This window comes from Gouania willdenowi, chromosome 1 (assembly GCF_900634775.1).
Source record: "Gouania willdenowi chromosome 1, fGouWil2.1, whole genome shotgun sequence".
Taxonomy (NCBI): domain Eukaryota; kingdom Metazoa; phylum Chordata; class Actinopteri; order Blenniiformes; family Gobiesocidae; genus Gouania; species Gouania willdenowi.
The window spans coordinates 31,953,860-32,235,287 of NC_041044.1; the positions used below are offsets into that span (position 1 = coordinate 31,953,860).

Below are 281,428 nucleotides of genomic sequence, written 5' to 3' on the forward strand. Positions count from 1 at the left end.
AGATCTGACAAACTCATAGGCTGCGTTCAGACTTTAATGCACGATTAAGATCTTTTGGAAAAATCGTGTCACATACGGGTAAAATAAAATTGGATTTGGCTCACACTTGCAGACTGAAAGTAGCCATAATCTCATCCTCTTCATCTTTTTAGAGAGCCTAAAGGACAGACATGGGATTTTAAACAGATATGAAGATTTTAATTAATTATTTGTTCATTTAATAATTGTTTTTCTCTGTACCTGCTGGAAGTGGAAGCAAATCATATGCATAGGCCTGGATCTTGAAGAAAAAAGGGGAAGAGCAAACAGGAGTATTGCAGATACAGTATTTCTTTTTTTTTTTTTTTTTTGCACGCTCATTTTTGTTGTCTTGGTTACCATACCATACACAAAAACAACTATTAGCGTTTATCGAGCAGGGTTTTCACCAAGTCTTAAGAGTTTGACAGTTATAATTTCCTGTGCTGCAGCTGCAGCAGCAGCAGCAGCAGCAGCGCTGTATGTTGCAACTTCCACGAAAGGATGTTTGTTAATTCTTAGCGAGAGAAAAGCTCTGTGATGTGACCTTATTATGGCTTCTTAAGATGTCATGTTGACTGACCTATTTTCTCATGAAGTTTGTGGTGACCGACAGGGCCAGATGAGCAGAGAGACAAATGACAATTACAGCGAGGAAAAAAGAAGATGAGAGGCTCAAGAACTCATTTCCTTTAGCTATTCAAGAAAACAAGTTTTAGATTAATGCAAATAAACTTTGTAGATGTTTTTGTGAAAAAGTACAATCCCAGAAGTCAAAGTCCAACTGCTTTGGAAGGCTTTACTGCTGTCGTGTTTATATTCAAGAAGTTTATTGCCATATGCACAGCAGTGTTGAGCAATGAAAGTCTTACTTTGTGAGAAACACTTGTAAGAATAAATAACAAAAAGTAAAATAATATAAAATAGAATAGATGAGATAAAAGTAAAGAGCTTTTGTTCTTAATGTGACAATTGTAAAACATGCTACAAACTATGAAGATTATAATATTTCAGTTATCCTCCTTGTTTTGTTTGGGGCCCGTTTATTCAATCTGTTAGATATTTCAGTTTCTTCCTACTCCTTCCTGCGTTGCATTTGAGTTCTTCTGTATAGCTGTGATAGAAGAGTCATTTGGAAATCCATGTCTTTTGTGTGCAGGTTTCGTTATGATGGGGTAAACTGGAGTGCATAAAAGAACATGCAAACTCCACTTTAAAGGTGTTCAGAACAATCAAAGGGATTGTTTGGGTTTTTAGTACTTGTGTTCTGGCCAATCCATCCTCTCATCTTCTATAGAGACATAGAAGATACATTTAACTTAATCTGACTGAATACAAAAACAGATTTGAAAGTGTCTAACCTTGTTTTCTGCAACTGTTGATGGTCTGACTCTGAGAATGAAAACCAGCAATTACTTATTCTGGATCTGTGGGAATAATGCAATCTGTCATGGGACCAACGAGTAGCTCTAATCACGAGACAACTTCAAGAGCACTTCAACGTCCCACTCGTCTGCTTCTTTCTCTGCTGACGCCGATGATCTCAGGCACCACAGGAATGATCACTGAGATAATCTGATGATAAATATCCACAAGCATTCACCTACAACAACACATGTTGCATATGCTCTACGGAACTCTAAGCCTTTTCTCATTTCCTCTTTTAAAACCTCTGTCTTAGTTTGTAATAAAACCAGGAAGTATTTGTGTGTTGAATCGATTCAACAAGCAACAATTTAACAAAATCGCATTACAGTATTGTAATATGCTGGATCAAAATGTGGGTTAGCTCTCAGTGGAGTTGACAATGTTCAGACTCTCACTGTAAAAAAAAGAAAGAATGTATTGTTTTCATGAGTAACTGTATTGCACCTAAGGTTTGAGTTTAGATTGATAAAAGAAAAACAGCTGTGGAATTAATGTATTGGGTGTGGTGACTTAATTTAGGCCAAACTGCAAGACTCTGGTTTTAAGTAAAGGCCTATAACTGAAAATAAAACTATTTTCCATATGTACCGGTAATAGAGCTTTCGGTAGACAGAGGCCTACAAAAGGCCCTTGTACCAATGGTGCGAACCGTTTCAGCCATAATAAAAGTCAGTCGCCACAGCAACTGTGTAATCAAAGCATCTGTGGTTTCCTTTTGTGGTCAGACTTCTAAAGAAAAGTGTACAAACCAATTCAGCTTTCGAGCAAAAAGTTGCCCTAGAGCCTTCATGATTCTTCTAAATATTGTCTTTTACATCACGTTTTTTCAGCAAGTCCAGAGTACCATTTGGACAGACATACAGTACAGATTTAAATGCACAAATATTGCATTGTTGACTTATTGTTAATCAGTATAAACATCCATCAATCTTCATACCTGTCTTGTCCAGGTTATGTCAGAATGAAGGTGGTACAAGGAGTCCTATCAACATTATTGCTTGCAATATATTTTAATGTGTTATTGCAAATGCAGATATACTTTTCAAATTTATGGTACCTTTTACAAAAAAGATGTCAAACTATTCTTTTCATTTCAGTGCCAATGGCCATATATTACTTATAAGAGCATAAACTGCTTAGTATCAACTGTTATCCATCCCAAATTCAAAGCAAAGAAGCAAGAGATTTTTTAATTGAAGGTAAAATAACCTGAATTTTAGCTCATGTGTTACTTTAATATATACAATAAGGCTCGCCATTCCAGAAAAATTATAGGCCTGTAGACCTAAAAAACAAATATATATATATATATATATATATATATAATATTATATATTATAGCTTTATATAGGTATACATATTTTAAAAAAGTTACTTCCTGTATTATGGCTTTGTCAACACTTTGGTGTTGTGCTTTCAGGAACAGAACAGAATGCTCCAAGGCTTCCTGGTGAGCAGGTCTAGAACAAGTCACGAACAAGATAAAAAAAATTACTACTAATACATTCTATGCCATTTCAGTGTTGCCAATCACAACATTACAAAATCTGAAAATGTACCTTTAACGCTTCAGCCTCTCAATATGTAGAAAGAAAATCATAAATCATAAAAGTACCCAGATGCATGTAGTTTTTGCATCACAGTGCTGCGGTGGAAAGTTTGGGTGCATCTGTCAGCCTTTTTTTTGTGCCAACAGATGCAGAATTGTTGCTGGTCAGGCACACAAACAACACACACACACACACACACACACACACACACAGAGGATCTTTCCATATGGAAAAAGAACATATGCATCAAAATTGTATTTACAGTTTGTGTTTTTATGCTGAGGGAAAAACTCTGCAATCATTTCATTTGATTTTCCACTATTAGGTTTGAAAACGTCTACACAGTAACCACATCACTGCTCCTCTTCCTCTCTGTCCCTTTTTTCATATCATTGAAACACTTTGTTCTTTTGAACCTCAAGCTTTTTTGTAAGCTACCTTTTTTTCTTATAAATTTTTACCTTTGGTGATTTGATGTTTTAATAGTGATACAAATGCTAAGACGTTTTTTGGCGTGACCTGAGAATACAACACTAGAGGTCTGTTTCAAAAATGAATTCATACACTTCAGTTAGAATCACTTTAGTCAAATAGCTTTTTTCAACATGCATTTACATAAGGCTCTGTTTTGGGGCCTCTCTGACCTTTCCAGCAGCTGCCTGGAAAGCCCAAAGCGAACTACTAATTCGGTCTTCCATGAGCTACATGGAGAAGCATGAGCAGAGAGAGCGGTCAGCATGACCCACTGGAACAGAAGCACAGATGTTTAAATGGCAACAATTAGAAGAGTAGAAGCTGGGGTGGAGGTGGGTTGGGAGATGTTTGCAGACAAAGCGTGCGCATGTAGGCGTGTTGCCGTTGTTTAAATGCAGCGCAGAGACCAACTCTAACCAATGGGAAGCATGGAACATTACCAGCTGGATGATTAACTGAATAGGGGATGGATGGTCAGTTATTATCAGCTACTGTCAGATGTAGGGGCTTGACTAGCTTGACTTCCGTGCCTGTCTTATTTATATATAATTTAATTTATACCACCTGTTTACAGTTTGTTTCTCTTCTATTTATATACTTTTGAATAATATTCAGTGCTTATTTATTCAAATTTTATATTTATTTGTAATTTTATGTGTGGTATTTTTATGTAACTTTTTGATTAAGTTTTTGTCTCATAAAAATTAAATAATTTGTCAAAGACAAAGCTATTTGGGCTCTTATGTATCGATAATTAAATTGGCATTGGAATTTACTGTGATGCAAAGGGGCATCAACAAAAATCTTATCAAGGGCACAGAATTGTTTACGGCTGATACTGCTTCACAAAGTCAAACCACTGAAAAAACATTTCTTCATGTATCCATTGTGGAGCAGACGATGGTACAAAAAGTCCAACTTTTGGATTCTCTTTGCATTTATTTTTTCTTCATGGAGGGTTTTTACAAATATAAACATAATATGCACATATTCGATGAGTGGAGGGACAGCTATATGGTTCGATCTGAGAGCTTCTATAACCATTGTGTGCTCGTCTATACTGAGAATTTGAGTGTACCAAGTGCTTTCCTTCACAAACCACAAACACCATGAAGCCAGGAACGAAAGTTTACACAACCACATTCATACAAACTCAACAGTTGCTAAAATAACATTAACATGTCTTTATCTATTTACAGCAAGAAACAGTGAAGTGTGAAGCCAGTCAAGTGAAAACCTCTTTGAGACCTGTTTTAGAACTATAAGTTACAGTAAGTACACACAGTAAGTACACAATACACATACAACACTGGGTTGTATGTGTACTGCATTAGTGCTTTTAGTGCTCAATGTGTTTGAATGTCAAATCTTGTACAAAAAAACATGGCTGTTATTGTTTTTACTCAACCTAAATCAGGCAGTTATTGGATTCTTGGCCGATATCGGATATTCTGATATTGTACAAATTGCTACGCCGATACCAATATTTCCACCCAAAACCTAGTTGCAGAGATCATCTGGTTTCTGTAGTAGAATTACATGCAGAATTATTATTCATACTCTGTATCATGTTGGCAAGATGGTAAACAGTCATAAAACAAAGCTGAAAATGATGAACCGTCAGTAAACATTCTTTGTGCAAATTAAAGTGGAATTTTGTTAAATTGCAACTTTTAAGTGATTACTTCAATAGAAAGTAAATACAGTCTCCTTTGTAAAATGTATCTAATTATTGTCTCATATTGTCACATACATATTGTGTGACAAAAAGCATAAAATAATCCTATTTCAATAATTTATAAGAAAATTTAGTATTTTATTGAGTGATAGTGCTTTAAATTTTTCCAAAAAAATATCCTAAAAAGGAACTAGGAAGATTTTCCAATTATTTTTGAATGAATTGTTAAATCTTTCTGAGTACCCTCTGCAATGTGCTCCTGTACCCCTCGGGGTACACGTACCCCTGTTTGGGAACCACTGCTCTAGGTTGACCAGATCTGAGGTGGATAAGTACGTGTTGGATTCTAGAAAGCAGGGTGGAGTATGATTTACCTGCTCCTAATATATGTTCAAGCTAAGCTATGTTTCCTCACTATGAGCCCCAATGATTTTGTCAATGAAAAAGCACAATATTGGTTCAGGTTTATACAGCACATGCATGGACAGATACCTTTATCCATCACGCCACAATTCTACTGGTGGAGTTAAATGCTTTGTGTTGCCAGTTACTACAATTAATGCCTCTCCCATTGAAATGTCATTATAACTAAAATGTTGTCACCAAAAACACTTGAGAGTGTGCAAAGTAGGCAGCGAGTGGTATTCTGAACAATACAGAAGCGCTATTTATTATCTGTCCATCAGACGACCTTCCTTTATGCTGGAGAAACAAAGTGCTTATCCGAGTTCAACAGGTGGAAACGGGACCGGCGCCCCTATTTCATAACTTCCTGAGGAAGCTCCTACCTCATTGGTTCCTTCCTGTATAATCTGGGTCTTGCCATGTAATCACTGCAAGGACATCAAACTGGTCACTACCCATAGGTCTGCAGCACTTCTAAACAAGTACTGGGCTTTTGCCTTATCTGTATATTATTTTATTTTGGTAGTTTGAAATTGTATTATTGTTAAGGGTGATGAAAAAAAAAAAAATCTGTTATTGGAATTATATTCAGCACATTGTAATCGTACAGGTTTCCATTATTAGTGTACTTTGCCTTTTAAGACCTTCCAGGGCTTATGGGAAACACCGTGTGTAACACCTTTTATTACACTACGCTTGTGTTTATGGTGATCAAAGTTCCTCTGGAAACTTCCTGAAGGATCTACAGGGTATAAAATACTGTATTACTGATATGTTAGGTAGGACAAAGATTAAGAGAACCTCCTGTAACCATCATCTCAGGTTGCATCTTTTGCCTCGATTGAATAAATCAAGTCATTATTGCAACGAAGAAAGCATATCTCTCATTTTTCCTCTGTGTGACTCTTTTACTTAACGTATACCTTAAAATTCCCGTAACATATTGGTCCTTTGCAAATCACATTTTTTAAGAGTCAATTATGAATTGACGGGAGGGCCCAGAGTCCCCCCACATCCGAGACCCCAGGAGAGGAGTCAAGGCTCCGCGCCCAGCAGACGGCCAGAGCAGAACGGGCAGCCGGTGGGCTCAGAGCCAGCAGGGACCGGACCCCAGGGCAGAAGGACCCAGAACAGAAGCAGCACCAGTAGCCTGCCCAGGGACGACGACCACATCCCCAATTGATCGATAATTGAGACTTTAATAATCAAATCAAGAAATTTGGCTGAATAACCACTCCTGAATATTATTATTATTATTATTATTATTATTATTATTATTATTATTATTATTATATCATCCTTGTGTACTTTTTAGGATGCTTTTTTTTTTAAAACCTTGACTCTTGTCTTTAGCGTAAGCGATATGAGGCCTAAAGTAAACCAGACATTGCTGTTTATTCCTCCTCTAATCTAAACTAATGTAACACATGTGAATTTGTGACAACCTCTTGGTCTGAGTGTGCGTACATACCTCTGCTGCAGCATCATCTGGGCTCCTAAGAATCTCTGTGTTTATATCCAACCCCATTAGTGCACAAACTGCACATACATTCTTTTTTCTTTTTACACAACGACTCGCAGAGATTGAGAGATCTTGAATGACTTCCGTAAAAGTAATAACCACATTGAAATCGCAATGATTATTTTGGCAAAATTAGGAAGTGAAATGAACTGCCCTTCTCTTCTTGAGCCTGATAGATATTTATCATAATAATGAATAAAATATAAAGGAAGATTGTATGCCCTCTGAGGATAGTTTATCTTCTTCCCTGTACTATTTTGTGGTCCGTCCATCTTTCTGTGAAGTGAGGGGGTGGACTGAGGTGACACATGACAGATGTTTCCTCCCCAGCTTTTGAAGATGCTTGTAAAGCTGCTGGGTGGATTAGAGAAAAGGGTGAAGCCTGTTCCTCTATAAAGGTTGGAGGTTTTATGAAGGAGGCCACAATCCCTTGATACTGATACAGACCTGGCAGCAGCTCTGGAAATGGTATCTCACTGCTCTAAACCCAAAATGTCAACACTGCACCTCATTCTAGAGGAGCTGCTCTGAATGTTGAGAGGAGGAACTGTTGGTGAGTCATGTGTTCGATGAGAAATGACTGTGAACGTTAGTTTGTTTATACACAAAGCTGCAGTGATTCACAGGATGATTCTGTCCATTACAAACTAAAGCCTGACATTTGGACCATTGGGAAATTACAGCCTCACTCTGCACTGCATTTGGTGTTTGGAGTCTATGTCCACAGACAGCTGCTGTGTCTTAAAGCTAAACATTGCCACCATGTGGTTTAATAAATAAAGATTTTTTTTTTTCCATCTTCAGATCCTTCCAAAGTTGTATTTCAGCACTTGTTGAAGAAACTCAAACTTCTGAGTGTGTTTCACTTAGATTTCTACATCACTTAGGTTTCTAGTGACGCTGTGATTTCTCAACGTCTCTGCTCTCTCTTGAATTCTTTGAGAAATAAATCAGATTTTGTAATTAGTTTTATATTCTGCTGACTTATAATTGTGATTTTAGTTACTAAGCAAACAAAAATTTCATTTTAAGGTTAATACAAAAAGTAATTTTCATGAGGGTTGCTGGTTCAAACTAGGCCAGGGTTGGGGTTAATTGCATTTTCAATTACAATTACGTCTTAAATTATCCATGTTCAATTACAACTTAATTATGATTATGGTGACCAGCAATTTTTCCAATTACAATTAAGATGATGATTATTATTTTTCCCCTGAAATTCAATTACAATTACATTCTGAATTACTAAAGTTCAATTACAATTCATCACAGCGCCTGAGCCTTTTTTTTAATTTTTTTTTTTATCAGTAAACCCCTTAATTTACATTTTTTTTAAATAGTTTGTGTTTCATTAAATTGTAAGTAAAAAAATGTCCATGCCATTTACAACTACAAAGTCAATTATTTGAACTCAATTATGATTACAACAGCAACAGATTTTAAAAATTACAATTACAATTATAATTACATCATAACTGTAATTAATTATCAATTACGCAATTACTGTTATAACTGACACCAACCCTGCTATGGGGCCTTGAGCAAGGCCCTTTTACGCTAACTGCTCCTTGGTTTTGCACCAAGTTTATTGTCATCAAACATTTTGTGTAAGTATGAATGTATATCAGCCTTGTGTATGTATATAATATTAATTGATGTCTGTAAAGTTGAAAATATCAGGAACATAAGTTTTGAAAACTGAATGAAAAATGGGGGGTGGGAGATAATAAGTGCTACTTCATCCCACTCCCTTTCAAGCAGTGTATTTATTATGTTTTCTACAATATTTATGTTAATACATATCATGTCATTAGCCATGTAGGCTACAAATGGAAACATGTACACATACTAGCAAAGCTTTTTCTGTTTGTATTAAATTGCTCAAAATAAGAGAGGGTAATATTAGGTTAGGAAGGAGCAATATTTTCCTTTGGTTATACAAATCACTGAGTCTTCATTTTAAGTTGGACTAATGCAAAACATTATTTGAGAACAACTAAATGATGAAGTCCATGTCAATTAAAACACTTATTACCATAACTTCATTTCAAATAACTCATTTAGATGTTGCCAAAGGACACAATTTCATTATGTTGGTCCATCTGTTTTATTCTTTGTGTACAGGTTGCTCACATGGTCAACAGGCGTTGCCCTCATGGACAACAGGCGTTGCCCTCAGGCCTGTTCCAACCAGAGCTCTGTCTAAAATCTGATTAAGATTTCAAACTCACAAAGATAAAAACACATGGAAAGTCAGGGTTTTGCGCTTCATAAGTTTAGTATTAAATCAACTATTTTCACTAAAAACTTAATGAATGTGTTCAAGTATCACGGATAGGATTTTGTTAAATATGTTGCAGATTTGGTGTTTGGATTGTGATGAGATATTTCTAAAATAAAAAAAAATAAAAAAAAACAGAAAGTGGATTTTTGTAATATATATTTTTTTAAATTGTACAAACAGGTCATGGTTTGAAACTCTCGCATACATAAGTTGATGATAAACATGACCAATTCTGTGCTTTAGATGCCAGGATCTGGGTTGATGGTGTATATTTTCTAGTTATTTTTTTTTTTTTTACATTTTTTCATTGTTACTAATTGACACATAAGTTAAATGACACAGACTCTCCTGCATTAGAAAAGCAACCCTTTAAGATAAAGAGCATTTTTGTTCCTGAACGACAAACCAAACCAAAGTCCATGAGTGAATTGAAATACACAAGAATTAGAAACAGAAAGAGGAAAAAAGGACAGGTAAATTTTTTTTAACTTAGAATTTTATTATATTTGATACCATTGAGTTTACATTTTTCTTTACAAAAATCAAGATACTAAAAAAGCATTAGCCTTTACAAAGTTATATCTTTGTTTAGAAGTTTTTTTTTAATAGTAATGCGCTTTCATTTCTAGTTGCAGGGCCCACTTAAAAATACTTCCTTGTGCTTATTTTAACTATACATGAGACTCTTTCCGATCGCAGTGATTGGGAGTTTGTATACAGAACAGAAAATGTGCATTTAAAAGGCATCGATTTGTTGTATTTGTATAAAACAAAAGCATGCACTTATTTAGCCTCAAGTATATTCTAGCAGGCTGACCTTTGATCAGGTCATTAGATTAGTGACAAAACAGAGTTTATTCATCTTCAAAGGAATATGTTTACTCAGCATGGTTAGTAAAATCAGAGGTTTACATGGAATGATCTAGAAATGTTGCTGTCCTAAACATCACAACTTATGAAGCCATTCTGATCTCTGCTTGTTTGTAAGTGGTAGTGGTGAGGATGCTGTATGGAGCATCGTCATTGATCACATTGTGTTCTGGCTTATGCTGCAAACCAAGAAGGAAAACAGAAATTGCAGTGAGCTCATTCATTTATTCTGATAGTTATGGGGGGCTGAGTGTACAGTTGTGCATGATAAAATAAACAGCAACTTTTTGCAAAATTTAGCAACAAACCACGTTTAAAAAACATGTGATTTACTTTTGAGTTACTTTTGACCAGATTTACAACAATATTAGTGAAATATGTATTTTTTTCCACGTAAAAATATAATGTTGATGTTAAATCTAACATTAAAGATTTACATTTAACATTTAGATTTAACTTTTAGTATTTAAATCACATATAGCATTTAGATTTAACTTTTAGTATTTAAATCACACATAGCATTTAGGTTTAACATGTGTATTTTGATTTAACATTTAAGATTTACACTTAACATTTAACATTCAGATTTACATTGAACAATTAGATTTACCTTTTAGTATTTAAATCTTACATTTAGCATTTAGGTTTAACATTTGTATTTAGGTTTAACATTTGTATTGAGATTTAACATTTAACATTTAGATTTACATTTAACAATTAGATTTCACTTTTAGTATTTAAATCACATTTAGCATTTAGGTTTAACATGTGTATTTTGATTTAACATTTAAGATTTACACTTAACATTTAACATTCAGATTTACATTGCACAATTAGATTTACCTTTTAGTATTTAAATCTTACATTTAGCGTTTAGGTTTAACATTTGTATTTAGGTTTAACATTTGCATTTAGATTTAACATGTAACATTTAGATTAAACATTTAGATTTACATTTAACAATTAGATTTAACTTTTAGTATTTAAATCTTACAATTAGCATTTAGATTTAACATTTTTTACATAAATGTAACATTTAGAAATAGATGTAACATTTACATTAGATTTTTCCGAGAGAAAAAATATTACAAACTTCACAAATATTGCTGTAAATCTGCTCATAGGTAACATTAAATAAAAAGTCCACTTACTTTTTAAATGTGGTTTGTTGCTACATGTTGCAAAAAGTTGGTGTTTATTTTAGCACCCCATAGATAGTGGTTAACTAGAAGGCTTACCTTTAACTGTGACTTTGGCTTGTGCTTCACTCGAGCCGATGTGATTAGTAGCTACACATTTGTACGTGCCGCTGTCGCTCTGTTTAACACTAGCGATCACCAGCTTTCCATCATTTGTGGCCTCTGCTCCTGCAGGTAGGTTGGCCCTGCCCACACGGCTCCATCTGAGCTGGATAGGATGAGAGCCGTGGGCGAGGCACTGGATGCTAAGGGCGTCGCCAGCCTGGAGCTTCACCTGGTCGGGCAGACAGGTGGTGTAGGGAGGGGCTGCAAGTGATACAAGGATTCTCATCAGGCTTTTCTATCATTTCATTTAACTGTTTTTCAAAAGAAGTAATGCATTGTTCCTTGATTTCCTCCCACTTTATAGAAACGTGTTTATAACTTGTTTAGAGTCACAAAAATGAGAAGTAGCAGTCAATGTGTGTGTCGATGATTGCGTGTCAGCTCTGATGGTTTCCAATGGGAAAAAGATGAATACATTGGGATTCTTGATCAATTATCCATTGGTCATCTGCTCAAAAAATTCAGAAACCATTTCTTTACACCTATAACACATCTATGAATATCAATAACCTGTTTATCCAAGCATATTTATGAAAGTTTTCACATGCAAGGATAACTAAATGCACAGACAACCTTCTCACTTCACGTTTTCATCTGTTTTCATTGAGAAGGACTAATACTATTCTGCAGAGATGTGCTTATCTATCTAATCTCAAAGTAAATTCTGCCACCTCTTAGACATTTTTTGCTTCTTTTTTCCAGACATTAAGTGTAAGTGTATAGATGTTGCTCTTTACTTTTGCTTGACAGTTTCTGCGATGTCTCTTGCCTTCCTCAGAAGCGTCTCACTGCCACCAAAACCCTATTTATTATGGCAGTGGCTATCCGTACGGTTGCTGTATCAATATACCGACATTATATCCATACCCATTTTATTTGGCCAGTTTAGGTCAAGTGATAGGTCAGTCATTGGCCAGTTTAGGTCACGTGTGATGAAGATTAAACCTTACCCTAAACCTAACCTTTGTCCGTATGGCAACCGTACAAATAGACACTTTCATTTATTATTTACCCTTAGAGTGCTGTTCATGGTTCATTTTAACACAGTATATAGACATAGCTATGGTTGTTATTGCTTTTTTATGTTCAGTATCTTTTCTTGGTTAAGGTTCTTTGATGGTTTGTCTACATTTTATCAGCTATGTGACAGACCTTAGGTTATACTTAAGTTATTAAGTTTGTGAATTGTTCTCACTAAAGTTGTTCGTTCTGTGTTGGTGTCAGTTGGTCTTCAGCTAAGTCGCTGTTTTTTCCTGTTTTTGTCACTAGTTATTGTGTGTTTGTAGCTTCCCCATAGTGTAGCTTCCCCACAGTGTGTGTAGTGTTACTCATTCCTTGATTGCCTTCCCTTCACTATATACAGTGTGTTTGGCCATTTTATTTTATGTTTGTCTTGTTTTTAATGGACGAGTACAGTTCCCGTCGGAAGTATGTATTCATATAGTGGGGGCTTAAGTAGAGTTGTCAATTATGGCCAAATGAGTATGTGTTTGAAGGTTGGATGTACAAAGAGGTGTACATACTCAGTACTGGGGAGAAATGCGCTCCGCAAACACACACGCACACACGCAGACCTTTCTTGCTTTTATTATTAGATTAGATTATTAGATATCTCCCTGATTCTGGCAGGGTTTTTTTTCTTTAAATCAGATCTTGATTTAAGTTTTGGTTTGTGAATATTTTCCAGAAGTTTTGCTTTGCACATTTGCCTTTTCTTAATCAAAATGGGCTTTTTGGTTGATATCATATACCAACATTTTCTGTCTGATATTTTCCAACCACTGGCCTAAAAAAGGCAGTGACAGAAAGAAATGACAATACATGACATCAGCGTTGGGGTCAATTACGTTTTCAATGATCCATGTTCAATTACAGTTCAATTATGATTACAATAACCAGCATTTTTTCCAATTACAAATAAATTACAATTTTTTTTTTTCCCCTGAAAGTCAATTACAATTATATTCTCAATTACTGAAGTTCAATTACAATTTTACTAACTTTTATTCATATAGCATGTGATGATTGTATGCGGTTTTTTGTGTGTACGACGTCATTTTAGCATCTTTACATTTAAATTTGAGTGCATTTGTTAATGTTTCATTTAAAAGCCCAACTAGGACAAGAGTTGGAATTTAGCAATAAATATAAACTCTTTGTACAAAATATCAGTTACATTCACAGTAATGTTACTCTGTAAAGTTGTATTGTCCCAATTAAAAAAAAAAATCTATAATATTCTAACTCTAACCCCTAACACTTCTAACCCTGTATGAGGGTGAAAATTCCCACTGACAGGTGGTGGGAAAACTTAATATTAAACATATTTTAATATTTGTTAACTACTTACTGTATGTGTAAGCCATAGACCTGTTTTGCATTTAATTAAATTGTGATTGAAAGTTTTTATTGAATTTCCATGGTAATTAATTTTGTTTTGCTTTTTTTGTTTTGTTTTGTTTTTTTGCTTGACTTTTGATTTTGATGTCAATGTTTTTCTTTTTCCTTCTTTCCGCTCTATTTCAAAGATTTGCTGTCTTCTTGATGTTTCTTTATTTTATTATTATTTATTTTTTTCTCTTTAGTTAAAGTTTAAATCTTATACCAGGAGCCCTGTTATACCGGTTTTCCCTAGCAGGCCTCTAAAGTGTATTGATTTCTGTTCACTGTTGATATTATTATGCTTTGTTGTATTTTTAAACTGTGCCAAATAAGAAAATGAAAAATGATAATATCTTAACTGAATTTCAATTCAATTACCATTACAACACCAACAGCTTGTTAAAATTACAATTACGATCATAATCATATAATATAATTCAGGTAACCAATGTCTGTAGGACACTCACACTCCACCTCCATCTGCGTGTACGCCTCACTGTAGCCATGTATGTTTGTTGCGTTGCAGATGTACTGCCCTGAGTCTTGGCGCCCCACATTAGTGAGTGTCAAAACGCCACGCTCCACTGTGTGTTTCCATGGCAATGGAGCTCGTAGCTTGGACCAAGTGATGACAGGCTGAGGAGAACCTGAAAGAGAGACCAGAGAGCCGTGGCAGAATAAACACTGGTTGGTCGGTGCAGGAGGAAGAGATCAGGGTTGGGGTCGATTACATTAAATTGTAATTAAAATTACAATTACATCTTCAATTATCCACGTTCAATTACAACTCAACTACGATTACGTTGACTGACATTTTTTCCAATTACAATTCAAATTTGAATTACTATTTTCCCCCTGACACTCAGTTACAAATATGTTCGCAATTACTAAAGTTCATTTACAATTAATCACAATTACTGAGCTTTTAATAAATAACCCCATAAAACGTAACCTTCCTCCTGTGTTAGCTTTCTGTTAGCATCTCTTATGATAACGGGTCAGTTTTGACCCCTGTCTTAAATCAGCTATAAAGTACACTAAAAAATATAATCTGTCATTGAATTTGTTTTTCATCTCATGGCTACCTCGTTAGGCTTCCTAATTAATGAAAATATTGATATTAATAGTTTTGTGTTTTGTTTTCTTTCACTATACCCTTACATTTCAAATTATGGTAAAATGACCCTCAAGGGAACTGACAGGAAAACTTTTTCAATTACAATTACAATTATAATTACATCAAAATTGTAAATAATTACTAACTACACAATTATGTAAGTAATTCAACCTAACCCAGGAAGAGGTGAACAGAAGTGTGATGATGTGTGTCTCACCACTGGCCTGACACTCCATCACAACCGTATGTCCGTCCACTACAGTCATCTCTGTGGCGCTCACTGAAGCTACGGGCGCCCCCAGCCCTCCCTCCACAGTGATTCCAACTTTGACTTCAGTCACACCCTCGTTGTTTTCAGCCTGGCAAATGTAAACTCCCGAGTCCTCCGAACGTATCGCAGGCCACTGAGAAAACAGACGTCAACTATCCTGATCTGTTGGTTGTAATTGGTGTAAAATGTGCTGTTTTGTGACCTACGTGAACAGAGTTGATGTCATTTGTCACCGTGGTGAGCAGCTGCAGGCTGGAGCCCTGGCGTTTCCAGGACAGTTTGGGTTTAGGCCTACCTGTTGCACTGCACCCCACTGACACTGGGTCACCCATTCTGACCCTCAAGGGCCCTTCTGGTGTCAGCTGGACTTTCGGAGCATCTGTAGGAGACACAAAAATTGAGCGTTGAGGTAGGCAACCCCATCAACTGTCAGTACAGGGTCTGCGCCAGCCAGTATTAAATGGGGAGGCATTAAGAAAACTGCGGGGGGCACAAAACTGCTAGTAAATGAGAATTTAACGACGACCTCATGGTATATAAACATAGCCACAAAAACAAAGTGAGCTTGCTAACATACCTCTGAACAAGTGGTTGCTACAGACACAGGCATCAGCAGACTCTGCTCCTACCGACCGCAGACGTAGGTTTAAAATCCACTTTTTACGGCGTTGTTCTGTGAACTTTTTACATTTCTCACCTTTGTGAACGACAATCTTCGGTACTCAATAAAATCTCTTTTCTTTTTCTCGATTAGAACAATTAGAGCAGCCGTAAACTACACGAAGCATGGACATTTTGATTAATTCAGATGGCAGATTCTCACTTCCTGCCCTCCATCTGAATTTAGTGCTCTATATCTATATCTCTATATGACTCTGGTTCTCATGATGCAGCAATGTGAGTGACGTCACGTAAATCAACAGAGCAGGCTCTGTCCGTGCTGTCAGTGTGTAGTTAGTTGCGATAGTTAATCAAATCTCTTGCCTTTGAGTAATAAAAAGTGCCCCCTGTAGCATGGGAAGAGTGGGGTGCGGGGGCACAGTAGGTCAGCTGGGGGGAACGGCCCGCGAATGCCCCCCATGATGCCAACACTGTGTCAGTAGCTGTAACAACTGACAGCATCCATACCCTAATTCAGTTAATCATCCAGCTGATCATGTTCTAGGTTTCCCATTGGTTAGAGTTAATCTCAGAGCTGCATTTAAACCACAGCAACACGCCTACTTCCGCACGCTTCGTCCGCAAACACCTCGCAACTCACCCCCACCCCAGCTCCTCCTCTTCTGTCTAATTAAACAGTGTCTTCTGTTGGCATCTAATGTCTGTGCTTCTGTCCCAGGGGGGCCTGCTGACCGCTCTCTCTGCTTATGCCTCTCCATGTAGCTCACGGAAGAGCAAGGAGGAGCTTTCTTCGCTACGGGCTTTCCACGCAGCTGTTGGTAGAGCAAAGAGGTCCCAGAACAGAGCAATCCGCCAAATCTAAACTGCATGCTACATAAAACTATGACTAAAATGATCCTTATTGAACTACTGTTTTAGTCACTTCAACCGTGGAAACAGAATTATAATTATTTGGCAAACATGCTCGTTTTTTCCTCAGCATTGTCATCCACACAGTGTTCTGCGGAGGTTCCTTTTGACTTACTTTTGGCAGTGTTTTCCCTCAGCAACATCTGTCGGCGTCACGTTATCTAGCCCTGGATTCACCAGTTGTTCAGGGCTTAATCTATGGTCATCAGACAATTTTCTTTGCTCAACAGCTGTTAAGAGTCATGGATTTCAGTCGTCTCATGAGAAAACATCTCTGGGACAGTCATCATATTGTTACAGATAAATGTGGAACAGGAAAATTAAAATAATGACTTGACGAGTCGGCAAAAGTAGATCTAAATCTCAAGGGATTATTATCTTAATGGGGGTCATGAGGCTCTAAATCCTACCACTGTTACACAATTTAAAAGTGAGTTTTCTTTTCTTTATTTCAGTTGAAGTCTAGTTTCAAGTGATTGAAATCTTTACGTAATTTTGTTGAGCAAAATAGAAAGACGTAGCTGTGCTTTTCTACATGGTTTTAGAGAAATCCCAGACTGTATGGGGTGAATTAACAATAGTCTAAGGGTTGATATACGGTAGGAACCCTGCTCTGTCAGCTGTGCAGTAAAAGAAGATCTTGGTGTTGTCATATTATACATATTTCAGTACTTACAGTACATGACATTCTCTGTCTGCTTTTTACCTATCGTTAAAGAGCAGTAAAAGTCATCCAAATCTTTACCAGGGACCAAAGCCAGCAAGATTAGCAAACATTGTCATCTTAGAAGTCTCTGAAAGTTTTAATTCCTCCAGAAATCACAATACAATTTGACAGACAATAATTTTTACAATATTTTTGAAAAAAGACCAAAAAACGTATAGTTGGAAAAATAGCCATGCTTTTTTTTTTTTTTTTTACTTTAACTCTGGACATTCTAACATGACCTTTTCAACTAAATAGTAATATAAAAAGTTTAAAAAACAACAACAACATATAAATCTACCTACTACACATAATGGTGTGTAGTCACGTGTAGTGGGTTGTGTGGATTTTTCTAATCTGATCCCACCTTGACCCCACCTTTCTCGCGGTACTACCCGTAACCTTGACGATACATCTTTTGACGTTTTAATATTGCTATATTTTGTCGCGTGATTTTTCGGCCCAACTTGAATTATTGTATTATATTATAATCATGCGCAAAGTTTGGGGGGTCAGACGGATTATTGCCCCCCTCCGAGGGGTCAAAAGTTTTAATTACAGTTTTGCCAAATTAATTAAAAAAATACAGTTCTTAATATAATGTACATAATATTCAAATACTATATTTTAAGTGTGATAAAACTGAGTGACTGTACAAAATACATATTAATTGATTTGTTCTTTTAAAATGGTGCACGAGTCATGTGACCATCATCTTCCTGTCTTTAGGTTGGTTCTTTTTCAGTTGCACAATTCTTCTTCACAGTGTAAATGGTGGAGCGACACTGCATCCAGCAGTTCATGTATGGTACTGCAATTACGTAACTCATCATTTTTGCATTATTGTATATGTTACACACCTCCCCGCGTACAAGAATCTCAAACATATAACTATATAAATATAGCTGAGTTTGCTTACATTTGACGTTCAGCACAGCATTAGCATTGGCACGGCCGGCTCTGTTGGACGCCACGCAGCGGTACTGGCCCTGGTTTGAAGGTCTGGCGTTGACAATAGTAAGAACCGAACCATCAGGTCCACTCTTTGCATTCTCTGCAAGGAAAACACAGCATTAAAGCAAACATGACAGCTGATGAATTGTTTGAACAATGTGGGCGTTCGTCTGACCTGGTAATGCCTGGTTGTTGCCTTTCTTCCACTCCAGTTGAACTGGCTGAGCGCCACCGCTCACCTGACACCTGAAACTGGTGGATTGCCCCTGTCGCACGGTGGTGCTGCGGGGCTCCACCGACACCACGGGGATCTGACACAGCGCTGCACACACACACAGAGACAGGGGCCTAGCACCACATTTTGGGCCCTGGGTAGAAACCATCTTGTTGGGCCCCTACTGTAAGTTATGTACACTTTATTTTTCACCCAGAAACTATTCTAGTATTCTTGCATTATTATAACTTATAAGCTTTCTTTTTTCTTCACAATAACCCCAATGTTACCAACCTTTTTAGGGTCGTGACCCCATTTTGATATCACAAATGTCCGGCGACCCCAGAGACATTTTTTTCTAGAATCAGTTTTTATCATGTTTATTAAAGTGTGTTTCAAATACAGAGTAGCAAGGATTAGTGCAAAAAGTGACAAATGTGCCACCTTAGAGTTACAGTTATTTATTATTTATTGTGTGGTGTGTCTTTGAAAAATAATCATTAAAAAAAATTTTTTTAAATAGAATTCAAATTTATTTTTACCTAAAAAATTTTTTATTTTTTTTTATAACAATTACTACATATTTTAGGAAACCGCATTTTTATTCCAGGTGATCTGACCCCAAGTTTGAAAAACACTGCAATAACCTAATGACTCCATATCCATTGCTTGTAGTTTATAAATATGTTCTACTATATTTTAGTGGTTTATTGAATATTGTGTAATTTCTAAAACAAAATATATAAATATATACTGTATATACAAAGCAAAAGTGTACAAAGGTTAATATAGAATGATTAGAATCATGGGGACACTCTGGCAAGCTTATTTTCACACAGGACCCCTTTCATTCCAATATAAATAATCTAAAAATGTTCACAATGCATTTTTGTACATATACAGTATAAAAAAAATGGTTTCTCGGTTCCCTTCACTCCCCAGTTCGACGCCCATGCACAGAGACGAGTTGGACGTGAAACAGTGGGAATGAGTGCAGGTCCACTGTGTGAACCTTTCAAAGGCGCTGCATGGACAAACAACTCCCAAAGCAAACAACAAGAGTAAATACACAGTTTGAACGGAGGGACAACTTTACTCAAAGCAAAAATATTATCACAGAATTTAATTTAGAATTAAGTTCAGGTTAAAAAATGATACCTGACAAAATAATTTAACCCTCTAGATCAAGTGTGTTAATTTTAGTTCAGGGGCCAAATATGGAGCAGTTGGATCTTAAGTAGGACACAGATTTTAGGTGGGAAAATGAGCAAATTCAGCATTAATGCACCCTGATTTGCACTTTCCCGTATAAATAATATATAAATGATAAAGTATGTGAATATATCGGTCTCTGCAGGATCTTCACTTACATTTCCCTGATTTTTGGGAATTCGGGGAAATTTTGTGGAATATATTGAGGAAAATTTGCCAGATTTTGATCTTTCAAATATTGTGATTTTTTTTTTTTTTTTTTTTCTGTATTTGGAGGGGCTGAGGTATCTACAACTGGATTAGTTGGTAATTTACTAAATGTTTAGTGTTTTACTTTCTTCAGAGGGCCAAATGTGATGCTTTAAAGTGCCCAAATTTGGTCCCCGTGCCTTGAGTTTGCCACATGTACTTATAGATCCTGAAACAATAACAAATATCAGAAATTACAATTCTTTGTTCATGAAACCTAAAAGTGCACACCAAGTCAATGTAGATACTTGAAATGCTTCTATATGTTTACATTCACCACCTATTCTAATATATATACAGTATGTACATGTACGAGGAACTAATTCCTAACTGTAAATTATTTAATCTTATCTATATTTTTGTCTATTCACACTATACAGAATTTCCCAGGGTTCTAAAACAGAAGACACTATTTAGTCCTTTCATTTTTGGGTTTATTGTTTGTGTAAAAATTCAAATTGTATAAAAGTCCACACTACAACAAGTTGATTTTTTTAATTGTATTTTATTAGGCTTTAAATAGGTAAACAGACTTAAATGTTTTACAATACAATTCAAAATTCTATTTTGGTGGGCACAAACTGCCTAGGAGATACAGTATACAGAAACTCTTTCATTACATCAAATTAAATGGCCAGAATTCAAACAACATCAAAATAGTTTCTATCCTAAATATCTTAGAATTACCTCTCATTTAGTTTGAATAAGAACTTGTTTGGCAATCCTGTTTAAATCTTCACGTACAACTACACTTATGAACTATCTCGTCATGTATTATATATGAAAAATGTGTTATAAAAGACGTCCCTTAAATCGGAGTAATGTTAGTACTAAAACAATGTTTACCTGAACCTAAAAGGCAGCACAGGATCAGAGCTCTGGCTGATAAATCCATGATGATCCAAGAGAAGACCCAGGCTGGCTCTGGTATCCACTGACCCTTGTCTCTGTCTGTCTCTTATCACTCATCAACCTTTAACCCTTCACTAACCACACTATTTAAATATTGTCCAAAAGACAGTCACATTGTCAACTGAAGACTGTCTCATCCTGCTGGCTTTGAAATGAATGCAGAACTTTAGAGTTGCCATGGGCTCATGAAACAACAACTACTGATATTTTTAAATTTTGTTCTTGGTCTCGAAAAAAAGAAAATAGTGGCTCAACTTAAGATGTTTAATTTCAAAGAGAAGTTGTAAAGACTGTATCCATTAGCTTATCAAGTGTAATAGTGTAAAGTTTGATCAGCTACACTTATTCTTAAACTGAGGTTTTAAGTCACAGCTGGAGAAGTTCTTATTTAATTTGTGCTTTCATTTGTCTTTTTTTCTTTAGGTTAATAGCATTTTGCCTGTTGCAGTTCAGTTTATGATCAATAAATAAAATATAAATTTCGTTTGTTTTAAAATATAAAGCGCTCTTCATTTTTTTCATTTTCAAAACAAATAAAGATTAGAATTTTTTTTTTTTTTCATTTTAAAATAAAGATTTAACAATATATATTTTGAAAGCATATTTTTAATACAAATAAATAAACACTATGTGATAATTGTACTGGACTCATTGTAATTTTAATATGAGTAAGTATTTATTTAAATTAATTTTTTGTAAGTATTTATTTTTAAGCAAATCTCAATCCCTCCTATGACGCGACGTGGGTTACGTCATAGAAACAAAAAGTTAGGCGCAAACTAGTGTTTTTGTTTTGGTGCTGCCCTCTTGCGTTTGAATAAGGGCGTAGCTTCATTTGTGACTTGATGCCGCGGTGTTTGATGGGAGTTGCAGTCATTATGGATTCACTACTTCCTGCTTCTTTTACAAGAAGCTCAACGAAACTTCGGCTGCTCACTGACAAGTCGCTTTTCTTCTCAAAAACATCTTCTTGGACCGTCAAGACTGAACACGCCAACAGAGTAAGTGTTTGTTTGTTGATTTTTATTGACCCCAGTTCACGAACATAGTCATACAATTGAAGGTTATTTTATCCCAGAAACCGCAGTTTTGCCTATGGAGAAGTGTCAGCTCTGTTTGTCTCGTGTATAGCAAACAATACTACAAATTCCTATGTCAGTATCTTTATTTTTTTAAAGGTTTATAATAGTATGTGTCGTTTTTTTATTTTTTATGTATGGTGAAAATGTGTTTTAGCAACCATAAATGTCTTGAATGTCTCCAGGTATGGTGAAATTTTAACAAATTAAAATGATTTAAAAAATAAAAAACATATTACAAATAACAAAAAAAAATAAAGAAAATAAAGGAAAAAAAAGCTTGAAATAGTTGTTGTTTACTTTTTGAGTATTAAAGGTAGAGTAGTTTAAAAAAAAATAAAAATATTAAAAAATAATATATTTCATTTTTATCAATTCACCTTTTTTTTCTTTTTTTTTTTCACTGCTGGCATCTTTAGTTTAGTATTTAAGGTTAGTTATTTGCTTTTGTTTTTTACATCTGATCAGTTTTAAACATTTCATACATGCATCGCTGCCTTAAAAATAGAAGGTTGTAGGTTCATTGTCCCTTAGCCTGCTTTTTGTATGTTCTTAATTTATCCCACCAAAATAATATGTAAATTTTGTGTAATTGTTTCTAAATCATCAATTGACATTAAAGCGTTTCTATGTAGTTGTAATTCAAACTAGATAGATAGATAGATAGATAGATAGATAGATAGATAGATAGCAGTCCAAGCAGTAGTTGCAATGAACTCTGGGTCATGACAATGGGTCATTGTATTGATAACAATATGTTTATCGTATTAGGATGACTTCCTCCATAACAATGGATTGATTCAAAATATCATTACTTACACTGATTGAATTCCCAATTGTTCCCAGTTGTTGTCACATGGATAAATGCCATTTGTTGTTTCAAGGCAAGCAAGTTTTGGAGTAAAAACATCCAATTGTGTCAATAGCAGTAGGTATTGGATGCTAGAAAATACTACGATGATTACCAGATTATCTTTAAAATTGCCAAAATGTCTAAAAAAAAAATCTTTATCAGGTGTAAATTTGACAAAGGGGATGTTTAAAAGTTCCACTAAGATGATATTAGTTAAGATGTTGGGTATACAATTGCGTCATTCCATATCATTTCAACAAAAGGCCCACGCACCAATTTTTACTCATTGTTCTGTGCACACTGTACATTTTTTGTTTGATCAAATGAATAGTTTTGAACATATGGCTAATTTAGTGAGAGGGGTATGTGTTGTTTTTCGTGGGTCCTTATTTTTCAGCTTCTAATATCTCAGCAGCTACACCACATAGTAAACTTTAATTTGGTTTAGTAATACAGCTACACCTACTCTCTCAGAATATACAAAAAGTCCTGTTATACATCTTATCTGGTGAACATGCCAGCCCCTCAAAATGGTAAATAAAAAAATAAACTTTAGTCTGGGTTTCAGGCTTGAACATGTTTGGGCCTTCAGTAAACAACTTTGCATATGCCTCAGCTCTCTGTAATTTGATCAGTTTTGAGCTGTGTACATAGCCTATTCAAACCAATAATGACTAGTCAGACACATGCATTGGTTCTTTGGATGACAGTCCCTTGAAATTTGAAAAAAATACTATTTCCATTGGCCCGTAACTGTATTATAGCTAAAAGCTGATCAAATAACAGGGAGCTGAGGCATATGCAGAGCAGTTCACTGAAGTCTCAAACATAAAGTCCCAGACACCCTGACAAACTTTTTACAATTTTGAGGGGCTGGCATGTCCACCAGATAGGATGTATAACAGATAATTTAGTATATTCTGAGAGAGTAGGTGCAGCTGTATTACTGTACCAAATTTCAGATTCCTATATGATGTAGTTCCTGAGATTTTGGTAGTTGAAAATGGAAGAAAAATAAAGACGCATGAAAATCGACACATCCCCCCTCACTAAATTGGCCATATCTCAAAAACTATTCATCCAATCAAACTACAAATTTACAGTGTGCCTATTGAATAATCAAGGAACAATGGGTAAGAATTTCTTATTTTTTAACCTGGAGTGCATGTGCCATTTGTTGAAATGACATGGAATGACCCTATTTCATGTTTCTATGAAAAATAGTTATCACAGATTTTACAGTTGTAATGTATGTTGTTTTTTTTTTTCTTCTTCTTCTTTATCTTTCCAGTAGAGAGGTGTGGAATTAAACTTGTTTTCTTTCTTTCTTCCTTCTCAGATGTCGTTAATGGAGCGTGGGGCGGTCCGCCCAGTGACTGCAGTGGCCTGGACCTCCAACACAAGCACCTGCCCCAAGGATTTTACACTGGTAGGAACAGACAGATTGTTTTTTCCTCATCTCTCCATAACTGTTGAAGACCTGACTTACAAACTTTAGCTTTACAAATCAACATGTTATTACTTTTTTTAATGTGCAAACTCAAATAATGAGCTCATGACAAACTTGCCAAGAACTCAGTGCAGTATGGAGATTGTGAGTCAGAGGAGAGGTTTTTGCTAACCCTCAATCATCCATAAAGACACGAGAAAAAGAAGGTCATGGTTATGCATTTGTGGAAATTCCTGCTAATGGAGCAAATATTGTAAGAACTACACCTAACAGTTGTGTTTTTTCAATAAGTCATTTTAAAAAGCTTTTCTCCAACTATCTTTTCTAATGGAACCAATTTTGGGGAAATTGATAGAAACCCTGAAGTACACAGACTCGGTAGTTTTCTTCTGTTTCCCTTTATGAAGCTGAAGGCAGCACTTTGAAGCCATGCCTGATTGTAAACGTGTAAAAATGATGACTCTCTTTGTGTGACATACTGTAGAAATGAGTAAAACCTGCTCAGTGAGTATGAGGTCACATACCGGGGCCACAAAACAAAGTAATACTTTCAGCTTCAGGTGTATATAATATCTGTAGAACATTGTTGGGTAATATCGTTTGTTAGTAAATATCAGAGGTGAACAAAGGTATTCACGTTACTGAAATTGAGTTGCTTTTAATGGGTACTTGTACTTTTTTTGAGTGTATTTCTAAATCAGTAATTTTACTTTTACTTAAATATGTAGAATTTTCTACTATTAAATATGTCTTAAATACCTAAAACAAAAATTTGGGTGTTAAGAAACATGTCCTTAGCTGTCATGCCAGATTTTTTTTTGGGACTACATAGTTATATATACATTACCGGCCTGGCCAACCTATAGTACCTATTTTCCACCGGTTGGGTGAGTATAAGCCTATTTACAGCAGAGGAGTCCCTGAATGAGGCCATCTCTGGGAACAAACATCCATCAAACAGATTAATGTTACGCTACCCGTGAAGTTTACAACTAACAAACAACTGCTTAAATAGCGTCACTCATGAACGCATCACTCATGAACGCATCACACATGTAACGCTGACGATATACATGGGCCCCCATGTATACGTGAGCTGTTTACTGTATGAAAGGGAACCGAGGAAAGATTTATTACCAAAGATAAACATGGAGGGATTAAAGTAACTAGTAACTTTTACTTTGCGTACTATTTAATTGAGCTACTTTTTACTTGTACTTGAGTATTTTATGTATGACTTACTTGTACTTGTACTTGAGTACAATTTCAATCAAGTAACAGTACTTCTACTTGAGTAGAATACATCAGTACTCTTTACACCTCTGGTTATTAGTTATATTGACTTGTTTCATGTCTTTCTGTGCACTGAATATGATGAGATCGTAAACATCTCGCTCGAGTACCTCCCTCTTTGCACGTTGATGCTATTGTTCAACGATTCAAAATAATTGATTATTTATGGGACATGGAGGCGTGTCAGTGTCGCCATTAAGACCATCACTCATGAGTAAAAAGATCATTAATGCATTTATTCTGCTGCCCTTTGCTCCAGGTGCTGCTGAGAAAGGATGTGGCATTATTTATGCGATTATTAATTGTAAGTAAAGTAGTAATTAGTTATAGGCCGATACATCGGCTGACCGAGATTATTGGTCGATTTTTGTGTTTTTTCAGTCGATATGGGTTGTTGCTGCATTCGTTTTGTTCTACATCAGCTGTTTTTAATATTTGTTAAATATGTTTTACTTGTTGTCGTTTTACCTCACCTTTGTTAATTTCAATAAATGTTCTTTTTTTCAAAAATTGAGACTTGTACCATTTGTTATCATCATTGTGTAATTTTTATGATGTAAATTGAGGGAGCAAAAGTAGTATCGGCTCCAAATATCAGCTTAAGAAAATCGGTATCGATCAACAGCTAAGGCTGATGGGAAAAAAATTGGTATCGGCATCAGCCCTAGAAAATCCATATCAGACAATCCCTAGTAATAATAAAGAAGCCTTTGGCCATAAACCGTCTGTTGAAGTGAAACAGTTCTTTGCTACAGTAGAAGACAGACTTACAGTCTTAAAAAAATGGTTTGAACTAAACAAACTTTCAATAAATCTGAGTAAAACAAAATGCATATTTTTTTGGAAATAGAAAAATCAGTGATCATTACAACTTTGAAAATTAATGATACAGAAATTGAACAAGTTTCTGCAAATACATTTTTTGGAGTTACCATTGATGGAAAATTTGAATGGAAATCACATATAAGTATATTAACAACAAAATTAGATAAAAACATTGCTGTAATTGGTAAAATAAAAACTGTACTTGACCAAAAAATCTCTTCTATTACTATAAAACTCCCTCATTCTTCCTTACCTAAATTATGGCTTGGAAATATGGGGAAACAACTACAAATCCAGGGCGCACGGTGGTTTAGTGGTTAGCACGTCCGCCTCACAGCAAGAAGGTTGATTGGAGTCTCTAAATTGCCCATAGGAGTGAATGAGAGAGTGAATGGCTGTCTGTGTCTGTGTTGCCCTGTGATGGACTGGCGCCCTGTCCAGGGTGTACCCCCGCCAAGCGCCCTATGAGAGCCGGAAATTGGCACCGGCAGACCCCCGCGACCCTGTTAAACGGGAATAAGCGGGTATGAAAATGGATGGATGGAACTACAAATCCTGTACTCATCTTATTTTCCAACTCCAAAAAAAGGCAATAAGAATTATCACTAAAGCAGATTTCAATGCACCAACAAACCCAAAATCCATGATCTTGTTGACCTTAACACATTGGTATTGGTGTACAAGGCACATAATAATCTTCTCTCTCGTCACAACCAGGAGCGTTTTGAACACGGGAAAAGTCAGTATAACCTCCCAGGAACTGGCATTTTCAAAAAAGTAAAAGCTGGAACAAATTTTAAAAAAGTCGATGTATTTCTGTAAGAGGTGTTAATCTGTGGAACGACTTAGATCAATCGGAGATCAAATAAAACAGTCCGGAACAGTAACAGCTTTCAAAAAGATGTATAAATTTACTATAATTAAAAAATATATATGCTCAGGATGAATAAAGTAAGTAACTAATGAAAAGCCTTTAAATAGATCCATAATGGATGAAATGAATTAAATGTCATGATTTAATTTAAAAATAAAAATAACATAAAACAAAATGAAATTTATGTTAAAATAACAATTCTAAATACATGTGTATTTCTCTTCTGTTGGACACTTGAAATTGTTTATTATAAATCTTTGTGTTTTTTGTCTCATGGAAGTCTGTAAACAGGGTTAGACATAATAAGTATTAACTTCAGCCTAAACCCTTTGGGTCGTGCTGTACACGAAATAATGGAAATGTTTAATGTTTAATGGAATGAAATGACCGAATAAACTACTACTAAAGTAGAAATTGTGGCTTAAGAATTTGCTTTGATAAGTCAGTGAATTTAATCACATAAATATGTAAAGTGAATAGTATTATCATATGTGGAATTTTCTACTTTTCTACAGATCAGCATCACAGAGGACGGAGCGACGGCAAACTTCACACGCAGCTTTGCGATGAGATCAGGATATTACTTGTGTTACAGCAAGGTAGTAGGCACCAAATATTCTGCAATAGTTTCCTGTTTCACATTCCTGTTGTTTGAAAGTGAACCGCGTTATTCTCTGCATGCAGGATCTCACAGGTGGATCGGTGGTGTCTGATATTCAGGTGATCTCAGACAAGGATTCAATACCTCATGGTTACTGCTACATCGCTGAACACCTGGAACCCAGTGAGTAGTGCAATCATGCCCCGACAGGTACTTTGCTGTCTGATTGACATGTGTTGTACATCTGTGTGCAGAGGCCACGGTTTCAAAGAAGAAACGTGTGTGCGTGAGCATTGTTCCAGTGGGCAGCGTGGACACGGCTGTGCTGGATGTCAAACTAACAGCTAAGAGCAAAATGATGCTGCAGCATTACACATATGTGGGGTTAGTTACATACTCGGATAGCAAGCCATTTAATTATCTTCATTACTCACTATGATACGGGTAGCGTTTAGCTGTTTGATGGATGTTTGTTACCAGAGATGGCCTTGTTCAAGGACTGCTCTGCTGTAAATAGGCTTATATTCACCCAATCGGTGGAAAAAGGCAAACAGAGACGGATAATCTTATATTAAACCAGTAATTCACAAGTTGTTGTTTTTTTTTTTTTTTTTCCTGTGCAAAACCAGTCAAAAAGGTAATGAAAAGCTCAAATGGATTGACTTTTTTTCTTCAAAACACATACAGATAACATGAAATGTGCCATCATGTTTACTGACTTTTATTAAGAAATACCTCCCAACACTTACTTTAGGCTTCATCCACCTGACAAATAAATGTATTTTTTTAATATATTTTAAATAAATCTGGACTTATCAGTGGCTTTTAAATACAAGCAAAGATGTTTTTTTTCTTTTTCTTTTTGCAAGATTTTAGTTTAGTTTTAGCAAATTTGTCAGAGCTTGAGATGTTTTCATGTTGTTCTTTGACAGAGTTGCAGACACCTTGTTTTTGTCAAATGTATTTGAAATTAAAACTAAGCTTAAAGTTGAGAATGCTCTATAAAACTGTTCAACTTTGTCATGGTTTTTAATATTGATTCTCCCAAAAGTCTTGGTCTCAGATAATGTGGTCCTGAGTACAACAATACTGGCAGTTCTAAAGATAACGCACAAACGCAAACCTTTCTGACAAATAGCAGGAAGTGGATTTCACACCCACTTTGTCTTATTTTAAAAATCCTTTACATTAAAACCTACCCAGATGTTTACTTTAATGAATTTTCCTTCACGATCAATAAAGTACTGCCCTTTGTAATCTTTAGGTATACATCTTTCCACCTGCACTCATTTCATGAAGAAAAAAGACATTTTCACGAATAAATGAAAGAAATGTGCTTGTTCTGATTCAAAATTAAATTAGGAAAAACAAACTACAACTGCTTTGGTATTATTCTTGATTTATTTATCTTATTGAACAGTCTATCCACTGCTGTGCCAATCAAGTATTTATAGTGCTTGTGCTTTTTTTTTTTTTTTTTTTTTACAATGCTTTTTTGACTAAGAATGTAATGCACTATACACTACTTTTTGAATCCTATTTTTGAGAATAAATACATAAATGAAGTATTAATAATTCCTGATGTTTGTATTGTTTTGTTTTTTTTTCAGAGACATCAATGGATATGTGCTGTGGTGCAGGAAAGGCCTGTTCACCAGCCCTGTACCTATAGTCAAACCTCGCAGTGTTAGCCTCTCTGTGGAGCATCCTGCTTGTTTGCCTCTCAGACCCATGTATGACATATAAAGAACCGATAAAATAGTATCTGCCTGTATGTAGCACAGAGGCTTCACTCCTGCTTTATATTTTCTGGTTTCCTCTAGCAACCCTCCTTCACGCACTCAGCACAAAGTGAGTCAGAGACGCAGCAGCCTTCACAGCAAGGACAACTTGGACAAACCTGCTGACAGCAGCATTCAGGGAATAACAGGTACTCCAAGTATAATCTGGAACTCACAAAATCACCATATTTCCTGTTAGTGACCTCATGAACGCTTGTTTTACTCACTGTAGCTCTGGACGGAGTTCCTTTCAGCCTTCATCCAAAATATGACACAAAGACAAATGGGATGGTATGTATGTGTTGCACCTCACAGTGGTCCTCATTTATCAGCGTTGCATGAAAACGGGTGCAAATTTGAGTGCACATTTGGTCGTAGGGCCAGGGTTGTGGTGAATTACATTGTGGTTCAATTACAGTTACGTCTTCAATTATCCATTGTTAATTACAACTCAGTTACAATTAAAGGCAGGGTAGGTGATTTTCAAAAGCTAGCATGATTTTGAATGCAGCTTCCCCGACTGCTCCACCTTTACCCCCCTCGCCCCTCCCCCCTGTGCTTCGTCTCACTCACATGCACGAGCACCGCTGCTCCAGAAGCCGACCTCAGCTCATGGCTTGTACTGTGTAGAAACTACATTGTCTCATGTCTCATTCAGCAGTAATAAACACTAAACTTACACTTAATCATTATATATGTTAGAAAACGTAACTAAAAACTCTGATTTAGGTCCATCAGCGGTGACGGGCTTTGAGTGTGGGTTTGTGCACGCAAGGAGTCGAGAATGAGCAGGGAGACAGGGAGACATGATTGGTTAAAAACAACCGAACCGTCTTTTTTCATTGGTCAAAGTTTTTACAGGTTTACAGCTGCTACAGATGACAGATTTTCTTTGTTCCTTTTTCAGACCACATAAAATCTTAATTTCTGTCAGGACATAAAGACAATTTCAACCAAAAACTTAAAAAGTGTATCTGGAGAAAATCACCTACCCTGCCTTTAAGGTGACCTGCATTTTTTACAATTACAATTATTGTTTTTCCCCTAAAACTCAATTCCAATTATGTTCTCAATTACTAAGTTTAAATTCAATTACTCACAATTACAGAGCATTTAATAAATAATCCCATAAAATGTAACCTTCCTCTTGTGTTAGCTCTATGATAACAGGTCAGTTTGACCCATGTCTCAAATCAGCTGTAAAATACACTAAAACATATTATCTATCATCCAATTTGTTTCTCATCTCTTGGTTACTTTGCCTGGCTTCCTTATCCATGAATATATTGGTATTAATATTTTTGGTGTGAGCTTTTTTTTGTCAGTATACCAGTAGATTTCAATTTTTTTATGATCCTCAAAAGAACTAACAGGTAAAGGGAAAACTTGATATGAAACAATTTTAGCAATTACGTATGTGTAAGCCATAGAACTGTAACATGTTTCCCCAGCTTTGAGTTTAATTAAATTGTAATTGACAGTTTTTTATAAAAACTGAATTGAGTCATTTTACTGATCACCAATTTATTTATTTTTTTGTTGGCTTTTTTAGTATGAACTGTATTGTGCATGCTTTGTATTGTATTTATTTCTTTCCCTGTGTCTTTCAGAGTCCTCAGCTAAACTCGCAGATAAACAACATTCGCATAAAATCTCTCCAAGATATAGAAAATGAGGTTTGTCCCATTTCTGTGTTTGATAAAACTACAGGTTAAGGTTCTGCCTAAATACACTGAATCGTTTTCATTTGACAGTATAGCTACACGTTTGCTGTGGAGGAATCGGCCGCGAAAAGGACCAGACCATCAATCGCAAAAGACGATGCCTCAGCAACTCAGTGACTTTTGGGAAATCAAAAACATGATAATTCTGTTACTATGAAATCTGTCTGGATCAGGTTGAAGAATGGCTATATCTGCCTTACGAGTTATATTCTAGGAAACTTTTAAAAAACTTTAAGCGTTGGTTATGTAGCATATTGATGAGCACTACTACTGTACAAAACACTGATAGTCAGAGCTAATCCGCTATGAGCAGTTAATACAGATTTTTACACATTCTGCAGCTTTATCTGCCAAAGAAAGCCATCTTTAATTGTCCATCTAATAACTTAGAGATTCTAAGGTGAATCTATTGAGTGTTTCTTTGCTTTGGGGCATCTGCAGCATTGCTTTTAATTCACTTGCTGGGTTTTTATATTTAAATAATATATGTGCAAAATGTTAAACCATACTTCACTTATTAAGACGTGTTCATCTCGCTGCGTTGTATTTGATGTTTGACTGTCACACATGATGCGATGTGTTTGATCACTTGTTGGTAAGAAAAATGCAGGACAATTGAAAATGTATATATTATGAGGTGATGGGACAACACTTTATTTGCTCTGTTACTCTTTCAGAATTATGGATACATTTTCTTTTTTATTTGAATGTATATTTGATAAGAAAAGACCAAAAATTTTTTTTTTTTTTTTTAATCGCCTTCATAAAAATTGTTTACTGCATGGAAGAATAAATATCTTAAAGTTTGTGAGAAAATTGTTTCCAAATCCACTTTCAATATTTTTTTTTCAGAAAAAATAACTTCAAGTTTGTTTTTATCTAATATTTATATTCAAGTGTGTTTCAATGTTAATATTGTTGGATAAAAGTTTTCATCATAGTTTTTGTTGACAATATCTAGACTATGACTAATTAAAGAAAATACATGTGAATGAAAAGTAAAACCATAATATATTAGTATTTTTGTCGAAACTATAACAATAATCCAATCACAGCTAAGTTTTTTTGTTTTTTTTTTGGGGAAGGTATCCAATTAAAACTACTTTTAATACATAGAAGGCAAGAATACCCTTAATACCATCCCATATCAGCTTGATAAATGTTAATTTAAGCTTAAAAAAATGCATATACTCTTGTGCATTATATTTTAGTGCCGCCTACATCTGTAACAGATTTAGACAACCAAAAACCTAATGTCATTTAGTTGACTAAAACAAGGCCATAACTGAAATAGTCCTGATTACTAAAACTAAGTTGCATTTTATTCAGCAGACTATGACAAAAACTAAATCAAAATCTGTCAAGTCTAACACGGGCGTGTCCACACCGAAATAGGATTTTTATTAGTGTACCATAGCTTACTGGCACACAGAAATGGGCAATTTGGCAGCTTTAATTCAACTTTATTTTTTATAGCTTCTGAGATTATGTACTCTACATATCTTTTTCTGCCACATCTAGACAGATTAATGCACTACAATAGTTAAGATAGGACCTGCTTGCATTTGTGCTAACTTGTGTTACTTGATGAAACTGGTAGTTATCGTCACAGCTAGCCTACTGTGGAAAATTCACATTAACATCCTAAAATTGTGAGAAGCTTTTACTTTAGCAACTGAACTTTAAAACTACATTTTTATTGTCTGGGCTCAAATTGCATTTTCCCCAATGAAACAATATCAGGAGCTAATGGCTATTTGTCTATCAACGCTGACCCTGACAACACAGACTAAATGATGGACTCAATGTTGCATATGTTCTTCCTCCTTTTGCACTCACCATGTTCATCTTCTTGTTATTGTGTTTTATACATATTTTAAATGTATTATGCATGTGGTAACAATTTCACAGGGCCAGAGACGAGCTAAAAAGTAAATTAATTGGATTTTATCATGAGAGTGCAGGTATTACGACAATGTTGTGTTAAAACTTTTTAAAAGAAAAGAACAGAAACAACAAAAGACCATTTAAAACAGTGGTTTTTTACAAATTTTGTTGACGTTTCATGATGAGGTCAGGAGAATCACTGTCCTCTATGGCGTAGAAACAAGAAATAAAGTTAAGAATTAAGTAAAAACACTTCTACGCATACTTTTACGTGACTTCACATCCCACAATGCAGTGCATGGAAAATTCAACAAACTGAGTATTTACACTGGAGATGTAAACAAACTTTCAAGTGGCAATTTCGACCATTTTGCATTTATTTTTGGAGTAAACGATGTTCAATTCATTGATCTGTTAGGCATACACTATGATTTCATTCTGATCCGCATTATTTACAGAAAGCAGGAATATTTTTTACTTCTTGTTCTACATCACCTGTTTTTAATATTTGTTAAATATGGTTTTATATTGAGACTCGTACCATTTGTTATCGTCATTGTGTAATTTTTATGATGTAAATTGAGGGAGCAAAAGTAGTATTGACTCCAAATATCACCTCAAGAAAATCGGCAGTCTATATCGGTCATCGGCTAAGGCTGATGGGAAAAAAAAAAAAATCAATTTTGGTCTATCGTTAAGCCCCAGAATCTCTTCCCTGGTACATACAAAAATATGATCTTAAGAACTTGATAAAATAAAATTTTCCCCAAGTTTGTGTGTAATTGAATTGTAATTGAATTTTCACTTCAATCACAAAGTCAATTCGCTGAACTCAATTACAAATACATTGCAAAAAGTATTTTAAATCACAACTAATTTATACAGTATTTACTAATCTATATTTACTCCCTTATTGTAATATTTAATTCATTTCAATGATAATTGACCGCAGGCCTGATGTCAGCCCAGTCATCATTATAGTAGTAATAATAATAATGTATATACATATATATATAATTATTATTATTATTATTTTCTAATTGATGTCTGTCCCACAGTCGTATATTTGCACTATTATCCTACGTTGGTATTTATATTGTTCTTACTGTGTGCTATTCTATTGTTGCTGCAACGTGTGAATTTCACCTCTGGGGGATCAATGAAGCTATTCTATTCTATTCTATTCTATTCTATTCTAATAACAATAATTGTAAAAATCCATCAACCTCTTCCTTTCCCAGTTTCACCACCTACTGGTTTGTCCTTGTATCCTGATCCACTAACTCCATCCTATCTGCATGTCTGTAGGTCGGTAGTAAGTATACAGATCTTTTATTGTCGGCGTCTGTTTTCCGGAAACCAGCTCTGATTCTTACCAGCTGTTTCCCGCCTCATGCGGATCAGCTGCGCGCACACACACTCGTAGTAGGCGGAGGCAAAAAGCCACACACACACACACACTGGAGGGAACCCCATCAGCTGTGTGGAAGGCAGCACAGCCTGCATTATTTTTTTTATTTTTATTTCCTGTCCTGTTAATTTGGCTTTCCCTCTTTATTAGCGTGTGTTGCATGAATTCAAAGTGTGTGGATTTCTGCTGACGACCAAGAGGAAAACAAACCGCGTGTTATTGTTGCGCTTGGAGCGAGTGGAGGAAGAGGGGAAAACACGGAGGAGGCTGCGAAAGCATGGAATATTTCATGATGCCCTCAGAGAAAATAGCATCGTTACAGCAGTTCAAGAAGACGGAGAAGGACGTGATCGGAGGCCTCTGCAGGTACGTGGCTCGTACTAAATGCTTTAATGAACACATGCGACTGCAACGCGTGGGGCGTACGTGTGTGAGTAGTGTGTGTGCTGCCTGCTCACGCAGCATGCTAACAGTTAGCATCAGTGCCATGTCTGCAGCAGCGGCAGCATCGGCGTGGTGACAGAAACTGACTGAAAGCCAACAAAAGGACTCAACGTCTGCTTAAAGCTCGCATTTGCATTAAATCACTTGTCGTTACCCAGTGTAGTGTGGTGTGTGTGCTTAATAAATATATAGATTAATCATTATGTTGACGCAGAAACGGCTTATTCTTGAATACCAACCACGTGGTAGTTACGTGTTCCCCGCCTGCTACACGCCAAACATAATATTTTTATTGATATGTTGTGATTATACACCCTCTGTTTTGGTGTCATAATGTCCTCACGTTAATAATCTACGTAGTCATGAGTTGCATATGGCACCATTTATGACCCGGTAAACGCGTGTACGCGCCGTTTGGGAAGCTTCCTGGCTTCGTGCTGTGTGCTAACACTAGCTTAGCATGGCTAACTAGCCAGCTACCCTCCACACTCGTGTTTCATTTTCTGTGTCCTTTGGGCTCGGACTGGTTGAGTATTCTTTGCACACACTAAAAATTTTTTTAAAATACATCATCTTGGGAGCACTGTGGCTGTTTAGAACCGTTTATTCGCTCGCCGCTCGGTGTTTAGAAGCTGAAAGCATTGTTCTCCGTGGTATGTGTGGAGGCCCTGCAGCTGTTGTCAAATGCGCCCCCTGGTGGCTGTGGTGGAGTTCTGCAGCCACCAACAACAACATCTACATAGCCTGAGGCGGTCTGACGTCAACATGAGCAACCCCTCGTTCTGAAATACCCCTTTGTATGTTTTGGGTTTTTAAGTTTTTGGTTTTTTTGGGGGGCGGGATTATGATGTGATATTATGATTTTAAATATCTAAATCGATTTTTTTTTTTTTTTTTTTTTTTTTTTTTTTTTTTGACAGAGCAACAATAATAATACATATTTTTACAGTAAATTGTAGGTGAATTCAATTGTGGTCATTTTAAACAGTAGGTGTAATTCAGAGAAAAGTGTGTTGACAGACTTCTTTATTTTAGGTTAGAATAAATGTAGATTTCAAGAAGAACTGAATTGTTTTGTCATTTGACTCAGTTAACCTATGGAATAGGCTTGATTGTATTTTTAAAGTGTGAGATCGGTGTATTTATCAGTTTAATTTGCAACTTGAAAGCATTCTCTTTATATTAAATTTTTCTACCTTGTACAAATGTGTCTTTATTTTTTTTATTATAATTGTTGTACTTTTCCTTTTTTTTTGTTTTGTTCTTTGTTTCAATTGTGTTTTTTCTTTGTGGCATCCAGTGTGGACACAGCGAAGTAAGAATTTCATTGTACAGGGAGACATGTTTCCTTACTGTGCACATGATAATTTACGCTTTGAATCTTCAGAAAGCTCAGACCTCCACCACGCCATCACAGTCCCCCGAATTGCATTGGATCACTTGTTCATTATCCCATTTTGAATATTTCATGAAAATTTGATCAAACTGTGTCATTAGTTTTTGAGTTGGATTGTTTACAGACAAATAAATAAACGCTGGCATAAAAAAAAAATCACCTCCGAACTTGGCAGTGGATAAATTACCTAAAGAATTGTTTGCATCAGTCCCCAAAAGAATGTTGCTGGAACTTTTTGGAAACTAAAGGCCCACATTTTTTATGGGAATAAATGTGACTTAAGCAAGCTTTGTGTTTGGAATGCATACATGTTGACCAAATCTATTATTTACAAACATGCAGTGCTATAACTTTTAAAATCAAATGATCATGCTCAGATAATGTCTTGATTTCTTTGGGGAAAATAAAAACTAAATTTATCCTCAAAATAATGCGTGACATTGCCACAACATGTGAGCTACTTTCACTGGCAGCATTCTTAATCCTATAAAACAATCATGTTGTGTGGGTGCTCCTTCACCTCTGTCATCACTTTAAAGTGTTAGGAGACAGGTTGTAGATGTAGAAAGACTTCTTGTAAACGCATGTTCCTGGATTGTTGTTTTAAAAGGGATCACATGACATAATAAATATATATTTAACTTAAGCTGTGTGATCTTTATGTCTTGTTTGTCCTGGTCTAGCTAAACCTCCCAGATCAGGTTCTTCAGGTTGGGTTGGTTGTCTTCATCTGTTAAGGTGCGACTAATAATTAATTCCTCAATTACACGGACATGGTTCTTTGGATTGTAAATTAGTGAGGGCAGCAAGTTCAGATGAACTTAAAGACCTCTGCAGTCTGGCTGGAATGTGCAATGGTTGATGCCTCGAGTTCACATGTTTTTTTGTTGGGAGGTCACAACTAATTTAGTTCTTAATCCAAAGTTGTATATGGTAACTGGTTTAGAGTTTTGTTTGTTTTTTTTAATGTACAGATAACTTCTGAAGCACATGACCTTTTAAAGATATAACCATTAAATCAAGGAATCCAAACCAGAGCTGTATCAAAGTAATACAATTATCAGCTGTTCTCAGCCCATATTCCTTGTCTGAAAGTACCCAAAAAATAATGATCTTTCTCCTCTTTCATCCTTGTTACAGCCTCGCCAACATCCCCCTCAGTCCAGAGACGGCTCAGGACCAGGAGAGGCGGATTCGCCGTGAGATTGCCAACAGTAACGAGCGCCGGCGCATGCAGAGCATCAACGCAGGGTTTCAGTCCCTTAAAACACTCCTGCCACACACAGATGGAGAGAAACTTAGCAAGGTGCGGAAATATCCTAACAAACCTATATATCATTATATTTCTGAGATGAGGATGTGCCGATTTCCCTGATTTTGGCGATCGGCCGATCCTTTCATATGAAACCGATCTTTTCCGCCAATCTTTTCGCAAAGGTCTTAAAGTCAGCCACTGTCCTCTTCTGCTGTGAGTTAACTGACCAGCTCATGTGTGCATGTGTGTGAGTGCGCATGCCTCTGCTACACAGGATAACAACAACAGCACAGTTGGCTTAGCATGTTGGCAGTTTTACACAAAGAGGGCAAAGGATCGCAATTTGTAATTCCTGTAACGCTGAAATAAGCTAAACCACGCTAAACCACCACACTGCTCAGTATGCAGCATTTGAAGCTAGAAATCAAGCTAATGCTACAGCTAGCAGTAAACAGAGCTAGCGGTCCACTGAGAGCGCTTATTTGCGAAAAGAGCAAAGCTACTACTAGGAAAATGATGGAGTTTAATTTGAATTTTAATAAAAACCTTCCACTAATGTATCAGTTAGAGGATATCGGTCCGATATCAGCCAGAAAACGAATATTGGATTTTATCGGACTGCGTCTAAAATCACCTATATAAGCTCGCCGATAAAATTTTCCGCTCCAGCGGAATGGGTGACTGTGGTTCACACTCCAACAAAGTAAATTACTGTTGCTGACTAATGTTCTCTGTTTGAGTAACATGTCGTTTTTATTGTTATGGTAAGGTATTGATTGTTATAAAGGATTATGAATTTGTGCAAAAACCGGCTGTTGTATAAAATTTATTAAAACAAAAAATGTGATGCATAAAAATGCTCTCCAATTTAAAACAATATATTAAATGTAAATACAAGTAACTGTTCAACTATTGCATTAACAATCCCAAATGGTGGCCGTTTGACATTTATTGTCCAATATTAAAAATGAAAATGTTAAATTTGCATGAAGTTCTACATAAACCTTTTCACAATTTTGGTGCAATATCAACCTTCAAAGGCAGTTTCATTGAGCTTTTATTATACAGTACATCCTCCCTCTGACCTTGTAATGTACAGTGATTATGTCATTATGTGTTGAGTGTGTTCAATGTTCCCAATGCTGCTCCTAGATTTACCTTTCTCTCTTCTTTTTTTAGGCTGCCATCTTGCAGCAGACATCGGACTATATTTTTACCCTAGAGCAGGAGAAGACGCAGCTCCTGGCTCAGAACAACCAGCTCAAACGCTTTATCCAGGTGAGAAAAAAGTGCCAACTTTTACTCAATTATTGTTTTTCAATTTTGAATGAAACCAGTCAACAGCAGAGTAGATGCTAGATGTTGTATTGCCTTTTTTTCAATTGCTGCTTTTTTTTATTTTTATTTTTTTATTCAAGATGACTCAATCAACCAAGCGTCTGCTGCACTGGGATTCAGTCCCAGTCCTTCTTTTAAAAGGATTAACTGTTTGTGATCAGTGCATGTGGTTTTAGCTGTGGTTTCATTCAAATCAATTCTATTCAAAACAATATTACCACCTGATATATATATTTTTTTTTTTTTTTTTCAGTATTGAACTGCTACAGTTAACTTTTATATTAAACAAAGTGAAAGAGTTTAATGGTATTTATAAATGAGAGAGGGCTGACTTTGGAGTTAGTCATTTTGCTAAATCAGAAGTTTATCTAGAAGTAGTTTCTCGGGGCCCGTTTACGCATATGAAGATGTTACTAAAACAAACGTCCTTTTCCAGGTTCTCACATCCCTAAAAATGGATTTGAATGGATTAAAAAAAAATCCAATAGTGATACACAATGAAAATGGGTGACATTTAAAAGCTTGTGTGGTCATTTATCACTGCTACAAAACATGCAGACTGGTGATTAGATGTGACATGGCACCCTTTTTTTCTTTTAAATTGGCTGTGATCACATTTGATTTAGAAATGTTTTTTATTGTATATTTTGCTGGGATGTTCTCAGTTTAAATATAGCAAAGGAAATGTTACATTTTTATAGTGTGTGTGGCTGCCTTAATATAATTGAATTTGAAACATTTGCCATGAACTTCACTCTAATCATGGGCACTTGTGACTTTACTGTTGAACCTTTTTTACACATCCTGCCTTTTTTCCCCTGTGTGTTTGTGTGGCCTGCAGGAGTTCAGTGGATCCTCTCCTAAAAGGAGGCGAGCAGAAGAGAAGGATGAAGGGATTGGTTCTCCTGATATGCTGGAGGAGGAGAGGGTGGATGAGCTACGGAGGGAAATGCTGGAGCTGCGTCAGCAGCTGGACAAGGAACGCTCGGCTCGTATGCAGCTTGAGGAGCAGGTGAAGGAAATCACTCACTGTTATACAGTAAAGATAACTTTTATTGTAACATAGTATGCAGAAGGTTTATGGATAATCTGTCATTGAAAACATGGATTATCATTCATAGTGATTGTCTTTATGTTTTGTGACAATTTTGAAAGTGTGTATTATGTTTGTTGTGTATTTAATGAAATCATGACAAATTGAATTTATTAACAAGAATGGCCATCTGCATAAAATCTTTAATTTATTGTAATATAGGGATGTAACAATTCACTCAACTCCCGATACGATTCGATTCTCTCACGATTTATTTTACAAAATGGGACTGTAGAAAAATGAGGACTGAAAAAAAGTCCTCATGTCAAAAGAATCCCTTGATAAACTATTCAAAACAATGCAATTTAACTAAAAAATAATTCTTGAATGAAATAAGTAAAGGAATAATACAAATGAAGAAGAAGCCTATTAATTAAAATTCTGATTCTATAGTAAACAATGCAAAACTGCATAATAATTCTTTTTAAAAGTGCAACTGAAAATGTATTTTGTGCCTTAACAATTGGACTTAAAAAAAAACAGTCACTGCATTGTATTTAGGTCGGATATTTGTTTGGACCAGCAGATGGCGCTGGTAACCCAGTGGTCAGTTGGCATGCAGATATCTTGCAGTGAAGAAGAGATGCTATGCTAGCAGACCTAGCTAATAGAAAAACATGACTTTTACAGATATTCACGTAATATTACAGACATTTTTTGGTGCTAAAGGGATAAGGAATCATTTATGAACATGTTTAAGTGTATAAGGCGGCCAGAAAGAAAGTATTAGCAGACTCCGCCCGCCGCCAACACTTCTGGATACTTAAAAGTGTGTTCATGTTTTTGATTTAAAGTTTCTCTTTGATAATTAGTTGGCATTGTCTGAGGTTATAAAAGCCTTAAAACAGTTAGTGCTTTGTATTTGTTTCTGTGGTTAACACTTAATGAGAATACAATCATAAATATTCATTATCCTTACCTGCTCGTGACACACTGGTTTGTGTGTTGTGTATCCAGGTTCGCTCTCTGGACGTCCAGTTGCACCCGGAGCGTCTGAAGGTGATCACCCAGCAGCTGGAGGAGGAGCAGTCACTCTTTCAGAGCCAGGCGCTGCTGCGGCTTCAGCAGCTCCACGCAGTGGAGAGACAAACGCAGAGTCCCAAGGTTAGACATGATGACCTCTGAGTGATCTCACATTAATCACCCACAGTTAGAGTTAGGCCAGTGTAGAATATGTTTGTTTAGGGGTTTTATTGTTACGTTTCTTTATTTTCACGCTACTTTTAAACCAGGATTTTTCAACCCTAGGGTCGTAACCCCATGTGGGGTCGCCTGAAATGTCTTGTAATAAAAGAAAAAAAATACTCATTACAATTATATTTTTAAACTTAAAGAATAACTAAACCTCTGCTTTCTCCTGACCTGCCACGAGGAGGGAAATTTAAAAAATGCGTTTATGGGCGGGGCACCTCGAACACTTAAGACACGCCCAGTCTATACTATAAAATCTCCAATGAACAATCTATGCTATGCTAACTAGCAACGCATTACTCAACATACTTCTCTATTTACTCTTCTCTCAATCCAGCCTACTCACCACAGATTGTAGGGCCCACAGGTGCTAGTTTTTTTTAAAAGGGGCGGGGTTAACTGTGCTTGTTTTTGACGCAAGATGGTCCCAAACTTTGCATGATCTTGTTATCAGCCAATAGCAAAATTCAACTGTAATAGCCGGGTTTAAACCCATAGAGGGCAGTAACTCTTATATTTTCCAACTAAATATGCCAAATTGAAATACTTTAACTAAAATGTACAGAGTTGGACCAGGATCAGTCAACAGCACTACTTCATACCCAAATACATTTGTATTCAGCAGGAAAAGGGTTTTTTGCGCAACTAAAAAAACAATACAAGATATCACAGAAATAGATATACAGCGTAGAAAGAGGAAGACAGCTTAAGGAGATTGAATTATTATTGTTTGCCAAATTTTTTTTCAATTGTATTTCTATACTTTCAGTTTCTTGAATATAAATCTAGATACATTAAAATTAAGTATACAAATATCTAAGCTGCTGCATATGCACTATTACTGTGGACACTTAAAGAAAAATAAGTATCTGAGGGTCGCCAGAAATTTGTGATATAAAAATAAATGACAAGAAAAAGGTTGGGAACCATAAACACATCTTCTGCTTTCCAGGTGCAGACTCCGCCCGCCCCGACCCACCACCCCACAGTCATCGTTCCCGCTCCAGCACTAACGCAGCACGCCCACCATCACGTCACCGTGGTGACCATGAGTCCGTCTGTCAACACCAGCACGGTGTCAACATCCAGGCAGAACCTAGACACCATTGTGCAGGTTTGAGCTTCCTGTTTGTGGTTGGAAAATATTTCTCCGCTGCTTTTTTTTTAACATTGGTCGACTCGGCCAGAGTTCATATTCCTGTTAAGTTGATTGGAGGTTTTTTTTTTTTTTTTTTGCTTTCCCACCAGGCGATCCAGCACATTGAACGCACTCAGGAGAGGAGAGCCAGTGCTGAGGATGAGCAGAGACGAGCCGTCATCGTAAGCCCCACCCACATCGCCATGGACACCGCCTGCTCGGACACTGACACAGACACTGAGGGAGAGGACTGCTTGATGAACTGAGCAGTGACAAAAACTCTCACACTAAACAGGAAACACTTAAAGAAACCCTTTCACTGTAAGATTCCCTCCAGGAGCAGGATGAACTTAAAAAAAAAAAAACTTCTTTGTTTTTGGCATCATTTCTCAACACCTAAACCCAGCGTCTTCAAGTCAGTGAGTAATGTAGAATCTTTGGATGTTGACATCAGAGGAGTATTCCCATTGCTGGTGTAAAAGCAAGTTTGTGGGTACTTGAATATTTTAATATTTCCTTGACGTTAGAAGCGTTGGGCTTCAGCAGTGTCATGTCACCCATTGTCACCAGCACTCTAATAGTATTACCTATGCTACAGAATGATGGGGTCTGTATTGAAGGGTTGAATGTAACTGCACAAACAAAACAAGCAGCTCTTATTCCTGAAATTACATGTGAAGTTGTTTTTTCCCTCTTTTTTTCCCTTTTTTTTTTTAAAGTGTTTTTGTTACACCTTTTCCCAGGTTTCTATAGAAATATGTCCAATTTTAAAAAGTGTTCAGAATTCAGGCTGAGATGATGTCAGTTGTACTTGAAAAATAATGTAAACCCGTTTAAAACATTGTTTTTAGATGTTTCGTGTCTTCAGTTGTCAGGGTCACTGAAATGAATTCATTTGAAATGAGAACAGATCAGAGGTCGTGTCTGTTCCCTGTGAAGAGTTTGGTTTGTAAAGGATTTCTAAAACTACATTTTAAAAGCACTAACTGTTGGATTACATTTAATTCTTTATAGTTTTTCCCATAAAGCTGTAAATCAGTCCAGTTGTCTAAAGTGGAATCAATCTAACTCATTTGGAGGTCTTGCATGTTAAATGTTCCTCTTACGACACCAGTCCTGTTTCTCCTTTTTTAATTTTTGTTTTAGTTGTGTGTGTGTGTGTGTGTGTGTGATCCCAGCCTGTGTACATCTGTTGGCTGTTCTTACATGGATTGAATTACTCTATGCACTGTTGATGGGTGTGCGTCGACTCGCGCTCGATGTGCTTTTCTCAAAGAATGTAGTTTCTACTTTCTAGGTGCTCTTCGTTAGCCTGCTGCTTTGCTCAAGAGCTGCGGTCCGAGGCCAAAACCCTTCATGTAACTCCAACAGTTCATAACGTGCCTGATTTGTTCACCTAATTTCTAAACACTTCAGTGTTTCACATGTGCTTGGTAAACAAAAAGAGTTGGGAAGACTTTTACTTTGGCTCATTATGTGTGCGATTTGTTTCTTAAATATCAAAAGTGTCACATCATCTGATGAGTATGGGGGGGGGGGGGGGGTCTTAGTGCTTGTCGCATATCACACTGCACTGGGGTTTTAAATACTTTTCACACTTGGACTCCTTTTTTGTCTCCGTTTTCATCCTCATGTTTGATCAGCCGTGTTCCCCTTGGGAATTGAACTGGAAATGTCTGCCTATCCGTGTCGTCCTAGAGTGAAAACCAGGATTAATGCTGTAAACATTCCTTTTGTCTTTTAATGGTTTATGTTCTCTGCTGAAAGCGTTACCAATGGCTGTTTGGTATGAAGCAGCTTCCTGTTGTGACATGTTTACCTTGTTTTTTGAGGGGGGGTTTCAATGTTTTTAACACACACCTGATGCGTTCACTGACATGATCTTTAGTGAAAGTTTTGGACACTTTGTCACAAACCAGAGCATCGGTTTTCCTTAGTTTAGTAGTTTAATGCTGAGCATTGGGGGGAAAGGGGGAACTTTTTTTTTTTTTTGTGAAGGTTGTTTTTTTTAAAGGAAAAAAGCTTGTGTTGTGCTGATAAATGCTGGACACTTGGCTGTCTATTTATCAGAGATCACTGCTACGGTTTTTGTTTTGCAGCACTGCTGTTTGTTGGTGGAGATATGTGATATGAAGCACTTGCTGTTCTGTACTGCCTGAATCATCTTTGTTCGCTCTTTGCTGTGACACCGTTAACATCTCTGTGGTGTTTTGCTTGTGTTTTTGTTTTTTTTATTCATCGCTCTTACATTCTTTTAGGAATAACAAGCTTTTTTAAAAAAATAAATATTTGTGACTTATGTTCTCATCAGTCCAACTCAATCAGGAGCTGTTATATTTTGTTTATTAAATCAAACCTTTGTAAAGCTGGAAAAAAAATAAACATTTGTACCTTTTTCGAAGTATACTTTGTAGTAACTTTAATCCTATGTAGGAGTTTGTTCACCAGGTGGCGACAATGAGTGAGAGGTTTCATGTTTTACTGATCAACATGGATCAGCGGCTTCCTTCTTCTCTATTTAGATATTTGTGTGGTTGTACAGAGCCTTATTTTAGTGGACATGCTTTGAATTTATGGTGTTTACAGACAATATCACAACCATCACCTGTAGTTTGAACCTGAGTAACAGTCAGTTCAGTTTGACCTCATAGGCCTTCCATTATTTGTCCAACAATCAGCCATGGCTCTCCATCACCTCTTGGTTTGTTACTGTTCATAAACAACTTCAACATAGATTTATTAAATACTTCCAATTGGGATTCCAAAATTACATTCCAATACACCATATTAGACAAATCCTATGCGGAATTTCCAAATCCCATTCAAAGCTATTAATTTCTCAACGTTTTTATTATGGTGGTCTAATTTTCCAAGGGAAGTGAATGCTGCTATTTTGAAATGACTAAGGAAACCTTTGGATACAGCATTTTCTCACACTATCAACAGTGCTATATGCTAATAATTATTGGATGAATACACGCTGGTTGTTTCTCATTAATATTCACAATCAGCTTTGTGTAAATGGTGAACAAGTTCCAGTTATAGTGAGAGTGACGGATGTTTTAAAGCTTCACCTAAAGATGATTTGCTTCTCATCTAAAGGAGTTGTTTAGCTTTGAACCGGTTTTTGATCTTAAAGTCTAGGATTCATGCTGGTGGTGATTTTGGGCTCAGTGTAACTTCCTTTAAAAGGAATCAATCACCTAATAGTTTTATTTATACAGTATTTTATCTGATAATATGCCAAATTATTCTCTTCATTTTAAAATTGATTAATCCTATCATCTGTATTATTCAGAGATCTAATGACTAATAAACCAACATGAATTGTATAAATACAGGGAGCTCACAGCTTAACGCTTGTGACTTTACCCCCCCCCCCCCCCCCCCTTTTTTTTTTTTGTGTCTACACACGTTACATTCTGAACATTTAGGGCCTGTGCTATGAAGCGAGATAAGTATATCCGGGATATCTGTTTGCGGGATTCTTCCAAACATTCTCTGTTAGAGCACCTGTCCTACGAAGCGGGATATAAACACGTTCACCTAAGACGGGTGATTTCAGCCTGGCTACGTGCACGATCCTGTGATAGGTGTGGAGATTACAGGGTCAGACCAATCACAATCACAGAAAAACCATATAGAGCAATTTACGTCACACAGGGAGTGCAGGCAGGAAGCTGCCGACACTGTTAATGCGTAGAATTATACAAAATTAATCCATGGGATGATAAATGTACAGCGCTTTGATCAGTTTCACTTTATTACAGCACAAACGTGTTTGTATTTAGGAAGTCCTCCTCAATTTATCACACACACTGGGACGAGAAAGCATTCTTTCACTGTAGTATGTTCCTGCTCAGACTGACGGTGTCTATGGACGAATTAATAAAAAAATGAATGAGTCGATATGGAAAGCACCCAAAACCATCTTCATCAGCTGACTGTAGATCAGTCCATCAGATGTAAATCTGTACCTTTTTAAAATGATGTCATCGGTAAATTTAAGGATTGCATTTATTCATTAATAATCTTTCTTTTCTCAAATCTGCACCAACCAGGATCCTCTAAGAATGGGCAGGTCATTTTCCAAGAGAACTGATTGGTCAGGAGGCGGGACTTTCGTACTAACTCAGATCTTATCCAGATCAGAACTTGGTCCCAACCAGGTAAGGTGTGCAGCCTACGTTACCATGGTGGCAACAGGACACACCAAATAAATCCCCAAAGTTAACATAAGAGGAAAGCCAGCTTCGTAATACAGGCCCTTCAGTATTAGTATTAAGTAGTCTCATTATACGGAGCATCAGAGTGAGTGTTTGATGTCTATCTGTGCTTCTTTCCTCTCCCTCCTTCCCTGATTGGCCCAGGCAGCTGCTGTGAACCACAATGGCTGCCACTGGTGCAGCTGTTTCACTGGCATTGCCCTTTGACCTTCAGCCACATGGTATATATAACCAAGGGGAAGAGGAGAAGGCCCCTGGCAGCCAAAATGAAGTGTGTGGCGTCTGTGTGCTGCTTGCTGTCCCTCCTGGTTCTGTCTGGAGCAGGTATGAAACAGTCTTGTCTGCATGTCAAGGTAGAATAAATTGAAATCTGCAGCATTGAGTGAGATATGGGAGGTTTTTTTAAAAAAAAAAAAAAAAGAAGTGGTAGATTTTCTCTGATCTTTGTGGATATTGTTTTTCATGACTCCGAGCTTAAAATGAAAATGAGGATGATTGTCCCTCTAATGCCCTTTTATTAGTGTGAGTTTCTAACATGTACAGAGTATATTGAGCCACTATTAGGCCTGATACAGATTAAGATAAGGGCATGAATGCCACAAATTTATCAAGCATGTTCTTTAATGCAGAATCTGCCGGAATGTCTGCAGTGAGCTGTGACAGCAGCTGATGGAAACTGGTGCTGCTGCTTCTTAACTGTCCCTCTGACAGCTCTGACAGAACACCCACAGCACAGGCTAGAAGCCAGTTTAAAACCTTTGTTTGCCTAATCCCTGATATCCAACACCAACCTGTCACAATTACAGCAGAGCTTGGGCAAGGATGGCGTGACCTATCGTGCATTTCATGGGGTTCCACATCTGTCCATTGCAATCACATTGCAAAAAAAAATTACAAGGTTTTACTGAAACATTTTCTGGTGAAGCGCTAGGCAGTTATCGGACATCAGGGAAAGTTCCAGCAAGATTGTTTTTGTCTTCTTTTTGAAGAATATGTTAATATTTTATTTATTCAGACAACTGTTCCTCAGGAAAGCCACTTTGATTTCCAGAAGACAAAATTAATCTTGCTGGAATTATTAAGCGGAAGTCAAGGACACTTCAAAGGAAACATCAAAGCGATGAGCAGACGCATCTGATGAAGACTGGCAGTTGTCAGTTGAAAAATGTCGGGAGAAATGTTCTGAATGAGTAACACCTTAACATATATACCAGGGAAAATGAATTATTTCCATGTGATTGTGATGCTAAAGTTTGTTTTGTACCTTCTGCATTGTCTACTACGCTAGTCTTTACATAGCCTAAGTACTCTGCATCACATAAAGTAAATAGGAATTTAGTAACCCTTATCTGTCCTGTTCTGTCTGTGGAGCTGCTAATCTGTGATTCCATAGGGGGTGTCCCATCTAAAGCTGGCATGTGTGAGCTCAGCAAAGGGCATGTACGACCAGAATACAGTAGCCCAACAGTTGGCTTCTTTAACATTACATAACTACATAATAATGAACATTTATCAAAAAGTCAAGATTTCCAAAAGTGTTTTTTGTTGATGTCAGAGCAAGTCCAGGAAAGCACATTTTCAGCAAAATGTTTGATAGGGAGGTGAAACCATTCCTCTATTGATTTATCTTCTGTACCTGTTGCTTTGCTCACCGTCATCGTGCACAGTACGTCATGGACAGGTGCCAGTCCATGAGGTTGAATAAAAGTGACGGACAATCTCTATTGAGTATTGAGAAGTCCTCAAAGGTGTCTGCGAAACAGCCAGTGCTTGTTAAGTTGAGAACAGAATGCTCCATTAGACAGTGCACTGGATGTGTGTCAGCAAACCCGTGTTGTTGCATTTTGGTTATTTTTGCTTTTAAAAGACTGTAAGAAACCTTTGTCCAAACTGTTGCACGCACACACACTGACATACACACTCTGACATACACGCACTGTTGCAGCGATTGTGAGCAACAGTGCTGCGGAAGAGTCAGAGCACGGGCCCATGACAGTCAAAGGCAGGAGGTGAGCGTCACACTTCCCGAAAATAGAAGTGCAATTATCCATCCTTCTTTTCACCCTCTGACTCATTGTGGGACTATTCCTGTCTCCAAGACGCACTGTGTAGCAGCCAGACACCTGTCCCTCTCTGTCCCCAACACGGTGAGCTGGCAGCCAAGGACTCAGCAGTTCCATTACTACACTTTGATCATGATTATTAATTATCAGGATGGTACGGAAGCGGATTAGGGCCAATTTTGATGGAGAAATAGATCATTTTGGGTAAATCAAGAATAAAGTTGAAATGTCGAGAATGAAGTCGAAATTTTGAGAATAAGGTTGAAATAATGTTGAGATTAAAGTCGAAAAGACGAGAAAATACAATATTGTGATAAAAGTTGAAGATTTGCTATTGTAGTCAAATCTGCGGAAGCGGACTAGGGCCAATCAAAACTGGCCCTAATCTGTTTCCGTAGCTCCTCAATAGCCACAGACGGACTGAATGCTCCACCTCTTCCAAACTTCACTGGTTTTTCCATCTGAACAGATTCCGTTTTTGGCAATATCTCTTCAAAGTCATTAATGAGATTACAACGCTGTGTTTATGAGATAAAAGAGAAAAAATCCCCTCGGTGTTAAACCCAACTTTAAAGTACAGTTTAACGTATTCGATACACGGCATTTGGTAGACGGCCACGATCTGCTGTTTGTTGTCATATAGTGAAGTGGCCCAGCTTCCACAGATTTGACTTCATTAGCAGACCTTCAACTTTTCTCATTCGCAATATTGTATTTTGAGCTTAATTTCAACTTTAATCTCGACGTTATATTTCCACTTTACTCTTGAAATTACACTTTTAATCTCAACATTTAGATTTTATTTTCCACATTTCAACTTTATTCATAATTTGCCCTAAATTATTTTCTCCATCAAAATCGGCCCTAATCTGCTTCCGTAGAATGGACACTGCATCAACGCTAATTCTTCAAAATTCTCAAACAAATGTATAAAAGCAGTTTGAAACAATTTAGTTGTTTTAGTCAAAGACCTGACACCCTATTCAGATATTTTCATGCTCACGCCACGTGTCAAACTAAGCCAATTGCACCCAATGTGTCTCATTCTGTACATTTACAAATATATCAAAGAAACAAAATCGTTCGATTCCAGATGTTATTAAGTAAGTACGTAATGTTTATTTCTATAGCAGCTTTCACAGACAGAGGTCACAAAGTGCTTTATATATCAGCTCGTTCACACTCACACACCAATGGGACAGAGCTGCCATGCAAGGTGCTAGTCAACCACTGGGAGCCACTTGGGGTTCAGTGTCTTGCCCAAGGACACTTCGATCAGAGGACGACCCCTCTACCACCTGACCACCGTAGCCCCGACTGAATGCTTCACCAGAGCAAAATATTGTTAAAATCACACTTTCTTTCCCTCACAAAACATAATATTCTGGTCCAGCCGACGTAAAACTAAAGTCTAATTAATAGGGGCGTAACCAGTGTTAATTTTGATTTAGTTTTAGTCATAGTCTCTTGACTGAATTGACACATGGTTTTAGTCAAAATGTAGGCCTCAGGATTATTTCAGTTATAGTTTAGAAAAATAAATCAATTATTATTGAGCAATCTGATATGGGATGGTATTGTTTGTAAATTTTGATTTCATGTGGTCAATGCTCAAGACCACATACACATTTAAATCGACCAAAGGCCCCTGAATTTAATTGGATCAAAATCAAATCATGGAAGACTTTGTGTTATTGGGAAATATGAACCGTTTTCCAAATAATTTTTGTCACATTGTATCATCATGAAGCTGGTAATTCAACCCCTTTCAGAAACAGTAACTTTGACACCCCTGGTGTAATTTAATTCAGATTCAAATGGAATTCTCCACATTCTTCTGAATTTGAAGGCTGTCTTACTCACATTAGGGCACAGATACACTATAGAACATTAGCCAGGTACTCCAGCTTCCTCCCACATTTAAAAAACATGCTTTAGGTTAGCGTTAGCATGGAGTAGAGCTCTGAAATGACTCTTTCTTTTTCCTATTTGTCCATTCAAGCAACTTTTAGACAAAACTGTTGTTTACATATTAAGTCCAGCTTTCATTAGAGACCACGTTGTATTGAAGTTATGATAACATCAGAATCCGAATCAGAATTACTTCATTAATTCCAGGGGGAAAGTACTTTTGTTACGATCACAAATAAAAGAATAAAATGTTTAACAAGGATGGAAGAAGAAATAAATGTTAAATAGGTGTATAATTATTAAAAGACTGTTCAAAATAAGGATCAGATACACACACATTACAGTAGTAAAAAATAAAGTAAGATTAATAATAATAATAATAATAATATTGCAAATATACAAATTATATATGTAACACACCAAAAGTAGCCTGTGTTTCATGTGTGTTGTTTGTGTGTCTGTCCTTTCTGGTGTGTGTTGTCACAGACTGGCAGCATCTTCACGTGTACCCAGCAGATATGGCAACAGTTGTATGTTAATGTAAACCTAATGTAAAAGGTCATTTCACTGCCAATGTTCAATTCCTGCAGGAAGCACAACAATAACTTTCACTCCCGGAAAGATTTTAAGATTATCTCCCTATTTATTCTCCAGAAAACTCTCATCTGGGATCAACTCTAAACCTCCTGGGGGGGAAGAACATGTGCACATCAAAGAATGAATAATATTTTGAGAACCTCTCTTCAAGAGTAGAAGTTTTACAAGGTTGGCTGAGGTTGAATTTAGCTTTTTTCATTTCTGGATTTTATTGCTATAGAAGATTTTAATAGTGAATAAAAACAAACAGAGCATTAGCCTGCGGCTGCTTTTATCTTTTTAATAGCTTCCAAACGTCTCTCTCTTGATTTGATCCAAACAGTTATCATGTCCTCTCCTCAGGTTACCTCACACTAATCCTTCCCTCAATTACCAACAAGTACACTTAAGTCCCTCCGTGGCACCTTTCAGATTAGGCCTCAGTGAGTGATGTTAATGCATCTCAACCTCTGCCACAATCTCCATTTGAATAAACTTTAAAATTAAAAAGCTTTGGTCTGTAATGCTGACAGTCACTCAGGGTGTAAGATAACACAACACCCAGCTACAAGCGGTAGGAGCAACATCCAGACTAAATGTATTTAGATAGTGACTCTTATGGAAACAGTTATAATACATAGCAGTAATAAGTTATTTAATGAATACCAGTACTTCTATTTTAATTAAGAAAATAAAAGAAGAAAATAGAAAAACAAGATCATTGTAAGTGCCATACAATCATAAACTAAACCCTCAATAACAGTAAAGGAATCTTCAACCCAAATGACAAAGACAGATCAAGTGAAAGACTATTATATGTAATGTTTACGATTTGGGAGATTTAGCAACATGCTCTGCGCTATTCCTATTTGTAAAGTTTAACTGTATAGCGTTAAACACTAGAGCTAACATTAAAGAGCAGTCGCAAATCCAAGGAAATGAGTCTGGCACATCATCTGGCAGTTAGTCAAACTCGTTTCCAGTGAGGGTTGGACTCCGCTAAGGCTGCCCTTTGTCACCGATTCCGTTAATAACTTTTATGCACAAGGCGTTGAGAGGGTCCGGTTTGGGGGCCTCAGGATTGCATCACTGCTTTTTGCAGATGATGTGGTCCTTTTGGCTCCGTCATGCCGTGACCTTCAACTCTCAATGGATTGGTTCGCAGCCGTGTGTGAAGCAACCGGGATTAAAATCAGCTTCAAATCTGATTCCATGGTTCTTGACCGAAAAAGGTTGGAGTGCCTTCTCCGGGTTAGAGATGATGTCCTGCCCCAAGTGGAGGAGTTCAAGTACCCCGGGGTCTTGTTCACGAGTGAGGGAAGGATGGAGCGAGAGATCGACAGGCGGATTGGTGCGGCGTCTGCACCGATCCGTCGTTTTCGGCTCAGCTCTTGATTTACAGGTCGATCTACGTTGCTACACTCACCTATGGTAATGAGCTTTGGGTCATGACCGAAAGAACAAGATCACGGGTACAAGCGGCTGAAATGAGTTTCCTCCGTAGGGTGGCTGGGCTCTCCCTTAGAGAGAGGATGGGAAGCTCAGGCATCTGGGAGGTGCTCGGAGTAGAGCCGCTGCTCCTCCTCAATGAGAAGACTCTCACTCCATAGTGAGGCGTTCAGGGCATGTTCCTCCGCAAGGAGAACCAGAGAAGACCCAGGACACGCTGGAGAGATTATGCCTTTCGGGTGGCCTGGGAACGCCTCGGGAAGAGCTGGATGCAGTGGCCGGGGAGAGGGAAGTCTGGGCTCCCCTGATAAGGATGCTGCCCCCGCTCCCCGGCAACGGATAAGAGGAAGAAAATGGATGAATGGTTGGATGGATAATCCGAAAGCTAAAAGATAAATTGAATTTGACTAAATTTGACATTCTCACCCAAACTCTAAAAACAAAAAAGTTATGAACATTGTATATCAACAATCAAAGCCAGTGGTTCATTTGCTGTTGCGCCCCCCGTTGAAATATGAATACAATTTCAGAGCCAACCCAAGCACAAAAAATGTCAACAACAAATGTAACCTTTATTGAAAAAGGGAAACATTTTGATTATTATTCTTGTTCAAAACATATAACGATAAAATAAAACGTGCAATCAGAAACAATACAAATTCTTTGAGCGCAAAAAAAAAAAAAAGTTTTCTATTTTTCATTCAGCAAGGCTGTTCTCGCCATGGCATCCCCCAGTTTTGGAACCACTGATCAGAACGATGCATCTTTATAAATCATTAGCGATGCATCATTGGAGAGCGTAGACCTCCGCCAAGTAGCTCATTTCCACCTATATTGTGATTTCAAGATTCAAGAAGTTCCATAGTGTGGATGGGAAAATTAATGGGATATATTTATATATATATATAGATATAGATATTTGTTTTCTTTTGGTAGCCAGAACATCACAAACATTTTATCACCTGTTCCTTGTCCCTTTTATCAATTTTCCTGAAACATTCATCCAAATCCTTTCATAACTTTTCACATAACAGACGGATAAACAGAGACAAAAACATAACCTTACCACTTCTGCTTTTGGCGCTTGGCGGAGGTAATAATTGGAGATCAATGGAAGTTGTAATATATACGTACACACATTTGCAAACAAAAAAAGGAACATGCACCTATATATAAGAACAAGTAATTATATTTGAGAATCAAACTATGTATCTAAGACAGACTGTAGTAACCTTCCATGAAGTGTAGACTTTCATTTAACGGTGTCACATCACACTGTGTAACACAGTCTGTTCCTGCTTGGGTTGGTTATAATTAAATAGAGGTCACAGCATTGTGCTCTTCCTGTGTTAGAGCTGAGAGGGGAAGCACATGTACATCCATGTTGTGTAACAGTCACTCGTTTACAGACTGGGTCAAAGTGATGCTGAATATACCATACAGATGCTTGGCAGAGCACACATCTGTTTAGTCCAGCATGGAACTGGAAATGTCTTCATTGGGTTTATCTTTACTTTTCTAGAAGTACTGAAACATTGGAACCAAAGCATTTATGAAGATTCAAGGATAGAAATCTTTAACGTATTTGCTGTAGGGGTGGACTGGGACAAAATTTCAGCCCTGGCATTTTGTGTCCAGACCAGGTCACTACTTTATCAACGACACCACTTAGAAGCCGTTATTAAGTCAGTGATTCTGAACATGTGGCTCTTTATGTCTTCATTTGAATTATTATTCCCCCAGAAAACCTTAAGAGGGAAACCTTTTAAACCCATTTTTACCTATTTCCTTTGGCCATTTTGCAACTTCTTTTGTCCCATTTTTAGACTTTAGCTACCTTTTGCCAATTAATATCCCTTTTTCATCCATTTTTGCAAGTTCATTTGGATATTTTTATCCAATTTTTGTCCTTTCTTTAGTTTTTTTGGGTGCGCTTTTCATCCAAATAATCATACTTTTGCTCAATAAATACCACTTGTCTCCTTTTTTCCCTACATTTAGCCTCAATTTGTTCCACATTTTTGCCCTTCTTCACTATTGTTTACCACATTTTGCCTCTTTTCACTATGGTTTGGCACGTTTTACTCATTAAAGCATACCCATTGCTTATAGCCTGGAACAAGTCCAGACTAAGCCTCTGTACCAGCGACTAAGATCTAGCTGAAAGGTAGATTTCTGTTTGGATTTCCAGGCAAACCCTTTGCCTAATTTTTTGGCCCACGCTTTACTGCTTTGGGCCCATTTTAATCACTTTTCACTCTCATTTTTGGTCACGTGTTACCATGTCTGCCTTTACTCGCTCGTCAAAAAAAACATAGCGGACCAGACTGGCCCTCTTAGGGTCGACGGCCCACCAGGACGATTCACCCCTGGCTGTAGATACATTGTATGTATGCTTTTAACGTGCTAATCTGCCTGCTTTTCCTTTTCTTAGAAGAGTTTAATATTTCTAAAAGTTGTACAACTTCGGCACTCTACACAATGAAATGTCCAGTGGAACTTGTTTTAAAATTCATTTATTTTCAAGGAGTAAAAACAACTTCTCATGTTTGTAAAAATATGTTTGTTTTGTTTTATTTTATCGTACAAATACATTTTAAATAATTATTATTTAAAATAATATCAGTGGTGATTGAGTTGTGAGCTTAGACTGAGATAATGATGAATCAAACACTCATCAGTAAACGCAGTTATCAATGGCTCACTGTGTTGGATGATTTACGCATCTGTCTTTTCTTTACTCAGCTGTCCAACTTAAATGGTCCTTTTCTTACTGCCTCCATTCAAGGAGCTGAAATGTGAGCTGCTGAGCTCTGGGAGGTGTTGAGCATGTGATTGACTGTGTTCCTGCTCAATGCAGGTCAAGTGCTGCCGTAGCAGACAAAGGTGACATGCTTAGCTGAGACTCAGCTAAATAAAAATAACTCAGAAATATGATGACTCCCGCACGCAATGTCTGTTTTTTTTTTTTTGTTTTTCTTACCATTTCTGTCATTTCAGGTATCGGGGTTGGGGTCAATTACATTTTTCAATTACAATTACGTCTTCAGTCATCCATGTTCAATTACAATTCAATTAAGATTACAGTGACCAGCATTTTTTCCCAATTACAATAAAATTACAAATATTTTTTCATCCTTAAAAAGTCAATTACAATTACTAAATTTCAATTACAATTAATCACAATTACAGAGCCTGAGCTAAATAACCTAAGAAAACTTAACCTTCCTCTTGTGTTAGCTTTCTGTTTGTCTCTCTAATAATAATAAATCAGCTGAAAAATACACTATAAACAAATGTCTATCATGTAATGTATTTCCTATCTATTGGTTACCTTGTTACGCTTCCTAATCAATGAAAATAAATATAGGTTTTAATATTTATGGTCTTTTTAAAATGGTAAAATGTAGGAAAGCTTGATATGAAACATATTTCAATAATTATTAACTACATATGTGTAGAACTGTACGTAGAACTGTAACATGGTTCCCCATTTTGGCGGTTAATTACAATTGACAATTTGTATGGCAATTATATTGACAAAGTCAATTATCTGAACTCAATTACAATTTAATTACAATGACGACATCAACCGATTTTTTTTAAACTACAGTTACAATTATGCTATAATTGTAATTAATTATCAATTATAAGTAGCTTGTACATAAACAATGACTGACGCCCTTTTAATTGACTCCATTCTCTTTTCTTTCAAGACCTTCTGCCAGAGTCCTCCATCCACGATGAGGAGCCACTTGTGCATGTGCAGGTCCAGCAGCCAGACGTAGACCTGTTCCCCTGTGGGTGTGACACAGAGCACACAGAGGAGCACGCCGCTCAGAGCTCGTCTAATGACACCCCTGCCCCAGAGAGAGCCATATGTCAGTCCTGTAAACCCCCATCAGCTGAAGTTCCAGTCTCTTCCTCAGAGCATGAAATAGAGGAAGTAACTCCACCTGTGGAGGAGATGAGTGAAGAAGAGTGTGAAGAAGAGGCAGAGGTGGATGAAATAGTTGAGGATGAAACATCATCCAAAAAAGAGGAGGAGGCGAAAGAGGATTTACTAAATGATGAGGAAAACATGAATGAAGCCCAGCAGTCTGACGCAGAGGACGGACCTGTTACTGATGTGGAGTCTGTGGATCCAGAGGAGGAGGAGGCTGAGGAGCAAGTAACCATAGAAACTGAAGCCGCTGAGGAAGTGGTCCAATCAGAACCCGAGGAAGAACCAGCAGAGATCCCCAAAACAGATGCTGAACCAGAAGAAACAGAACAGGAAGTGATGGTAGACCCAGAGACAGAATCACAAGCTATTTTAGACCCTGAACAACAACCAGAAGTGACACCAGAACCTAAAGTTACTGCAGATTCTGAGGAACAGGAAGCTTTAGAACCAGAACCAGAGCTGATCCAAGAGCCTGAACCAGAACCTGAAGTGACTGCAGATCCTGAGGAACAGGTAGCTTTCGAACCAGAACCAGAGCCAGAACCAGAGGTGATCTATGAATCTGAACCAGAACCCGAAGTGACTGCAGATTCTGATGAACCGGTAGCTGTAGAACCAGAACCAGAGCCAATCCATGAGCCTGAACCAGAACCTGAAGTGACTGCAGATTCTGAGGAACAAGATATATTGGAGCCAGAACCCAGAACAGATGTGGATCCTACACCTCAAGAGATTTTAGAACCAGAAATAATTCTGGAGCCACAACCTGAAGTGACTGCTGAGCCAAAGATGGAAGAGAACTTAGAACCAGAACCTGAGAGTCTGAGTCCTGAACCAGAGCCAGAGCTTAAACTCACCCCCATAGCTGAACCAACACAAGAGATCCTACCAGAACTGGTTCACGAAGTAGTAGTAGAAAGCACAGTGCAGACTGCCAGTCAGGTTGAAGACCTACCTGTTGATGATGATGAAATGAGCATTGGAGAAGTGGATCCTAAACCTAAAGGTACAAAGAACCACATCACACAAACTGAGCTGTTAACAAAAGGTGAAACTAACCTTTTTCACAAGAACCTAGCTGAGCTTTAGCTTTAGCTCAAGATCCTAGAAGAGACTTCTACTGATTTACAATAATAACACAAGTCTTCACATCCTGTGTCGGCTACAGGCTAATAAACTTCTGCCCTTGCTTTACAAAGGAGGATAGACTTTTCCCATACTTAGTTTTATTCTGCAGTCAGGAAAGCCTATAAACTATCACAGTGTGTTCATAACAACCATAGGAAATCAGATTATCATGTCTTTCTGCCTAGTTTATTTGTACCTTAGTAAACTGCCTCATAGTAACAGTCCATTGTAAATAATGATATACAGTGAAGGTTTTTACACATTTTAGCTTAGCTTTTTTTTAAAACTGTTTTTTGTTGTTGTTGTTTAAACAACAGTTAAACTAATAGTAATAGTAACAGCAGCGTACTTTGTGCATGTGATGTTTGTTATAATAAAACTCTGCTATGCAGAGGTAATGTTATGCTAACAAAGCTGTAGTGAAGTCTTTTCTAATTCTGATTGTGTCATTAGGAAATGTAACGGAGCCAGGTATGCTATGCTAAAGCATGCAAGTTATGCTATTTAATTACAAGCTATGCTAACCTATGTAATGTATCATATAAATGGGAGGATGGACATGGCCCGCAATACGAACAATAATAATAACAATTAAATTTAAATAATAATATTTTAAAATAATGATCATTCTAAAAAAAACTAGAAACTTTTTTTTTTATCAAGTAAGACACTTGAATATTGTTACATTTACAAAAGGCGTCTTATGGTTGATGGATTTGATTATTTACATGGTTGATGCTTCACTTTATTACAGGTAACGTCTACCTCTCCTAGTCTCATTATCTCCCTAACTTAACAAACTCCCAGAATATGACACTGTGCCTTGCTGAGGAGGAACTACGGTAATAATAACCTCTGGTACAGAAATAAAACTGACTGAAATAGCAGTGGAAATGAAACGGCAAAGGAAGAACAGCATGAACAGTTATGTGGATCAGATCACCTGATGGAGCTGCAGAGGTTTTTGTGTTATATGTTTAATTATTTCTACTGATGAATCAAGTCTGACTATAATCATTTTTCAAGGCAGTTTTCAAACATCCAGTTCTCCACTTGCAGACAGTGAGATATCAGGTCCGGCCATGAGGGATCGCTCCCACATAGAGAACACTCTGCAACTGGCTACTGCTGAGCTATCGCCACAGTTTTCAGGTGAGGAACACAATATAGCAAAAGTGCTATGTTTGGGTCATTATGAGATTTTATGTCTTTATTTGTACAATTCATTTTTATTATTTTTTAATATAACATTTTAATTATTTAAAAAAATATATTTTTATAACATCTCAAAAAGGGGGAACAAATGACTTTATTTTGAGGGTGACGACGCAATAACTTGTGTGGGACAATGTGAAGGGTGTGTATTCATCTAATATTTATTTCTAAAAATGAATGCACATATTTATTCCCCCCCACCCACCCGAAAAAAAAACAAAACTCCAGCTCTTTGCTATTAACATTGCAATCCCGTCGACTGCTCCAAATGTCTCAGACTTTTGCCTGAAGCAGCACACAGAAATAAAACTGGAGCTTTATGTTTACAGCCACTTTGTCGGTGCAGAGGAAAAACAGATGTTTGCATGCAAATGAAAGGAAGTTCAAGACAATTTCGGAGGCTTTTCTGCCAGAACTATGATGAAAATTGCTCCATGATGTCTACATCCTGAAGCTGTTTTGTGTGTGATTGTGTGCATGTGGTGTGTGTGTGTCTCTGTGTCTGTGCAAATACTTCTTGAGGCAAGTGATTAATCATAATGAATGTGTAACTTTGCATAGAAGCCATTATGTTCTGCAGACACAGATTTATTCCTTTTGGAAGCTGCAGAACATCAGCACCTCCAGATTTATGACCAAATCCTCTTAAATCTGAAAACTTCGTCAGCAGAACAACATTTAATGCACAGTTATTGTTGGCAACGTCATTTCAAAGAGTGAATTTGTATTTATTTTTGGAATGTATTTTTACACGTCACAGTTTTTCTCTTTCCTATATTCTTTCAGGATCCATGAAGACACTTTTGAACATTTACCACAAGGCCATCAAACCAATGGAAGAAGCATTCAAGTACAATGAGCTCAGACAGCATGAAGTCACAGGTAACTCGGATTGCATTTGGAAACATGTAGCTGCCTTAAAAACCTTGGACTGAATTTAAAACCCACAAGTTAACAATTGGAGAAAAGCTTCAGGGGATAAACTTTAAACCACTTTTATCAGCAGTAGTGATCATAATATCTAATCCACGATCCAGATAAATCTGTGCTTTCCTTTACATCATTATCACTTCGTTTTAAAGTTTGACTCAGTCGCCACAGGGCAGGAAGTCAAGTAGTACACGAGGCAGCCCTGACCCTGTGAGGCATCGACTATTGGCCTGAGAATCTGGCATCAGCTGATATCCTAAATATGAAATCCCCATGCAATGTGTTCTGCAGATAAAAAGACAATATTTATTCCTGCAGTCCATTTATTACGCTGTTGTTAATCATGTCATGACCTATTAGTGCGGAGATGGGCAACTTCAATCACAGCGGGGGCCGCAAAAATGTGATTGTCTGATCCAAGGGCCACATTATCAACATTCTTGTCAGCATTTACAAAAATGACCAATTTGAACATTAATACAAGCTTCAAAACACACATTTCGTGTGATTTTAAATTAATTTTTTAGATTTTCTCGTTAATATGGTGAATTTTTGTTGTCATTTAATGTGTTTTTTAAGTCCTTTTGTATATGTTGTTGTTTTGGAGGTCATTTTGTTTGTTTAATTGGTTGTTTAGTGTGTCTTTGTAACCATTTTGTGTTTTGTAATTATTTTTTGTATTGTCTTTTTTTTTAATCTTTTTGTGTTTTTGTTGTTACTTTGTTTACTTTTCTTGACATTTTTCTGTCAGTTTCTGTGTTTCTGAAGTTTTGTGTATTTTCTTCATGTAACTTTCAACTTCATGAATTACAAATTGGTTTTGGGGGGCCGCACAAAGTTAGACCGAGGGCCGCATGTGGCCCCCTGGCCGCCAGTTGCCTATTTCTGCTTTAGTGTATAGTTAAAGTCAGTGTAAAGCAGAAATACATTTGTGTTGAGTTTGTCACACCACAAAAACATGGGGGCGTGTCAATTAGAAGCGCTGGAACCACGCCCACGCACGGGAAGGGCACCGCCTCCGTGTACTGTGTCTATGGGAGAGCAGTGTGAAAGCGGCTTCAGCGTTGATAGTGCTTCCAAAAGTGCTTGGATTGTGCCAAATGACGTGTCAGCAGAAAGGTCTGCTCCGCCAGAGTCCAAATATGTGTATATCTCCCGGGTAGAGGCAGAACTGCACCCGCTAAAGGCGAAACACAATCGCGGTGCAAAAAAGTACTCATTTCATGGAAAATGTAGCACCAGCGGACACCTTTTTTTCCCCCCTCGCCCGAGTCTGAATATGTGGTTTTCAGCTAGAGGCCGAATTGCACCCGCTGGAGGCCACAGAAGTTTGGTGTGCTTCAGCAGCAGGGTCGGGTTTATTTTATTGATGGCTCCGTTACGTAACGCGGCTATGATTTCTGACCCGACCATTAAATCCTGAACACAGAAATTTCAAACAGTTTGTGAAACCTAGCTCCACAATTAAGTTATAAATGGTGTAATGGCTTTTTTTTTTTTTTACATGTTTTTAGGAATAGATTTATGACCTATTTAATGTGTTTAGAAAAAAAATGGCTGAATTTGCTTTACACACTCTTTAAGATATGACACGTCACATTATGGATGTTTACCTAAAAGTTATAGTTGAACAATATAATTCATTCATCATCTACATAGATTTCATCTTCTCTCCATTTATCAGCTCACAACACAAAGGTTATTTTTGTAAACAGCTCAAAGTTTAAACTGCGGAGCTCCAAATAAAGTCCACGTTATGGAGAAAAGTAGAGCCAGGAGCTGACATTATTCAAAGCAGGCACACATGGAAGCACAATAAGGACTCTGTCTACTGAAGAGTAAGAGCAACACTGTGTAAGGCCAAAAAGCCTACAACTTTGTTCCATTGCACAAAAAAAAAGCAAGTAGCAGCGCATCAGTGTGGTTCTTGGACACCTTGTGGTGGAAAAATTGAAATGCGGAGTTGGAGTCAGCATTAATTTAGAGAATTTTTTATTTTATTTTTTCAAAATAACTTGTAGAATAGATTATAAATGTTATAATGTCTCATAACATTCTACATAGTGTACTTCTTCATTAGGAACCAACCAAATAAGTGCTATAATTTTTAAATCTATGAGATGTGTGAATCAAAGGGCAAAGTCAGAGGTCATTTCAGGATTTTACTCAGTGTTTAATACACACACACACACACACACACACAAAATCACCTTAAGCAAGACACAAGGTAGTTATACCGCATCAGCTAAAAAAAGGCATTCATTTTTAAGCTGTTTACACTCTTTTAAGGAAGCCTAAAGAAACAGATTACTGCATAATCTGTACTAAAAAGCATTGGTTACAAAATTAATGGCGCCCTCATTATTATTGTATTATCACACATTATAAATTACAGGCAGATTCAGTACAGGCCTCTCTGTGATGCAGGGAATATTCACATCATAATGTCTAATGTCATTATGAAGAACTTCTATCAGGATTTCAGGAGACATCAAGGAAAGATTCTTTGTTTTTATATAAGTTTTTGTTAAAGTCATTGTAGTTCAATTTAAAACCCAAGAACGGCTGATGTAAAGCAACTTTTATCTTTGAAAACACTTTCCTATTGTCTCTATCATCTGTGTAATAAATATAGAATATTGCCAATATGCTCAAAAGTACACTTTAAGACAAACTGCAACATATATTCACAATCAAACCTACTCAACTTCACCGTTTGGACTGTTTTCCAAATGTGTGTCTTTTGTTTTTTGTACAATTTCTGTTTGTCTCCAAATTGGAGACCGTTTATGATCTCTGACTTGCATTGAAGAACCTAAAATCTAAAAGTAAAAGAATGTAGTGTTAATCCTAATAAAATGCTAGATAAATTACTTTTGAAACCTAAAAAGTGTTTATTTTTTTACTCTTTTGTTTCCTTTCTGATACAAACGCACAGATGGCGAGGTCACCTCTAAGCCCATGATCTTGTTTTTGGGACCCTGGAGTGTTGGCAAGTCCTCGATGATCAACTACCTGTTGGGTCTTCACGGCACCTCTCAAGAGCTCTACACAGGTTCTCACAGTTGAACAATGACCCGCATATTTTTTAGCCTCAACCGACCCACTATGATCCCCCTTCCACCAGGTGCTGAACCCACCACCTCTGAGTACACCGTCATAATGCACGGTGAGAAGTTTAGAACCATAGAGGGCATCGTCATGGCTGCAGACAGCTCACGGTCTTTTTCACCACTGGAGAAGTTTGGTCAAGGTTTCCTGGAGCGACTGGTGGGCGTTGAGATGCCCCACAAGCTGCTGGAAAGGGTCACTTTGGTGGACACGCCGGGAATCATCGAGAACCGCAAGCAGCAAGAGAGAGGTGAGAGGAAATCACTTCTACGACCACATGGAAGATGTCTTCAAGTCTTGTTTTTTCTGCAAAATGATTTATTAAAGAGTAACTAAACCCCTAAACCACTTTTAGACAGGTACTGTATATTGAGTAATGAGTAGCTAGGTAGCATAGCATAGATTGTTCCATAGAGATTTTATAGTATAGACTATATATACTCCAGGAGCCCCGCCCATAATCAAGACATTTTTTGAAATTCCCTCCTAGTGGCAGGTCAGAAGAAAGCAGGGGTTTAGTTACTCTTTGAAAACAATTTCAGATTTCAATAAATATACAATATCTTAAACAAATAAAACTAAGTTGTAAAATCTTTACAGTCAAGAAAAACGCCCCAATGAGGATAATAAAATCTAAATTGTCTTCCATTATGAATCTATAAATCTTTTAAAGTTACATTGACATTTCTTTCACTGGTGTTTAGACCCAAGTAGAAAACAACTTACATTTCAAATGTTTAGGTAATAGGTCATCTTGATTAATTATCCAAGTCATTTGATCATCTTCTATATCTGCTGATCCATGATGACCAAAGGGGCCATCACAGTGTGACTTTTTTCAGTCTTTTTGGATACATAAATACGTTCTTAAAGGTGCAGTCCGCAACTCTCACATCCCTCTCTCCCCCTCCCTCCCTGCTGCTCTCCTGCCCTGCCTCCAAACTTTCCAAAGTCCCTCCCTCAGAGGAGCTAACAAGCTAACGTAAGTCAGACAGCAACATCACTGTAATATAACATGCACTGTTAAAATCATATTACTGCAGCGCTTCTCTTTCTCATTGTGCACACACCAAGCTATCAGCAGCAGCAACAACACAGTGCCACTTACAGTAGCCAACACGGAGGCTGCTGCGAGCACATGAAGAACACATGCACCACAGAGTTCTAGTGTAACAATTACAATTGAAACGTAATGTAAATCAAGCAGCAGTAATTACCTTTCAAGCAGAAAAGTAGCTAATTTCATGTTCTACTCCTCCAGACCATACACTGTAAAAAAGATGGCGCTCCAGGTCCGGGAAAGGGGCGGGAACTGTGAGCAGCAGCGGTGCATTCTGGCAATCTGCCAAAGGTTGCAGGACCAGCAGGGACTGTTTTTTCTCACACAAACTACTAGTTTCATGTAAAGCTGTTCTTACATAGTGACAGCTTTAGCTAATATGACAAAAGTAACTTTTATAAGAGTTGCAGACTGCATCTTTAAATCTTAGTTGTGATGCAATATTGAGGCATTCCATCAACCAAAGAAGTCTCTTTCCTCTTCTTCCTCAGGTTACCCCTACAACGAGGTCTGCCAGTGGTTCATTGATCGAGCTGATCTGATCTTCCTGGTGTTTGACCCCACCAAGCTGGATGTGGGTGGGGAGCTGGAGATGCTGTTCCGGCAGATGAAGGGCCGTGAGTCGCAGATCCGTCTCATCCTCAACAAGGCTGACAGTCTGACGACTCAGGACCTGATGAGGGTTTATGGAGCGTTGTTCTGGAGCATGGCACCGCTGATCAACGTCACAGAGCCTCCTCGTGTCTACGTCAGCTCCTTCTGGCCTCTGGACTATAATGCTGACACCAGCAGAGCGCTCTTTATGAAGGAGGAGACCTCCCTGCTGGAGGACGTAAACCAGGTACCACGTGGTTACTTTTTTGTGTTCACAGTGAAGAAATAGTTTTTGTTCATAATGATACAACAGACTTACTGTAGTTCACCAGCCAAAAAGGAACTGGTCTACAATCAAATCAGCAGGAAACAAGACAATAATGTAATAATTAACAATCCTACTAATAGAAAATAACAGCAGACCTAAATACTTGGAGCACAAACTAAACTGAAACAGAACTACTAGTAAAGCAAAAAGAGTCTCTAGTACCACAAGTATGCATTTTATGCAAATAGGGGGGAGGGAGAAAGCAAATTTAGGCTTTTCTTGGCTTTTGAATTTATTACAACCAATCAGGGTGCTGGATTTTGTTTTAATCCTTCCTACTTCATTTGCATTAGGTGTATTAGCACTATTAGTAGATTAAAACAGTCTACATGTGAGATTTTGAGTGTACTAGTGGAACTAGTATACAAACGCTGTGTTGTACTAGTACACCAGTAGCAGGGTTCTGGTCAATTATAATTGTAATCGTGTAATTGATAGTTAATTACAATTATGGCATAATTATAATTGTACTTTTAAAAATCTGTTGCTGTTGTAATCATAACTAAATTGTAATTGAGTTTAGATAATCATCTTTGTTGTAGTAATTCTCTTACATTGGGGAACCATGTTGGAGTTCTGCACATACAGTATGTAGTTAACAATTATTAAGCTAACACAAGAGGAAGCTTAACTTTTATTAGGTTATTTATTTTAACCTCAGTAATTGTGATTAATTGTAATTGAACTTTGGTAATTGAGAACGGAATATAATTGTAATTCACTTTCTAAGGATAAAAGATTATTGTAATTGAATTGTAATTGGGGGAAAAATGACGGTCACTGTAATTGTAATGTAATTAAACATTTGTAATTGAAAATGTAATTGTAACTGAAAAATGTAATTGACCCCAACCCTGACCAGTAGACCTAAAGTTTTGAGTTTTTACTAGTAACATATTTTAAGTCTAATAGTACTACTAGTGACACTTTTTACTTCCCTAGTAAAGTTTACTAATGCACTATTAAACCAAAATTTAGTACATGTACTCCAAATTTGAGCACTAGTAAAACTGTTAATTTTGACAGCAAATTTTTATTTAGTTTAAGTATTTTTACTAAATTTTAGTCGTCAAAATATGGTTATAAAGACTACTTCAATTATAGATTTTAGTCGACTAAATCTTTTACAGATATAGTCGACTAAAATATAAATTATGACCGTTTTTGCATTTTTTTAAAATATTCAATTAGCATTAATCAACCTGATATTAATGTTTGTAAAGACACTCAGACAGATTTGATATGATCATTGTGTAAAACCACATGATCACATCAGTTCTGATTGGATGTTTTTTACTAGTTGACAAATGTTATGAATATATTTTTCTATTGTTTTTGTTTACATGTATTTTTTTATTGTATTTGTTGAGACTGGGCAAATAAATATTATACATACATGTTAAATATTGTTAAAATTCAAGTTAAAATACCCATAATTTAAAATAGTTGATTAAGATTGGAAGTGGAAAACCAAAAAATGAAATGTAATACTTGAAAAAGGTTATAAAGTTGATAAGCGAAATATGATTTCAAGGAACGAATGGTTGTCTAATTGTTTTTTGTGCTGTGTATTTTCCAACGTCGAGTAAATACCTGCAAACAATGCTTTGAACTAAATGAAAGAAGTAATTAAAGTTCTTTGAGTGAAGTCCAGTTAACACATCCAGTGAAGAGAAGTTCTTTTCAAGTCAAGAACAGCACAAAATGAAGATTGTCTTGACAGTCATAGCCGAGTTATTGACACTTCAAAACATTTAGTCAACAACGAACATTTTCTGTCGACAGAATGAGCACTGTAGTGAATCTGAACGATGGTCACTGATCACTTCTAGTTTTCATTCCTCTCTCTTGCAGGTGATTGAGAATCAGATGGAGAACAAAATCGCATTCATCCGCCAACATGCGATTCGAGTGCGTATCCATGCTCTCCTGGTGGACCGCTACCTGCAAAGCTACTATGACAAGCTGGGCTGGTTCGGTGACCCCTACGAGGTGTTGAAAGACATCGTCAATGACCCAGACAAGTATTACATCTTCAAATCTATTCTGGCCAAAACCAATGTCAGCAAATTCGACCTCCCTGACAAGGAGGCCTACCAAGACTTCTTTGGGGTGAACCAGATCTCCAGCTTCAAACAGCTGTCGTACCACTGCAGCTGGACTGGAGACTGCCTGCTGGAAAAGATCGAAAGAGCCATTTCGTACGAGCTTCCCGCTCTGCTCGCCAGTGTCAGTAAGAGCACAGATGTTCCCGCGCCAGCCAAGGCGGCACCAACTCCCCCGCCTCCACTCCCCGGTACCTGTGAGGGCCCCGTGTGTCAGGAGAAACCCAAGAACCGCTGGAGGAGGCAGTGAGGAAGAGGATGAGAAGCATGAAGAGGCAAATGGCGGCAGTAGCCAGAGGGTTTCCTGAGATAACACAGGACTGACTGAGCAGAGACCGAGAGGAAAGAAGGAACGAGGAGGAAAAGAAAATATGTGCATAGATCTGAAGAACCAATCAGAGACGAGTCCGAGAGGACTTCAGCATTTCTGTTTGTATCCCATGATGTGCATTCAACTACTTTTTAAATGCTTTTATATTTAACATTTACTATACAGGAAAAAAAGAGAAAACAATCTACACAATTTCTTATAAAAACAACAAGTGTTTATTTGGAATTAAAGACCTGCTCAAACGTTTTCATGTTCACTTCAATAATATAGCTCCCAGTGACGTTCCATGGAAAGGGAATGTGCTCTGAGACTGTTGTGTTGTTTCTTTCTCACTCTCTGTTTTTCCAAGTTTGTACATTATTTATTCACATTGTTTTCGACAGAGAGGGGTGAATTTATTCCTGCAGAAACAATAAATGCAGCTGCTCTTTTGTCGCTTGTGTGTAGTGTTTCTCAACTCAAAGCCCGGGGGCCAAACCTGGTCCTTTAAAACATCCAATTCCACCCACAAGAGAAAGTGAAAAAAGGCAGAGAAAACATAAATCATTGTTTAAATTACCAACTAATTCATTTGTAGATAACGTAGTCCCTCCAAATGTGCACAGATTCAATGAAACTCTACAATATTTTCCATATGTCATCTTTAATTGCAAATTAAGAAAGAAAACCTCCAACTTTCCTCAAATACTTTCACAAATGTTCCCCAAACTAAAGAAAAATACTGTAGGTCACAAAATAAAAAATAAATCCTTGCAAAGAATGACATTTGTTTAGTGTTTACTGATATTTGCTTGGATATTGTCATATATTATTTAAAAAGGGATTTATATGCAGAAGTGCCAACTAGGGCACAATAATTTTAAAATTAGTCTGTAGTATATTTGTCCTCTGAATGAGTAGTATTATTATAATTAGATGACTGACACTCTGAATGATAATTTTCATCTGTAAGGTGAACTGCAAAACCAGGCTCAGAGGTAGAAGCAAACAGTAAAGGATGAATAGATAAACACTGTTGATCAGTCAAGCTGGTTACACTGGAAACCTCAGTGAACATTTGACACCCGCAGGTAAAGACACCAAAGTAATGTCAGAGAAGAACTGCAAGCGAGCGATGGACACAAACAATGGCATTCAAAAAGAAGAAGAGATGTTCAGAAGCTTTTCTAACAGCTCAAGCTTTGCTGCACGAGAAGAGATAAAAAGATAGAGATCAGGAGTCACAAGCCAATCATTCAAAACCTAATATAGTCAAATAAAACCATGTTTATTCCAATATCTCTTGTTCATTGAAACTAAGAAAAAAAGGTATCTGCACCTCATATTCAATCTTCTTATTAGAACAATACCAAATATGGGCAGAGGTGACAAGTAAAGTACAAATACTGACTGTAATGACTGTTCTCAAGTAGTTTTTTCTGGTATATGTACTTTACTTGAGTATTTATTTTTTGGCAGTGGCTATGCGTACGGTTGCCATATCAATATAACATTCTATCCGTACGCAGAGCCCCTCATTGGTCAGTTTAGGTTGCGTGACTAAGACTAAACCTTACCCTAACCCTTAAAATTGTTGCGATATTGGGTTATAACCTAACTCTAATCCTAACTCTAACCCTAAGACGCTACGTACGTGTACTTCGGTAACTGTACCAATAGCATTGGTCTGTATGGCAACCGTACAAATTAATTTTTTGGCAGTGGCTATGCGTACGGTTGCCGTATCAATATACCAACATTCTATCCATATTTAGGTTGCGTGACTAAGACTAAACATTACCCTAACCCCTTAAAATTGTTGCGATATTGGGTTATAACCTAACCCTAACCCCAACGTGTACTTCGGTAACCGTACCAATAGCATCGGGGATTGTTCGTACGGCAACCGTACAGACATTTTCTTATTTTTATTTATTTTTTGGTGACTTTTTGCATTTACTCCTCACTTTTGGAAGCAAATATCTGTACGTTCTACTCCTTACATTTAAAAAACGAGGTTGTTACTTTTAAGACCTTGGAAGATGACTCCGCGACGTAAAAAGAGGCAAACCAACAATCGCGAAGCTGGAGGAGAAGCTGGTGCTAGTCAACGTGCTAACATGCTCCGGGTTTGATTAAGCCTTTACGCTTTTTTTACTTGAGACATTTTATTTACAATTTCTATCTATCAGAGCTAAAGTATCCAGGTGTTGATAAAGGGAAACAAATTCAATTTATTTCCATGTAGAAAACCCCCTGAGGTCGGTGTCGTTTGGACTGTTCCATGTTCCCCCGTTGCAATGGTACATTCCACTCCACCTGTTTAAGCCCGGACTAGTTTCTATTTGTTACGTTGTTGTTACATGTGCTGCATCTGTGTGCGTCAATAACAAGTAAGTCCCCCTGTGTTACAGTATTGTTGCCTTTTAGTTATACTTGCCATGTAGCCTAGTGTTTTGCAACATGTGTGTATATGTTTCTATGCATAGTTTGCATGTTAAGTGTAGTCTTTCACTCAGCTTAGAGGCAGCCTGACACGTGGCTAGCCAGTTAAGGGTTACCTGAACATAACATACATCAAAGTGACTATTATTCACTGTATTATAACTGTGGGTTTTTTTCCATTGTGTTTAATGTTATATTGCACTCCTTTGCATCGACTGCAGCCTCAATAGTTGAGTGCAGTACATTGATACATCCAAAAGGTGGTGCCATTGGCCCTCAGACCGCTGGCCTGTTCAGGGTGCATTTGTTTGCCTGTTGGTTTGTTACCTGCATTACCTGCATATCCTAATTATGTTTACCTCCTTTCTACTGTTTCCAGAAAACCACACACACACACACACACACATACAAAAACATAATACTATTCAAACCCCATGTAACCACTGCAAGAGTTCATTAAAGAAGTTTGGAATTACATCAAAGGCTTCCTCATCGTTGATGTTCCAGTTCCTTCTGACAGAGGATAGGAAAATAACTGCCAGCCACCCAGACAGTAAAACACGCGCACATGTTCTAACAAGTGGTCCTTCGAGCCGGATAGGTTGGCAGTTTTCCAAATGGCGGCATTAAGGGAATATGACGAAGAAGAGCAAGTTGTTCGTCCCAGGAGGCATCACCGGCCCCCAGGACATCTGGATGACTACGTTCTGTCATATCATTCCCATGAGCCTGATCCAGTAATTTCATATCCAGATATGAACACTTTGAGCAGTAACACTGTATCTGTACAGCGAACATCAACTCCAATGCAAGGTGCAGAAGCTGAGAGCTTACCAGATATGGACAGATTGATGAGGATGGAGCGGTGCGTTTCACAAGTTCAAGATCAGATGAGGGAACTGCAGAATACCCTCCATGCATCTCTTCATCTCGGCAGATCAACACTACATGCTCAACTACCCCAGCAGGCACGTAGCCTCAGTATGCCCCTAATCACAGACCCTGATATGGGCAGCCTGAAGAACATTGCCCCTTTCGCTTCATTACCACATAGTCCTGAGCAGACGACGGTACAGAGAGTTTCATCCCCTGCAGTTCTGCCTGTCACTATGCCATCCGCTCCTCTTTCCACTACACCTGCCTTTGGTGGTGTGGGGAGCACAACACAGCCTGTTTATGTCCTCTCTTCAGCCCAAAACGCAGCTCGACCAGCACCAGTGGTATCAAGGCCTGCAGCGTCAGACCATCCACATCCGCCCTGGCAGCAGCATCAGCAACAGAGAGGATCAAACTGGCCCATACCTTATCCAGCCCGGTCTACACAGCCCTACATGGGACAACCCAGTTTCCCAGAAATAATGCAGCCTCAGCCATCTGCATTTCCTTCTTATCCTGTGCCACCTGTAGGCTCATTACCCTGGACTTCAGGCCCTATTGTGAGTAATCCCCACTCTGCACAGGTTATATCTCCCGATGTAAGCGCACAGTATATATATAGGGATCCAGCATTTCCCCCTCAGCCTCCTGCCAGTGCACAGCCTGGTGCTCTGCAGGACATGTCACATTACACCTCCCCCATGTTAGCAGCTCAGAGGCCTAACTTGATGGAGATGGCTATATCCTCTTCTTATGGTATTCCTAAGCCTAGGTTAGTCAGTTTTACCACAGGGAAGGAGAGCGATTTTCTCTTATTGAAGAAAGGATTAGACGGTGTTATGGGCCCACATCCACACCTTTCTGAGGATTATAAATTCCAGGTACTGCTAGATCACCTCAAGTTCCCAGCTGCTTTCCAGATAGCTAAGAGATATGTCCATGACCCTATGCCGTACACTAAATCAATGCAGGCTCTGCAGCAGCGCTATGGACAGCCACGACAGTTAGTCCAAAGTGAAATAAATAGCATTCTTAGAGCCCCCACAGTGAGAGCAGGAGATGCCCAGGGATTTGAGGACTTCGCCTTAGCAGTTAGCAGTCTTGTCGGACTATTGGACTCCTTAAAAGGAGCTGCCAAGAGTGAACTAGAATGTGGCTCACACGTAGATAGGCTGCTGAGTAAACTCCCCCCTTCTTATCAGGATAGTTTTGCTGAATTTTGTTTAACCAGGGGTATCTTGCAGAGTGACTCTGTCAACACATACACACTCCCTGATTTTGCCAGATGGTTAGAGAGAAAATCCCAAGCCATTCAGATCTCTAGGCGAGCCACAGAGAACTACACAGCTGAGAAACCTCGCTCAGACCGCAGAGAGAAACAACCCAAGCAGCTTAAGTCTTCCTCATCCATTTACTATGGCACTGAGAAAGCCCCCACGCATACTGCTGTTAACACAGAGAATAAAGATGGAATTAAAGGCAAGAAAAGGGAGAAATTTAAGCCATATTGTCCATTTTGCAGTAGTACAGAACACTATTTGAACTCCTGCCCAGATTTTGTTAAGTTGAGTACTGCACAGGTTGTCAGCTGGATAAATGAAAATAAAAGATGCTGGAAATGTGGTAGGGGACACCAGCCAGACAGCTGCACCCTTAAAAAGCCATGTGCAACCTGTGGAGAGCAGCATCTGCAGATCCTCCATGAGGCCTCCTCCAGCACTAACCGGAGTGTCCTGACACTGAGCACAGCATCCAGCATGGTGTATTTGGATCAAGCCGCTCACTCCGGCAGAGTAATGCTTAAAGTAGTCCCTGTTACACTCCATAGTAAGGGCAGGTCACTACTCACACATGCCATTTTGGACGATGGCTCTGAAAGGACTATTATATTATCAGCAGCTGTTCATTACCTCCAGTTAGAGAAAACTGTAGAATCTATTAAGTTGAGGACTATCAGGCAGGAAGTGTCAGAACTAAAGGGAGCAAACGTCACTTTTAACATTAGTCCACCACAACGTCCTCAAACTGAACATCACATCAGCAGTGCTTTTACTGCAGCTGAGCTCAATCTGGCCAAACAATCCTGTCCCATGGACACTTTGCGCCAGAAGTATCCACACTTGAGTGATGTCCCATTTGAAGCCTTTAAGGATGTACAGCCAATGCTCCTTATCGGCTCAGATAATGCGCACCTCATTACACCTTTGTCACAGGTTAAAGCTGGTCCACTAGGCACACCTGTAGCTGTTGAGACTAAACTGGGCTGGGCTATCCAGGGTCCTGCCACTTTCCTGCATGAACCCACTGAAGCCTCTTGTCTGCACACATCCTTGCTACCATCCCCCACTCAAGTCCTAAGGCATAATGTAGAGAAGTTATGGCAGCTAGACGTACTTCCCTTTCGATCGGAGAAAGAGGCCACTCGTTCCAAACAAGATAGAGAGGCACTAGAGTTGCTGCAGAACCAAACTGAGCGAGTCGAAGTAGATGGAGTATTTCGTTATGCTACTCCTCTGCTCCGCCACAGAAATGCTCCTAAACTACATGCTGGCACCGAATCAGTCATGGCGCTGCTGCGTGCCACAGAAAAGCGCCTGATTAAAGATCCTGATTTAGCAGCTGTTTACAATGCAGAAATACACAGGCTAGAACAAGCAGGATATGCTAGAAAACTAACTCCCGATGAGGCTCGCAGCACTGATGAATCCTGGTTTATCCCTCATCATATAGTGTATCATAATAACAAGGCCAGGGTAGTTTTCAACTGCTCATTCCACTATAAGACAGACTGTCTTAATGACCAGCTCTTATCAGGCCCAATACTAGGTCCCCCCTTGATAGGTGTGTTGTTGAGATTTAGGGAGTACCCTGTTGCAGTCAGTGGGGATATTCGTGGGATGTTTCACCAGGTGCGGCTCCTCACCAAAGACATGCCACTTTTGAGATTCATCTGGAGGGACATGGAGAGAGAGCGCACCCCGGACATCTACGAGTGGAGTGTGCTGCCGTTTGGGACCACATGCAGTCCCTGCTGTGCCATTTATGCTCTTCAGCGCCACGTGCAGGAACACAAAGTTGGCAATGAGCAAGTACTTGACTGTGTTATGCGCTCATTCTACGTTGATAATTGCCTCAAGTCGCTGCCGTCTCCATCACAGGCGCGACCCCTGATCGACAATACCAGAGAGCTGTTAGCGACAGGTGGTTTTGAGGTCAGGCAGTGGGCTAGTAACCTTCCTGAGGCCGTAGCACATCTCCCCTCAGATGCAAGGTCCCCCACCTGTGAGCTGTGGTTGACCACTCAGAAATCAGACCCACAAGAACCAACCCTCGGGCTCGCCTGGCACTGCTCATCTGACCACCTCAGCTACAGATGTCGCTCACCACCTGATCAAGAGCCGACAATGAGGAACATCTACAGCATTCTCGCCTCACAATACGATCCGCTGGGCTTCATCGTTCCCTTCACAACAAGGGCCAAGCTCATCGTGCAACTGCTGTGGCAGAAGGAAAGACACTGGGATGAGCCAATCGATGGCGAGCTGCTCCAGTTGTGGCAAGAGTGGGTGAGCGAGTTAAAGTTTCTCCCAGACATTTGCATGCCCAGATGTTACACGACTCCAGAGACGCGAGACGGAACTGTGCAGCTGCATGTATTCTGTGATGCTTCAGAGCGCGCTTATGGAGCAGTGGCCTATTTGAGATTTGAGTCAGCAGAACATGAGGTACACACCGCCTTCGCCATGGCCAGGTCCCGAGTGGCACCAAAAAGACAACTGTCAATCCCCCGCTTAGAGCTATGTGCAGCGCTGGCAGGAGCACAGTTATCTAAACTCCTCATCAATGAGCTGACTCTCCCAATCAGTGACACTGTTTTGTGGACAGACGCTACTACTGTTCTGAACTGGATCCAGTCCGAGTCCTGTCAATATAAAGTGTTTGTCGGTACTCGCATTGCTGAGTTACAGGAGCTCACAGAGGGTGCCAGCTGGAGACATGTTCCCTCTGCTCTGAACCCAGCAGACGACATTACTCGGGGCAAAGTGCTGCTGGAACTGTCTGCACCAGGCCAATGGAGGGACGGACCATCCTTCCTGAGGCAAAACCCTGAACACTGGCCATCCCGGCCTTCTGTGAGTAATGACTCTGAAGAAGATAGTGAATTTAAGAAATCAGCTCTCTGTGCCTATGTTTCTGTTTGCCTCACACAGTCCGATCTTGCAGTTCATGATTCCTGGGCTGATTTAGTACAGGCGACCTACCTGTCCTCTCACGGGGCGGCTGCCCCGTCTATGTCTGCAGAACAGCGTATAGAGGCAGAAATCCAGCTGCTCAGGTTGGCACAGCTGGATAGTTTCCCTGCAGAGGTAAAAGCACTTTCAGCTGGGAAGGATGTACATTCCGACAGCAAACTTAACAATCTATCTCCTGAGTATGACACACAGTTAGGTTTGATCCGTGTAGGTGTGCGCCTCCGCCGAGCAGAGAATATCGACATTGACACTCTGCACCCTATTGTGCTGTCACCAGAGCACACCATTACTCAGCTCATTATTAAAGACTATGACTCTCGCCTCATGCATCCAGGCCCCGAACGTGTTTTTGCCGAATTAAGGCGCACATACTGGGTCTTGAGAGGTAGACAAGCTATCAGGAAACATCAACATCACTGCCTTGAGTGTAAAACGTGGCGAGCTAATCCTGTCACACCCAAAATGTCAGACCTCCCTGCCAGTCGGCTACGCCTGCAGCAGCCTCCATTCTGGTCCACCGGAATAGACTGCTTCGGCCCGTTTACTATTAAGATAGGCAGGCGACAGGAGAAACGCTGGGGCATTATATTTAAATGTCTCACTACTCGCTGTGTTCACCTTGAGCTGCTTAGTGGTATGGACACTGACTCTTTCCTCATGGCCCTACGCCGTTTCATTGCACGGAGAGGAAAGCCTTTCGAAATAATAAGCGACCAGGGTACGAACTTCAGAGGAGGCAACAGAGAGCTTCAGGAGGCATTCAAAGCCATGGAGCCCCAACTGCAGGAGAAGCTCAGCGAACAAAGCATCACTTTTCACTTTAACCCCCCACACGCTCCACATTTTGGGGGAGCGTGGGAGCGGGAAATTCGCTCAGTTAAATCTGCACTCCAGGTCGTTCTCCAAGGACAGAGCGTCTCTGAGGACTTGCTGCACACTGTCCTCATCGAAGTGGAGGGAATACTTAATTCTAAGCCGCTTGGTTACGTATCCTCTGACATTGCAGACATTGACCCAATCACTCCAAACATGCTGCTCATGGGGCGGCGGGACGCCTCCCTGCCTCAAGCTGTGTATGGCATAAGAGAACAGCTTGGCAGGCGTAAGTGGCGCCACAGCCAGGTGATCGCTGACCACTTCTGGACTCAATTTACTCAGCGTTACCTACCTGCACTTCAGCACCGCCAGAAGTGGCAAAGGACTGTTTCACCTCTGACAGTCGGACAAGTCGTCATGGTGGTGGATGCACAACTCCCACGGGCACTCTGGCCGGTGGGTAAGGTCTCACAGGTTTTTCCCAGTTCGGATGGACAGGTCAGAGCGGCTGAAGTGACTATTGGGGAACACACGTACCGACGCCCGGTAGCTAAACTTGTTGTCTTACCTGTTATGCCGACAGATAGCGCTTAACCACATGGGCTTTTTGTTATTACTAATCTGCCATGCACATTAGGAGGCGGCTGTAGAAAACCCCCTGAGGTCGGTGTCGTTTGGACTGTTCCATGTTCCCCCGTTGCAATGGTACATTCCACTCCACCTGTTTAAGCCCGGACTAGTTTCTATTTGTTACGTTGTTGTTACATGTGCTGCATCTGTGTGCGTCAATAACAAGTAAGTCCCCCTGTGTTACAGTATTGTTGCCTTTTAGTTATACTTGCCATGTAGCCTAGTGTTTTGCAACATGTGTGTATATGTTTCTATGCATAGTTTGCATGTTAAGTGTAGTCTTTCACTCAGCTTAGAGGCAGCCTGACACGTGGCTAGCCAGTTAAGGGTTACCTGAACATAACATACATCAAAGTGACTATTATTCACTGTATTATAACTGTGGGTTTTTTTCCATTGTGTTTAATGTTATATTGCACTCCTTTGCATCGACTGCAGCCTCAATAGTTGAGTGCAGTACATTGATACATCCAAAAGGTGGTGCCATTGGCCCTCAGACCGCTGGCCTGTTCAGGGTGCATTTGTTTGCCTGTTGGTTTGTTACCTGCATTACCTGCATATCCTAATTATGTTTACCTCCTTTCTACTGTTTCCAGAAAACCACACACACACACACACACACATACAAAAACATAATACTATTCAAACCCCATGTAACCACTGCAAGAGTTCATTAAAGAAGTTTGGAATTACATCAAAGGCTTCCTCATCGTTGATGTTCCAGTTCCTTCTGACAGAGGATAGGAAAATAACTGCCAGCCACCCAGACAGTAAAACACGCGCACATGTTCTAACATCCATGTACCACTTTTCTACAAGCCATAGCTAGACTAGAATACTTCACAGTGTTATTTAGTTTTACTTTTTAAAATTGTCATTAGATGCAAAAAAAAAAAAAAAATGAAATGTTGGCTTCACATGGATTATTTTCTGCAGTAACTAACCAAAAAAAAACATCCTTAAAGGCCATGGACAGAAAAGTTTTACAAATTAAAAAATAAATAAAATTGGTCTGTAGTCTGATCAGAGCATAGTGAAACAGAGTCAATGAGAATTAAAAAAAAAAAAAAAAAAAAAAGGTGTTGCTTTTGCTTCAGTTCCCACAGTTATTAACTCAGCCACCAGGTGTCGCTTTCACTCAACATGTCAATCAGATGCATTCAGGATTCTTTCTCCCACTATGTGGTAGTTTGTCAATAATTGATCTATTGAAGTCATTTTTCACTGTTTTGTTGCAATTTTTGGTACATATTGTAAAACCCCTTCCTATTACTATTCAAATATTTGATAGTTATTCGTGGCTCTGTGGGAGGGGGTTTCTTTCATTTAAAAGCTTGGAGCGAAGTTTCTCATCAGAAGACAATAAATATGTTGTGATGTAGCATTCATTGAAAGGCCAGACAGAGGGAATCCCGGAGCTGACTCTGGACTCGATGTATGAGCTCGTGTGTGAAAAACCTCCACCCTCTGTGTGTAATCGGACTCGTATTCTGAGTAATCTGTGTTTGCTGAGCGGACAGACAGCGCTCCACCAAGCTTATCAGCAGCACTTTATCAACTCCTCAAACAGACCTCTCCTGTTGAGCTCTCCAGCACGAGCACACACACACGCCACACACATGCCAAGTACACACACGCGCACGCACACATTATAAATCTTTATTATCATGTTTATCTTGCTCCTGTTTTCCTGCTCTTAACCTTCACGGTCAGACAAACAAAAAAAGCACCATCATCTGCATATTTGATAACCAGCAGGCTTTGGAATGCTACATGGGAATTCTATTTCCCTTCGACACATTTTTAAAAAAAGACGAAAAATGGACTGAAACGACTAGAATTATTATCACTCTCTCGACACAAACTTGTCAGCAGAAGGAAGATTGAAGTGCTCAAATATTTCCTGGTAGATGGACACGTTGACTGTGGACTTCAGAAAACTGAACCAGCAGATGACATGGCAGCCCAAATCATCACAGACTGCGGAAACTTCACACTGGACTTCAAATAACATGGATTCTGAGCCTCTCCACTCTTCCTCTAGACTCTGGGACCATGATTTCCAAAGAACATTCAAAATATACTTTAATCTGAAACAAGTTTTGAGGAGGGCCGCAGAACGTCTCCACGCCAAATAGCACGTATCACGTTACCGAGAATTCAGTCAAATGACTCGGTTTCACCGAGTAAAACAAATGAAATTGTGCAACGTAAAATCGTAATCTACGTTGAATTGCCTTTGAAAAGACACAATTATATTCCGATAAATTTAGCGGAGGAGTAGTGATTTGAAAAATGGGGCCCTCCGGGCCCCCTGGAGTAATAGGCCCCATTTAAATATTGGTATGTGCCAATGATTTGGTACCACCAACCGTTGTAATATTTTGCTTGCAAATAAATGAGAAATCGGCTTTCGTTTTTTTTTCTTCTTTTGGGGCCCCCAAATCGAAAATCGGTCTCCAAGTGTCAATGTGTACAGATTCATAAATTATACGTACCAAATTTTAGCCTGATCCGTTCACGAATAACAGAGGAGTAGCAATTTTAACTATGTAAAGAAGAAGAAGAAGAAGAAGAAAGTGAGTGGCGTTTTGATTCCGGTAACCTGCCCTAAAAAGGACTTTGGACCACTGAGCAATAGTCGCTCCACTGTGTTTTCTGAAGTCCACAGTCAACGTGTCCATCTACCAGTAAATATTTGAGCACTTCATTCTTCCTTCTGCTGACAAGTTTTATGGAGATGCTGATTTCTTTTTCCAGCAGGACACACTGCTAAAGGTAACAAAAGCTGGTTCAATGACCATGGTGTTACTGTGCTTGATTGGCCAGCAAACTGGCCTGACCTGAACCCTATAGAGAATCTATGGGCTATTGTCAAGACGAAGGTGAGAGACACCAAACCCAACAATGTAGATGACATGAAGGCTGCTATTAAAGCAACCTGGGCTTCCATTACGCCTGATCACCTCCATGCTACGCTGCATTGATGCAGTAATTCATGCAAAAGTAAGCCTAACCAAGTATTGAGTGCATAGAAATGAACATACTTTTCAGAAGCCTCACATTTTTGTTTAAAATATCCTTTTATTTTTGTTGATCTTATGTAATATTCTAATTTTAGGAGATTCTGAATTTTGGGTTTTCATTATCTGTAAGCCATAATCATCAAAATTTCAAGAAATAAAGGCTTGCAACATTTCACTCTATGTGTCATGAGCCTATATCATATATAGGTTAGACTTTCTGAAATGAGTAACCAAAAATAATTAACTTTTTCATGATATTCATACCTGTACAACATTTTGGGTGCTGGTTGTAAAGTTGTGCGTGCTTAAATAAACACCAACTTTCCACAACATTAAGCAACAAACCACGTTTAAAAAAGACGGAGGTGAATTTTTTTTATGTTGCTTTTGATGAAATTTACAGAAATATTTGTAGAATTTGTGCTGTTTACTTTTCTCAGAAAAATGCATTGTCAATTTTAAAACTAAGTGTTAAATCTTAAATCTAAATCTAAATTTAAATGTTAAATGTAAATCTAAATGCTAAATGTTGTTACTTCCGGTGGATTTGCATCTTAGCTAAATATTTAGTTTCACCCGTGACATCTAGATTTAACATTTAACATTTCCATTATATCTAAATGTAACGTTTAAATTTAGATTTTACATTTGACATCTAGATCTAATATTTAAATTTAGATTTAACATGAGGACTTAACATTTAATATTTAAATGTAACATTTAGCATTCAGATTTAATATTTAGTTTTAGATTTAATATTTAACATTTAAATTCATATTTAATATTGAGATTTAAAATTGACATTCTATTTTTTACGAGAAAAGTAAATATCACAAATTTCACAAATATTGCTGTAAATCTGGTCAAACGTGACATGAAAAAAAAAAATCACATACGTTTTTTAAACATGGTTTGTTGCTAAATGTTGTTGTTCATTTTTAGAAACTTTACAATTAGCACCCCATAACAAATTGCGCCACGCAATTTTTTTCGTCTACATTGTTTTTTTTATATACAGTGATTAGGTGTGTTCTAACAAGTGCAAATAAGTTAAAATCCACTTACAAAGCATGACATTATTCAGGCCTGTAAATCGTGGCTTCTGTTGGTGGTAGTTTGGCTCAGACTGGTTCACCCAGTTGTTCTTGTGAGAGCGGAATAAAGGGAGATAATAGTTTACTGTTCAATAAAAACAGCAGAGAAACTGCAGCAGTTGTTCACATGTGACTGAGAGCAAAGCAGCTCTGCACTGACACTGACAGACTCTCATACACGTGCAAGTTCACAGAAACTGCCAAAGGCAAACCGGAAACTGTTGTGCGCCTTCACTATAAAAGCACATCGCAGCGCTTGTTCATTATCAGAAGAAACGATTTATTTATTTTTTTAAAGGTGGTCATCTGAATTTGTTCTTAACTTTTGAAAAATTATGATGTTTAGTTGCAGGCCTGAAAAAAAAAACACATTGATTAAAAAGTTTGTGGATTTGGTTGAATTTTAGCCAAAATTCAAATCAAAACTGACAAATTGTAGTTAAATTTGTTGAAATATGCTGCTTTTAATACACGTCAATATGATTTGACTCAGCCTGACACAGGCATATCGCAAAATGTGTCTAAAAAAGGTTTTTGACGACTTATAACAATGCTTCAATTGGAAAAAAAAATAATGTTACATTTAGCTTTAAAATATTTAAAATAATAATAATAATAATAATAATAATAATAATAATAATAATAATAATAATAATAATAATAATAATAGCATATTTTGTAGCCTCTCAGATTAATAAAAAGTGTGCTAACGTTCCATATTAAAGTTAAAAATTAATTAATTTGGCGGCAAATAAAAGTCGAGTCTGGTTACAATTACTGTTTTCCTGGACAATTTAATTTTTCAAAAGATTTGAAAGAGGTGTTTTTACTCACTTTTGATGACACTGGGTAAGTGTTGCGTTTGTAATCTAGGAATTATTGTCAAATTTTCTGCATAACCAAAAGTTTAAAAAGTGATACATTTCATAACAGAAGCAGACATTGCATTGCTGGCCATAACAGTTGTTTTTTTTCTTCTTCCTACAGCCAATTGTTAAACAAACACATCAAAAATGCTGACTTCTGCTTCTAGAATTTCAAAACAAGAGCCCTTGATGTAATAACTAAAATACATTTGATTGCTGTTTAATTACTGTCATTTATGACTAATCTAACATTAGTTAAAGATGAAAAACTGTTCTGCAAGTAATATTTTCTCCATAATTAGTTTTTGATCCTGTTTGTTAACAAATGTGGAACAAAAACAGAGTAGGCTCGTGCAAAAAGTAACAAAATGCACAAGCTCCAATAATTTGATACTGTCTTTTTCTTCTACTGCATTTTGTTTAAACTAAATTTATATTTGAGAAAGTAAAAGTATAGAGAATACAGTTGTTTGAGATTTTATGTTGTGTTTTAATTAGAAAAAGACGAATATTTAAAAAAATAAATAAAAAAAGTATATATGTTATTTAATCAGTAATTATTTTTTTAACACATTCCAGGCGACCCCGAGGTTGAAAAAACACTGGATTAGCCACTCCAATAGGCCCTCTTCTATTTTTGTAATAATACAGGAAATAATGGTCATAATATAATAATATTTAAGTTGAGCCTCCAAGAATACCCTATTAATCCATTTTCTGACCCGCTTTTCCCGTTTTCAGGGTTGTTATTCAATTTAAAAAAGAAAATAAATAAATTAAAAAAAAGTTTACTTCAATCAAAAATGTTTTCAATCAAATAAAAAACGTTTTCAAAATGAGCATTTTTTTTTTATTGAAAAAGTTTTTAAAAAATAAATTTTTTTTATTGAAAAGTTGTTGTTTTTTTATTTAACATTTATTGAATAATAAAGACAAATCTACTTCCATATGCTATAGTCAATTTGCGCTGAGACCACCAGGCTGACAAATGAACAACACAACCATATGACAGCCCTGACAGAAGGAGCGGAAATGGTGTGACTGGGCGGTATTCAGCTTTACAGTCTGCCTCTCTCTCTCTAACCCACACCGCTTCAACAGCTGGGGGAGGATTTCCAACCCAGGCACAGCGACGATGGTGGCACCCAAAGGAGCGGGGGGACCGGGATTGCTCTGAGAAACCCTGGAAACCAGAAACCAGCCTCTGAGGTCCTTCTGTGTGTGTGTCCAGCCTTTAAAGCTGTGTGAGAGAGGAGGGGAAAGGGTGGCTACCAGCGACCGACGGAAGAGGACGCACGGCAGCCAGAGCGCACACATGCGTGCCAGCAAAAACTGGAGCTATCCAGACCCGAGGACCGGGCTGAGACGTGGACACCCGCGATAAACCCAGCACGGAGATCAGAGGGGGTTTCCTACACTGCTGCGAGGGGAGGAAACCCAGCCTGGGCTCCAAATATCCACACCCTGGGTGTTCTCTCCAAACGCAGGAAACACGGCCCTGCATGGGTAGGAAAAAAAAAAGTTTTGGGGGGAAGGAGCAAGTTTGGATCAACACACTTGAAACCGCTCCTCGGTGAAATGCTTGTAGGGAGACATTTAAATGCTACACACCTCTGTTGTTTTTATTTGCAGGAGTTTTGATCCTCAGCTGCTATTTATAGCTCAGCCTGTTCCTCATAGCTCTGTGTTTTGCCAACTGCGCGCAACAAGTTGCAGGCACTCCCAGCAGAGGCCAACCGACGCTAATTCTGGCCAGTGGATGGTATTTTCTGCTCTTCCCCCTTTTCCCCCTTCACCGTGCGTCTGTGAATATCTCACAGCCTCCACAAGCCCCCACCCTGAGGAAGGCTAGAGAGGGGGGGAATAAACGAGGAGATCCGGAGAGGTGGCGCAGGAAAAGACGGAGCTGGATCCGTGGGAATAGGCCTGGCTCAGGCCTCCTGTGATCTGCTTTTTTGTTTTTGTTTTTTTGGACTGGACAGTACTTTCAAAATAACTATTTGGATCAAAGCAAAGACCCACAACAAGACAGATGGAAAGGACATTAAACAACGTGCAAAAGATTGACTGGCTGGTGCTGCATACGTGAAAGTGAAGACTGGTGAAGGTAGAAACTGCCATTAATGGAAATGTCCTTTTAACCTGAAAATGTTATTTATTATCTGCAACTAAAGTGAACTGCATTGTACTTGGACTGAAAAGAGGCTCAGTAATGTGATCTAGTTCTTCCGCAGTTTTCTATAAGCAGTGTCTGTCCAGGAAGAGGACATGGAATATCAATGGACCATTTACCAAACTTTAGAGTGACTTTTGCAGACGGCACACACTGTTGACATCTTAAGGATCTGTGTGTGAAACACAGGGACACACACGACACACACTTTTCGAGGGATGATGAATACAAAGAACAGCTGGATTTGCTAAAGATGTGCTCACATCTAGATCATCTGGAGATTGTTTCCAGCCATGTAACGTCAAGACCAACTCGAGGAAGGGATTAAAAAGAACAAAAACCAACACACACACACAACAAAATCACCCGTTGCATCACTAACTTTGGATTTTTAAGAAGAATGTTCAAAGCAAGAGGCAGAAAGAGTGATGACAGTGGGGAGAAAGATGGGCTTGAACCCAGCACCTCTTTGGCGAAGCGTACGTGTAGTGAAATTGCTGACGCAAACCTCGGATAATGGGCTGCCCAAGAAGTTGGAACGGTGCATCTTGCGTGAGAGTGTGCATGCACATCCGTGTGCGTAGGCAAGACGTCTGTGCCTCTGTGCTCACCGTTCTCACACTGTGATCATTCCCTGCAGCACAGACACACACACACACACACACACCTCTACTCCCTCTGTCTGACACTCCATCACCTCATCCTCCTCTTACTCTATGCTCTGCCTGCCACTTGTGCGCACATGTCACCCACGCACCTTGTCTGATTGCCTTAGTGCCTTTGGGGAAGATCATTAATATTTAACACTCAACTCATACCCCTCCCCACACCCTCCTCCGATCCAAGCTCATCCCAGACGGTCAACATGGCCACTCTGCAGCATCACCGGCAGCTGCTCTCTCGAACCACAGAGGTGAGCTGTGACGCTGATGGTGTCGTCACCGTGCGGATCACCAACAGTGACCCAGAACATGAGCCCCGAAGGGCAGCCAACAGTGGAGCAGGAGCATCAGGGGGAGGAGTTGGAGGCTGTGGGAATGTTCATAAAGTCAACCCTAACCTCCACAAGTACAGCATCTCCTCCAGCTGCAGCTCCGCAGACTCCAGACCAGCTGTGACCTCCACCTCCAGGGTGCAGATGAAAGCACCTCCGCTGTTTGAGCGCTCCGCCGCACAGTGCTGGGACCCCAAGTTTGACTCTCCCATTCTGGAGGAGGCGTGCCAGGAAAGGTGCTTTCCTCAGACACAGCGGAGATTTCGTTATGTGCTCTTCTACCTGGGGGTCTCGGCTGTCCTATGGGGGATTTACTTTGGGGTCAACAGTAAACGGTGCAGCCCTGTGAACTTCCTGACCCCCACAGCTGCCTTTTTGGTCTTACTAGGGCTTCTGTTTTTCTTCACGTTTACCCGGCCTTACACTTGGCTGTATAATCAAACCTCTTTGCTCCTGATTGCAGTTACCTTTGCTCTCACGTTAGCTCCACAGATACAGACTGCAGGCTACACTGAGCTGGAGTGGGCTGGAGGTGGGAATGCCTCCTATCTTACAATGGACTCAGTTGCCTCTCCTCCGATTCCCTGCATTTCCCCTGTGGGGACGTTTTCCTTATGCATGGAGGTCCTCCTTTTAATTTACAGTGTCCTTCATGTCCGTCTGTATGCGTCTGTAATGCTGGGCCTTCTGTATTCTGTGTTGTTTGAGGCTTTAGGATGGACGTCAGGATTAAAAGGTTCAGGTACTGACTGGGAGGAACACACCCTCCACTGGCTGGGTCCCGCCAAAGCTTTGCTCCATTTGTGTGCCCACGTCATCGGCATCCACATGTTTATCATGTCCGAGGTGCGTTCCCGCAGCACTTTTCTCAAAGTTGGCCAAGCCATCATGCATGGTAAAGACCTGGAGGTGGAGAAGGCCTTGAAGGAGCGTATGATCCATTCTGTCATGCCACGGCGAGTTGCAGATGAGCTAATGAAGCAAGGTGATGATGAGGGTTGTGGTGAAAACTCTGGAAAGCGATATTCAGCCGGTGCCTGCTCTGCCTCGGCGGTCTCTGTGGGTATTGGAGGATGCGGTGGATCTTCACAAGGCCAAAGTGTCACCGGCTCCAAAAACACGCCACACAACAACCACAAACGTAAAAAGACCTCCATTCCCAGAGGGCAGATAATATTCAGGCCCTTCAACATGAAGCGCATGGAGCCTGTGAGCATCCTGTTTGCAGACATTGTAGGTTTCACCAAAATGTCTGCGAATAAGAGTGCACCAGCCTTGGTTGGCCTGTTAAACGACCTGTTTGGACGTTTTGACAGACTCTGCGAGCTCACTTATTGTGAGAAGATCAGCACTCTGGGAGATTGTTATTACTGTGTAGCAGGCTGTCCCGATCCCAGGCCGGACCATGCCTATTGCTGTGTGGAGATGGGTTTGGGAATGATCCAGGCCATCGAACAGTTCTGCCAGGAGACCTGTGAGACTGTCAACATGCGTGTTGGTGTCCACACGGGTACAGTGCTATGTGGCATCCTGGGCATTAAACGCTTCAAGTTCGACGTGTGGTCGAACGATGTCAACCTGGCCAACTTGATGGAGCAGCTGGGTGTAGCAGGAAAGGTCCATCTGTCGGAGGCCACTGCTCGTTTCCTGGATGAACGTTATCAAAGGGAGGATGGCCGGGTAGCAGAGCGAGCTGGGCAGAATGTGGTGGAGAAGCTGAAGGGTGAGTAGAGCTTCTCGTTTTAACTCAAGTGCTTTAGATTGAATTGTTTTTGTTTTGTTTGTTTTTTTTTTTAAAGGCCTGACTGCTTATTGTGATTTAGAATGAATGACGTGTACTGTGCTGACAACAACTTTTAGGGATCTTAAAGAATATTTAATCTGGAACTGATTTTTCTATATAGTCGCTTTCTCGCAAAATGTAGCTTTTGGATAATTTGTGGTCTTTCATTGTTTATGTAAATGGTGGGTGGGATTTTTGTGCTCTTCCTGTCATCTTAGGCTTCAAAGATGTTTCTCAGTTGAACTGAGATACCTGCAGATGTTTAAAATTAACTTCACAAGAATTAATATTATTTTGTAATGTTAATAATGAACAAGAAATATGGATTCAAATGCTGGAAGTCCATGCAGTGGTTTAAAATATACATAATGTTGAAAAATTATGAACAGTTTTACGAATATTTTTTTACATTTGACCAAATAAAATCAATTGTATTCCTTTACTTTTACAAAGGACACTTTGTTCTTAAATTTGTCATTGATTAACAGACACTGATATACATACGTCGGATTTACAAATTCATCACCATTTCCTAGCCAACAATTTTTTTTTCTTGTACATGTTTTTGATGTCCTTGTACAACATTTTAGTAGGAAATTGATTGTTTATTAAAATACAAATGTTTAGTTGCATGATAAGAAAATTTGGTTAATGATGTCCATAAAGAGCAGTGACTTAAATATGAGCGATGCGCCAAAAATTCATCCACTGAACTGTATTTTTGGTTTTTGGCCAAAACACTTTAATCACAAAAACAACCTGGCTGAAACAGGATGTTGTGATGACGCGGACAAACACAGCGCTCAACGCTTACTTGTCTGAACATGGGCCAACGTGTCCACGAAGCGTCTGCTATTTATATATATGTGGTCATTCATGTTTGTCAATTTTTTTTTCTTCCCATTTTTTTCTGTTTCCGTTTTTATTGATTCAGTGTGTAATGATGCAACACTTTAAGTCTTTGTCTTTTTTTTAAAGGGAACTTTGATTTTCAGGTCAAAGAGCCAAAACCAGACCCAGTGATCTAAAAAACGATGCAATGACTTGCATAATTTGCTTCGACTCATTTTCTGAATCGATTTAGTTGCTTTATTCAATGAATCGTTTTGGACCTAACTGTCTTTTTGTTGCTCAGGGATATATAAATACATAAGAAATATATGTATTTAATTGTAGTCACTTAGTTTATATTGGGGATGTTCATATTGCTTTTTGTCGATATCCTACTAAATTTCCGATATTAACTGATATATACACACACCTAATTGTAGGTCATATAATATATGTATATATATATATCCATGGAAGTAACAGGTTATGGCTTCTTTTAATGCGATGCCCAACTGGATGTATTCTACAAAAAATATCATCAAATAAGAATACTTTAGTAATGGAAAAAGTGCCGCATTATTTATTATGTTGTCTTTACCAAAAGCACATATAGTATTCATCTTTCAATATCGGTTGAAAAAAAACATCGACCGATATTACATCATATTACCAATATTGGTAGGTCGATAATATCTTCCATCTCTAGTTTGTATAATACTAATACGTACTGTATTTGTAAATATTATAATTACTAATCCTAATAATGTAGCATTTCAGCCTTTTTCGCACTGATCTGAGTGAAAATTCTGCATTGCCAACCATCCTGCTACCAAATAACCCTCATTGGTGGCTCCACCGTCTCAATCGTTGTATTGTCAGTAAATGTGTCTATGTAATCACGTGACCTTTTGACCACACACTCAATAGAAATCAATGTTAAGAGGACTTGACTTGTCGTATATTTGTTAGAGTCTTGTCTATCATCATTTTAGTTTAGTAGATCTCTCCCATTGTTTATTATGTGTCAGTCGGATCTATTGATTTGAATTACATATATATATATATATATATATATATATATATATATATATATATATATATATATATATATATATATATAAAAAATTTGTCAAAGGAAATCACCTTTGAAAACTTTGCATGTGAATACAACTGCACGCACTGCCTAAAAATCTCCTGAGCAGGGAATTCCTTATGAGCGGTCTAATCTTAGGTCTCCTGTGAAAGGAGGCTGTTCTATTGTCAGGTCTTGTGTCACAGTGTATTCTCACTTGGCTCTCAATGGTGCCATCACTCTCTATTTCCAGACGGCTGAGCATTGACAGAGTGAGATATTGACATGCTGCTTTTGTTGAGGCAGAGAGAAAAGCTGAATGGCATCTAGCTTCCCTTGGAAACAGAGAGCCTGCTCAGAGACTACTGAGGTGGTAGAAGCAGTTTGTGCCGCACGGAGAAAAAAAAAATACACGTGCACAGCTGTTCGTGCAGGTATATTTAAAGAAAAAAATGATATTTTGAGAGATGCAAGCTGTGAACGCCATACACAGTTTGAAGGAGCCCGTGGCCTCATGTGAGGAGCATGAAATTGACCTGTTTTTATCCCCAATGGGCTTGAAAAAAAGAAGAATAGGAATAACAGAAATGACAGTCATTAGCATGATTTTGTCAATCCAGTTCGTGAAAACACAAAAGTGTTGGGAAGTCACTTTGGCAGAGTTCTTGGGAGCAAACACAAGAAAATAACTTTAAGAATGAATTAAAAACACTTGCATCCTATGTATCCGTCTACATCCACATCCCACAATGCAATGTTTAAAACTTTATTGACAATGTCAAAGTGTTTACAATGGAGTTAAAAACAAACTTTCAAGCAGCAATTTTAACCCTTTACATTTATTTTTTTCAAGCAGTATTATCAAAATTTTTTCTCAAAATGAAGATATACGATATAAATCTCAATAATTTTATAATAAATAAAGTCTGACCAGAAACACAATTCTGGGTGCAAAATGCCACACAGTCACATTCATTAAAAAACTGCTGCACATTATGTGTCGCTTTTGTCTTTTTCTCCTATAAGGGACAGCACGTGTGAGTGAGTTCTGTAGTGTGGCTTGATTAGGGGAAGGTCTGGGTTAGGATGCACTCAGTGTTCATCTAACTGTGCTTTTCATGTTTTTCTAGTTACTTCTAGCCTTCCTTATTATCTAACCCTCTCGTCAAAGTGAAACTGTGAACATTTAGTATTTAAGAAGTGCTTTTCTAACTGGTAGCCCTTCGAACTGTACAGTACCTGTGAAGTAGCTCATAGTTTCAGACACGTTGGTGACCCCTGCTCTAGACTTTTAATGAATTCCTGTATTTGGCAGGACAAAGACATCTACTACTGAATTATTTGGGACTTTACACAGTAACTTTTTTTTTTTTTTTGCTTTGCCTCATGTTGAACTCTATGTAACAGGGTGCTTCCACTGCCCTTGCCTGACTGCTGCCCTCACCTCTGTCCTCTCTAATCCAGCCCTACCATGTCTCTTTTAGCTTTGGGCACACAAGCAGATTCATATTTCAGTGCAAGAGGAGATGACTGCACATTTCTCCCTTGGATTCTCTTTAGCCTGCCTTCTTGTTCACCATGTCTCTACTTGGTTACTGGATTCCTTGGTTGAGCATTGCTGTTGTAGGGTTCCCAAAGTGTGTGCGCGCGTGTGTGTAGTAGCCTGGTACAGTTTTGTATTCCACAGTACTGCATGGCAGGTTGTATAATGACAGAAAGACCCAAGGTTTAGACCCTGAACTTAACTTGTCACATTAAAGATTAAAGATTAAATCGGGGCTTTCGCCTTTAACTGCCATGGTGTCATGGCGCAGCATTTACACCTTTCTATTCTACTCACACTCTTAAGTCATTTAAAGGAAATGCTTGCATTTTGGTGTTGTTTGTGTTTTACACTTTTTTTCCATTTGAGATGCCCATTTGTTGTACAAGAGCAAGTATACTCTTGTGTCTACAAACAAGTCTATCCTGCCCTTTCAGTGAGCTCCAATGGGAAGCCTGGGGCCTCTGGCTGGTTTATCTGTTTTAAATCAAACATGTCACCTAAATATGCAAATTCAGACGGTGAACCTTTATTTAAACCCAGGCCAGCCACAATATTTAACACGCTGCAATGCACTTTCTATTTTTCTATAACGTGGTTTGTTTGCATAGGCCAATGAGCTCATCTCTTACCATCAGCTCCATAAACGCATCCACAGTCACAGCAGGTCAGTACAATCTGCACCACAGACAGATTATTGTGGGGAATGTAATTACATCTCAGAAATGATAAATAATCTAAATTTAGTGCAATCAGTGGTGCTTTATAATAGACTATTTGATTGTAGTCCACTATCAGGCTACTTGAAAGTAAGGGTGTCCAGATCCGATATTGATATCGGATATCGATCCGATATCAGTCAGAAAACGAATGCTGTAGATATGATGTTGAAGGTTAAAATGTATGTAACCAATTGGTTAATAATAAATGGGTCAGTTTTTCTCATACTTACTGTTGTTGACTATTGTTCTCTATTTGTAACATTACTTTATCAAGACTTTTCTAACATTCCACACTACAAAATAAGTAAAAGTATGTGTGATTTGTGTGGATATCGGATCGATATCGACCAATACTCAAGGTTGCAATATCTTCTCTTCTCTTCTCTTCTCTTCTCTTCTCTTCTCTTCTCTTCTCTTCTTCTCTTCTCTTCTCTTCTCTTCTCTTCTCTTCTCTTCTCTTCTCTTCTCTTCTCTTCTCTTCTCTTCTCTTCTCTTCTCTTCTCTCCACCACGTAAACCAAATCTGTTACAGTATGTGTTGTACGCATGTTGACCCAAAATTTTCTATACGGGTAGCCTCAGCAAACATAGAGATCTGAGCTTCTGCTTCTGTGTGTTCCATCTCCTTAAAAATCTAAGAAAAATATTCATGCAAAAACAAAGACTATACACATTCACGGAACTAAGAAAATGACAATACAAGTATAAATGTAAAAGTCTGAAATAATGGACTTTGTTAAATAGGAAACATAATGGTATTTGTGTTTGTCCTCTACCAAAAGTGAGATAATATCTTGGAAATGAAATACAATTATGTATACAGTGCACTGTTTTCCTTGGATATTGCAAATTAAACATTTGAAGGGATTATTTGTGTATCCTTGGGTTTGTTTTGCAATGCTTTATTCTTAGGTTTGAGTTGGATTTTCCTCAGACCTGAGACACAGCAGGTTGTTGCTGCAGCTTCTACCTTAGTGCTTCCCAGCTATGTTGGCGCTCAGCAATTTAAAGGTCAGCTGTAAAATCTCAGATGGGTGGTCTCTCTCGGGCTGTCGTGGATGATTGCAGACTGAAGAGAAAAGAAAAAAAGAGTGTCTAGTATAAAAACTGAAGAGTTAAATCATAGATAAGACCTGGCAGACAAAGAGAGAGAGAGAGAGGAAAATATTAAGCTGGTCACTCTGCAGGTAGTTCTGAGGTTGGTTCAAAATCAGTTTGATTTCAAAATGTGCATTCTGAGCCCTTGTGAACGCACCCATTTCCTCAGTAAAATACATGTTAATCATTGACTCTAAAGTTATGCATTTAGAAAGGTGATCAAACCCATTACAATTCAAATTTACTCATCTAATTAATTATGTGGATGACATAATTCTAGGGTTGCAAAGGAGCAGAAAAACTGTATAATTTTCAAACACAAGTATTAACATCCACGCTAAATAAAACAATTAAAAAACATAACATTTCAACTAGGGCTGCAAAATTCTGGGAATTTTCAAAATTTTTCTGGAAAGAAATTGACAATTTACAAGATTTAAGGTTGGCCCTTAAGGGGATGATATGTTTTAGTATTATCTAAAATATCTACATTAGTCATTTAAAATACTCTCATTTTCTAATGAATTTTAACACAATGATTTATGAATATTCCCCAAATACCTGACCTTTAGTTCCGGTGAAAATCTTTTACTTTTTTTAGCAATAAATTAGCTACATTTAAATTAGAAAAAAAAAATATATATATATATATTTTATTATTTTGTCTTAAATAATAGCCAGGATTATTTCCCTCTTCTCTTGGTTCACTAAGCCTTTCCTGCCTTAACCAGACTACTCATTTAATCGTTATAGTCTGTCTCTGGTAATAGTCTGCTCCAGAGTGGAAGAATAGTGTGCGAGTGACATTAAATCCTAATTTATTCGTTAAAGTCATGTAGAGTCAGAACAGGTTGAGAATTGCTGAAAAGGCTGGAGGTCAGTAGTGGCTCTGACGTGCATTAGTCTTCATTTTTTCTTTAATTTAAACAGTAACTCATGATCTTTCTCCTCCTGTCACTGATTCTATCTTTGTTTGTATCACAGCTGTTTGGTTTCTTACATTTCACAGCAGGTTTGTCATGGTTATTGCTAAAGTGTGTGTGCGTACGTGTGTGTGTGTTCAGTGTTGATAAGCGAGCCCAGCCCTGTCCTAGCTTGGCAACCCAAACATAACACACGTCTGCAATTCTACCCTTGTGAGGACACTCATTGATCAGATTTAGACTTTGTCTGAAACCACAAACTGCCAATAAAAGTAGAGGTCGACTGATATATGGACTTTTACAAGATCGGCTATTGCCCCAATTTTCTTTCTTTTTTTTTTTTTTTTTTTTTTTTAATTTAGCACTTTAAAAAACATCCATTCGGATGTATGAATGTACAACAACAAATACAACAAAAAATGATATCATGTGCATGGGAGAGGTAGAAGCCAATAGGCTTACAAATAAAAAAAAAAAACAATAGAATAGGATAAGGATATAATGTAATAGTGCCTGATCAAATATCCTTATCCTATTATATCCTTAATAGGATAAGGATATTTGATCAGGCACCCGTGTGGGCAGCTGCAGCCACCGCTTGACTGATGGAAGGACTTTATGTTTTTCATTTATTATTGAACAGTTTATATTAAAATTAGCAGTCAAAACATTAAATCAACGACAATATGAGTAGAAACATCCCTCTCAATCATATGCAGTAGAGTAAAAGATAATGAAAAATGTTCTCATTGGATGCTGATTTTAGCTCTGCTGGCAGTTTGTTCCACTTCTTCGCAGCATAACAACTAAAAGCAGCGTCACCATGTTTACTGTGAACTCTGGGCTCCACTATCTGACCTGTGTCCATAGATCTAACAGACCTTCTGGGTTCAGACCTGACTAACATCTCACTGATGTTAAAAAAAAAAAAAAAAAAATCTCTAAATCTGCAGTTTTTAAGTTGATTCCTTAAACTAATGAAACATGAGATACTGTTGTTCTTATTTAGGGTTGTGTGTCTCCATTCAAGCTTTACATGGCATTGTTATATTGACGTTTTACTGGAGAATTACAGATAAACATTACAAAGATAGTGTGTTCCTGCTCTGATATGAAATATTTGAACCTTGCTGATCACACACAATCAAAAACAAATGAAGAATAAATAATTATGGCAATAACAACCTACATTTATGAGCCCAACTTGCTCTGTGTCATAGGTTATGGTGTGTGTTTGCATGTAAAACTAGATTCGATGCCTTAATCATGATAACATGAAGTCACCTAACATGACTTTAAAGGCCCATTCACTGTTGACTTTTTATTGCTCCGAACAGACAAAGGTGGATTTTACGCTGATGTCATTTTGCTCATAAAAGCCAGTATGACTGTCGTTGTGTTCAAACTTGTACCATTAATATGTTATTTATTAAGGAAGGCAAAATGTGTGGTAACATGTCGTACATGAAAGAACAAAAACAAGGATTTCCTACGATGACGTATTTTTTCTTGGGCTCTGGTCTATTAAGTGTGAAAGCCCATTCCCTCCACTAAAACAAACAAACTAGAAAAAGTATAATAATATAAAGATAATACTACTTATCATAAGTTAGAATTATGAGATACTAAGTCATACTAAGTGCTAAGTCATAATTATTAGATATTGTGAGATATTAAAGGAGCATAGGTCAAGATTTGAGAAAAAATAAACATTCATTTTAATTTTTTTTAATGTTAATGGGTGATAAAGTGCTCTAAACCAAAGAGAATGAGTTCACACATATTTCCACCTATTGCCTTGAAAAGATTGTGTGATACACATTGTACTGCTTTTCGGAGTCTTGTTTTCCCGCCCATTTCTGCGGACGTGGAGTCAAATAATGAGAAAAAGACGGCTTGGAGACGAGCACAGTGGACTACACTACTGTTTGGTTCCACAGATGCATGAACGGCGAGTAAATTGGAGTGTGGATCTGGCCGCATTTTCTCATCCGAGTCCGACCCATCAGTGGAAGACTCGGTTTTTTTTGCTCAAAGAAATGACATACGTACGTTTGTTTTAGTGGTAAGCACCGATTTTATTAACAAACAACTGTTAATGTCAACATCAGATCAGCGCACGGATAACAAGCGACAGTGAAACACAAACCGGATTGCAGTGCACACAAGAGACCCATCGGATCTATTGACATAATTTCTGAATCAAAGATAAAGAGAATTCATGCCATTGTGCAGTAAAAGGATTGTTTCAATGGTGTATTCCTTTAAAATTGTCCTCTGCTCCATTCTCCATCCACCACGGATCAGTGTGTGGCTGCTGCAGCAGGAAAGGAAGAACGCTGCAGCGCAAACGACACTATGTGACCAAACCTGAACACCAGTTTTAAATATCTGTCCGAACCTGACCCGTCTGGTGCCGTCGGATGTCTATCCTCTAGTATCAGCTGTGCTCCGTGATAAACAAACAGTTGATGTGCGCCCCCGCAGTGGCTGGGCTGATGGCTGCAGTTACACTAACCACCGATGGTTAGTCATTACGGAGTCTGATTTATACATCCTGCCCTATGCTCCTTTAAGTCATAATTATGAGATACTACCTCATAATTATGAAATGCTAAGTCATAATTATGAGCTACATTCCTACCAAAAAAAATAAAATTAAAAAAACTAGGGAAAGTAAAAAAATAATAATAATAATAATACATTTAAGTCATAATTATGAGATACTAAGTCATGTATATTAAACACTAAGTCAAAATTTTGAGGTACTTATGTAAGTATGACTTAGGTCATAATTATGAGCTACATTCCCAGCACTAAAATAAAAAAGTAGGAAAAGTAAAATAATACATTTAAGTCATAATTATGAGATTTTATGAGATATTAAGTCATAAGTATTAAATACTCTTATAATTATGAGATACTAGTTATAAATCTGAGATACTACCTCATAATTATGAGATGTTAAGTCATGATGAATAAATACTAAGTCATAATTATGAGATAAGTATGACTTAAATCATAATTATGAGATACTTAACTATCTCATAATTATGACTTAAGTTTTCTGTATTATTATTATTATTATTTAACTTTTCCTAGTTTTTTTGTTGTTTTTTTCTGGCGGGAATGGGCTTCCATAACTTAGTGATCATACTTAATTTGTTTGTATTAATTAGTCTGATAGGCTCAGTGCTTGTGTGTCACTAACTTCATGCAGTATGTCTATGTCGGTTGATAAAACCTAAAACCTGTCCCAGCAGATTTATTGTGCACACCCTGGACAGGTTGTCAGTCGCACACAAAGCTAACGCACGTCTGTGATCAACTTTTAACACTTTACTGAACCAAACCTTTGGAGGAACCTGGAGAACCAGGAGGAATCCGCTCAGGCTTAGAAAGATTGGGACCCATGCTATACTTGCACAAGTTTAATGTGCAATGCTGTTTTTCCACAAATGAAGCTCTCTGATTGAGCAAACTCAAATGTTCAGCAGATATTTCAACAGTAGCTGATAACGCTCATATAAACATTACATTTATCTGAGAACACAATAAAAGCCTGTGTTCTATCACTTCAACTTCTCAGGGCAAACACAGTCTATTGAAAACAGGCAGACCATAGGCCGTGAGGTTATGTGGTTCAGCACTTTTTAGAGCAACGTGTGTGTGTGCGTGTGTGTAGTATAGTGGTTCCCAACCTTTTTTGGGTCATGACCCCATTTAGATTTTAAAAATAAATTTTGGTGATCCCAGGGACTTTTTTTTTCTTTCTTTCTAGAATTATTTTTTGATCATGTTTAATAAAGTGTGTTACAAATACAGAGTAGCCAGGATTAGTGCACAGTGTCAACATGTTTTTATACTGCATTTTATTCGAGGTCTATTTATATTTGAGAAAGTTTAAGTATAGAATACAGTTGTTTGATATTTATTGTGCGTGATGAATATTATATGTTTTTGTTTTTGTTTTAATAATTACTAGATGTTCCAGGCGACCCCAAGGTTGAAAAACACGTTTTTTTTTAAATTTATTTTTTTTTAATTTTTTTTCTTGTACTGTCCTGTTAAGCTCAGAGTGTTTGAGAAGTGCAGTCCACATATTTACTTGTTTCATGAAACGTGTAGTTAGTTAGATACGTTGACGAGGTAAAGCCACAGATTTGTTTTGATTTATTGTTGTAATCTGTGCTTTAAAAATTATATTTTATATTTATTTAAAGATGAAAACAGTTTCTAATTGTTTATTATGAAACCGATTGATTTATTGCTTGTGTTCAATGAAAAATACATGACAAGAGGCCCTTTAAAAAATAATTGAGTATTAAATCGCGATCGCAATATTGAGGAAAAAAAAAATCGCCATTTGAATTTTTTCCAAAATCGTTCAGCCCTAGTGTGTGTGTGTGTGTGTGTGTGTGTGTGTGTGCCCTCGTCCTTTCCTTCTCATAAAATGTTGTATCATAAGAATCCTCTTTCTGGGAAAGGTTTTTGCATATTACTCATTGGCCTCTACATGCAGAATGAAATAGTAACAGAAATCTGTATTTTAGTTTTATTTGGTGGACAATGTCTTTACTTTTGGTGTGTTCCTTCAGCTGTGGTGTTGTGGTGGTTTCCTGTCTTATTTTTGTGTGTGTGGGGGGGTATACTGAACTCCTGTTGGTGGAAAGGAGCTGTTTTAAATGGCTGATCTGAATAATAGATCTGCTGTGTGGCCTCCAGCCTGTTAAAAAACCCATGAGCTTCCTTTCGCTCTCCTATGGCTGACATGCTTAAGACGGCCACAGAGAGAGAAAGACCAACTGTTATAATGAGATCCAACCAGTCACCGCTTAAACAAATGGGTATTTATGAAAATGCAGACAGTTCTATGAAGTAGTTCTTCCCCTCACAGGTAGTCTGTGTTGTGTCATTTAAAAGGAAAATATTCTTAAGATTTCTGGATATAGTGCTCGGTTTGTGCAGGTTTATTATATCTCTATGAAGAAAATGTCTCATTTCATTCTACACATGTAACAAGTGCCCATGAAGACATTTAAATGCCGTTGTTTGTGGTCAGTTATATTATACAGAAAGCAACGTACAAACCCGACATGGCTGTATATCTGTAGTACTCTACACATGATGGCAACTATTGGGTCCCCAATTCTGTATTTCCTGTTAACAGGTTCCATATTGGGACCAAGCCCCGGACTGGTCAGGTACCGGAGCGCAAAGAAATAAAATTTACACTAGTGCTGGGCGATTTTGCCCCCAAAAAAGTCTGAAAAAAATTAGTTTCCATTCGATTTTAAGATTTTTCTTTTATTTTTCAATGTACTTAAAAATGACTGCAGACATCATATATATTGTCAAAAGTGCAACTTTTTTGCTGTAATTGTCCTCAAGAGTTAAAATGCATATAACAATCCCATAATAAAAAGTAAATGAGACTCTGTCATTCAACTATTTCAAGCTTTAACCCAGGTTTAAGCTAAAGTGCAACAGCAACTTCACAGTAGCTTCAATTTTCTGATTAAGAAATCAGATAACTACATATTTTATAACATTACAATTAAAAAAAAATGATAAACTCTTCCCTTAGCATATCAGCGTAGTGTGAATAAAAACTTAAACATGCCTGTGGCACACATATAGCCTACTCAAAGGGTAAACATCGCGCTACGGTAACCCACAATGACGGAATGCGAAAAAGTAAAAAACAAAAAATAATTAAAAACTCGAATATGCAAAATATAAATTGTTTTTATCTACAAATTCCATAAATCGATTAAATCAATTTTCAGCCCTATGCTACAGTATATATAGCCACTTTTGCTTTTGCGCTCACAACTCCTTCACTTAACTGCATTTGATTAGATTCAGTGTGAAATGTAACTTGTCTGTGTCTAAGGATTTGACTGTAAAAACACTACTATTAATACTGCAGAGAGTACAATGTTCTATATTGTGAAACATGAATGTTATAAACCTTCTGGTATTTAAACTTTGCTCTTGCCGATGCATTCCAAACATCTAATAGTGGCTAACAGCAAAGCTAACCATTTACGTGGCCATGTATGGCAAGTAGTGATGAGACAATATATCGTGCGATGAGATCTCGAAATACTAAAATGTCACGATAATAATAATAATGCATTGGATTTATATAGCACCTTATTTTGGTGACTCAAAGCGCTTTACATGGTATTATTCTTTCACTCCACACATGGTGGTACAAGTGGTATTGCAATATTTTGAGGTTTGATTTCTTTTTTTTTAATATTGTTTTAATTTCTGTCATGAATTATCAGTCTCTGTTTTTGTGTTCTATTTGCAAAGTGGCACTTTTTTACTTTTTGAATAGGAAATATTGTTCTTTTTTATGTTATTGTTTTATTTTATTTTCATTGGGTGGAAAAGGTCATACCCAGAGTATACAGTATATACTATACGTATGTTATAACTGCTTTTTTGGGGTCGTTTTTTCCTTTTCCAAAAAAATTTGTCATCTATCTTTATTGTGAGCCCAGTATCGTCTATCGTCCTGTAAATTTTAGATATCGTCCCACCCCAGATCGCAATCCGTTATAATATTTAATCAGTGGAGGTAATTGCAATTGTAGAAATCAACAATTACTTTTTAATTAATTAGAATCACAAGCCTACACTACTCTAATTATGACTAGTTGCAACTCTAATTATTTCTATCGACAATTCTATTCTCACTTGTCACATTGGTAATTATTGATATCAACAATCAATTTCCCACTCGTAGATTTCTGTAACCTAATTACAACTAGTCAACTTTTACCATTGACTTCTATTTAAATTCACTTACCAATATCTATTATTCAATTTTCTGATATGTTTTAGCACCAAGTTGACCTATTTATAATGTAATTTTGACTAGTTACAGCTCAATTCTTATTAGTGAAAATTGTTACATTTCAGATATCATGAATGGAATTCAAAATTATATTATTCATATTTCAGCTTGGGATTATAACTAGAACGGATTTCATTAATTGCAGATGCCTCAAATTCCATTTTAGATATCTCAAATATAATTGTAACTAGTGAAAATTAGATTAATATGGGTCATTATTTTATTTGAGATATCTATCATTTCTTTTATAATTAGTCAGAATTTCAATGTCCCTGTAGCATTATTTTGCACCGGTAAACTAAAACAACAAGAAAACGGAACATTTGGGCACAAACACTGTGGCGTTGATCAATAAGACGTTCAATACTACATTTTTTATTATCCTTGGTTGTCCAAATGTGAAACGGTTTATGAAGATTGTGGCGTGACATAAGAGATTTGTAGTTGCAATTGAAGATTGTGGATGAGTTTTTTTTTTTTCTTCTACCTTTTCTTAGAGTTACCCAAGATTGAACTGCAATAAATAAGTAAAAAAAAAAATCCACCCATGAGCATTTAAGAAACGACAACAAAAAACAGAAAAAAATTCCAAGAAAACCTACTAAAAAACACCAGTAGAATAGTTTTTTTTGGTGGGCTGTTGGAAAAGTGGTGAATTAAGGGGAAAAGTGAAAGAAAGAAAAACAAGGCTTGTATTTTGCTGCTGACCTTTTCCCAAGGATTTCCCACAGTCTGACGTGGGCCAGTGTAGGGGAGGTGTTTATGGGTGATAGATGAGGGTGCACTGAATGTAGGGCTGGGCGATATGGCCCTTTTTTTTTTTTTTTTTTTTAATATCTCGCCATTTTCAAGCTATATCACGATATACGATATATATCTCGATATTTTTGCCCTTGCCTTCAGATTATGCTTTGATGCTTACGATCAAACCAGAATGGCAATACTCAATATATATTGATGTTTTCTCTGTGATGTAATTGGGGTTTCCCCTAACTATAATAGCATACCATACCTGTTAGTTTCTTTTTTCAGAGGAAAACCTTGTCGTAAATCTTAGAAACCATTCATTTAATCAACCATTGAACCATTATTTTACAATATTTCAGGTAAGCCAGTTAAAGCCACAGGGACCTTTATTAACATAAGTGTAGAAAAAAATATCATCATATCTAAAACAAATTATGTGCATTCATGCACATTTTAAAAACAACTTCAGCTGACCAAAGTGCTGCACAGTTTTTTTAATCATTACAATTACCTATCAGTTATTTATTTTTTATTACTGACAATTGTGAATTTATCAGATACTATTATCCAAAGTATTATAACATTTACTACTACTAACACACACGCCCTCACGCACTCATTCACTCGCACACAGTGACACTCTGAAGCCAAACCATTTCCAAATTATTTAACCATTATTCTTTGTTTTTTACAAACTCACTCTTCGTTCGACTCTGTCTCATAATGCTGTCGCTGCGGCTGCGGAGGTGAGTGGAGGAGGGAGGGGGGTGTTTAGTCAGCACGTGTGTGTGTTGAGTTTCACTCAGGGACAAAGCGGGAGAGAGTTAAGATAGACGGAGGAGAAAATGGCATACTAATATTATGATTTAGTCCTATTCTATATCCCTTAAATGAATTTATCAATATTTATTAAAAACTTGATGCATTGCCCAGCCTTAGTTTGCAGCAGAAATTATACATATCTTATGTGTCTATTTTTAGTCAGTGTGACGTACAATGATGAGACATACTGTATTTGTTCTTAATTTAGATTGTAAGTGGATTGTACAACAATAAAAAACTATAGGTTATTTACATAACCCTGTTTTACCCCGAAAGGCCACGTGACAGGCAGTAATAGCTTCCAGAAAGCCCTCCGTTTGTCAATCAGTTCCTGCAGGAATGACAACATCATTCCCACAGAACACTGAAAGGGGGTGTGTCCCGTCAGGTGACACCAGCACTCAAACACTTCCAGTCCTACAAAGACCGAGGGGAGGAGGCCGTAGCGTTCTGTATGGTGGATTTTGCTAAAATATCTCATCAGTCAAAAAAATAAAAAAGCATATATTGCCTTCATTTAAGCTTAATTTGAATTTAATAGGATTTCAGTTTTTCCAGTGCAAACAGGCTTTTCCCTCACCGTCCTCTTTCACACACAGAAAAAAAAAGATCTGAAAGTTGATCAAGTAAAAGCGTAATAAATGCCTTTTAACAGATGTTTGAGTGTGTGTTTGAGTGTGTATTTATCAAAGTGACGCAGTGGCAGTCGGCGTGCGTCACCGTTCCTGTCTGCACTGCATGCCACAGACTCCATCAAGCAGTGAAGAACAGCCATTGATAAATACACAGGGAATTACGGAACACTGGAAAACATTCAGCATTTTGATGCTTAATGTCAACGTTTAAAGGTATTTTATCACATTGATTCATGACACAGTTGTTTTTGTCAGTAAAAAGCAGCAGGAAAACGGAGCTGCCATGCAGGGAATCTAACCTTTGAACTTTTTTGATTCTCATTCTGTTTTATTCACAGTACTTTCCCTCAGAAAAAAACATTAATTTGGCACCTCATGTACAGTACCTCTGCTAAAGAGGTTATGTTTTTGCTGGCGTTATTTATTCGTTGTTTATTTGTTTGTTTGTAAACAGTCTAACTCAAAAACTCATGGACGGATTTTGGTGAAATTGTCAGAAAATATCCAAAATGGAATAAGGAACAAGTGATTATACTGTATTTTGGGAGTCATCTGGTTTTAACATGATTGTGGCTTTTATTGTTGTGCCATTTAGCCGCTACTCTTAAAGGGTCCATTTGTTCTAGGAACCCCAACAACATGGTATTCAGTGTTTATTTTCCCTAACCTGCCTGTTTTCTGGAGTTTTTCGCTCTCTGAAAAGTCACTTTCTGACTAATTTTAAAACCGGGCTGTTTGAGTGGGCATGTCTATAGACGCAACAGTTGATCACCAGCGACATTCTTTTGCTATTTACACACTCTTGTTATTGTTTTCAGTCAAAAAATTGCACATTACAGTTAAACACATGGCTATTTAAGCAGATATGATAATTATGAGTCAGAAAAACTCTGTTTCATGATGTGTATGTGCCGTGCAGCAACAGCAGCTTCAAACACTTACCGGAGCTGCTACATTGCTTTCTTGTCATCATATCATGTAGAGATTACAGGAATAGTCCATTCAAGGTGATAGTCCGCTGTTAAGTCTGAACCGCTGCGTCACATTGTGTCACAAACAGTGTTGCCAGATTTGTGGTTGGTGTTAAGGCTGTTTTTATTGGAATGGGCGGGTTCTAAGATGTGATTGGGCTGGAAATTGTCAATCTGATCTGAAAGCACTGATTCCCGATTGTACTTGTGACATCACAAATGTAGAATATTTGAAACGGAGCGATTTTTTCTGTGTTATAAGACTTACACAGACCACAAACCAACAATTGGATGGTTTTATTTCATATTTAGTGTACTGGTGGACACTCAAGTGACCTCATATGTGATTTAAAAAAAAAAAAAAAAAATTATATGACTGCAGTATTTTAATCTTTCTGCTGTTTGATTGATTTTATCAGTGCAATGACTATAAATTCAATTCAAAAACTAGATAAATCCCTATGTTCAGCTTTTTGAGCTGGTTCAACAACACCTCCTACCTGTGACTTTACACATTACATGCTTTTGTCATAAGATTAGTTTAACTTTTTAATTACTTCAGTTGGAGTAGTGGATATTTTTTGCAACCTCTTATTTAATTTTTTGAATCTTTCTGCCATCATGGCTGATTTTATATGGAGAGAAATGTGTGTATTTTTTTGCAATCAAACAAAAAATGGCTTTGCTAACAAAACAAAATTAGTAATTTGAAGAAAAAAATGTTCTCAAGAAACTATACATTTTGTTTACGTTTTTTGAATGATGTTAAATGTCTTTTTAGTGGTCAGTTTCGATTGATGGTGTTACTGTAATCAGAAGAAGAAGAAGATCACAACTTCTCTCCTCACGAGAGCCAACCTGGAGAAATGTGCATGTTTAGTTCTACCCAGTGTTTTTGTCTAACAATTACAGATATCATAATAACAATGACATTAACAACCATTAGACAAAAGACTTCTAACATTGTCCAGCGGAGGCCCCGCCCACAAGTTGAAGTTGAACTGCAATCAAAACTTCAGGAAACGCAACAAACTCAGAAAATGAAACCAAATCTTCAAGAGATACAAACAAAAATTCCAAAAACACGTAAACAAAATGTATTGTTTCATGAGAGCAATTTTTTAATTTGTAAAAAATAACCAGCATTTTAAAAAAAAAGCAGTAATGTTTGTTTTGTTTGCAAATCTTTTTTTAATTACAAATCCATTTTTTTGTTTGATTGGATAAAAAATACACAAATTTATCTCCATAATTTTAATCAAATAGATCAGAACCCTAGAAAAGAAAGGAGCGAGTTAAGTTTAAAGTTTGCAGCAGATGCAGAGGAACTCCCAGGACTAAAGTGGCTGTGTGAGAGGGAGGGAGCAAACGCAACGCATCTGTAGGAGGATCGTGTGAGACGCTCATCCTTTCGCTTCCATCGACGTGTCCAAATATGGAGGCCTCTGCTATTGTTGAGACCCGTTCTCAAGACCCGCCAACGACCAGGGAGAAAAGTGGAGGGTAGCGGGGGGGGGGGGGGTATAGAGTAAAGGAATGACCGGTGGGAGAAAGTTTAAGTGAAAGACAGATGGCTGAAAGATAATATGACAGCAGAGAAAAGAAAGACCAACTGCAAACAGAGGCTTGAAAGGTGCGAGAGTGGCATCCTATGAGAAAAAAGAAAGAGCAAAAGTCGAGTGATTAGAAGAATTCTGTGAAATAAAAAACAAGTTTATTTTTAGTGCTGGAGTCATCTGTTAAAGGCATGAAGATGATTGTGTAGAATAATGGAAAAAAAAAAAGATGAAATGAAGTTCAAAGACATGAGTTCTATGTCAGAGTAGGTTTAAACATTTAAAGTTGACCAAATGCTTTACCGGTTTAAAGTCTGTCTCCTCCGCCCTTTCACACACACGTTTGTTTTCCTGTGTGTGGGAGCAGAGGGGAGCCTGCGACCTAACGGGTCAACGGGGATAGTTTTGATCATGTGGTTGGAAGCTCTGTGAAGGTCAAAGGTCATTTCTCAGGAAAAATCTGGACTTGGACGTTCCTCGGGGGGATTGTTTGAAATGTTGCCCTACAGACGCTCCACAGTCAGAAGGGCACGTTGTTGCTGCAGTTTTTGACTGGCTATTTATTCACTTTATCAACCATGTGGGTTTATATTCATTTGCAACCGTTGGTGTGCAACAGTGTCAACTAATGACTTGGCTAAACCTGAACAGCTGCAAAAAAGCCTAGAAAACTAGAATGCACGACATTAATTACAAAAAATACACAAATGTATCCTAATTTTGAGATAGTCATGTTAGTGTGAAGTGTAAGAAGTTAAGGCGTACCAATACTAGATGACATAAGTAGATGTAATATAAGTCGATGAACACTCAACAGAAACTGAAAAGAAATCTAAAAATTCCTGAAAGCAACTCCTGTGTGTGTGTATGTGCGTGGTCCCTAGTCTAAAGTATGTGGAGGAGGAACATTTACATGACTTTATGAGTGAGTCATAGTTTAAGTGAGTGACTGCACTGTTTGGAATTTCTTTTATTGTATCATTTTTTTTTTTAAACAAATTATTAAGTTATAAAATGTTTTTAACAATTAAAGCCTGTAAACACAACATTAATTTTGCCATGATTCTATTTTATTTTCAATGCAGACAGCACTAAACTATGTTTTTATAGACTTGATTTTTTTTCATAAATAGTTAAATATTTGTATATATTCCCAGAGTGACAGGAGCTAATCCTGCACAGAAACACACAGTTGGACATGGTAAGGATAACTCCATTGAACTTACGATGCAAAGTTTTGGACTCTGAGATGAAACTGCAGTACATGGAGTCAGTGAGGACATGCAAACTCCATACCAAGAGACTGGTGCCTCTGAGGCACTGACCCATCAAAGTTTTGCTGAAAGGCAGCAAAAGTATGGTAAAGTATAAAGATTGAAATAAAGGCAATTCAAAAAGCAACTAAAGCCCCAAAAAAGCCCCCTTTTTTTCCTCCTGTGAAGTAGTGTTGTTGATTATTCCTGGTCCAACTTTTAACATTATAGTCAGAGTTTTTCAATTTAAGGTGTAAAAATGTAAGAGTAACTGCCCTCTATAGGTTGAAACCCAGTTTTTAGAATAAAACGTTGCTATCTACTGTGAATGGAGATTTGTAGCGTTTTGATGGCGTCTTACGTCACGAACCACCACAGTTAGCCCCGCCTCTTCTATAAAAACTATCACCTGTGGGCTCTGCAATCTGTGATGAGTAGGTTGGCTTGAGATAATTGTGAATAGAGAGGTATAGTGAGTGTTTAGTAGTTAACATAGCATAGGTTGTTATTTCTAGATTTTATAGTATAGACTGGGCGTGTCTTAACTGTTCCAGGAACCCCACCCATAATTGAGATTTTTTTTTAACTTCCAGTCTAGACGCACGTCAGCCAAACCCTCTGTTTACTCTTTGAATAACTAAATTCATGCTAGATTAATAAATCCCAGCTGGAGTCTTGTCTGGTTAATCCTTAACATTTAGATCAGTGTTTCCCAAATCTTTTTTTTGCCCATGTAGCCCTTAGCCTTTACTTCTTATCGTAAATAACCCTTAGCTCATGTTATACATTATTTATTTGCATCTGCAGGCACGTCTAAACTCTTTCCTGTGTCTCGTCCAACATTAACCTTGAATTTAGGCCTTTTTATTCATTTATTTCTGATGTTTTGCTCATTTTAGAATGTGAACTTCACCTTTTGGTGTATTTTAAAGAGTTGTGCCACAAATGATTATTGATGGAGGAGGAAAAAAAGTGTGTGAGCATTTGTAAAAAAAAAAAAAAAAAAATTGTATGTTAAAAAATAAATTGACAAGGGTGTTCACGGTGTTCAGGTACCCGTAGAGGTACACGTATCACACGTGTGTGTGTGCATGCTTGCTCATGTGAGCCATGATACATATTGACCTTAAGTGTTGGTGTGGAATGTGACGACTCAGCGACACTTCCTCATCCTTCAGCGCTGCGTTCACGGACTGATTGATTGATTGATTGATTTCCGTGTACACGCCCGTCTTTGGTTTCCCAAATGTGACGCCGTGATTGTTTTTATTCACCCATTCACAATTGATAATGCTGCCAACATTTGACACCTAAAAATCATTTAATTATTACGTTTTGCCTTAGTTTTATGGATTATATTTTATTATGGCACAGAGCACATGTTAATACCCATCAAAAGATATGACCTTCATCAGTATGTGTTCAATTCAAGTCTTATTGAAACAAAGTATATGATGTATGTAGCTGCAATATACTGACATGGACACAAAGTAATGAACATTATGGACTACTAGATTATTATTATGATCCCCCGCCACAAAGTGTGGAAGGGTAATAATAATCTGGTGCGTCCGTGCTTCCGTCCATCTGAGTTAAAGAGGACAGCTTTTCTCAGAAACTGTTTAAGATAGGATAACCAAATTTGGTGTGTGGTTTCATGGTATTAATACGTTGATGGAGTTTGAAAATGAGAAGTGCGCAAATATTTTTTCCGGAGTAACTGCCCTTGTTCCATTTTTTTTACTCTGTTTGAGGTAGCGTCAAAGGAGACAGCTTTTCTTCGAAACCGTTTAAGATGGTTAGTAATTTTTATATTCTGATGTGATAATATTTTCTAATGTATACATCTAAGTTCTTAGATTTAGGCCATTCAGGAAAAGGTTGTGAGTTATAATGACAACCAATGTGGCGGGGGATGTTGATGACTGTCTTCATGTTCATTTTTCCTCAACGGCAATATCTTTATGTATCCTAGCAAGTTAAAGCTGTTTCGTTCAATTAGGCTCACCTGATAAGTGATTCTCTCATGACTACACAGCTGTTTAGTGCCATACAGAGAATACTCCTACATTCACTATTAAGCAAAGGCCTGAATACTACTTTTGTTTTTTTACTGTTTGATTTCAGCAAATGTTTAAGTGATTGCCAATCAAGATTATGAAAGATTTATGTTCTAACCACATTCCTTCCTCGAAGATGATGTTTCCTAACTTCTCTTCAAGTTTTTAATAATCTGTTAGACAACGTGTTAAACTCGAGGCCCGGGGGCCAAATCTGGCTATTTAGAGCATCAGATTTGGCCCTCTCAAGAAAATAATTCAACTTAGATATCACAGCTCCTCCCAATACATAAATTCAATTAAAATCCACAATATTTGCAGAGCTCAGTTTATCACATGATGGCTGTCATTTTAATGCCAAATTGTTGGAAGAACTCTCAATTTCTTCAAAATCTGGCAAATTTTTCCTAAATTATTCCACAAAACTTTCCCAAATTCCCAAAATCAGGGAAATTGAAGTGAAGATCCTGCAGGGAGTGACTCCTCACATACTTTATCATGTATATATAATGTATATGTGGAAGTGCAAACCAGGGCACAATGATGTTGAATTTGTTCTTTTTCCCACTAAAAACTGTGACCCACTTAATGTGAACAATGTTATTTTGGCTTCAACTTCTGGGTGGATCATTTTAACTATTGGTCCTCCTAATTGTCAATCATTCTGATGATATGTTTACATGAGGCCAATGTACGTGCTCGTGCTGGTGCCCGGTGCGCATTAGGATCTTAGAAAATGGCTTTTCACTTACCGGTGGCAAGTCTGACATAGTGGGAAAAGTGCAAAGCTTCTTTTGGAAGGTTGGCCTGTATGAGCGATGCCGACTCCAACTTGTAAACAGAGCTGTGCACGAGGAAAACTAGGCTCGTGCACGCTCTCTCGCACACGTAGGCGTTCCTTCTTGAGCAGGTAGAGTTTTGCGCACTTTGGGAAAATGGTCCTGTTTACCTTTAAGGTCAAACTGGTCTTTATTTGGCCCCTGAACTAAAATGAGTTTGACACCCCTAGACAGTTGTTAACCAGATTTTAGAATAAAGCTGTTTAATGAACAGAAACCCTCAGATAAAGATCGTTATGAAGGATTTTACAACCTCTTTGTGTGGTAATATTTTTTTGTTAAAGCAAGCACTACAGCAGGTTTAAAGGATTGACCAATGAGCATTTTGTGTTGTAAATAAAATTGCAAATCAAGTGTAATTTTTAATGCCTTGGCTTTTAAGACAACTGTAGTATCCAACCCACCAAGTAGCCACTGTAATCCTCCTGCATTAGGCTGGGGTAAATGTCAATCCCAGAAAAGAAGGTATCTAGAATAAAGTTGTTTTATATGTATTTTCTGCCACAGCATGTAAACTGCATAGCCTATTGAATTTTTAAAAATGTACACACAACCATTACTTAGATTTTTATGCGTTTCCACTCAACAAGGTGACTTTTTGTTTTCAAAATGCAAAAAATAATTTTTTATTAAAAAGTTTGAGCCTTTGTTGTTTATGAGGTGATTTACTGCATGTGACAAGCAGCAGACACTTATATTTTCATTTGTGTGCACATGCACATCCAAACTGAATCTCCTCTCTACTTTGTTCGGACTTTAAAATCGCTCATTGTTCAAGGTTTGTTTACAGCAGCTGTTTGATAAAGGTAGGAACTTGAATTTGAAGTAGCTTAGGAATGTGGGCTACGTGAGCCATTTTCAACCCAGTGACCTTCAACACACTTGGGGTCTCTTCCTGACCATCTCTCCGCTGTTTGTTCCTCATTTATTGGTTTGATAATTATGCACAGACAATCAATGAGGGGAGAAGTTACCTTTATCAGAATGCAGTGGAATTCTTGCAGTACTATACTTTCATTAATTTCTCTATTGTTTTGTACGAGATATTGGGGAATGGATTTGTTCATATAAGTGGTATTTTATTTTATTTATTTATTAGTTTTCAGACAGTGTACATTAACATCCATATAGAACATTTACCAGATTTAGCCAGAAGGCTATTTTTCATTTGTAGTCCCTTTCACCAGGTTAATAATCTTTCAAAGATTTCTGGTCCATTTATGTTTTTGCACAATTTTTGTAACACTAAAGTTTTTTAATAAATTTTTTTACTTCCTTTTATACTGCCAAGGTTTAATATTTATAATAAATTTGTACTCCGAAGGCTCACTATAACTTAAACATATTTTTTGGTAACAGAGTAAAAATCAGAAAGAGATTTTACTGAAATTATTTTTTAGTTTAAAAAAGAAAGGAACTTTTCGTTTGTGAAAAATATTCTTCCAGAGATAACAAAACACGTTACGTGTATATGAATTAATGTTCTTTGTCAAAGAAAGATGTTCTCTATCACACCAAAGTGATGATGTGATAATGTTAATGAAAGGTCAACTTTGGACAAATTATTCAATTTTATTGGAAATCCAAACATGCTCACCTCACCTGCGTGTGCTAAGATGGTTAGCATTGTTAGCTGGCCTGGTCCTATTGTTTGGTGCCAGCCCTCCAGGTTACGGTGTGTTTGCACAGCCTGATAGCTGCTGGCTATCGGCCACCACTCTAATCCTCTGTTTGTGTATTTTCTTGATGGCTGTATGAACACACTGAAGCAATAAGTTGATATGCAAACATTGCTGGTGAAATGCCCAGTATTGCAATACTACTACCTTGTTGTCAGCATGTGTATGCAGTCAGCATTGATTTTGGGAATGCGTGGGTCATTCCAGTCATGAACAAGGCTCGGATAATCAGCTCTGGTTTTTATTTATCTGTTCTGTACTATTAAAACTTTTTGTTTTAATGTATATTTGGTTATAAAGCTGCTGGACACTGTTTTTTTTTATCAGATAAAAACATAATGTTGCCTCATATTTATTAATATAAAAATGTATTTTATTTTAACAACACAGGAGTGCGTGTGCGTGTGTTACTGACAGATTTTCTTAGTGAGTAGGATATGAAATTTGTCCAAATGGTTATTGATAGTCACGTAAGGTGGTGGAGAAATAAAGGGAAATTATTATTAATTGATAATTACTATTTATTACTGGTATAATCATCATCACCATTGCTCAACGACAGCGCCCCCCCCCTTACAGCAAACAGGTCCCACCCTGGAGGGCACAAGTGACAAGAGACAATTTGGTCTCTTCCTTTTTAGACATGAGATGTTTACTGTATGCAAGTGAACCTTGGCAAGATTTATTACTAAAAATAAACGTGGGGGGTAAAAGTAACTTTTACTTTGAGTGCTATTTATTGAGCTACTTTTTACTTGTACTTGAGTACAATTTCAATCAAGTAACTGTACTTCTGCTTGAGTAGAATATATTAGTACTCTTTACACCTCTGGTAATAATTGGTGTTTTGAAAAATTTTTTTTTTTTTTTTTAATTATTATTATTATTTCGACTACATAGAACACAGATTCATATATTCATGAAATGCTTACCTGTTTACTTCCCCTTTTTCCCTGCTAGGGCTGAGGACTTACCTGATTTCAGGAAGGAAGCTGGACCACGAGTTGCAATGCGGCTGTTCCTTGGTAGGGGTGTCAGTTGGAGTCCACGAAGGAGTCAACCGCCCTTCTTGTCCTCAGCCTCACACACCTGACCTCATCCCTGGGGGTGCACATGCTGCTGAGCCCCTGCAGCCTCACCAATCAGCTGAAAGGAAAGGGGTAAGAGTGGATGGATCAGGAGTTTTTACTTCCCAGCTGCGACCAGGGTTTGGGTCAATTATAATTGTAATTGCATAATTGATAATTAATTACAATTATGATGAAATTCTAATTGTACTTGAATTTTTTTTTTTTTAAAAACTGTACAATTTAATGAAACTGGGGAACCATGTTGCAGTTTTATGGCTTGCACATACGTAGTTAACAATGATTAAAATATGTCATATGGAGTGGTATACTGACAGAAAAAAGGTCACACCAAAAACATTACTACTAATATTTTCATTGGTATGGTAACCAAGAGATTAAAAACAAATTGCATGATAGTCAATATTTTTTAGTGCATTTTACAGCTTATTTAAGACATGGGTCAAAACCGACCCGTCATCATAAGATGTGCTAATAGAAAACTAACACATTAGGAAGCTTGACTTTTATGGTAACTGCGGTTAATTTGATTTTAACTTTAGTAATTGAGAATGTAATTGTAATGGACTTTCAGAGGGGAAATAATAATTGGAATTGCAATTGGGAAAAAAAGGCCAGTGAATGTCTTCATAATTGAGTTGTAATCGAACATGGAAAATTGAAGATGTAATTGTAATTGAAAAATGTAATTGACCCCAACCCTGGCTGCAACTACCGTAACCATCCAATTTATTTTGCATAAAGATGAAATCAGCGAGCAAAATGTTGCTCATTTGCCTCTTCACGAATAAATAATTTCATCACGCAGTATAGTAGTTTAAACCTAGTTATAGTATTCTTTTTTTGTGGTATACATGAACTCAGATCATGCTCAAAAAAACAACAGTTATAAAGTTAATAAAAGTTTGAGGTAGATGTGTTTCCTATTGTGTGTGTGCATGCATGTTGCAGGATATCAGAGAATGTCTGTAACTGAGTTAATTTGAACTTTTATTTTTGGTCGTTGTTTCCTTTCTGCAGCATCCCTGTGTGTTCCACAGTGTGGTCTTGTCTTCAGATCAGGCTGATGATGTGGCTGTGCTGAACGGCTGCCAAGATGAGCACAAGACCACCAGTGCTAGGGTACAACACACAACATGACCCATGGCTGCACCAGTGCACTTGTCAAAGCTCCTTTTAAACATTCACCACTTCAACTTCTTTCAACAAACAGTCACACACAGTGCATCTCCCACTGAGTCCTCTTCATGTTGTTCTCAACTGGCCCCTGTCCTCTGATTGTTGTCTTTGTTTAACCTCCACCTCCTGTTCTCCCAGTTTATGCCCAGTCACAACCCCAGGGCGGCCAACGGTCTCTTGAGCCCCCCACTGGAGGACCAGGTGAGGGCCAGCCAGAGTTCACTTTGTGACATGCTCCAGGAAAAAGAAAAGAAAACCAGTACCAGTACAGGAACTGGCACCAGTTTAGGCATGGCTGGAGGGGCAGGAGCCACTGGCACTGGAATGGATCACTCCGGCCTGATCCAACTGCGAGCCAAGAACTTCAGACAGAAGAGTGACGCCCACTTTGTGGATGTTATTAGAGAGGACAGGTGAGCAAAGGATTGAAGGACTAAACCCACTGTTAAAAGGCAAAAGGGACAAAAATTGTCTGATAACTGTTTAAATTGATTTTCTAAGAAAACAATGCATTTATTAGCATAAATAAGGTGTCATGAAGGCCGTCATTATGTGTTGTTCATTATCTTAACCCTTTGTTACACTAACCCCTAACCTTACCCTACCTAACCTCACTAGATCCCTCCACCTAACCCAAAAAATGCCAACATAGCTTCAAAGGTGTCATAATTTAGCGAATGACAATTAATGACAGCGTAATGTCAGCCTTGCATATAAAACTTCAAGTGAACTTAAAATGTTGAAAACTGTCTTTTAGCATTTTGTTGGACAAATACAGCCTGGTTTACTGACGCTTTGTGTCCGTAAAAACGTCACTGCACGTGATAATAGACGTTGCGTGTGATCTGCAAACACCAGGATTGTGTCTGTCAAACAGGCAAAATAACACTAGCAAACTAGCGCGTTAATGAATATGGAATCTGGCCAGATCTGCTATGAGCGCTAAATATCGGAAGGAAGAAATATAAATAGATTAATTCAGTAATTTACTAAAAATGCAACTCATTTGCAGGAACTGATTTGCGTGTTTATTTAGCTCAGTCAACAGGCAGGTGTTAATCGTCAGCTTTACACAAGAAACAGCAAAAGGCAACAGAGAGGAGACATATATCCTGCTTGAGTCATCATTTTTGAATGAATGAAGTCAATAAATAATCAAAACATTTTACTTCTTTTTTTATTTTGCCATTTTTTCTGGACTTCATCTGTTGTTTCTTTTTGTTTTCCCCACAGACAGCCTCCAAAATATATTCAGATTTGTTCAAGTTTCCCTCTTAAAAAAAGAAAAAGACATTTTCTTTCTTTCAGTTTTTAGTTCTTCTTCACAAACCGTACAGACAGATCACTCCACTCTACACATCCCTGCACCGACGGAATTCACTGAGGAATGACATTAGTATCAGCCTTTATCCCAATGGGAAAAAAATTAAAGAAGAAGAAAAAAAAAAATATATATATATATATATATATATTTTTTTTTTTTTTTTGAAAATGGAAAAAAAAACATCAAAGAAAACCTTCATCCCCATCAACATAGAAATAATAATTTTGCCAAGTACAAATATAATAAAAGTAAGCAAAATCTAAATAAATTAATTATAGAAAATATCTCCAGGTTACAACATTTGCTATAAATGAAGATTATGTGAGTTTTCCTCTTCCAGTAACAGCTGAACTGTTAAATTGAATTTTGCGTATGTCGTCCTTCTATTCGGTCATGCTGCGTTTCCACACCAGCTTGCGTCCACAAGTCCCTCTTTCAAAAAAACCAGTCTACACCACTTTTGCCCCTGGTATCAATTGCGTTGCAATCTTAGTAAATCACACGCGACAAGTGGACACGCAGCACGTGCATTCTATTAATGTGAGCAACATTATTCGGTATCTTTGAAATTTTAATATCACCAACAGAAAATAAGTAACAATAGATATTCAAGGAAATACAGAAATATTAAAGAAATAGAAATAGAATGTATTAAGTGCCAAGTTTTAGACAGATGTTACAAATAATTGCTACATGCGTTTGTATCCAAGGCTTCCGTTGTACAGTCTTTATGACTGTATGTGTGTTGGAAAGTAAAATATTTCTCTATGTGCTCTGCTTCACCCACAGTTTGATGAAGGACTACTTTTTCAAACCACCAATAAACAAAATCAGCCTGAACTTTTTAGAGAGACCACTGGAAACGGCCTATCGTAGCAACTACAAGAAGGAGGTAAACACACAAACACACCCAGACATTACTCAAGCATTAAATCTGACTCCAACCCCAGTGCTGCTTATTTTATTGTAGAGGCTTGAATACCTCACCCTCTGCTTATACATCCCGATCAACCCTAACAATAGAGCTTAAAATGTTTTCATCCGAATAGTGTCTGAAATATCACGCAGCCTCTACCGTTGTGTTTATCCTCTTAGTGTGTCCTGGTCTCCCAGGTAAGCACATTATATTAACCCAGTTATTCTTGTTGGGTTTTTATGGGATTCACAAGAGCAGGATATTTTGTAATGTAATTTTCGTTTTATAGGAATAAAAAGATTTAAATATTGTCCACCCATTATCCAAGCTAAAATTTTAATTTTGACAACTTACTTTGGAGATTTGTTTTTGGATTTTAAAAATATTGAAGGAAAATATCTTCTTTTGTGTGTGTTTGCCTAATACCAGCCAATGAAAAACACAATTATTTACATAAATATAATCATTATTGCATCATTTTTTTAAACAAGTTTATGGATAGTGTGTTTTAAGCCTGTGTTGGTATACCATTTAAATATATATACTGTATATACCATATATTTAATTAGTGACAGAAAGCCAAGCTCAGATGTCAAAATGAAAGTGTGTAGATGTTGACTTGACCCTACAGAGCTGTGTCCCCCTGCTGCTGAAGTGGAGTTACTGCAGAGAATAAAAAGTATGTGTTGGAATGCTCCGTGTCAACTGACATTCCCTTCTGGGTTGGTAGCATTAAATATAGTGATGTTTTGTAATTTTTTGCAGCTGTTACAGCTTCACTTTATTGGCTTTTCACAAGGTTTGGAAGTGTCAATTGATAAATGTGTCGACGGCTCAGTAAAAAGCAGGTTTTTGAGGTCAGACATAGATGTCGAATCTCAAATTCTTCCTAATGATGTTTAGACTTTGAGTTTCTGAACATTAAAGTTGCTCATTATCTCATTAAAGACAAATCATAACGAACATGATTTGTGCTCTGATGTAATGTAATATTCACGGATTGGCTCATTACTTGTAGAAATATGGTGTGCGAGTAGATAATCCAGTTTAGGGAGGTTGTTTAAAGATTCAAAGATACCAAGATTGCAGTGATAGTGTCTTCAGAGTATGAGGAACACATTCACACCTTTGTCTTTTTCTCTCGTCAGGCTTAAAATGGAATGATCCCAGTTTGTCTCAGAGTGAACATTTTCAAATGGAAGCTCAGAGACTTTACCTCAGATTATGAAAGTGGTTTTAATGTTAGAAAAACATTTACATCAGGAGCAGTAATAATGATAAAATAAAATTATATTTGCAGGCAGTAATCTACGGAAGCCCAAAAGAGTCATAATTAAATAAATAAAAACAGCATTTTGAAATAAATAGCATTTTGATCATTAACTGACAAATATATAATATGGCCATTAAATTGTTAAATAACAGACTGAAGTCATTCTGCTGAAAAACCACATTTTGAAATAAAAAGGCCATTGTGGAAATAGATATTTGAGAATAATAAAATGGATTTCATAATAATATTACCTTATTTAACAATTTAATGGCCATATTATATATTTGTCTGTTATTTATCAAAATGGTATTTATTTCAAAAAGTTGTTCTTATTTTTTTTAATTATGACTCTTTTGGGCTTCCATAGTAATCAGAGGTTTAAATAGTACTGGTATTTCCTACTCAAGTAAAAGTACTGTCACTTTATTGAAACTTTACTTTATACTCAAGTACAAGTAAGTCATACATAAAATACTCAAGTACAAGTAAAAAAATAGCTCAATTAAATAGTACTCAAAGTAAAAGTTATTTTTAATCGCCCCCCAACATTTATTTTTGGTAAGAAATGTTCAATAATTCCCTTGTATACAGTAAACATCTCATCATGTATAAACGTAAAAAGGAAAACACCATATCTTACACAATTGGAACTTCATTTATTTTAAGGCATCTGGCATCTGTATAAAGTAAAAGATTTGACAAGGCTCTAAGTATAGCTGCATTTATGAATTTGAAAACAGTGCCATGCCAAATGTACCATGTGGGTAACAACGTAATAAGTAGAAACTCCATCCAGAACCGAAGAAAGTGGCTGAGGTCAGCAGTTTATGAAGAGACCATGAAACAGAAATAAAAACATGATAAAAAATAATAATAATTTACTCAGTAACGTTTGGGTGCAGAAATGTAACAAATTACTGATTTAGAAATATACTAAAAAATGTACAAGTTCCCATAAAAGCAACTCAGTTACAGTAACGTGAGGACTTGTAATCCATTACTTTCACCTCTTGCAGTAAGATGTTAAAGATTTGCATCTCATGCAATCACATAATTTCAGCCAAAAACAAATAAATCCACCTTTTTCTGCTGTTATTCATTAATATATATATATATATATATAAATGAGTCATTGTTTCTGCTTATTTTCCCCTCATTTCTTTGCAGGTGAAGAACCAGGTTCAGGTGCAGACGTTTGCCAGCTCCACTTTCAGCTCTTTCCTGGATGTTCTCCTCAGTTGTTTTGTCTTCATGGCCTTGACCCTGGCCTGTTTCCTTCCTCCAATGGTGAGCCCACCTATAGTGGGCTCACCTGCCCCTGCTGCCCTGGTTGTGGCTCCCTTGGCTGGTCTGCTGGAGCTGGCCTCCCTGGTGTTGTCCATACGGTGAGGAAGCTCATACTGTTGCCCTGATCTGATCTGAGAAATAGTCTATTCTTGTCCACTCTAGGTTTTGGTCTCTATCTTTAAGACAGTGCATTCATTCCTGATGGGCTTCATAGACGACATGCTAACCTTTTTTCGAAGATACCAGTTGTGTTAGAATATGATGATGTTTTTTTTTTAGATGAAAAAAAAACATCGATTAATGTCCATGTCAAGAAAAGAGAATCAGTTGTTCTTAGTATTTAGTGTTTTTTCTTGTTTGTTTTTTTAACAAAAGTAATCACTTTTTGCTTCTTCTTTTTTTTTTTTTGTTTTTTACTATGAACACTTTTTATTATGAATGACAATTATAACAAGCACTAAGACATTACCAGGGTTAGCTAATCAACTAATATCTTTTTGTAATTACGTTATACACACAGCACACTTGTGTTGTATGTATTTTCTTTTAAAATTAGTTAATTTAACAATTGGTTATTTAAGTGGATTTGACTATTGCAGGAGGCAATGACGTTTTATACATAAGGCTGACATTACGATGTCATTATCTGCCATTAGCATGAATAAGGTGTCATGAAGGCTGTCATTAAGTGTCGTTTGCTAAATTATGACACCTTTGGAGCTATGTTGGCATTTTTGTGGTTAGGTGGAAGGATCTAGTGGTGTTAGGGTAACCATTGACACTTAATGACAGGCTTTATGACACCTTATCCGTGCTAATGACAGGTGTCACGTCATAATAATGACAGCGTAATTTCAGCCTTATGTATAAAATTTTAGGTAAAGTGTTATAAAATTGTTTTACTGCACTGAAACATCATTATTTTCCAGTGAAACCCTTTGGTTGTCCACTGGGGGAAACATGTCATTAAATAAGAAATAAAAACATTATCAAATTCTAAAATGTAAGTAGTTGTTTTAGCTTCAAAGTGCCAGGGAATCACCAAAAAAGTGTTCAAATGAAATATATACTGTATATATTTGGTGGTTCCCAGGAAGTGAACTGTTCTTTATCACACTATCATTTTGTGCTGTGTAATTTGACACCTCTATTCATTGTAGGAATTCGCAATTCAAACTGCAAAATCCAAACTCTTATGTCAGAGATTAATCTTAAACTAGAAGTTGATCAAGATTTTTTTTTTTTTTTTTTTTTTTTTAAATAAGTTAAAAAATGTTTTGTCCGACAACCAGATCATAAACACTGTAATGTATTATTAATAACTGTTAATAAATACAGGTACACATTCTTGTGTGGTAGAGAAGGTAGCAGTTAAAGAGTGGCAAATCATTCTTGAATTAGTCAGTTGTTATGCTTGTTTTATGAGTTAATTTATTACTATACATCAGTAAACAGTAGCATAACTTATATATGACAATTATAAATCTATAATAACTGGGGCACTTGTTCTAGTCCAGAGGCCAAATACGGACCAGTTTGATTATACCTGAAGAACACGAGGAATATCAATTATTATGCCCTGGTTTTCGCTTTCACGTATACATTTATTTATAAAGTACGGAAGGCACTGACAAAATCCAAACAATAAGTGACAATTATCAGTCCCTACAGGATACAAACTTTAAATTTCCATAGTTTTGTGATTAATGTTGATTAATGTAGGGATATTTTGTGAAATAATTTAAGGAAAATTGCCTGATTTTGAAAAAATTGAGGGTTCTTTCAACAATTTGAAATGAAAAATGACTGCAGTCATGTGATATAAAGATGGGAAAACTGTGATCCCCTGCTAATACTATGAAGTTTTATTGAATGTATCTATTTAGAGTGGGTGAAATATCTACAACTGAATTAGTTGGTGATTTAAACAGTGATTCATGTTTTTTTTTTTTTTTCACTTTCCCCTGTGGGTGTAGTTGGAAGCTCTAAAGGGCCAGATCTGGTCCCCGGGCCTTGAGTTTGATACGTGGTGTAGTGCAGTTAATAGAGTTTAATTGTAATTTCACCCTAGCAAAGCCAGCTTCTTTATTACAATTCTATCACTATTATATTTTATTCTGGTCTGTTCTGCCAACTCTACTTATAGTAGGCAGGACTACCTGCGGCGGATGAATACATTTCACCAGCCAATCAGGAATGGCGTAATGAGATAGAGCTCCTGAGATACGACGCGGAGGCGTATATCCCATAGGGAGACATTTCACTCACATTACTCAGAAAACCAAGGTTATGTATATAACCTATAGTTTTGTGCCAGTAAGCACAAATGTTTGTTTTCCACTCGACTGCGTTTGTTTGAATTGAGGTGCCGACGACAGGAGAAGAGGAAACCACTCACAGATTGACTGTGAAATCACAGCTCTTTATGAAACCAGCACCAATCATCATTATGTACTCATGGTTTAATTTAGCTTCCTCATCACAGCAGGTTAAATTCCAAGAGCAGGTCAGGCTAGCAGCAAACTAGCTAGCATTCATTATTTATTCAGTTTATTTCCGACATGGTTACATTCACTTTTTTTTTTTTTTTTTTTTGTACATGCCGAAAAAGGAGACGAGAGAAGCAGTTTGCTTATCTGGGTCCCGTCCCCTGTTTTACCATTGCAAATTTACATGGGTTTACATGTCTCTCTGGTCAAACATTCTTGAGTTGTTCTGAACAGTCCTTTTTTGTGTATTCTCATCGTCGTGTTAAAGACATTTTAGGGATAATCCCGCAAGTTGGATTCTCGAGTACTTTAAATGATGTTGTGATTTCCCAGGGTGAATTTCATTCGTTTGCTGGTTGAAATAAGTATAGAATCTTTGTCTTTTTACAGGGACAGCATTGTTGTTAGAACAATTTATCTTATTTTGGTCGTAATGAGGCTATGCAGTTGTTTTTCCTGCTGTACCTTGGTTTTCAATTTAGTTCATTTAAACTTTATTTATCTAGCTCCAAATACAACAATATATAAATAGCACCTCCATAGCACATTTCCTCACTTGCCTCCTTTATTAAATAATTTTGACTCATTCAGTTTTTGACAGAGGTGACAGGAACTGATTACAAGTACTCACATTGGTTTTATAGGTACTTTTTTTTAGTATAATTCTAAATCAGTAATTTTACTTGTACTTAAGTATGTTTTACACCTCTGGTTTTTTATACTAAGGTCTAATTAATTGTTAGAACTCTTCTCCTCACTGCTCCTGTACACTTCTCTCATTCTGCAGCATGGCCTTCAGTTTGGAGGAGGTGATGAACTGTACTCGTTCCCTGCTCCTGAGGGTCTCTGGATGGGTGTCGCGTCACGTGATCGGGGCCGTGTTAGTGTCTCTTCCTGCCGTCTCCGTCTTGGCCCACCTCACCTGTAGCGTTCACCTCCCTCTTCAGGTAGATATGCACAATAATAATCAACATTATTATTAATCCTCTATTGATTTGATTTCATAAAGAGCTTCTAATAACTCTTTTTTGCTACAATCAGCATTGACGGCCTTTTTTCTCTAAAATTATTTTTTTGATCATATTTGTTATGTTGCTGTGTCACAAATACAGAATAGACAGGATTAGTGCACAAAGTGACAATATGCGCCAGCTCAGATACTTTTATTTTAACTAGGTTTAAATTTGAGAAAGTGAAAGTATAGAATACTGTTGTTTGAGTTTGTGTGGTGTTTTAATTTGGGGGAAAAAAAACAGCTTTTTGCCTTTTCCTGCACTGTATGTCTATTTCTGTGACATTATGTATTGTGTTTTTAATTGTACAAAATAATTAAATAAAAATAAATAAATACAGTTTAAAAAATTAAAAAAATATAATCTTAATTAGTAATTTATTGTATTTTATTATTATTAGACATTTCAGGCATCCCCACTTGAGGTCACGACCCCAAGTTTGAAAAACCCTGTTGTAGTATCTGTAACCAGAAAAATTGAATTGAATAGATTTTTTTATTTATTTTATTTGCTGCTGCTTCTACTTTTTTATATATATATATAATTTCTGTTCTAGTCATAACATTTTTAGATATTTTTGGAGTCAACATTTTTCAGACATAATTGTTAGTTGCAGTTGCTGTAAAATTTAACTTGTTTTTTATTACTTGTAAAGTTACAATGTAAGAAACAGTCTGTCCTAAATTCACTCATTTATAGACTGCTTTTGCATCTTTTCCTGCAACCACCATATTCATGCTTTTGTAAGGTTTTTTGTTCTTGATTGTTTAAGGGTTGAACTTGAGATCTTATAAGCTAATAAGATTTATCGTCACTTATAACTCTAAGCCAGTGTAAGCAGAGACGAGCTGAATTATTGGGAGAAATTGTGCATAAGCCATGGTGGTCTGAAGCCAGAGGTGCATTAACTGGTTTTAACCATGATAGGAACTGTTGAGGGAAAACAGTAAGAAGGCTTCAGGAGACTTTGTCTGTTGACCTTGGCATCAGAAATGTTGACATTTCTTCTTTTTGTGAGCTTAGTATGAGAGCAGATTGGAAACATCTATACTTGTTTAGTGCTGTTTGGAGTCACGGCCATATCCAGCTCGACACCAGCCTAGCTCCGAGCCTGCGGCTGCTTGCAAGATGTCTGCTGCTTTGATAGCTTAGCTTTCACCACCCGATTGCTCCATCCACTTCTCTCATTTCTCAGCTCTCTCCATCTCTTCAGTGCTGGCAGATCAAAGCAGTCTGCTCACGGAGAGTTTCTAATTACACATACAGTTTTGTGGACTTTAAAGCCTTTGAAGATATGGACACTATAACATGAGTAAATCACAGAAATATAGGAATGCCATCTGTTTGAATAATAAGTTATTACTGGAGACGTTGTCAGCATGAGAATGTTCCACAAATTTCCTGCTTCCTGGCTTTATTTAGACCACATCAACATGTTTGACATTTATTTCACAGCTTGGTGTTGTTGGACATAAAGTAATAGTACTAGTTTCTTCAAACTTAAGAACCATTAACATTTTGAAGTACGGTAATAGGGTAGAGCAGTGGTTTCCAACCCTTTTTTGGATCGTGACCCCATTTTGATGATCAAGAATTTCTGGCGACCCTAAAGACTTTTTTTTTCCATCTAGAATTAGTTTTTGATCATGTTTGTTATACTGTATTACTAATTAGTTATGCCAGCTCAGATTTTTATACCCTGCATTTTATTTAAACTAGATTTAAGTGAAAGTATAGATTACAGTTGTTTAAGATTGTGTTGCTTTATTTGCAATAAGTATAATAATCAAAAATGTATATTAAATCAGGAATTTATTTATTTTTCTAAACAATTACTAGACATTTCAGGCGACCCCGTTTAAACTCCTGGTGACCCCACATGCGGTCCCGACCCCATGGTTAAAAAACCCCGGGGTAAAATCACAAAGGTGTCCCTCCATAGGCACGAGCTATACAGCAAAATGTTACTTTTGTTATTAGTTATATTATATTACATTATATCAGCACTTTTATTTTTAAATGGTGTTGGTTTTTTCCAATATAGAACATTGATTGATTATTTAATTATTTAATTAATTAGAAATTATAAGAAAAATCATCTGATCAAAGAATTGGTTTCATTAAAACACCATCTTTCAATCATTAAATGTCGGTCACATTTCACATTTACTGTCAAATGTGACATTATCACTTTTTCTAATTGTAACCATCAGTAACTGCTTTAAAACAATAAGCTTTCCCACATTCAAAACATTATTTTACATTTATATACATTTTAATGATAATGTTTTTGTCATTTCTAAAATGACATTTTGAATATAAAATGTATAATATCTCAAATCTAGTGAAATGATTATTTAATCAAATCAAATGAAGGAAAACAATCGACTAAACAATCCATTACAAAAACAATAATTTGCTACATAAATATTTCTATTTCCAGACACATTTATTAACATTTCCATTTATTATATTTTTTTTGGAATTGAAATGACACCAACTTTCACCCCTTAATACATTTACTAAAGTGACAAATCCAGGTAGAACGTAAAAAAGTGTCACTAATTTCTGTCCTCAACTTTGAAGCTTGTACCAAGCGTGGGTCGTATGTGGACCATGAGCCACCATTTGAGGGCCAGTAATGCAGAAGACAAACTAAAGACTGACTGAAACATACTGTCCCTGTGTATCCTGATATTTTCCTTAAACTAAGTTTATTTTTAGAAGTTTTTACAAAAAGATTTGTCTCCTCACACATCCTAATACACAGGCAATGCTGACCATTCTGAGGCTATTGAAATTGTCTGCCTGATGGTATTAAGCAGTTCAAAGGCAGCCATAAAGGTGGCAACATATTACCTACTATTTAATTAACAGGTACGTTTCTGAATCCGTTTTTATGAGTCTGAAAGCTACAGTACTTTTCATGTTGGCAGAGGCTATGGCATAAGTATTTTATGCATTGCGTGATCTATCCTTTATTTATCCCTCATCCTTTATATTTATCATTATTATTATTATTGTTGCTGCGTTGTTTCTTTGTTTTTTGTTTCGCGTCAAAGTCAAATTCCTTGTACTGTCCTAAAAACTGTACTTGGCCATTAAAACATTTCTGATTCTGATTCTATGAGATGACTATTGTTGTATTTAGCGCTATATAAATAAAGTTGAATTGAATTGAGTGGACCACTTGAAGTGTCCGTTTGGACTCCTCCTTCATTTTTCTTTCGTTATTTTCAGCTGACCATGTTCCTGTGCTGTGCCACCATCTTGGCCATCATCCAGTACTGTAACTTCTGTCAGCTGAGTTTTTGGATGCGATCGGTCCTCGCCACCACCACGGGGGTCACTCTGCTGCTGTTGCTGTACAGCCCTATGCACAGGTACGGATTGGACAGCCTCTGGCCGATGAAGGTAGATATGTTGCAAAGTGTGAGAGCTTGTAGAATGTGATGTGAGCTTGGTAATAAAAAATCCACACACGTGAAATAAATTTACTGTCACAATTGACGGAAAAAATTTAGAGACTGATATTTACACATAAAGTTACAGCTGCAAACTTGTAATCCAACATTTATTCACACGTTTTTTAATTACTTGCGTAAATTATCGTTTACAACTACAACTCTCCGGTTACAACTTCTCGAATCTGCCGCTACAGATGCACAAACTGCTTTTCTCGTCTGCTTGAGTTTTAAGGTTAACGCTATGTGGAGACGATCGAGAGCTGACAGCTGATACAGTGGCCAAGCGGTTAATGTATTTTACAAAATCTACAACATGCATAATGTGATGAAGCAATGAAACAATGAACATGTATGTGAACTGTCTCATAAAAATGAAGATGTTGCAAAATACGTTAAACGCTTGGCCACTGCATCAGCTGTCAGCGCTCGATCCTCATCTCCACATAGCGTTAACCTAAGTATAAACAAGGAGAAGCACTCTCTATGACTATTTTTGTTCATAAATGACTCTAATAACCTCTTTCTAACAATCTGTGGAGGCAAATTTAAGCATCTTGCCTTTACCGTCAAGAAAAACTACTTTGTTTTGGTCATATCACCGGCTGCTGCGCTAAAAAGACAGCTCTCTGTCTCCAAATCCTCGCTTCTGATTGGTCAATCCCACACATGGGGGAGCGTGGGGGGGAAGGGCCATTTCTACGAGCATGAATCAGTTTTGCTACAGACGTTTGGCAAAATGTGTTGCAAAACTCAAGCAGCGCTGATTCACACGAGAAAAGTAGTTTGTGCATCTGTAGCGGTAGATTGGAGAAGTTGTAACCGGAGAGTTGTAGTTGTAAACGATCATTTACGCAAGTAATTAAAACACATGTGAATAAATGTTAGATTACAAGTTTGCAGCTGTAACTTTATGTGTAAATATCAGTCTCTAAATGTTTTTGCCATCATTTGTGACATTAAATTTATTTCACGTGTGGATTTTTTATACACAAGCTCAGATCACATTTTACAAGCTCTCACATTTTGCATCATATCTACCTTCCTACTGGCCTCACTTAGTAGACATTAGTCTTTATTAATATTATTGTTTTTATATAAACAACCTCATACTGCTGTTACCTATGTCTCATTTTAATGATATAACCACCTCAGTGAGATGAAGATAATTGTTAGTTTTGTATTGCAGCATTGGAAAAGTGCAATAATTGGTCCTACAGTGAGGGTCTCGTCTACATCTAGTTTGACTTTACTCACCATCTGGGCAGCACACTGTATATGGAAACTATTGTACGTGTGTGTGTGTGTGTGTGTGTGTGTGTGTGTGTGTGTGTGTGTGTGTGTGTGTGTGTGTGTGTGTGTGTGTGTGTGTGTGTGTGTGTGTGTGTGTGTGTGTGTGTGTGTGTGTGTGTGTGTGTGTGTGTGTGTGTGTGTGTGTGTGTGTGTGTGTGTGTGTGTGTGTGTGTGTGTGAGTGAGTGAGTGAGTGAGTGCGCACGTGTGTAGGGCCCACTCCTCATACATTTCTCTCGTGTCTTTCAGCTCCAGTAATAACAGCTTGCCTGTCCATGGGTGAGTGTCTTAGTGGTTTGATCGATGAGTGACATTTCAAAGGGTCAGCATGTGCAACAGCTTGCTTTTATATTCCTTATAACAGCAGCTCTTTTTTTCGCTGTTGTTTTTCCATTGCCACTTGCTTGCAGCTGTTATAATGGCTGCTAAGTGGCACTAGAGATGGAAATGGCTCACTCCCTTCTCATTGTTCTTTTTCTCCTCAAAATTACAAACTATTTTCAGACTAAGGTGAAAAGAAAAGAATGATTGAAAATATAAATTGTACAAAAATAATAATCTGTAAAAGCAATGAATCTCTGTCTGTGGCTCCAATATCTCTGTGGTTCAGGGACAGAGAGAGCTGAGACTTTCAACATGGCTGCTGCTTGTTTCAATGGTGTGCAACTTCAGATTTGTTTGGACGCCTCACCATATGTACCCAACTAAGTTTTTAGATACACTCTGCCCATCCGGAATGCCTCCTCATTGCATAACTTTAAAGGTGGGAATGGTGATCGTGCTACTGCGAAACATTGACCAACAAAATGGACATTGCAATGGCTCAAGATACATCATAGAACAAATACTGCCACACCTCAGTTGCAAAATCTGTAATTGGTGTCAATGACGGACACACACTCGACAACATCTTTCCATTCACCGTGTGACGGAAACAATTTCCAGTGAGACCCTGCTTTGCTATGACTGTGAAATAGTCACTGGGTTTGTCTTTACAATACGTTGGTGTTTTCTGCACAAGAGATTTCTTTATCCATGGACAATTCTACGCTGCTACCAGCAGAGTTGGCAGATCAAACAGACTTCGCATTCTTGCTCTAGATGAAGAAACAAAGAAAAGCGTCACTTTCTGAGCAATTTAGTTTTTACAGAAGTTCTGATACAGTAAACACTATTTGACAACAAACCATTTAACACAGTTCTCTGGAACTGTAAATAATTGATTAGTGAAGTTATTGATTGATTAGTTCTAACTCTCTCTCTCACTCTCTCTCTCAACAAGCTGCAGCCTATATTACAGTGCTAAATATATACATACTTCCTACATGCACTGCACTAGTAAAGATAAAAACACTTCCATATATTTCTCTTTAAATGCAACTGTTTGAAGTTATTATTTATTATCATTTTATATTAAACTAAAACCATTGAAAAAAGTTTAAAACTAAATAGGGAGAATAGTGTCATTTAGGAGGCTTGTAGTGTAAATAGAGTAAGTATAGTACGCAGATCATTAAGTCAAAAAATGCAAGAAAATTCAATAAAGATTTTTAAATATTTGAAATTTCCATGCATGAATGTTCCGACAAAGGAAGGCTAGAGTTGAGTGATATTCACTCTCACCGTTTTTTTAACACACATTTTTTTAGTTTATAAACTTCCACTGTATTATCATTTTTGTTCCGTCTCTGCTTTATTTTATCCATCCATCCATTTTCAGACCCGCTTGTTCTGCCGGTGCCTGCTTTATTTTATTTATTTATTCATTTTTTGCAAAATAACATTTGCAAAAATGTTTTTCAAGACAATTGTTTAAAAAAAAAAAAAAAAAAAAAAAAAATTAAGATACTTGCAGCCTTTCCTACTTAAAACAGTTACTACTAACATTTTGTATTTGAGTGGTTAAATTGGCATTTTTTGAAGATCCAAGAATGTCAAGAGTGTCATAGCTATATATGATGGAAAAAACTAAAGTTTTTTTGTATGTATATATATATTGCATTGCATTGAGCAATCGGAGTGAAAAGGTAGAGGAAAGAACAAACAAACAAACTTAACCAGTTAACCCGGAGGGCAATGGGAGTGTCCTCCTCATTTCCATATTTTTTGTTTATTCTTTAAATTACAAGTAGTTGCTAATTTATGACATTCAGCAACAGCTTTGTTAACAGCTACATAAGCATTAAAGCTTCACTTTAATGCTTAAAGTGAAGCTTGTCAGTCAAGCCTATTCAAGGAGTGTGATAGATTAAAACAATATATTCACCAAATGTTCAACTATAATTGTTTTTTTGCAGGTCAAAAATCTCATACATCTCATTTGATTTCCTGATTCCTCTCCCCTTAGACAAAACGCTTCTACGTGGAGTGATGATGGATCAGCATCAGACGACGGCTCGTCGCAGCGACTTTTTGACCTTCTGATCCCAGAGGTTATCCTGGCATTCTTCTTGCTGCTTCTCCTGGTCTGGTTTCTCAATCGCGAGTTCGAGGTCAGCTACCGACTCCATTACCATGGTAACGTGGAAGCTGATAAGCATCGCTCCAAGATCCAGACAATGAGGGATCAGGCTGAGTGGTTACTGGGCAACATCATCCCCATCCACGTTGCTGACCAGCTTAAGGTTTTTATTGCTTTTTGAATATAGACAAACAGACATTGGAAAAGATTTCTGAACTTATTCTGATTTTTTTTCCCCTTATTTTTAAATAAATTAAAAAATATATCATATATAAATACAAGTTATAGAATGTATATAATACACAATGAATTTTAATACATATAAAAGTATTTTTAAATATATTTGCCTAAATATAAATGTTTTTATTTGTATAAAGAAATAGGCAGAAATTGTTGATTGAAAGTTTTTTTTTCACATCCAACGTAAACACTCGAAATTTTCGCACATTGCATTCAACGCATTGTGGGATGTGGAGTCATGGAAACAGGTACATAGACATGTTATTACTTCATTCTGATATCACGGGGAATACCTAGAAGAAACTATAACAAAAATGGTGTAAAGTGAATCACTGCAGTCCTCCCCCTCTGGCATTGATCTATGTGGCATACACTATAATTTTACCTCATAAAAAATGATCGGGGGTTGCATCTTTAGAGCATTGATTGGACACTCAGGCAGGGCCTCAGCTTCACTAGGTGACACATGTTTTTTAAACCTTGGGATGGGAAAAATTGAACAAATCGCTGTTTTAATGAGGTCCCCATCTCTCATTGTTTTCTTAGGTGACACAGAGTTACTCCAAGAACCACGACAGCGTGGGGGTGATCTTTGCCAGTATTGTGAACTTCAGCGAGTTCTATGAAGAGAGCTACGAGGGCGGGAAAGAATGCTACCGTGTGCTGAATGAACTGATCGGAGACTTCGATGAACTCCTTCGGAGGGATGATTTCAAAAGTGTAGAGAAGATCAAGACCATCGGTTCCACCTACATGGCAGCGTCGGGACTGAATGTTCGTCAGCTGTCCGAGAATGAGGACGAGTGTCCTCACGCTCACCTGCGCGCTCTTTTCAACTTTGCCCTTGAGATGATGGGCGTCCTGGATGATTTCAACAAGAATATGCTCGGCTTCGGTTTCAAGCTCCGAATTGGATTTAACCACGGGCCTCTTACAGCAGGAGTAATAGGCACCACCAAGCTGCTCTATGATATCTGGGGAGACACGGTTAACATTGCCAGCCGAATGGACTCTACTGGTGTGGAGTGTCGGGTGCAGGTGAGCGAGGAAAGCCACGCTGTGCTTAATGCCATGGGTTTAGATTTTGACTACCGGGGTACAGTAAATGTAAAGGGAAAAGGACAAATGAGGACTTTTCTTTACCCAAAAATTGGAGACAGTATAGATGAGGATCATTCAAACTCTAATCCTCTCCAACTTGAACCTTCATCTGTGGATTTACCTGCATGTAAGACATTGGGATGTGTTGCTCAGGCTGTGCCTCCACCTCCCTGTTCCCCCTGTCTGTCCTCCATCACACCTGCAGAAACGGGACCTGAGTTTCTCCCAGGAAAGCCTGCAGCAACCAGGGAGGAGGGATACAGGGACGCTGGACCCCTCCCCGGGGACAATCACACTCCTCCCTCCTCTGAACTTAGCCGGGAACCCAGTGCTTCAAAAGGGTCCTTCCCGGTGGCCCCTGCTCCACTCGCACTTCAAGAGGAGGAGGACGAAGAAGAAGAGGCCAATGAGTTCACCAAGCTCAACGGGGAATTTTACTCGCGTCTATGAAGCCTCCTCTCTCCCCTCTCCCGCCTTCTCATGCAGGACTGAATGCACATATGAACAGGATGTCCCTTTCTTTCAGCAAGGCACAGGGGTGGCGGTTCCTCGCTGAGCACAAAGGATGGATTTCTCAGCTGTAAAATGTCTTCAGAGTATTTTCTTAGTGCTGTTGAAGTGGCTGACAATTTAGAAGGCAAGTAAGGGAAATGTGTTATTTTCAACATTTTTACGTTTGTCATCAAGTGCCTTCAGGACTAGTGCAGTGAACAAATAATTATTAAGCAAGTTTTACCAATTCTTACTCTATTTTCGATGCAAGTATTTCTTAAAACAATGTTTTACTGTTGTGCCATATCAATTGTTTTGACTTGATCAAAGTTTTGACCGTCGGGGGAAAACAACCTTAGATTTCTTACAAGTGCCAGTGCAGCGTGGTGGACTGAGGAAAAAGGGAATTACATGAAGCAATGTTATTTTTTTGTTTTACCTGCTGTGACGTGTTATAGTATTCACCCATGCTGGATTCTTACTCTTAAAGAATGTCCTTCAAAGCAGGCTGCATACATTATGTATCGGCGACGTTCACGTTGAAGCACAGCTCTTGCACAGACCACATGACCACTTGTATTTAGTTGGATTAGCTGTTTAGGTTTAATCAAAGTTTTTTCAATTTAACATTAAACATCAAAACATACAAAAGCATCTAAAAAGAAGCATATATATTTATATATATACAAGACATTTCCAAAGAAATTAGGCGATTGAAATTGACCATGATACCAACATTTATACTTTGAGTTTGTCACTCTCACTATCTGCAGACTGAAAGCACACGTTAAAATGGTTTCATATTCAATCCCGGCTCTGACGCCAGCATTGCTCTCCCGTCTTTGATTATGTTTGGTTTTATTTTTTAGCAAACAATCTGTTTCATGCACAGTATTTCACTAAAGTACGTATATACTTCTTGCTTTCCACAATTTCCTTTTATGTTTCTGCAGGAAAATACTCCCGAAATAAAACTGAATGTATCCTAAACTAGTATGCATACAGCTGATATATAGGTGTAGATAAAAATGTAATTGTATACATTATTTTATAAAATGTGATGGATGTACTCATTTTGGATAATACAGTACATATTCAGTTCAGCAGAATGCAACTGCGTTTTCAAACGTCTGAAGTAAAAGAAGCAAGGTTGTTTTTTCGCCCAATATTCGATATTATCTGACACTCGCTTTTCGATTTCTGATATTTACCGATTACGATATATACACAGATCCCCTCACCACCAACCAGTGTTCATTTTGACAGCAAATTCTGATTTAGTTTCATTTACAGTCTTTTGAATAAAAAGGAATTCGTTTTTCTCATTAGGACTTTGTCAGTTGTAGTCTAGTTTTAGTCAACTAAATGACATTAATATTTTAGCTGACTAAATAAGTTACCGATATAGTCGACTAAAATACACAACATAAGAGTTTATGCATTCCATGTGAGGTTAACATTTCGCTAAACAAACTATAGCCAAGCCTTACCAAATCTTCTCTTGAAACTCTGCAGAACAATGAGAGTTCCATACTCAAACTTGTTTGGTGATTCATATTAGTTAGGACTGTGACGAACTTTAACTAAAGGTTACCGACAACTACTGTGTAACATGTGTTAAACCTCAGCCACAGAATTCCTATTCGTCTGCCCGCTGCCTCAAACGCTAGAAGAAGGAAAAATAACTCCGTCAATTTAGTTTTCATTATCAGCAATCTGCCTGTTAATTGTTTTAGTTGCTTGGGAAGGAGTGGATCCTTGATCCCGTCACAATCCTTTACTTTTATTATTTCGAGATAATCTTGCCACTTTAGTGAGTGACGGTCAGGTGCAGTGCAACCTAACAGATGATTGTTTTATGGAACCTCAAAGTATGTCTGTAACTTATTGAGCTCTTTGGTTATTCTGAAAGTTGATTTTATTGTGCCGAAAATCATGATTGTGTGCTCAAGGACAAGTTTGTTTGGCCATTTGTTTCCACTTATGGTTTATTTTTCTTTCACGCGTAATGTTTGAGTCGTCCGGAACAGCGTGGTGGTGGTTTGATGGCCTTGTTTTACTTTTTCTTTTCATTCCCTCATCACCTTATTTTCTCTCTTTAGAGCACTTGTTTTCATCTTGTACTATGTACGTAACATGGAAATATAGATTTCAATTTAAGGGAATATGATACTGAGGGAATACCTTAGAAAGCTTGCGGTTAAATGTATTTTTTAGCTTAAATTTATAACAGATAAAGATAACTTGATACATTTTATGAAGAAGGAGAAAAAAGGGGTATTTCTGATGATTGAAAATGTGTTTTCCATTACACAGCCCCATGAAAACCCGTAGATATTAAGGCAGATACAGTAATGTCTTGAGAAGAGAGAGAACTTTTTAGGTAATGTTCTTCATCTGTCTTTTTACCTCAGCCATTGTGCATTATCGGCATACACAACCAGTGCCTTATTGTGGAATGCTTTTCACTGTGTGAGCTCTTATCATAATTTCCCAAAAAAGTAGCATTACTGGCCAAAAGTATCTGAATATATTTCAGTCGAAATTGGTTTAAATCAATATTTAGGACATATTACATTATTTTTTTTTGCTTTCTTGCCTGAAAATATTGCTTTAATCCAAGTATTCTCATGTGGTAATATTCTGATATGAATTAGTTTAAACATGTTAGTCAAATCTAATTAACCAGAGCACACAAAGCAACAGATGAAATATCAGATATTGGACGTGAATGAGATCTTGTGTTTTTTTCCCCCTTGCACAACATGTCATCACTATCCAACCATAGATCATCTTCAGATGTATTTGCTCCATTATAACGCACAATACGGCCGAGGGTTTTTGTAATGGGCATGCCATTTCTCCAGTAGAGCACTTTGGCAAACAAGTGATTGTCGTGAAGTTCTTCTCTTCACTTTTTTTGCTAAGCGACTACCGTATACATCTTGTTTTTTTTCTTTATTTTAAATTAGACATAAACTGAATATTTCAATGAAATAAAATTAAATAATTGATATTTAACTGTATAGTCCCAACATGCAGGATGCGGTCCAGATGACCAAATTTCTCCTTGTCCGCAATTTTGCTGAATTTGATCCATCAGGAGTGTCAAACTCTTTTTAGTTCAGGTGCCAAATACAGACCAGTTTGATCTTAAGTGGTCCATGAAAAATAATAAGTATTTTCAACATTATTGTGTCCTAGTTTGCACATTACGTATAAATTACATATAAAGTATGAAGGGCACCGAATATATCCAAGCAATAAGTGCGAGATATCAGTCCCCGCAGGATCTTCACTCGAATTTCCTTGATTTTGTGACCAATTTCATTTAATTTGGGGACATTTTGTGGAATATTTTGAGGTAAATTGTAGGACTTTGGATAAATTCAGAATTATTTCAACAATTATGATTGCAGTCATGTGATGTAAGCATAAGAAAACTGTGAGCCCTACACATATTGTGGAGTTTTAATGAATTTGTGTTTTTGGAAGGATTGCAATATATACAACTAAATTAGTTGGTAATTTAATTAATGATTTAAGTTTTGCCCATCATTTTTACTTTCTCCTGCAGGCCGAGTTGGATGTTTTGTAGAGCTGGATTTGGTCCCCGGGCCTTGAGTTTGACACAAGAATGTGTTTATAAGAGATTCTAGTTAATTTTGGTTGAGAAAGTGTCTTAAAAGGGTATGAAAAGATCACTGATGATAATTAAAAGGTATTGAGTTATCCATCTCAGTTGAATTTTCAGGAATAATAAGGGAGCCCCCTAATTGCTTGTTTGACTTGACGTGTCCTAGCAACAAGTTATGTCAGTAAAATCAACCCAAATGTGCTTTATACAGAGGGGAAAAACTTAAAGCAGTATTTGATCTGAAATGTATTTGTTTTCTTTTAATGAATGAGATGTATGGTATATGTCTGTTTTGTGCACATTACTCATGTATCCTTTATCAACACATGATCCTAATCTGTACACATTTGCACAAAGCACTCAAATGTTTGTACATATGCAGTTATTTTTGTCACATATGATTTTTTTTTTTTATACATGTGCATGTGCCAGATTTTGCTGAAACAAAGAAAAAGTGATACCAACTATCAGATTGATTTTTTGTGTGTCTATTTGCATAAGTGTGGTAAACAGTTTTATTGTTCTTTTTTTCAGTATGAGATAAATAAATCTCTAAGTAGAAAACTTGTGAGTGTAATGAAAAGTGTGGAAAAACCAACTGGTTCACTGTGCTCTCAATCATTAATGATCTGCTTTTTCAGGGTTGCTTGGGTGCAAAGATGTTTCAGTACGTGGGTTTTATCTCAAGAGGTCTGAAACCAGGCTACTCATTTAATAGGATTTACAGACAAAATATTAAAAATCTCAAATCTTTTGAAATAATTTGAGCAATAGCATGTACTTTAAAGAATAAAAAGTTGACTTCACTTGAAAGAATATGCAAACTTGTTGCCTTAAAAGAAACTAATTTATAATGATTTGGAGCATTAACTTTAGTTATTCGTTAAAGGGATCCTCCACTGTTTTTACAAATATGGGCTAAAACCTTTGAAATGTCCTTATTAGAAGATATGTGCCGAACAAAACGCATTATTTTGCACCATATTCGTTTTATTAACTTTTAAAACTGGGACTACTTTACCCTGTGCGCCGCCATGTTGAAATGACGTCATTAGCCCTGTTTAGTTCATTGAGTTGAAGCATTCGGGGTTATTTAGCAGCTTTTTCAGTCAAAATGACAACTTGTGCTGCTTGGGGTTGCTATAAAAATCTGTAAAAATTTAAAAAAAATTCGATGTAAACCTCTTTTGTTTACTGAGAGATGATAAATTAAACCCGTGACCCGAAAAAAATCTGTGGCCACAGGGGGCGACAGTTCCCACTCCGCTGTTTCGTAGACGCCATTAAAGAAGAGAAGAAGAGCTCCGCGTGCATGGAAATAATTTGTTTGTGAACATATACAATATTGAATATACACTGCGGTCATGTGAAATACAGATTAACCCTGTCTGGCAACAATTCACGTATCTTCCTCATTCTGTTACAAATCTAAATAATCAACTTTCCGACTGTCTATATGGCATAATGAGCCTAGCTATTTGATAAAAGGTCCAGCAGTGAACAGATGAAGACTTCCTATAATCAATTGATCAGCAACCACATAGATTTATTTATTGAAATATTTAAGATATCCAGGCAATATTTTTTTAAAGCTAAAAAAACATAGCTAAAAATAATTTACAATATAATACATAATTGTAACAACTTTATTTATATAGCACTTTTCAGAACACGTTACAAAGTGCTTTCCAAAGGCAATACATTAGAAAATGAAAAAGTTTTGGTCAGAGATTAAAACAGTTTTAAAAAAAACATTAACATAAAAACAAGTTATATATATATATATATTTATATTTGTGTAGTATTATTTAACTAATAAAATAAATAGAAATCTTAAAAGTAATTCTTAGGATGGAAAATAAAAATAATCACCACCATCCTTTCTTCCTGTCTACTAAATAGTGGTTGATTTAGTTCTTTTTTTTTTCAGTGAAATATTTTGGCTGCGTCATGATATTAGTCCCTCCCTCCTGTCCTATCCCCGGAAGTGTTTAAGTGGTGGCCAGGATAAATGAGCGTTCCAATTTTCAAGCGGAAGTGCGTCTGATCGTTAAAACAAACGTCATCACCTTTTCCTAACTCATCTCCTAACACCTTTCTTATGGAAAAGTGGATAGGAAAGAAGACAGGAGGGACTCTTCAGACGCAGCCATAAATTTAGTTGGAAAAGCTGGAAAACAGCAGGTCTCTAGCGGCCCCAGTGGTGATCAGACGCACTGTTTTCACGCAGGGCGTGAATACGCGGCCCCTCCCCCTCCGCAGCCGATCTGGACAAGAAAAAAAAACTTTTTTGTATCGAAGGAATCAACAGCCGCCATCTTGTCGTGGCTTGGAATTAGGATTTCAGGTCCAACACTGGGTTTAACGTGGAAATAGAGCCTCTTCACCGCGGTATGATAGGTTCTTTCCGCCCAAAACGAGACCTTATCTTTGCTTCGAAGACGTTTTGTGCAAAAAACCAGGAATCGGATCAGCGTTTGTCGGGCTGGTACGCTCCGTGTATCTGATTTCCCCTTCAGAGTGCGGCGATTCAGCGCCTGTCGCCGTCCGGGAGCAGCTTTCTCCATCGATATCAAGCTGTTGGTCGGGTCGTGACTTTCGAAAAGCTTTGCAAAAAGACGACATTTTTGTGCAATTTTGCATTTTTGTGGAGCTTGGCGCTAATTTTGCATGAAGAAATTTGACGTCACGACGAAATGGTTTTGGACTTCCACCGCAGAATGCAGCAATCCACTTAATTTAACTCAGTTGTCATTCTGAGGCGATTATTGTTCATGGAAAATATTTCATCTGGTTGTGTTTAACGTCGATTATGTGGGTGTTGGGTGTTGGATTATCATGGGGTGAATGGCGGTGGCGAAGCGGGGCGCTATTGCATCTCTTTTGAAAGAACACGGACTCTCGCAGCGAGGAGAAGCTAACAGTTAACTTAGCTGATAGCCTGCAATTAGCTAGCTATTAGCCGGTTGGCTCGCGTTAGCAGGCTGCCTGTCGTGCCAATGTGTTAAAGCGTAAAGATTTGGGCTGATTCCACAGCGTCCCTTTAGTTGTTTACTTAAACTAACGGTGGCACAAAACAGCAGGTATGGCCGAAAATTTGTTGGACGTCGGACCTCCCAACCCCAAGCGACCAAGGCTGAATTCACCTGCCCTGTCGGCGTCTGATGGACAAGGTAAAGGCCGCAAACTCCTTGTGTGCATGTCAACACCCATAACCTTATTATTGTTCTTTGTGGTGATCCACCTGTCAAGCACAAGGCGAAGACACCATGACAGGGATGTACTGACATGTGACTTGTTTTTAGTTGACGATTCACTGCAGTGTTTAACTGTGGCTTTTAAACCTGCTCACAAAAAGGTCTACATTACGTGTAACCAATTTCAGTAGTGTAAAAGTTTAATTATGTATATATGTATTTTAAAAAGCGCTATGAAACTTCCATCAGTGGTCATTTTACAGTCTTTATATATGCCACCCGCTTCTTGATTATTGACTTTATTGTAAGCATATGTATATCTAAAGTTAACTATTGATATTATAAATCGGTGATTTAGATTGTATTAATTCGTGTTGGGTAAAGCTGAGTCAGTGCACATGTTCCATGTGAATGTCAACACTGATATACGTAAAACTACTAGAGGCTGCACAATTAATTGCATTTGAATCGTGATCACATTTTTTGTTGTCATGATTAAATTAGCCTGAGGGGTATTCCAGAAAGCTGGTTATGTTTGGGTTCAAATGAGGGAAACTCTGAGTATCTCCTTCCTAAAAACAAGGTAAGTTCTTCTGAGTCTGTTACCATGGTAACATTCTCAGTGAACTGAACCTGCTAGCTGGCAGGTTTTGTCTGAGAAACCCAGGGTTTCTACCTGGTTCTGCCCACCCGAACGCCGCTTCTCAAGGAATACTTTAATTTACATTGACACATTAGTAACATCACACACCACACACACATGTGCTCACATAGTTACAAATGTTGTGCTGTGTTACATTTTTTGTAAACAGTAGTTTTCTTTATAACATTGTGGATACAGAGCCTTTAGTAAAAGAAAGAGTAATCAGAAAGGTTAATCTGCATTAAAATGCCTTCTGACGACTTTAGTAAAGTTACCTGTGGCAAATGTAGAAGGGTATATATCAATATAGGGGGAAAATTGAAGAGCAATATATGAATATTACTGAAATACAGCTGGATGTATACTTATTGACCCTAGAGTGAGCTTTACAACATTAATGTCACGATGGTGCAACGGGTAAGGAAGCGCACTTGGAAGCATAGGGTTAGGGGTCCAAATCTAACATTAGTCATTTTTATTTTTTTTGGGACGTCCATACGGCTCTGGCAACTACATTTCATTCAAAATCTATGTAAATGACGCAACGTCAAACTGTTGTCACCGTCTTTATAGCCGCGGCAGTGGGAGGGCTGTACTCTTTCCCAACTTACTGGGGCCAAATGAAAGTGGAATACTCCTTGAATATGCCTTTTAAATTCTTAGTACATTTTAAGTGAACTCATCCTTTAGTAACTCTGTAAGTTGATAATTTAAACCGTAAATACAAATGGAGCAGTCTATGATTAATGCTGTAAATGTATGACTGTAGAAGAAGTGATTAGCCCTCTCAATACAGCAGCCCCGGCTCCACAGACACATATTCATATTATTCCCCTGTCGTCACTGGAGTAAGGAAGCAACAGTGTTCAAGCGACACATCACGGGCGATTTAAGTGACTATAATCGCCGAAGTGGCGTTCTGTGTGAACGCACCTTTAGAACAGGCTCATATTCCACAAACACCTGCTTATTTCACCAATCAAGGTGAATAAATCACTCTCTTCTGGGTGGTTGCCATGGTAGTTTGTGTTATCTTTGCTCCATTTATGATGGCTTTTTATCGTGCACGTAAGTGACCCAAGGTTTACATACTCGGAGTTGATTGACCCACTTCATACCAACTGTAATGGAATCAGATACCCAGAGTTTGTTGAACCTCTTCTCTGGAATACCCTTCTGATCGTCGACTATATTTACATTTAAAATATGGGCTCTGCACTCTATAATAGAGTATTTATTCAGTTAGCCTTTGCTATATTTAAAATTATTTTTGTGTTTTTTTTTTTTTTTGTATAATTGTTGTATAAAGGTTAACTTTACCCTGTAAACTGTACTAATATTGTTTGTTGAAAAGTAGTGTAATAAAAACAGGTTATTTTCCTAACGTGATAAATAATTGTGATTATAATCGGGATTACATTATTGCTCAAAATAATCATGATTATTGTTTTGGCCATAATCGTGTCGCCCTACTACTACTTACCAAGCAGTTATCAGTACTTATCCACCTGACAATACGCTCACCTGTGTTCTTTTGGTAGATAATGTAGCTTTTTTTACTACTTGGTTATACTAAAACCTAGTGGCGTGCAATGTAAATAAGTTGTAAATAAAGTTGTTCTTATTCTGTCCTTGTCTGGTTAAATTAAGGTTAAGTACAAAATAAAATAATAATAATGTCTTTGCACTCGGGCTGGGCAATATAACAATATATCACAGGTCCCATTTGTTTTTGTAATGATCAATGAGTGTTGAATTGCTATTTTTCTTCTGATGTCCTCTTAAAGTCATCTTTTTTGGTGAGTTTACTGACGTGCGTCTTCTGTTTTCACTAGTGTCATGATATTTGGCAGTGGGTATTTCAAAATACAAATTTCTGGAAGGCCTTAGTGATCCACATGTGGGCTGTTAAACTGCAGTTGTACACCTAAATCCAAATAAGTGTCATCATTGAGCTCTGCAGAAGGCCCAATAACCAGTCTCTGTTTACAATCAGATGTGTTTTGCAGACACCTCAACTGAGTTGGTTATTGATCTAATCTATGAGAGACGTTTTACTTTGTAAAACTTTGTAATCTTTTATTTGAGGTAAAATTATGCCACCACCAGCAGGTTATTGATCCATGCGAATGTGCTTGGTCTATGCCAGTCTCTTGTCATTATAACAATGAACTGTTAAAATTTTCTGCTAGTGGCACTGCTAGAGAACGCTTCACCTAAATTACATCACACAATATGTTGGCTGTCCTATTCAGATCAATTAAACATCAGAAACTCTTAACACATGGCTCACTGAAGCTGTTACACTGCATATTATTATTACGTTGCACTTTAATTAATGCTGTTGTGTTACACAACTGGGCAATCTGCCACAGAAACATCAAATATTTGCACACAATCCTACTAATGCAAAAAAAAAAACAGACGTACATCTCAAAAACTGCTCTAACTCGCTTATCCAAATAATTTAAACACTTCATATTCCTGAATAATTAATGTAGTCACTGGAAAAGAGATGATATGGTGAGACATGACGGTGGGCGCGGAACTGAACTGGGAGCAACAAAGTTGGGGCCAGTAATATTAAAAGATGTTGGGTAACTTTAGAAAACTACCACAGTAGCTAAACGTGAGCAATAGCTAGTGTTATGTCCTGGGTCTTAGTGCTTAGTGTCCATTTAAATATAAAGCCAGACCGCAACAGAGGTCATTAAGGATTTTTTTATAGAATGGGTTCACAGTTTTGTCACTTTATTAACCAACTGCTGTAATGACATCCTCCAAAATGACTAACATCTTATTTCATAATAGAATTCAAAATCTGAGAGTGAAGAGAACATCACTAAACAGGACAACAAAGTGACACTTTGAAAACAAAAGTATTCCAGTCTTTAATATTAACATTGTTACAAGTTGTTGTGTAATAAAAAATCTCGACTGGTAAATGTTATCAAAGAACTGCAAATATAAAGCTGAGGAAGGTGATTATGTGGTGGTTCTAAGTGCAATGATTCAGGAGATCAAGAGGAAACTTATTGGTTATCATTCTAACTAGTGACGAGACTGAAGAGAATAAGTTTCAAAGCTGTTACTCACAGTCGTCACATTCATTTTACCGTTTGGCCAAAATACAAATAAAGAATGGGTCAGATGGCAGCTACACGCCCGCTTTTTGGACACCTGTTAAATCCACAAAGCGGTACGAAACTCCATCAACTAGCAGCTTCAACGTTGAATCATACACATACACATGGAACTACAACTTTATTAATTTTTAAAGGATGAAGTAAATGAACTGAGAAATCTACTCTATTTCCAGATGATGGCCAGTCACGGGTGGGTTGGTAGGCAGGACAAGTAGGGCCTCGGACTAGGGATATTCATGGTTAACTATTTAACCATTAACAGATTTCAAGAACTTTGATCAATTGATACTTGATTTTTTTGTAATATTTGTTTGTTTATTATGTCGGTGTACTCGTTTTTAAAATCAGGCCGCAATATGTTTCGTAGTGATGCACCGAAATTTCGGCCATCAAAAACTCTTCTCACTGAAATAAGCCGACAGGATGTTGTGATGACATGAGCAAATGCCGCGGTGTGATTTATTTATTCTGTGAAGCATTAATATTAATTTATACAATTGCAATGCTTTAATTTAGGTGAAGTTAGTACACATTTATACCATAAATGCAATGGTAATTAATTTGCATAATGGTTTCTTTTGGTGTTTTCGGTTTCAGCCAAGAATTTTTATTTTGGTGCATACCTAATATTTTGGGACAATATCACACATTTACTTTCTATTTTTCACCTGAAATGTAAAAAACTGAAAATATATTTATTGGGGTTAGATAAATTTAGAATGGAATCCATTGCCGTAATTAAGGCTGGGCGATATATCGTCTTTAATAGATATCAATATATTTATTTAAGGGATAGCATAGGACTACATCGATATAATTAAAAGTTTCCTCTGTAGAGCCGCCAGTATGCCTTTGCTCCTCTGTCTATCTTAACCCCGCCCGCCTCTCTCCCACTCTGTCCCTGAGTGAAACTCAACACACACGCGCTGACTAAACAACCCCCTCCCTCCTCCACTCACCTCTGCAGCCGCAGTGACAACATTATGAGACAGAGTCGAATGAAGAGTGAGTTTGTAAAAAAAAAAAAAGAATAATGGTTAAATAATTTAGAAATGGTTTGGCTTCAGAGTGCCACTGTGTGTGAGTGTGTGACTGAATGAGTGTGTGTGCACTGTAGAGATCCAGAGGTCTCTGCGGGTCGATAACGTTATAAAACAGGACTCAAACAACTCGTTACCGTCACACTGCTTGTTAATTGTAAGCAGGGGAAGCTCAAACAGTGCTTCTATGTCATTTCAGACGGGACGGTAACATTAAACTCTGTTCATGCGCTCCGTACAACCCAGTAAGTAGGCAGGTCTGACTGAACTCTGACCTTACGTTACCATGAAGCCCTTAAAGGGACAGTCCTCAGAAGGCGATCATTACAGCGCGTGTGTTAGTAGTGGTAACTGTTATATTATAATACTTTGGATGATAGTATCTGATAAATTCACATTTGTCAGTAATAATAAATAAATAATTAACAGGTGATTGTAATAATAAAAAAAAAAAACTATACATCACTTTGGTAAGCTGAAGTTGTTTTTAAAATGAAGGACTTGATGCACTTGATTTTATGATGGCAGTGTGTAATGCCTGCAATATTTATGTATGCACAGGCATTTTATTTTCATATAATCTGTTCTGATCAGTGTTTAAACTGACACAATAGGATATATTATTTTTCTCTTATTTTTGTGCATTGTCAGTAACTCAGGGTGATTTTTCCTTAATGTTCTCACTTACAGTTGTTACGATGCCGTCATTATGTTGTCATGGTTACTTTGAGACACAGTAGTTTTAGTGGAAAGAAATGTGTTGCATTATTATTTTATGATGGCAGTGTGCATTTTATTTCATTGAAAATGTGCAAAAACGGGGTGGTGTGTAGCTCAGTGGGTTGAGCGCCCGCCCCATGTACGGAGGCTATAGCTCCTCACCTACAGCGGGTCCAGGTTCGATTCCCGGCCTGGGACCCTTTCCTGCGTGTCATTCCCTGCTCTCCCCAACCCCCCTCCTGTCAAGCAACTGTCATATAAAGGCCACTAGAGCCCAAAAAATCCTTTAAAAAAAAAAAAGAAAATGTGCAAAAACACTAATAATAAATAGGATGTTTTGAAGCAAATAGTTCTGACTCAATTTGTCCTCTGAATGATAAATATCTTCTGATGAACATATACAGCAACTTGATTTTTCATCTCTACGTTTAATTTTGATATAGTTGAATCATCTTCCCCTGCTCTTGTGTTGTCCTTTAGTTCTTTTTATTCCAGCCTTTTGTCCATGCCTCGTAGGTCAGCAAGCTACCTCAAGTACAACCGTTTAAGTGGGACTTTCGGTTTGCATAATAAAAGTCTATTGGAGCAATGTTATTAGAATGTTACATTCGAACAACATCTCATCAGAGCTACATAAGATAGGATAATTAAAATTAGATTAAGTTAAACTAAGTTGATCAAAACTTAATCATTAAACCTGCTCAGATTCAGTAAACCATTGATCCCTGAGGGGAAATCAGGTGACATTAATGCTGTTCTCATGCATCTTTATTGGACATAATTAATGTAAAAGGAGCAGTCAGAATAATCCATGTCACTACAACTTATATCTACCTTTTAATTGTATCTTACTTTATTGTTGACATACATTTTTGTTTAATAATGAGCTTTTTCATTTATTAATATATATTTTGTTTCCTCACAGGAGTTAAAAACTAATATTTTCTTTAAAAAAGGATAAATATTTCTAAAAAAAAAAAAAGTTGAAAAAAGTGGAAAACACGGAATTTGGGGAAAAAATAGAACAGATTTAATAGGGCCCTAACTAAAGCTTGATTTGTATTTAGTGTTTAAAGGGAAGTAGAATGATTTGACACAACGACACTTTGATTTTTGTATCCTTGCAATCCTTTTGGATTATTAAAAAAATGAACAAATGTTTAGATTTAACTGCAATAAAGAGCATTGATAGTACTGTGTGTCTCCCCCTCTTTCTCATGCCTGGAGTTCCTTGACTGCATGTGGCCGTACTAACCAAAACATTGCTTTGCATTTTTGGACTTGAGCCAAAATGCTTAGAGCAAGGTCACACACTGTGCAGAGGGGCTGCTCCTATTCACAATCAAATGCAGAGCAAATCATGAGCCCATGTGGATGCTGGTTTGTCAAGACCAGCTGAGAGGGAGGGAGGGTAAGACGGATTGTCCCCAAAACAAACCCCCTCGTGGAGCACCTGCTTGCCTAAAGCCAGGGAGACATAGCAGCAGGCTTATACTCTCTTTAAAGAGTAACTAAACCCCAAACCAACCTTATAGGATGCATCAGTTATTTCACCACTCGGGGCCAGAATATTTTACAGTTTCAGTTGTTATCATTAACCTACAATGTTTCAGACACTACAATCCCAAGCATCGATGGTCTCGTCCAGAACAACTTTATCCACATATCTTCTGTAGCACTGATGCTGATTAAAGCTGATCATGTTTTCACGAAGTGCCTCAGCGTTTGATGAGAAACGAACAGAGTTTTACAGACACTGTAAAGTTAAACGGGAACTGGTGGCTCCGTATTGAGGAATGAGTGTTTTTTGTGGTTTAAACCGTGTTTGAAACGGGAGGGTGTCGGACAGTATACCTAATGAGCGCTCCCCGGAAACATTTGCCCATAAAAATGTTCAGTGCCTAGTGGTGTTGGCATTTTATCTCGATTCTGTCAATTTCCGCATTTAACCATTTTCATTGGACGATTCCGTAAATCCGTTTGCAAATTCGTTGACGTGGATTTTATAGGGCCCTACCTCAACCCCAATGCAACACATTCTGTAACTTAAAACAAAACTGTTGATTTATATCCTCCAATGATGCTTTGAGAAAGACGGCACTGGTACACACCGTCTCCTTCTCACTGTTAATTACTGCAATGCAAGCAAATCACTGCTTCCTCAGCTCTCACCATTATGTTCACACCTCTGGATGGTGTAATGCAAATATTCCTCAACTGCTCGGCATGAGGTGTTGCTGGTGTCTCTCACTTACTATGTTTGCCAAAAGTAATGCTCTCATTATGTCTTGTCCCATGCTGCTGGGACAAAGCTGCACAGTGGCTGTAAACGAGGTGCTTTATTAACAATGTAGGGCATCTGATTGTCAATTGTCAATGATTGTGGAAAATGCTCAGAAGTCACAAGAATTCACACCCTAAAATTGTAGTATTAACAATTTTATTTTTTTTTTAAACCTAATCAATGGGAATTGCAATATGACACGGAACATACCATCACATGCTTGTAAATGTATGCACGTTAGATGCTTGCATGCACATTTTCATAGAAAACCGCTTAGCAAAGGGATAGAAATGTAAAATCTCACGCAAAAAAAGTTCACCTCCTGAGATAGAAAATAACTACATGACACAAATAGGCAGTTGTGCTTAGAAGAAAGTGATAAAACAGTACACGTTACATAGTTAATAATGACTGAATGGCTAAACGCTTCATGAGTACACTATTTATATAAATAGATATAATGTATAGTTTGGTTTGCCTAACAGAATTTTAACACATTATGCAGCAAGTAGACTGGATGCCCTACTTGTGACATGGCAAGTGACCTTTGGAAGTTAATTTAGAGCCCTGTGACTTTAAGTAATTTGCTGAAAAAAGATTTGGTAAAAATATATTCAAATGTTTTCATTTTCTCTGTGTTTTCTCATAGATCTGGGCTCACTCTCTTGGGATGATTTGGAGAACGACCTTCCAGACGAGCTCATCCCTAATGGAGGTGATCTAGGTCTAATGGGTGGAATGCCTTCAAATGGGGGTGCGGTATCAGTAGCTGGTGGGCTAGTTGGGACCTCGACGAGCATCGGGGGCAGTGGTCAAGTCCCGGATGCTGCTGACAAGCATAAGCAGCTCTCGGAGCTTCTGCGAGCGAGTAGCACCTCCAGTATCGCCAGCACAGGGCTAAACTCAGCAAGCCCACAACCAGTTGGTTTGGGGCAACAGCTTGGTACGCAACTGGGTAAAAGTCCCCTGGGCCAGAGCTCACCCAACAATCACCCATCTCCCCAGGCACAGAAAGTGGGAACACCTACTGGAATAGTAGGACAAAATAACAATAATGCAGCAACAATGGGCTTAAACACAACAGGATTCAACCAGGCCATGATTAATAATAACCAAGGCCATGCTGGACTCCTAAACCAGGGAGGGCAGCCTCAGCCTGGACAAGTGATGAATGGGGGTATCGTTCCAGTCGCTGGGAGAGGACGGGGCGCAGGAGTAGCAGGCATGCAGTACCAAGGAACGACGATGCAGGGGACTACACCAGGAGGACCTGGGAGTGCTTTAGCAGAGACATTGGTCCAGGGAGGGCAACAGATTGGAGCCCATACAACAATGGGTGCTGCACAGCAGGCTGGCAACATCAATAAGGTGAGCCATTGTTAAGCTTTTGTCTTTGACATTGGTCAATAAAGATGTGATTGTTGTCTGAATGTGAAATGCATAGATGCACATAGGTTTTATAGTTGAAACAGGGGCTACTATCAGCACCTAATGCCTCTTTGATTAACTAGTCAACAACAATCATTGGCCACCTCTGGTCTAAAGCCTTTTTGTGTGTTTTTCCACAAAGCTGGCATAAGCCACAAGAAGGTTTTTTTGTAGTTTCCTGTGTTTTTTAATGGTTTATATCTTTTCCCTGCATTTGTGTGGCGTAGACCCTGCTGTCAATCTTTCCTGCCTCATGCTGCTTTTGTTATAATGTATACAAGCTCCTGCTCTTCCCTTTCACTGGCAATTGGTGGATTGTTTGCGCCGTCAGTGATGTAGGGTTAGGGCTGTTCATTAAACCACTTCAGTGAAAATAGAAGAGGTGCAGGCGCACTTATGATGATGGCCAAGTGGCTCCGCTGTAATGGTTGGCTCAGAGGCAATGTGTGGAGATGATAGTTGGCAATTGTTTCGTCTGCTGAAGTGTGGGCTGTGTCAGAGGGGCCCTGAATGGAGGAGTGAAGAGTAAGATGGTGTGTGTTCATCCCCGTCTGTCTGTTCACTCAGCTGTGTTGAAAGGCTGCCAGTGTCTGCTCGTCTCAGCCGGGTCCTTTAAAAAAAAAAAAAAAAAAAAGTCTGGTCTTTTGGAGCAATGTCAAGTGCCTGGAGGGATACGGCTGAATGTGGTCTGGTCTCCCAGTAATGTTTTAGATGTTGGTGTGTCAGTATGTTAATTGGTGAGGAAACAAAGAAGCTAAAAAAATCAATCTTTAGTCACGTGACACATTCATTGCAGGGGAACACACGCGCACACACAAATGCTCACATTCACGTCTAATAGGCAATTTAGAGACACCAGTCAACCTAGCAGTCATGTTTTTGGATGGTGGGAGGAAGCTGGAGTACCCGGAGAAAACCTACACAAGCACGGGGAGAACATGCAAACTCCACACCACTTGATCAAGCCTTTTCTAACATTCCACGCTACAAAATAAGTAGGGCTGTAGTCAACCAAGGAAATGGTTGGTCGACCAGGACTATAGCACAGGTAGCGATGGGTGATATTGACAAAATAAAAATGATTCTGATAATTTCTGGTATTTATCACGATAACGATAAAAATCACGAGAAATAAAAACTATAAATTAAAAAAAATAAAAAATTCACAACTTAGTGTAAACAGGTTCCTTACAAACACAAATAAATCTTAATACATCAACCCTAGACACATTTAAGGCTACAATAGCAGCTGACTCACAGAGTTCATGAGCTGATATTTGCTATTTACTATTAGTGTTATTGTAATTAATTTATTTCCTCACTTGAAATAAAATTATTTTCAAAAAAAGCACATGAAAAGCACAAATAACTCCATTAGTGTTTTTACTGCTGATGAATCTTGTTTATTTCATATTTGATGAGTTACATAAAGTTATGATTGGTAAATAACTCTCTGATTTCCTATAATAAAACCAGATCAGGCTGAATGATTTAATCATTCAGTATATTTAGTGTAATAATCTCAATAGTTACATTAGTCTAATGTGACCAGCTTTGTCTGTGAACACATGAAATATAATTAAAACATATTGCGTTTCACAAATTGGGACTAATGCATAGTGACATTATTTATGCTTAACATTTATTTCACACAACGTGTGACATGTTTAGCTTTTATCCTTCCATACAAGTGTTAAATCTGACCATAAACAAATCGGTGGCTCTCTGTAGCTTTATGACCGTAAGACGTGTTCTGTTTACTTGGTCTATTATTCCTTATATGGAGTGGTTAGCGTTAGCTCTTAGCCCAGTCTGTGTGTCGATGTGTTAGCTTAGCATAGTTAGCTTTAGTTGAGTTTCCAGTTCATAATAGTAATACCCACGTTTGTGGAACTTTGGGTGGATGTGACGGAGGAACTTGGATTGGTTCCCTTTGTTGGATGGTTGTCTGGTTTTAACCAAGTAGCGGTCCTTGTTGTATCGCAGCACGGTAGCTTCAGATAGCTGAGACGAGCACCTCACACACACAGACGGCGGTGTGTGAAGGAGGCAGTGGCGGTGCACGGCAGAGCTTCCGTAAACAGCGTTCTGCTCCAGAGAATAATAAGTTGTTGTCAACAAACGGGCAGTTTTGTCCTGTGGAACACGTTTTTTTGGTGGCATTCTTGGCTAAATTGAGGGACAAATGGCCCGTGGCCCTTGCTAATTTCCGACATGGGAATTTATTGTTTGTATCGTGGGATAACATATTCTTACTGGTGGTAATGTTTTTGACGATAAATCATAAACGATAAAATATCGCACATTCCTAGTGATTAGTCGACCAAAAAAGCCGTTAAAATACAGGCCGAACCCATTGCTGCCGTCACACTATTCACGTACGTGCTCGGCACGCACATGTAGGTGAGTTTCTTTAATAAATGAGCTTTTTTTTTACTAGCCACTCCTTCTGCATTAAACTGTAAACATGACAAGCATTCTTATGTGATGCTACAGACATTACGTAGCAGTTTAATGCTGCAACACACTAAGGCTGAACGATTAATTGCATTCGCGATATCATAAAACGTGATTTTTCTAATCGCAAAGGCTGCTGTTTTTTTTTTTTTACATCTCATTCGGTCACGTTAAGCCTCAGACAAGCATGCGGAGCTGACTGATGGGAGGGGCTACTGTAGACAGTGCTCGCTTGTTCGCCTCGCTTCATGAGTAGGCATGTCTGTAGGTGCTATCCACACACTCTTGATATTGTTTTCAGCCAAAAACTGCACATTACAGTGAAAGATATGGCTATTTAAGTGGCTATTGTGATTTTGAGTCAGAAAAGTGTGTGCCGCTGCAGAACCAGAGCAGCAGAAGCAGTTGAGTTTTGTGTGTGTGTGCGCCCTGCGGGGTTCTCCATGCCTTTAGCCTAGCCGATAGTCCTCCACGGCAGCCACGCTTCTGCCGTCTGTCGCGCCGCCTTCGTCTGCTCCAGTGGCGGCAAATGCTGACAGGCAAATTCGCTGCTTCGTGGGCCGCTGGGTTGTCTCGACGTAGCAGTCCTAGGCTGCATAGGTTTCCCTGCACATCGGCCGCTACCGTCCCTCGGCTGCCGGCAACGTTTAGTTTGACTAGTGACTTGCACTCATATTATCTTAGAGCTAAAACGTTGCGAGTTAATATGGCAAAACGTAGGTAAATCAACATAGCCTTGTTGTCACGAGCCAGTACAGCAGCAGCAGCCAACAGAGGCGCAGCTCACTTATTCACCTTTTGCACAATTTTTCAAGTTATGTTTGATATATGCTTGATTTGAACATTTGTGTTGTTTAGATAGTTGGTTTAGTGTTTTTAGTATTTTGTTAATATAAAGTTATTTATACTGTATTTTGTGTTTTAGTTATACATTTGTAGTGTTTTTTTTATATTGTTAAAAATGTTTTAAAAAAAAAATAAACAGATGTAAAATTTTTGTTTTTGTTGTTTTTATGTTTTTCCATTGATTTAAAAAAAAAAAAAAAGGTTAGGTAACGATAAGGGTATCGATAAATCGTTAACGATACCCATCCCTAATGTTGAAGAGGTAAAGCTACAGATTTGTTTGCTTTATTGTTGTAATCTGTGCTTTAAAGTTTATATTTTATAATTATTTAAAGTTTAAATAAATCTGAAATTGTTTATTATGAAACAGATTGATTTATTGCTTATGATCATTAGAAAATACATGACAAGAGACCCTTGAAAAAAATAATTGCATATTAAATCGAAATCGCAATATTCAATTAGATTATTTTCCAAAATCGTTCAGCCCCACCCTCTATTACATATTCTATTTCTCAAAAAAATGTAACTTTTGCTTCTACAACAGATTCTGATTCTGTTTAGTTCTTAAATTCTTAAACAAAAAGAAGGAAATACATACATCTGTCAAAGTGCCCAGTATGTTTTATCAAAATATTGCGATGTATTGCCAGATCAATTTTTTCTTACACCCTTAGTTTTTATCAAACAATTGTGTGTTACAGGTAGGGTTGGTGATTTTCAAAAACTAGCATAATTTTGAATGTAGCCTCTCTGATGGCTCCCCCTCCCTTTTGTGCTCCGTCTCACTCACATGCCTGCGCACAACTGCTGCAGTAGAGGAGTTCAGCTCATCGCTTGCATTGTGTAGAAACTTCATTGTCTCATTCACCAGCAAGTAAACAATCAAATTTACCATTATATATGTTAAAAAATGTGACCAAAAACTCTGTTTTAACTCTGTCAGCGGTGACGCGCTTTCAGCGTGAGCTCGTGCATGCGAGGGATCGAGATCGACCAGGGAGACGTTTTTTCCCATTGGTCGAAATTTTTACAGTTCTACAGCTGCTAAAGTTGACAGATTTCCTTCATTCCTTTTTCAGAGCACATAAGATCTTACTTTCTATCAGGACATAAAGAAAGTTTCAACCAAAAACTTAAAGTACACCTGGAGAAAATTGCCTACCCTAGCTTTAAGTGAATTAATTTAAGCGTCCAAAACAAAATCATGTTTGGAAAAACTATGATTAATATATTTTTTTTAAATAAAAAGAGATTTCAATTAAGTGGCCTTTTTCACATCCATAAATGCGCATATCCTAATCCACTAATAATGGTAAATGCTTGCATTTTTCCATGTTTCCAGATGGGCCTGGGAAGCAATGGAAGTCCATTTTGGTCTCAGCCTTACAGTCAAAGTGCTGCTGGACCCGGCCAACAACTTAACTCACAGCAGAAGCTCCAGAACAAGGCCACCCTTGGCAACAGCCTTTCAGCCTTTCCCAATGAGCTCAAAGGTGCCACTGTTACTAGCGTGCCAAATATGGTAAGCATATTTGATTGAGCCTGAAATATTACTCATATCTTTGGAACATGGATTTCTTCTCAACTCAACTTTATTCATATAGCGCAGAATACAACAAAGTCATCTCAAAGCGCTTAACAATATAAATGTCATAATAAGAAAGACAGAACCCTACAAGATCCACATGAACAAGCATTTAGCGACAGCGGGAAGAAAAAAATCCCTTATTTTGTTTTTATAACGGGAAGAAATCTCCGGCAGAACCAGGTTCAGAGGTGGCAGTCATCTGTCTCAACTGGTTGGAGTTTAGTGAACAGAAGGATGATCAGAACAGGATGGAGGGATAGACCAACAGTGTCCCATACTAGTTGAGCCATGAACAATCGACCAGGAACTGCCAGCTCCAGCATCAAGACACCTGAAACAGAAAAGAGAGCGGAGGGCGAGGAGAAAGCACAGACTGCAAGCAAAAAACATGATACACTATGATACACTTGTTCCTAGTGGTTAGCTTAATGTTAATGTTAATATTAAACGTCATGCGGCCATCCTCAATGCACAAATGCTTCCACTGCAGACAAGGTTGCGTCTTGTACTGGGCGCAAGTAGTGATCTCACGATCACTTTCTGAGGGGATGCTTGTCCGCTTTAATTATCGCAGTAATACGGTGTAAGCTTTAGTAAATAGGTATGTTTTGAATGTAATGGTCTCTTGCAATGGTCTGAGGTGTTGACCATTTATGTGTAATGGTCAGTGATTGTGACCAAACAACGAGACATGTCCGTTTTAGGTTATTGCTATACTGTAGCAAATAAGTACTCTGTTCGAGGTATCGTCAAAGGGGACAGCTTTTCTTACAAACCGCTTCAGATGGTTAGTAATTTTATATTCTGCTATGATTATATTTTATGTATACATCTAAGTTCTTAGATTTAGGACATATAGGAATAGGTTGTGGGTTCTAATGACAACCAATCTGGCGGGGGATGTTGATGACTGTCTTCATGTTTACCAATAAAACAAACCAATTCACCTACTTAAAATCATTACCCTAAATGGAAAACAATGGATGAAAAATTATTTAAGTCAGGGTAATTTTTAAATTTTTTTTGAAAATTGTCAGCAATTTATCAAACTGGTTCCAAGTACAAATCAAACAAAAAGACTGACATGTTCCTTTAGTCACACAGTCTTTTTACTTTGTTTAACAAAAGTGGTGTAGCATTAGTAACAATGGGTGTCCCGATCCGATATCGGTCCGATATTAGCCTGAAAAGGAATATAAAATATTGGATTCAAATTTCCAGATTTATATTATATAATATTATGTTGAAGGTTAAAAAATTATTTAACCAATTGGTTAATAATAAATGGGTCAGTTTTTCTCATACCTGTTGTTGCTGACTATTGTTCTCTGTTTGAGTAACATCACTAGATCAAGCCTTTTCTAACATTCCACACTACAAAATAAGTAAGCGTTATTTTTTATTAAAGAAAAGAGAGAGGAAGAAAGTATGATGCCCATATCGGACCAATATCCGTATCGGCCGATACTCAAAACTGCAATATCGGTATCATATTGTAAATGAAAAAGTTGTATCTGGACATCTCTATTAGCAACACTTGCTTCATAACAAGGCTGCAGATCAGTCTAGTGATTTCCATTTGTTTTTGAGGTATCACATTCACGTTAATTAAATCCTATTTTAATCAGTCTTTTGAACCCCTCATTTCCCACAGTTTGGACAATAATATCCTTTACAAGCTAAAATGTTGCTGCTTTGGTTACATTAGGCCTGGGTGATATGGACCAATATTCTTATCTCAATATTTTTCCTCAAAATTGCGATAGGCCATATGAACTCCATTTATTTTATTTTTTTCAATATAGTTTTACGAGAAAAACAATAATGGGTCATAGAGGAAAAATGCCACAAACAACATTTTATCAGTCACTAGCAGCACAATATCAACATTTTGTGCCACTTTTGACTTTTTCCTTCATTAAGGCTGAAATGTGATTACATTCTGAAGTGTTGCTGAACCACATTCAGGACGCTGTCCTTTTAAGAAAGTGGGCCTTATTGCTCTGCTGCTGAACGACAGTTTGTCACAAAATACATGTAGTGTTTCCTCAAACATCTCTGTGCTTAAACACTCAGAACTGATTGAGTTTTACAGAGGACAGATGGACCTCTGACAGGCAGCCCCTAACACAGAGGCACTGAGAGGGAGTGTTAGCGGAGCATACATCTGCTCTGTTTGAGCGCTTAATAATTCTTCGGTGTGTGTCTGTTGTGCTAACATTAGCCTGACTAACTAATGGTGTGATTTGGCGGAGAAAAAACCCATTGGATGCGCTGTGTATGAGCACACAGACATATTGTACAGGCAGGGCACTCAGTAAATGGACTTGATTTGTATGGCTTTATCCCCACACTGAAGTAATCTAAAAGCACTTTTCAATATCAACTCATTCACCCATTCACACACCAATGGGACTGAGTTTCCATGCAAGGCGCTGCAAGGCACTTTGACACAGACAGGTATAGACTGGGATTGAACCCCCAACCTCTTGCTTAGAAGACAACCCCCTCTACCACCAGGCCCATCTGTGTGTTTGTCTGTGTGTGTGTTCCTCAAATATCTCTGCGGATCAGCCTTAGATTGACCTGAGACTTTCAACATGGCTGCTGCTTTGTTCAAAGCTGTGCAATGTCAGTTTTGTTTGGACTGCAATACCGTTAATTATTTCATAAAATTGTCTTAAATGCAATTTTGCAGAACAGCTCAATGTTGACAGGTAGGAATGGTGACTCAGGATAAGTTGAAAGCTGTGTAGAATCTACAGGAGTGATTGTACAAAGGGCTTTTAAAAACAACTTAAGTGGGTCTAATATCCTAAAATAACACCCCGTAAATATTGACCAGCAGGTGTCCTCGGTGAGCAACGTTTGTAGTGTGTGCGTGCTCGAGTGTTAATTTTGCATTAGGAAGTGTTTACAAAGTCAGTTTAATTTTTATTCTGAGTTAGAGGAATTACAGCTCCGAGCACTGCACTAGTGTGTATTAAATATAGACAATAGATAATGTTATTGTTGAGCGTTGTGAAATCAGATATAGTTGTCATGATACTTGAATCAAATTGTAAGATGAGTATCCTTTTTTGGCGATAAAAAGATGTATCCTTGCTAAATAAAGGTCGCTTTGGAACCTAAAGTATTAGTTACGATATGCATTCGTCTCGTGGTTGAACAATACAATAATAGTTTTTTTTCAGCGGTATCTTCAACTAACTGCTGTTTGTCCCTCTGCTTTTTTTTTTGCTCTCCCAGCAGCAGCCTCAGCAGCAGGCCACAATTATTCCTCTTGCTAGCGGAGGAGGTGTAGCAGTGGCTCCGGCAGGCCCCACGGCCGATCCAGAGAAGCGCAAGCTGATCCAGCAGCAACTGGTGCTGCTGCTTCACGCACACAAGTGCCAGCGACGGGAGCAGGCCAATGGGGAAGTGAGGGCCTGCGCCTTGCCTCACTGCCGCACCATGAAGAACGTTCTAAATCACATGACCCATTGCCAGGCTGGGAAGTCCTGCCAGGGTGAGTTCAAATATCACCAAATAAACACAAAAATTTAACAGTGCCAGAGAAATCCCACACATGATCAGGGAGAGCATTTAAACCCCTGAAAAAAGCCAGGACTTCAATGCATAAATTTAAAGCTGTCTCGCTTACAAAATAAAATAAAAAAAAAACTTTGAAAATAAATATTTTTTAAAATATATTAAAGACAATAATTTATTCTTAAGTCACTCAGTGCCATTGACGTAATATTACGTCATTTCAAATCCAAATGCTCAGTGCCAGTGACGTAATATTACGTCAATTGCGTTTTTTTCACGGAAGTTGCTAGGATATACTGCAACGGAGTTGTACTGTGAATATAAGGCTTCTCTGTTTTTTTAGAAAAAGCCTGTTTTCTCAGCTTTTTGCTCTGAAACTGGCGATTTGTGTAAAACTTGCTCTATTCAACTGCTGATTACAGAAGAAAAAAAAAACGCAACAAACAAATTGTTTTTTCTGATGAAAGTGGAGACTTTAATCTTTCAGAATCTGGTGTCAGATTTCAGATTGTCATAGTACAAAATATTTTGTGGGTCTTTGAAAATCAGTCAAAATGCTCTAAAACGGCTGGCACTGAGGGGGTAGAAATTCTGAAAATGGCTGGCACTGAATGAGTTAAATGTTAAAAATCTACAATAACTTTTTTGCACACAAAAAATATTTTAAAAAAATGAGAGCTAATTGTTATAGTATACGGTCCTCTTGGCATCCATTATTTAACCCTCACTCTCTTATTTCCTTGTCTTTTCACAGTGGCTCACTGTGCTTCGTCCAGACAGATAATTTCCCATTGGAAAAATTGCACACGACACGACTGTCCTGTCTGTCTACCGCTAAAGAATGCCAGTGACAAACGCACCCAGCAGCGTAAGTGAAACTAACAGTCATTGATCTACTCCTACTATTATTGTCATGCAACTCATCCAAATGACAGATGGAAACTAAAAGAATGTTTGATTCACCTTCATGGACTGCGCCTGCGGAGAAGGACATCTTGTAGATTAGGGTTTCCTCCTTCGGTCAATGCAGAATTTTTTTCCTTTGTCTGATAATGTGCAAAACTAGAGGTTTGAATATCTTTAGGTAATTTCTAGGTTTTTATTTATCTGACACATTAAAATCATTTGATTTGAACTGCCATCCTTTATGGTTTGTAATCCAAGAGAGGAAACCGAGTGTTTGCTGGACAACTCTTGCTAAACATTTGGCTTTTGAATTGCTTTATGTTTCTCCATGCTGGCCTGCTGACTGTTTCCGTTACCCGACCAAAGGCTCAAACATACTCGGGCTGACACCTGCAAAACAGAGTCCGCCAAGCCAATAAAATTCAAAGTCTCTTTAGATATTTGGTTTCCACTAGGGATGTCCCAATACAACTTTTTTACTTCCGATATGATACTGATATTGCAGCCTTGCGTATCGGCCGATACTGATACGATATCAGCACAAATCATACATACTTTTATTACTTTTTTTATAGTGCGGAATGTTAGAAAAATTATGTTACTCAAACAGAGAACAATAGTCAACAACAGTCACCTACTATATGGATAGAAGTCCTGGAGCGGAAAATTTTATCGGAGAGCTTATATCGGTGATTTTAAATGCAGTCTGATAAAATTCACTTTTTGGCTGATATCGGACCGATATCAATATCAGATCGGGACACCTCTAATTTCCAATGTACCTTGAAGGGTCCAAAAGCGAAATGCCCATTTGCGTGAATATACTTTATATATATATATATTTTCAAAACCAGCTACTCTGTTAGGTTGATGTAACTTTATTCATGTTCCCAGTATAGAAAAGTGATGTTTTCCATTCTCCAAACAGATTTTTGCTTCAATAGCACACATGATGAACTCAATTGTTTTGGTTTAGTTAATTATTTGTATTTTTAGGTATAGGTATTTATTTTTTTTTATTTTTTTTTATCCTTTTTAGGGACTGGGTAGGATTACTTTTTCTGGATGGTGTACGACACACTGCAAGGAATAACACCAGAGATTTGTTTACAGTGTTGAACCCCAATTGAGAAACATGGATAGCTATTGTCTTGTGCAGAAGATTTTTTAGTTAAAGTCTTTCTTATCCCCAATTTCTACTGGATGCGGCTCCGCTGCGTTACGTCACCGCCGTTTCACCGGAGCTGATAGGTTTTCACTTTAGTCTGTGTTGATTTCAACCGGGTCCGCTGCGGTGCGTCTGCTCCTTCCTAGCTGCGGTAGTCCGGTGCCCTCCGACAGATATACGCAGGGCTTCTATTTCTGGCGGACACCGGAGCACGATGCAATTATCAGCACAGAGCAAATGAAGCTAAACAGGAAATTATGCATGTATTCCACAATAAAATATCGGGTTACTTTTCAAAATAAAACACTTCAGATTATCTTTCAAGTAACTACATCACCAAAACGTCATGTGTAAAAACAAAATCACATTCACTATATTGTTTCCGCTCATACTGTAACTGCACTGTAAACTGCAGCAACTTTGATGTAGTTCATGTTTTACTGGTCCAGTTTTATCTCTTCTCTGTTGGCTGTTGCTAAAAAATTCAGTGTCCCACCTTCTTGTACTCCTTCGTTAGGAACACTGACCTGTTTATCTGTTTATTGTTGCGTTTATGACACATACATTTAACTGCGTTCTCACGTGATGATATAAATATCATGAGAACTGCTCTGTCTCGTGACGTCACAGTCGTCCAACCGGAGTGCACCGTGGGGCACTCAAAACGCAACTGGTGGGGATTACCGGACGGCGGACAGCGGGGCAAAACCGGATCAGTGCCTTGGCACAGCGGAGACATATTTAGTGGAAACCCCCAGTTAGATATATTTACATATATTCTGCATAGATATGAATTCACTGAAGTTGATAATACTGTATTTTGATAGAAGATAAACCAATGTGTGACTTGTGGATGTGGATTTAAGTTTTGTGTGTTTTAGCAATAGCCAAGAATTAATTAAATAAGAATTGTTTATTATTCACACTAGCCTTTTAGCTTTTAAATAAATGAAATACTACCACAAGCTTGTGGTGAACTGGGTTTATCTGCTGCTTACCTGAATGTTTTCTCTTTAAAGCCATGCTGAGCTCCCCCAACACGGCCATTCAGAACCCCATGTCTTCTGTCGGTGTCGGTCAGCCCAGTGCTCCAACCATCAATACCTCAGCCCCCATCGACCCCAGCTCAATGCAGAGGGCATACGCAGCACTCGGGCTACCCTACAGCAGCCAGACCACAGGGCAGGCCCAGGCTCCAGGCCCTGGTCAGACACCAGGTGCAACAAACGCACAGGCCCAACAGCTTCCATCGCAGATGAGACCTGTGAATGCACTTGGTAAAGTCACCGCAATCCTCCAATCTAAATGCTTTCTTTGGTCATTAGCAAAAAACTGTACATGTCCGTAGAATGAGCATGGCTGTGTTTGAGTTTTTAGTGTATAGCAGGGAGTGTGGCATTTCAATGAATATATGCTGTCGACAATATACTAGTATGATAAGGAGGATCCCTGATGGTGACCGTTCCCATTGAAGTATACTTTGACGTTTCACAAGATGCATTTTGAACCTACGACAAAAACCTTAAGCACACAGAGGCTAAACATCTCCGTTGATTCTCTACCTTTGAAACTTCTGAAAGCATTTTAAGTGAGAAAGTGACCAAGTAGAATATCATCATGTGCTCATTTGATCCAGAAAACTCACAGAAACGCATTTCATTCAAATTGTGCTTCCGGTTAACTTCAAAACAAGAGCCCTATTTACAAAAGCAATAAAAAGAACTAATGGAAGACAAGAAGAGATGCCTTTGTTTTGAAAAGCAAATGTTTGATTTTTAGCTTAAAGCCAGTCAAAGGACAATTTTACATTCCTCTCGCAATGCATTATGGGGCGGTTGAGTGTGGCTAATGTGCCCTACTTAAAAAAACATCCAGGTATAGTATACATCCGGGTATTTCTCATGTACTCAATCTTTCCATACTATCTGTGAAAGCACTACATAGTCATTTCAACGTCAGATTAAGTATAAGTAGTATGTTGGTATACGATTTTGAACACAGCCCATGTGTATGATGTTAAAATATTATTTGGGCCTTTGTATAGTGGAATTTTACATCTTTATGTTTTGCTTTGTGTACAGGTAACCAGATGGTCCTAGGAAGTGCTGTGATGGGTGTGACCTCTGCAGAACAGACAAACATGCACTCAGACTCTCTTCCTAATACACTCAACACTAACAAGTCAGTTCCTGTAATATAATATTTTTTTATACATGAAATGATTGAGAAAATGATTAACAAACCTGAAGAAAGCCTGAATTTGCTTTACTTATTGTACAGTTGTATGATATAGTTTGGCCCTCCTACTGTCTTTACAGTCAGCTGCTGTCAGATGGGTCGACTGTGGGATCAATAGGCAACCTACCTACAGCTGCACCACTCTCTGCTACAGGCTCTAGGAAGGTCTGGCACGAGCACGTCACTCAGGACCTGCGCAATCACCTCGTACACAAACTGTAAGAACAAACCTTTTCCATCTCTAATGTTGCAGATTTTCAGTTTATTGGAATTATTGGTAACACTTTACTTGAAGTTTTATACATAAGGCTGTCATTAGCATGAGGCTCTCATTAAGTGGAGTTCGCTAAGTCATGACACCTTTGGAGCTATGTTGGCATTTTTTGGGTTAGGTGGAGGGATCTGGTTGGGTTATGGTTAGGGTTAGGTGGGGTTAGGGTAACAAACAAAACTTAATGACAGCCTTCATGCCTTTATACATGCTAATGACAGGTGTCATGTCACAATAATGACAGCCTAATGTCATTATGTGAAATATTTTGTGTTGTGGAGACATTAAAGTTCCTTTTTTTCTGTGATAGTGTACAAGCCATATTCCCCACCCCTGACCCAGCAGCCCTGAAAGACAGACGAATGGAGAACCTGGTGGCCTACGCAAGAAAAGTAGAAGGCGACATGTATGAGTCAGCAAATAGTCGGGTAAGTCAGCTGTAACGATTCCTAAACCTGGGCCAAACATTAGCTAAGCAAACATCACACACAAATTTATTTTTTTTTAAATATATAATCGGCTTTTATTTACTAGACCACAATTTCTTTATTATTTTAGGATGAGTATTATCACTTTTTGGCTGAAAAAATATACAAAATTCAAAAGGAACTAGAGGAGAAGAGGCGCTCGCGGCTCCAGAAGCAGATTATCAACCAGGCACCAATGGCTGCTCAGGGGAACCAGCAAGCTGTTCTTCCTCAGCCTAATGCCTTGGGTCCAAGACCTCAAAGTAAGTGCAGGTTTATCTCTATTTCTATCTTTTTTTCTGTCTTGATCCTCATATTTTGCCTTTGTGTCATGAAGATGGACCTGTTCCTCAACCCAACATGCCAAATCAGATCATAAATCGCTTACAGGTTTCACAAGGTCTGTTGTAACTTTTTCTAAGTAGCTTTGATGATTTTTTTCAAAAACCCAATTTTTTTTGTTTTTATTTTTACCAATGATTTGGCTTTGTGTCTGCTTTTGTCTTCAGGAATTAACCAGTTCAACCACATGGCACTGCCCAATGCTCAGATGTCTCAGACACCGATGGGAGCTCGAGCTGTTTCACCCATGAACCACCCACAGCAAATAAACATGAGCTCTGTTCCAGCGGTGAGAAACATGATATGGTCGTTTGGCAAACACATTTTTAATAAGTGGTCAACTTTTAACCTTTATTTAAACTAGGTTTATTTTTCAGTTTGAGTTGTCTACGTTTCATACAAAACAGTTGTAAAGAACATGTTTGCAAATAAATCAGGCATGAAAGCAATCAACAATTTTGATGACGAGTGATTACATTTACAGATTTTCGGGGACGATCCGGGTCAATATATTGATTCTGGATCAGTTTTAAAAATTGATAAATCCTGTTCAGGTTTTGGAGATGGTTCTACAAACAACTCCTGCTGGTGATTTTGAAACAGAACTTGTGACGAGAGGTTTTAATGTGACATTTCTGTTTTGAGCATACAATGCCACAGTACGGTGTACATTTTAGGACATCCTCAGGTCTCAGAGTGAAGTATCAGGAAAACCTGTCATTTGTCAAACCAAAAGCCATCAAATGAAACGGTCTCAGGCTTAAAAAATAAAAGTCATCAGGCTCAATGGTCTCAGGACCTAAAACACGACCTGACTTGTATTTTGAAGAAACCGGAAAAACACATGACGTCATCAATATGTGCTGCTTTGGATACGAGAGTAAGTTGAAAGCTGTTATTTTGTATTCATTTTTAAAGGTTAAGATATATCAATGTTTCATTTAATTATGCTTTTATCAATCAAACTGCTTTTCAACGTATCTGTCTAATGTGTACTTCTGGTTCCTTCAAAAATAAAGCGCCATGTCGTTTTTTACGAACTGAGGCCGTTGAGTTTAACTGTTTTGGAAATATAGATGTTTCAAATATATCGAACTCCAAAGATGTTAAGCATCATCTCAAAGTGACGTTAAGCAAGTCCCTTAACCCTAACCCCTTGTGTTGTACATGCACATACTTTAGATAAAAGTGTCTGTTAATAGAAATTGTAGTCTTATGTTATAATTAAACATGGTAGCACTTAGTTAGTTGTTGTTTAATGTTCCATTTAATAGATAAGTGATGGACACAACTTGCATTCCCTGTGCCACGTTTTTGCTACTAACCACCACACACTCGCAGACCACTGTTACATTAGTACATTAAAAAAAGCGCACTCATTTTTGGTAGAATAGATTTTAGCAGTTTAGAACTGTCATGGAAATTTGGTAAAATATTTTGGAAAAGTTTATAAAAATCTTTGTGAAAAAAGTGTGGGAACCCTGAATAATGATGGACCCAGTTCACTGCCAGTGATTTTGTTCTTGTATTTAATAGATCTCTATTCGTTGTGATAACACAGATGTTGGAACACTGTACTACTAGGTTTCTTAATTTGCTCTAATTGCATGTTTTGTTTTCAGAGTTTCCAAAGGTCCCTGCATATATCCCCTCTCTCTGGGAATGCTGGTGTAGTAGCATGACATCAGTCCATGTTTTCCGCCCTTGTGGATTTTTTGTTTTGTCTTAGTTGCCCATTTGCCATCAGGTTGTCCTGGTTCCTCCACACCTTATTCAGACCTTTTGAACTTCAGTTTTTTACAGTGTTAGTGCTTCACTGCAAAATGTCTATTTAACAGCAAAATGTCTATTAGTTGTAAACTTTTCTAGCTGGCTGTAGTTTGAACATTCGGCTAAAGCAAGGGTGGGCAACTCCAGTACCGAGGGCCGGTGTTACGTACTGTGATTATAACCCTAACCCTGGGGTGCCCAGCACTGGTCCTCAAGGGCCCCTATCCAGTATGTTTTAGATGTTTCCCTCTTCCAACACACCTGATTGAAATGACCAGGAATGTTATCAGGTTTCTGCAGAGCTTGATGATGAGTTAATCATTTGAATCAGGTATGTTGGAAGAGGGAAACATCTAAAACATGTTGGATAGGGGCCCTTGAGGACCAGGATTGGCCACCCCTGCCCTAACCTAACCCTAACATAATCTAAAAAACAAATAAAACACGTGTCCGTTTACTTTGAAAACTAAAATAAGCATAAATTAATAATTTTTTTTAGCAAAAATTCATTTTTTGGTAGTGCGCATATATGCGCATATACAATCTTAGTACGATGCGCGCTCAGTACATCACACCGGATTCCTGAGACTTTTAGATGTGTCCCTGCTCCAACACACCTGGTTGAAACCAATGTGTTGTCATCAAGCTCTGCAACAGCATGATAACCAGCCATTCATTTGATTCAGGTGTGTTGGAGCAGGGACACATCTAAATGTCTCAGGAATGTGACCCTTGAGGACTGAAGTGGCCCATTCCTGCGCTAAAGCACACTTTTCAAAATTTTGATTACGTTTCTATAACTAGGAAATTGAGAAATAAAATCCACATCACATTCAAAAGGCTTTTTGTATTAAACCCCAGTTGTAGATACAAGGGCATCTGTTTCTGTCCCTGTTAAAACTCAGCTAATGATTTTTCTTCTTTTTATTTTTTTTAGATGGGAATGTCTCCCTCGAGGATGCCCCAAGCCCAGAGTGTTATGACCGGACACAGTGGTGGCAACATGGTGGGCCAGACGGCTAATCAAGGACAATTCCTCCCTCAGACGCAGTTCCCACCCAGTTCTGCTGCTGCAACGGGGGCTTTGAATGTCACCGTGGGGCCCGGAATGGGACAACCAGCAGCCCAAGCGGCTGTCAGCCAGGTGAGACTTGGAGAGACGAGGAATCTGTAGCTATGTTCAACTAACTGTGACCTCTAACTGTGTTGGTAACTAATTTTCATTGATGTGGCCTCCACTCATGTTGGGTGAACCTAATCTTAGACAACATTAACAAGACATTCTGGCAGGCTTGGGGTCAATTACAATTTTCAGTTACAATTACGTTTTCAATTACCCATGTTCAGTTATGATTACAGTGACCAGCATTTTCTCCAATTGCAATAAAATTACAATTATTTTTTATCCTCAGAAAGTCAATTACAATTAACCCTCAATTTCAATGTTTTTAAAATGGTAAAATATGGAAAATCTTGAAAATAGTTAATTAACTATACATATGTGTAAAACTGTACCTAAAACTGTAACGTGGTTCCCCAGTTTTGCGCTGAATTAAAACTGACCATTTTTATAACTTTTCATGACAATTACAAAGTTAATTTTTTAAACTCAACTACAATTTAATTACAATTATGACAACACTTTTTAAAAAATACATTTACAATTATAATGCCATCATTTTAATTAATAATCAAATACACAATTACAATTGTAATTGAACCCAACCCTGCATGATGGCACACTATTTTTATCTGTTCTTTTATCAATCACAAGTTGCTTTAAAAAAAAAACAAAAAAAAAAAACACCTAATTCTCTGTGGGTTAGTGTCTGTTTGATTTTGGTGTGTGTGTGTGTGTGTGTATGTGTGTGTGTGTGTGCGTGTTTCTATATCCACCTCTACAGCACCAGAGCGCTAACCTCCCCATGAATGCACTTGGCCCCTCGTTGGGCCCTCAGCTACCCTCTTCCCAAATCTCTTTGCACTCCACGCCTCCGCCTGCTGCCTCCTCTGCCTCCACGGCTGGGGTGGCCACTAACCTGCCACACCCCCAGCCCTCTAGCCGCAGCTCCACCCCCACCCTTCCTGCCCCAGCCCCAGGTGGCACCCCGCCCTGCCCAACTCAGCCCCAGCCCCCGGTGGAACTCCCTCCAGCAGCGCAGACGCAGCCCCTGCCTCAACCCCCCACCACGCCGGTGAGACAGAGTCCCTCCGCATGCCCTCCGCTCTGAACCCTGCTCCCTCCCCCCTGCAAGCTACCATTCACCCCACTGCCATGTGCCAGCCTGTTCACAATTACTTTTCCATTTAATATCTGAATCCTCGCCATCGTTGCATCAATGGGAATGTTGCATCAAGCCCACCAGTGTGCTGTCCAGTTTGTCTCAGCCATGCATGACAGAAAAACAATTAATGAAATTGGTACAAAAAACTTATATTTGTCTTTTTCTCTGCTTTTCCTTTATTTTTTAAATTTAGCTGTCTCAACCTGGTGCCAGTATGGATAGTCGTGTGCCCACGCCGGCCTCCGCTGCCAGTGCTGACATCCATCCACAGCATGTTGGAGCAGATTTGCCCAACCAGGAGGTCAAAACAGAGCCACACAATGACCAGCAAGAGTTTGAGGCTGGAGGTGTTAAAACTGAGCCTAAAATGGAGGTAAGTGTGAGCTCAGATGTTCATAACATAATTTATTGGTTTCATCAAATTTTACTTTCATTAAACATTTTTGGCATTTTCTCCAATGAGCACATGCACATTACGCATTTTTGATTTCTTATTTCTCTCCTCTGTGAACTGAACTCAACGGATATTGGTCGTGCTGCACGTTTAGACAACAGTGAGGCCCTCCATACTGATCCTTTTTAACTAGTTTTATTTTTTGTTATTCTTTATTCGTTTATGCTCTCGTCACAAATTAGTCACTGAATAAAGAGTCGTCGATGAAAAGCTTTAGTTTAGCTTATTGTCGACAGAATTAACACTGGTGTTAGCCTTAACAAATGTAGCATGGTCTGGTGTTTGTTGAAAAGTTTTGTGCATTTTTGTATAGAAGCCATTGTGCCACATGTGCCGGGGGAAAAAAAGAAGGAACATTAATATGTGCCTGGTTTTAATTTTTCTTGTTAGAATTGCCATAAAAACTGGCTTGCACCCCAGGCTGAGTCTGAATCACAGCTTCTTTCAATTTGACATATTTTTTGTTGTCTCACGAGTCGTGTCATCATTTATCTTTAGACCGAGGACGATTCGACTTTGAAGACGGAAAAGAAAGAGCCTTCAGACTTAAAGACCGAGCCTATGGAAGTGGAGGAGAAAAAGCCGGAAATTAAGGTGGAACCCAAAGAAGAAGAGGAGAGCGGAGCTAACGGCACTACCTCCACATCCCCCTCTCAATCGCGGAAAAAAAGTGAGCGCATTAAAAATCACAAACAGCTAAGGGCTAGACTGCTTCCACACACTTACTGTTGTAACGTAGTCCTGGTTTAGACCAAACTATAGGTTATTTACGTAGCTCACTATGGGATACATGCCCCTGCGTTATGTCCAGAAAACCTTTCTCATTCCGCCAATCTGATTGGCTTATGAAAAATGTATTCATTTGCCACTGGTCCCAACTACTATGAGTAGGGCAGGCGGATAATACATTGGCATTCTGTAAGCATCTTTTCTTGCTCTGCCAGCAAGAAGGGTTGTCTTTGTGAGACATCTCACTCATATTACTCAGAGAACCAAGGTTATGTAAATAACCTATAGTTTACTTTTACAACATTCATTTCAATGTTTCACTATGGGATGTAGTAGCTCCCGTATTGCAGGCAAGCTTATCGCACACCATACCAGCCAGCAGGGCAAGCTGTGCGCCAATCAGGACAGGAGAACCGTCCGTGCCAAGCACGGAGCGGAAATATCCAGTCAATAAACCTGGACAAAAGTGAGGGGCAAGGACCAACTCGCTGCTGCACAAACATCCTGAACAGACACCCCCCTGAACATTGCCCAGGAGGTGGGGTAAACCCTGAGTCGAAGGAACATGCAAGCCCACAAGCAGCTGCAAACCCTGACTTGAATAAGCCAAAACAATTGCCTCCACCACCCAATGTGACAGGTGTTGCTTAATAACAGGCGCAGGAGAGGCCAAGGGGAGCGCACAGCAACCGGTAAATCTCCACCAGCCAGTACATAGCCACCAGGAGCAGACTGTGCCCTTGAGAAGGATGAGGGGTACTAGGGCCAGCAGGGGAAAACGCATAAAGCAGCGCGCGTGGCCAAGCATCTGGAGAGAGAAAAACAGTGCGCGCTGCACGTTTTCAACCCCGGCGGACAGATCCACCTCAGCCCATGCGTAACGGCCCATATCTGTCCCACAACCTTCGGGTTACGTCTCCACTCTCCGTCACCACCTCCCTGGATGTGACGGTGCCCAAAGGCACCCGTTTCATCAAGAAAGATGTGGCGCAGGGTCCTGGCGCTCTCCTGCGTAACCAACACTCTCCGTGCGCCATGATGCACTGGATCCAGTCCACACGCTGCCACCCAGAGCTGGAATTCCTGCATGTGGAGGCTGGCGAGGCAGGTCACCAGGATGGCTAAAGACTCCAGTTCCTTGCAGTCCAAGGACAAGGTACCCGGGACAGCACCCCTGTTGGTAAACGGCCGGTCCTTCCAGGAGTGTGCCACTTCTTCCAACAGCTTGGGGAAGACGGGGAGCATCTGCTTCGCCGTACCCCTGGCTGTGGAGAGCCGGTTCCCCTTGTATCGGGACTGGGATGTCTCGGTAACAATAGCGGGCCACAGATTGGGTGGTCGGCGGTACATCTGCATACATCCACCAGGTCGGAGCTGGGAAGAGGAGAGGCTGGGATGCTCCCTCCCTTCGTGGAGGCGGCAGAGGCTGCGGGCCTTTCATCCCAAGCCAGGGTAACGAAAATGTCATTACCCTCTTTGTCCTCTGAGATGAGGAACTCCGAAACGATGTCATCAGTGTCCCCGCATTTCAAGTCGAGAATGTCCTCTCCGAGCAGAGGACAAAAGTGATGTCGGACTGCGACCCCCAGCGGGGGTGCTCGTCTCCATGCTTTCAGCGACGGTAGGCTCGATGCTGACCGGAGGAGGGATGGGGCCTCCTCCGACAGGCTCACCTGGTGCGCCAACCGTCTGCAGAGGCTCTTCATCATGAAGCCGACGCAGTTTTAGCAAGCTCCCCGAGCGTCCAGGGCCTGCTGGGCGTGTTCCAGCCCATGGCACCTGCAGCAGACCTGGTGCATGTCCAACTCAAAAATCAGCTTCTCCCACCTGCAGAGTTGAGCTTCTGAGCTTCTAGCCCCTCCAGTCTTGCTTGGGGCCTACTCCTCCATCCTTCTCCTTCTGTGCCGGGGTGCAGCTGACAATAAAGATAGCTAACGCTACCGCGTAGGAGCTAGCCGATAAGCTAGCGGAAAGCGACAGCCAACACCTGGTGACAACGCCCAGCCGACAACTGAGGTGTTGGGATCGGTGTCTTCCTTGACAGCCGCGGGGGGCGACTAGCAGTCGTGAGCCAAGCCAGAGACCGGGGTGTCAGTGGTCGGCCTTTCCTTCGACAGCTGTGGGGAGCTTTGGAGGAGTGTAATTCCTGAGCGTGGGGGTAAGGAAGGCACTGCACACAATTAAACTTTAAGAGGAATGGATACACAACAGCGCCCGGTGGCAGAATCCAAATGGGTCCACCTGTAGACGGTTGAGCTGCTGCGTACGAAGCTTCCAGAGCAAGAAAAGCTGAAAGAATGCCAATGTATTCTCCGCCTGCCCTACTTAAAGTAGTCATCAGCCAATCAGATTGGCAAAATGGTAAAGGTCTTCTGGATATGACGTAGGGGTGTGTATCCCATAGTAAGACTTTAAAACTAATGTTATGAAAGAGAACCACTTACACTTACCATGTTTACAGATTACAGAAGGTCTAGTACATTACTGGGAGGTAAAACACAGACATCTGTTTAATATTTCTTTGTAGTTCTTTTGACATTAGAAATAAAATTCCCTAACTTGTCTTCTTTTCCTAATTACTTTGTTTGTTCACTGTTGCTTTCAGTCTTTAAGCCTGAGGAGTTGCGGCAGGCTCTGATGCAGACACTGGAGTCTCTGTACAGGCAGGACCCTGAGTCGCTGCCCTTCAGGCAACCAGTAGATCCGATGCTCCTCGGTATTCCGGTAGGTCCACCACATTGGCTAACTGACAGAACATAAAACGTGTATTTTAGGCAATTTTACATCGATCAGTCATCCTCATTATTTAAAGTGTTATTGCTTGCTCCCCTTTCTCCAGGATTATTTTGACATTGTTAAGAACCCCATAGACCTTTCCACTATAAAGCGAAAGCTTGACACGGGTCAATACCAGGAGCCATGGCAATATGTGGATGACGTCTGGCTAATGTTCAATAACGCCTGGTTGTACAACCGCAAGACATCCCGTGTATACAAGTTCTGCTCCAAGCTGGCTGAAGTGTTTGAGTCTGAGATTGACCCGGTCATGCAAGGATTGGGATACTGCTGTGGGAGGAAGGTGTGACTAAAACCTTTCATCTAGATGTTCATTAAATCTGTATTCATCAAGATTGTCTATGACATCTTACATTTGTTGACATCTTCTTTCTCATTTCTATCAACAGTATGAGTTCTCCCCTCAAACCCTGTGTTGCTATGGCAAACAGCTTTGCACCATACCAACTGGAGGCACATACTACAGTTACCAGAATAGGTATGTACATGGATAAAACATGTTTTTGCATTGCATTTTACTCTAAACAAATTTACATTTGAGATATCTAGATTTTCTTTAATATACACTAAACTTCAGTTTGCAATGATTTAATGGACTAAACCACCTCTGTTTGAACTTGATTTCTATTTTATGGAGGTTTAAATTTTTAAAGTAAAAATAACCCAACATCTTTCATTCAACTTGTAGATAAGTACATAGGTAATGCATTTTCAAATGTTTTTCTTGGCCAATCTACACCTACAGTCGGGGCTCAGATTTTCAAAATGTCCTCAATTTTTTTTTCAGGGTGTAGCTATTTCTACTTCGCTTAAAATTTTTCCTTTACGTTTCTGTTTCATTACCTTTCCCTTTTTAGATGACTGCACTGGCTATTAAACTTCTCAAAATAGTACCGAACATGTCAAATAGGATTAATTGGGTCGACTTTTTAATATAATTCTATAATTTAATATATATGCTTCAAATAATTTCCACAAAACAGGATGGTTATGCTGAGCGCAACATGTTCGTTAGCCACACTAGAAAAATAACATGGAAATGCATTATATGGTCACAAAACAATTACCGCCAACTGGCGAATAGGGATGGAAATCGAAAACCGGTTCTTTTGAGAACAGGTTTCCAGTAATCCAATTCCTAGGAATTGTTTTCACAGAATTATATGTGAAAATAGATTAAGTTCTTATTTACAAGTTAAAAAGGGTTTATTTGGGTTTGTCTCTCTGATGCAGGCAGTACTTTAGTCGTATTTTAAAGCCTGTGATGTAGTGTTATACACAAAGGGAATAAAACAGATTGAAAACCTAAAGGACACATGAGAAACCTGAAACTCAAACATTTTTTTTAGTGCTGGTATTACTCAGCTTTTCTGAGATATTTTTTTCTGCTCTTCTTTGCCATTGATAAGAAATAATGAATTAATGACACAAGAAGTCTTGACCAAATATTGCTTTTCTATTCTGCTCATCTGCACCTCCTGCTGTACAACTTCCACAACTGCAGCTAATTTTCCCCTATAGTCCATGTTTACCCTTTTTGGAAGATCAAGGATTCCTAATTCTGTTATAGAGCATTAAATAGCAGTTGTACCACACAAAGAAACAAGCATTTAATGTTGATTTTAAACAAATTAGATTCTGTAATTGATGTCTTGGAGGATATGTCCTCAAACTGATTGGTTTTCTTTCTGCAGGTACCACTTCTGTGAAAAATGCTTCAATGAGATTCAAGGAGAGAGCGTGACATTGGGTGATGATCCGGCACAGCCACAGACGTAAGTGCAACAGACATTTGTGAATCTGCCAGTGAAAACTAGAACCAAAATCTGTTCCCCCCACCTTCTCTCTTATTAGCCTTCTCACTCATTTCTCCCGCTTTAGTTAAAAAGTAGTTTTCTCAGAAATTATACAAATGTGTTTTGTACTGCATACTGTCACTTTTTTTTTAATTGTTTTTTGCTCAATTTCAGGAGGATATCAAAAGACCAGTTTGAACGGAAGAAGAATGATGTACTTGACCAAGAACCGTAAGTAAACGGGGGAGGGGGCTTTGAGGCAGTGGAAGCTTTTATCTGGTTGTCTTTTGCTGATAAAGTTACAATTCTTGCCTTTTTTAAAAATAAAAAAACTATCTTTTCTTCTTAACTTCTTTAACTGGGGGTATGCTAATGCTAGCTTGTAAGTGTGTAACATTAGGGGGGCATGAACTCAAATCGAGTAGTATATCTCTTCACCAAGTAAAAAAAAAAAAAATATTATTCTGATTTTTCATAATAGTGGCTTTCATGCAGATTAGGACACAATCCAGAGAACTGAAACAGTTTTGTATGTTTTCTTCAGGTTTGTTGAATGTAAAGATTGTGGACGAAAGATGCACCAAATATGTGTTTTACACTACGATGTCATATGGCCATCTGGGTGAGACCTTCAGACTTTCTCATGGACTTCTATAAGTATACATTTTAAATGTGATCGTAGGTTTAACTCTTTTCCTTGCTCCTGTTAGATTTATCTGTGACAACTGTTTAAAGAAGAGTGGAAAATCACGTAAGGAAAACAAGTTCTCTGCTAAAAGTGAGTTGTGTTTTTACTTTCAGAAAAACTTATTCAAAAAATTTAGTTTTTTGATCTGTAAGTGAATTGTGGGTTCTTCCTGCAGGACTGCAGTCGACACGATTGGGAATGTACATTGAGGATCGTGTGAATAAATACTTGAAGAGACAGAACCATCCAGAGGCCGGAGAGGTGTTTGTGCGAGTGGTGGCAAGCTCTGACAAAACAGTGGAGGTGAAGCCAGGCATGAAAACCAGGTGAGACCATGAGATTCCATCACACATGAGAATGTCACTCATTGCAATGAAATTAAGTTAATTAGGTTTTGATCCATTGACATATTTAAATACTGTACCTCTTTTGTGTTTGGTAGGTTTGTGGACACGGGTGAAATGCCAGAGACGTTTCCTTACAGAACCAAAGCACTTTTTGCATTTGAGGAAATTGATGGCGTGGACGTTTGCTTCTTTGGAATGCATGTGCAGGAGTATGGATCCGAATGCCCCTTTCCTAACACTCGGTTTGTAGATTTTTCCTATTGTATATCATCAAGTTACCCTAAATTATTTATTTTCTCATTTAACTTGATTTTTATTATTATTATTTATGTATTCATTTATTATTATTGCTATTTTTGTCTTATTTTTCCACATCCTGACTATATTTAGGACAAGCATTTTAATCTGGATTCAAATAATCTTGCCAATTTGTTTATTATTGTGTGTTTTTGTCCAATCATTAGGCGGGTCTACATATCATACCTTGACAGTATTCACTTCTTCAGACCTCGGGTTCTACGCACAGCAGTGTACCACGAGATCCTTATCGGCTATCTTGAATATGTCAAGAAACTTGGGTGAGCTTAAAAAAAAAAAACCTTGAGATCGACTTCAGTGAAATGTGTTTCCATTATCCATATATGATTTTTTTTTTTTTTTTGTAACACTGGTTCTTGCTACTTTCTTGACAGCTATGCTCAGGGCCACATCTGGGCATGTCCTCCCAGTGAAGGAGACGACTATATCTTCCACTGCCATCCGGCCGATCAAAAGATCCCCAAGCCCAAAAGACTGCAAGAGTGGTACAGGAAGATGTTGGACAAGGCTTTTGCAGAGAGGATCCTGCACGACTACAAGGTTGGAATGAGAGTTGATGAATCAGTTTTATTAAGCAGAGCATAATTAAATGATTGATATGCTTCGTCCAATTCAGATGACTTTGTCAGAGCTAAAGAAAAAACAACAAAGTGCTTTTTCTCTCTGTTCTCCTCCCAGGACATTTTTAAGCAGGCCACCGAAGACCGGCTGACCAGCGCCAATGAGCTTCCGTACTTTGAAGGCGACTTCTGGCCCAACGTACTGGAGGAGAGCATCAAGGAGCTGGAACAGGAAGAGGAGGAGAGAAAGAAAGAGGAGAACACGGCAGCCTCGGAAATCCCAGAGGTGTGTTGATTCAGTGGCTTGGAATTCGAATGTTCTTTATACCTTCACCTTTTAGATTTGCAATTTATACTGTTCAAGATTTAAACATGCTAATTCATTATGATTTATATACAATAGAAACTGGTAGTAAAATAATCTCAACTGGGGATATTTGAATCATGCAATGACTAGAATTGGGTTTTTAATTTATTCCATGTCTTTCTCAGGGAACACCAGGTGACAGCAAGAACGCTAAGAAGAAGAACAACAAGAAGACCAATAAAAACAAGAGCAGCATGAGCCGAGCCAATAAGAAGAAGCCTGGGATGCCGAATGTAGCCAATGACCTATCCCAGAAATTATACGCCACCATGGAGAAGCACAAAGAGGTTAGATACGGTTTGATGCCACAATGTACACAAATGATAGTGTACTCGCAGCCATTTATTTATTTGGTTCTTACATTAGAGAATTTGTAGCCAGTTATTGGTTTGTCTGGAATAAACATTTGTTAAAAGTGCTGCTGCTTTGAAAACATAACTAGTGTTATCCTATTTTGGGAGTTAATGCGATCCTTTTACTTTTTCACATCTCCATCCAACTTAATTTTTTTCACTTGCACTGTAGGTTTTTTTTGTGATCCACCTTCACCCTGCGCCCATGGTCAACACGCTGCCGCCCATCGCCGACCCCGATCCGTTGCTGTCTTGTGACCTCATGGACGGTCGCGACGCATTCTTGACTCTGGCCAGGGACAAACACTGGGAGTTCAGTTCCTTGAGGAGGTGCAAGTGGAGCACTTTGTGCATGCTAGTGGAGCTGCACAACCAGGGACAGGATCGCTTTGTTTACACCTGCAATGAGTGCAAGCACCACGTGGAGACCCGCTGGCACTGCACTGTGTGCGAGGTGAGTTAGTTGAAGGGAAAAGCTTTAAATCTCACTGATCAATGTCTGTTTTGTTTTTTTTTTTTAAATTGTCTACTTTCCATTGAAATTTTTGGACTTTTATCCATTTGTCTGTGCTGCTGGCAGAAAATATTTTGTTCAATGAAAAACTACTAAAAAAGCTCCACTGCAGTTTCTTTTAGTACATATTCAGGAGGTACTTTACTCTAAATCCTTGGTTCCCAAAGTGGGGTACGCAAACTGTCATAGGGGGTACGTGAATATAAAATAAAAACAAATGATAGAGTCAGAGCCCCTCATAGCAGCCACAGAAATATTCTCATCAAAAAAGCTCAAATATTCATCATTACAGAGTTTTGTTCATCCTCTCAACCTTAGCCTTCTCATTCAAATTGTAGTGAGTTGTATTTCACAGTTTCAGGGTGATGAATATGTTGTTTTACTGATATATGTTCAGTCAACAAATGTTTGGTAGATCTATTTTTCCAAAATAAGAGATGCCAGTAGGCTAATTATTTAAATAAAGCAAAAAGTCATAAATCTGAATAACAACTTTTTTTGTGTGCTTACAGATTATTATTTTATACATTATTGTTCAACATGATTGGTAAAATTCAGAGACAAATTTAACTGTTTTCACATAATTATGTTAGTGTGCAGGAATAGGGGTTACATGGCTTCAGGTTAAAGGTCTAAATTGTACATGACTGAAAAGTTTGGGAATCACTGCTGTTTTAGGGTTGCTTGAGCTGATAATTCATCTTGAATTTTTTAGCTCCAATCTTTGCCGAAGTATAATTTGTTTTCTCTCCTCTTTCTTTTCCCGTTCAGGACTTTGATCTCTGCATTAATTGCTACAACGCAAAGGGACATGAGCACCAGATGGTCAAGTGGGGTCTCGGACTGGACGATGACAACAACAGCCAGAGTGGTGAGGCCTCCAAAAGCCCGCAGGAGAGCCGGCGTTTAAGTATCCAACGGTGCATACAGTCCCTGGTCCACGCCTGTCAGTGTCGCAATGCCAACTGCTCTTTACCGTCCTGCCAGAAGATGAAGCGGGTGGTGCAGCACACCAAGGGTTGCAAGCGCAAAACCAATGGTGGCTGCCCCGTCTGCAAGCAGCTCATTGCTTTGTGTTGCTATCACGCGAAGCACTGCCAGGAGAACAAATGTCCGGTCCCGTTCTGCCTGAACATCAAGCACAAGCTTCGCCAGCAGCAGCTGCAGCACCGGCTTCAGCAGGCCCAGCTGATGAGGAGGAGAATGGCCTCGATGCAAGACAGGCCGATGCCGCTACCGTCCCCACCGGCCTCTGTTGCCCCCAACACCCCAACCAACCACACCCAGCCGAGCACTCCTCAACCGCCACAGCAGCCACTTTCCAACCAGCCGCAGACTCCCACCTCCGCGGGAGTTATGTCCCCGTCCTTCCCAAATGCCCCTCGTGCTGGGCAGCCTCCAGCACCTGTGTCCCAGGGTAAACCTGGGCCGCAGGCGTCACCCCTGCACCAACAGCAGTCCCCCATTCCCCAGCAACCCCAACCACCGCAGCAGCAGCTACAGCAGCAGCCTCCGCTGGCTGCAGTCAAGATGGCACGGCACATCGAAATGATGGCGCAGGCCCAACAAAACAAGCAGAATTACCGAGTCAACATAAATGGCTTACCTCAGCAGCCACAACGCATGGCAGGACCAATGCAGCCACCCATGCAAATGGTACCGGGGCCACGGGGGCCACAGGTTATGCAGCCTGGCATGACTCCTGCTCAGTGGCCTGGAGCTGCAGGGGCTATGCAGGCAGCTCAGACCCAACAACCAGGCCTCATCTCTGGCCAGACGCCACAACAAACCATGACCATGCAAAGAACTATGATGCAACCAGGGCAGCAGCCTCCGCAAGGCCAGAGGATGCTCATCTCACAACAGCCCGGTGTCCGGCCACAGACTCCACAGAGGCCCGGCGCTATACCCCCCAATGCCCTGCAAGACCTCCTACGTACGCTCAAGTCACCCAGCTCACCCCAGCAGCAGCAGCAAGTGCTCAACATCCTCAAGTCCAACCCTCAGCTAATGGCTGCTTTCATCAAACAGCGGACGGCCAAGTACCACGCCAACCAGCCGCAGCAACAAGTAGGTCCGCAGCAGCAGCCCGGCCTACCAACCATGCAAACCATGACCATGCCTGGTGCTGCGGTGCAGAGGCAGGGGATTCCCCCTCAGCAACAGCAGCAACAGCCTCCTGTTCAGGGCTTGGCTCAGTTAGGGGCTCAAGGGCAACTGATAAATGCGGCACACAACGCCAACCCTCAGATTCAGGAGCTCTACCGTCGACAGCTTTTAAGACAACAACAGCAGCAGCAGCAAGGACTGATGCAACAGGGCCTTCCTGGTCAATTTCCTGCTCAGGCATCAGGAACAGCAACTACATACTCCCAGCTCCGCATGCAGCAGCAGCAGCAGCAGATAGCCTTGCAGAGTGGAGCTGCTGCATCACCAGGTCCAATGGGTCAACTCCCACCAATGGCACAGATGGCCCAGCAGGGCATGGGGATGGACTCCACCCAAAACCTGCTGCATCAGCGATTACTTCAGCAGCAGCAACAGCAACTCCCACAACAACAGGCCGTCCTCAAGCAGCAAATGGGCTCCCCGGCACAGCCAAGCCCCATGAGCCCCCAGACTCACATGCTAGCTGGTCAGCCCCAAACCGCAGCCCACCTACCAGGCCAGCCCGCACTAGCAAACTCTCTCGGCAACCAGGTCCGCTCCCCTGCACCGGTCCAGTCGCCCTGCCCACCATCGCAACAGCAGGCCCAGCAGCCGCCACATTCCAGTCCCTCACCACAAGTCCAGAACCAGCCCCAGCCCTCCCCTCAGCACCCGCCCCTGCCACATTCAGGTTCTCCTCACCCAGGGCTGGGAGGTCCACTGCAGTCTATGGAGCAGGGCCACTTGGGGACTCCAGAACAGAGTGCTATGCTTCCGCAGCTTAACACACCCAACAGAGGAGGGCTGAACAATGACTTGGGGATGGTGGGCGACGCTACAGGAGACACTCTGGAAAAGTTTGTGGAGGGATTGTAGCATTTTTCCAGAGATTTAAAGACACTCCCATAATCCAGGCTCCTTTTTTTCCTACCCCATTGGAGGGCTTTGTTCTTTCTAAAGTTGACAATGTTTTGTTTTTGTTTTTTTTTTTTTGTACTGACAAAAAGTTTCAACTGTCACAAAAAGTTGTGAAAAAAAGTCAACACTTGTAGAGAATGGAAAAGTTTCCTAAACCACAAAGGTGGATATATATTGAGGGATTTGTGAGTTGCTTCTTAAATAAAATAAAAATCACAGAATATATATTTTTGGTTGAGACCAAATGTGTTCAGTACTCTGTTTTTGGTTGGTTCGTTTTCTTTTTTTTTGTGTATGGTTTCATGCCTTTATTTCTTTTTTAAGAAAATGTACAATTGCATTATATTATTCATATCTTTTTATTTTGTATGTTTTGGGCGGAAAAAAGAACCTAAATGCATTTTTTTTTGTAAAAACTGTAAAATATTTTGTTTGGGAATCATGCCAGGGTTTCATACTATTAAGCTTTTATGCAGTTGCATGGCAGTTGCATTCTAGTGTTGTACCATGACTACGAGACAATACTTTCAGGGACAGAGACCCGCTCCCTTTTTTTGTTTTGTGTATGAAGAGCACTCAGTTGTATTACATAAGGAAGCAGCCTGCAGCTGGTTTGTGTATGCGGGCGCACATGAAGACACTGTCACAACCCTTACTAAGCAAAACACAGCTTTGAATGGCATCACCATTGTTGACAACAAAGACTCTTGCCGTCTAAGTGGCCTGGGATATGAGGGGAATCTGTTTTGCGGATGTAGAAATTTGTTTCTTTGACAAAAAAAAAAAAGAAAAGAAAAAAGTTTGTTATACAAATGTTGTAAAGAGAGGAAAAAACCACTTCCCTAAGCTGAGGTGAAATAAAAATGGTTATATGTAGGTAAAGTCGCAGGTGACACCATCCTCTTAAATTTGCTGGTAAATGTGTGCTATCACAAGGCGAAGAGTGCATTTGAGATTTACTTTGAGAAAAAATTAAAGTCATCAAACCTCGTTCCTCTCACATTAAACTTGAAGTAGGGAGATCAACTTTTTCTCCTGTTATAAGTCAAGCTATTAAATAAAATACAAAATATAAGGAAGAGGGAATGAAACCCCTGTATAGAATGGCAAAGACTCATTTCTTACTTATATACCATATTGTTAAATAAACTTTGTGCAGCAGAAGACATCCAGTACTCTGTTGACTATATGATGAGGCCTCACTTCTCATGTGTGTGTGTTAGTGCAACAGTTTTCAGTTTTAACACAAAAAGCTTCCATCTGTTTTTAATTATTTTTTCACTTCTTGAATAGTTAAATGTTATCAGTAATTATGGGGGAACATTTTCTCACTCTTAAGAGAACGGGACAGTATTTTACATTATAACTCTTGTACTGAGAATTTTCATAGGTATTCTCTGCTATCAGGTAATCTGTCTCATGTCAAACATAATTGTGAAATTGCTGGTGAAGTCATTCTTATGTTATTTTAAACTCCGGATGTGTTGTTATGCAGCCAATGATTGTTAAAGCGGACAGAAAATGGGTCACTTTAATCACTTTAACTTCACTACAGACAGAAACGCCACAAAGGTAGCAACACCTCCTGTTGCAAACATGCTTTGTAAGCATCTTTGCACCCCCGGCTTCACGTTGTGAAAGGAGTGTATTTTCCTGCAGTTACAAAGTAGTGTACTTCAATTATCATCTGATGAGTAGATTAACTGGCAAATGCAGAGGAAGCTTTGGCGAGTTGCCCAGATCATCCATCTGCAGACTGGTACCAGTTCAGTATGACACGATTTACATGATATGATATATCCCTATACTAAACAATATGATATACATTATATCAATTACAAATTTTACCTTCACAAGTACACGATGGTATGAAATAAAAATGGTTTCATTTTTTTTTACACTTGCGAGAACAAGTAAATTGCAACTAGCTAATTCAAGTACCAATATAAAAAAGTATTATATTAAACTGTCAAATTACATTTTTCAAAAAAGTTTTAACTTTTGCTTCAACAACAGTATGTAACCACATACATCTATAAATGTGTCCAGTATGTTTTATAAAAAATAAAGTGCAACTTTGAAGCTAAAATGCATTGAGTGAGGTAGAAGGTAAACATGATTTTAAAAAAAAATGGATTTGGACATTTTTTGGATTGATTTGATAATCACTAAGTGAAATATCACAATATATCGTCAAATCATTTTTTTTTTTTACACAGTTCTCCAGGCAATACAAAGATTCTGGGCTGCAAACTGGAAACAAGTCTACTCATTATTGGCGTCAAAATATAGAATACTCTGAGAACAATGAGATGGACTGAATATCAAAGGCCTATTCCCTTTAACTAGTGTCTCACACTTTAAATAAATAAATGGTTTAGTCTTTCTTGGCTGTAAGTGATCGCCCTTTTCTTAATCGGGCTTCAACTGGCAAACCAAGGCTTGGAAAATGCAGCTGGACTATTCTCATACTAACCAGGATTTTTAGTTTTATTTTATTTTTTTTTTTTATTAATACATCTGGACTTTGCACACTAAACCCATTTTTTTATAATGTTGACATCGATATTTTAGTATTCAAGTTAAATTTGGATGGCATTAGACATACAGATACCATTTCTAAAATATAACCAGAAGTAGTTTGATTTGATTACTGATGGAATTGTTGGGATCATCTTTAAATTAAATGACTAAAACCAGGGCAATTCTAAAGAATTTGGTTGAAAACAAGACAAATATTTGATTTGTCTGATAGTAAAATCAAAAATGGCACATTACTTATTTAGAGCGTAGCTGACAAAATGCATAGAACATCATGCATTGTTTGTTTGGAACCTTTGTGGAAATGGCTCCCCATTTCCACAAAGGTTTTTTTGGCTTCTTTTGTGAATTTTCATTGCACTACTTGTATGGCAAGGCAAATGTATTTGTATAGCGCATTTCATACACAAGGCAACTGAATGTGCTTTACATGATCAAGAAGTGCAACAGAAAACATTCAACAGCTTAAAATCAAAAGAAACATTTAAAATCAATAAACAACTAAAAAGTCTCCCTCTTAATCATACGCAGTAGGGAAAAAAAGTGCCTTTAACTCTGATTTAAAAATGTTCACATTGGATGCTGATTTTAGCTCTGCTGGCAATTTGTTCCACTTCTTTGCAGCATAACAACTAAAAGCACCATGTTTACTGTGAGCTCTGGGCTCCATTATCTGACCTGTGTCCATAATTCTGAGAGACCTGCTGGGTTCATACCTGACAAACATCTCACTGCAGGTAAGCAATAACATCTAACATTTAATTTAGTTTAGGTTGGTTTTTGTTTAAAACAAAAGAGATCCAAGAATGACGCCTTGAGGAAAACTTCTTTTCAATTTAGATCCCATCATTTTAATTTTTTCTTAATACAAATGCAGGATTTGTCCTTTATTCCAATTGAGTGCTGCACTTAAACTTATTGTCTTCTTATTGAGCATGGTAGTGTATTCTTTATGGTTTAAATCTTTAGACATTTAAAAATATGCACCAACTTTTCAAACTTTGCAACAAATAATTTTGATCCATATGTTTTGATAATATAATTATGCCACCATGAACAGAATCATTTATCTCAATTTCCCATCTGAGAAGAAAATACACTTAAAAGGTTGATAATTAATTACATTAGTAAAATAGAAGAGACAAGGACATTGAATGGAGACAGATAAATGAAAAATACAAAAAGAAATAATTAAATATATTTTCAAATAACGAAGAGGACAGGTATTTTTATTTTGCCTTCCTAAAACACATGATTTCCGATGCTACTCCTGATAGGTTGCTCTCCCTCACATGACCGGAAGTACTAAATTCAGCGGTTTAGTGAGTGCTTTTGAAATAATTAAAAAAAAAAAACATGATAGCCAGAGAATGGGTTGTTATTTTATTTAGCCATTTATTTCAGCATACACAGGTTTATTCTTAATACTTGGAAATACCCGCCGTGCAAGCCCGTTGAAGCAATGAAGTGGTGAAATGTAGATTATTCGGTCCAAACGGTGAGTCAATTGTTAGCAACAACAGCTAGCTGACAAAACACTAATACTGTTCGTAATCATTTAGATATATTGGTTCAAGTTAGTTTTATGTACGAGAAAACCCTCAAAACTTAACGTACAGTTTGAACATTTCGCATAAAAAAAGTTTTACATCGAAAAGTGTTAATTATTTACATCGTGATTCTTTGATGATGCTTTGATAGTTACTACATTGTGAACTAATGCTGATTGATAATCACTTTTGCAAATGTGTCTTCACTGTGATAGGCAGCATTATTTTATACAATATTTTATGAAAGATTTTTAAATTAATCTGATGCAATGTTAGTGCACTTTACAGACATTTTTTAACCATTGACTATACACGGGTTAGAACGTCAGCTCCAAATAAAACCACATTCAATCACAGGTAATATAGAACCAAAAAGTAAAAGCCTGTGGTTAGGGGTGTGCCAAAATATCAATACGATGATATATTGCGAGTTTTCGTCTACGTTATTGATTCACTGGCGCCAAATATTATTTTATTTTTGAGTTGCAACATACAAGGCATGACAAAAACATATATATATACATACACAGTATATACATGATGCACAGATTATGCAGTACATACACAGTACAATGAGGAATGGATATTTACATAATATAGTGTGTGTGTGTGTTAAGAAGAGCCACTGTGCAGTAAACACTTTGTTTTACTTGGCTGTCTTTCATGTGAAATTGATTGACAATGTTTTGTAATTCCTGTAAAATGGATTCAGTGCCCTAGATCAATTCTAAATTTCTTCAGCGACACTGATTTCGTGGATGAAATTTCCCCCGAGATATATCGATTATTGCCGTATCACGATAGATATGTCCTCAAACTGATTGGTTTTCTTTCTGCAGGTACCACTTCTGTGAAAAATGCTTCAATGAGATTCAAGTAGAGAGCGTGACATTGGGTGATGATCCGGCACAGCCACAGACGTAAGTGCAACAGACATTTGTGAATCTGCCAGTGAAAACTAGAACCAAAATCTGTTCCCCCACCTTCTCTCTTATTAGCCTTCTCACTCATTTCTCCCGCTTTAGTTAAAAAGTAGTTTTCTCAGAAATGATACAACTGTGTTTTGTACTGCATACTGTCACATTTAAAAAAATAAATGTTTTTGCTCAAATTCAGGAGGATATCAAAAGACCAATTTGAACGTAGAAGAATGATGTACTTGATCAAGAACCGTAAGTAAACGGGGGAGGGGGCTTTGAGGCAGTGGAAGCTTTTATATTGTCTTTTGCTGATAGTTACAATTCTTGCTTTTTTTAAACTCGGGGTATGCTACTGCTAACTTGTAGGTGTGTAACATTAGGGAGACATGAACTCAATTCATATTCTAATTTTTCACAATAGTGGCTTTCATGCAGATTAGGACACAATCCAGAGAACTGAAACAGTCTTGTATCTTCTTTTCTTCAGGTTTGTTGAATGTAAAGATTGTGGACGAAAGATGCACCAAATGTGTTTTACACTACGATGTCATTTGGCCATCTGGGTGAGACCTTCAGACTTTCTCATGGACTTCCATAAGTATACATTTTAAATGTGATCGTAGCTCTAACTCTTTTCCTCGATCCTGTTAGATTTATCTGTGACAACTGTTTAAAGAAGAGTGGAAAATCACGTAAGGAAAACGCAAGTTAGTGCGGCAGAGCAGCCTGTGTAAAGTAATAAAGTAAAAGTCAGCCAGTTTGTACTAGAAGGAAACAAACTGCTTAAAGGTTTTCAATCACTGCATTAGTCTTGATCAGGAGTGATCAGTGCTCTGAGGGCTAAGTCTGTCTGTTGTCCTGGCCTCTTTGCCGTTGTTGTGGCAGACTTCACTCATTGCAATGAAATTGTGAGATTTTAAATACATATCACTAAATCTCAGTCATGTGCGGCCTGGTGTTTCTCTACAATCAGGGTTTGCAAAAACACAAAAACTACTCCTGTTAAATATACAGAAATAATGTGTTTGATTGCTGCAACCTTTCCTTAATTTTGATCGGTTGACATATTTAAATACTGGACCTCTTTTGTGTTTGGCAAGTTTGTGGACAGGGGTGAAATGCCGGAGACGTTTCCCTACAGAACCAAAGCACTTTTTGCTTTTAAAGAAAAATATTGATGACATGGACGTTTGCTTCTTCGAAATGCATGTGATCCAAATGTTTCTTCCCTATCTCTGGGTTTGGAGATTTCTCCTATTGCATATCATCAAGTTACCCTAAATTATTTATTTTTTCTCATTTAACTTGTTTTTATTTTGTTTTTATTCATTTATTATTATTAGCTTTGTGTCTTGTTTGTCCATTTCCTGACTCATTTTAGGACAAGCATTTTAATCTGGATTAGCATGAGCGGAAGAAGGCGAAATACGCTGAGCTTGTTGAGTCCTGCAGGGAGAATGGGTGGAGGACCCGGCGCAATACCCACCAACGTCCTGCAGGACCTCCTCCATACTCTCCACGTGGGGAGGTTCTGCAGTGCCCTGCTCAATGTTTTGTAAGTTTGTTATTTTAGTTTGGACTGGAGATTTCTGGTAGTCCTGTTTTCGTTTTTATGTAGATTTTGTAGTTTAGAGGGTGGATGGCCCTGTATAGGGTTTGCCCAGTGTTCTCCCTACTTTTGTTTAGTTTGGCCAGGATCTTCAGTCCCTTTTAGTTTGTTCTGTTGCTACTTTTGATCACTTTGTTAATAAATACTTTTGATAATCGTTCTGTGTTTGTCGTTTATGTTGCGGCCCCTCAAGCCATTGGTGTTACATCCTAGAGGAGGGCCTAACAAGTTAAAAAGGGTTTATTTGGGTTTGTCTCTCTGATGCAGGCAGTACTTCACACATTTTAAAGCCTATGATGTCGTGTTATACACAAAGGGAATTAAACTGATTGCAAACCCAAAAGACACATGAGCAACCTGAAACAAACCATTTTGTTAGTGCTGGTATTACTCAGCTTTTGAGATATTTTTCCTGCACTTCGTTGCCAATGATAAGAAATAAGGAATTACTGCCACAAGAAGTCTTGCCCATATATTGCTTTTCTACTCTGCTCATCTGCATCTCCTGCTGTACAACTTCCACAACTGCAGCTCATTTTCCCCTCCAGTACATGTTTACCCTCATTGGAAGCTCAAGGATTCCTTAGTCTCTGTTATAGAGCATTAAATAGCAGTTGTACTATACACAAAAAAAGCATTTAATGTTGATTTGAAACAAATTAGGTTCTGGAATTGATGTCTTGGAGGATATGTCCTCAAACTGATTGGTTTTCTTTCTGCAGATAAATGTGAAAAATGCTTCAATAAGATTCAAGCAGAGGCGTGAGATGAGATGACTGGAAATGATAAACTGTAGAAATAAGTCTATTCAGGTGCCACTAAATCAGTGTTTTTCAACCTAAGGTCGGGACCACATGTGGGGTCACCTGAATATTTCAGAAAAATTAAAATAGATTTTTGAAATTACTATTATTTTTTTTAGATTAAAACAGCACACAATCTTAAACACCTGTATTTCTATAATTTCACTTTGTGAAATATAAATCTCGTTCAACTAAAATGCTGAAAAAAATATCTGAGCTCAAACATGATCAAAAACTAATTTGAGAAAAAAAAATGTCTTTAGGGTTGGGAACCACTACACTAAATACTGTTTCCACTTATTTACAAAATGAGATTCTTTAAAATGTGTCACTCATTCACTCCATCATTATGCTCTATAGTTGTTCTTAAATAGTTTTCTAAGCAAAATGTTGGTCAAAGGGGGTACTTGTATTCAGAAGTAAGAGAAAGGGGGTACCTGAGTCAAAAAAAAGTTTAAGAACCACTGGTATAAGCCATATAATGCAAAGCTGTATGATGCTCTCCTGTACATACAGCTAAAACAAAATGAAATCGAAACTATGTGCATCTCTGTTAAATCAAATAAGACTTATCTGTAAAATGTGAAGAACAGGTCCATCAGTGATCAGTCTTAGGAGAACTGTCTCCTTAACTTCTTCAGTCTGTCTTTATAAAGAGAGTGATGATGCTTTGATGACACTACTGCCCGCATTGCAATTCTCCTGGTTTCCGATCCGGTTTTCTCTTTTCCCTGCCATCTGCCAGGTAGACAGGAGCGCAATCTTCTCTTGGTCTGGTGCGGAGGGAGCCTTCACCACGGTAACCGACAACCCTTGCATCAACATGTCCCTGGTAGCCTCCGCAGCACTCTGGAAAAGCCGGTCCCGTCTTCATAAAAAAATACGGATTTTGGCAGGATATGGCGTCTCAAACCGTGTCTGTTTCTCCTTCACCACCTTTTTGTTTTTGATGTATTCGCTGCAAACAAACTGTCTCAGAACACCTTTTTCTACCATGCTCTCTTTATCACCTCTTCTTTGATCTGCCAGCTGCCGAACTTGACCATTATGGAGCGGGGCTTTGCCTGTGGGCTTCGGTGCCCGTTCAGTTTTGAGGTCTCCGTCATGTGGAAAATTGAGTGATGTTTTAAACAGATTATTCAGGAAACCAGACCTTTTTTGTCTTCGGTGATCCCATAAATCCTCAGGTTGTCCCTCCGCACCCAGGCTTCCTGGTCATTCAACCCAAGCTTCCAAATTAGCATGGCGCTGCGTTAGCCGCTTGACTAGTGTTGATGCTGCTTGAAGCACGGTCTCAGTCTCATCAATTCTCCCTTCCACTTCATCCAGTCTGTCGTTTGCTCTCTTTAACTCTTGTTTAATGTCAGAGAGCTGTGTACGATTGTCTCTTCTTTACTCACGGATTTCGTTGAGAATACTTTGCAGGTGTAATGGGTGTGCTTAGTCTTTAACAGTTTTTCATTTGTTTATTGGATTGTTCTGTTGTTGTGGTGAATACAAGAAGGACCATGATCAGCTGCTGGTTGTTCTTTTAATACTGGCAGAGTGATGAAGTAGTCTGTACAAATGAACAGAAAAACACAAGTTTCTGAAACATGCAGTCTCTTCCACACACAGGCCTCAAGCTCCTCCTCTCAGCTCAGTGTTGCGCAGACTGACTATACATTAAATATACCTAATACAATCTTCAGTATAACAAACAGAAATATATAATCAGGATTTGGTGATATATATTTTCTACCTGGTTACACAGGCTACCGTCAGAGCTATCCTCCCGCAGGTGTAAATCAGGAGAGCGACTTCGGCTGTGTCTTGAGTCTGGGTCATCTTCTGTCGAGAGGGATATAAACACCAACAAGCTGATGCCATTTTCAACCGATCTGAGCACTTTTAAAAACTGATGGAAGCAGCTCTGCAGCAGTATGGAAGCACTTCCACACAGGTTACCCTTGGTGCACGAAAACACTGACCACCTGGGTCTCCAGTGGGCGGAATTTGGACTCTTCCGGGAGTGATGCACAAATCCAAGCACTTTTTTAAAATCGATGAGAAAAGCAATATTAAAGTGACAGTCCTCCTCTGCTTCCTACTCCTGCATTTACCTTTATTGTTGGTAGTTTTTTTTTTTAATTTTGTCGTTTAAACAACTGTAAAGTGCCTGAGTTTTTTAAAAAGTGCTTATAAATAAAATGTGTTATTATTGATGGGACAAGCGAGATTTCAGAGTGAAAAGGACAGTTCTCACTTTGAAAAGGTAAATTTATGAGGAACAACATTCACTAACTTGGTGCACGATCATTTTTATTAACCTATTATTTTAATTCAATTTACAGATCTGAAGGACGTGCACAAGATGGACAGGCCGATAAGTGAAACAGCACTGTTTACCCAATTGTCCACTGTTGAAAAGCCAGGAAATACCAGAATTTTTAGCTCGTGTGCAGCATTAGCTTTAGCAGCTAACTCTGTATTTCTACCTTCGAGACCGTTTCAGCAATATTTTTTTTTTCAAAGAATCAATGGTAACGGGGAAAAAAATAATCTAAATTTCTGTCAGACTTGCTGTTTACACCGTCAGCTATGGCGAGTTTACACCACTTGACCTCAGACCTCATGCGCGAGAACAATATTTCCGAGCGTCTGAAAAAGCTCATACCGACAGGGAACCAGAAACCTAAGCTGTCATCCTCTCAGTGTGTAGCACAAATGGAATGCATCATTGCTTTGTAAGCAAAAAGTGAAAGGAGTGTATTTTCCTGCATTTATAAATTAGTGTACTTCGATTATCATCTGATGATATGTAGATTAACTGGCAAATGCTAATGAAGCTTTGGTGAGGTGCCCAGATCCATCCATCTGCAGATTGTCTGGTACCAGTTCAGTACGACACGATTCACATGATACGATATATCCCTATGCTAAACAATATGATATACATCACGATATATCATGATATCAATTTCACCTTTACAAGTACACAATGGTATGAAATACAATTGATTTCTTTTTTTTTACACTTGCATGAACATGTAAATGGCAACCTAACTGTAATTCAAGTACCAATATAAAAAACAAGTGGTATATTTATTAAACTGTCAAATTCCATTTTTCAAAAAAGTTTAACTTTTGTTTCTACAAAAGATTCTGATTTGGTTAGGTATTTAAATTCTTTTTTTTTAAAAATAAACCACATACATCTATAAATGTGTCCAGTATGTTTTATAAAAAATAAAGTGCAACTTTGAAGCTAAAATGCATTGAGGAGGGAGGTAGAAGGTAAACATGATTTAACAAATGGATTTGGATTGATTCGATAATCACGCAGTGAAATATCACAATATATCGCCAAATCATTTTATATTTTTTTTTACACTCTTAGTTCTCGAGGCAGTACAAAGATTCCGTGCAGCAGACTAGAAACAAGTCTACTCAATATTGGCGTTAAAATATAGAATACTATACTATAGAATGATGAGATGGACTGAATATCAAAGCTTTTGGACACTCAATGAGCAAAAAGGTGCAACAATACTATTAATAATTCATCTATACTTTGCACACCAAACCCATTAACTATTTTTTTATAATGTTGACCGATATTTTAGTAATCAATTAGGATGGCATTATTTTTGGCATTAGACATACCGACTCCAGTTCTACAATATAACATTAAGTCGTTTCATTTGACTACTGACGTACGTGATTGTAATCCTCTTTAAAGTAAATGACTAAAACTAGAGCAATTCTAAAGAATTTAGTTGAAAACATTGTATCAAACTAATAGTGTCTTCTTATGGTTTTAATCTTTAGCAATTTAAATGTGTGCACTCATTTTTCCAACTGTATTTGGAACAAATTTTGATGCATATATTTTGATGATAAACAAAAATAATTGTAACCAGAGGGAAGGTACCGCGGTAGTCTGGCAAGACTATGAACAGAGGCAGAAGTGGTAAAACAAAATACATACATTATTTTTGTTAATCTTCAACAACAATATTAAAAATACTACTTTTATTTCATGAAAAGTTTTAAAAGCTTGACACAAAAATATAAAACAACTTTAAACACCAACAAAACTTTGCCAAACAATGTGACGTTTAGAACAGTCATCCTCAACTGGTGGGTCGGGACCCAAGAGTGGGTCGCTAATCTGTACTAGGTGGGTCGCGGGAAGCTGGCCAAAAAAAAAAAAAAAAAAAAACTTAATGTCTGTCATCATGTGTGACTTTTATTTTGAAATAAACTTTTCTTTTGACAGCCATGCTGTGAAAAGCATGTTGCAAAGCAAAATATATAGATTTATGTTTTAAAAAAGATTATATGTGCTTGTTTTCAAGAGCAGTCTTTGGGAGAAGAAAAAAAAAAAGAAAAAATTAACTTTGGTTGGTTGAATTAAAAAAAAAAAAAAAAAAAAAAAAAAAAAGTGGGTCAGGATTTGAGGACCGAGGCAAAATGTGGGTCCCAGGGTGAGACGAGTTGAGAACACCTGGTTTAGAAAACGAAAATACTATCAAACTGAAATCAACCAAAAACAAACCAAACTAATAAGCTAAACCTCACTTTATTCAGTTAAAGTCACGTGCATGGTGCTACGTTTACGGTAAACTGAGCTATTTTGGACAATGATCGGCACGAATTGAGAGCTTATTGAGCAGCAGCAACCATACGAATAGACACGTTCTTGGAAAAAAAAAAAAAAACCCATACCAGTTAGTCCATTGAACATCTCCACTCAATAAACAATGAGCAAGACAACATGTACCTTTCACACGTGGAAACACAGACCCCTCACGGGCTCAGTCAGGGCGCATCACGAGAGCAGCATTTCCCCTCAATGAAACCTCCATAGATACCCTAACCCAGTGACAGGGAAACAATACGTTCATGAGTACATTAATACCGTTGTTTGAAAGTTTAAAGAGAATATTACTCACATTTAGTGTCTGACAGCACAGCCTCGGAGCCCCGAGCTCGCAGACGCTACGGCTGCACACCTGCTTGTTATCCTGCTAACCGGAGGGATAGTATATGTATGATAATATGTAGAGTAGATGTCATTGTTGTAATTATTCATTATTTGGTAAACTAATAAAACCTGGTGATGAATACATTTTAAAAATTAACAAAAAATTAAATACAATAAACGTGTGTCCAAAAACACCATGTGACTAAAATCTTCTCATCTCTCAAAGGAGCCATTTTGTCTCATCTCACTTGGATTAAAGTCCTCCTGGAGCCAAAAAAAAATACACCTTCTCAATGAAGACAATGCTATAAATTATATACAGTTAAAATTATAAAGACTAACGTTTGATTTATTTTTATTGATCATGTAAATGGAAACTTAAAAACTCTTTTTAAAATTAAATAAAAAGTATCTTGCATCTTCAAATTCTTAAGCATCTCAGTTTACATGAACAGAAGTTATATAAAGAATTTTTTTTTTTTTTTTTTTTTCTAGTTAATGTATTTGAAAGGCTACAAAAAGTAACTTGAATTTGATAATGCATACCTAATTGCTCATTTCTTGCCACACATAAAGCATGCATATTTAACCAGCACATTGGTGGTTAAATGAATCTGTCCCCACACAATTAACATCTCTATTTTCTTCCATAATAGTGTTTTTGTTGGTTTAATAATTATCTTACCAGCGATTTAAAACTTAAGGTTAGCCACAGGTGCAGGAAAGGTTGATGGTCTGTAGATGTTGCTGGAGGTGAAGTAGGAAGGTGCTGAGTCATTGCACAATGTTATTTATTTTAGGTTCACAAATTATTAATCATTAATAGCCTCTGTAAAAACTATAACTATTTCTTTCAATTGTTTTTTTTTTTTTTTTTTTTAAAGCTATAGGAAGCCCTTGCATAAGAGTCAAAGAGCCACATTAGGCCCCAGAGCCGCAGGTTGCAGACCCCTGCAGTAAGCGATACAGGCAATTTGTCCAAACAAATATAAATGATCATTTACAATGGATCAGACAGGTGTGCCAAGTACACAGATTGGGCCTGTGTATTGTAACCGTGCTCAGATTGTCAGACATTCTCAGTACCCAGCAGTCATGTACTGGATTGTACCCATGCTGGAATTCCCATGCCCAAATTGTCATCCTAAGAATACAATATCTTATTTGTAAAATTCACATTAATGTTGTATATTAATAAGTGTAATAATGTATTTTAAATATTTCAGCAAGATATCTGTCTGTGAAGTGCATTTTATGCCAAAAATTGTAAATCGTACTGAGATTGCTGTACTATATTTGTCATACAGGGATTATTGTACCGATTTTAAAAAATGCTTAAAAAATATGATTGTCATGATCAGATGCTAATTTATAAGAATACATTATCTTATTGTTGTAAAGTATGTTCTTATTAATCAGTATCTGTTTTGAACTGGACATTATTAACTGTTATTCATTGCAATGTATATTATAATCATGTTTTTTTTTTTGGAAAATAAATTATTGCTTTTCGTATTGAGTTACATTATAATCATGTTTTTGGTTAGCAAAAAGCACAGCGGAAGTAGCAAAAAATGTTCAATAACATTAACTTTGGATATTTAACTTTGAAATTGAATGAACAATCTCAGCACAGCGAAAGTAGCAAAAAGCTAAGCAGAAGTAGCAAAAATGCATTTTCCTGTAGTGCGCATTACATTAGCAAAATATGAAAAACAAGAAAATTAATTGATGACAGAAAAATGCAAAATGAAATTATTAAATATATTTTTTAAATAACGTGAAGAGAACGGTTATTATTTTTATTTTGCCTTCCCAATGAACTTCCGTCACATGATGCTACATTTTGTAGTCTATGCTGCTGATAGGTTGCTCTCCCTCACGTGACCGGAAGTACTAAATACAGCGGTTTTGTGAGCACTATTGAAATAAAAAAATATGATAGCCGGAGAGTGGGTTGTTATTTTATTTAGCCATTTATTTCAGTATGCACACTTAGGTTTAGTTCTTAATACTCGGAAATACCCGCCGCGCGAGACCGTTGAAGCAATGAAGTGGTGAAATGAAGATTGTTCGGTCCAAAAGGTGAGTCAATTGTTAGCAACAACAGCTAGCTGACAAAACACAGATATCGTTTTTGAAATATTGGTTGAAATTATTGTCATGTACGAGAAAATCCTCAAAACTTGACGTACATTCTGAACATTTCTGACTGCCAATAAAAACAGTGCTACATCAGAAAAAGTTAATTATTCCATGAAGATGCTTTGATAATTACTACATTGTGAACACAAATTTACAGCTGACCCAAAGATCTCTGTCTTGAACATTACAGTACATGGATCGCTTAATCCTCTTAATGTATGAAATGAGTTGCGATCTTACAATTCGTTTCATTTGTAATGCTGCTGCAGTGTAAACACAAGACCTTGTACTGCTCTTTTATTCTCATGGATTAATTAGCTACAATCTAATTTTTCCTATCATAGCAGAGCTCATATGTGCTGTGGAAATTAATAGACTTCAACATTGATAGTACAATGAAGTAAATCATAAATCAGCCATAAATTGGGGCTGGGCGATATATCGAGATTATAGATACTGTAGATCAAGTTTACTATTTTGGGGATATAGAAAATTACAATATGCCGATATATGTAGCTTATTTTGTATCCAAATACCTGTTTTAGAAGTTGCTGCTTTTGCTACTTTTTAAAAAAGCTGGAAAAGCTCAGTTAGATGGAATTCTGCATGTGTCCTAACCTAGATCTACGACTAAACAAGCCACACTACAGAACTCACTCACACGTGCTGTTCTTCAGAGGGGAAAAATCCAAATCAGACACGTATTGTGCAGCTATTTGTTGATAAATGTGCCTGTGTGGCATTTTGTATCAGCTAGTTTAACCTAGAATTGACTTAATTTGAATTGAAATTATTGAGATTTATATTGTATGTCACCATTTTGAGAAGAAAGATTCACATGTGAGGTTTGGTCCATATTGCCCAGCCCTATGTGTCAAATCACTTGTGGTTTCTACCTTTTCAGGCTGATGACATCATACATAGACATGGATGACACTGCGGTCTAATGTTGCCAGATCTGCTCCATCATGAATGACTCTGAGCTGGACTTTGTGGACCTCTGCTCAAAGCTGCTGAAACGAGTCCGTAAGAAACCCGATGATCACAAACAGGTGAAAAAACCAGGGCGTCAGAACTCCAGTCAGACCAGAGGAGAGGACAAGAGGAAGGAGAATCTAAAAAAAGATGTTATCCCAGTGGAAAGGTTGGCTGCTTCACAGCCGGTTAATGCTGGAGGACAAGAGCGGGACGTCAGTGGGGGGATTTTATGTGACTCGGGGGATCCTGGGACGTCAGAGCAGACAGCAAAGGACAAAGTCCTGGTCAGGATGCAGCAGTTCAAGAGAGACTGTCCTCGGAAGATGGTTCACCAAGACGTGATCCAAACAACACACTGCTCTGGTCTCACACAGCAGCAGAGCGGTGAGCCTATGCAATGATTATGATCCATCAAATAGGTAATAGTTGGAAGAAATTAATTACAGCATTTTTTGTTGTTGATTAACAAATTATTTTATTTTGACATTTAATTCAGCCCAGGATAACAAACTAATATAGAACCAAAGAGTAAAAGCCTTTATCTTGTGATAGTGATGTCCTTTGTCGTTTTGATCCTGCAAAGATATATGAATAAATACAGAACATGTGCAACATGAGTCTAATTCCACTTCTTTTAGTTTGCTTATATTGTCCAATGTGGCTGCACAATGTTCATTCATGATTTATATAATCAAATCATTAAATTAATGATTGAAATATTATATGTAAGAATATCCCTCTGGTAAAGGTCATCATTTTTAAGTTTTAACATCAAAATGTATTTATTTATTTATTGTTTGAGTTGGTCTTTACTTCAATAGATTTACATCATGTTTTGGGAACCCACTGAGTATTTAAATACTGAATGACACAAACGTATGACATGTTTTTGAAATTGGCTGACCAGCAGCTCTCCTCTTCTTGCAGACGTTCCCGCTCTGAGCTCTGAGCTTCAGCCCAACCTCCAGGAGAACACGGACGAGGCTCTCGCTCTGCAGCTTCAACAGGAGCTGGACCGAGAGGCGTCCACGGCTCCCATCGTGGACCTGGAAGACGGTGGCCTTTTTTTCTGCCAGATCTGCCACAAGGACTTGTCACATATGACACCTGATGGACGCACACAGCACCTCAACAGGTCTGACAAAAACAGCTTGATGTAGCGCTACTCCTGCTAAAGTTATTCACACTAATGGACAAAGTATATCTTGCTTCATTATTTCTTTGAATGGCATCTAATAGTGTTTGGAACGAGGTTGAGGTCAATTGCAATTTTCAGTTACAATTAGGTTTTTAATTACCCATGTTCAATTGCAATTCGAATACAATTACAGTGACCAGAATTTCATTTACGTTTCAATTATTTTTTATCCTCAGAAAGTCGATTACTAAAGTTTAATCACAATTAATTACAATTGCTGAGCCTGAAATAAATAACCTAATAAAAGGCAAGGCAAGGCAAGGCAAATTTATTTATATAGCGCATTTCATACTCAAGGCAACTCAATGTGCTTTACATGATAAAACATTCAATTGTTTAAAATCAATAAGAACATTTAAATCAATAAGAACATTTAAAATCATCAGTAAAATCAATTAAAATCATCAGTAAAATCATCATTACATCAACAACATGACAAAAAATCTCTCTCTCAATCATATGCAGTAGAGAAAAAAAGTGCCTTTAACTTTGATTTAAAAATGTTCACATTGGATGCTGACTTCAGCTCCGCTGGCAGTTTGTTCCACTTCTTTGCAGCATAACAACTAAAAGCAGCATCACCATGTTTACTGTGAACTCTGGGCTCCACTATCTGATCTGTGTCCATAGATCTGAGAGACCTGCTGGGTTCATACCTGACTAACATGTCACTGATGTATTCTGGACCAAACCCATTCACAGATTTATACACCAGCAGCAGAACTTTAAAGTCTATTCTGAGGCTGACTGGGAGCCAGTGTAAAGACTTTAAAACTGGAGTAATGTGCTCTGACCTCTTTGTTCTGGTTAAGACCCGAGCTGCAGCGTTCTGAACCAGCTGTAGCTGTTTGATGCTCTTTTGGGGGATTCCTGTCAGAAGACCATTACAATAGTCCAGTCTGCTGGAGATAAAAGCATGGACCAGTTTCTCCTGATCTTTCTGAGCCATTAAACCTCTCACTCTGGAGATGTTCTTTAGGTGGTAGAAGGCTGTTTTTGTGATAGATTTGATCTGACTGCTGAATGTAAGATCTGAGTCAATCAGAACACCAAGGTTTTTGACTTGGTCTTTAGCTTTTAAAGATCGAGACTCAAGATAATTGCTGACAGCCGTCCTCTTTTCCTTGTTACCAAAGACAATCACCTCCGTCTTGTCATGGTTTAGTTGAAGGAAGTTTTCACTCATCCAGCAGTTTACTTTTTCTAAACAGTCACACAACACCTCAATGGGATCATGGTCATCTGGGTTCAGTGATAGATATAGTTGTGTGTCATCTGCATAGCTCTGATAATCAACCTTACAGTTCTGTAAAATTTGTCCTAAAGGAAGCATGTAAAGGTTAAACAGAAGGGGTCCAAGAACAGATCCCTGAGGAACCCCACAGGACATTGGTAATCTGTCAGATTCAAAGTTTCCAATGCTTACAAAATAGCTTCGCTCCTCCAAGTATGACTTAAACCATTGCATTACTTTTCCATTTAGTCCAACCCATGTTTGCAATCTGTGCAACAAAATTGTATGATCTACAGTGTCAAATGCAGCACTTAGATCCAACAGAATGAGAACAGATACTTTTCCTGAATCAGTGTTCAACCTTATGTCATTGATCACTTTGATCAGAGCAGTTTCAGTGCTGTGATGAGAACGAAAACCTGACTGAAATTTATCAAATATTTTGTTGAATGTTAAGAATTGACTCAGTTGGTTGAAGACCACCTTCTCAATGATCTTGGCCATGAATGGAAGGTTGCTGATTGGTCTATAGTTAGCCAGTATAGAGGCATCCAGTGTTCTCTTTTTTAACAGCGGTTTCACAGCAGCTACTTTCAGGGATTTTGGTACGATGCCTGATTGGAATGAGCAGTTAATTATCTGACACAAATCAGTGACAATTGACTTTACAACAGTTTTAAAGAAGTTTGAGGGTATTGTGTCAAGGCAACACGTTGATGGATTCAGCTGCTGAACAGTCTCCTCTATTGTTTTTGGGTTCACTGTAATAAACTCTAACATTGTAGTTGACTCATCCCTCAGTGGTTGAAGCTGTTCAAGCTTTTTGTGATTTTGCTGGTTTGTTCTGATGTTTGACCTTATTGATTGTATTTTTTCATTGAAATATACAGCAAATTCATTGCATTTTCCAGCTGACAGTAATTCAGGGGCTATCTGATCTGGGGGGGTTGTGAGCTTTTCAATTACAGAAAACAACGTGCGAGAGTTGTTGACATTTTTGGCAATAATTTCAGAAAAGTATTGCTGCCTTGCTTTGAACAAGCCATCATTGAATTTTCGCAGACTTATTTTGTACAGTTCTAGATGAATTTGGAGTTTTGTTGATCTCCATTTACGCTCAGCTCTTCTACAGTCAGATTTCAAATTCTGCATTATCTCAGTCCTCCTCCAAGGTGTTTTCTGTGTGTTTGGTTTTCTCTTAGTTTTGATTGGAGCCACCACATCTATGACATTACAGACGTTTCTATTATACTCATCCAGAAGATCATCAACTGTCTCAGCACTCAATGTTGGTGTCATTGCTATGGCTTCCATAAACTGTGCACTTGTGTTCTCATTTATGTACCTTTTCTTTAAACACACATAACTAGGGGGAACAGATGTTACAGTCTCTAGGTCAAAAAAGACACAGAAATGATCAGATAGAGCTAAGTCTCTTACATCAACAGCAGAGATATCAACACCTTTAGAGATAACCAGATCCAAAGTGTGACCTTGAGTGTGTGTCGGACCAGTCACATGTTGTGTAAGACCAAAAGTATCCATTAAAGCATACAGTTCTTTGGCAGTATTGTCCATGTTATTGTCTACATGAATATTTAAGTCACCTGTTATTATTAAAAAGTTGTATTCAGTGCATACAACTGACAGCAGTTCAGCAAACTCATCCATGAATTCTCCAGAATATTTTGGGGGTCTATAAACGACTAAAAACAGAACTCTTGAATCACCCTTCAGTAAGAATGACATATATTCAAAGGAGATAAAATAACCAAATGTTATTTCTTTGCACTGAAATATTGATTTAAAAATGGCAGCAACTCCACCACCTTTCCTGCAAGTACGACACTTATTTAAATAAATAAAGTCTTGTGGTGCACTTTCATTGAGAATAGTATTACTGATACCATCATTCAACCATGTTTCATTAAGAAATAAAAAGTCCAAGTGATGTGTCAAAATAAAATCATTAATTATTAGTGACTTGTTAACAAGAGATCTAACATTAAGAAGAGCTAATTTTAAAGACTTTACTGGAGACACTGGTGGACTTTTTGGATGACATGTTATAGGAGTCAAATTTTTATCTCTATAAAGCTTTTTGCTTTTCTTTAATTTCACAATTTTACCTGTGTTACCTGTCACCACAGGAATTAAAGAAGCTGCATTAACTCCATAGGGCCCTGGCTTTTTCTGGTTGTTCCTAAAAATAGAGCTATTGCAGTCTGGACCCAGCACACATCAGGCCTGTGTCGCTCTAAGTTGAACACAGCTGGTCTGAGGAGAACAGTGATCCTGAGCCTGGTATCGTCGAGGAGGGATGGGTGGTGCAGATTGACCATGGTGGGGTAAAGGGTGGGGTGTTAGTCTTGTGCCAGCCAGAACCAGCTCGTTCATCTGGGCAGTTAAATCCAAGAAGGCAGGGGTAGGAGAGAAGCTGGATGAGGTGGAAGTAGGTGAATTTTGGGGTGAAGCAGGTGGGTCCTGAGATGCGGGGGTTGGGTTGACCTCTTCATTTTGGTGATTTTTATTTCTTGCTGGAAGCTCATTGACTCCATGTTCTTTCCTTGTTGTTTTGTTCTCCGATGGTACATGTTGTCCTCTGTCTTTATCAGAACTGATAGCAGTGTGACTGGTGAAGTAAAACAAGTTGGATGTGAAGAGTTTTACTCCAGCCTTGTTTAGACACAGTCCATCTGCTCTAAAAAGATGACGACGTTCCCAAAAAATAGGAAAATTTTCTATAAAATTTAGTGAAAGGGCAGCACAAGCCGAAGACAGAAATTTATTCAAAGAGTAAATCCTTGAGAATTTCAGATCTCCTTTGCGGACTGGAGGTATCGGGCCACTGATGAACACTTTAGGCTGTATACAGCTCACAGTTTTTAGCAGATGGGTGAAATCCTGCTTTAACACCTCAGACTCCTCCTTGGCTAAATCATTTAACCCAAAATGAATCACAACATTTTTCAAATGTGGGTAATCTGCAACGATATGCAAGATTTTGTCAGCCAGGTCTGATACTGTGTCATTAGGTAAGCAGATCACTTTCACGTTGCTGCTAAACATCTTCTGAGCATCTTTAACAGAAACGTCTCCCACTATCAGTGTGTGAGGTTGTTGCTTTGGCCTACCCTGTCGCTTTTGTTTTCCTGAAGCACTTTCAGTCTTCGCAGTTCCAGAAGGTTGTGTGTTGACCTCATTAGAGCCAGATCCTAGGTCATTCAGCAGTGGGGCGAATCGATTACCCAGTTCTACATGAAACTGGGTTTGTGACTTGGTGATACTCCTGCCTTTAGCAGATGTCCACTTTTGTGCCTGGGCAGACAAGGGAGTTGATGTTGAGGCTGCAGTCTGCGAAGCCAGTGCAGGCCAGTCCGTCTCATTATTGATATCAGGGCGCTTTGCTCGGCCCGTTAGCCTTTGAAGTGGATATGACTTTTTCTTAGGCTTAGCTCCCAGAGTATTCCAGGGAGGACTCGCACCTGTTGGCTTATCAACGGGAACAGGATCCTCCCTAGGCCTGATAGCTTTGTTAGCACGAGGAAGTTAACCTTCCTCTTGTGTTAGCTTTTTGCTAGCGTCTCTTATGATAACGGGTCCTAAATCAGCCGTAAAATACACTAAAAACACATTTCTATCATCTAATTTCTTTCCTATCTATTGGTTTCCTTCCTAATAAATATAAAATATAGGTTTTAATGTTTTTGGTGTGGGCATCTGAGCCTTTTTTTTTTGTCAGGATACCCCTTGATTTTTTTTTTTGTTGAAATGGTAAAATGTGGGAAATCGTGATATGAAACATATTTTGATTACTGGTAACTACATATGTGTAGAACTGTACATAGAAATGTAACATGGTTCTCCAGTTTTGCGTTAAATCATAACTGACAATATTTTTTTTATATTTTTTTTAGCATATAAATCATATTTTTCTGTATATAAAGTTATGAAACAATTAGTAACAGAGAATCCAATGATGCAGTGGCTACTTTTTCTCATACATCTTACTGTATATGTTGTTGTGGATCCATTTTCAGGTGTTTAGACGGGATTGAAGAGGCCGCGCCTACTCGTCTGCCAACCTCTGCCATCCTAACCTGTCCAATCTGTGGCAAGAACTTCAAATCCCAGAAGAGTCGCTCGGCCCATCTGAAGCGCTGCTCCTCAGATATGGGGGTCTCAGCCGCCGTGTTGCTGCAGGCTCTGCAGAGACAGACTGAGGAGAGTCAGAGCAGTGGAACCAGCAACACACTGTGAGTGCGAGCGTTAGACAACCATCGGGCTGTTGCATCAATGTGTTGAGCAGGGTTGGTGTCAATTATAATTATAGTAGTGTAATTCATAATTATTTATGATTATGACATAATTATAATTGTAATTGAAAACCATCTGTTTCTGTTGTAATTGTAATTGAGTTCAGTTAAATGACTTTGTAATTGTAAATGGAAAGGAAATTCTATAAAAACTTTCAATTACAATTCAATTTAACACTAACCTTGTGAACCATGTTACAGTTTTGTCTTACACATACATAGTAACAAGTATTAAAATATGTTTCATATCAACTTTACCTCTCACTTCTCCTCAATATCCTTTTTACATTTAAAAAATAATTCAAATCCAGGGGTGTAGTGACAGAAGAAAAGCTCAGACACCCACTCCAAAAAGAGTCCAAGTGTAATTCCGAGCGTGGAAGCAGGGAATAACACTGGTCGACCTGGTGTGGTCAAAAAAAAGAGAAACGATATCGACGGCAGCGTCCGGCGGCGGAATCCAGAAAGGGTCCACCTGTGGATAGCGACGCGAGATAGCTCTGACTGAGAAGAGGTTTTTGAATGGTGCTGTTTTCCCCGCCCACTCTACTTATAGTAGGCAGGACTACCTGTGGTGGATGAATACATTTCACCAGCCAATCAGGATTGGCGTAATGAGATAGGGCTTCTGCGATATGACCCGGAGGCGCATGTCCCATAGTGAGACATCGAAAAGAATGTTATGAAAGAGAGCTCCCTCCTTTGGGAAAACAAAACCATGCTGCATCACGTAATGTAATTTAACACCATTGCATGCATTCTTCAGGTGTTTATAACATGGTCCAACTCAGCGAAATGTTTAGTTGTCTGAAATTATTATAAATGTGTATTAAAATGAAATAAAATCCTCAGTTGTGTCTCAATCCTCTCTGTAGAGCTCAGATATCAAGTTCTAAAAGGAAAGGTCCCACCAAGCCCAGCCTCCCAGTGAAGAAGCCAAAGAAGAAGCATAAAGCTCTGGATGAAGACATGATGGTGGCTCTGGCTCTGTCTTCCTCCCTGTTGGATCAGGAAAATGAACAGCAGAGGAAGGAGGACGCTGAGGAACGAATACTAACTAAGGAGAACACTGCGTCTCATCACTCTGTGCCTCCTTTAATGAAACGAGGGGCTGCTACAGGTACAGATATACACACTCCCCTAATTACTACCGTGACTATCATATATGATCTTTGATGAAGCTTGCAAGTAAAATTCACTACAGGTACAGTTTAAAATAATAGCAGTGGCCATTATTGTTGGTTTTTGCGTGGCATTTCCACATACAGATTTACAAATCAGAACACGTGACAACTAGGGGTGTGCCAAAATTACGATGCAACGATATATCGTGAGGTTTCGTCTTGCGATACGTTATCGATTCACTGGCGCCAAATGTCAATTTTTAAAAATGTGTTTATTTATTTTAATTGCAACATACAAGTCATGACAAAAACAATATATATACATGACACACAGAGATTATATTGCAATATATTGTGTCGCGATGTACCTAGCGATACCCAGCCCTAGTGACAACAGTATATGTAGCAAAAGTCACAAACATTCCTTTATTGAGATGATTCTTAAAGCAGAGGTACCATTTATTTTAGAAATTTTTTTCTCAATACATATACAAACACTGATACTCTGTGTAATATTCTCTGAACTATACCTTGCACTGTGATGGAAATTATCCATATCTTGATAAATTGTTGTGAATCTGCTCTTTTCTGTATTGATATGAAATAATTTTAAAAGCAGTCAGGTTTGGTTTTTTTGGAATTTCTAAGCAAAGTTAAAGAAAATAATAAAGCCTTTTTATAAAAATATCAGCCATAGTCACAACTTTTGAAACAATATTTGGAAAAGGCTGCTGCAAAATCAGGCGTTTTAGACCGTAACAATTACATAAATTATTTCAAAATTCTAGAGGTACTGAGACATAGGAAAATGTAATTATAGAAACCTTTTTTGTACATAATAGAATATATGATGAATAGCAATTTTCCATTCATTTCATGTAATTTTAAGGAAGAAATACTATATCGGAAGATAAATCTACCTATATTGTGATATAAAATGTTCTCCATATCGCACAGCACTACACTCCACTAAGTCCTTTGAGTGTGAGTCAGATTCCACGGCACCGACATCAGCAGCTTTCTAAAACCACATCAAAGATGAATGGCAGAGCTAATATTTACTGTTGTGGTGTTTGATTTATTGAGGTCTGTAGAAATAAAGCTGAACTTAGAGTAGTAATGTCATGTTCATTCCTCCTGCAGGTCGGGGGGGTCGAGGAACGAAGAAGAAAGGGACCATCCCTCGTCCTCCTCCACTGCTTCTCCTCCAGGACCCTGAGGCAGCAGTGGTCCGACTACAGGAGCGCGTTTCAGCGCTTCTACTCTGCAGCCGGCCCTCGTCTCCCCCCACTCCCACCCGCTGCACCAGCACCCTGCCCGGCTGGAGCGGTGCCACCCCCCTTTGGCAGAAAACTGCACTGCTGGATGAAGGGTTTACGGGTCGCTCTGATTTTTATGCTGCAGAGCTCAGAGAGTTTTTCCTGTCTTCACAACCTGTAATGGTAAGGAAGAACATTCTTAAGCTGTGTGCCTGCGTGCGTGTGTGCATGTGTGTGTGTGTCTTCATGGTATAAAACTCGATATTTAAGCTCTGACTGAATGAGCAGCATAAACACGTGCTCCTGGTTCTCCTCCGTAGACAGATCCAGCCTCTCTTGGCAGTAGCAACAAACCAAAGTCATCTGTCCAGCTGGAAGGTGAAGGAGCTCCTACCTCCGCTAAGAAACCCCCCCTCCAACCAGCTGCCTCCCCCCCAGGGACAGGGCAGCTCCAGGTGGACAGCCAGGCTCTGCGAGACCTGATGGAGCTGGCTGAGGATGGCATGACGCTCACACAGTGTGGATACACCAGGAGGGGTAAGACACGCTCCAGCAAACTACCACAAAATAGAATTGAAATAAAATTTTATTTCGGCAGTCTTCAGAAAAAACTAAAAACAGAACAGGCGACACTCAATTGTCTAACTCTTCAGCCGAAAGGGTGTACGTTGTAGCAAAAGCTTATACACACCTACCCCATCACAACAAAACAAAACAAGGCTCTCTCGATAATATCACAAAAAAAGAAGTGAAACTAATATTACTATTTTTACATTACAAATTCAATATATATTCTACACAAAGCTTTTTTATTGCACATCAAACATACAGACCTTTTCCAAAAAAAAAACAGAAAATCATGGAAAACTTGTTTAATTTCCATAATTCCATTGAAAAACTTAAACTTTCATAGATCATAGATTCAGGGCCCACAATTAAAAGATGTTTTTACTTTTACATAATTTGGGCTTCCAGCTCATAAAACCCACGAAAACAGGAATTCCAAAAATTAGAATACTGTGAAGAAATCACCATTTAATTCTCAGTTTTGGCAGAAAAAAAGAGGAGAAGAAGGACTGGACTGTTGGCCAGTGGTTCAAGGTCCTCTTTTCCGATGAAAGTAAAGTTCATTCTGGAATCAAGGTCTCAGGGTTTAGAGGAAGACGGGTGAGGAACAGAACAGAGCATTGCACCCCAAATCATGACTGACTGTGGATATTTCACACTGGACCTCAAGCAGTTTGGGTTCTGTTCCTCTGTTTTATGAGCTGGAAGCCCAAATTATATAAAAATAAACAAATAAATACTTGAAATGGTTTAAATTGTGGGCCCTGAATCTATAATCTCTTAAACTTTTTAAATGGAATTATGGAAATTAAACAACTATTCCATGATATTCACATTTTTTGGAAAGGGTCTGTATATACATATATACATATATGTAAACCACTTTGTGACCTCTGTCTGTGAAAGGTGCTAAATAAATAAACATTACTTACTACATATATACACATATATATACATACACATGAACGTACATGACATGTACATAATATCAATAATATACTGTTTAATATCTATGACACAAACGCATCAATTAAATTTTAAATGCAAAATATAGTGTTTCAATATTTAAATTAATAATATTTTCCATCGCAATATATTCCTGACATTTTTTTCTATGTAAACAATCCCACCAAGTCTTCCAGTCGATGCAGAATCAGTTTTAGAATTTAGAATGTTCTTGTTTGTGGCTACTGATCCTTGTCCTGGTTGTTGTAGATCATCAGGGTGATACCAGTTCCTCCACAAACCTCCAGCTGAGTGGTTTTGTCCTCGAGGAGGCAGAGGAGCCCAACGAGCTTAGCAAGAGTGGCTTCGTACCAGAAACAGCCGCCGTTAGCCTGAACACGAGGACGACTGATTCAGTGAAAGCAGAACGAGAGAAGATACAGGAATCAGTACGAGATCTGGAGCTTCTCCACCTTTTTTATAATTATAATGTGATATTTTTTCTATAATTAACTGTCTAATATGCTTCTCTATAGCAGGGTTTTTCAACCACTGTGCTGTAGCACACTTGTGTGCTGTGGGAAATTATTTCATTTCACCTAATTGGTCTAAAAATATATAAATTATATATTATTATACAAATATAATGTAAAATTATACAATATAATAAAATGCATTATATATAAAAAAAAAACCAAAATTTAGCAGAATGTTCAATTGTATTTCTAATCATATTTAATGGTTTTTTTTAAATTTTATTTAATCCCGCTCACGATGTGTATCAAGAAAAGATTAAAAAACACTGCTCTATAGTAATAAAACATTTGATTTCATCAAACTGTTCTGACAGGAAGTAGAAAGATCCCTCTATTATACACTGTGCACTGTTTCCCCTGTAGGTGGTGCTGTGCAGGCTTGCAGCAGATCTCAGCAGCATGGTGAACAACCCTCAGCTCAGTGATGTACAGCTGCAGGTGGACAGTGGAGAAATCTTCTATGCGCACACCTTCATGCTGTATGCTCGCTGCCCCCTGCTGGCAGAAATGGTACATCATTTAGTAGTTCATTTAAATCATCTGGGCATAATCTGATCTTCTTTTAGCACTCCTGATGTTACATATGTTATGATGGATGGGTCTTGTTTATTTCTGTCTTCTGCTTGTGATTCAGGTGCATGAAAGCGGCATCGGGGTAAAGGAGGCAGGGCTCCCCGCGACTCACAGGGTTCTGATGAACGACGTCCCTGGACAGGCGGTGTTTGCTCTGCTGCGTTACCTCTACACGTCTCACTGTTCCATTCATGCATCAATGAGGCCTCACGTACTAGAATTAGCATCCAGGTAGGATTCCATTGCAAACAAGATTTTTTTAACAGTCCTATAATATTTGGGGTCAATTTGACCCCATTTGATGTTTATCATTCAAAAAATAATATTTGACTTTATTTTCTTTGCTTCGTATTTAATTTCTTTTCCTAATTTGATAGGTGCAATTGAATGGGGTTAATATGACCCCATTCAATAGTTATCATTAAAAAAAATATAGGTAGCTTTTATTTTTTTCTTCATATTTCACAACTATTCCAATTTTGATTAAGCATAAAATTATCATGATGGTATTTTTTCAATGTGCTGAAGACATATTGCACGCATTGGTGTTCCTCTGGGATCAATTTGACCCCAAGTTGTTTTAGCTGTGTAAAACTATCTGTGTGACCCATGTGAGACCTTACATTCCCACACGTTCAGGTGCAGTTAAAAGTTTTGAGTTGATACATTATGAATTAATATGGTTCATTCTGTGAGAGTCATGAATGTGCACCCCAAATTAGAAAATAATTGCATGAAAAATTTTCAAGATACACAAACTCTAAAACCAAAAGTTTGACCTGATGGTGGCGCTGCAGGAAAGGTCATATCATCGCCACAACCAATGGGGTTCATACTCTTGTGGTCATTAATATTGTCAGTAAATTTGAGAAGATTTGAATGAAAAGTATTTGAGATAAATTAATTCTAATCTAAATTAAGTTTGGCCTGATGGTGGCACTAGAGGACAGGTCATGGTTTCATTATCAATGGGATTTTCATGTATTCATTAAATAAACAAAGTGTCTGACACAAAAACTTGGTCAACAATTTACTGAAAATCAATTTCTGGAGGCAAATATCCCTGAGGTCAGATTGATCCCAAGGGTAAAACATTAGTAATATTTGAGGATAATAGGCAGTTTAAAATAGTAAAGCATGATGTTTAAAAATGTAATATTAGGGTGCTTTCACACATGCCTTCTTGCTCCGCACCATGCTTCGCTTCCTGGGATACGCCGGTCTTTTTGTGACATGTGAAAGGTCACTGGAGCTCTGGTGCGGAGCAAATAAGCAAACTCTGGTCCTCTGAAAAATGTAGGTCTCGGTTCGGCTCAAGCGAAGCATGGTGCGGTTTTTAACCACGTGAGAAAGCAATCAGGACAGAACAGAGGACTTTACATTGAAGTTCAATTGTAACGGAGCAACTCCATCAGTGACAGCGCAGCAGCAGCTGTGCCGCTGCTGCTGTCTGCCATCACACATTCACAACCCAGTGCTCCATCCATTTTCAGAGTTGCTTTGTCAGCACACAAAAAAAAAACACGACACATTTCCTCACTGCCTTCTGTATTTCTCCCACATCATTCATTTATTTCACTTATTTCTGTTTTCCCAAACTGTTCACATGATCAGCGATGGCTGCACATTTGACTGCTCTGTTTTATTTGCGTTTATAGTGTCATATCTTCACACATTACACATCCTTACCGGTAAGTTACTGGTGACATGACGGCTCTGAGCGCTGACAGGTGGCGACGGAGCGGAGTCATCTCTGTGTTTAAGTAGAGCATTAGTGGAGATTGTGGCATCATGTGATTATGGATTATTTTGAATTATTATTTGACTTTTCTGTGGGGATTGTTTTAGGATTTTCTTTGGAAAACATAGGAAGAGAGACCAAATATAGGTTGTGACGGTGCGACGGTCAGTAGTGACAGGGCAGCGCCACATCGTCACAGCATTGGAGGTTGCAGTATTCTGTTCAATAGGTGACTGACCAATTGGCCTGTGTGACGTTGTTCAAGTTTGGTGCGCTTGGCAAATAGAATGTGTGAAAGCGGACCAAATTCAAATGCAACAATGTTTCAGATTCACCTCCTGAATCGCACCGATTCCACCAGACTATATGTATGAAAGCACCCTTAGAGTTGTCTTTATCTATAAGGTTGAAAATACTTGATGTTTGTGTCTAAGGTTCGACCTGCAGGAGTTGCAGCAGCTTTGCCAAGAGACGAAGACTCCTATGTATGAAGAGATAAACACAAACCAGGTGGAGGAGACTCACACAGACGAGGCTTTCATGGAGCTCCTTCGCTCGATGTGGATGGAAGGGAATGAGGATGAAGATGGGATGGATTCGGGTGGAGGAACGGAGCAGGAAGGAGAACTACAAGGGGAGGATGAAGCTGAGAATCTTGTCTCAGGTTTCCATGGGCTTCCAGAGGAACGAGTGAATGAAGAAGAGCTGGAGGAGATCTATGAGTTTGCTGCTACGCAGAGAAAGAGAGAAGAGCAGGACAGTGAGGAAGAAGAGGAGGAAAATGGAGGTCTACTCTTCACAAAACTCATGGAGCCCAAAGTGAGGTCCAGTGGAAAAGCTGAGCAGGTGGAGCAGAACCAAAGCTTAGATCGCAGCTACAGCCGTATCTTCTCAGAAGAAGGAGACCTCGATTCACCAATGGGACACATTTCTGAACAGCACCCGAGGCGAAGAACTTTACTTCAGTCCTCAGACAACATGTCCCCCAGTCCTCCCAGTGTTCCCAGCACATCTAACCTGCCAGTAGCAGGTCTATCCCCTGCTCAGGTAATAAATCAAAGTTTTGGAAGAGATTTGAAGCCAGAGAGTGGATGTGCTGGAAGTCTGTGTGTCCCAGTTTCTACTGAATCTTCTCCCGGTAAACAAGAGCCTGAGCTCATCGTGTTATCTGACTCCTCTGAGGAGATGATGGATGTTAAACAAAGGGTCACAGAAACGTCTCCCCCACCTGATGTGGAGCATAAAATGAGTCCTGGCCCTGGTGAACTCCTGAATTGTTCTCCAGAGCTTTCTTGGTTGATTCCATCCACACCAGACCAGCTTGATAAAAACACCACCAGTAGCTCCACCCACACCAGAAGGAGCATCTGTCGAACAACGCTGTTTCCAAAAGCCGATAGTTCACTTTCCTTTTCTCCAGCTTTACCTCGTTTGACTTCCAAAGGAAGTGTTTCCCCCTCTGCACAGGGTAGCAGCTCCAGCAAAGATGCGTTTAATGCCTCTGAAGCAAAAAAGTCGCACCCATCGCGTGTGACACACCCACCTTCGCTCCAGGAGACTTTCCCCATCAAATGCTACAGCAGCACTCCGCTGCACACAGAGCTCCACCTGCCTCATGTTCCTCTCCTACAGGACTCTGTGTCCGACCATCAGCCGTCAACAAGTGAGAGCCCACTGAACAATGAAGTACAATGTTTCCATCTGTCCCCTGATTCTGAGCCCTCAGCCACAAGCTCCGCCCACAGATCTTTTAACCAGAGCCGGAACCATGATGGGGAGATCATAGAGAAGGATTTCACCAGTAGAAAAGCAATACTTGGAGAAGTTAGCTCTGGATGTGACACAGATTCCAGTTTCCAGCAACGTTTCATGGACATGGATGAACCCCCAATAGCTTTCAATGACTCGTGGAATCTTGACGTTTGTTCAGAGGCGAACACAGAACACTTCAGTCTGAGGCTAAACAACAGCGAATCAACGAGCCAGCAAGAGTTGAGCCCTGGAAAACAACGCAGATCGTCTTCCTCTTCTTGTTCTGCACCATCATCATCAAGTCCCAGTGTACACTCAGTGAACAGAGGAAAGACGCTCACGTCCCCTGGAAGAATTCAACACTCACACCCTCAAACCACAGCCTCAGTGGAGATGGATGAAGGCCTCTTAGACTCTAAGATATGGGACAGCTGGGAAGAAGACGAAGAGGAGGAGCCTCTTCCTCTTTCCCAAAGGGTGAATTCTGCTGCTCAGATCCAAAAAACTCCAGGTGAGTTTTTTTAAAGCTGATATTTGGAGTTTCTGAGAAATCTATGTTTATGCATCATTCTTTTAAAATGCAAAAAAAACGCCTAACTTCTTTTACTATAGTCTACTGCCGGTGGTCATTCATATACGTCAGTGTATATAAGTCCCGCCTTCGTCCTATAGACCCCTATACAAATAGAAAATCACGCCGCAATTGCCCAGCCAATAGGCTTTGACTTCCTGTAGCGGAGACTGTCAATCAAAGTGAATGCGCGTGCGTAAACTGTGCACGGAAAAAAGGCAGCGCGTCACAACAGCAAACAGGTATCACTCTGAGCAGCATAGCATCATGGAGGAGCGTGCTGAAACTCCAAATGTTCTACTAAAAAACAAAAAAAAAGGTCCGGGTGTGGTGTTAGTGTGTAAAACATTGTTATGTTCTGCCATGCACGTACACAAAAGTAGAGGTGTGGCTTCTGGTAGATTGGCAGAGGCAGGGGAGGAAGTGGCGCTTTTTAGGGAGGGACATCGAGACGTTCGCTTTTGAATTTTCTCTCTCCCTTTTCATCCTCCGGATAATCGCTTTAAGCGCACGGTTTCTTTCTACTGAGCACATCAACTGTGTTGTGGTGGTTTTGAATGAAATAAGACGGAGTCAAGTTGAAGGGTTTACAGGTCAGATGCAGACACAGGGTTTATTTGGTCAAAGAGTTTTTGGGACAACTGGTCTGGGATTCAAAGGTTTCAGTGTGTGTGTCCAATAAATCTGTAGTTGTTCTGTGCTCTCAGGGTTTTTATGCTGCTGATAGCGCTAAGCATAACAATGAGAGAGTCTCTGAGAAGAGGCCTTGGTAAATGTTATCAGTGCGATAGTATCTGGCCTGCTAACTCTGAAAAAGGATTCCACCCTCCATATTATCATTGGGGTCAATTTGACCCAACTCAATGCTTATCATGACTTTTTCTACAATTGATTAAGCATAAAATTATCTTGATGTCATTTTTTCAATGTGCTGATCACGTTGCACGCATTGGTCTTCCTCTGGGGTCAATTTGATCCCATGTGTGACCTAACATCACATCACCACACCTGCAAGTGCAGTTGATACTTTTGAGTATTCAATCAGTATGGTTCACTCTGAGAGTCATGAATGTGCACCCCAAATTAGAGAAAAAAAATACATTTTCAAGATGAGCTAACTGTAAAACTGGCAGTTTGACCTGATAGTTGCACAGCAGGAAATGTCATATCAGCACCACAACCATTAGGGTCCATACTCTATTTAAAAAGATTTGGATGAAAACTATTCAAGATGAATTAATTGTAATTTAGGTCAGATTGGCCCCATGGGTAAATTGTGTTAGTGATATTTGAGGGTTAAATCCACCCCACCATCTTTTGGAGGAGTGTTACCATCACTAATTTCCACATGTCCTGATTTCCTTTTTCAACAATTTATTTCAAATGAAAGAAAAACTAGTGACAACATATGCCCCAAAAACTTGAGGTCCTAAATGTTCTTTGAATAAACAGCAGCGTTCAGGGTTTGTTCTAAATTCTGTATTTTTTTTCTGTTCTCAGTTTTAGCACAAAATAAAAGGCGCCGCATGATGGTTCCCATCACTCCCATGCCTCACTACTCCGACATGGACACACCAGAGCTGAAGAACAAACTGAACAGGTGTGTGTGTGTGTGCGTGCGCGTGTGCGTGCGCGTGCCTGTTTCTGTTTCCCTTTATTTCATCGTCTTTCTCCTGTGATCAGGTATGGAGTGCGGCCGCTACCTAAACGTCAGATGGTTGTTAAACTGAAGGAGATCCACCAGTACACACACCAGCTGACCAGCTCCGACTCAGAGGATGAGGAACCTTCCACAGCGTGCTCAGCTCAGGTCAAGCCCCTCCTCATCAGACCCATCCTCTGCTCTACAAGCAATCAGTTTAAAGAGCCGAGGCCCCCTACAGCATCGCCTGGGAAACACAACACTAAAGTAGTGGAGGAGGAGGGGGAGGAGCCACTGTCAGCATCACAGGGATCCAACACCTCCTCCAATGCTGCCAGCGAGGAATCAGAGAGGTAAAGATTAAATGGATTGTAATCAAATGTATGTTGGCAGCACCTTTTAAAAACCATAAGAGCATGTGTTAAACATCTTTTTTCGGCTCTCAGAAGAAAGTGGAAATGACAGGGAAAACATGAAATATTGTGTAAATGACCAAATAATTCATTGTAAATTGTTGTTGAAAGAACCAAAATCCTGCAATTTTTCAGAACTTTTTGCACAAAATCTCCACAAATTAAACTCAAATTGGTCAAAAAAATAAATACATCAAAGGACATTTATGTGTCCTTTGATATTGTTGATGCCTTCCATACTTTATGACTGATTCATAACTGGAAGTGCAAACTTGGTGCATATTAGGGATGAAATTGTTCATATTTCCACCTAAAAGCTGCAGCCCACTTGTGATCTAACTGGTCTGTATTTCTCGTCAGCTCTTGAACTAAAAATGAGTTTTACACCCCTGCATAACATAAAATAGAAAAATAGGAAGCTCAGGTGGTTGGATGGGGCTGCCAGTTGAAGGAGCGTTAGTGATTCCCGTCCATGGAAAACTCCCATTATTTCCAAGTAAAGGCAATATTTTCAATCTGTAAGTTGAGCTCAGTCCAGCGTGTTTTAAATGAGTCCCTGCCTAAACACATGGTTACAGAAACAGATGAGCTGCATTTTCTGTGAAACAAGATTCATTCCTAAATTTGCTTATCATCGGCCCCTCGTCATCCTCAAATGTCACTTTTCTCACCATGAGCAAACGTCTACATCCATTTACAGAGTGAAGCAATCTGAATCATGAATTATTTAACCATATTTATTTAGTAACACTTTACTTGAAGTTTTATATATAAAGGCTGACATTTCATTACTAAGATGTGACACCTGAATAAGGTGTCATGAAGGCAGTCATTAAGTGTTGTTTGTTACCCTAAACCCTAACGCCACTAGATCCCTCCACCTTATTATTCATGAAAATGACCGAGAAATGTTGGCCTTATGTATAAACCTTTAAGTAAAGTGTTACCATTTAGTTTAACTAAAAATAGCACATATGCTTGTAATTAATCATTATTTTTACTTTGTAACATGATGTACAAAAATAGACAGTTTATACACCCCAAAATGAAGGATTTAAAGCTGCTGGAGATGGTCATTTTTTATCAGATAAAGAGACAGTGTCGGCCTCTTAGATCAATAAATCAAAGATCATTTTCTCAACACAACTGTAAACAGCCTGTTGGAAAAGTTTTGCATCTTCTATACGGATGCATGGAAGTGTTTTTACTTCATTTTTACTGTAATTTCTTTGCATTTGCCTCAGAAACTTTGCCAAAGTCACCTCCCAACATATTTCTGGTGTTTTCACAGACTGAATGTCGTAAAGAAACACAAAATGAGTGTAAGAATGAAGAAGGAAATACTTCTTTGCATCGGTTTATGAGACTCCACATCCCACAATGCAATGCAAGAAACTTTTCCAACCGTGTCAATGAATGGAATTTTTGCTATGGGGAGCAAAACATTTTTACGAGCAGCAATTTTAAAATTTTGCATTTGATCAAATAATTTCATCTTCTGCAGCTTTAAGCAAAAACTCAATCTGAAACACGTATTGGCTTTAATGATTTTGATATTGTTGCATCATGTAAAATTATCCTGTTTCTCCTTAGGTCCAATCCAGAGCTCATCATGTCCTCTGACAGGGACTCAGACAGTGATGGAGGCGTGTCAGCGTCTCAATCAGCCTCCCGTCTCCAGGACCGCCTGCTGGCTGTGCGCGGCTTCATCCTGTCACACCCAGAGCTGTACGGTCGCATTCTGCAATATCAGCCACTGGTTCTGTCTCAGCTCCAGGAGCAACTTAAAGCAGCAGGGATCCGTCTGGGCGTTGCTAAGCTGGTGGACTACCTGGACTCCCAGTGCATCACCTTCACCACCGCTAAGCCAGGGCAGCCAGCAGCTGGCCGAGGCAGGAAGACCAGGACCAGGGTGAAAACAGGCACCAGTGCAGGAGCAAGTAGGAAAAAGGCACATTTTAATCGATAAGATGGAATACTAGCTTAAGGTTGGAAAGTCATAGTTGGAAAGGCTTTTGTAAAAGAATAATTTTATTGTTTGTGTGTTATGGCTTTGCACTTTTTTTAAAGTTGTAGGAATGAAGTTTTAAAAAAAAAAAGTAAATAAAATACCTTTTTCAAAAAAAAAAAAAAAATGTGGTAGTAGATGACACACTACTCCTTTATGTTAAAGTTTCTGAGGCAACAAATTCTAGTTTGTTGTGCAGCATGTTAATGATACAACCAGGGTTGGGTCAATTATAATTTAAAATTATGACAATTGTAATTAAAAAACCTCTTGCTGTTGTAATCATAATTGACTTTATAATTGTGATTGGCATGGAAATTAAAAAACAACTTACAATTTAATCAAACGCAAACCTGGGAACCATGTGACAGTTCTATGGCTTACACAAACATAGTTAATTATTAAAATATGTTTCATATCACATTCACCTGTCAATTCTTTTGACCAGAAATATTAATATTTTCATTGATTAGGAAGCCTAACAATGTTACCAAGAAATGAAAAAAATTGAATGATAAATAATATTTCTTAGTGTATTTTACATGTGATTTTAATTGTAATTGGAAAAAATGCTAAACAAAATAAAGTTGTAATTGAACATAGATAATTGAAGACAGAATTGTAATTGACCCCAACCTCAGGATACAACTTAATAAATGTTGACACATTTTTGAAGGAAAAAAAAAGAAAAAGGTTTTAATTCTTTTGCTCCTAATTGGCTTTGTATCCAAAGCTCAGCTAAAGCCTCCAAATTCCAGCGTCTAGCGTCTCATTTAGGTAGAGAGATGGTCCTGGAATGAAGCACTGTCCAGGTTCCTCAAACTTTGTGCTTTGCTTCCACATCTTCTCTACAGCAGCGTCAAGCGTTGAATCATTCCATAACTACACATTATCTGGAGACGCGCTGGCCTCCTCTGTGCACACACTGCGCTTCCTGTCCTGGATTTGACTTCTCACCCCGTCATGACAGGTTGGCGATGTTAGCGAGGAATCGCTGAGCCCACCACTCCTCCAGGTCAATGGGCACAAAGTCTACAAACACACACACACGATTAAAGTGTTGCCTCTGGAATGAACCAAGTTTGTTCACATTTAATATTTAACGAAAGGCTTGAAAACCAGGGTAGGGGTCAGTTACATTTTTCAGTTACAATTTACATTTTAAATGATCCATGTTCAGTTAGAGTTCAATTACAATTCTTTTTTATCCTCAAAGTCAATTACGTTCTCGATTACTGAGTCTGAAATAAATACCCCCATAAAAGTTAACTTTCTCCTTGTATCATTCTCTTATGATAAAGGTCCTAAATCAGCTGTAAAATATTTATCTAATTTCTTTCCCATCTATTGGTTACCTTGTTAGGCTTCCTAATCAAAGAAAATCTTGGTTTTAATATTTTTGGTGTGGGCATCTGACACTTTTTGTGTCACTCTATCCCTTGATTTCAATTTTTTTTAAATGATAAAATGTGGGAAAGCTTGATATGAAACATTTTAATAATTGGCGTTAAATTATAATTGACTTTTATAGAATTTTCATGGCAATTACAAAGAATCATCTAAGCTCAATTACAAATTAATTATAATTACAACAGCAAGAGATTTTTTAAATTACAATCATAATTGCGCCGTAATTTTATATGACCTAGCTCTGTTGGAAACTGCAAAAATATCAGCAAATATACATGTGTGCCTAATAAACATGTAACCTGACCAGTGTTAATCATACAGTAATGTTAAGAATTTAACATTTCAGGAAATTTAACAAATGTGCAAACACTGAAAATTTTACTTAAAACATAAAACAATATTTAATTTAACCCATATAGTGCATTCTTTAGAAAAAATTAAAGAGTGAGGTTTGGGTTACACAGCAGTAGAGAACAGTGTAAATTATATTTTTTATCTTTGGTTCGAAAGCACACTAACTTTTGGCCACTAGGGGCGGTAGACCTGTAACTTTCACATCAAGCGCCCCCTAGTGGCCACAAACGCTCGCAGCACTATCGCAAAAATCAGTCAGTCAGTTGGTCCAGCCTTCCTTGTCTTTTGATTGTGTATGCAGACAGTAGTTGACCTGTAACTTTGAAATAAGGATTAGCTTTCAGGGCTGGGGTACAAAGCGAGGTTGGGCTTGCGCCGCGGCTGGAGAAGCAGCCACCGCCCTCCTCTCCCCAGCACTAGGCCCTCTTCGCGGCGTCGGTGGCGCTCCCCCCTTCTCTCTGGTGTTGTCAACATAGCCGGCCTCCTTCGCCGGGTGTCCTCCAGCCGCGGCCGAGCCCAGCCTCCCTTCGCACTCTCGTCCAACTGACCCAGCCCTGAGAGCCAATTCTTATCCCGAAGTTACGGATCTGACTTGCAGACTTCCCTTACTAAAGAATCCACATTTAACTGAACTATAATGAGTAGTGCACCATTAACCCAACCTGAAACCACCATATTGTGCTCTTTTGGCTTTAAACTGCTGCCTACAGCAATGGCGCCGGGTCGGGAAATGCCAGTATGTTGTGACGTCACGTGGGAACGATATATATCCAAGCCTGTGGTCACGTGTCTGCCGTAAAAGTGAAACATTCTCCAGGTCACATGACCTGGTGAAAGACGGTCCGTCTCTCCAAACTTACATAGTCGGTATTTCAAGAGGGAAGCCCCGCTCAGAGCATTGATACTGTCAAGCACTGTTTATTGGCCTGAGGAATCATTTAAAATAACTCATATGGGTCAATTCTTTAGGTCAAAAAATCTGCAGTGTGCCTTTAATGTTTGGTTGTTTGTGAAATACGCCACAGCCCTGATATCAACAAGCCACATTTCAGGCAACTGTCTTGGATGATCTCTGTTGGACAGTATTTACCTCAGTGTTATCTCTTTAGATCTACACCACCATGTTTTCTGATTAACTGTTCCAATTGTAGACATGATAAAAAACAACAATAGAATACCGCCGCTTGTTTATCTGAGAGTTTAAGATTAAATCAGACTTTTACAGTAGGAGCAGATAAACCAGTAGAAAGGACACTGGTTCAAAGTTAAGCCAGTTACCAAGTAGGAAAGAGGCTTAACCATTAAACACCCATAAACTACAGATCAGTAAAAGAGAGGGAAGCCATTTATACAAAAGTGTTATTTGGCCTCAACTGAAAAAAAATAAATAATTTGGCCTCAACTGAGCGCTGCTTGTTCTTACTGAGGTTTGCATGTTCTCAGAATGGCTGTAACTGTGACAGCATTAGACGTTGCTATGATAAAAGGCAGAGCACGTTAACATCTACTGAACCTTTACTTTACTATTTGAAAACTGACACAGATCCAAAGCCAGTGTGTGTATTAAACCTGCATCATGCACTCTGAGCTAGTACAGCTTTTAAGATTCTTATTACTTTTTTGTTTAAAATTAATTTGATTTAAAACCCTTTTTATGAACTTCAGGCTTTTCTGTGACTCTTCCTCACATTTTCAACCAATTTTCTTTTAAACTAATATCAGGCATTTCGAAAGTGTTACTTCAGGGGGGATTTTATTTTGAAAAGTTTAAGTTCATTTATTCAGACAGCTTTTTTTTTTAGGAAATGTACTTTGATCTCCTGACATGCTTTTACTGCCAACTGTCGGTCTTCCTCAGAGGCATCTACTGATTGCTTTGATGTTTCCCTAGGAATGATTTCATAAGGAAAGCTTTTACTGATCACTTTAATGTGTCCCAATGAGTTCTTTCTGGCCATGGCCAACCTGATAGTGCTCTCAGGCTGGCCACGCCCCCGTTGCCCAATTGGTCTCTGGAGAAGAGAGTTCCAGGTGTGGGAGAGAATAAATGTTCATGTTGAAGCTCCACTTCCTGATCTCGATGGCTTAGGACTCATGATGCTTCCTTATGAAAGAACTTGTACAGATACTGTATATCAAAGAAATCAGTAGAAGCCTCTGAGGCAGACTGACAGTTTGCAGTCGAAAGATGTCAGGAGATCAAAGTAAATTTCCTGTAAAAAGTTGTAAATGAAACCATAAGCTATTACAGCTGCTGATGATCAGCCTTTTTCCTACTCACTCTTCATGGCTGCAGTGGGGTTCTTCTCTGTGTACTGGACTGGTCCTTGGCTCTCAGGAGACTCTCCTCTGTCCTCCAACTTCTGCTCCACCTCCTGCCATACTGCACAATCAAAGTAGGATTTTTAACTGAAGCTTTTGCACAAGAATTGACAAACAATAATTTCAAACAGTCTTTGTTTTGGGAAGAAGTTAGCGCTGCCTTTGAGGTCAAAGCACTTACATTTAGATTTGACTGAAGATTAAGCAAAATTCTCACATAATTCCACAGCCAGGAAATCCCATAAATTAGCTGTGTGTGTGTGCGTGCACGTGCGCGTGTGTGTGCGCACAAACCCTCCACTGATTAGGGTTGAAAATGGCCGTAAAGTTTCACAGTGATCGGGAATTTATTTTTTGGATGTTGCTGTACATTTAGAATCATTTGAAATAACTATTTGATTTGTTTATTATTGAACATGCAAAAACAAACACGATACATATAAAATAAAAGGAATGTCACAAAACAAGTCAAAAACACAAAGTAAGAAAATTTCAATAAAACATTTAACGGTACAGATTCAAAAAAGAAGGAAGAAAGAATAAGTCTGACTTATTTAATCTTACCCCTTTTATAACCAGTATCACCAATTTATCTATAAACTATATATACAGTATATGCCCATATATGCACCCACCATCATATCCAAACAAACATTAGCATCTATTACATTGGAATTAAGTGGAAACTTTCAAAATTGAAGGTCAGCCCTCAACAGAATGTTAAATATATTTGGGAAAATGTGTTTTTTTAGCATCAACTAAAATATCAGCGTCAGTTAATTAAAAGTTTCTCCCAATTTCCGGTTAATCCCGGTGAGTAATTCCCATGAAAAGTGAATATTCCCAAAATTACCAAGCTTAAGTTCCCATGGAAATTTACTGGAAATGTTTATTTTCTCTTCAACCCTAACTGGGCTGAATAAATACATGAAATAAAGAGATTTCCACACCTACTGTATGTCAACCACATCTGGGTGTTCAAACGTCTCCACTCTGGGATTCAGAGTCTTTTCAAAAAGCAATGGATGCGTCTCTGCTCTGTTTACGCAGCCAAACTTAACCTAAATGTTATCTTACTATTGCTGATTGTGGGTTTCTCTCTTTTCTGGGGTTGAAATGGTTACTAAAATTCCATCAAAAACCCTCAAGGAAACCAGTTTAGTTTGATCTAAAGCAGATTAGAGGTTAAAAACCAACCATGAAGAGGCAACTTAAGCAAACATCTTTATGAGCTTGTGTTCACGTGTGCTATTATGTTGCTGCTTTTTTATAATGAAGTTCAGCTTTAGGGCATCTCTATACTAAACATGATTTTATTAACTTCTTAGGATCACTTCCTCTTTTTCTATGTATTGTATTTCTTTCATTCAGATACGCATAAAGTACATGTGTCAAACTCAAGGCCCGAGGGGCCAAATCCGGTCTTTTAGACCATCCAATCGGCCCGCAGGAGAAAGTAATAATAATAATTTTTAAAAAAAGAGACAGAAAATACATGAATCATTGTGTAAATTACCAAATAATTCAGTTTTAAATACACAAATTAAACGAAACTCTACTATATTTGGAGGATGACAATTTCCCCATGATTTTATCATGACTGTATTAATTTAATTTGTTCTCAAATTGAATTATTTCACATAATTTCCCCAAATTAAATAAAAATTTTGTCACAAAAATCAATGAAATGTTAAAGAAATCCTACACAGACTGAAATCTGGCACTTATTGCATGGATATTGTGGGGGCCTTACATACTGTACTTTATGTATCATTTATGTCTAAGTGCAAACTTGAAAATGGCTTGTTTTCCCACTTAAAATCAAACTACATTGTATTTGGCCCCTGAACTATAATGAGTCGGAAACCCCTGTCATAAACAGTAACAGAGAGACATCATAAGAAGATGAACATTCTGTTAAAATGAATCAGTAGAAAGTCCATCTGTAGCCTGTCAGTGCAGTGAGGATTGGTGTGAAGTATAAACAGCTTGAGTGAGTGAAGGCAAACCATCTTTCACTACTTCTCTCTAGGGGTGTGAAAAAGAAAAAGAAAGAAAAAATCTATTTCACAATATATCGCAATTTTTTGGCAAATTTTAAATGGATTTTTTTTTCCCACTTTATTTTTCTCATACTTTTCAGGTCAGTGTATTCAGTGACAGAGCTCATAAGCAACATGTTTGCACAGGCATTTTATTTTCATTTGATCTGTTCAGATCAGTGTTCAAGTATTTTTACTTGTTTTTGTGCATTGTCAGTAACTCATGGTACTTTATCCTTTATGTTCTCACTTAGTGGGTACAACGCTTTCAATGTGTTGCAATGGTTATTTGTTGCACTTTTATTTTATGGTGGCAGTGTGAAAAACTGCATTTCCTATTTTTCAGTGAAAATGTGCTAAAACACTAATAATAAATCAATAGGATGCTTTGAAGCAAATAGTTTTGACTCCATTTGTCCTCTGAATGATCAATGTCTTCTGATGAACATATACAGCAACGTGATTTTTCATATCTACGTTTAATTTTGATATTAACAAAATACATTATCAAAACACATCGTGATAATATCGTATTGTGGCCCCAAGTATCGTGATAGTATCGTATTGCAACATCCTCCTACTTCTCTCTCAGCCTTCATAATAACACACGCACACACACAGTAACCTCTGCTCATGTTGTGTAACTGTGTAGTCTCACACTATGAATGAGTGATGAAAGCGTGTGGGCAGTAACCACACATGGCGTTAAAAGATAGTCCAGGTTTAATCACGTCTCCATTATTTCTGAGATACTGAGAGTTTTCACAAAAGCTTCTTATAAAGCATGGATTATGTTTATGTTTTAGTTTTCTGGGAATGTTAGCCCATTCTAAGCAGAGTTTGTATGTATGGTTTGAGCTGATATAATATTAATAATTTGTATCGGTATCGTATTGGAACGGTAAAAGTTGCCTGGAACCTCAGGCTGAAAGACAGGACAACAGATGACATGTGGGCAGTATTTTTGGTTTATTTGTGGTTGGAATCTTAAACCCTTACTTTGGGAAAACTTCTGAACAATCCTGGGCTTTGGTTCTGCTATTCATGGATTCAGCTGGTTTTTAATTCATGTCCATAAAGCGTACCTTCATACACAAATCTGACGTTCTCCTCGTGTGCAGGACTGAATCCTTCTGCTGGGCTCTCATTCTTCTGTGAGCCTGTGCTGTGGTAACGTTTACTATTCAGACGGTTAAAGACGATCTTTGGAGGCGGAGAGCTGCAAACAGATAATGGAGATGCAGGGAGTCAAAGGAAGGAACATCACTTTCAAAAGTGGAGGGAAAAAGAGCCAAATGGTCTGTCTTCATCTAAAAATCATGGTTGGTTTAAATTAATTAATCAAATATCATGCATTCCGGACTTTGTTGGAACATTACATTATTGAGAAGTGGGAAAATACTTCATATATAGAAGTTACACTTTATTTTGCCTAAGGTGGAATCAACAACACAGTATCAGAATTGTCAAAGTATTTAGAAAACAAATCCAGTAAAACATTTAAAACAAAGAAATCGCTGTCCTAAAATGAAATACAATATAGCATCATTATTTTTTGCATATTGAATTTTTTCAAATTGTTTTGTTGGAGAGAAAAAAAGCATTACGTATGTAGTTAATTAAGGTAATCATGAGGTAATTACACTTCTATGCATCCGTCTATGGACTCCACATCCCACAATGCAATGTGTGAAACATTTCCGACAATATCAACAAGAAGACAGTCGTCAACGTCACCCGCCACATTGGTTGTCATTATAACTCACAACCTTTTCCAAAATGTCTTCAATCTAAGAACTTTGATGTATACATAAGAAAATATTATCACATCAGAATATAAAATGACCAATTATCTTAAATGTTTTCTAATAAAAGCTGTCCTCTTTGAAGATACCTGAACAGAGTAAAAAACAAAACAGGGGCAATAACTCTGGAAAGAAATGTTTGCGCACTTCTCATTTTCAAACTCCATCAAGGTATTGATACCATGAAGCCACAGTTTTAAACAGTTTCTGAGAAAAGCTGTCCTCTTTAACTCAGACGAATGGAGCTCAAACCTATGTCCCCCTTCCACTTAGTGGTGGGTGATAAAAGTTTTTCCAGTGGAAATCAAAACAGACAGATTTTAACTTTCTACATTTGTTTGTGACTAAATTATCTTTGATTTATTGATCTATGAGCCCCACACTGTCTTTATCTAAAAATATCATCTCTAGCAGCTTTGATTCATGTATCTTCTTACAGACAGAGGATGGACAGGATTAGAGGAAGTCCTCAAGTTATATACGTAGACACACCAGATTGATCTTATCAACATTATTCAATTATTATTATTTAAATATTACAGTGCAACTGATTAATCGGGCCAATTTCAGCCATCACAGATTAATCGACAGTAGTCAATAGCCCTGCTGATTATTCACAGAGAAGTGCACTAGTTTATTGTTTACACTTACATTTTTGTCTTTTTATTATTACTATTATTTATCCATGTTTATTGTTTGAGCAACTTTATTTTAATTTTTTTTTTTCCCCACATAGTATCCCAGAAATCCATTTCCTTTTTGTCGCTGGCTTTACAGTCCTTATGTTTACAGTGTTAATTAAGTATTAATTAATTTAGTACTGTTTAGCTATGTTTTTTTTTTTTTTTATCATATTTTGGGTATTATAAGAACCCCAACTATATCTGTATTGGCCCTAAACATCCCATATCAATTGAGCTCTAATAAATAATATAGTTTGTTTGTTTTGAAACAATACAATAATTAGTATATATTTTGGGTAGCATATTTGTATTTAAAAGTGCATATAACCTTAATTCCTATCGGTTTGCTAATAATTAAAATTCTATATAAAATATAAATGCTTAAAAAACAATAAATAAGAGTTTACTGTAAGAAGTTCAACTTTACCAATGTAGTTTGTGTGTTCCTCAGCATTAGCTAAAGCTTTTACTGAGCGGAAGCTGAAGGACACCCAGGTGAGCTGCGTCTGTGGGCGGGCGGACCACGTGCTGCTGCGCAGGAGACCTGTGTCCGATAATGGATCTACCGCCGTCCGTTAGGTGATCTCACACGCGACACACGCGCAAAGTATTTTTGGGCTACAGCTGCACGAGTGCGAAATAAACAACAACAGTGAACTGAAACACACAAAAACAAAAAAAGACAACAAGGTACTCACTTTGACAGAAGCCACGACGTGGGTTTGAGCTTCAAGTCGCAGAATTTGCTTTCAATCTGCTGCGTAGGAGCTGAAAAGCCAATATTTCCGTCAACAAATCAACGTTGATGAGCGTCCGGCTGTGGGAGAAGCTGGACAGCCATAACTCACCTGTCCTCCGTTGTGTAACCAGTTTACTGGGACCTCTACTGATTGTGTACATCATGTGAGCTGTGGTTGTGAAACGCCGTCACTCATGGACAGTCAACGCGGTGTGGATCTGCAGCCCGGGGTCGGTGCTCCAGCCCCGGCCTGGGAACACGAAAAGAGTCCAAAGTCCAGCGGCTCGGAGCAGCAGGTTGTCCGGTAGAGACCTCCACAGGAGCTGTAGGTCATTCAAGGAGAGCCGTTGCCCCACATACCGGAGGTGTTTCCGCGGGCTCTGTGTCTGTCAACGTCCCGGGTTAGTGACATTCAGAGCCGGACACTCAGCTTCTCCGCTCCGGCACCGACAGTGAGTCTGGACAAGGACACACCGCTCACTTTAACTTTGATGTGGACTCACCGGACTGACAGCAGCAAGCGTGCTACGCTCATCAAGTTAATTACATCTACTCATCACATCCGATTAAGCTTTTCAAAATAAAAGCTCATCTAATGCTGCCACATTTTTTGCAAATATCTACTGACAGGGTTGGGGTCAATTATAATTGTAATTGCGTAATTGATCATTAATTACAATTATGGCGTAATTATAATTTTTAAAAAAATGTTGCTGTCGTAATCGTACTTGAATTGTAATTGAGTTTAGATAATTGATTTTGTAATTGTTATAAAAATTGTCAATTGTAATTTAACGGAAAACTGGTGAACCATGTTACAGTTCTATGTACAGTACTACACATCGAACAGAAAGCGAACACAAGAGGAAGGTCAACTTTTATTAGCTCATTTATATCAGGCTCAGTAATTGGGATTACTTTGTAATCGAACTTGAGTAATTGAGAACGTAATTGTAATTGACGTTCTGAGGATTAAAAAAAATAATTGTGATTTTATTGCAATTGGAGAAAATGCTGGTCACTGTAATCCTAATGGAATTGTAATTGAACATGGATAATTGAAAATGTAATTGACCCCAACCCTGATGCTATGTAATACATTAATATTGTTTTGATTGACACGTGTTTTTGAAGCTACTTTTATGCACTAGAAATTTCCTCAGGGGGACAAATACAATAGTTTGTGCATACGCTTGTTGGGGAATGTGCTTTTTTCACCCCAATACGGTGGCTGGGAAGTGTCAGGTGAATGCATTTACAGAAACGAACACAAATGCAAACCGGCCACAACGGAAGTGTTTCCGACGGACCGGTATTACAGTCGGACGGGTATTATGATATGATAGCCTGATATGAAAAATATAAGAGTATCCTAATCAACTTTCACTTACTTTCATACGCGTTTCAATGTCGTCTTCTTGTTCTTCTCTGTTCTGGTGGGTTAAAAACATCTGCCAGAAACGTGTCCGTCGGAAATACTTCCGTTGTGGCCATTTTGCATTCGTGTTGTGACCTTTTTGCATTTGTGTTCATTTCTTTAAATACATTCACCTGACACTTCCCGGCCACCGGGTTTCCGCAACGGAAGTGTTTCCGACGGACCGGTATTACAGACGGACACGTTTCTGGCAGATGTTTTTAACCCACCAGAACAGTTAAGAACAAGAGGAAGACATCGAAACGCGTATGAAAGTAAGTGAAAGTTGATTAGGATACTCTTATATTTTTCACATCAGGCTATCATATCATAATACCCGTCCGACTGTCCGACTGTAATACCGGTCCGTCGGAAACACTTCCGTTGTGGCCAGTTTGCATTTGTGTTTGTTTCTGTAAATGCATTCACCTGACACTTCCCAGCCACCGTACCCCAATGGTAAAAAAAGTGCATTAAAGAGTTTAGTTGGGTAATCCCCCCCCCCCACCCTCTCTCTGTGAAGTCACTAAACACCCCTCTGACAGACAGTTCATTGGGCGGAGCTAATGGTCACCTTTCATCTGGAAACGAGACACTTTAAATGTGGAGAAAAGCCAGAGAAATAGTTTTTCTACTAACAATTACTTTTGGTTTGCTTTGTTTTAATGTGAAAGAATAAATGTATTTAATATAAATTCAGTGACATAACCACATGTAAGTTCCTGTTCAGGTGATGATCACCTGAGTGGCTCAGTGCCCAGCAACTAAAGATCAGGGTCTGGAGACGGCTCAGACGGACTAATCCAGGACCATATCCAACACTACTCCATTAGAATAGCACTAAATGGGTTAACTGGGCAAGTCTGTGGGTCAAAGGGTCAATCATCACCAGTCTACAGGAGGCAGGATTAACAGACCTGCTTCAGAAGCCAAACCAGGGCCGCATAAATAAACCAGTAGAACTGACAGGCTTCATTTCAAGAATTTTAGGAAAGATCATTACAATGAAAAAGTGTTAAAGCTCTGCATTTTTGTGCTGTTTTGTATGGGTCACAGTGGGATGACAGGAACAGAGTTTATCTAGCAGAACATTACACTGACTTTGTTGGATATCTTCCCACTAAAGGGCATTCTGGGGTCGTGACACCAAGGTTGAACTGAGTTACTGATTAATTATGTTTTTTTTAAATTATTCCTTACAAAAATTAAAACAACACAATCGTATTCTATATTTTCACTTTATATCAAATATCAATCTAAAATATAATACAAAAAAGTAAATAATATCCATCCATCCATTTTCTTACCCGCTTATTCCCGTTTAACAGGGTCGCGGGGGTCTGCCGGTGCCAATCTCCGGCTCTCATAGGGCGCTTGGCGGGGGTACACCCTGGATAGGGCGCCAGTCCATCACAGGGCAACAGAGACACAGACAACCATTCACTCTCTCATTCACTCCTATGGGCAATTTAGAGACTCCAATCAACCTTACAGTCATGTTTTTGGATTGTAGGAGGAAGCCGGAGGACCCGGAGGAAACCCACGCAGCACGGAGAGAACATGCAAACTCCAAACAGAAAGGACCCAAGTCCACCCCAGGGCTTGAACCCAGGACCTTCTTGCTGTGAGGCGGACGTCACCAGAAATTTGTGATATTGAAATGGGATCAAACAGCCCCTAAATTCAAGAGGCAAAGTTCCTTTTTGACCTTCTAATCAAGAATTTAATTTATTCTCGTAATTAGAAGGAAAATTAACAAAATACTACAACAATAACGCACAGAGAATACACAGGACGTTAAGGGAAAATGGGAACTAGAAATGAACATAATCAAAGATGATGACTAGGAACAGACATTGTGACAGGGACATAAAATAACAAACAGTCTGAGCCTGAGAGATAATTGAATGGAAAATTAAAATGAGATTTTTTAGAACTCCCTAAAATGACATATTTCATAATGAATATTTTAACAATGTCATAATTTTGTGGAAAAGGACATTATGAAATAAAAATTGATTTTGTAAAAAAAAGTTTTTTATTTTATAAAATCTTGGAAAATAAATAGTCATTATTTTAATGTATGGCATTGTTTAAATAATCATTATGAAATATTTAATAATAAAATAATTATTATTGGATATTAAAGAATAATAAAACTTATTTCATAAAAATAGAACCTCTCAGCATTGAAATCCCAGCCAAATTTCATAATATAAATAATTTTCCCTAACAATTTAAGATTAAATGATATCACTGCAAATAAAAATTGATGTATTCATGGATAAATGATCCATAATTCAAAGATACATTTCGGATAGCTGATTTGCTTAGATTACTTCATAAAAAACAAAAATAAAAAAAGGAAGATACATATGTCTATATTTAAACTGTTTCTTTTCATTGTAATGCTGACTGTTTATTTTATGGATACATCATCAGTTTTCTCTCCACCAGAGGCTAATGTACAATGCACCTAAGTTCTATCTGATAGATATTACTATTTTTTTCTTTTTTTGTTATATTTGACCTGTATTGAAGATTTACAATTAAAAAAAAATAAGTAAAAAATAAAATAAAAAATTAGGTCAAGATCCCAAAAAAGTTGGGAACCACTGATCTACATGGAAGACCAGGACAACTTTCTCCATGTAAATGTACAGTTCCATAGGCTTATAAGTAACAAACTGAAAGGCACCTCTCCATCATCTTTTTAAACAGTTTCAATACATTTAAAAAAAAAAAACAACAGCGATAATTTGAATACATAAAGGACTTACTGTCCACAAGTAAATAAACTTGGATTGATTTCATAACTCAGTCACTTTTGCAGGTTCGATTAAAACTGATGCAGTGGTTTGCAGAAGTGAAACTAAGTAACAGATTACAAGTAATAATTGAGATGCTTTTATGGGCACTTGTACTTTTTTGAGTATATTTCTAAATCAGTGATTTTACTTAAGTATGTTTTAAAACAAGTAAAGTAATTCATTACATTTCTACACCCAACTGTTACTGAGTAAATTAGTATTTCTAGCCTGAGAGATTTTCTTATTTCATTTAAAAAATAATTGTACATTTTGACAAACCTTTTATTTCTTACAGATGCCTTTGTGGAAAATAATTTAAAGCTCCAATTGTGCAATATTTCATCTCTTCCTTTTTAAGTTTATACTTGAGATGTTTACTGTATGCAAGGGAACTGTGGCATACAGTAAATGTACGTGAGGGGGTGAAAGTAACTTGTAACTTTTATTACTATTTAATTCATCTTTGTTTATACTTTTACTGTTTCCTCCAGCATGCTTGTCAAAAGTATATGAAGCGGTGAAGATTTAATAACTAAAGCTAAACACACACTTTACACCTCTGTCAGCATCTACCAGCTGTATTACCTTTAATCTGAAAAACCCTAACCAATCATGACAGGGACAAGCAGACATGATTATTTTAAACAAACAAACTTTGATACACTAATGAACCCCCTCTTTCCTGTAAATCTAAAAAGCACAATGACAGCATGATGGTTTTATACCATGATGTTCAAATATTTTTCATCTGGCAAAAAATGAAGACTTTTTGAGGATGACAGTACGTTTGATCCATTTTATTACAGATGTCTTGTTAACAGTAGAATAGATACAAATGTCCTTGACAAAATGTCTAAAATTGCAAATATGATGGATGATTTTCTCTAACAAAGCACACAATACAGGATGATTAGTGCGACTGTATGTGTAATCTGATTCAGGGACACAAACAGTTGAAATGGAGTTTAAAGTACATAGGGTCTCCAGTCTCACTAAAGGACCCCTTATTGGCGACCTGTGAGTTCTTCAGTAATGAGGCTCACAGTCCTCCACCAAACTGTCTGTGATGTAGTTGACCCGTAGAAACTCCTGGTAATAATCTTTCTCCACCTCAGTGTTGACAGTCCAGGCTACCACCTCCACCCCTCTCTGGGACCAGTACTGCACATAGTCCCTGCAGACAGGACACACACAAACAGGAAGTGGAACAAACCTCCAGATCCATAAAGTCAAGAATTAAACCATCCTTTCAAACTCACGGTGAGACAAAGTTCTTTTGAATCAGGAAGGCAGAGACACCACACAGCTTCCACAGCACGTGATGATGTGCCCAGTCCAACCAAAGGTCCATTAGTGTCATCCAGTGGTGTTTCCATAGCGATGAGAAGCGCGGGGCACCGTCTCCGTAGCGACTCAGGCTCCACGGTCTGTGGGTCAATGCTGTGACCACTTCCGGGTCGCACTGCCTCATCTGATTGGAAAAAAAGATGTTAGTGAATATCAGCAGTGTTTATTATTGATTTCACCATAAAAGAAGAAAAAAATGGAAACAAACTTCTACTGACTGAAGTTACACCTACATTGTTCTTGTCGTGTAGGTTTTTTTAAAAGTTTTGATTGATGAACTGATACTACTACTACTACTAAATTCTGAAATGTTTACCAATTGTTCCGTGATTATTCAATAGGCACACTGTAAACTGTTAGTTTGATCAGATTAATACTTCTTGAGATATGGCCAATTTAGTGAGGGGCTGTGTCGATTTTCGTGGGTCCTTATTTCTCTTCCATTTTCAGCTTCTAATATCTTAGGAACTATATCACATAGTAAACTGCGATTTGGTATAGTAATACAGCTCCACCTAGTCTTTTAGGATGTATAGCAGATAGTTTTGTATATTCTATCTGATGGATATGCCAGCCCCTCAAAATTGAGTTGAAAAAGAGTTTATCTGGGTTACGGACTCAAATACGTTTGGCCTTCAGTAAACAACTATGCATATGTCTCAGCTCTCTGTAATTTGATCAGCTTTGAGCGATGTACATAGACTGTTCAAATCACTAATGCATTGGTTCTTGGCTGACAGTCTCTCGAAATCTGAAAAAATACTTTTTATCATTATTTTCATTGGCCCATAACTGCATGTGGGAATGTAAGAAAATATCTGATCTCTGTTTTAATTTATAGTAGAAAGATTACCGTACTCTTTCTTGGGTTATAAAAGAATTTTTCTTTATGCTATTTCTTCATTTTTATTTTGGACCCCAACTTTGGAGCTATTTCATTATGAATATTAAAAATACTTGACAGGAGGTCATTGTAGTTTTCCTCTGAGTCTTATAATCACGTACCGCTGTATTACTATAACATATTTCTGGTCCCTATGTGGGGTAGTTCCTGAGATATTGGAAGATGAAAATGGAAGAAAAATAAGGACGAGCCAAAATCGACACATACCTCCCTCACTAAAATCATTTACATAAATTGTAACTTATTTGCCAACAATACGAGAAACAAACCACATTTGGTTGTTTTGTTTTGTCATGTGTGCATGTTGACTGCACATCAATAATCACTGATTTCTTGGGTTTTTATGTTTTATAATTTTACTCAAATGATTTGAAGTAGGCCGGCTTTACGACTCTTACCCTGTAGATGACTTTGGGCTCAAAGGAGCAGACAATGCTGGTGTTATAGAGAACTGGATGTTTCTTATAGAGACCTTTAAGAGCTGCGGCTGCCTGTACAGAGAGAGCACACAGTTACTGCAGGTTGTTCACATGTTTACACTGTGCTTTTGTTTGCAGGTGTTCCTGTTGGACAAACTAAGGGAAACCAGCAGCTGTGTTTATCCACACAGCTTGAAGCTTAAAAATGGAGCATCAAAGTCTGAATCCAGCAGCATTCCTCTGTGTTTCACCACCTATTATATCCTTGGTCTATTCTGTTCTTTGCTTTCCATGAACTTTAATCCGTGGAGGCAGATGGACATGAGCCCAGAGGTGGTTCTGCTGGAGATTACGTTCCATTAAAAGTTAGCTTTTCCTGTCAGTCATTGATTTTGTGTAAAAGTAGTTTTTTTTCTTCTTCAACCTCTAACTTTTAACTTAAATTTTGACATGATACGTGCCATTAGAAGGTCATTAATATGGTCATGCCATGCAATGTAAAAATGTGAAGCGTAATGAGCTGATGATCGTCTCTTTGGCTCTGTTCAGTAGGGGTGGGAACCTCTGGGTACCTCATGATACGATACGTGATACAAAGCTCACGATAACGATTATATGACGATACTGCGATTGACAATATATTGGTCAGAAACCAATCTACGATAATCTATGACATAACACGAAAAAAGTGGGTCTTATAGGGTTTTTCTTACCAGTGACATCATTATAGTGCAATATTCCAGTAAACAATATATTGGTTCCTTCAACAAACAGTGACAATTTTTTTTGTGAAGACGTACCTGCACATTTTAGTCAAAAAGCAGAAAAGGTTTAAAAAAAATGTATTTTTAAAAAAAAAAAATCAAAACTTAGCGTAAGCATATCGATAATCGATCATGCGAAGAAAAAAAAAAATCGCGATATATCGCCGTATCGATATCGGAATCGTCACACTCCTATTGTTCAGTATTTATCGCACATACACATGCTAATATCACTGAATGTTGTAACACAAACAGAAAACTGTTTAACTGAGCAATGTCCTAGTGTGCACATGGCTGATGTTTCAAAGTACAGAGCGCTTGGCACGCCTAATAATCAATCATTTAAATCAATCCACCGTAATATGGTGACAACTAAAGTAAAAAACCGTTATCAGAAAATGTCTCTGGTTTTTCCCATCATGCCCCACTCCACGCTTGATTAAACATAATGCAAAAAAACCAAGCTGTTAACATTAAAGTCTGAAGTTTAGTGAAGACCATCCCTTGACTTGCACACATATGTTGTATGTTGCAATGCATACACATTATTAACTGTAACATATCTATAAAGCTTTGCATATTGATTAAACTAAAAGTATTCTCCTTTTTACAGCTAAAAAACCAGACCCCATGTAATAATGTCACCTTTAGATCCCATAACTTAAGCAGCTGAAACAAACATGCACTGACAACATGGTAGATTGTGTTTATTTTTTTAATGGCTGTACCTCGTCCGGATGACCTTTGACGTCAAAGTAGATGGTGAGCTGCAATCTGATGCATTCCTGCACAGCTTCCTCCAGAGTGGGAATCCTCTCACCAGCAAATGTATCCCTATTCGTAGAAAATAAATGAATAAAAGAGCAAAAAACAAAACCAAGTTAGTTTTAAGTCTACAAGCATAAAGTGGATACATGATGAACTGATACAGAGAAGTAGGTTCTAATGCAGAGGAGAAGACCCACAGCCTAATAATAATATTATTATTATTATTAATAATAATAATAATAATAATAATAATAAACCCGCTTGCCAATGAATTTCAATGCTGCTAATGCATTATTTTCTTCCATTATTAATATTTTTGTATTTATTGTATGTAGGGTTGCAAAGGGGCAGAATATTTCTGGTAAATTTTCACATGGACTTAAACTTGGGAAATTTGTAAATATTAAATATTTTTAACTTTTATTGCGATTAACTGATAACTGGGAGTGATTATAAATAACTTTATTGTATCCATACACTTATATTTGCACTCGTGCAAAATAATACCATTAAAAAAACATAACATTTACACTAGAGTTGCAAAATTGTATTCTGAATCTGAATGTGAAGTTCTTGGCGTGGACTGACCCAAATCAGACCTTCCTTTAATGTAGTTATCCAAACATGTTCTTTAGTTCTCCTGTACTCTAACAGAATTGTGCTTTTATGGCCTTTTGTTTACCTGAGCCGATGTTTTGCAGCTGCATCCAGCTTGGACAGTTTTGAAAAGCTCATTTGGCTGAGTGGCCCTGACCCGTCTGTGGTTCTGTCCACGGTGTCATCATGCATGAGAATGGCGACTCCGTCTGCAGAGAACGCTAAATCCAACTCCACACCAGTCGCTCCATTTTTACTGGCCTGGAAGATAACAGAAGAAAAGTGTCTTCAGTGATACTGCATGTGTCACAGATCTTTAGAATCAGCCTTATCATCTATACTTCTTTTTCAATATTTTTAGGGTTAGGTTTAGTCTTAGTCATGTGACCTAAACTGGTCAATGACTGACTTATCACGTGACCTAAACTGGACAAATAGGGGTGCTGCGTACGGATAGAATGTTGGTATACTGATACGGCAACTGTACAGATAGCCACTGCTATTGATATGGAAACGTATGTTTTCCGGACCTTTTCTACATAAGCGTAACGTGCCTGTGTTTTCACCGTGTCAGGATGGCCGACCGGTCTATGGCGCCTGACTCAAGAATCCTTCCTTCCCCTGCCGTGGGTTGAAGTCCCACTTTTGTCATATTTTTTTTTCATTTTAACATATTTAACACGGCAAATTCCACCTTTAAAAATACATATACAAAAAAAATAAACATTTTTCCTGGGTTAAGGCTAAAATAAAAGGGTTAGCGGGGTAGCTAAATATGTAAATATGAGCTAAAATAAAACTGACAGAACTTTAAGTCACGTGGTGCACTTATCACGTTACCTAAACTGGCCAATGAGGGGCGTTGCGTATGAATAGACCAATAAGCCATTTCCGTATCGTAGCCACGGTTTTTTTTTTTTTTTTTTTAAAGCTGTGCAGCTGGTTGTAATGCAAGGAAAACAACGCCTGATGTCAAAGTCAGTTTTAATTGCAAATAAGAAAGAAATTTTGGTAAAATCTTGTCTTTATCGACTATAATGGTGAGAATATGTCATTTCAAATGTTATGGAATCCCCTCCTACCTCCCGGATGGCTGCTAACGTGTTCTCCGGAGCGTCGTGCCCTCCGGCCCGGTGAGCGATCACCTCCACCGCAGTGCGCTTGTCCGGGTGTAGCACCTGCCGGGCCCGGGGGCTCGGCACCTGGGGGAACCGGAACATCGCTAAAAAGAGGTAGAGTGAAGCAGTGAGGAGGGTGGTCCATAGTGGGCTCCGGGTCACGGGCAGTAACAACACGAACACCAGAGAGTACAACGTGAGCTCATCTCCCAGCTGCAGCATTGTTGTCCGATTTTTGAAAAGAGCACCTGAACGCAACGGAGAGGCAGAGTGTCACTTCAAAGCCTCGCCTTAAAATATCATATTTAAACCCTAAACACCGTTCAAATAAATCACTTCCGCTTGTCTTCTGTTGTGAACCCGTTGGCTGTGTCCGCATTTGCCGGTGTTGTTTCTGGTTTCTTAAGAAATCATGTCAAAACTGACGGATGGATTTAAAAACATACATGTATTAGACGACTTTCTAATACAATGATAAAAACTAAACGTCATCTTTCCAAATCCAAAGGGCAACTATCACTGCACGATCCTTAACACGCATGCGCGAAACGTGTAACCCTAACCACGTACATCCGGTCAGTCTAATTTATGGCAGTTGGTGTAATACTTTATGGATCGGTTTGACTGTCACCAGGGCGACAGTGACAGTGTAAAAAGGATAATAAAATAAAATTAAGGATTTATGTATTTATTTACTTTTATTGAACATTTTCAAAAATACAAACTCTTGAGGAGCATTATTTCAAAGCAAAGAAATAAAAATAATAATAATAAAATAAATAAATAAATACAAAAAAAAAAAAAAACATATTGCAAATCATCACATCGCAGGGCTTCTGTATGAGTTGGGAATACAAATATATATAATGACTATAAAAAAAATAAATCGGAGCAGAGGAACATCTAGTATTTTTGGTCATGTTGTTGATGTAATGTGTTTGTTGATGAATTTAATTGATTTTACTGATGATTTTAATTGATTTTACTGATGATTTTAAATGTTCTTATTGATTTTAAACAATTGAATGTTTTATCATGTAAAGCACATTGAGTTGCCTTGTGTATGAAATGCGCTATACAAATAAATTTGCCTTGCCTTGCCTAGTAAGGCATCTTTTTTTTTTTGTACTCCTTTTCATTTAGTTTTATAATAAATCTTTTCTTTATAAAATCATCAAGCTTTGACTGGACATCATTATTCAACACAGAGCATAATTCATGTCACCAAATGAGGTCAACCGCAAATTAGCCGTGACACGCTATAGAACAGAATAAAAGATGAGAAAAGTGAAAAACACCCACATTTCAGAGGAGATGCTTCATGTGGCCATACCTGCCTGTCATTATGTGATTTCACCAGGGTTCAGAAACTAAGCAGGGCTGGACCTGGTTAATACTTGGATGGAGGACCACTGAAATTTCCAGGTGCCACAGAGGTGAGACAAAAATATGAATTTTTTTTTTTTTTTTTAGGTAAGGCTATAGTAAGGCATAAAAATGGAAACAACTTGATTTTTTTTTCTTTCTATTTCAGGTATATAGTAGGAAAGGCTATAATAAGGCATGGAATTAGAAACATTTAGATTTTTTTTAAGTAAGGCTATAGTAAGGCATAAATATGATTTTATTTATTTATTTTTGCTAAGGTTATAGTAGGTAAGACTATAGCAAGGCATAAAAATTGAAACAATTTGAATTTTTTTTTTTTTTTTTGGTGGGGGGTCAAGTAAAGCTATAGTAGGTACGGTATAAACATGGAAACAATTTGATTTTATTTTTTATTTTTTTAGGTAAGGTTATAGTGATGCATAAAAATTAAGACATTTTGATTCTTTTTTTTTTTTTTTTTTTTAATTTGAGGTAAGGCTATAGAACGGTAAAGTTGTGAAACATGTGAAAAACACCCACATTTCAGAAGAGATGCTTCATGTAGCCATACCTGCCTGTCATTACGTGATCTCACCAGGTTTCAGAAACTAAGCAGGGCTGGACCTGGTTAATACTTGGATGGAGGACCACTGAAATTTCCTGATTTTTTATTTTATTTAGGTAAGGCTGTAATAAGGCATGACAATAGAACATTTTTTTTTTAGGTAAGGCTATAGTAAGGCATAAAAATGGAAACAACTTGATTTTTTTTTTCTATTTTAGGTATATAGTAGGAAAGGCTATAATAAGGCATGAAATTAGAAACATTTAGATTTTTTTAAGTAAGGCTATAGTAAGGCATAAATATAATTATTTTTTTTTTTTAGGTAAGGCTATAATAAGGCATAAAAATGGAAACAACTTGATTTTTTTTTTTTTTTTTTTAGGTAAGGCTATAGTAAGGCATAAAAATGGAAACAACTTGATTTTTTTTTCTTTCTATTTCAGGTATATAGTAGAAAAGGCTATAATAAGGCATGAAATTAGAAACATTTAGATTTTTTTTAAGTAAGGCTATAGTAAGGCATAAATATGATTTTATTTATTTTTGCTAAGGTTATAGTAGGTAAGACTATAGCAAGGCATAAAAATTGAAACAATTTGAATTTTTTTTTTTTTTTTGGTGGGGGGTCAAGTAAAGCTATAGTAGGTAAGGTATAAACATGGAAACAATTTGATTTCATTTTTAATTTTTATTTTTTTAGGTAAGGTTATAGTGATGCATAAAAATTAAGACATTTTGATTCTTTTTTTTTTTTTTTTTTTAATTTGAGGTAAGGCTATAGAACGGTATAAAAGTTGTGAAACATGTGAAAAACACCCACATTTCAGAGGTGTTACTTCATGTAGCCATACCTGCCTGTCATTACGTGATCTCACCAGGTTTCAGAAACTAAACAGGGCTGGACCTGGTTAATACTTGGATGGAGGACCACTGAAATTTCCAGGTGCCACAGAGGGGAGACAAAAATATGAATTTTTTTTGGCAAAAATGTCAAAACCACTAAAAATAGGAGGTAAATGGTAACATCCTGATTTTTTTTTTATTTAGGTAAGGCTATAATAAGGCATGACAATAGAACATTTTTTTTTTAGGTAAGGCATAAAAATGGAAACAACTTGATTTTTTTTTTTTTTTTTTTTTCTATTTTAGGTATATAATAGGAAAGCCTATAATAAGGCATGAAATTAGGAACATTAAGATTTTTTTAAGTGAGGCTATTGTAAGGCATAAATATGATTATTTATTTATTTATTACACTCACCCACAACACAGACTCTTCACTCTCCTGCCATCAGGCAGGCGCTACAGGAGCCTGAAATCCAGGACCACCAGACTGACAAACAGCTTCTACCCACAGGCCATCAGGCTTGTGAACAACTCTCTCACAAAGCCCCCTGCCCTACCACCCCGCCACACCACTGATTAAACTGCTGGACTGTGAAAACCATTTGCACTACTGCATTGTAATAACTGTTATTTTGACAATTGCACTAATGCCATTCCCCTGCAAATCTGCAACAACGCACGATCGCACTTTAGAATCAAAATGTGTATACTGCTACTCTGCCACTCACATGCTCACTTTATATTTTGTATATTCTGTATATTTTATATTTTATATTTTATTATTAGTATTATTATAGTCTAGTATTTTAGTATTCTTAGTATTTTTAGTTATCTTTAATTGGGAATAGTTGGGTTCTTTTAATCTACCTCTTCATTTTGTTTGCTTATTATTACTGTGAAAGGGAGGACTCGCAAAATAAGATTTTCATTGTGTGGTGCAACTGTCTGGTTTTACTGTGCATATGACAATAAATATCTTGATCTTGATCTTGAAATATCTTGATCTTGATCTTGATCTTATTTATTTTTATAGTAGATAAGGCATGAATTTTTTTTTTAAGTAAAGCTATAAAACCTTAGCAAAAAAAAAAAAATCATATTCATGCCTGACTTCAAAAAAAAATCTAAATGTTTCTAATTTCATGCCTTATTATAGCCTTTCCTACTATATACCTAAAATAGAAAAAAAAATCAAGTTGTTTCCATTTTTATGCCTTATTACAGCCTTATAGCCTTACCTAAAAAAAAAAAGAAAAAATCATATTTATGCCAGACTTAAAAAAAATCTAAATGTTTCTAATTTCATGCCTTATTATAGCCTTTCCTACTATATACCTAAAATAGAAAGAAAAAAAATCAAGTTATTTCTATTTTAATGTATTACCATAGCCTTACCTACTATAGCCTTATCAAAAAAAAAAAAAAATCAGAATGTTACCATTTACCTTCTATTTTTAGCGGTTTCGACATTTTTGCCAGTTTTTGTCTCGCCTCTGTGGCACCTAGAAATTTCAGTGGTCCTCCATCCAAGTATTAACCAGGTCCAGCCCTGCTTAGTTTCTGACTAAGAAACCTCAAATTTAAAAAAAAAAAAAAAAAAAAAAGTTTTAATTTTTATGCATCACTATAACCTTACCTAAAAAAAAATCAAATGAAATTGTTTCCATGTATATACCGTACCTACTATACCTTTTCCTAAAAAAAAAACAAAATAAAATAAAAATTCAAATTGTTTAAATTTGTATGCCTTACTATAGCCTTACCTACTATCTTACCTAAAAAAAATGTTCTATTGTCATGCCTTGTTATAGCCTTACCTAAAAAAAAAAGAAAAAAAATCAGAATGTCACCATTTACGATTTACGATAGCCTCACTTAAAAAAATCTAAATGTTCCTAATTTCATGCCTTATTATAGCCTTTCCTACTATATACCTAAAAAAAAAAAAAAAAAAATCAAGTTGTTTCCATTTTTATGCCCGACTATAGCCTTACCTACTATAGCCATACCTAAAAAAAAAAAAAAAAAAAATCAAAATGTTACCATTTACCTCCTCTGTTTAGTGGTTTTGACATTTTTGCCAGTTTTTGTGGCACCTGGAAGTTTCAGTGGTCCTCCATCCAAGTATTAACCAGGTCCAACCCTGCTTAGTTTCTGAAACCTGGTGAGATCACGTAATGACAGGCAGGTATGGCCACATGAAGTATCACCTCTGAAATGTGGGTGTTTTTCACATGTTTCTCATTTTTTATACCGTTCTATAGCCTGACCTCAAATTTAAAAAAAAAAAAAAAAAAAGTTTTAATTTTTATGCATCACTATAACCTTACCTAAAAAAAACATAATAAAAAAAAAATCAAATGAAATTGTTTCCATGTATATACCGTACCTACTATACCTTTTCCTAAAAAAAAAACAAAATAAAAAAAAATTCAAATTGTTTAAATTTGTATGCCTTACTATAGCCTTACCTACTATCTTACCTAAAAAAAAATGTTCTATTGTCATGCCTTGTTATAGCCTTACCTAAAAAAAAAGAAAAAAAATCAGAATGTCACCATTTACGATTTACGATAGCCTCACTTAAAAAAATCTAAATGTTCCTAATTTCATGCCTTATTATAGCCTTTCCTACTATATACCTAAAAAAAAAAAAAAAAAAATCAAGTTGTTTCCATTTTTATGCCCGACTATAGCCTTACCTACTATAGCCATACCTAAAAAAAAAAAAAAAAATCAAAATGTTACCATTTACCTCCTCTGTTTAGTGGTTTTGACATTTTTGCCAGTTTTTGTGGCACCTGGAAATTTCAGTGGTCCTCCATCCAAGTATTAACCAGGTCCAGCCCTGCTTAGTTTCTGAAACCTGGTGAGATCACATAATGACAGGCAGGTATGGCCACATGAAGTATCACCTCTGAAATGTGGGTGTTTTTCACATGTTTCTCATCTTTTATACCGTTTTATTGCCTTACCTCAAATTTGAAAAAAAAAAAATAATAATCAAATCAAATTGTTTCCATGTTTATACCGTACCTACTATAGCTTTTACTTAAATATATATATATATATATATATATATATTTCAAGTTGTTTCAATTTTTATGCCTTACTATAGCCTTACCTACTATAACCTTAGCAAAAACAAAAAAAAAAAAATCATATTTATGCCTTACTATAGCCTCACTTAAAAAAAAATCTAAATGTTCCTAATTTCATGCCTTATTATAGCCTTTCCTACTATATACCTAAAATAGAAAAAAAAAAAAAAAAAATCAAACTGTTTCCATTTTTATGCCTTACTGTAGCCTACAATGGAGCATTGTAGTCAGTAGAAAAAAAAAATCCGTTTTCGAATTATTATTTTTGTTTTTAATTTGGAAAACGTATTAAAAAAAAAAAAAATCGGAAAACGGCAGGTAAACCTGTCTTTACCTGTTCGTCATTGTTCAAATTAAACGGATTTAAAAACAAAAAAAAAACGAAAAAGTAATTCAGAAAACGGATTTGAAAAAAAAAAAAAATTTCGGAAATCGAATTTAAAAAAAATAAAATTCCGAAAACGGATTAAAAAAAATTAAAAATTGGAAAACGGATTAAAAAAAATAATAATTCGGAAAACAGTTTAAAAAAAAAAAAAAAAAAAAAAAAAAAATCATTTGGAAAACAAATACAAAAAAAAGTGCACTTAGGCTTAATACTTATTGTACATTAATCTCTTTAGGCTAGCGCTTTGCAGAATATTAAAAAAAAGGAAGAATCATTTTAATACGCTTTAAAAACAATAAAATCAAAACAAAAAATACAAAACGCTTTTGGGCAAATGAGAAGACTCTACACATTGGTGGAAACATGGCAACACGGGTAGTGTCCATGTCTCACAGGAGGATGAAACAGAGGATGAAGAAGGAAGAGAAAACCCACACTGGTCTCTAGTAAGAAAAGGAGGAAATCAAATCCAAGGAAGAAATGAAGCACAGCTTGGTTAAAGAATAAACGGGAATAAATGCGGAGACGTTGAGATGCAGTCCTATTGAATTAACCAGAGAGTTAAAAAGTAAAGTCGGAAAGATAGAAATGGCAAGGTTTGTGAGAGATGCTGATTGTTTGTAAAACGAAAAGTACAAAAAGATGAAGAGTGTGTGTGGAAATAATGTGTTGAATAGGTTTGTGATTGTATTTGTTTTAATTTTGTTTGATGGGTCCTCTTAGTTTAAGGTACACTCCGATACAGTAGGTGGCGGTAATGCACCTGCAACTCAAAGTGTCACTCGCCAAAAAAAAGAAGAAAAAAAGAAAACGCTTTTGAACTACATCCGGGTCAACACAGCACGTGACCTTACATTGTAACCCTCTGTGTTGACATTAGTCACACTTTTACTAATGCTTCTTTGCTTTCTGTATCAAGTTGTCCCGCTATTCGCCAGTCATGGTGAGATGATTTTATATCTCGATGTATCGCTTCACTAAGTTTTATCAACAAAGCTCTAGAAATATATAAATACGGTTTAATTAGCCTTTAGCCACACGAGCTAGTTGCTTAACCTTACTGAAAGGTAAACCAGGACAATATGATGATGGGAAAGCAAGTTCCTTCCAGGCTGCCTATAAAATGATTAGTTTGATGTAGTTGATTTAATTCATACTCAAAATATGAAAATGTATCATGTCTTTATAGCAGTTATTTGATTCCACCTACGACTGGATAACACTGCAGTCATTGAAAACCTAAAATAAAAAATAAATAGTGAAATAAAACGGGGATTGATTTCGGGTGAAAAAGTCAGACGGAGAGCGAGAAGGGTCAAAACTAATATGCGCGCCATTAATCAGTGCGATAAATCTGATTATCAAGTGTTTTGAAAAACATTTTTTTTAATGTGTAACACGTTAGATATAACTCACTTGATACCACTGTAATTGCAATTCTCTGTGGTTAAATGAGGTGTTGTAGAGCAAGGGTGCCGAATTTATGTAAAGAGGCCAGATTATTTATTTATTTATTAATATTTCAATGTACAAAACTCTTGATGGTAGATTTACTTGAGTGTTTCCATCCTATAATGTGCAGTCACATTTCAATAAGCAGGAACACACAAAACACAACAAAAAAGAAACAAAACAAGGCCACTGAGGCCAGTTTAATCTGAGTTGGGTCTGACCACAGTGATACATTTTTATTGGATAAATAAGTGCACTTTTCCTTTTTTTATATTTTTTCTTCAGAGATGTGAATTAGTAATTACAGATCTAAGAGAATCATCTAAAGCTCACTCAACAATCAACAAACGTGGAGCATACTTAAAAAAAAACAAAAAAAAAAAACCATTTTCTTTTTAATGTGTACAAATATTTGAGCAGCTTCAGAGGTCAGGGAGTGATTTAATAGTACATAAGTACAAGTTAAACTCTTCCTGATATGAAACATTTAACTGAAACATTAAAAAAAAAAAAAAAAAAAAAAGAGCCATTATTCATTTTAATCCAATATAATAGTTTTGTCAATATTTTTTGTATGAATTCAATAAAAAATAAAAAAAAATCAAATTGAGCTGATTATTTTAATTGTTTGGATTTACTCAAATGTTTGTTTGAAAATAAAAGCTGAGCATACGTAGGTTTTCCTTTAGTCACATGTAATTCATGTTAAATGTGTTTACTAAGTTGATAACCATTTCTCTACGGTTTTTCATTCCACAGATCAGGTCAGTGCTGCTGCTCAGAGCGGCTTCTCGGACGAGCACCAGAAGCTTGTGTTTGTTATCAGGCAGGAAACCAGCTGTCGTACAGCCTCAGTCAGCTGCATGTCTCTCTGTGAACCAGCAGTGCTTCCACCATCCTCTGGTTCCTAAAACCAAACCCCTAGTCCGATACCATGACGTGACTGCACAGAAGTTCACTATGATTTACACGTTTCCACACATCAAGCTGCTCAGAGCCGTTTCCAGGCTCAAACTCCTCCAAACTGCCATCACCATTATCATTTTGCCCCCCGTGTTCGTCCTGTACTTCCAGGGGTCCGTCCCTCTCTTCTTTGTCACCTACTCGACGGGGATCGCCATGTTTGCTGGTGTCATGTTGTACACGATCAGCCATTTCGTCAGGAGGGTTGTGGGAATGATGTACCTGGACCCATCCCAGACTACTCTCAAAGTGTCACACCTCACTTTCTGGGGGAAGCGCCATGATATCTTCCTTCCTGTTTCAGATGTTATGACACTGAGTGACACAGGCGACGCCCTCAGTGAAGTCATAATAAAACTGAAGAGGTACAGCAGCTCAGAGACACTGTATTTCTCCACTCATTATGGACGTGTGGTGGACATGGAGGGGTTTCAAAAAGTATTTGGAAGTTTAAAGTGATTATTTTTATTGTATTAAGCTTTCATTTAACAAAAAGGTTTATCGTTATAATCAAAGAGTACACAAAAAGAAAATCTACGTGTTAACAAATGGTTAAATAAAGAAATACTTGCAAATTGCCTGGACAATGGCTTTGTCAGTTTTTGATTTTCTATATCTCTGTGCAGTTTGCATGTTCTCCCTCAGTATGTATAAAACCAATGGTTTTTTACCACAAACAAAAGTCTCGATAGTTTTAAAACTTACTGCATAAGTATTTATGCTTTTGGGGGTCAGTTTGGTGGATTAAAACTAAGCATGTGTTTAAATTGATTATGGCCTTGTATCATTGTATATTGTGCTACTTGGTTTTATATGCCCTCTACATAGAGCTCATAATAGTGTACAGGCATTTATTACTGTGGTTAGAAATGGTTTACAGGCCATCATAAACTCCAATAAGTGGCCACAGCTTAAAAGACTTCTCATTGCCTAATATCACCCACTTATGACGTTATTTGCATAATTTAAAATTTCACATTTATAATGAAAAATGTCTCATAAAACTCAAACTGAATTTTTTTAACAGGTTAATATAGCACATTTCATACATGGGGAGACTCGATGTGCTTTACATAATTATAAGAACAACATTTAGACAAAAATTAGAGAATTCAAGATTTTTAAAATCAATGTCAATTTTATTCATTTAGATGTTTTTCCACTAATGAGACTATTTATTTTGGACAGATATACATTCACAAATGAATTATAAGGCATATTTATGTAACATTTGGGTAATAGTAAAGCAAAATTAGAACCAGCCAAAGCGTATTTTTATGTTTTTAGATAATCAAGTATTGTAGAATTACCCGAGTGTCTGTCTTGGATGAAATTCAGTTAACTGAAAGTTTTCCTTTCCAAATTTAAAATGTGTCTATTCTACACTAAATTAATGACAACCAACACCTTGCAACGGTAAATGTGCAGAGAAAGTACAAGTTTAAAAAAGCAAGAAAAAAAAACACATGTAGAGTGTGATGTGACAACTTTTATCACCTGAAAATAAAGGGAACTTGAATCATTTTGGTTATAGTTGTAAGGTTCACGTTTACCAAGACGCTAAATAATTGTTTACAGCACATAATTAAACACGTGTTACTGTCAGAGTGAATACAGTACATGGATGTACAACTGAAATATTCATTATTGCTAACAAAATACTGTATTCACACTGCATACATGTATTTGCATTATAAAACATTGTGCATACTGTTATCTGCTGTCTCAGAAGCATAAAGAAGAGAAAAATAAACAAATAAATACCTAAAAATGCAGCCATTGGTTTTCATATTGCATCAACTGCAAATGTCATCAGATGAACATCCAGTTTCTGATGTATTTAGGAGGTTGTAGTTTTATATTCCACTGTGATCATATTTGAAGTGTCACACAAAGTACCAGGAAGCGCAACCAGCGAGGACGGCGATGCATGTGGCCAGAGCCACCTGACATGGTGGGTGTCTGAGGAGCATCATCAGTAAATTACAGGCATGGGTGGGGTTCCCACTGGCAGCTGTAAAGAAGAGAGGACTACAGTGAAGTGCCATTGATGAGAAAATTCGTCAATTGGTTTTTTCACGGAAGTTGCTAGGATACACTATGACGGAGTTCTACTGTGAATATAAGGCTTCTCTGTTGATGTAGTGACCAACTGGTGCCCTAAAGGTGGGAGCAGTGCACCTTTAGACGATAGATTAGCCACTGATGCTACCATTAGCTTCGGAGGGAGAAGCAGGAACGAGGGAGATTATGGCGCTATGAAGTGATATTGTGAAGTATCCAGCAGCTCACAGCTCCACATACTAAAACAGGACATGTGTGGACCTGAGTGGATTATTTATAATGTTATGTCAGTGTGATTGATGGGGGAGCAGATACAAATTACAGTAAGCACAACATTCAACTGTAAGCAAATAATATTTTGCCATTAAAAGGCTTGTCTCAGTGTTATTTTTTTTAGAAGGAAACCAATGTTCAGATGTTGTAGTTTTCAATGAAGCAAAAAAATTGCTTCAAAGTCACCGAAAGATTTTTTTTGTAGAAAAAGCCTGTTTTCTCAGCTTTTCGCTCTGAAACTGGCGATTTGTGAGGGGGTAGAAATTCTGAAAATGACTGGCACTGAATGAGGTTAATACAGTGGATTTTGGTCGAATGGATTATTCTTTTCTTTCTTATTGGAACTAGCTGTAAAACATCATACATTAAGTAGGACCGAATGCTAGTTTCTTACCCATTTTTGCTGCATAGTACGGACACTTGTTGATATCATCTCTCTCCATAATCTCTGCATGACTGTGTCCAGGACCTGCATCTTGGATATCTTCTTTAATGGTTGAACCAATTTCTTCCAGCTCAGTAAAAACCTGTTTTCAGAAATAACAGATGTGTTTTAAAACATTTCTTCAACAGGGTACAGGTTATTTTTCTCCCTCACCATCATGTTGAATCCAAACGCCCGGTTCGACTCATCAACAATCCTCTGTCTCATCTCTACGTCTAGTTCCAGCTCGTTCATCCTGCTACGGTACAGCTGCTTGAAGCCGCTGTGGTTGTGGATGCCCTCAAACTGGTAGAAGTTGAGACCCTCTCCTGTGGTGGGGAGCTTCAGAGCCCTCTGAGCCACTTTTTTGAGGATCTGCCCACCTGAGAGGTCACCCATGTAGCGGGTGTAGGAGTGGGCCACCAGCAGCAGAGGGTCCGTCTCACCCACCTCGTGGATCCGGTCCACGTATGGCTTCGTCCCGGCAGTCAGGCTGATCTGCCAAAGATCACACAAATATAAAGACCCCGTTTGTTGGGAACACCCAAACAAGTTTGGGAACCACTGGTCTCAAGCATGATGTTGGATCAAACCGCGGCCTCTCCTCATTCTCTAGTGAAATCTTTGTAATATTTATCTTACACAGACATGCTCTTCACTCACCTCAGAATCCCAGTTCTCTCCATAAAAATACTCAAGGTCTCGGGCCAGCGCGTCACGGCGGTGCAGCTCTGTGGGGAAATAGATGGGAGCGATGTGGGGATGGTCTCTGTTCTTCTCTATCTCCTCCTCCATGGCTGAGTAGACAAAATACAGGGCAGCGGTACCTCTCTGACAATACAGAAAAAAGATAATGAGAATTAATCCAGTTTAGTCTGTGGATACGATCACACTTGGACAGTTTGGAAACACTTTAAAAAAAAAAAAAAAAAACTTTAATAACATTTGATTGATTATACGTTATAACAACATGAATATCAGCTTCAGTTTGTGGGAAACAGTATCTGAGTTCAATTCAACTTTATTTATATAGCGCAGAATACAACAAAGTCATCTCAAAGCGCTTAACAACATAAAATTCAGATCTAGATCTACATGAACAAGCATTTAGCGACAGTGGGAAGAAAAAACTCCCTTATTTTGTTTTTAAAACAGGAAGAAATCTCAGGTTCAGAGTTGCTCTCAAACTTTACTCTGTCTACGTTTTTTCTCCACTGCATGGTATATTTGTTTCGTTTATTTAGTTTTCAGTAAATATTTGTTGGGATGACAATAGCGTGTCTTTCCTGCTTCCATATTATGAATTATAGGTGTTGAATGAGCAAAAACACTGCAGATTTTTTTTATTTTATTTCAATTTGCTAGAATTGTTGTGGAAAAAACATGAAGTTCCCCTTTAAATGCCATGTCTTAATTTGTCTCTTTTTGTGTTCAATGCATTTGTCTCAAATACAAAAAAGATTATTTACTTTATTTTGTTTTTTGGAATAAAACAATAAACCAAAAAAAGATAAACTAGAATACTTTCATTTCCTGAAGAAAATGCAAGTGAGGATGCAGGTCCTGGCCCGCGTCATTAAACACTGCATTAGCATTAGCCGAGCATTACCATTTGCCTGATATTAACATTAGCATTAACCTATCATTGAACTAGCATTGCTAGCATTAGCGTTAACCTAGCATTAACATTAACTAGCATTAGCTTAGCATTAACATTACTTTGAACCTTATTGTAAATATGATATATAATATTTGATTGATTGATTTGATTGATTGAACATTAGCTAGCATTAACATTAGCTAGCATTAACATTAGCTAGCATTAACATTAGCTTGCATTAGCCTAGCAGAAACATTAGCAATAACATAGCATTAGCCTAACATTAAGCTAGCATTAGCATTAGCCTAACATTAAACTAGCATTTGCTAGCATTAGCATAACATTAACATTAGCTAGCATTAGCCTAACATTAAACTAGCATTTGCTAGCATTAGCATAACATTAACATTAGCTAGCATTAGCCTAACATTAAACTAGCATTTGCTAGCATTAGCATAACATTAACATTAGCTAGCATTAGCATTAGCCTAACATTAAACTAGCATTTGCTAGCATTAGCATAACATTAACATTAGCTAGCATTAGCCTACCATTAATATTCGCTAACATGAACATTAACCTAGCATTGTCATTTGTTAGCATTAACATTAACTAACATTAACCTAGCTATAGCATTAGCTAGCATTAGCATTTACCTAGCATAAACCATCAGACAGCTGAATATTTTAAAAGGTGAATGCTTGAAATCCGTTAAAGAATGGCTGAACAGCAGAAGTTCAAAGTAGAAGCCGTTAAATCTTAAAACGCTGAAATTCCCAAACAAAATGAAAGGGGAAATGATGAAAGTTACAAATCACATAAGTGCAAGTAACCCTGAGCTGAAATAGTTTTTAAATTACACTTAAGTTTACCTTGAACAGCTCTCTTTGAATGCGCCCTCGCAGGAAGTCTTTAACAAATTGGCAGTTCTCTGCTCTGTCATGTGACTCTTTGGTTCCCTCGAACAACACCTCGGACAGATCGGTTGGACTTCATGAGACGAGCATGAAAATAGAGGAGACGCACAAACATGAAAACACCTGGAAATGATTTCTGATGAAAACAGTTCTGTTTCATACCTGAGTGCTTCAACATCACCATCGACAACAATCCTGGCTCCACCTTTAGTCACACCGTTTGATTTGGCCTCAGATATCACAGTGTTGTCCATTTTTCAGCCCAGTTTGATCAATTCAGGTCTGCTACAAAAACATTAAGTAACCATTATAATATATAACATTGTGTATAAATGTGTGTGTGTGTGTGTGATAAACAAAGAATCTTGAATCTTAAATATTTGATTATGAATTCATAAGTAGAGGACACCACATCATTTTCTTGCTAACAGAAAATCCTCTTCATGATTGTGGGAAATTTGACCTTTATTTACTCAGGACATGTTGGCAATTGGACTGTAAAAAAGTTTTCTATTATGAATTAATTTAATAATTTGCTTTGGTTATGATTAAACCATGAAAAGTTAATTAAAAACAAACATTATTTTTTGTTCTTTTTGAGAATACCATCACGAGGTCTATCACTTTTTTTCCCCTAAAAAACAAACAAACAAAAAAAACAAACATTAAAATATGAAAGTAACACTCGTCCATATCAGATACAACTAATTAATTTTTTTTAACTGTATTTCTTTTAACATAGTTTGTAAATTACGTACTTTCAATGTGACATTGCAACAGAAACACAAGCATAACAACCACACAGTAAAGAGCGACACTACACACTGAACAATGACCTCTGCCTGCTACATATTACTTTTTAAAAACATGTTAAATGTCACATAATGTTTCTAAAATGGTCTTATTTTTTTTTTTTTTACACGCGTATTGAACACTTTGCAGCTGTGAATTCAGCTGAAGTCAAACGCTGACATTTCAGAAAGAAAGGACGGTTACAAAACTGACTGCACGTTGTTATTATGTAAAGGTTTTCATGTTTGTTTATTATCACACTGTCCAAAATGTGTCAACAGACGTATCTGTCAATAATAATAATAATAATAATAATAATAATGCTAATAATAATAGGAAATAAAAGCTTGCCTACCTGCTGCTGGACTCACAAGAGGACACAGTGTGCTGGGGGCGTGGTCTTAACATATTAAACCAATCAGAGAGAGTTTTGGTGAGAGCAGGCTCGCGGATTGACTGCACGTGGTAATTAACGCATTATGGTATTTTGTTTACTAAAAGAAACCTACATTAAAACGATTTAATATTACTTACTAAACCTTATATTTACTTTGTTCCTATGAAGTTAGTCGTTTAGACCAAGAACTTTCTTTTTGGTAATTTTTAGGAAGCAGTCTTTTGGTCGATTTTAGGTCGTTTATAACTTACTGTTGAGATATAGAACTTGTATTGATGATAATAACCCCATTCATTAGGCTTTTTAAATCAAAGGAAGTTCAAACTAATCTATGTCTATCTTTCGTTAGGGTGGACAAATGTCATTGATGCTGTATTGCAGTGATTCTCAAACTGGAGTCCGTAGACTCCCAGTGGTCCTTGAGCTGCAGCTTCGGGTCCGTTGAATAGTTTTGAAAATCTGTTATTCATGTTGTATCATTGCAAAAGGAGACCAATGTACCAATAAAACTAGTGTATGGATACTAGACATGACACACCACTGTATTAGTGTGAAGTGTGATGGCTGTCTCAATGGCTATAAAATCATGCCAAAAAAGTACTTGATTTAATAATAAGAAGACATTTTACAACTAAATCTGCACATACCAGTAATTTTACTTTTTGAGTTCATTTCTATGGCAGCTAGGAGTGTAAATGGCAGTAAATTGTGTTTAATTGAGGTGAAGATTATGATATAGGTATTTTAAAATTTTTTTTTTTTTTTTTTTTCCTATAAGGAGTCCCTGGATCCAATAAGATCAAGAACCCCTGCTGTATCGTACAGATGTGAAACATTAAAAAAAAAAAAAAACAAAAAAAAACAATGAAATGACACTTTATCCCAGCATTTTCTAGCATGTAAATTCAATATCAAAAACCATTATTGTATCAAGAAAAAGTTAAAAATACAAAAACATATTGGCAGTAGTGTCCTTCAACATGTTGGAATGTGAAAATGTAATTTCATTTAATTCATTGATTTGTTCCAATCATGGCAATATTCAAAGTCTTCTGTACATTCAAAGAAAACACACAACATACCAAAAGAAGAAATTAAAATAACCATCAACTGAAATACATTTAATCACCGAAAATGAGCAAGAAGCAGAAAAATTAAGATTATTCATCATTTAAAAAGTGTAAAATTGGAGCAGTGTTTGTTCTCTCATCCAAATGTCATGCTTTGATTGACAGACACAACTGTTAGCACACTGTGTTGATTATCTAGTTTTTGTCTGCAATACAATCTTGAACCACTAGATGTCACTACGCTCAAAATTATACACCGGTTGGTTTGGCTTCCTATGTGTTTTATTTTTATACAGCTTTATTTGACAGTAGAAAATGTGTTTTTATAATAACTTTTACAGAACCATTGCTTGCTTCTCATAGCTTAGCAAAGCAAAGACATCAGCGAATCATCCTAGTTTGTAGCCAGAGGTGAAAGTAACGGATTACAAGTACTCATGTTACTGTAGTTGTGTTGCTTTTAAGGGTACTTGTACTTTTTTGAGTATATTTCTAAATCAGTAATTCTACTTGTGCTTAGGTACATTTTAAAAGAAGTAAAGTAATGTGTTACATTTCTACACGCAACCGTTACTGAGTAAATATATAAATATTTTTTTTGTTTTAAAATGATCAACAGACATTGTCAAACAGCAAAAAATTGAAATGACCAGACAACAATCAAATGCATCACATCATAGCCGACCAATCAGATTTAATGTAACACACGGCGCCAAAACAGCATTGAATGGTGGTTCTTTTCTTTTATTTTAGAGTTCATAAATGTAGCTAAACTTTGAATCTGAGAATTACTTTTTTTTTATTTTGAATTGAATTCATTTGGTGTTATTTATTTAAAAAAAAAGAATTATACATTTTGACCACCTTTTTATTTTATACAGATGCATTCGTGGAAAATAAATCATGTTCCAATTGTGCAAGTTTATTCACTGTATGCAAGGGAACGTGGCAAGATTTATTCCCAAAAATAAACATGGGAGGGTGAAAGTAACTTGAGTACAATTTCAATCAAGTAACAGTATTTCTACTTGAGTAGGATATATCAGTACTCCTTACTGTCTGTTTGTAGCCAATGGACAATGCACAGGAAATGTATGGTTTACATGTATATCACTGTCATTTATCTTCTGGTTTAGGTCACTGCTCTAGTAATCTCTACATCTCTCTTTGTCTGGACTGTTGTCGAGTGAATGTGGATGCAGTTACACCCTGAACAGAGATAAACCTTAGTTCACCTGACTTTTAGAACACTGAAAACAAAGGAACAAACCCTGATCATGTGTGTAGTGGATGTGGCAGCTCTAAATGCTTATTTCATGTGTTGATGGACCCTGGAGAGCTCCAAACAGAGACTGTAGGAAAGTCCCACTTCTACTTGTTGCCTTCAACCACGGACCCACCTTTGTTTGTTTTCAGACATTGTTAATAACTAGGACGAGCTTCCTGTGATCAACAATGTTGCATTGACCTCAACTCAAGTGATTCTGTTTGTGTTCTATGTCATTTCCTGTGTTTATGATTATGAGTATGTGTTTTTTTTTTTTTTTTTGTAAAAACATTCTGATTCATTTCTCATTAACAATGCAATGCATTAACTCAACCTTAAGGAACTCATTGCTAATCTCAAGCATGTCCGACAAGCTGTGTTTTGCCAAAGGCTCATTTGTCACAGTACAGCCTGTATGTTGTCACCTTCATTGCACTTTCTTATTGAAAGCTATAACTCCCAAAGGGTTTATTAGCCCCTGTATGACCAACTGCCCAGCCATGCCGCAGGTTGGTAATCATACGTTAGTCAGTGTGGGGCACTTTTTCCGTTTCATTGTTTACAACATTCCACTTTGTTCTTGGCTATTATTTTAGATCTTTATTACACAAAAGGGAAACTTTCCTGTCTCTGAAGGATTTCCTCTTCTATTCAATAATAAAAAATATCTGCCTAGAATAATCCAGAGCTGCATTTGTGTACACATGGTTCAGCTATTCTGAGAGAAAATACAGTGTGATTTATTTGGATTTGTGATTATTTTTTTCCATTAATGTTGATCAAAAACATAACCTGCAGCATGTAGGTTTTTCAACTTGTTATTTCACATGTATTAAAAAGTAGACACACAGCATGAAATACCTTACATATATGACCAATGCTAACTGAGATTTAAAGGTGTGAGTAATACGTATTGCAATGTGTTTGAGTGGCTTGTTATAATCATAACATAGTTACTTTTTAATTTTATTTAATTTTATTTATTTAAACCAAAAACCTGATCAAGGTCCTAGTTGTTTTATGTTTTTTACATTTAGATGTGTTCTAAAGTTGCCATATCATAGATAGTGTTTTAAATGAAATATTATATAAACATAGTTTGATGATTTGTTTAGTTTCTTTAACTTCTTTCAATGTGTCATAATGTATTTACTTATTATGTTGCCAAAGAATCAAACTGAAAACCCTAATTTACCAACTTTCGGTTCAGATGTACACTGTTAAAAAAAAACTGTCAAATTTACGGTAAAATACCGGCAGCTGTGGTTGCCAGGAATATACCGTGAAAAAAATGTGAAATCTGTAAAACACAATACGGTATACTACTTTTGTAACCTTAAATTTTACAGTAGACAACGTATTTTTTTTTTACCAAAATCATGGTAGAAAAAAAACAAATATATTTGTCAATTATACAGTAATTTAATGTATAAAAAATGCAACTTTCCATTGCTTTTTACGGATATTTGCAGTAAAATAAAAGTTAAAATATAATAATATTTAAAGTGTAGCTGATGTAATTTTTTTTTTTTTTTTTAAAGAACGCAAAAACCTTTAGGAGAAAATTTAGTTGATCTAGTAACAACATGAAGTTCTTTAAAGATAAATGTTGTATCAGAAAATCCAACAGACATGTGAGACACACTTAGGGACTTTTGGAAATTGTATGCATTGATTAAAATGAGTCATTAATTGATCAACTAAGACAGTCACTGTTTGCCTCTAATAAAGTCCCTAATAAAGGGGTTAGCCAGCGTTACTTCCAGTGTCAACTAAAGGTTTTATAGTAGTTAAAACTGGGATGAGGTTTGGAGGGATTTGACAATGGACAACAGGTAATCCTCATCACAACATCCATTGTGGCTGAAATGTCCTTATTCTAAATATTCTCTCTTTTGATTCTCGCTCTCACGCATTTTTTTATTTTTCACCATAGTGTTCTTTCTCATTGCTGGGTCTATTTCTGTCTTTGACATCCCTACGAGGGACATATAAAACATTATTATACCAAGAAATGGTATGTATTTTCAAAATACAAATATATAGTATTTGTCCTTATAAGGCAAATTGTTGCTTGAGTGCTCATTGAATTACTTGAACATTTGACCACAAATATCTAGTAGATGTCTTAAACCGTTTCTCTTTCATGTGAAAAACCAAACAAATCTAAAGACACTGAATGATAAGCATTAAACTATTTAGAAGTTATGGTAGTAAAATTTGCGCTTTCTTTGCTGATATCTCGACAGTTATTTCTGTGAAGGTAAACTGTATTTGCATTCAAAGCTGCAGGAAACCTATACAGGTGATGTATCTTTCCCATACATGACGACGTGTCTGGTATGGAGTGGTATTCGAACCAGCAATCTTTAGTTTTTTTTTTATATGTCCTAGTCGTATTAATTAAGTTATGTTTGTGTAACTAAATGTACAATTGTTCGGATAGAAAATGCTTACTGTGCTCAGAAAGAGCCTGGCCCAGTCTTCTATAGCTGAGAGGTAGCGTAGCTAATTTCCGCCCCACCGAGCAGCACAATAGCCAATTTAGTGGTGCAAACTACTAATACATAAACAGTTTAAAGCACCCCTCGGTCTTTACACACATTAAGCGCAATAAAGAGTGTCTATTTACTTTTGAGACGCCTGTGTCCAATAAAGAACCATGGATGTGACACATTTTGTAGCTGCAGCTTCACAGGGAGCCTTGCAAAGTTCATGGGTTAATGCGAACATCGTTAACTGTTTACGCTCACTCTACGCCCCGGGCATTACTTCCTCTCACTGACTCCCCTCCCCTTTAAAACACACATGGAAGCCAGCATCTTCTCACAGCCCGAGCCTCACAGAAAAGCATGTGGGCCACGCTGCACATTTCTGTTCTTTGATTAAATGTCTCCTTTAGTCGGAGGTTCCAGCTGACGGGAGAGGAGTGTCTCGGGCTCGGCTACAGCGATGCAGGATGGAGAAGACAGCGTTCTGCTCCAAATGTAAAGTATCCAGTGCTGTGGGTGATGTTAGACAGGTGAGGAAGGAGAAGAATGACGACCAGTGATGGATCGTGTTTATCCTGGCAGTAGGAGTTTCTACTGAAGACCTGAGAGGGCTTTCCTTAAAATATCATCAATAACAACCAGTACAACTTTACTGAATGAAAGTGGAAGGTTAAGGGTATCCTAAGCCATTGGTTCCCAAACTCTTTCCCTTGGAGCTCCCTCTTCATGCGTCAAGTATAAGTAAAATGCAGTGGGGTAGGCAAACGTAAATATTCATTTTTTTGATTTTCCCCCTTCCGGACCAATGTAGCCATACCCCGGATCAGGGGTCACCAACACGGTGCCCGCGGGAACGAGGTAGACCACATGGACAATGTGAGGTGCCCTAACGAGCTCCATCTAAAATCTGATTTACTTTAAAGGATCCAAAACTCACAAAGATGAATACATATGAGAGATGTAGTTAGTACTTAGTAGAGTTAAATACTGCTGATACAGTTTTAGTAATAAATTAACTAATTGTTAAATGTTTATTTTCACTGAAACATTGTGACAAATGTCTTAAAGTGTTGCAGATCTGGTGTATATGTATATGTATATGTATATAAGATGTATCTTTAAAAACGCGAGGTGGATTTTCTATTAAATTTAATGAAAATGAAACATAAATTGCATAAATTACAAGAAATAAAGTGTTTCATGGTGAAACCTCAACATTTCCGACCTTTTACACTACCGGTCAAATGTTTTAGAACACCACACTTTTCCAGTTTCTTACTGTAAATTATTCAGTTTATTGTGTCATTGCACTCTGAAATGAAAGCAATTTGAGTTGAAAAAGAAATGACGGAATCCATGAACAATACTGTTCAGTTGATGCTCATGAGGGTCTGGTACCACAGTGTGTTCCAACACTGCTTTTACGCAGACAGAGGAGGTTGGAAGTAACCAAGAAAAGTTGGAACACCTGCAGGAATGAGTAGCACCAGCTTTCAGGAGTGATTCAACCTTCATTGCTGCAGAACAGATTTAAATTGTTTACCCACTTCGTGTTCCCTGAAAAATAATATAATTCTGAAATGTACATTATTTTTCACTTTTGGGAAACCAAACCTTTTTTTTAAACCTCTGGCTGTTCAGTACTTACCTTTGTACCATTTTCAAGCTATTCACTGGACTTGCACGACTTGAGTTGCAATAAATGACTGGAAAAATGAGGGTGTACTAAAACTTTTGACCAGTAGTGTATATAAAAAAAAGGACCATAAAATATAGGTGGACTTATTGTTGAATTAAAATGCAAAACCATATTCTCAGATCAGACAAGGTCTCATGTCTTGCCTCCAGGGCCCCCAAACCTCAGGTGAACCACACTTCGTAGTTGTATTGTAGCTCCATTGTATAAGTCTTAAATTACACACCTAAAATACCATACACTGAGCGAGGGCCAGGGTAAGTTTGTAATTCAGCGTCTATCTCTAGCTGGCAGGTTTACGGCCTAATTGTGCTCTTATCAGCAGCCTCATTGTATATGAAGTGCACTTTATGAGTCTGGTCTGTTGCCTGCATGAACAAGGAGTATTGATTGAGAGCTTTACCAGATGTAGAGTAGGGTAATAAAGTACATTATGCAAACAATCTAAACAATGCAGTGACATAAACTGTGTTTTAAGCATGAAATAACACTAATTGATCCCAAAGGTCCGTGTTTTTCGTCTTCTTGCAGTCGTCGCTCAGCTCTCATTTAAACTGCACGAATCCTGGCATTTTTCCAGCTATGTCGGTTAATAAAAGAGTTGATCGAAGAAATTCAACAACACTTCATTTATTACAAATGAGCAGCATGGTGGAAAAAACACTGGTTAGCAAACCAACAAGAATTTCTGGTGCAGTGCATTTGTGCAGCACAACATAAAGGGGTTCAAACTGTGGAGGCCCCAGACTTTGAGCGAGGAATGTGCATGTTCTCTCAGTGTTTGTGTGTGTTTCTGTGGGGCCCTATATATAATCGACAGTTAAAATGACAGCACGCCTTACCTTTTATTGCACTGAAAACAAGCAAGTACATTTGCTTTGATATAAAACAGGATTTTCACTATTTCACTCTTAGTGCACATTCCTCCACTTTGTGTTTAATCTTAGCCAGAGTAGCATTCACAGCTGTCAGGGATCCTTCTCTGTTTCCTGGACAATGTACCAGATCTAATTAATGGGACGTTATTAAGAAAACAGCTTCTCTAATTACTTTTTGACTACAGTTAAATTGCTGTGGGGATGTTTTTGCTATTGTTCTCTTGCGATTGGAAAATATCGTTGACTAATGAGTTCAGTTTCTCTTCATTTATCAACATTCTAGCTTTAATACAGCTAATGGCTTAAGGAAGAGGAACATCAAGCCACTCCTGAGATCATACAGCCGTGATTAATGTACGTCTTTAATATCACGTCAAAAAGCTGAACACATGGTTTGTTAGCATCTGATTACATAATAGATTCTTCACATGGTCAAATGATGAAATAACCATTTTTGTCTTCACATGAGAAATGTTATGCTATATGTATGAATACAATAATAATTTTAAAGGACTCCAATCTCCAGCTTGATTTGTTTGAAGCAGTATACGTCCTGCTATAATCATCAAACGGGGCCTGGGACACATTACTTTTGCGAGGACTGACTTACGCACACATGTACACACCTACCTACTGTAGTGAAACCAACTATGTAAAGCAGAACTTTCCTCCTTTTTTTTACTTTAGGGTTTGTTTGTCTTACTTTTTTCTGCCACTTGTTATCTCTAAGCATCTCCGACAGTTCAGTCTACGTCTGGGAAAACTGTGAACAAACCAAATCATTTCCTAACTGACATCAGTTGTTGTGGCTCAGTTTTAATCCAATACTCAAACCAGTGGTTCCCAAACTTTTTTTGGATCCTGACCTCATTTTGATATCAAGAATTTCTGGCGACCCGAAGACATTTTTGGTAACACTTTACTTGAAGTTCTATACATAAGGCTGACATTAAACTGTCATTGTTATGACATGACACCTGTCATTAGCATGAATAAGGTGTCATGAAGGCTGTCATTAAGTGTCGTTTGTTTCCCAAATCATAACCCTTTGTTACCCTTACCCAACATAACCCCACGAGATCCCTCCACCTAATCCAAAAAATGCCAACATAGCTCCAAAGGTGTCATAATTTAGTGAATGACACTTAATGACACCTTATTCATTCTAATGACAGATATTGACAGCGTAATGTCAGCTTTATGTGTAAAACTTCAAGTCAAGTGTTACCAACGTTTTCACATTGTCATTATGCAGTATTTTTGCAGTAGAATTTTGAGGAAAGAGATTAATTCAATACGATTTGGAATAAGGCTGTAACATAAAAAAATGTGGAAAAAGTAAAGCTGTGAATACTTTCCAGATGCACTGTATATGTTTTATTGAGTATAATGACAAAAAATAATAATATTGGGTTTTAAAAGAAAATTATTGAGCCATGAAAGTGAACACACCTTTAGTAGAGTACTAAAAGAGTACTAAAAAAAGTTTTTGGTTATGTTTGTGTTTGTCATGCTGCATTACAAATACAGAGTGGCCAGGATTAGTGACAAGTCTTGCCAGCTCAATTTTTCAAAAATGTATTTTCATTTTTCAGACATTTTAGGTGACTCCAACCTTGGGGTCCCGACACAAGATTAAACCAAGGTTTGTTAAATCTATTGTTTTGTTGTTAAATGGTTGCTCACTTTTTGCTTTTTGATAGATAACAAAAAAAGAAATATAGTATATCTATTAAAAACACCAAAAAAGTATTCAGTTGAATATATGATCAATCCATTAAAGTATACAACACAATTATAAACATAAGTGTTGCACTGTTTGAGTATAAGTTTATACTGTTGGTGTCTTAAATGTTTTATGGTCCGTGTGTGTAAAGTGTCACTTACACCAGTGTTTATCAAATGGGGGTACGCCATGGCACTACAGGGGGTACTTGAGACAGAGAGAGTGGAAAATTCACAAATGAAAGCATGAAAAATATGGGGTTTAATCATGTTTGTATCTAGTTAAAATGATAATCATAGTAATGATGATAGAAATGACCTTGAATTAAACATTAACTGGAAATACAAGGCAGGAGATGACCTGATCCTGTAAAAACTATAGAAAAATAAATATTCATGAGCCATTAAACACCGTTTTATTCAATTTACTTCCAAAAATGATTCTTTAAAATGTGTGTTAGCACTCATTCATTCCATCACTATGCTCTATAGTTGTTTTTTCATAGTATTCTAGGCAAAATGTTGTCGTCAGACAAAGGGGGTACCTGGTTTAACTACTGACTTATATGATCAGTGATCCTTATTCCTTAGGTAAATGATCATTTCTATACTTGGACAAAATGCTTCACAATGACAGGAAGATCCCTCACTGAGTAATAAAAAAAACAATGTGGCTTTGAAGAGATTGTGGGCTTGAGTTAGAACAGGATTGGGTGATGCTTCACAAGCCAAATGTGACTCAGCATGGAGTCATCGGGTAGGCACTTCTAGTCCTGGATGGCTGCTGTCCTGCATGTTTTTTTGTGTGTTTCTAACACACTAAATTACATTGAGCAGCTCATTTAGGCCTTCTACACAATGCACAATGACGCTCTCTTTGGAAAAAGGTTGAAGATGTCCAAATTTGATCATTGTGTGACAGATTTATTTTAATAAATTAATAAAATAAAATACCACTGGACTTTTGAACAAATCCTAACAATTTAGAGGACAGTTTTCATCTGAAGCACTTACAGTTACAAATAAATACATTTGAAAATTAATATAATTGGCATATGAAAATTTAATTTAAATGACAATATAATATTCCATTTGGACCTTTGGTGTTTGTCTTAACAGTTTTGAATTTTATTTAACATTATTCTTCATAATAAAACAGAGATATAATATCTTGCCTGTTTAATAATAATGTATTTATTATAAGGTCTGCCTAGGCTCTCTTTTTCTCTATTGTGTATGACTGAAAGGGAAATATTTAATCATATTTTGGTTGATTTAAAGTTTTTACCGCTAATTTGAGATGTTTTTACTGCTGATTTTAATGTTCTTATTGATCTTATTGAACTGTCAAATGTTTTCTTTGCACTTTTTAATCATGAAACGCACATTGAATTGCCTTTGCTGTGCGCTATCAAATATTGACAATAAACTGTGATTGAATTAAAGGGTTACATTACATTTACATCATGACTCTGCAATTTGATTCAAGTTTTCTTGTGCGCTCATCACAAAAACACCTTTTTAATGATGCTATTTTCTGACTATCCTTGCGTATGATAGCATGCTAATAGCTGATATCAAAGTGCTGCTTTCTTTTGCACCACAAAGCTAATGTTGGTCTTCATTATTTTACTATATTTTGAATGTAAACCCCTATATTATATTTTTGTATAAATCTCAATACAAATCTTAATGAAATTGTGGCACCTCGGTACAATATAAGCTTGAAATCAAGTAATTAAAATAATAATAGCTTTTTGTTATTTAATTGTAACATGAACAACAACAGGAGAGATTCTCAGGCCCTCAATAGGTCTGTCTCAGTGGCAGAATGGACAGTTCCTGTGTTTGTGAACTGTTCCTGTCTCCCGCTGTCACCACGAGGTGCGTCGACATTGTTTTCCTCAGCGAGCTGTGGAGGTCAGGACTCACTCCTGCTCTCACTCAGCCTTATTTTCTTGGACCTCACAGTCAAGATGAGGGTGGGGCACTGGGAGAGAGAGCTGGAGCTAAACAAAGCCGGTCGCACCTAAACAAATTAAAATTAGACGCCTGCTTCTTTGAATGTGTGTGTGTGTGTGTGTGTGTGTTATACGGTTCACTTGATCACGTCCACGTTTTGTTGTGCTGCAGGGGGATTCCAGGTTTTCTTGTCAACACATTCAGGTAAACAGACTGCTTGTCTAGTACAATGAGTAGTTATTCACCCATTTGACCTTCAGTACAGTCATGTTAAATTCAGACTGCAATGTAGTTCTGATTTTATTGTAACTTTCATTGTGATTAAAGCATCTATCCAGTGGGGTTCTCACTCTTTATTTAAAATATGGAAATATCATTTCTCATGTGTCCATTAACATAGTGGATAAAAACATTATTTATGACCGTTGTGAAAGTTTGACTGAAAATATATCAAATTTCTTAACCCTGAAAAGTTAATTTGTCCAGAAAAAGTGTGGATTTAACCAAACTAAATGTATTTTTATGTATATGCAGAGGTGGACTGACCATCTGACATACTGGGCCGCGTCCCGGGCCATCAACCCAAAGTGAGCCGGTCTGGTTTGCAACTTTTTTTTTTAGATTTCTTTTCACGTGCAAGTGAAGGCAGACATGTAAACAGGTGGCCAAAAATGGTTCAAAGGTGGCAAGAAAAGAGTGAGAAGTGACTAAAATGGGCCAAAAGCAGTAAAGAGTGGCCAAAAAAATGGGCAAATAAAGAGGAACCAGGTTGTATAATGGCAAAGGGTAGCTTAAATGGGCAAAATGTGGCAACTAACAGTGAAAAAGGGTGAAATGTGGAACAGAAAGAGGCAAAATGTACGGAAAAAAGGATATGAGAGGTATTTATTGGGCAAAAGGTAGCTTATTTGGATGAAAAGTGGCCAAAAAATTCAAGAAAGGACAAAAATGTAATAAAAGTGTCAAAAAACAAATTGTAAAAATTTAAAAATTGACTAAAAATAGGAAAAAATATACATTTATTGACCAAAGATAGCTAAAGTCTAAAAAAAGTTTTGAAAAGGGGATAGGAAATAGTTTTCCTCCTTTTCTGGGGAATAATAATTAAAATTAAGACAAAGATCCACATGTTGACCATCACTGACTTAAGAACAGATTCTACGTGGTGAAAAACTGAATATTTTTCGGACCGAATCGTCTTTTTTTTTTTATTCATACAAAAGATGTATCTAGTACCGAATGACCAAGTGTTTTCACTGAATATATAACAACAAAATACATATTTTTTTTAATTGGATGCATCTTCTAAGTATGTTTTTTTTTAGAAAGAAAATACCTACATTTTCATCATTGCCTCGCGTATACCATTTGACGTTTTGAATCAATTTGTTTAGAGATTTGATGGAGTCACGCAAAATTTCTTTAAGTTATGAGAAAAATATACAAAAATTTACGTGCGTGTGTCTGTATGTTAGTAAAATATAATGCCACTTCTGCCTCTTGTAAAAAAAGTGCTGAATTAAATTAGCTTGTATGATTAGTAGAACAACATTAGCTTGAATGTAGAAATGAAAAGTTTTTCCAATTATGTTGAAAGTACAAACCTCTGCATGATTGATCCACGACTAGCGTATGAAATATTCCTCAGGGAATATTGTTATTGATTACTTTTGTGATTTACAGTAAAAGCAATAGCTTTTAGCAGCACAGAGGTCATAAACCTCTAAGGAAACTTTATTATCCTCTGAAGGAAATCTGTTTATACCCAATGGAACAGTGGAAGGATTCACAAAAGAAAAAAATAAACGCCACATCAAAACAAGACAAAAACCATGCATTTAAAAAAATCACTTTTCAGTTTTTAGTTACATACAAAATAACATATAAAATATTTAAATAACTTGCATCATGTTATCAAATGGGGCTTTGTGCTGTTAGGTCATAGGGCTGATCATTTGACCACTGTTCTGGGATGTAAAGTAAACACAGTGTAGAAATATAATGTTTGCATATTCAGACCGTTAAATAAAAGTTTTAAACAAATTTGAAGGGACTGATATATATACAACTGAATGTATTTGGTAATTTAGACAATAATTGATGTATTCTCTGTCATTTTTCTCCTGTGGGCAAAATTGGATGCTTTAAAGGGCCGGATTTGGCCCCTGGACCTTGACTTTGACACGGGTGCTCTAAAATGTTCAGTGGAATCACATAAACGCTGCTGCCACGTCAGCTACTCAGACGTTATATAGCTTGACATCGATCTTATATCGTGAGTAAGAATGAGTTTAGTTTTCAGCTTCAGAATCAAATATATCATCAGCCGTTTGTTTCTTAAATTCTGCACAGGTGGTGCTCACGTCAGTGTTCGTCCTCCTCAGCTGACTTCTATGATGAATAGCATCTGGTCGAATTCCAACTGTGATATTTCAACAAAAACAGAGCTCACTGAGCTTTTGTGTTTTGGCAACAAAGTAAAGAAGTCTTGGTCCAAAGGGAATGAATTGGAGTAATTTACACATCATATTACCATGATTTATTCCACTGTATGACGCTGACACTTTCCTCAGCCTCCCTAAATACATCAAGGGAGGAGTGCTCATGAGCTATTGTTCAAGAAATCATGTTTAGAACGGGTAATTGAACAGTAAGGATCAATTACAATGAACAAAGTTGCTCCTGCTTTGTATAAATATGACTGCAGCAACAATGAAAGAAAGTGCAAGAGTTTTGTGCTATTCTTGCACTTTCTCGTTTTACGTAAATAAGTTACAACACTTTCACCAGTTGTAGAAAAAGTGTAAATGTATTTACCAAATTTTAGCTGCTAAAAAAGATGTAAAAGATTGAAATTTGCTGCTCAAAAGTATGTTTCGCAAACACTCATTTTCACACTTCATAAGAATGAAGGAAAGACACTTCTATGTCTGTTTACTGGACTCCATATCCTACAATGCAATGCGCAAAAACCTTTCCAACGTCAAATAACTTGAAGTGGAGTGAGAGAGTTGTTACACGCTGTATAAGACCTTTGAATGTCAAATCTTAGTTAGAGACAATGTATCGGTGCCAATAGAGCCGCACAACTGCTATATATCGAAGGACGAAAGCTTAAAGGCCGGACAGGATAATTAAGATGCAAAAAATTGTTCATGCTGGACATTCTTTAAAAAAAAAAGATTATATAAGATTATGTCTGTTAACACACACAGAGATGAACAAATGATGCAATTATTATATTTTGTGGTATTTTTAAGGATGACTGTAAAGAATAACTGAGAACAGTTTGTTGCTTTAAGTAAACGCCCCAGCAGTCCAGTTGTGTTTAATAATGCTCGCAGACACAAACACGACTGTTCAACATCTCCTCTTCTCTGCGACGCTGCTTTCCTCCTGTGGTGATGTTTGCTCAGCTGGAAGCAGATACCCTTAACTCACAGCTAAATAGTTCCTCAAAGTCCCTGCTGGCTCATATGTTATAGAGACGTTCTACTATACACCAGCGTGTTTTCTTTAACACGTTTAAGAACTCATTACACATACTCTCACCTGTTAGACCTACCGCACAAATATACAACGACAGAAATATGACGATGGGGACTAATTACAGCTTTGACATTTTTTTTTTCATATGCTCTACTGATGTCAGTTAAAAGGAAAAATATCACCATCACAAACCCTGGAGGGCAAGTAGATATTTTCCATTTTCAATAAAGCCTATTAGACATGGGTTAAAACACATCTGTGTCACGTTGCAATGCATTTCAGGTAGCCCAATCCAGTGAAACATCGTCTTTAACCGTGTAATCCAACATTTATCTGCTGATATTCAGTTCTTAACTAATTCCTGATGCCATCTGGTCCTGATGAGAAAAGGAAACACATCCTGAGCATTACGTAAAGCCTGTTTTCTCTCACTGCTCACAGGTTATGAGATTGCCCAAACATTGGCAACTTGTTGGTGATAGTTTCCAGTGATGATAAGGTGGCTTGTTTTTACTGTGACATTAGTAATCTGCAGTTAATCCTGGAGCAGACATGAGCACCAGGGTTTCATCTTCATGAGCGGACCTGTGGATTTGATCTGAATCCTTATGTATACATCTGAGTAAATACAAGGTAAATACTAGTAAAGTTGTTGATGGTGGAATTAGGTTTACTGACTGATAACATGCAGGCCTTTCCTCACACTGGAGACCCATGGAATATTGTTATTGTTTATGTGGTCCTTGATTTCTCAACGCTTGTTCATTTGGAATTGTCTATTTTTTTTTTTCTTAAGAATTTCAGATTTTGTAACCAGTGCTATGAGATGACTTATTAATATATAAATAAAGTTGAATTGAAAAATTTAATTTTGTGAAAAACAACTGATATAGGTAATTAAAAACCATTACTCTATTTTACATCTACACTTAATTATTGAGTTTCATGCACTTTAAATGGGCGCCCTCCAACAAAAGGTGAAAAAAACACTACTAAAAAACTATGGAGCTTTTCCTTAGACCATAACCATAATATCTCCTGTTCATTGCCATCCCAATCATTAATGGACATTGAAGCCCATTTCTGCTTCATAAGAGTGATCACATCTCAAGAACAGATTCAGTCAAACACACAGGGATCAGAAAGGAAGAAGGTGCAAAGAAGGAAAAACAAGCACCCATTTTTATTTACAAGCCATAAGCACAAGAAGTTATTTAATCTTCCCGCTTAAAGTTGGCTACACATGTCTACTGTCTCTAGATCAAATTACATCCAATACACAGTAAAAAAAAAAAAAAAAAATTAAAATGTGCAGCAGAGAAGTAATCTTCTGCTACAGTCTTATGACATCATCATATCACTCAAACCTTCTGACTTGGCTCTAACGCCCTCAATCCAAATTCATCAAAAACTTTGCGTCATTTCTATATTCTACAGAGCTTTTAATGGAAAGTTTATATCTCTGCAATAAATAAGCACTGTACCCTTTGGTACTATTGCACAATATTGTCAAAATACTGTATGGTCCATTGACCCATTCAAACGTTGCGTGAAAACGGGTGCAAATCTGAGTGCACATTCTGTCGTATGACAGGACCAATGTGTAATGGACTTAAATGGTAAATGGACTTGATTTATATAGCGCTTTATCCCTACACTGAAGTAGTCTCAAAGCGCTTTACATATCAGCTCATTCACCCATTCACACTCCAATGGGACTGAGCTGCCATGCAAGGCGCAAGTCGACCAGTGGGAGCAACTTAGGGTTCAGTGTCTTGCCCAAGGACACTTCAACACATAGACAGGTATAGACCAACCTCTCAATCAGAAGACGACCCCTCTACCAACTGAGCCACGTGTGATTCATAAAACATGTCATATTTGACCATTCCCAGCGTACAAATAATGGGGCGTTGATAAATGTCACGGCTGAATTCGATTATCATTAACATATTACGCTCTCGAATATTCCTGGTTCGGAGGCCCCGCCCACTGAGCTACAACAAACACTGGTGTTGTGGCGGTTTTGAATGAAATGAGACGGAGTCAAGTTGAAGGGTTGCTGGTCAAATGTGGACACAGGGTTTATTTGGTCAAAGGGTTTTGAGGCAGACCGGCCTGGGATTCAGAGGTTTCAGTGTGAGCGTCCCATGAATCTGTAGTTATTCTGTGCTCTTGGGGTTTTGTAGCTACTGATAGCGCTAGCCAAAACAATGACGGAGCCTCTGAGGAAGAGGCCTTGGTGTTATCACTACGATAGTATCTGGCCTGCTTAGGGCAGTTTGACCAGAACTGACCAGGAGAGATTCTGTCATGACATATCAACTGGCAAGGAAATCAATGTTTCCAAGATGAAAATCAGCACCCTCACAGCTGAGGTGAAGAAAAACAAACATGCTTTTTGATAGTGTGAAAACTGGAATTAAAGGAGCTCATTTTAAATGATCTGTGGAAGAGAATAACAAAGGAAGTGAACAGCGTTTACGTATTGGAATAGACTCAGGCTTGGGTTGAATTAAATTCTCAATAACTAACTTAACCAACACCTATTGATGGTTTAAATGAAATTGTACTCATCAACAGTCTAAAAAGATAAATCCTATCTTCTTTTTGATCAAAACAATTCTTCACATTTTAGTCGAAAAAAAGTTGATGAGTCAGACTGCCGAGGGTGAGCCCGTGCACCGATTGTACACTCACGTCAAAATTGATAATCCTAAATGTTGAATGAATTTGGTCGAACGCACGATGTACACTCAGATCTGAACGTAGGAACGGTTGATAAATGAGGGCCATTCTGTCCCACAATCAAATCTACATCTTGAACATTCGGAGGAAACCATGTGTGCTTGGTGGAAAGAAAACCCTGGGTGTGGTTCAAAGGGACATATTTTGAGTTGGCTTACGTTTGTTTATTTGAACTGAAAGAGGCAATGCTAAATACCGTCTCCTAAATCTAACCTCTTATCTTTTAACCTTGACTTAATCTCATCTGTGAATCACCAACATGGCTTTTTTTCCCCACTTTACAACCCTCCACTGTCTCCTTTGACGGTGAGCAGGACGTTTTCCGAGCCCCTCCACCCTCCTGCATCGAGCCCCAAGTGACCTCAACATCAGTCACCCTAATCAGGAAAAATCACAAATACTCACACGACTACATGTCAGAGAAATGATGAATCGCATGAGTGGTCACTCGTTTTACATGAAGACAAATATACATCGCCGTGGTGTGTGTGTTGTACGCTGTCAAGTGGACAAACCCATTCTCGTGTAAAATTCCAGTGGACTTCTGCTCTAATTTTTAACAGCTTGAAGTCAACTTGAAAATCCTTCCTTCAGGGTTTAGTTTGAGCAGAGCGAGGCCAGAATGCGTCTTTTGCTGATCTGGATGTGAGTCTTTGTAAGAATAAAGTGGTTTGCATTAACAGCAGGGTGCAGCGCTCCAGCGAGACAGTGAAACAAAGGGAGCTGTGTGGGCAGGCGGGTTTCTGAGAACCTCGCTGTTGTACAATCTTACAAAGGAGGGTCAAGGTTGTGCTCAGTCTATTTCAAATCTGTTCCCTCATGCTTTCACGTATCCATCAACAACCCTTAAGAAAAAGCAAATGTATTATCAAATATTCAGCAAAGGCATTACAAGTGTTTCTTCCTTTAGGGTCCCTGAATCCAGAAAGAAACATTGAATTAACCAGACAAACATGTTTTGTAATAATATCTGGATCATGCCTACACACACACTTTCACTTTTCTCTGTGCTTTTCTTCCTATAAAGCAGGGGTTCTCAACCTTTTCAGCCCACGACCCCCAAAATAAAGGTGCCAGAGTCCGAGGACCCCCACTGTACCTGAAGGTGGTTGAACACAGACATGAAGACATTGAAGAACAGTCCATCTATAAGGGGGAATAAAGGGGAGAGCTTTTTGGGGCCCATCCATAAAGTCAGCAAAATGGTGGTCTATTGTTCTATGAATCTGTGATAACCACATTTATTTATTTATTGATCTGAATAATATCCACTGTTATCCAGGGAGTTTATTAATATTTGCGCCATAGTATATAGTCAAACCTAAAGATGTGAATCCTTGTTTTAATCAGACGGGTTAAAAGTAGCAAAAAATAATGGGAACGGTGGTGAAATTGAATTTTAAAAACACAAATCGGTTAAAAGGTTTCAAATTCGAGTGGCCAAAACCAGACAGAAAAAGTAATAAAGAGGGTTCAAACAGTATAAACAATTACTTTAAACTGGCAAATAATGGGCATGACAAATTGTGAATGTGGTTAAATTGGCAAAAATAAAATAATGATATATGGTGAAAAGAAATTAAAAAGGATAAACAATAATGGGTCAACAGATGTGACAGGGGAAAAGTGGTGGAAAGGGTTTATAAGTGTTGAATATGTCTTGAAAGTGGAAAAATAGTGATGAAAATGGGTTAAAATATGGCAAGTTTGGTGTACTTGCAGAAAGAGAGTCTTTGTCCTGACACCAAGGTTGAGAACCCCTGCTATAGAGAATCAATGGTTCTGCTGGAGATTTCTTCCTGTTAAAATAAAAACTGTTAGAAGGGAGTTTTTTCTTCCCACTGTCGCTTACGTTGTTGTTGTTATGTTGTTTTTTTTTATTATGAATTTTGTATTTTGATAGCACTTTGAGGTTATTTTTGTTGTAATTAGCACTATATAAATAAAGTTGAATTGAATAATGTAAACATTGATCCAGTTGGAGCAATGATAAATCCATCAGTCATGTTAAAAATAGTAACTAACTTAAATTCACTCATTGACGATTTAAACAAGTGTCTGAAGTCTATGTTTACTTTGGCTCAGCACAACAACATAAATGCAGTGAATGTGTTGGATCACTTCTTACTGTTTGTAAAAAGAGGAGGGCCAACAGTAAAATGACTTTCATTAAATTAGTGTTTGAATCTGTTTAAATATATTTGTTGATTTTTAGAGATATTAGCTTTTTGCCAATATCTGAAATTCTAATGTTGGCCAACACCTAATCTCCAATGTTAAGCAATGCTTTTATATACATAGACCAGTGGTCGGCAACCTATGGCTCCTGAGCCACTTGTGGCACCCTAGCCCACGCTCTTGGGTCATCGACCGATCATTACTGGCCTCTGAAGTCCAAGTACATCATTTGGTTAATTTGTTATGATTCAACGTAAATGATGCAGGTTCACTATAAAATCTCAGCACCAAAAGAGGAGGAAGATGTAAAGTGTTACGTTTTCACTTAGCTATGTGCTAAACAGATGCCAAACCCTAAAGACAGCTAATCAAGACTAATGACTTTTTAACTCTGGGCCTTTTCTTCCTAATAATTGCCCCCTTTTTGAAAAGCAAATAAAATGTGTCGGGAAAGACAAAAGTCATGCTTTTAATGCTTGACAAAAGTGTTGACAGGGACATCAAAGCCTTGGCTGACACCCAGCACATGGGTGGAGTTATCCTAAATGTCTCAATACAAACTAAAAGTATCCATCCAAATCCGACGTCCATTAAAACTAACCCACGCAATGCCACAAGGCAACAACCGCCATGTAATTGGCCTGGGAAGTTGCCATGGAGCAAAAGTGTTTGTTGGCTCCGGTTGGATAGTTAGACTTTCTGATTTGTGGTCAGGCAAAGGCAGCACAAGAGGTTTAGTTTGAGAGGAGATTTTGATTTTATTGTAACAAGTTCTAATGAGGGCCCTTTCTATTTTTCCTTTACCAAGAAAAAGTTTATGAAAAAAAAAATAAATAATCTATACTTGAAAATTCATCATTTATCTTTGTCATCTAATGTTCAACTTAAAATATTTTTTTAAATGTGAATCCTTAAATATGAACCATGGACCATCCATCCATCCATCCATCCATCCATCCATCCATCCATCCATCCATCCTCTTAATTACTTGAACTCCATTTTACCCTATTTGTATCAATAAAGGGCATTTCAATAATCGACTTATGTAAGAATGAACTTCTCAGTACAAAATGCCTGTCCACTTCACTCCATAATGTGTAGAGTAAAATATTCATAAAACACTTAAAGCTGAACTCTTCTTCTATTTAAGATCCATGAGCTCAAACAGCGAAAGCTGGAATCTTCATGTGTGGCGGTGGCAGACTACATTAAAACAGCTACTGTCTTGCTCTATAGTGACTTATAGATCCACCAGCTGTTTTACAGGCCACTATCAGGCAAACCCCTGAAGACTGGAGACACATTTTCTGGTTGGGGAAAGCACCACCAGCTTTTATTTTGCTTTAGTGGCCTCCTGCGGCTGCCTGAAATCCCCCTCAGAGCAACCTTCAGGTCTCCCTCCCCGCGTGTCTATTCAATATCTGCCCAGTTAATTGTTCTGTTTATGTCCTGTGTTCTCTAAAAGTGACTGTTGGGAACACGTATTGTTTGTAATTACCTTAGACTCGTCTCACTTTGTGTTTGAACACGTACACACACACATGCTCATAGAATACACTCATTCACCAACATTCTGCTATGTGGACACTGATTAGTGATTAGTTTTTAGTGATACCGCTGGAAAGTCACATGTTTGAATCCCGTATGAAGTTTGTGGTTTTACGTTGAGAGCCTTTAAAAGTGAATGTTGACGGACTGGAGTCATGTGCAATCATGAGAGACCATTAAGTTGATTAAACACCTGTTTGGATCAGAACGTATGCAATACTCACACAACTACAGGGTTTTCAATGCACTGTGCAAAAAGTCACATGCTAACATACAGAGAATTGGGTAACACTTTAAAGAGAATATTGAGAACTAGGTTGCTTTACGACTTGGAAGCCGGGACAGATTTCATTGTTGACCAACAGCGAATGTATAAAAAGTGTAAACAATACGGTATTTCTATCAGGAAAGTAGATGTAAATGGTAAAAGGAAACTTGGACAGATATAGACTGGGATCGAACCCACAACCTCTGGATCAGAAGACGAGGAAAGACCAAGTTTACCAGACCAGACGTTGTACTCATTTTGTGGAAACAAATTAGTCTTTTGCGCTAATTTCAGGCCACATTGTAACAATTGTAGTTTTTTAACCACGTCATGTCCATGGCTCTGTTTTTTACAGCAAGAGCAGAAGATGTTAGTTATACATCATGTTATGTAAAATAAAATATTTCAACTCCTGTTGTAATCAATCAAGTCAACCTCATCCTGACTACAGCTATGCTAATTGTCAGTACTGGTAAACATGAAAAATGGTATTTGGACTTAATTTATATAGCGCTTTATTACCACTAAGGTAGTCCCAAAGTGCTTCACAATATCAGCTCATTCACTCATTCACACACCAGTGGGACAGAGCTGCCATGCAAGGCACTAATCAGCTACTGAGAGCAACTTAGGGTTCAGTGTCTTGCCCAAAGACACTTCGACACATACTGTTGGTATATTAGTTATAGTACTTGGATGGAACCCCCAACCTTGATCAGATTTAAAAATAAGATATTAAAGTATGTGATAGAATCCTTTTACATCAGGAGAAAATAACTTCACCTGACCACTGCTGTCATGAACATATAATAAACGTCTCCTTGGAGATATGATGGCTGCAGCATTTACCTCCTACCCTAGTAGCGCCCTATGTTCAGCTCGGGAATCATGTGCATAAATACACTCATATCTGTGGGACCATCGTGTGTTTGACTAGGTTCACATCCATTCTGTATACGCTACTGAAATATGTCCCAAAGGACAGCTTTGTAGAGAAAAGAAAAACCATGCCACCCATGGAAGTTCAACAACCTCTGACCTACGTGACAAGTATCTCAAGCACTCAAATCATGTGACCTGGCCGATTGCAGGAGAGAGTCACAGCATGTCAGACCGTCCTGCCACAGTGACTTACAGTTTTTCCTACATACTTATGTACATACACCATACAGTGATGTTAATGTTTGCACTGTAAATCAACATTTCTCATGAAGTAAAGATTCCCATGATGTGAATCAAGTCCTCGCAGAGCCAGTGGTGGATGTATTTCACTTGATGTCAGCATAATGCATGGAAAATAAAGCTGTCAAGCTGTCGTTCCAGGGAAATCTTCTCATAACTGACGGCTGAGGAGGGAACAACTCTTTCCGTATATATGGCCGACGTGTATTGGATGTCCTGTAAGTAGTTGCCTTTGAAACGTGGATGCCAGAAAACATCTTGACTCAGACTGTATCAGAGAACCTGAGCTCCTGGAGTGGATCATTAACCACTTTCGTCAGTATCATCATAAAAGTTAGGTATTTATATTATTATATGTATTCTAAGTAAGATGTCTGGTTTAGGATGGACCAATGGGGCTGGTAGCACAGTCTTAACATACTCTTGCAAAATAAAAAGCTTTCTTAGTTTTTCTTAGACTTTTTTTCTAACCAGCTAAATGACTCTAAACTGTCTGTTGATGAGAGTGATTGTGTGGGTTTTTGACCGAACCTTTATGTGTGCGTTTTATTGTATTAAACACCTCTCTAAGTAGCCGGTCACCAGTTAAAATGATCGCCACTTAAAACGACAACACCTGGATAGATATAGAATCAACTGCGCTTTTTCAAAAAGACAAACAAACAAAACAATATAACATGTTGCCATTGTTATTTTGATTATTTTGATTTTAAAACCAATCAGAAATACACCGTTTTTTTTCGTATTTGATATTTCTGTTTTCCTGTTTCTGGTTTAAAATTAATAATAATAATAATTAAAAAAAAACAATCAGTTTTTTCTATTTTTTAATTTGGTTTTGAAATGGAAATATCCAAAGAATGGTTCTGTGTTTTCAATTTTTAAGTGTTTTTGGTATTGTTTTGTGTACTTTTTTTTTTGGGTATATTTTAGTTTTTTTGTGCATTTTGGTAGTTGTTTTTTGTTCTTGGAGTAATTTTTGTTGTACATTTTTGTCTATACTTGAAAATGTTTGTTTTTGGTGTGATTTTGTGTGTTTTTTGTCTTCATTTTCATTTCATTTCATTTTGCATGATTTTGTTCTTGTTTTTTCATGGTTTTGGAGTCATTTTGTGCATTTACTTTAAAGGCCACACAAAGTTGTAGGCCACCACCTGCCCATGTCTGTCATTTTTCATTAAATTAGTATAATTTGCCTGTATATCTAGTGGTCAGCAATTTGGCTTCATCCTTCAGATGCTTTGGGTTGAACTTCCCAGTTGCACGTTTCTGTGTGGAGTTTGCATGTTCTTCTCATGCTCGCACTGATACTCTGGTTTTCTTTCACAGCGAGCATGTTTATTGAAGTCTTTGCTGTCAGAGTGAGTGCAAATGTCTGTCTCCTGTCTGTTAACCCTGTGATGGACAGGGATCATATCCAGACATGATCTGGGATCGGCTCCAGCAGACCACCACAACCACATACAGGATAAAGCAGGTATAAAAGATGAGTGAATGACTATCTTGTTGATGTTTTCCAACCACTTAAATCAGTCAGTTTGAAAATTTGAACCACTGACCTCACCGCTCACAACTTTAATAATTTGAACAGATGTACGCCATATCTCGGAGTGGTCCCTCAAGGCCGATTGTCTTCTGCATAGTTTTTTGATGTCTGCGTGCTCTATAAAATGCTTGTTATCCAGCCAGACTTCAGTGTCCTGTTGTAGAGAGCGCTCTACCCCAGATGTTTCCCGTAATAATTCTGCATTAACATCTGTATGGCTGTGTTTGAATGTCTCAAAGGAGAAACTTGTCGGGATTAATCTGAAATGTTGACCAATGTTCAGCAACGCCTCATCTTCTGTTTGAATAATTTTATTATTATTATTTTTTTTTTTTTATGTTTTCACACTAAAATATGACATGATTAAATAACTGCTACATGCGACTTTCCTGCACCTGGGCTTTGTTTTTATACGTTTACATCTGGTCACTTCCTTGGGTGTCCGCGTCCTGTGTACAGTATATTTACATCACACCTACAAAATGAGATCATATGAGACTGACCTATAATAAAAACATATGTGAGGTTTGCACTTTTCCCAAGTGAAGCAAGTTCACAGCCCATAATCCCCATGCGGAATGGGAGAGTAAGTGACCCTCTCACGGGTCAGCCAGGAAAGTCCAATACAAAGTGTGTCTATATCCAGTAATCGCATTGCATGAAAAATGGCCATCTTTGTGCTCTAAACTGAGAACAAGGTTCAGAAACTATTACGAGCTCACACTAAAACTGAAATATTTGGTAATATGAGTGATTTAATTTGGCTACGAGTTGAATCTGACTCAGAATCACTTTAGTCATTGTCATATTATAGGCTGAAGTTTAAATTCCCCCTGAGAAAAAGCGATTAACCGAGAGGGAAAGGAATCCAGCTCAATGATGGAAACCTTTTTTAACCACCAAAATGACATTTCTCTTAACCTCTACTGTTTCACAAAGTGTTACAAACACACTGAACTGACTGTTACAGAAGAGTATTAGGGCCACAGTAGAAAAAAAAAAATTGGAGGCAAAAAAAAAAAAAAGAGTCGAAAATCAAAGTTGAGATTTTTTTTTTTCGGAGGTAAAAAACAAATTTAAATAAATTTAAAAAAAGTCGAAAATCAGTGCCGAGATTTTCGAGATTGAAGAAAAAAATTATTGGAAGTAAAAAAAAAAAAATTGAAAATCAACGTCAACTTTTTTTTTTTTTTAATTATGCTGACAGCTTGTACAAAATGCCTGGCAGGCGGTTTGAAGAACTGGTTAAACTATACTTTATAATTGGCTTTAGTAACTAATAACACTTACCATTGGAAACACATATCAATTCAGCATGCAGTTGCATAACTTCAGAAACGTACTTACAGCAGTGTACAGCTCCCGTTGCTCTGCATTCACGGTGGGAAAAAAAATGTCAACATTGATTTACGGACTTTTTTCGAAGTGCGTGACAATTTTTTTTTCTCACTCCAATATTTTTTTTTCTTCCGTGACCCTAAAAAAAATCTCGACTTTCATTTTCGAGGCACAGGAGGTTTTTTTTTTTAGCCTCAGAATTTTTTTTTCTTCTGTGGCCCTAAAACACGTAGACTGTGCAGCAGTAAAGAGTACTGATAAATCCTACTCAAGTAGAAGTACCGTTACTTGATTGAAGTTGTACTTGAGTACAAGCAGTGTTTGAAATAACGACGTTTAAAATAACGGCGTTAGGTAACAGCGTTTTTCAGTAACGGGGTAATCTAACTAATTGTATGCCATAAAATATTATTTTGTTTATTCTTTATTTTTTTCCTTTTGTATATGTTTGCATTGTATACACTTGTTATTATAGTTGTGTATTATACTTGAAATGGTATTGACATTGTCTGGAACAAAGGAATAAAATGTTAAAAATGCCAATTGTCAAATTTTCTATGAAAACCAGTATTGAAGGAATAACAAATAAAATTAACAAAATTATAAATTATAAATTGGAAATACAGGCCTTTGTGGGATTCAAACTCTGGTCTTCTGGCTCTCTAAAACAATGTTTCTCATATGAATTAACAACACATGTTTCATATTTGATAATGATTTCTAAATATCTTATTATTTAGGTCAAGACCTGTGGGCCAATTAGCAACTATTATATAAATATGTGAATGTGCCTGGCAAAGATATAACTAAATGTATCTTTCAATATTTTCAATAACAAGATACAGTACATTTACATTTAGCTAAAGCAGGGCATATTATTAGTTTAAAACAAGGCAAAGTTTTTCAAGGTGAAGCAGGTTTAGGGGACAAATGTGTAACGGAATGGACTTTAGGATAAAAACATCTCTCAATTTATCCAAAAGTGTCTCAAAAACCTCAACTCTCTGCATATCAGACCAGTGGATCTCAACTTTTTCTGTTGCGTCCCCCTTTAAAAAATAACAAATGTCCAGGTCCCCCTTGCTCCCGTTAATCGGACATCATCTAAAATTAATAAAAAATGTAACCTTCATTTAAAAAAAGTGAACATTTTTTATTCTTCTTCTTCAAAACTCATACAAAATACAAGATGTGCAATCACATATATTAGAACAGCGATAGTAAAGCAATGATAGTAAATAATAAAGCAAAAAAAAAAAAAAGATGTAACTTCTCCACTAAGGGGTGAGCCCCACTATTTGAGAACCACTGTATTAGACTTATTTGCTCTTGTTCTGTACAAGATATAGTGCTAATAACCATTTGCACAGATGAGTAAGTATTAGCATGTGATGTCTTTGCACTTTTTAAAAACTTTGAGGCTCTCATCACAGTGTATAATACACACGTTTTTGTCCATTCGCTGTTAAACTGCCTATTTTCTAAATTATGAATTTACATTTTGTGAAACCAAAGCGCTATTCAAATATTATTTCCTCGTACGTTGATTGGATTACATGGTTGGTTGTGACACCAGAATAATATGTTATGAGTGCCACTCATTGGAGGGGAGGTGGTATTTAAAAATGTGTTAAGTCTATGTGAGGTGGTAATAAAGGACCAGTACACGATGCTTCCAGGGCCATTGAAGAGCCCTGAGCCCCAACTACGCTTGTCTTTGTTTTAATTAATATTGAGAAATGTGTCACAATGAACAAAAATGCTCCACAGGTTCTTTTTAAAAAAAAAATATTTGTATCTGTTGTAGTTTTTTAACATTTTGTATAATTAAGACAAATTATAAGGTTTTTGCATTCTTGGATTTGTGAAAAAGTAAATAAAATAGCAAAAGTAAATAAATAAATAACCATGTCACAGTTGGAGTACGGATCGGGCTACATTTTTTTGTCTGACCCAAACCCGACAGGTGTCCAGATATTTATAAAAGTTAAAACCACATTTTTTCCTCATACAAATAACACATTTGCATTCCTTTTAGTGGTAAGCCTGCTTGTATTAAAGGTCCCATGTCATGCTATTTTTCACCCATCTCCATTTGTTATAAGAACCCCAAAAACATAGTATTTGAGGTTTATTTTCCCAAACTCGCCTGTTTTCTAGAATTTTAGCCTCTGAAAAGTCACTTTCTGAACAACAAGCCCAGATTGTAGAGCCTGTTTCTCTACACAAACACAGGCTGATTTGCGGCCTTCTTATGTATATTCATGAGTGGGCGTGTCTATAGACGGGACACTGACTTCGTCCTCCCCGCACGTTGACGTAGGGCCAGAGGACGGCCCGCCCTCCTCCCACCCACTCCGTAGCCGAGCTCATGCTGCTTTATAAACACGAGACAGAGCGTGGGGGCGGGGCGTTCACCGATACATACTTAGACTGTAGAAAATACGTACATAGCGCTGTGCAAAGGACGCAGAAATGCTCACCTTCGTAGGCGTGTCTGTTTACATGTCAATCACGGCAGAGAGCTTCCTGGAGGTGTGGCTTCTCCAGCTCAATGCCGCGTCAAATTCGTCATCACCCTCTAACTAACGATTGAGGGAATCATTGAAAAAAACACTTTGGGCATGTGTATGAAGCCCAAATAGCACTTTTATCATGTTTAAAGCACAGAAAAGTCAATTTAGCTTGACATGGGCCCTTTAACAAACAACTGTTAATGTCACCATCAGATCAGTGAACGGGGTAACAAGCGAACACCGAACACAAATAGGTGTGCAGTGTGCGCAAGAAACATCTCACGTTGTTGGTTTTAAAATCTGGCCCAACTGAAGATGTAACTCCCTCTATGGCCCACCTTGGCCACCCTAGTAGAAAAAATGACCCAGACCTAGACACACCACTGGATGACATGATAGGACAAGATGAGTGGTCTCTGTGGTTCCTTTAAAACATTACTAATCTACATAGAAGGTTTATTCAAGTGTTTCCACACATTTAGCGGAGTCTGCGTGACTCTAAGTAAATGACGCTTGCCTGTTGAAAGCTGGCAGGGGAATCTAACCTGTGTCTCACAAAGAGTCAGGCCGCCTGCTAAAAAAAGATTAAAAAAGATTAAATCTGGCTTTTGGCTACTGCATCAGAGTGAAACGGCTCATTAAATCAGGATCAGTGCGTGTCCCCCATAATGAGCCGTGAATGATGACATCTCTGTTCGTAACATTCTTTTCCCTTCTATGGAACAAATGCTAACAAATAATGATATTTCCTCTTCTTTTCTCCGCTGGCCTTCCCTTTTCTCCCATTCAAGAATGTCCCTGTGAGGAAACAATGATCAACCTGTTTTCACTGCTGGTGGTGGTGCCGCTGACCTTTTTGGTCAGAGAAACATTGAGTGCTCAGCCATGATGGATTTGTGGACATTCCTAAAGCCCCTAGAGCTGTTTACACTAATGCCTGTCGACTTGATAATAAAGAAATGTCTCAAGGGATAAATGTGGTGAACTCTTCATCCTTATTTTTCTCTTTCAACAAAGACCATGCCAAGCGCTTCAGCATCCTCAGTCTTTCTGTGCCTGCATTTGTGGATTTCTATGCATTTATCTGGTGTTTATTTGTCTGTGGGTGGAGGGTGGGGGTCAAGGGTTGCCTCAGTTTCCCTCCAAAAATCAGTGAAACGTTGTTTTGCAGGTTTTCTTTGGTCATCGCAATCTTAACAATAAGGCATAAGGATGGGAGAGAATAAAAGTAAATTGAAAACAGGCTGCGAGGCAACATGATGTGATTTATTGGACCACTGGAAGTCATTGGAGACACATTTCAGCTTTTTAGAAAACGCATTCAATCAGAGGCTCATTTAAACACATACGCAACAATGGTTGATCCAACTATGAGCTCCTGTAGCTCTAGACAGGGTTGGGGTCAATTATAATTGTAATTGTGTAATTGATAATTAATTACAATTGTGACAATTATAATTGTAATCATCATTGAATTGTAATTGACTTCCGATAATGAACATTGAAATTTGATACAAATTGTCCTTTACAATTTAATGAAACCCAAACCTGGGGAACATTGTTATAGTTTGATGGCATACACGAAGAAGAAGAAGAAGAAGAAGAAGAAGAAGAAGAAGAAGAAGAAGAAGAAGAAGAAGAAGAAGAAGAAGAAGAAGAAGAAGAAGAAGAAGAAGAAGAAGAAGAAGAAGAAGAAAACATAGTTAACATTAAATAAAATAAGTTTCATATCAACTTATCAGTCAGTTCTCTCATTTTACAATAAAAATAAATAAAATTCTCTTTGATAGGTATATTGATACAAAAAAGGCTCAGACGCCCACACCAAAGATATTAATACCAATATTTTCATAGATAAGGAAGCCTAACAAGGAAACCATGGGGTGAAAAACAAATTGAATGATAAATGTATATTGTGTATTTTACAGCTTATTTAAGACATGGGTCAAAACTGACCAGTTAATATAAGAGATGCTAACAGAAAGCTAACACAAGAGGAAAGTTACATATACGGGGTTATTTATATCAGACTCAGTAATTTTGATTAATTGTAATTTAATTAGGAATGTAATTAGGGCCCAAGCACAAAGGTGTGTAGAACCCTATTGTACCTCTTTTTTTTTATTATTATTATTATTATTGTTCTTCTTACAAAAAAGTGATCGCATTTTTGAGGACACAAACACGTTCAAAAACTCATGAAAATTTGAACGCATATTAGGACTGGTGAAAAATGTGATATTTTGGGGTAACTGGACATGTGAGTTCATCACTCTCTACAGTCAGGCAGACAGAGATACCTTGCGTTTATAGAGAGATAAATCTTGCATCCAACACTGCACTGTTAAAGTACTTCACACATTTATATTTTAAACATACATGTTTATTTGGTTGTGTTATAAAACAATCTTGACAATAAAGTTGTATCTTTATAGATACAATATGAACTTCGATATGAACGTGCAAATAAGATCATCAGTCCTGGTACTTTGTAGATACTTTCATCCATGGTTGAGCTTATATGTATAACTCTTGATTAAACTAAACTGGTGAGCCGAATACGTAAAATTTTTAGCCCACGATACCACAGCAAGAAATTACCGCCTTTATGTTCTTTTTGACCTTTAATTAACCAGTTTGATTAGTAAAGGACATGAGCCAAGGCTTTAAATTACCCATAACCACACAAACAAATGGGCCTAGCTCAGCTCGTTTTCGGGCTCGGCTGATTTCTCTGTCTCACCTGATTTTAGATGAAGACTACAGTTTGCTATGTAGAGCTTTTGCAATAATGTTCTTTTTTTTTTGCTTAATTTTACAGTTAATATTGGTAAACTGTAACTTCTATTAAAAGCTCCAATGCTTTATTTTTGGTAAAAGAAGGTGATTGTGTGTGCTTACTTACAGTAAGTAAAGTCTCTATGGTTTCCATTAAAGTCCAAAACTCATTCACTCACTCCATTCTCATTGTAATAACATGACACTCCCATTGCCATATCGTGTTGATTTCTGCAGGATGGAAGAATAGTTGAATGTAAACAGTGGCTGAGGTTTCCTTTATGATGCACATCAATGCAACCCTAAGCACTGATTACAGATAAACACTTGTATGTGTAATGTTTCCTATGTAATGTGTAAGTTATTGTGCAATAATGTGTGTTTCTTGAACCATACGTGACTTATTGATACGCTGCTTCATCACTCTGTGCTCTTACACTTTTCCGTGTTACATCTGATTTAGACGCCAGACTTTTTATTGGTCACAACTGGCTTTTAATGTTTAACCTTGCTTTTGTAAAAAAAAAAAAAAAAAGGATTTAGAGCCATGTCCAGAGGCCTTTTCGTGTTTGCTTAAGATTTTTTTTATGGTTTAGAGAACCTAGAATTTCCACCACCTAGCAGATTTTGGAGCAAAAACACATCTCTAATAAACATTTTGTGCTTATGTCAGGAATCCCTCATTTTGACGGGGACTCAGCTGAGTAAGCACAGTATGAAATCCAATAATAATTTCTATATGCTCTCAAAACGGTCCAACGCGCAACTCTGACCTTCCAAACGGCTTGGTCCACGTCCAAATGTGGTCTCAGGTTCCCTGCGTGCGTATACGGAGAGGTCAGAGGAGAGAGACTGTTTCATGAAATGAATCCACCTTACATAGTTGCACTTTATTAGAAACGACTGCTTTGTAATGCTACACAGGCTCCACTGTGCTGCAGGAGGAGTGATGGACAATCACCGCAACACATCTGAAACCTCATGCCTCAAACAACCTGACATAGACGCTAATTAGCATAGCATGCATCTTTCCTCTAACTAGATTCATTTTATATCTAATCCAAATCTGAACAAGAGATAATATTTATGGTTCTTTAAAGGTGAAGATTGAAGAAAGATTTTTTTTTTTTCTAAAATCTGATTTGAAGCTCAAGTGGCAGAGCCAGCTATAAGGTTGCTGGTTAAAATCCTGCTCTAGCTCAATCACTGCCCTGTTCATCCGTTCATTTCTTCAAGTTTAACCCATTTGTGCAAAAGCCTATGATTTACCTTCAGATTCCGTGCCTGCATTTTTTCTTTTATAAAATTACTCACCATCCAAAATAACTAGACACAAAAAGAAAAACAAAACAAGCAGAATTCTTTCACTAGCCCATACGAATTAATGAACTGTCACTGAGTGCTACTTTATCCTATTTTTGAGCAGTGTATTTATTTGTTTATCTACAGTATTTATGTTAATACATATTCATCATTAGCCATGTAGGCTGCAAATGGAAAAATGTATGTACACGTACTACTAATGCTTTTTCTGTTTGTATTAAATTGCTCAAAATAAATAAATAAATAAACAGATAAATAAATAAACAAGTAAAATGCCCACCAAATAATAGTATAAGAATGGAACAAGAGTGAGAAGTAAAATAAGGCCTTAAAGAGCCCCATGTGACACTTTAAAGAGTAACAGGGCCCACTTCCACAACAGCTTTTTCCCAGCTGTGGTCAGTCTCGTGGCACAGGACATTAAAGAGGGCAGATACCACAGTACCCGTTCATTGAGCAATTAATAACCATGCTGGACAATTTTACCTATGTGCAATATGTAAATTAAATTTAGGTTATATTTATTTATTTATCTTTGTGTTGAGTACACTTATGTCCTTTCCTTGTTTGCACTGTCTTGGCTGATTTGTTGTTGTTTGTATTTGTTAATTTAATCTGACTCAGGGACATGCGCAAGAATTCCGTTGTACTTGTTCTTTTTTGGCATGTGCACATGGCAATAAACTTTATTCTATTCTATTCTAAACCACAAAACCATTTTTTTCTGCTAAAAGTAATGGGTATGAAGTAATGCTGTGGATTAATCATAGACTCTTGTCATTGCAGATAAAGTATTTCAATTTGGCATATTTTGTTATAAAATGTAAGAGTGACTGCTCTCTGCTATTACATTTGAATTTTGCTATTGGCTGAGAATAGTGGTGTGTGACGTTTCGGTGGCTTCTGATATAATAAACCACCACCATTGGCCCCGCCCAGTCATAAAAAAACAGACAACATGTACACAATTGACTTTACCTTTAATGACTTTATTGTAAACGAATACAGATAACATAGGAATAATACTGCCTCTTTGTTTGCATACAGTGAAAGTACAGAGAATCATTCTCTAATACATGTAGGATACAATATGTGTCAAAAGCTGCCTCAAAAGAAACTTTACACTTCACATTGCCTTGGGGTCCAAAGTAAAAACAAAAAAAACACACACATTGGAAATGTTCACTAACAAACTTAGAGCATTTAGTTACATGCCAGTGTGTGTGTGTTGACATTAATTTATACACACAAGTGATATCTCTATCCACATAGGGTAACAGATACTTTTTTACAGAGGCCACAGACCAAATATGAAAGAACTTCACACTTCATCTGTTTAACTGTGTCTGAAGGACTCATGGCTTGTTACACTCCAAACATCCTTATAATATAAACACTACTTGCTTTGAAAAGCACATTAGTTAACTTACTGACTTAATGATTATGTATATATATATATATATATATATATATATACAAATTCATTTTATTGTGATCGCAAAAAAAACATAACATTAGTTAACTTACTGACTTAATGATTATGTATGTATATATATATATATATATATATATATATATATATACAAATTCATTTTATTGTGATCGCAAAAAAAAGAAATAAAATACATGAATAATAAAAGTAATCATGAACAAAAGTGTTTTTTTTTTATTTCAGTGAAGCTTCACAAAAATAAAGCCATAATTAATGTTTGCTTTAAAGTTTAACGTGAGTTTAAAGATGCCGTACTCTATGGGGCGCCGATTTTGAAGTTGTGCATGCGAAAATAAACGGCAACTTTTTGCAACATTTAGCAACAAACTGTACATACAGTTACTTTTGACCAAATTTACAGCAATATTTGTGAAATGAAGTTTTTTTCTTGTGAAAATATGTCAATATTAAATGTAAATGTTAAATGTAAATGTAAATGTTAAATGTAAATGTTAAATGTTAAATCTAAATCTAAATGTTAAATGTTAAATCTAAATCTAAATCTAAGGAGTGAAACTAAATATTTAGCTAACATGCAAATTCGCCGAATAGAGCTTTTATTTTGGTACCTCTAGTGAATTTGCATATTAGCCAAATATTTAGTTTACACCTGTGACATTTAAATTGAACGTTTAGATTAAGATTTAACATTTACATTTAACATTTAGATTTAAAATGTATATTTCACATTTTATATCTAATATTAAATATTTAGATTTAAAATGTATATTTCACATTTTATATCTAATATTAAACATTTATATTTAGAATTTAGATTTAAAATGTATATTTCACATGTTATATCTAATATTAATCATTTAGATTTAGATTTAACATTGACATTACATTTTTACAAGAAAAAATAATATACTGTATATAAAAATATTTAAAAAAAAAATAAAAGTTTTCTAAATGTGGTTTGTTGCTAAATGTTGCAAAAAATTGCTGTTTATTTTTGCATGCACAACTTCACAATTTGTGCCCCATTGTACTCGATGAAAAACATTGTCTATACATTTTGGTGTCACTGCACAGAAACTGTTTGACAAAAGAAAATAGACGTTCCTTCTTTTAACACTTTTTCTTGTTTTTGTAGTATTTTCTCCTTGTTCGTGTTATATTATTCAGGGTGTTTCGCCTACACGTGTCTCTGTTATTTATCTCTGTGGTAAACCAGTGACCTGTCATCATTAAATACTGCTTTGCAACCCTGATTAAGATAAGCAGATTAAAGTTGTTTTTGAGATATGTGTTTCTGCGTGATTTTTGGGAAACCAAATAGAAGTATTTCATCAAGCTGTGAGCTGATCTACACCAGTGACTGTCCATGAAATTACTAATAAAAATCAAAGGAGAAGAAAGGCTGTAGCAGCAATGACCTCAACCACCTGGACTTCCATTATAACTTCAGGGGAATGGGACCAGTTCCACCATGAGTGGAACTAAAAGTATAAACCCTTGGGACTCGGAGGGAGTCCAGATTGAAAGCACATGACGGTCGTTTTTGTTCTGCTTTGGCTGATTGGCTGCACTGACACATCATAAATCATATCAAGTATAACTGTTTTAAAAATTGAATTGGAGAGTTTGACAAGCATTAAGAGCAACTGGGCTGACTTTTCCATTTTGCAATTTTTATTTTCAGTTTCACCAGTGAATGGTTTTCCTTTATTCTTCTGACTGTAAAGCAAATAATCATTTAGACACACTGTGCCTACAAAATACTGCATTAACATTTCAGTTCTGTATGTTGTGTGAACAGCCTTCATTTAGTAGTACATTGCAATAACAAGCATGGAGTATGACTATACATAATATAAAAATATTACATGACACTGAAAAGACATACATCTGATAATAAATCGGCTCAAATATATATAAAATCTGTCATCATAAACTTTCCTTTATGCCACCCTGAACATTTCCCTTTGTGACACTTTTACTAGCTTTCATTCCTACCTAGGACAGGTGTTGGCAGGGAAATACTGCAGGTAAATCATTCTGCTGTCCTGATATGTTTAACATCAACATCTGTGATCATCACACTGCATGTCTGTAACAAATTCATCCTCA

The 281,428-nt window shown here is 37.7% G+C and overlaps 12 protein-coding genes and 2 long non-coding RNA genes across 21 annotated transcripts; 9 read left to right on the top strand and 5 right to left on the bottom strand.

The window, feature by feature from the left end:
* Nucleotides 1-9,974: 9,974 nt before the first annotated feature.
* sid4 (secreted immunoglobulin domain 4) lies at nt 9,975-21,106 on the bottom strand. Of its 2 annotated transcripts, XM_028460198.1 has the most exons (8): nt 21,015-21,106; nt 18,669-18,815; nt 18,459-18,593; nt 15,510-15,682; nt 15,250-15,436; nt 14,383-14,562; nt 11,468-11,734; nt 9,975-10,408 (listed from the first exon to the last, which is right to left on the bottom strand). In XM_028460198.1, exons 1-8 carry the CDS (start codon nt 21,061-21,063, stop codon nt 10,404-10,406), a joined length of 1,143 nt encoding a protein of 380 aa, XP_028315999.1. In that variant the 5' UTR covers nt 21,064-21,106; the 3' UTR covers nt 9,975-10,403. The 2 variants fall into 2 exon arrangements, with proteins under 2 accessions (XP_028315999.1, XP_028315989.1); XM_028460188.1 differs by lacking the exon at nt 21,015-21,106 and having other exon boundaries at nt 9,976-10,408; nt 18,669-19,417.
* An 862-nt stretch (nt 21,107-21,968) lies between these two features.
* Nucleotides 21,969-32,367, top strand: mvb12a (multivesicular body subunit 12A). The gene is made up of 10 exons (XM_028460210.1): nt 21,969-22,081; nt 24,352-24,441; nt 27,970-28,053; nt 28,139-28,238; nt 28,310-28,439; nt 29,666-29,788; nt 29,879-29,985; nt 30,069-30,127; nt 31,447-31,512; nt 31,591-32,367. The coding sequence occupies exons 2-10, from the start codon at nt 24,352-24,354 to the stop codon at nt 31,675-31,677; spliced, it is 846 nt and encodes a 281-aa protein (XP_028316011.1). The 5' UTR covers nt 21,969-22,081; the 3' UTR covers nt 31,678-32,367.
* Nucleotides 32,368-34,872: 2,505 nt separating this feature from the next.
* Nucleotides 34,873-45,092, top strand: LOC114471627 (transcription factor AP-4-like). Its single transcript, XM_028460483.1, has 7 exons — nt 34,873-35,224; nt 37,839-38,004; nt 39,133-39,231; nt 40,133-40,303; nt 41,342-41,488; nt 42,528-42,689; nt 42,824-45,092. Exons 1-7 carry the CDS (start codon nt 35,136-35,138, stop codon nt 42,977-42,979), a joined length of 990 nt encoding a protein of 329 aa, XP_028316284.1. The 5' UTR covers nt 34,873-35,135; the 3' UTR covers nt 42,980-45,092.
* Nucleotides 45,093-47,108: 2,016 nt separating this feature from the next.
* LOC114466574 (sarcalumenin) lies at nt 47,109-67,932 on the top strand. The gene is made up of 8 exons (XM_028452117.1): nt 47,109-47,263; nt 56,655-57,890; nt 59,072-59,164; nt 60,014-60,109; nt 63,096-63,212; nt 63,285-63,518; nt 64,820-65,169; nt 67,105-67,932. The coding sequence occupies exons 1-8, from the start codon at nt 47,158-47,160 to the stop codon at nt 67,603-67,605; spliced, it is 2,733 nt and encodes a 910-aa protein (XP_028307918.1). The 5' UTR covers nt 47,109-47,157; the 3' UTR covers nt 67,606-67,932.
* Nucleotides 67,933-70,274: 2,342 nt separating this feature from the next.
* LOC114458488 (uncharacterized) lies at nt 70,275-76,649 on the top strand. The gene is made up of 2 exons (XM_028440897.1): nt 70,275-74,552; nt 74,955-76,649. Exons 1-2 carry the CDS (start codon nt 70,728-70,730, stop codon nt 76,647-76,649), a joined length of 5,520 nt encoding a protein of 1,839 aa, XP_028296698.1. The 5' UTR covers nt 70,275-70,727.
* Nucleotides 76,650-82,692: 6,043 nt separating this feature from the next.
* On the top strand, nt 82,693-134,095 carry LOC114461721 (adenylate cyclase 9). Its single transcript, XM_028444023.1, has 11 exons — nt 82,693-86,561; nt 111,203-111,402; nt 112,351-112,452; nt 112,648-112,922; nt 114,623-114,725; nt 117,190-117,407; nt 120,586-120,745; nt 124,052-124,194; nt 125,816-125,845; nt 127,914-128,190; nt 128,814-134,095. The coding sequence occupies exons 1-11, from the start codon at nt 84,710-84,712 to the stop codon at nt 129,816-129,818; spliced, it is 4,365 nt and encodes a 1,454-aa protein (XP_028299824.1). The 5' UTR covers nt 82,693-84,709; the 3' UTR covers nt 129,819-134,095.
* On the bottom strand, nt 99,269-118,099 carry LOC114461729 (uncharacterized). The gene is made up of 3 exons (XR_003673861.1): nt 117,920-118,099; nt 112,522-112,526; nt 99,269-99,281 (listed from the first exon to the last, which is right to left on the bottom strand). It is a non-coding gene; the product is annotated as an uncharacterized LOC114461729 (long non-coding RNA).
* A 1,680-nt stretch (nt 134,096-135,775) lies between the features above and the next one.
* Nucleotides 135,776-176,981, top strand: crebbpa (CREB binding lysine acetyltransferase a). Of its 6 annotated transcripts, none has more exons than XM_028447352.1 (31): nt 135,776-136,670; nt 145,177-145,895; nt 150,604-150,783; nt 154,099-154,357; nt 155,135-155,248; nt 157,474-157,731; nt 158,536-158,635; nt 158,773-158,910; nt 159,274-159,391; nt 159,522-159,693; nt 159,768-159,830; nt 159,940-160,061; nt 162,480-162,686; nt 163,447-163,737; nt 164,021-164,200; nt 164,780-164,951; nt 167,616-167,734; nt 167,850-168,089; nt 168,196-168,284; nt 169,501-169,581; nt 169,777-169,833; nt 170,147-170,224; nt 170,313-170,380; nt 170,466-170,616; nt 170,733-170,879; nt 171,102-171,215; nt 171,330-171,495; nt 171,634-171,801; nt 172,008-172,169; nt 172,408-172,689; nt 173,521-176,981. In XM_028447352.1, exons 1-31 carry the CDS (start codon nt 136,583-136,585, stop codon nt 175,771-175,773), a joined length of 7,356 nt encoding a protein of 2,451 aa, XP_028303153.1. In that variant the 5' UTR covers nt 135,776-136,582; the 3' UTR covers nt 175,774-176,981. The 6 variants fall into 6 exon arrangements, with proteins under 6 accessions (XP_028303153.1, XP_028303327.1, XP_028303238.1 ...); XM_028447526.1 differs by having other exon boundaries at nt 159,570-159,693; XM_028447437.1 differs by having other exon boundaries at nt 154,102-154,357.
* A 2,462-nt stretch (nt 176,982-179,443) lies between these two features.
* On the top strand, nt 179,444-182,454 carry LOC114468054 (uncharacterized). The gene is made up of 4 exons (XR_003674610.1): nt 179,444-179,854; nt 180,746-180,826; nt 181,023-181,078; nt 181,314-182,454. It is a non-coding gene; the product is annotated as an uncharacterized LOC114468054 (long non-coding RNA).
* A 7,647-nt stretch (nt 182,455-190,101) lies between these two features.
* On the top strand, nt 190,102-211,776 carry slx4 (SLX4 structure-specific endonuclease subunit homolog (S. cerevisiae)). The gene is made up of 14 exons (XM_028444676.1): nt 190,102-190,292; nt 191,257-191,714; nt 192,258-192,465; nt 197,803-198,018; nt 198,954-199,198; nt 200,346-200,644; nt 200,782-200,998; nt 202,244-202,422; nt 202,873-203,019; nt 203,144-203,313; nt 205,258-207,086; nt 208,647-208,746; nt 208,830-209,141; nt 210,795-211,776. The coding sequence occupies exons 2-14, from the start codon at nt 191,321-191,323 to the stop codon at nt 211,168-211,170; spliced, it is 4,692 nt and encodes a 1,563-aa protein (XP_028300477.1). The 5' UTR covers nt 190,102-190,292; nt 191,257-191,320; the 3' UTR covers nt 211,171-211,776.
* A 100-nt stretch (nt 211,777-211,876) lies between these two features.
* Nucleotides 211,877-221,117, bottom strand: mcrip2 (MAPK regulated corepressor interacting protein 2). The gene is made up of 5 exons (XM_028444687.1): nt 220,674-221,117; nt 220,524-220,593; nt 218,423-218,556; nt 215,255-215,356; nt 211,877-212,241 (listed from the first exon to the last, which is right to left on the bottom strand). Exons 1-5 carry the CDS (start codon nt 220,726-220,728, stop codon nt 212,171-212,173), a joined length of 432 nt encoding a protein of 143 aa, XP_028300488.1. The 5' UTR covers nt 220,729-221,117; the 3' UTR covers nt 211,877-212,170.
* A 4,456-nt stretch (nt 221,118-225,573) lies between these two features.
* Nucleotides 225,574-230,930, bottom strand: gde1 (glycerophosphodiester phosphodiesterase 1). Its single transcript, XM_028461205.1, has 6 exons — nt 230,673-230,930; nt 229,676-229,851; nt 228,954-229,059; nt 227,441-227,533; nt 226,051-226,262; nt 225,574-225,965 (listed from the first exon to the last, which is right to left on the bottom strand). The coding sequence occupies exons 1-6, from the start codon at nt 230,928-230,930 to the stop codon at nt 225,818-225,820; spliced, it is 993 nt and encodes a 330-aa protein (XP_028317006.1). The 3' UTR covers nt 225,574-225,817.
* Nucleotides 230,931-237,796: 6,866 nt separating this feature from the next.
* tmem186 (transmembrane protein 186) lies at nt 237,797-239,969 on the top strand. Its single transcript, XM_028455169.1, has 2 exons — nt 237,797-237,919; nt 239,188-239,969. The coding sequence occupies exons 1-2, from the start codon at nt 237,917-237,919 to the stop codon at nt 239,848-239,850; spliced, it is 666 nt and encodes a 221-aa protein (XP_028310970.1). The 5' UTR covers nt 237,797-237,916; the 3' UTR covers nt 239,851-239,969.
* An 893-nt stretch (nt 239,970-240,862) lies between these two features.
* On the bottom strand, nt 240,863-245,919 carry hmox2a (heme oxygenase 2a). Of its 2 annotated transcripts, none has more exons than XM_028448662.1 (7): nt 245,817-245,919; nt 244,832-244,951; nt 244,625-244,742; nt 242,816-242,983; nt 242,327-242,650; nt 242,123-242,255; nt 240,863-241,405 (listed from the first exon to the last, which is right to left on the bottom strand). In XM_028448662.1, exons 2-7 carry the CDS (start codon nt 244,921-244,923, stop codon nt 241,278-241,280), a joined length of 963 nt encoding a protein of 320 aa, XP_028304463.1. In that variant the 5' UTR covers nt 244,924-244,951; nt 245,817-245,919; the 3' UTR covers nt 240,863-241,277. The 2 variants fall into 2 exon arrangements, with proteins under 2 accessions (XP_028304463.1, XP_028304453.1); XM_028448652.1 differs by having other exon boundaries at nt 244,832-244,954; nt 245,817-245,883.
* Between the last annotated feature and the right edge of the window lie 35,509 nt (nt 245,920-281,428).

Excerpts from the sequence above, each read along its gene's own strand:
- sid4 (XM_028460188.1), bottom strand. The coding sequence starts at position 18,876 with ATGGTTTCTACCCAGGGCCCAAAATGTGGTGCTAGGCCCCTGTCTCTG. Across the intron at positions 18,594-18,668 it reads CAACAACCAGGCATTACCAG|AGAATGCAAAGAGTGGACCT; the intron begins GTCAGACGAACG and ends TTTTCCTTGCAG. Across the intron at positions 15,437-15,509 it reads ATGACATCAACTCTGTTCAC|TGGCCTGCGATACGTTCGGA; the intron begins GTAGGTCACAAA and ends CTGTTTTCTCAG.
- mvb12a (XM_028460210.1), top strand. The coding sequence starts at position 24,352 with ATGTCGTTAATGGAGCGTGGGGCGGTCCGCCCAGTGACTGCAGTGGCC. Across the intron at positions 30,128-31,446 it reads ACACAAAGACAAATGGGATG|AGTCCTCAGCTAAACTCGCA; the intron begins GTATGTATGTGT and ends TGTGTCTTTCAG. Across the intron at positions 31,513-31,590 it reads TCCAAGATATAGAAAATGAG|TATAGCTACACGTTTGCTGT; the intron begins GTTTGTCCCATT and ends TTCATTTGACAG.
- LOC114471627 (XM_028460483.1), top strand. The coding sequence starts at position 35,136 with ATGGAATATTTCATGATGCCCTCAGAGAAAATAGCATCGTTACAGCAG. Across the intron at positions 39,232-40,132 it reads AGCTCAAACGCTTTATCCAG|GAGTTCAGTGGATCCTCTCC; the intron begins GTGAGAAAAAAG and ends TGTGGCCTGCAG. Across the intron at positions 42,690-42,823 it reads ACCTAGACACCATTGTGCAG|GCGATCCAGCACATTGAACG; the intron begins GTTTGAGCTTCC and ends CTTTCCCACCAG.
- LOC114466574 (XM_028452117.1), top strand. The coding sequence starts at position 47,158 with ATGGTATATATAACCAAGGGGAAGAGGAGAAGGCCCCTGGCAGCCAAA. Across the intron at positions 63,213-63,284 it reads CTCTCAAGAGCTCTACACAG|GTGCTGAACCCACCACCTCT; the intron begins GTTCTCACAGTT and ends CCCTTCCACCAG. Across the intron at positions 65,170-67,104 it reads TGCTGGAGGACGTAAACCAG|GTGATTGAGAATCAGATGGA; the intron begins GTACCACGTGGT and ends TCTCTCTTGCAG.
- LOC114458488 (XM_028440897.1), top strand. The coding sequence starts at position 70,728 with ATGGCGGCATTAAGGGAATATGACGAAGAAGAGCAAGTTGTTCGTCCC. Across the intron at positions 74,553-74,954 it reads TCCAGTTGTGGCAAGAGTGG|GAGCTCACAGAGGGTGCCAG; the intron begins GTGAGCGAGTTA and ends GCTGAGTTACAG.
- LOC114461721 (XM_028444023.1), top strand. The coding sequence starts at position 84,710 with ATGGCCACTCTGCAGCATCACCGGCAGCTGCTCTCTCGAACCACAGAG. Across the intron at positions 111,403-112,350 it reads AATCAGCTGAAAGGAAAGGG|CATCCCTGTGTGTTCCACAG; the intron begins GTAAGAGTGGAT and ends TCCTTTCTGCAG. Across the intron at positions 112,453-112,647 it reads ACAAGACCACCAGTGCTAGG|TTTATGCCCAGTCACAACCC; the intron begins GTACAACACACA and ends CTGTTCTCCCAG.
- crebbpa (XM_028447352.1), top strand. The coding sequence starts at position 136,583 with ATGGCCGAAAATTTGTTGGACGTCGGACCTCCCAACCCCAAGCGACCA. Across the intron at positions 145,896-150,603 it reads AGGCTGGCAACATCAATAAG|ATGGGCCTGGGAAGCAATGG; the intron begins GTGAGCCATTGT and ends CCATGTTTCCAG. Across the intron at positions 158,911-159,273 it reads AATCACCTCGTACACAAACT|TGTACAAGCCATATTCCCCA; the intron begins GTAAGAACAAAC and ends TTTCTGTGATAG.
- slx4 (XM_028444676.1), top strand. The coding sequence starts at position 191,321 with ATGAATGACTCTGAGCTGGACTTTGTGGACCTCTGCTCAAAGCTGCTG. Across the intron at positions 199,199-200,345 it reads GAAACGAGGGGCTGCTACAG|GTCGGGGGGGTCGAGGAACG; the intron begins GTACAGATATAC and ends TTCCTCCTGCAG. Across the intron at positions 202,423-202,872 it reads GAGAGAAGATACAGGAATCA|GTGGTGCTGTGCAGGCTTGC; the intron begins GTACGAGATCTG and ends TTTCCCCTGTAG.
- mcrip2 (XM_028444687.1), bottom strand. The coding sequence starts at position 220,728 with ATGATGTACACAATCAGTAGAGGTCCCAGTAAACTGGTTACACAACGG. Across the intron at positions 220,594-220,673 it reads GGTTACACAACGGAGGACAG|CTCCTACGCAGCAGATTGAA; the intron begins GTGAGTTATGGC and ends TTGGCTTTTCAG. Across the intron at positions 215,357-218,422 it reads CGTCAGATTTGTGTATGAAG|TATGGCAGGAGGTGGAGCAG; the intron begins GTACGCTTTATG and ends TTGATTGTGCAG.
- gde1 (XM_028461205.1), bottom strand. The coding sequence starts at position 230,930 with ATGCTGCAGCTGGGAGATGAGCTCACGTTGTACTCTCTGGTGTTCGTG. Across the intron at positions 226,263-227,440 it reads AGCCCAAAGTCATCTACAGG|ATGAGGCAGTGCGACCCGGA; the intron begins GTAAGAGTCGTA and ends TTTTCCAATCAG. Across the intron at positions 225,966-226,050 it reads CAAAAGAACTTTGTCTCACC|GGACTATGTGCAGTACTGGT; the intron begins GTGAGTTTGAAA and ends TCCTGTCTGCAG.
- hmox2a (XM_028448662.1), bottom strand. The coding sequence starts at position 244,923 with ATGGACAACACTGTGATATCTGAGGCCAAATCAAACGGTGTGACTAAA. Across the intron at positions 242,984-244,624 it reads TTCAAAGAGAGCTGTTCAAG|AGAGGTACCGCTGCCCTGTA; the intron begins GTAAACTTAAGT and ends CTGTATTGTCAG. Across the intron at positions 241,406-242,122 it reads GTACTATGCAGCAAAAATGG|CTGCCAGTGGGAACCCCACC; the intron begins GTAAGAAACTAG and ends TCTTCTTTACAG.